At 42.9% G+C, this 288,358-nt stretch overlaps 4 protein-coding genes and 1 long non-coding RNA gene across 13 annotated transcripts in view; 3 read left to right on the top strand and 2 right to left on the bottom strand.

The window, feature by feature from the left end:
- Positions 1 to 8,215, bottom strand: part of LOC144376016 (uncharacterized) — a 32,616-nt gene extending 24,401 nt beyond the window's left edge. The window contains exon 1 of one of the 2 annotated variants that reach the window (XR_013436008.1): positions 6,763 to 8,215. This is a non-coding gene — a long non-coding RNA (uncharacterized LOC144376016). The remainder of the gene's footprint in view (positions 1 to 6,762) is intronic. The other variant, XR_013436009.1, reaches the window with a different exon arrangement.
- A 755-nt stretch (positions 8,216 to 8,970) lies between these two features.
- On the top strand, positions 8,971 to 125,517 carry Tlk2 (tousled like kinase 2). The gene is given in 22 exon segments (XM_078041915.1): positions 8,971 to 9,040; positions 9,043 to 9,111; positions 11,051 to 11,133; positions 51,215 to 51,286; positions 53,190 to 53,259; positions 54,204 to 54,247; positions 65,390 to 65,557; positions 74,139 to 74,234; positions 75,764 to 75,856; positions 81,150 to 81,260; positions 85,154 to 85,290; positions 93,057 to 93,209; positions 95,877 to 95,943; positions 97,273 to 97,370; positions 99,455 to 99,536; positions 103,048 to 103,139; positions 107,682 to 107,771; positions 111,140 to 111,309; positions 112,947 to 113,085; positions 118,497 to 118,608; positions 120,033 to 120,140; positions 124,248 to 125,517. Coding segments are annotated over 22 exon segments (2,283 nt in total). The 5' UTR covers positions 8,971 to 8,985; the 3' UTR covers positions 124,422 to 125,517.
- A 9,376-nt stretch (positions 125,518 to 134,893) lies between these two features.
- Positions 134,894 to 190,705, top strand: Mrc2 (mannose receptor C-type 2). Of its 2 annotated transcripts, none has more exons than XM_078041910.1 (30): positions 134,894 to 135,519; positions 165,175 to 165,576; positions 166,392 to 166,565; positions 166,763 to 166,927; positions 167,147 to 167,260; positions 167,751 to 167,894; positions 171,348 to 171,536; positions 171,681 to 171,835; positions 173,899 to 174,006; positions 175,470 to 175,585; positions 176,038 to 176,186; positions 177,033 to 177,250; positions 177,980 to 178,122; positions 179,397 to 179,499; positions 180,052 to 180,190; positions 180,297 to 180,332; positions 180,609 to 180,769; positions 180,879 to 180,946; positions 181,566 to 181,666; positions 181,976 to 182,118; positions 185,873 to 185,987; positions 186,103 to 186,266; positions 186,423 to 186,531; positions 187,054 to 187,292; positions 187,433 to 187,601; positions 187,694 to 187,843; positions 188,155 to 188,274; positions 188,457 to 188,636; positions 189,133 to 189,159; positions 189,258 to 190,705. In XM_078041910.1, exons 1-30 carry the CDS (start codon positions 135,396 to 135,398, stop codon positions 189,479 to 189,481), a joined length of 4,449 nt encoding a protein of 1,482 aa, XP_077898036.1. In that variant the 5' UTR covers positions 134,894 to 135,395; the 3' UTR covers positions 189,482 to 190,705. The 2 variants fall into 2 exon arrangements, with proteins under 2 accessions (XP_077898036.1, XP_077898037.1); XM_078041911.1 differs by having other exon boundaries at positions 134,897 to 135,519; positions 189,261 to 190,705.
- A 7,156-nt stretch (positions 190,706 to 197,861) lies between these two features.
- Positions 197,862 to 284,601, bottom strand: Marchf10 (membrane associated ring-CH-type finger 10). 6 transcript variants are annotated; one of them, XM_040268632.2, is made up of 11 exons: positions 284,302 to 284,601; positions 278,968 to 279,074; positions 269,732 to 269,854; positions 247,231 to 247,405; positions 234,332 to 234,484; positions 227,876 to 229,289; positions 219,872 to 220,038; positions 217,139 to 217,248; positions 206,780 to 206,893; positions 201,666 to 201,708; positions 197,862 to 198,315 (listed from the first exon to the last, which is right to left on the bottom strand). In XM_040268632.2, exons 2-11 carry the CDS (start codon positions 279,055 to 279,057, stop codon positions 198,263 to 198,265), a joined length of 2,442 nt encoding a protein of 813 aa, XP_040124566.2. In that variant the 5' UTR covers positions 279,058 to 279,074; positions 284,302 to 284,601; the 3' UTR covers positions 197,862 to 198,262. The 6 variants fall into 6 exon arrangements, with proteins under 6 accessions (XP_040124566.2, XP_005328237.2, XP_077898038.1 ...); XM_005328180.4 differs by having other exon boundaries at positions 234,332 to 234,481; XM_078041912.1 differs by lacking the exon at positions 201,666 to 201,708 and having other exon boundaries at positions 234,332 to 234,481.
- On the top strand, positions 199,534 to 232,526 carry LOC120884066 (uncharacterized). 2 transcript variants are annotated; one of them, XM_078041920.1, is made up of 4 exons: positions 199,534 to 200,838; positions 221,265 to 221,354; positions 228,031 to 228,443; positions 230,493 to 232,526. In XM_078041920.1, exon 1 carries the CDS (start codon positions 199,858 to 199,860, stop codon positions 200,494 to 200,496), a length of 639 nt encoding a protein of 212 aa, XP_077898046.1. In that variant the 5' UTR covers positions 199,534 to 199,857; the 3' UTR covers positions 200,497 to 200,838; positions 221,265 to 221,354; positions 228,031 to 228,443; positions 230,493 to 232,526. The 2 variants fall into 2 exon arrangements, 1 of the variants encoding a protein (XP_077898046.1); XR_013436007.1 differs by lacking the exons at positions 199,534 to 200,838; positions 221,265 to 221,354 and adding an exon at positions 224,074 to 226,830.
- Positions 284,602 to 288,358: the final 3,757 nt, after the last annotated feature.

Below are 288,358 nucleotides of genomic sequence, written 5' to 3'. Positions count from 1 at the left end.
ATTCCAGCCCTATTTTGTATTTTATTAGAGAGAGGGTCTCACTGAGTTGCTTAGCACCTTGCTAAATTGCTGATACTGGCTTTGAACTTGTGATCCTCCTGCCTCTGCCTTCCGAGTCACTGGGATTACAGGTGTGTGCTACCATGCCAGGCTACCTTCTTGTTTTGTTTTTTTCTTTCTTTTTTTTTTGGTACTGGGGATTGAATTCAGGGGCACTTGACCACTGAGCCACATCCCCAGGCCTACTTTGTACTTTATTTAGAGACAGGGTCTCACTGACTTAGTGCCTTGCCGCAGTTGTTGAGGCTGGTTTTGAACTTCCCATCCTTCAGTCTCAGCCTCCGGAGCTCCTGGGATTATAGAGGAGCACCAATGCCCCATCTTGTTTTTTATTTTGAAACAGGGTCTGGGTAAATTGCTGAGGCTGGCCTTGAATTTGAAATCCTGCTGCCTCAGGCTCCTGAGTTGCTGGGATTATAGGCGTGTAACAATGTGCTCAGTGATCCCATCTTTTAAAAAATAAAAATGTAAAAATCATTCTTAGCTCACAGGCTATATAAAAACTGATGGGGCACATTTACCTCTGAGGCTGGTGTTTGCTGACCTCTGGTTTATGTCCCACCCACCTCAAAGCACCTTTTTCCCCCCACATTGTTTTATTGGTGCATTATATTTGAACCTAACGATGGGGTTTTTCTTACATATTCATACATGCACACAATATAACAAAATAATTTGAGTAATATCACTCCCCATACCTCTTTTATAAAATAAGGCAAGCAGGTTCTGCTCAAATGACTGACCTCCTACTTAAGGTACAATAGTCTAGATTTAATTCTTTTTTTTTTTTTTAAAGAGAGTGAGAAAGGAGAGAGAGAGAATTTTTAATATTCATTTTTCAGTTCTCGGCGGACACAACATCTTTGTTGGTATGTGGTGCTGAGGATCGAACCCGGGTCGCACGCATGCCAGGCGAGCGCGCTACCGCTTGAGCCACATCCCCAGCCCCTAGATTTAATTCTGATATCCCATTATTGGGGACAATAGGTACTCCCCAGTATCACCATTGAACAGTTTTGGTCTCACTGGAATCCTCCACAGCTGTGTGGTTTAAACAGCAACCTGCTTTTGGGAGTGGTGAAAATTAACCTCAGGAAGCAAGGTTTCAGTGCAGTGTTGGGTGTGTGGCACTTAGAAGTTAGTCTGTCTTCTCTCCTTAGCTTTGTACCTCTGAACTACCTCCCAGTTTGTGTGTGTATGTGTGGGGGGGTGGGAGGTGCTGGGGTTGGAACCCATGGTGCTCTACCACTGAGCTATACCCCCTGCTCTTTTAAGTTTGAGACAGGGTTTCCCAGGCTGGCCTTAAGCTTTGGATCCTCCTGCTTTAGCCTCCTGAGTAGCTGGGATTACAGGTGTGCACCACCGTGCCAGCTCTACTTTTTGTTTTCCCTTTAATCCTTCCCTGTCTTCTTAGAAATATTCAACATTATTCAAAATCACCCCCTTATCAGGTACAGTGACACATGCCTGCTTGTAATCGCATTGACTCAGGAGGCTGAGGCAAGAAGATCACAAAATCAAAGCCAGCCTCAGGAACTTAGTAAGGCCCTAAGGAACTTAGTGAGACCCTGTCCCAAAATAAAAAAAGTAAAAGAAGGGATGGGATGTTCCTTAGTGACTAAGTTCCTCTGGGTTTAATCCTCACTACCAAAAAATAAACAAACAAAAAAAACAAACCACAGCCTTCTTATTTCTTGATTGAATCCAAGGGTGCTTAATCACTGAGCCATATCTCAATCCTTTTTATTTTTTGAGACAGGGTCTCACTAAGTTGCTTAGAGCCTTGCTAAATTGCTGAGGCTGGCTTGGAACTTATGATCCTCCTGCTTCAGTCTCCTGAGCCACTGGCATGCACCATCACACCCGCAGCCTTCATGTTTCTTCAGGAACATTTTAGAGTCGCTCGTTTTTCTCATCTATATCACATGATTAATACTCCATTCTTTAATCACACCCATCCAAGCCCAAGCCACCTATCAGTGGTGATCCATTTCTTTCTTCTCTATGGGTATATGGTTCAGGCCCCATTCCCCCATGACCAGTGTTAGCATATAGGGAGAATTATTACTCAGGCCAATATGAAATGGCAGAAGAATAGAGCTTTTAAAAATATGATTTGCCAGTTTCAAGCAATACACTGTGTTTGCCATTGTCTTTATCTTTGAAGTTTTCTTTCTCAGAAAGACCGCTATGGAAAAGTGGACAGCTAAGGGGAGAGAGGATATTACATAAAAGTGGAGTTCATTCTTTTCCTATTTTACATTTTATCAGCTGGAAAGAAGGAACATGCTGCACGAAAAAGACAATGATTAAAAAGCAGTAACATTCAGGGAGGGAGGTGAAAGAGGATATTAGAAAAGCAAGGTTGCTCTCCACAAGAATGGAAGATTGTTCCAGCTTCAGTGGGCTGTGAGGAAGAAAGCCTGACTTGATAAGTAAAACAAATGGTGTCAAAGAGACTTGCTTAGGAACTTCTGAACCGAGCTGGGTGGTAGAAGGATACAAAAAGCATAGACAGAGATAGGAGGATGATTGACAGAGAACTTTACGAAGGCTGAGATCTGAGTTTTTAAAATCGGTGGTGAATTTTCCAGACACTTTTTCATTTTGTTAAGAAATAAGGGGAAATAACTCTGATTAAATGTCTACTCTATACCAGGCATTGTTACAAGGCTATTTTCCAACATTATTTCAATTTTAATTAGTACCTACTCATGGGCTAAATGTAGTGGCACACACCTGTAATTCCCATGATTTAGGAAGCTGAGGCAAGGAGGATCGAAAGTTCAAGGCCAGCCTCAGGAGGTTAGTGAGGCCCTAAGCAACTTTGTAGGAGCCTGTCTCAAAATGTTAAAATAAAAAATAAAAAGGAGAGCTGGGGATGTGGCTCAAGCTGTAATACTCTCGCCTGGCATGCGCGGGGTTCTGGATTCAATCCTCAGCACCACATAAAAATAAAATAAAGATGTTGTGTCCACCAAAAACTGAAAAATAAATATTAAAAAAAATTCTCTCTCTCTAAATAAATAAATAAATAGGGCTGGGGAAGTAGCTCACTGGTATAGCATCCCTGGGTTCAATTCCTAGTACAAAACAAAACAAAACTATTCATGGAATTAGTATGTTATTATTTTTTTTTAAGAGAGAGAGAGAATTTTAATATTTATTTTTTTTTAGTTATTGGCGGACACAACATCTTTGTTGGTATGTGGTGCTGAGAATCGAACCCGGGCCGCATGCATGCCAGGCGAGCGCGCTACCGCTTGAGCCACATCCCCAGCCCGAATTAGTATGTTATTAGCCAATTTTCAGATGAGGAAACTGAGAGGTAAAGAGATGGGATTGGAAACCAGTTTTTTTTTTTTTTTGGTATCAGGGATACTTTACTACTGAGCCACATCCCTAGTCCTTTTTTTTTTTTATATTTATATTTTTATAGACAAGTTCTCACTGAGTTGCTTAGGGCCTCACTAAATTGCTGAGACTGGCTTTAAATTTTTGTTCCTCCTGGCTCAGCCTCCCAAGCTGCTGGGATTATAGGCATGCATCACTGCACCCAGTCCTGGAACGCAGTTCTGTAAGACCACAATACCCTGTGTTCTACACTGGCTTACTTAGTATAATTCATAATGGAAATACTGCCTTCACAAAATTCCTTATTCTTTTAAACCCTTGACTGGGGGTATAGGCCCTAAGTTCAATCCTCAGCAAAACCAGACCAAAACCAAAAAAAACCCTCTAAATTTTTGAGGTGGGGGGAAATAACATAAACAGACTGGGAAGTTTTTATATTATTCCTCTATCTACCCCAACAAATGCAATAGTTGCATTAAAATGACATCAAATCCTTTTTCTACTATGAAGAAAATAGTATCACTAATGACTCAGTACATTGGCAGTCAGGTGTTCTAAGTTAAACTCTGTGCTGCTAAATTAATCTAATGACAAATATATAAATCCTTGGCAGAAATGTGAAGTTACATCTGGGGACCATTAATTCAGGGTTACTGTGAAGCAAATGTACTACCTCACTTAATCCTTCAACAGTCCTGTGAAGTAGTAACACCATTTTATGGATAAAGAAGCTGAGGTTTAAAGCAGTTAAATATCTTGCTTAATGATGAGAGGCAAGAGCAGGATTAAAACAGATGGCCCTGAGTAGGGTCTGATCTGGTCATAACTATCATCTCTTTCCAGAAAAGGCCTAGAACAGCAGCAGTACAATCATACAGGTTAAGGTATCTGAGGACTGTCCACTCACTTGGTATATTAATAGTTTTTTGTTGTTGTTGTTAAGCTGGGTATTGAACGTAGGGCCTTGTACATTCTAGGCAAGCAGTCTACCACTGAGCTACATTCCAAACACTGCCACCATCTTTGTGATGAAGATGATAGCTATTATGGAACATCCAAGAAAATGCAAGACATCTTCTTTTTTACCCCTGGTGCTGGGAATTGAATCCAGGAACTCATACTCTGCATGTACTCTGTCACTGAGCTATAACCTCAGCCTTTTTTTCTTTTGAGACAGGGTCTCACTAAGATGCTCAGCCTGGTTTCAAACCTGTGATCCTTCTGCCTCAGCCTCCTTAGTAGCTGGGATTACAGGCATGTGGTCATCATTACTAGATAATGCTTAACAATCTTTAGTGCAGTATAGGTAACAGAACAAAAGAAGATCAAACTACTCTAGTTTTCCCCAGTATCTTCCTCAGAACAACTTTCCCATAAGGCAACCTGTAATAACTAACCAACCAAAAGCCAGGGTAGAGCTGGACGTGGTGATGCATACCTGTAATCCCAGTTGCTCTGGAGGCTGAGGCAGGAGGATTGCAAGTCCATAGCCCCAGCAATTTAGCAAGGCCCTAAACAACTTAGCAAGACTCTGTCTCAAAATTAAAAAAAAAAAAAATAATAATAAGAAGAAGGGCTGGGGCCCAGTATAGTGGCACACACCTGAAATCCCAGTAATTTGGGAGGCTGAGGCAGGAGGATTTCAAGTTCAAAGCCAGTCTCAGCAGATTAGCAAGGCACTCAGCAACTCAGTGAGACCCTGACTAAATAAAACAATAAAAAAGGGCTGGGGATGTGGCTCAGTGGTTAAGGGCCCCTAGGTTCAATCCCTGGTACCAAAAAAAGCCGGGGAGCTGGGGATGTGATTCAGTGGTTAGGTGGCCTTGGATTCAATTCCCCATATTGCAAAAAACCAAACCAAACAATCAAAACCAGGGTGGTGGTTCCAAAGGAAAATGTTAGGAAGATGAATATGTATCCAAATCCCCCTCTTGAAGACTGATTTATTCTGTTTAAATTTAATCTAAAGTATCCAAAATTCCTTCTTAAAAGGTAACTTTTACTTCCTCTCATGTCCCTATTTTCCCCCCAGTACTGGGGATTGAACCTAAGGCCTTATGAATGTGAGGCAAGAACTCTACCAATAAGCTATCTTCCCACCTCCTTCATGCATTATTACTCTATTGAAAAGTACACAATATACCAAAATTAGTCAGAGGATATCCCTATATGGTCCCCTATGACTGTGAACATGAATCTGGAGGACTTTCCATTCACTTCCCCAAAGGTGGGAAGGACCTGATAACCAACATGAACATCTTCCAGGTCCATATTTCAGTCTTCCATAGCTGATGGGAACTAGGCCTTTGCATGGGGGCATGCCACCATTTGCCATTCCATGACAGGCTGAGTCTCATGAAATTGCCATATGACCAAACACACTTTCAACAAGTTGACTCGTGAACCCCAGGTGAAATACAAAGAACCATCTGACAACAGAATTTGTTTTGAAAATATCCTGTTTCCTCTGGGAAACGGTGAGATCTATTGTCTATATTCTCTTGCCTTTCTGTTAATATTTCCATTTATATGATGTTTAATATGTGGATGCTTAATACATGGAAGCACTCAAACTCTGTGGTAAGCAAACTCATTAAAAATTCTCCCAAGCAGTTGTTTTTGGGGTGATGTTAGGCCTAAAGTAGACTTATGGTGGTGTAAGTTATTTGACTTGTGGAGAAAAATGAACTTCGAAAAGTGAAAGTAAAAATTCATCTCTGGGGCTAGGGTTGTGACTCAGTGGGAGAGCTCTTGCCTTGCACATGTGAGGCATTGGGTTTGATCCTCAGCACCACATAAAAAAATAAATAATGATATCGTGTTTATGTCTAACTAAAAAAATATTTTTTAAAAAACAACTCATCTCTGTGTTCCAAAGATTACTTACATTATTACTTTAAAAAATAGAATTGTGGACTTTTCTACCTGGAGAGGACTTGGGAAATTCTCTAGCTCCAATCCCTTCTTCACACATGAGGTTGGTAAAGGCTGAAAAGGTTAGATAATAGGTTCATGAAGATGTCTATGGAAGAGCTGGGCTGGAACTCAGTTCCAAAACTGGCTAGTGCTTGTTTGCCTTTTTTTTTTTTAATCACAGTGCTGGGGATTGAAACCAGGGCCTTGTACAGGCTAGGCAAGCCCTCTCCCACTGAGCTACATACCCAGACCTTTATTTTTTATCTTATTTTTGAGGCAGGGTCTTGCTGAAGTGCTTAGAACGGCCTCCAATTTGTAATCCTTCTGACTCAGCATCCCAAGTAGCAGGGATTACAGGCAAGTGCCACTGTGCCAAGCTGTATTCTTTTATGTTCTTTTCTAATTTACGACAGTGTAATTTTAAGGAGTTACCTTCTTGATCATTGGCTGTAATGCAAGAGCTTGCCTCATTTGCTTTCCTTTGGTGCTGCAGTGGGAAGCAGGCCCACAATATCCCTCTTTGCTTCTCCTGCTCTATCGGGCGGAGCTTGTACTCAATTCTCTACCTTGCCCTTTTCCCCAACCTCTGCAGCTGATATTCTCCTTCTGCCTTTCAAAGAGTTATCAGAAATATGTGTATATAACTTTCCAAGTAGTCTGGGACAATAAGGAAAATGATTCCTGGTTTCAGTTTTTCCATAGGGCTTGAGTTTGCCCCAAGATTTTGGAAGGTTGGAGAACTAACAAAAAGTAAAACTGCCATTCTTTCCCCATTTCTCAAGTCTGTTTTCTCTTAATTTATGGAAGAATTAGGAGTAAGAAAGAATTAAGCGCAGAAACTCCACTTGGAGTACTTGCCTAGCCCTGGAAAAGTTCAAGGTCTGAACTTTCCCCTTGTGATTTGTTGGTAGTCCTTCAGTCATATGGTCAAAGAAGCATCAGAGAAAAAATGTTGGGTAGCCGCACTTGAAGTCAGTGTTTTGATTCCTGGAAATCAATGAAGAAAGTGTATTTTTTTCTTTGGTGCTGAGGGTCAAAGAGAGAACCCTTTCCCATGCAGGAAGCCCACCTTGGGCATAAAAACTCACCCTACCTCATTCCTCAGGAGACACTGTTTTTCCATCCTAGCACTTACTATCAGACCCCCCTCCCCAAGTACCCGGAGGGCCTTGTTTTTAATCCGAGGTTGAAATGGAACTTTCCCTTGGGTGCCGGAGAGTCTCCCCTGAGGGCAGTGGCCTGCCTCTGGAGGGCAGCATCCTGGTGGGGCTCCTCTCGGATCCCAGAGCACCTTTTGTCCCTGGAGACGCCTTGCCCACCAGGTATGTGTAAGGCAAGTGCGGCCCGCTTTCCGGGGCGTCTGGTTGGGGTCTGGAAGAGGGACCATGGTTTTGGAGAGTGGCGGGCCAGCGAGCACGGGAACACGCTGGGCACAGCGAACTCACTAGCCGGGCGTCTCCTGGAAGTCCGGTTTGGGTCCGCCGGCTCAAGGGTTTTCTTCCTCTCAAATTCATCCCTGGGCAGAGCAACCTCACTTCGCATCCAAACTTGTGCAGATCAAGGATTAAGCGGGCGCGGGCCCAGCCCGACAGCGAGGTCCCTTCAGCGCCCCGGGAGCCGGTTACACAAAGACGGCGGTGGGGGCCCTGGGACTCGGACTCGGGCCCGGCGGGACGCAGGGCGACTCGGGGCCGTCCGACCGCCCCTCGCGCCGCGGCCGGTCTGCCGGCGCCGCCCGTCGCCCGCCCTCAGTCGTCCGGCCAGGCGCGGCCTCCTTCGCCAGCGCGGGGTCCCCTGGTTAACCCCTGCCCGCCAGCCCGGCAGCTGATTGGAGGAGGCGGGGCGCCGGGGCAGCGGGGACCCCCCCACCTTCCTCGTTCCCTCCTCCTCCTCCTCCTCCCCCACTGTCGGCGCTTCCCCCACCCCCCCAGGACCCCCCCTGCCTCCCAGCCGTGCAAATCTCGCGAGGAAACACGCGCTTTCACTAGTGTGTTTACACCGATCACTACTAATCCGGACCGAACCGATCCGGATTAAGGGGCCGGAGGCGGGCCCTGGGCACCAGCGGTTCCGACCCCCCCGCCCTCCGTGCCGCACCCGAGTGGCCCCCAGCCGAGAGGGCCCCCACCTCCCAGCCCGGCCTGGGCCCTCCTGCGCCTCCCTTGGCCTTTGTCCGGCGCCAGGAGGCCGGTCCCGCGCCCCCCGCGGCCGCCCGGGCCCGGGCCCGCGTCAGGCGCCTAGCTCTGTACGCGAGCCCGGGGATCTGCGGCCTCCACGACCCCCTCCCCCGCCCGCCCTCTCGTGGAGCCGGGCGCCGGCGGCGGCTGCCCGGGCGGGGGGTTGCGGCGCTTAGGAGAGGCCCCGGCTCCGCCCCGGGCCTGCCCAGGGGTAAAGCGGAGCGGCCGCAGCCGGGTCGGGTCGGGGCCCCTCCCGGGAGAAGCGTGGAGCGGCGGCGGCGGCAGCGGCAGGTGAGAGGCTGAGCCCCGGGCGGGGGAGGGCGCTGGGCCTGGGGCATTAACCGTCCCGGAGACCCCCTCGGCCTGAGGAGACTGCGACCCGGGCCCACCCCGGGACCCGCGCCGGGCCGTATCTCCCCGGCGCTGAGGCGGGAGGGACTCCCTGAGGGCTGCGGGTCGCCGAGGGGCCGGGCAGAAGATGGGGCAGGCCCAGGCCTGGGAGTGGGGCCAGCGGCCGGCGGAGAGAGGGGGCGCCTCGGCAGCTGGAGGCCTCGGCAGTCTCCCGGGCGCCCCCGAGAGCTGGCCCTCCCTCCCTCCGTGACAGGTGGGCTTGGAGTTGGGGAAAGTTTGGAGCCAGTGAGGGGCGCCGGGACCAGGCCCCATCGGTTTTGCTTCGCGGCTGTGGGCTGCGGGGAGGATCCCTGTCCAAAGCCTCGATGGAATGAGTCGGAGTGGCTATTTCCTTAACATGAGTTGACATTTAAATGAAATAACCGCTGGGGCGTCATTTTCTGGGCCAGGCCTGGGGATGAAGATTTGGGAAATGTTGCGAGAGACCTTGAGGTTGGGGAGAGACTGCAACCTCTGCGATTCCGACCCGATTAGGGCCGGGCTAGACGCTGGGAAGGGCACTTACCTACTTAGGGAAAACTCATTCAATCTCCGTCTTTCTTTTTTAAAAAAAGATGATTTTTTACCTTTCTGAGAATTTCTTAATTCCTTTTTTAACCTGCACTTTTAGGTGTGGGTGAAACTTTAACTTGTCACCCTTTCATTCCCCTTTGCCCCATGCTCTCAATCCAGGAAGGGAAACGAAACTGAAGGACTTTGTAGGGCTGTTACTGGAAATTGTGGAGTTGTTAGATTGCAGAGGGGAATATTTGATTCATGTTTTCTGTGAACTTTAAAATCACACCAATCATTCTAATAACAGCTTAATAGTATGTTTGAAGGGGTTCCGTGTAGTGATAACATACTCCTTTCCCACTTTTAATGTTAAAGATTTTCGGTGCATCGTGTAAGAGTTGATCTCTTGCAAAGGATGGACACATTTGTTCAAAGGAGCCTGTGCATTAATTGGTCAAGGAAGGAGTTTAAAAATGGTGCCCTCCCGCCCCTCCCTGCTTGGAAGGAGTGCTAAAAGCAGATGTCCAGAGTGAAGAGAAACCCATTGCTTCAGGGAGTGGTCAGAAAAAAATTTTGTAAAGAAATTGTTATGGAGCTATATTAATTTCCTGAGTGAATGCAAGTTGAGGATTTTACCTTGGTTGTCTATTTTTTTTTTAAAGATAGAGTGAGAGAGGAGAGAGAGAGAGAGAGAGAATTTTTAATATTTATTTTTTAGTTCTCGGCGGACACAACATCTTTGTTGGTATGTGGTGCTGAGGATCGAACCAGGGTCGCACGCATGCCAGGCGAGCGCGCTACCTCTTGAGCCACATCCCCAGCCCCACCTTGGTTGTCTATTAAATTTAAAATAAAATAATTCATTTTTTTCATGAGGTAATGTGAGCTCTTCAGAGAAAGGAGCTACATAATAGTGTTATTTGAAGTAATTTGTAGCTTCTGATTCATGCCATATTTTGAAATTATTAATGATTCATATTTTTAGTTTAAGAACTAGTTCCTGCGTGTTTGGGAAAGAAATATCTGAAAATACTTAGCTAGAATTCAAAGATACAAAGGTTGTTAGAAGTAAATTTCTTTTTGCAAGATCATCCATGTTTTATTGTTGTTGGTTTTGTTTTTGGTCCTGGGATTGAACTTGGGCACTCAACCACTGAGCCACATCCCCAGCCCTATTTTGTATTTTATTTAGAGTCAGGGTCTCACTGAGTTGCCTTGTGCCTCGCTTTTGCTGAGGCTGGCTTTGAACTTGCAATCCTCCTTTGAACTTGCAAGCCTCCCAAGTTGCTGGGATTACAGGTTTGTGCCACCACCCCTCATCCATGTTTTTTTTTTCCCCCTCTACTACTTTTACAGATGTTGTATGAATGGTTTGTAGTTTTTCTTTATTGGGATAAGAGTAAGTTGCCCCCATAGACAAGGACTTTCAAGCTGCTATAGAACTTTGAATATATTGGTAATGTCAAATAATTATTTGGTGCAGTGCATTATAGTTAACTACTCTTATGCTCTATTTTTTATTTTGAGGTTTACTGTATGTCTCAATCAAATAACTGCTCTGAGTTTTGTTGTAATAAAACTTTTCCTCACATTTTAGTTTTCATGGTTTTTACAGTCTACTTTTTCTTTTTCAGTAGAAATGATGGAAGAATTGCATAGCCTGGACCCACGACGGCAGGAATTATTAGAGGCCAGGTTTACTGGAGTTGGTGTTAGTAAGGTGAGTAAAATGAAGATGATGAACACTATTGGTAGTCTAATGTAAACACATTTAAAAAATGATTAAGAGCAGTTTGGGTGAAACATACTGATGGGTGCAGGGAAAATTTGTCTCATGATTCCATTGAACTTTTAAATCCTGCCAGTCTTTCCAATAGCGTATTTGAAGGTGTTCTACATGGGAGTATATGCTTCTTTCCCCCTTCAAATACAGGAGAAGTTTCTTGAAGGGTTTGTTAAAAGGATACTGATAGAATGTGTATCTAGAATTTATGCCATATTTTGTTAAAAATTCTCAGCTACTCAGAAAAAAAAAATAATTATAAGGCTTTGCCTAGTTTTATTACACTGATTTTACTGGGTAGTTATATGATATAGCATTGAAGAATCTTACTCTGTGAAATCTTTCAGTTCAGTTCTGCAGCTTAGCTGATTCCTCCTGGTTGCACCCCAGACCGTTTTCTCTCTCCTCTTATTTTTCTTCCTTTTCATTGTTTTTGTTTTTGTTGTGGGAGTGTAAAATAAGTTCAAGGCCCCATTAATGGGTAGTTCAGATGTCAAACAGTGCTATGGCTGCCTGCATATCCTTATGTACTTGGCAGTTCGCCCCTCTGTTCCCATGGGATGATTTTAGTGCAATATATAAAGAGTGTGTGTGTGTGTGTGTGTGTGTATGTATGTGTATGTATGTATGATGCTTTATTTAAAAATTTCACTGACCCATGATTGTTAGATTATTTAGGCTTGAGGTACGTGAATATGTGAATTTTTGATCTTTAACCAATATGATACATTTCTTTCTGTGTTTTCCAAGAAGTTTTATCTCAAGGTAACCTAGGTTTCATGCTTTGGTTAGTTGCTTCTTCAGGGAAGTGAATGTTAAAGTTTATAGTTGGAAAACATAACTTCTTTGATGGATCACACAATTTTGGTGAGCTCTGGGATGAACTTATAGTTTTTGTTTATTCAATAGGTATTGAGTGCCTATAGTATTCTAGGCGTTGTGCAAAGAGAGAACGCCAGTCTCTGAGGAGAGATGATATTTTGATGAGAGCTGCATTAGAGCTGTGACAAGGTGCTTAGGAACCCAGGATTTGATACACATTTTTGGTTTCTTTGCCACTTTAATTAAATAACTTGACTTTTGGTGGAACTTTGGAGTGGCTACTCTTGAGCATTGTGTTTTGAATTTCATGTGGATAGACATAAATTCTCTGACCTAGGTGAAGTAGCTTCAGATAGAAATGAGCAGTGTATTTGGATATTAAATTGATCCATGGTTCAGTTGATTACTTATTGATGACTTTTGATGTGTCTTTTAACATGGGAATTTGGCATAAGGCTTACATCCAAATCTATATATTCAGTTGGTTCCCTATTGAGTAAATTAGAAAGTTGGTGTTCGAGTTGTATGCAGTTTAAACTTACTGGTTTTTGTTAGGATGTTTTTCTTTCTTTCTGCTTTTAGACTCCTGATGGCTATATCCAAGAATACTTTTGATGGAGTAGGGCATAAGTAACGGAAATGAGGGTATTCTGAATTTGCTGCTTCAACCCAATTTAGAATCATGGAACTAACGTGTCAGAAGACTTGAAAGCAGTATCCTGCTTAATAAGAAGTTATACCTTTAACATAAAGAGAAAGATGTTCTCTGTGGAGAGAGAAGTTCCTCTAAGTCCTGTTGTTTTTATTCCATTAATTGTATGTTATTTTGATGTTCAAGTCATAGTGTATTTATCACAATAAATGTTATTCAGGGACTAGTAGGAGAGTATTGTTTTCCAGAACAAAGAAACTTAAAAAAAAAAAAGTAGTATCTGTAATTTGCAGAGTTAGGAAGAGGTAAAGAAAATATCCATTTTATATGAATTTTGTTGCCTATGAGACATATTTATCAGACCATTGATTAGAAATGGAGAGGGGAAGTAAAAAGGACTGGGTAAAAGGATGCTTTTGGAGAAACTCTTGGGTTTGAATTTATTGTTACAGATCATAGTTTCCCAATAAGGATATCACTATAGATGACAGTTTTAGTTTTATTTAGTGTTTTTTGTTTGTTTGTTTGTTTGTTTTTTGCTTTTTTGGTACTGGGGAGCTTTCAGTTTTGCTAAGATCAACAAGAGATTTCAGGGCTGAGGATATGGCTCAAGTGGTAGCGCGCTCGCCTGGCATGCTTGCGGCCCAGGTTCGATCCTCAGCACCACATACCAACAAAAGATGTTGTGTCCGCCGAGAACTAAAAAATAAATATTAAAAATAAATTCTCATTCTCTCTCTCTCTCTCTCTCTCTCTCTCTCTCTCTCTCTCTCTCTCTCCTCTCTCTTTAAAAAAAAAACAAGAGATTTCAGCCTTTGCTGTTTCAAATGGGAGAGCAGAGTGACTTGCTTGTGATAGTGCCATCTAGTGGGACTGGTGCAGCCTCACAGACTAGCTCTTAAGTTTCTCCTAACATTTTCAGTACTTAGAAGGAAGAAAGGCAGTGCCCCTGTGGATTCTTTTCTAGTGGACAAGGGCAAGAGTTTTATAAGTAGCTGCAGTCTTTGAACTTCCTAGTTGTTATAGATCTTCTGTCATAATGCTCCAAGTTTTTTAAACTTTCAAATACTTCACAAAACTTAGGCTAAAATGAAATGGCCAAACCACCACATTTATTACTTATATTTAAGATACTTACTATTTATATTTAGGTTTTTTATTTGCAAGTTTTTATTTTCTTACATAGTACATTTGTATGCCTTTAATTTCTATATTTGCATATTTATTTCATAATTGGTAAACCAAAAGTTCATTTGTTTGGGGCTTTGGTTTTTGTTTAAAATATTGATATTTTCTGTTGTTCGTGGTTGAGGATGGGAAAGAAGCCTAATACGCATTGAGACATCTATGGCAGCTTGTTTTCCTTCTCTACCTGCCATTTTTTAGGAAAACCAGAAACCATCCTGTTTGTTTTTTTGGCAGTACCAGGGATTGAACCCGGGGTGCTCTACCATTGAGCTACATCTCTAGTCTTTTTGTTTTTTAATTTTTAGACAGGGTCTCCCTGAATTGCCCAGGCTGGCTATGAACTTGCAATCCTCCTGTCACAGCTTCTTGAGTTGCTGGGGTTACAGGCATGCCCTAGTATACCTGCTTCTCTCCCCCCGCCCCCCCACCTGTCCGCCCTCTCGGTACTGGGGATTGCACTAAGGGGCATTCAACCACTAAACCACACGCCCGGCCCCATTTTGTATTTTATTTAGAGACAGGGAGGGTCTCTAAATAAAATACAAAATACACTGCCTTGTGCCTTGCTAAGACTGGCTTTGAACTCTTGATCCTCCTGCCTCAGCCTCCTGAGCCGCCTGGATTATAGGCATGTACCACCCCACCTGACCTGCCCCTCTTAGTTTTGACATGATAAGATTAAATTGGATTGTGAACATATTTCATTTTTTTATTGACCTGATATTTGAGCTATTCTACTTCTTTTATAAGATACCATCTTTTAAGCACTGGATTATCCACTTTTGGTAATGTGAAACTGTCTACATTTTGTATTCATATGTTTTCTATCAGGACCTGTTACAGTTTATATTCCTTACTCTGTTCCCTTTTGGAAATTTAAGTATAGGTAGTCTCTGTGATTTTGAAGACTGAAGGAAATGGAATCCCGACCTTGCATGTACTATTAACTATACTTCATGGAACAAATAGTTGTAGAACTTGCTATGTGCCCAGTACTGTCCCAGGAAGAGCAGAAACAATAAGAAGTAAATTTAGTGTGTAGGGTGGGGGTGGTTACTAGAGATTGAGCCCAGGGGAGCTCTACCATAGAGCTACATCCCCAACCTTATTTATTTATTTATTTTCTTTTAAGGGACAGGGAATAAAACTCAGGGGTTTTATACCTGAGCTACATCCACAGCCTTTTTTAATTTAATTTTTATTTGAGATAGGGTCTTACTCAATTGCTGAGTCTGGCCTTGAACTTATAATATTGGTTAACAAATTTGTATTTTAAGCAATTCAGCACATTCTCCATCCTCTTCTTATAAGCTGTACTGCTTGATGCCCACTGCATTTCTGCCACTAGAGGAAATATACTTGCCAAGGATCATTTTATTACACCCTGGATTTGTATTGTAATTACATAGCTTTAGAGTTGCATAAACCAATAAATATGATAGTGAATTGAAAGGTTTATTTTTTGAGCCGGGCATGGTGGCGCACACCCATAATCTCAGCGGCTTAGGAAGCTGAGGCAGGGAGATCCCTAGTTCAAAGCCAGCCTTACCAACTTATCAAGGCCCTAAGCAACTCAGCAAGACATTATCTCTAATAAAATATAAAAAAGGGCTGTGGCTAAGCATCCATAGGTTCAGTTCCTGGAACAAAAAAATAAAAAAGATGTATTTTATGAAACTGAGTTTACTGCCATAGAAAGGTGACGTATATACACACACTGTGTGTGTGTGTTTATGTTTTTTGATGGGAAGGATTGAATCCAGGGCCTTTTACATGTTTAATATGTGCTCTGTCCTGAGCCACATACCCTCTGCACTTATAATTCTCTTTTTTAATATGAAAGACTTTCATTTATGACTTTATTTTTTTTTTGAATTTTTTAATATTTTCAGTTTTCGGTGGACACAACATCTTTATTTTATTTTATGTGGTGCTGAGGATTGAACCCAGCACCCTACACATGCTAGGCAAGCACATTACCACTTGAGCCACATCCCCAGCCCCTCATTTATAACTTTAATAAGTATTAAGTTCTCACTTTACTTTTTAAAGATATTGAAACTGGAAATTATACATTATGTATTATAAGTGTAGTTTGTGTAAGACTACAATCACTGGATTTATAACTCAAAAGGCCCACCTCTAAAGACTGGCAGAAGGCCAGATGTGGTGGCACATGCCTGTAATCCCAGCAGCAAGGGAAGTTGAAGCAGGAGATTTACAAGTTCAAAACCAGCCTAAGCAAATTAGGGTATTCCTGAGTATCTTAGTGAGACCCTATCTCAAAATAAAAAATAAAAGGCCTGGGAATGCGGCTCTGGTTTAGCGCCCCCTGGGTTAAATCCCCAGTACCAAAAAATGTCAAAAGAATGTACATTTAGGTTGGAAATATACATGCTTAGTGGTAGGATAACTTGCCTAGCATGTGCTGAGCTCTGGGTTTAATCTCTACTAGATATCTGGTGTTAGCTCTTTAATATACCAATGCCATTTATTTATTTATTTAGGCACTGAGGATTGAACCCAGTGTTTGCCACTGAGTTACATCCTCAGTCCTTTTTATGATTTTTAAAAAAATTTTTGAGACCCAGGCTGCTGTTGTAGCTCAGTGGTAGGGAGCACTTGCCTAGCATGCATGAAGTACTGGGTTGGATCCCCAGTACCACATTAAAAAAAAAAAAAAAAACTAAACAAAATTTTGAGATGGGGTTTCACTAGGTTGCTTAGGGCTTTAACAAGTTGCTGAGACTGGCCTTGAATTTGTGATCCTCCTGCCTCAGCCTCTTGAGTTGCCATGTCCCCTGGCTCCATTTTTATTTATGTTTTAAAAATTATTTAACTATTTTATATGTATTTTTTGTTTCAAGTATTTTATGTGCAATATGTATTAGACAATGATAAGTAAATAAATGCTGAAAAATAGTTAACACTTATACTGATGCTTTTGAATTCAAATTCAGATTTTTCTTTTGGTACCAGGACCACACATCCCTAATATCTTTTTTTTTTTTTTAGTAGGTGGACATATACCCTTATTTTATTTATTTATTTTTATGTGGTGCTAAGGATCAAACGCAGTGCCTCACACATGCTAGGCAAGCGCTCTACCATAGAGGCCACCAGTGTACCTCAGCTCTTTTTTATATTTTATTTAGAGACTGGTTCTTGCTGAGTTGCTAAGTGCTTTGCACAGTTGCTGAGGCTGGCTTTGAACTTGTAACCTTCCTACCTCAGCCTCACGAGCCACTGGGATTACAGGTGTGTACCATTAATGCTTTCAGTTTAGTACTGGGGACTCTACCATGGAACTACCTTCTCAGTCCTTTCTATTTTTTATTTTGAGACAGCATCTCATTAAGTTGCCATTACTGAGGCTGTCTTTGAACTTGTGATCCTCTGGCCTCAGACTTCTGAGTAGCCAAGATCACAGGCATTCACTAAATGCCTGGCTTCATGTCTCTGAAATTCACGTAATCTGAATTTCTCATGCCATTAATTTCGCCACCATTGCTACTGCCTTGATCCAGACCTACCTCATTCATAACTGTACTGGTCAGTTTCTCCTCCCTAATTCATCTTTCTCTAAACTGCTACCAGTTATATTTCTGTTCTGTTTTTATTTATTTTATTTTTTTTTCATGGTACTGATGATTAAACCCAGGGATGCTCTATGATGGAGTTACACCCCTAGAACCTTTTTATTTTTTGGGGGACTGGATCTCACTAAGTTTCTCAAGCTGTCATTGAACTTGTGTTCCTCCTGCCTCAGCCTCCCAAGTCGCTGGGATTATAAGTGTGCACCACCATGTCCAGCTACCAGTTATATTAAAAACAATAATATAATGTTACTCCTTTGCTTTACAGGCTCCCCATTACCTCTTCTAGTTTCAAAGTCTTATATCGTTTCTATTCTATAATTAATTACCTCAGAAGTGATAGCATATATACTTAATTTATCAAAAATTGATGTTAATCAATACCTTTGCCCTCTTGGTCAGTCAAGGCTCTTATAGAATAAACTTCACCTATTTCTTTCCCAATTCACATGCTATTGGTTTTTATATTTGTGTGTGTGTGTGTATGTGTGTTTAGCAGACTTTATTTTTTAGAATAATTTTGGGTAGAAAATCAAGGTAGAGATAGTACAGAGTTCCTACATATTCTACCTAGCTCCCATTTCCCTTTATTAATATCTTGCCTTATGTGTGGAGTATTTGTTAAAATTGATAAACCAATATGGATACATTTTTAGTAATTGTAGTCTAATTATATTAGGATTCACTTTTTGTGTTATATTATTTTATGATCCCCTGCCCGCACCTGCAGTGGGCATTGAATATAGGGGTGCTCTGCCACTGAGCTACATCCCTATCCCTTTTGTTTTTTATTTTTGGACAGGGTCTCACTAAGTTGCCCAGGCTGTCCTCAAACTTGGGATTCTCCTGCCTCAGCATCCTGAGTAGCTGGGATTACAGGCATGTGCTGCTGCATCTGGCGGTTTCATGGTTTTGAAAAATGCAAAAAAAAAAGCCAGGTATAGCCCATTTGTGTGTGTGTGTGTGTGTGTGTGTATGCACACATATATTTTACATATATGTATATGTATATACACATATACATATATTTACACACATTTTATCAGTCCACAGATTATTATTTAATCTATTTTATATAGGCAGTGTTCATTTAGCTTGGTCTACATATTTGCCACTTGATTCTGTGTTCTTTTTTGTGGGTACTTTTTCCTTTGCCTGAAATATATTCTTTGGAATAGATACTGTGGATCTACCAGTGATGATATCCTTATTTTATCTGCTTAAAAATGTCTACTTTGGCCTTGATTTTTTTTTTTTTTCCCTCCCCCTAAATGACGTTTCACTGTGTTGCCCAGGCTGGCTTGGAATTCCTACACTCAAGCAGTTTTCTTGCCTCAGCCTCCTGAGTAGCTGGGATTCCTGAATAGTTGTGATCTGTCTGCACCTGACTACTTTGGCCTTATTCTTGAATAGTATTTTGTTAAAATTGTAGGCTGGCCAGGCATTGTAGGTATACCTATAATCCCAATGTTTTGGGAGGCTGAGGCAGGAGGATAAGTTTGAGGCCAACCTGGGCAACTTGTTTTTAAAGAAAAATTGGGCTGGGGATGTGGCTCAAGCGGTAGCGCGCTTGCCTGGCATGCATGCGGCCCGGGTTCGATCCTCAGCACCACATACCAACAAAGATGTTGTGTCCGCCGAGAACTAAAAAATAAATATTAAAAATTCTAAAAAAAAAAAAAAAAGAAAAAAAAAGAAAAGAAAAATAACAATAATAACAAAAAGGACTGGGGGTTTAGCTTAGTGATAGAACACCCTGGGGTTCAGTATTGTTTCCCCCACCCCCCAAAAAAATTCTCAGTTGTCCATTACTTCTTCTCAGCGTGCTGTTTCTTCTGGCTTCCAGTATACTGCCTTTTATTTTTAGTCAGTACTGTTCTATCAAGGGTTATCTGTTTTTTCGGTGCCCATTTTAAAGATTTTTCTCTTTGTTATCTTCTCATATTTCTTCTGCTTTATTCTTCTTCTTTGGCACATCATTTATATATGCTAGATCTTCTCATTGTGTTTTCTCTAATCCCCCACCTCCCCGAGGGGCTGCAGATCAAACCCAGGGCTTCCTGCATGTTAGCCAAGCGCCTTGCCACTGACTTATACTCTGGCTCTTTTTCTGCCTCTTAATCCTGTCTTCTGTGTTCTGTTTGTTCCCCCTGTCTGAATACTTGGTAGTGTTCAGTTGATTCATACTTGGTAGTGTAGGTCAATTTCTCCTGACCTGTCTGCCACTTCCTTTATTTTCCCTTTAAATTTATCTACTCTGGATGAAACTATCCATTGAGTTTTCACAAGAGCTGTCTTCTTCCTGGGTCACTCTTTTGGTATTGGGGATTAAACCCAAGGGCACTGAATCACTGAGCCATATCCCTACTTCTTTTTATATTTTATTTAGAGACAGGGTCTCAACTAAATTGGTGAGGCTGCCTTTGAACTCATGATCTTCCTACCTCAAGCTCATGAGCCATTGGTTCTGAGTCACTCTTATTCTGAGTGAATAGCCTGTGGGTTTCTTACTTTTATATATTAATTTGTTTTTGTGATTCTGGGGCTAAACCTGGGGCCTTATACATGCCAGGCAAGTGCTCTATCTCTGAACTATAGCTTTAGCTCTCATTTACTTTTCTTTTCTTTTTTTTTTTCTTTTGTACCAGGGATTGAACTCAGGGGCACTCAACCACTGAGCCACATCCCCAGCCCATTTTTGTATTTTTTAATTTAGAGATAGGGTCTCACTGAGCTGCTTAGTACCTCTCTGTTGCTGAGGCTGACTTTGAACTCATGATTCTCCTGTCTCAGCCTCCCCAGCTGGGAGGATTACAGGCCTGCACCACCACACCACTACCAAAAGTAATTAATTAATTAAACTATTAAATAAAGTATAGGCTGTCTTCTTCACATTCTTTTGAGGCAGGTTGTAGGTTTTGGCTTATTTCTCTTCCTACACCCCTACACATCCTAAATTCAACTCAGTTTCAAACCTTTTCCTATAGAATTAAATCAGCAAAACCCCTCAAATTGACATAATAGTGTTTTGGGTGTCTTTTTGTTTTGAGTTGTAGGCTTATATCTCTGACTTCTTGCCTTAGAGATTTTGGTGCAGTAATTTTTTTTGCGGGGGGTGGGGTGGGGGGAGTGGGGTGGGGGAGTTGCTAGGATTTCAGGAATTTAACCCAGGGGCGCTTTAGAACTCATGCTTCTCTTGCCTCAGCCTCCTGAGCTGCTGGGATTACAGGAATGCATCACCACTCCTTGCAGTCCCCAGCCCTTTTTATCTTTTCCTTTTTTTTTTTCTTTTTGTGGTACTGGGGATTGCCAGGCAAGTGCTCTATCTCTGAACTATAGCTTTAGCTCTCATTTACTTTTCTTTTTTTTTTTTTTCTTTTGTACCAGGGATTGAGCTCGGGGGCACTCAACCACTGAGTCACATCCACAGCCCTGTTTTGTATTTTATTTAGAGACAGGGTGTCACTGAGTGAGTTGTTTAGAGTCTCACCATTGCTGAGGCTGACTTTGAATTGCAGTCCTCCTGTCTCAGCCTCCCGAGCTGCTGGGGTTACAGGCATATGCCACTGTGCCCAGTCTTTATTTTTTTCTTTTGAGATGAAGATTCACTAAGTTGCTGAGGTTGTCCTTGAATTTGTGATCTTCATGCCTCGGCCTCCTGAGTTTCTGGGAGGCATGCACTACCATGCCTGGCTTTATTTTGTTTTTTTACAGTCAGTAACATTATGTAAGTCACAAAGTGAGTATGAATTCCTTTGATATAGTAGGTAGAAAATCCATATCTATTTTTCACTTGTGTGATTTTTACTTATCTGTTTCTTTCCTTCCCATATGGTTGGCATTGTCGTTGACATTGTTCCTGGTATTTGCAGTCATTTGTTTGATCTCTTATTTTCTATTTACTTTTAGTTAAATAAAATTAAATTGAAAGATTTCTTAACATTTTTTTTAAAAGTCCTGGGGAAATAAAACAAATTAAATAGTTACTATTTCAAAACATGAGTCTAGGAATGATTTGACTTAGTTGGTCCTTTTCTTCTTTGTGGATCTCAAATTGTCAGGTCCCTTCTGGTGATAGGTTTTACTTGGTCCTGACTACAATTAGGTGAATGGAATTTGTGTAGAATCTGCTTCATAGTATGTTAGCCATGGCTAAACACTCTTATACTATTCTGTTTGACCATTTACAGTACTGATACCCTGTTTCTCTAATCCAGAGACGTGGTTCTTTCTAGTTCCAACTATTCCTTTCTTAAACTTTAGGCACATTTATCTTTCTCGGAGTACTTGGTGACTAAGGGCTGCAGAAGGATTCACCTTCCCATCTCTGATTCTGTTTGGTTCATTCAGGAGTATCCTTTTAAAAGCAAATTGTGGAACCATAGGGTTTTGGTCATAGGATCATTTGCTCTATCGGCTGCTTACTCCTGGTCAGGTTTATGCCCTGATAGGCTTTCATGGGAAATCTTGTTTTATAATTTGACTATTTTAGAGGGGGGACGAGTACTGGGGATGGAACCTGGAACTACATTTGCAGCCCTTTTTAATTTTATTTTGAGACAGAGTCTGACTAAATTGCCCAGGCTTGCCTTGAATTCCTGATTCTCCTGCCTCAGCCTTCCAAGTGGTTGGCAATTTCCAAGTACATTTCACCATGCCCTACTAAAATCCCAAAATTCTATTTAGGCATTAATACTATCAGAGAATGAGTAGTGGTGTTAAAATATAAATCCTCAAGGGCTGGGGATATAGCTCAGTTGGTAGAGTGCCTTGTATGTACAAGGCTCTGGGTTCGATCCCCAGCACCACACACAAAAAAAAAAAAAAAAAAGAAAAGAAAGAAAGAAAAATATATATTTATTATATTTATCTCATCAAGAAGAAAGCTCTTTAGAATAAAATCTGCCATATTATTTTCTTCGTTTGTGTATAGGCTTTTGGGAATGTTGATCATGCAGAATAAAGAAACAGTGGGAAAATGCCATACATGTATACTCGGAAGCTCCATATATTACTGTAAAATATACAACATATAAATTTACTATTTTAGCCTTTTTTTTTTTTTTCTGTAGTGGAATTGAACCCAGGGGTACTTTACCTTTTTATTTTTTATTTTGAGACAGGATCTTGCTGAGTTGCTTATGGGCCTCTTTAAGTTGCTTTGGCTGGTCTTGAGCTTGTGATCCTTCTGCCTTTTATGCATATAGTGGCATTAAGTATATTTCACATAATTATACAACTATAACCAATATCCATGTCCAGAACTTTTTCGTTTTCCCAAAGTGAAACTTCATACCTATTAAACGATAACTCATTTCCATCCCCTGGCAACCTCCATTCTGTTTCCTTCCTTCCTTCCTTTTTTTTTTTAATCTACAAAATGTTCTATTTACTACTTTTACTTTTAACATTCTTTGTGTACTTCTAAACATCTAGAAAGACTAGATGTTTCAAATAGGACCTAAGTTTGTTCACTGTGTACATAGTAGTGTTAAGTAAACTACCACAACAATGGTTATATCCAAAAGAGTAGGAGCTTCCTGAACTAGAAGATTTTATTTCTCTGCACCCTTCTTTTTTTTTGACTCTGTTTCACTACTCTAGTTACCTCCGACAGTATTTGTCCTTTTGTGATTACCTTATTTGATCAGGGTTCATCCATGTTGAAGTTTTTTTTTTTTTTTTTTTGAGAGAGTGAGAAAGGAGAGAGAGAGAATTTTTAATATTTATTTTTTAGTTCTTGGCGGACACAACATCTTTGTTGGTATGTGGTGCTGAGGATCGAACCCAGGTCGCACGCATGCCAGGTGAGCGCGCTACGAGCGCGCTACCGCTTGAGCCACATCCCCAGCCCCATGTTGAAGTTTATGTCAGAATTTCCTTTTCTTTTTGGTGGTGCTAGGAATTGTTTTCAGGGCCTTGTGCATTCAAGGCAAGCATTCTACCAACTGAGCTATATCCCCAGCCCAGAATTTTCTTTTTTCTTTTTATTTTTTAAGTCTAGGATTCTGTTGTAAGTAAATACCACATCTTATTTATCCATCTGTTGATGGACACTTGGATTGTTTTCACCTTTTTTTTTTTTGTTACCAGGGATTGAACCCAGAGGTGCTTAACCACTGAGCCACCCTATATTATATTTTCTTTAGAGACAAGGTCTCTCTAAGTTACTTAGGAACTTGCTAAATTGCTGAGACTGGCTTTGAATTCACAATCCTCTTTCTCAGCCCAAGCCACTGGGATTACAGATGTGTGCCACCATGCCTGGTTTACCTTTTGATTATCGTGAATAATGCTGCTGTAAACATAAATGTTTAGAGTCCCTGCTTTAATTCTTTTTTTTTTAATATTTATTTTTTCGGTACATTTATTTTTATGTGGTGCTGAGGATCGAACCTGGGTCCCACCTGTGCTAGGGGAGCGCTCTACGCCGAGCCGCAATCCCAGCCCTCTGCTTTAATTCTTTTGGCATGTTCTGGGCATGGTGACACATGCCTATAATCCCAGAAACTTGTTAGGCTCGGGCAGGAAGATCAAAAGTTCAAGGCCAGCCTCAGCAGTTTAGCAAGACACTGTCTCAAAGTAAAAAAAAAAAAAGAAAGAAAAAAAAGTAAAAGAACCTCCATTTTCTGGCTGGGCGTGGTGGCACACACCTATAATCCTAGCAACTCTGGAGGCTGAGGCAGAAGGATCCCAAGTTCAAGGCCAACCTCAGCAATTTACCAAGGCCCTAAGCAATTTAAGGAGACCCTATCTCAAAATAAAAAGTAAAAAGGGCTGGAAGTGTGGCTCAGGGGTTAAGCACCCTTTGGTTAAATCCCTGGTACCCAAAAAAAAAAGTATTGGGAATGTGGCATAGTAGTTAAAACCTCTTGGGTTCAATCCCTAATACTAAAAAGTAAAAGCACAAAAGGGATGGGGATGTATCTTAGAGGTAGAATGCTCCTTGATTCCGTTTCTAGTATATGTCAAAATACACACACACACAGATTATAGATTTGCTAGATTATCTTTTTTTTTTTTTTTTTTTAAATCATTTTTTAAGAGAGAGTGAGAGAGGAGGGAGAGAGAGAGAGAGAGAGAGAGAGAATTTTTTTTTTTTTTTAATATTTATTTTTAGTTCTCGGCGGACACAACATCTTTGTTGGTATGTGGTGCTGAGGCTCGAACCCCGGGCCGCACGCATGCCAGGCGAGCGCGCTACCGCTTGAGCCACATCTCCAGCCCCCTGCTAGATTATCTTAAACTATGTTCTTGTTTTGTTTTGTACCAGGGATTGAACCCAGGAATGGTTACCCACTGAGCCACATCCCCAGCCTTTTTTAAAATTTTGGATTTTGAGATATGTCCTGCTAAGTTGCTTAGGGCCTTGCTAAATTGCTGAGGCTGACCTTGAACTGGGAATTCTCCTACCTCAGTCTCCCAAGCTGCTGGCAATATAACTGTGCACCACCAATCCAGCAACTATGTTCTTTTGTTGTTGTATTGGTGGTACTGAGGATTAAGCCCAGGGGTGCTTTACCACCAAACTGTATCCTAGCCCTTTTTATTTTTTATTTTGAGACAAGGTCTTGTTAAATTGCTGAGGTTGTTCTCAAATTTGTGGTCCTCCTCCTTTACCCTCCTGGGTTGCTAGGATTATAGTCCGAACCACCACACCTTGTTTAAGCTATTTTCTTTTATTGAAGCTTGACCTCCCCTCAGGGTTTATTGTCTTGGGAAAGCCTGAAAATCAGCCTGGGGCAGTGCTGTATGCCTGTAATCCCCCTGTAATCCCAGCAACTCAGGCTGCAGGATCACAACTCTGAGGCCAGCCTCAGCAATTTAGCAAGACCCTTGGCAATTAAAATGAAACCCTGTCTCAAAATAAAAAAATAAAAAAGTAAAAGGACAGAGCTTGTGTGGTGGTGCACATTTGGGAGGCTGAGGCATAAGGATGGAGAATTCAGAGCCAGCCTCAGCAACAGTGAGGCGCTAAGCAACACAGGGCGACTTTGTCTCTAAATAAAGAAATAGTTCAGTAGATGAGTACCCCTGAGTTCAACACCCCCCCCCCAAAAAAAAAGTAAAAGGGCAGGATGTAGCTCAATGTAAGTAAAGTAGCCCTGGGTTCAGTCCCCAGGGGGGGGGAAATAGATCAAGAAAAAGGGTTTAGACATCTTAGATATTTGGTTAGCATTTACAGATGAACTAGTAATAATACTCGAATTGCAACTAGTTTTGCAAATAGTTATATTGGCCTAGTAAGTTGAAAAACTAAGATGTAATTTGGTAAATTATATAGGATAGTTATTTATTTTGACCAAAGAATACATTTGTTGTTGGTTTTTTTTTTTTTGGTATTGAGGATTGAACTCCGGGGTACTTTATCACTGAGCTACATTCCCAGCCCTTTTGTTTGTTTGTTTTGAGAAAGGTTTCACTAAGTTGCTTAAGGCCTTGCTAAATGCTAGTCTGGAATTTGGGATTTTCCTGCCTCAGCCTCCTGAGTTGCTGGGACTATAGGCATGTGCCACTGGGCCTGGCTAAGAATACGTTTACTTTAAAGTGATAATAGAAAATGACTATCCATATTTGGTGTACAACAATTCTGTCTTATTTTATTTTTTGAGCTTGCTGGGGATCTATCTCAGGGCCTTGTTCATGCTAGGCAAGTGCCAACTGCTTTACCACTGACCTGCATCCCCAGCCCTAGAATTCTATTTTATTTTATCTATTTATTTTGCAGTTCTGGGGTTTGAACTCAGGGTCTTTAGCATGATAGGCAAGTGCTTTACCACCACTGAACCATATCTGTAGCCCTAGAATTCTATTTTGAAATCAGGTGTTGTCTCAAATATTCAGTCCTCTGAAGAGTGGTAATGCTGTATACATAAAGACAACAAAGTGCTGGCATCTGTTGTAATGCATGTGATCTGTATAAGTGATAACTTTGTAAAAAAGGGTAAATTGGGATGGGGTTGTGGCTCAGTTGTGAGGCACTGGGTTTGATCCCCTTCACCACATAAAAAATAAACAAATAAAATAAAGGTATTGTGTCCATCTACAAAAAAATATATATTTTTTAAAAATGGGTAAATTATGTGACTTTTATCACATAAATTGATGCCATAGTTGGTGTTCATTTAGTTCTGTTTTGTCTGGGTCTAGAGGACTAATAGGGATTATTGTAAAATTAAAATGTAATGTGAAGGGTCAACTGATTTCAGGAGGTAGTACCTCCAGTTCAGGATATTTTCTGTTATACTAATTAACTTTAGCAGTCACATTTAACCTTCAAATTAGGACAATTTACCATCATCAGACTAACTTATCTGGGTTTCTATTAGAGTAAGGATACACCAGCTAGGATAAGACACAAAATATTCTATTAAATTCTTTTGAAAAGCTATTTGATCTACTTGTATCTGGTTAGATGAAGGAAAAGAGACAAAATAGTTATATTGAAATAGTAGTATTTACATTTTTCAGCAGTTGAATTCAAACAACTTTTATTGAGTCTATACTGTTATAGGGGATTTAAAGGAATCAGTCAGGCCAGGTGTGGTGTAATCCCAGCTACTCTGTAGGCTAAAGCCAGGAGGATTGCAAATTTGAAGCCAACCTGGGCAATTTAGTGAAACTGTCTCAAAATAAAAAATAGAAAGTGCTGGAGATGTAGCTAAGTAGTAGAATTCCCCTAGATTTAATTCTCAGTACTGAAAAAAAAAAAGAGAGAGAGCAAGCGCAAGAGTCAAAGAAACTCACTGTATTTCATTCACGTTTATAAATATATATAAAATTAATATAAGTTTTAAGTAATGGATAAATCCACATCAATACTAATTTTATATTTAAAACTTGAAATGACTATATATATAACTAGACAAAGAACACTGCAGAATAAGGAAAATGTTACTAGGGGCAACAAAGCACCTTTCATCATGAAAGAAGGATGAATCCATCAAGAAGACACAACAGTCCTAAATATGTATGCATCCAATAATAGAGCAAAGCAAAAATTGACAATTGAAAAGAGAAATAGGAAAATCCACAGTTAGAAATTGGAATGTTTTCTCTCAGTGATTAATAGAATAAGCAGACAAAAAAAATCAGAATTTAGAAAATTTGGACTATCCTCTCAATGGACTGTACATAATTGACATTTGTAGAACACTCTGCTCACATACTTTTCAAGTGCACATGGAACACTTAACCAAAATAGACCATATGCTGAGCTATGAAACACGTTTCAATAAATTTGAAAGGATTGTAGAGACTACTCTTGACTACTTAGAATTAAATTAGAAGTAAAAAAAAAAAGATATCTGGAAAATCTCCCAATATTTGGAAATAAAATAATATATTTCCAAATAATCTCTCTGTCCAAGAAGTTTCTTTATTTTTTGCCACGGCTGAAGATGGAACCCATGGTCTTACACCCTGCAGGCAAGCACCTTACCACTGAGCCGCATTGCTAGCCTTCAAAGAAAAATTCATAAGGGAAATTAGAAATATATTGAATGAAAATCAAAACACAGTATAACAAAATTTGTGGGATATAGCTGCCAGTGCCTTACAGGTTTTTTTTTTTTTTTTGGTAGTTATAGATGAACACAATACCTTTATTTTATTTATTTATATGCTGAGAGTTGAACCTAGCGCCTCACATGTGAGAGACAAGTGCTCTACTGTAAAGTAATAATAACAATGAGACTGAGAGACTATGTGCAGAAGCAGGGGTCTTGTCATCCTGGGTCTGGTGGAAACCTATATTTCACATAAATTTTTCTTTTTTCTTTTTTTTTTTGAGAGCGAGAATTTCAATATTTATTTTCTAGTTATCGGTGGATACAACATCTTTGTTGGTATGTGGTACTGGGGATTGAACCCAGGCTGCACGCATGCAAGGTGGGCACGCTACTGCTTGAGCCACATCCCCAGCCCCCACATAAATTTTTCGTGAAGGCTGTTTGTGAGAAAAATGTCTGTCTAAAGCAGATGACCATTTGTGAGTATTACCACTGAGCTATAACCCCAGACCTAGAGGGAATCTTATAGCTTTACAATAAAGGTCTAAAATCAGTGATCCAAGATTCTGCCTTAAGAAGCTAAAAAAAGAGCAATTTTCAATAAAGGAGAGAAATAGTAATGAATTGAAGTAAAGTAGAAAAATAAGTCTGAATAACTGATTATTATAATAAAGTCATCCCAGAAAGAAAAGTCCAGATGTACCTGGCTTTACTGTAGGGTTCTAGCAAACATTAAGGAAGAAATAATAACAATTTTTCATTAAAAAAAAAACATTTATGAGGACAATACTGCCTTGATGCTAAACTGGACAAAACCATTAGGATAAAACAAATCTCCCAGGCTTAGTAGCACATACCTATAATTCCACCATCTTAGTGAGGCTGAGGTAGGATGATTAAATTCAAGGCCAGCTTGGGCTCTTTAGTGAGGCTCTGAGCAATTTATTGAGACCCTGTCACAAAATGAAAAAATTAAAGTACTGAGGATGTAGCTCATTGGTAATGCACCCTTTGGTTCAGTTTCCAAACAAACAAAAACAAAGCAAAAAAATAACAAAACAAAAGAAACAAAAATACATGCCCCTCACAAAAGTCATTAACAAATATTAGCAAATTGAGTTTAGCAATATGTAGAAAGGATAAAGGTTAATACATTATGACAAATTGGGTTTTATCCTATTTTCAGGGTTGATTTAACATTAGAAGTCAATGGTAATTCACCATATTAATGGGATAAAAGAGGAAAGCTAAGTGACCTTGTAATAGATAAGTTAAAAAAAAAATTGACAGACTTCAAAATGATTGAATTTTTAATAAAAGCTGTCAGCTAATTAGGGATAAAAGGCATATATGGAAAACCTGTGATTAACATCATACTTAACAGTGAAAAATGGAATGTTTTCTGCCAAATGTCCAGAGCAGTCAAGAATATTTGTTCTCGAAACTTTTGTTCAACATGTTCTGAAGGTTCTAACCAGTGGGCAAGTAAAAGGAAGTACAGATTAGAAAGGAAAAGTAAAACTGCTTATTATTTAGATGTCTTATGATTGTACACATATAAAGTTTTAAGCTGTACAGATAAATTTAGCTAGGATACAAGATCAGTTTATAAACGTAAGTTAGTTGTTTGTTATTTTTGACACTAGGGAATGAAATCAGGAATCTTTAACCACTGAGCCACATCTCCAGCCCATTTTATTTTCTATTTTGAGACAGGATCTTGCCTAGTTACTCAGGGCCTTACTAAGTTGCTGAGACTGGCTTGAACTTGCAGTCCTTCTGCCTTAGCTTTCTGAGTCACTGGGCCTTGAATCTGAAATTTAGAAAGCACTATTTTTAAAATAGCATGAAATAGTATACAATAAAAAATATTCCCCAAGTACAAAAGAATGAGGATAATTCTTGGGGTTCCCTCAAGAAATTAGGTTGTATTCCCAATTTATGGATGGAGGACGTTAGGGTACAGAGGATTGAAGAACATTAATTTGTTCATGAGCACACCTTTATAAACACTCATATGTAATAAGACTGTGGTAAAAATATACTAGTGTGTAAAATTACTGTTCCCTGCCCTTATGAAATTTATAATCTTCTAGAGATTGAAAGAAATGCATTTAGAGCACTGAATTTTCATCTTTGCTTAGCATTTATTTGTTTTGCAGTGCTGGGGATTGAACCCAGGGTCATGGATATGCTAGGCAGGTGTTCTACCACTGAACTACATCTCTAGCTCCTGTCTTAGACCTTTAGATTTGTTTATTTATTTATTTATTTACTTACTTGCTTGCTTGCCCTGGGGAGGAGGGGTTACCAGGGATTGAATTCAAGAGCTCTAGACCACTGAGCCACACACCCCCAGCCCTGTTTTGTATTTTATTTAGAGACAGGGTCTTACTGAGTTTCTTTAGTGCCTCACTGTTGCTGAGGCTACTTTTGAACTCATGATCCTCCTGCCTCAGCGCCCCTCAACCCCCAGGTGCTAGAATTACAGGCGTGTGCCACTGTGCCCAGCTAGCACTTATGATTTAGATGAGTGGTTCAAAGTCTTTATCTTTTAATTAGACTTTTTTTCTTCTTTTTTTTTTTTTTTTTTTTTTTTTGCTACTGGGGATTGAATCCAGGGACAATTTACTGAGCTACATCCTCAGTCCTTTTTATTTTTAGTTATTATTTAGGTACCTGGGATCAAACCTAGGGGTGCTTAACCACTGAGCCACATCTTCAGCCCTTTTTTTAAATTTTGAAACAGGGTCTTGCTAAGTTGCTTAGAATCTCACTAATTTGCTGAGGCTGGCCTCAAACTTGTGATCCTTATGTGTCAGCTTCCTGAGTTGCTGGGAATGCAGGCATGTGCCACTGTACCTGGCCTAGTTAAATATTAAATATTGTAATTTGTTAAATAATTTGGCCTGTATATATGGCATCTTGTTTTATTTTAATATATGCTTGACAGTTTATAGAGTGGTTGATACTAGCTTGGTTAGTTAAAGTTTCGTATTAAGGACTGTCCATGAGAGACCTCCCATAGTGGCAAAAAGTAGTTAGCTAATCTTCATTAAGTACTATGTTTCCAGCACTGTTTTATTCCCTACAACATGATAGTGTATTAATTTATATAATCCCTCCAGTATCCCTAAGATAGGTGGTCTTTTCTCTTTTATCACAGATGAGAAGACCAGAGCTCATAAAATTTTATTTGCCCAGTTTCAGTCCCACACCTGTCTGACTCTCCCACACCTCTCTGGTTCCAGCTGTTCTAAATCAGTTTTTTCCATTGGTCACACTCATGGACTGTCTCATTCTTTCACACTTGGGAAATGCAAGTGAGAGAGACTAATTTTTATAGTATATAAAAATTAGCTATAAATTTGTTTGTTATTTTATTTTAAAAGTATATAATTCACAAGAAGAACAAACTCAGTGATTTCTTGTGATACTCCTCACAGTTGATATCTCAAGACACCAGTTTTTCTTTTTGGGGGCGGGGGCTTACCATGGATTGAACTCGGGGGCAGTTGACTGCTGAGCCACATCCTTATCCCTATTTTGTATTTTATTAGAGACAGTGTGTGTGTGTGTGTGTGTGTGTGTGTGTGTGTGTGTGTCTATATATATATGTGTGTGTGTGTGTGTGTTGTGTGTGTGTCTCTATATGTGTGTGTGTGTGTGTGTAATTTTTAATTGTAGATGGACACAGTGACTTTATTTATTTATTTATTTATGTTTATGTGGTGCTGAGGACTGAACCCAGTGCCTCACATGTGTCAGGCAAGTGCTCTGCCACTGAGCCACAATTCCAGCCCTATTTTAATTATTTTTATGTGGTGCTAAGGATTGAACACGCATGTAAGGCAAGCGCTCTACCACTGAGCCACAACCCCAGCCCAGGTTTTGTAGATTTTTGATCTAAAGGAGATGCTCAAGTCAGTTTTCTGTTGCTATGACCAAACCTAAGATAATCAACTTAAAAGGAAGAAAGATTTATTTTGGCCCATGGTTTCAGAGGTTTCAGTCCATAGTTGACTGGCTCCATTGTTTTTGGGACTGTGGCAAGGCAGAACATCATGGTGGGAACCTTGTGGCAGAGGAAAACTGCTCATGTCATGGTGGCTAGAAAGCAGAAAGAGAGCTGGGCACGGTGGCGCACACCTGTAATCCTAGTGCTTGGGAGGCTGAAGCAGAAGGATCATGGGTTCAAAGCCAGCCTCAGCAAAGGCGAGGTACTAAGCAACTTAGTGAGACGAAAACTTGTCTCTAAATAAAATACAAAATAGGTTGGGGAAGTGGTTCAGTGGTCTACTGCCCCTGAGTTCAATCCCCAATACCAAAATAAACAAACAAAAAGCTGAAAGAGAAAGGGCGGGGTGCCCAATAAATCCTCCAGGGGCATGCTCCTAACTTCTTCAACGAAGGCCCTACCTCCTCCCGGTAGTACCATCTGCTAGGGACCAGGTTTTCAACACATAAGATTTAGGGGACATTTAAGGTCAAAATCATAACAAGAGAGTTTTTTTTTTTTTTTTAGCATAACAAGAAAGCTGAAAACATAAATTATAGTCCTTGAAATATGTTGTGGTTTATATGGCTAGTATTTCTACTCTTTTCTCTTAGGATTAGTTGCTGAGCTATTGTGCTACATTCCCAACCCTTTTATTATTTACTTTTCTAAGTTGCCCAGGCTGTTCTCAAGCTTACGATCCTCTTGCCTCAGCCTCCCAAGTAGCTAGGATTGTAGGTGTGTGCTCCTGTTCCTAGCTTATTGTTTCTTTCATTCTTGCATGCATTCATTTATATATTGGTGCTGGGATAAGGCTTTGTGTATGGTAAGCACACATTCTAGGGCTGAGCTACATCCCCAGCTCCAGGGTCATTTTTCTTTAATAATCATTATGTAAACACATTTGTAAAATAGTGTTTTGTCACTTATTTAAAGAAATCTTAAGTGGGATAAAGGATTTGAAAGTTAGAAGGAGATAATGATAACTTAATTCCTTCCATAGATATTTAGGAAACTGTGGAGGGCAAGAATTGTATTTGATGCCTCCCTATGTCCAGCGCGATAGCAACATGGTTCCATGATTGTAATTGCTTCCATCCAGCAAGATCTGTTTGTTTGTATTAGATCTTTCTTCTGTTCACTCAAAGTGATATACAGGGTTGTGTAACTATTACACAATTTTAGAACATTTTTATCACCTCCAAAAGAAACTCTTATATAGCTACTACCTCTCAAAACCCCCAATCCCTTCTAGCTCTTGGCAACCATGGATATGCTTTCTGTCTCTACATACTTGCCTGTTTTGGACATTTTAAGTACATGGAATCATACAATATGTGATATTTTGGGATTGGCATCTTTTCTTTAACATCATGTTTTTAAGGTTCATTTGTGTTACAGCATAGATCAGTACTTCATTTCTTCTTAATTTCCAAATAATATTGTATACCAAACCACATTTTATTGCCATGTCATATTCCAATTGTACACAAACCAAATTTGTAAATGAAACCTTTTTCTTTTTAATGGTGTTTCCTCATAATTTTCAAGTTGGTCTGGAACTCTTGGGCTCAAGTGATGCTCCCACCTCACCTTCCTAAGTCACTGGAACTATAGACATGTGTTATCATGCCCTGCTGCAAAAACCAAATTTTGTATATATGTTTATCAGTTGATGGGTATTTGGATTGTTATAATTTTGTTGGGTATTATGAATGATGCTTTTGAGAGAATTAATATACAAGTTTTTCTAGATACATATGTTTTCTTTAGAGCATATTATACCTTTGAGTGAAATTGTTGGAGCCTAGGGAAAGTTTTTATTGAACCTTTTAAGGAATTGCCAGAATTTTCCAAAGCATCTGCACTGTTTTGTAGCCCAATCAGTAATGTATTAGAGTTAAAAATTTCCTCACATTCTTGCCAATACTTGTTCTTTTTTTTTTTTTAAAGAGAGAGTGAGAGAGGAGAGAGAGAGAGTGAGAGAGAGAGAGAATTTTTAACATTTATTTTTCAGTTCTCGGCGGACACAACATCTTTGTTGGTATGTGGTGCTGAGGATCGAACCCGGGCCGCACGCATGCCAGGCGAGCGGGCTACCGTTTGAGCCACATCCCCAGCCCCCAATACTTGTTCTTTTTTTTAAAAAAAATATTTATTCTAATTTTTTATACATGACAGCAGAATGCATTTTAATTCATAGTACACATATGAAACTCGATTTTCATGTCTCTGGTTGTACACAAAGTAGAGTCACACCATTTGTGACTTCATATATGTACTTAGGGTAATCATTCCACCATCTTTTCTACCCCTATACCCGCTCCCTTCCCTTCTCTCCCTTTTGCACTGTCTAAAATTCCTCCATTCCTCCCATGCTCCACTTGTCCCCATTATGGATCACATCCACATATCAGAGAAAATATTTGCCTTTGTTTTTTTGGGATTGGCTTACTTCATTTAGCATGATGTTTTCCAACTCCATCCATTTACCTGAAAATGCCATCATTTTATTCTTTTTCTCTATTTTTATTTGTTTATGTGGTGCTGAGGATCGAACTCAGGGCCTCAAGCATCTGAAGCAAGTGCTCTACCACTGAGCTACAACCCCAGCCCTGGTTTTTTATTCTCTTTTAATGCTGAGTAATATTTCATTGTCTATATATACCACAGTTTCTTTATCCATCCATTTATTGACCAATACTTGTTGTTATATCTTTTATTACACACCCTGGATGAATTTATATATCTATTTATTTATTTTCCCCTTTTTTGGTACTAGGGATTGAACCCAGGGGTGCTTAACCACTGAGCCACATCCCCAGCCCTTTTTTCATATTTTATTTAGAGACAGGGTCTTCCTAAGTTACTTAGGGCCTCGAGTTGCTGAGGCTGGCTTTGAATTCATGATCCTCCTGCTTCAGCCTCCTGAGCTGCTGGGATTATGGGCCTGTACCATCATGCTCCAGCTCATGCCCTGGATATTGAGTGAAATATGTAGCCTTCCTTCCATAGGCAGGTTTCTAGGTCAATAGACAGCTAAAGTATATTTTGTGTTGAGCTTGTTTGTTTTCTGAAAATGGATGTTATTAAATTACATGGTTAAGATTTGTTATGACTGAAGTATCTCTAAAAATCAGTAATATTAATGAAGGATTTTCTAACCAGTATAATGTGATACGTTTGTTCATTTAGTACTGCACAGTTACTCTGTGTACATGTGTGTTGTCACTGGAAATTAGACCTAAGCCATTGAGTTACATCTTTAGCTCTTTTTAAACTTTTTTTTTTTGGGTACCAGGGATTGGACCCAGTGGCACTTAACAACTGAATCACATCCTCAGTCCTTTTTATATTTTGTTTTGACACAGGGTCTTGCTGGGTTGCTTAGGTCTTCACTAAGTTGCTGAGGCTGACTTTGACCATGCAACCCTCCTGCTTTAGCCTCCTGAGCTGCTGTGATTACAGGCATGTGCTACCTTGCTTGGCTAAACATTTTTATTTTGAGGCAGGGTTAAGTTGAGGAGCCTGGTCTCCAACTTGGGATCCACCTTCCTCAGCCTCTTGAGTAACTGAGATTGCAGGTGGATGCCTTGCCTGGCTACAAAGTTACTTAATTAAAATTACCTCACTTTTGGTCAAAATTAAGTGGAACTATAGAATGGGCTTCATCATTATCTATACCACCAAAGCATGTTTTCCTGAATTATTACTAGAGTTAAGCCAGTTGATTTAATTGGACATTTCTTCTGACTTTCTAGATTAGTTTTGCTTATTACCAAGATGTCAAAGTCAATACCATAGTGAAAGAACGTCCCAGTTATCTTGGTTAAAGTTATAAAACTTGTATCGAAGCTAGGTGTGATGACTTGGGAGGCTGAGGCAGGAGGATCACAGGGTCACACTTGACAACTTAGTAAGATCCTATCTCAAAAATTAAAAAGGGCTTGGGCAGGGGGTATAGCTCAATTGGTAGAGTGCTTGCCTTGCATGTACAAGGTCCTGGGTTCAATCCCCAGCACCACAAAAATAAATAAATAAATAGGGCTACAGATTTGACTTTGTGGTAGAGCAACCCTGGATGCAGTCCCTAGTACACACAGTATCTCCCAACTCCCCAGCAAAAGAAAAAATATATATATATATTGGGGCTGGGCAAGGTGGTAAATGCCTGTAATTCCAGTGATTTGGGAGGCTGAGGTAGGAGGATCACAAGTTCAGGCCAGTCTGGGCAAATTAGCCAGACCTTGTCTCAGAGTAAAAATAAAAAAGAGCTTGGGATATAGCTCATTGGTAACTGCTCCTGTGTTCAGTCTTCAGTACAAGGGGGAAAAAATCATTGAAATAGATTGCAATAGTGCTACCAATTTTTAAATAAGTCAAATTTATTTTATTCTTTGATTTTTTTTTTCCTTGTGTGGGTTGATGCTGAGGATGATTGTATAAATTAAAGAGATAGAATGTTCCTGGCCTAATTAGGAGCAATTCTAGATGTAATGTGAGTATTCTGCCAGTTGTTGAGTATGTCTACTTCATGCATTCTGAAACTGGGGAAATCACAGGATGTGTTTAGGAACCCATCTGACCCACTGTGAGATGATCCTGAGTTGAAGCTCCATTGATCATGTGACCTCTATAACCTCTTATTCTTTTTCTTGTTTCTTTTTCATAAGTTTTTTTTTTCTTCTTCTTCTTCTTTCTAGTGCTGGGCCTCTAACCTAAGACCTCGTGAACACTAAGTACGCACTCTACCACTAAACTACACCCCCAACCCCATAAGCTTCTGACTAGTGACCATAATAATGTTTTGGATCTTCTGTAATTAGTGCCAGTTCACAATCAGTATCTAATAATCTTTTCCTCCTAAACAGCCACCTATGGTAAAAGACCATAGGTGCTTTGGGGGAATGCTGAGAGAAAGATCAGAAGACTACATTTTGTCATGAGGTTCTTCCTTTAAAGGATCTGACTTCTACATCAATCAGTGTGTTTTGAATCTGAAAATGAACTCAAAATTGGGAATTGATTATGAGGCTACATTTTTGTTCATTTGATCTGGACCTCTTGTGGTTGTACTTAGTAAGATTTAGTAGACTTCCTGTGTATTTAACTTCTAAGAACACTGATCAACCAGCCCACACAATAACTCTCTAAGAGTCAAGACTACACTGATTACTGCTTTGGCTCTACTATGGTATGATAAGGGGTAGAGCTACTAATGACTAAGAAAAAAAATTATAGAGACCCTTGGCATATTTTTTAACCTGTCTTTAATAGAGCATTAGGTAGTTTGACTCTGTTGTCAGCTGTACTGCTTTACACCTCATCAAACCTAATTTTTGTCCTCTGTTCCCAGTCCCTTGAAGCTACCAGTTTAATCAGGGAGGAAATGGAGACTTTAGAAACTCAGCAAATGTTGACATTTAAACTTATATAGGAGTGAAAAAATCATCTTTGGTTCCTTCTTCTACAAGTTTTTCTTAGTTTATATGGACTTGCTTCATATGCTGAAGGGCTGGTATCAATGTTTGCATCTTTTTTTTTTTAAAGAAAGTATTCTTTTTTAATTTTAATTTTTGATTTTTATTTTTAGTTATATAGGTGGACACAATATCTTTATTTTATTTTTATGTGGTGCTAAGGATCGAACCCAGTGCCTCACACATGGTAGGCGAGTGCTCTACCTCTGAGCCACAACCCCAGCCCCTGTTTGCATCTTAATCTCATTTGTTGTGGGTTTATCATAAAGTTCTCTATTTTGTTCTCAAAAACACATTTTAAGCATGTTAGAAATATGTTTCACTTGATTTTTGGAAACTGCTTTTTTAAAAACAAGGAACTTAATATTTGTCCATTTTTTAGTCTGTCCGTTTGGTTTTTTACTTTAAAAAAAATCAGTAGTAGTAAGAGGTTAAATTGTATAAATGAATCATAGAAAATGGGACTTTCATGGAGAAGTCTTAATTTATCATATTAAGTTAGAAATTTACTAGCATTGTTTTGTGCTGAGATTGCAGGTGACAGTTTCCCTTCCCAATGAGTCAGATCGTTTATCCAGCTATCCTATGTCAAATGTAGCTGTTATATATAAAATGTTTTATATATCTAGTACATATATATATGTGTGTGTGTGCGTGTGCATGTGTGTATTTAGCTATTGCATATCAAATGTGAAGTGCAGAATATTTTACTTAGCATATAAGATAAAGAGTTGTATAATTAAACTTACATAATGTTAACAGAGAACATACAAGAATATGAATTTGCCATATAATTTAAGGTTTTAGATCAGGCGCAGTACTTCATGCTTATAACCCCTGCAGCTTGGGAGGCTGAGGCAGGAGGATCGCAGGTTCAAAGCCAGCTTTAGCAACTTAGAGAGGTCCTTAGCATGTTACTGACACCCTGTCTTAAAATAAAAAAATAAAAAGAGCTGAGGATGTGGTTCAGTTGTTAAGTACTCCTGGGTTCAATTCCTGATACACACCGAGAGAAAATGTTTTTGGAAAAATAAAAAGAGGAAGTAAAAATAAAGATACAATAAGAAATAAATACATTGCAAAACAGAATAGGAGATCAGTTCAGAGTTGGAAAATTAGAAAAATGAAAGGAAATTAGGAAAAATTAGTGAATGAGAACAAAAGGATGTGAGGATCAACAAAGAGAAAATATTGGAATTTGATGCTATTAGTTATATGTTACATGAAAGGCTCAGTGAGGTAAATAATTTTTTCAAAGATAATAGGAACAATAAGACATTAAAAATTAGGGCTGGGGTTGTGGCTCAGCGGTAGAGCGCTTGCCTAGATGTGTGAGGTCCTGGGTTCGATTAAACAAAATAAAGATATTGTGTACAACTAAAAATTAAACATTAAAAAATCAGAACAGGCTCCTATAGCCAAGGAAAAATTGAGGAAATTATAAACTATTATAAAAGTAAAAATAAATTATAAAATTGTTTCCACTATTCCTCCTAGTTATTGGTCAACTCTCCTAACCTTCTAAGAAATAAATAGTTCTCTCACCAAATGATGACATTGAAGTAAACAACTTTGATTACAAAATCTGATTAACACAGACAATACAACAGTCTAATTTATCAATGTATAGATGTTTAAATTAAAATAAAGATTTTAGTCATGTATAGTGATGCACAGCTGTCATTTTGGAAAGGCAGGAGGGTCACCAAGTTCGAGGCCAGCTTTAGCAACTAGTGAGACCCTCCATGATTTAGTGAGATTATCTTAAAAAAAAAAAAAAGACTGGGGATGTCACTCAGTTGTAAATCTAGCAAATGACCACAGGAAATGATTTCTTGACTATATTTCAAGTAGTTCATACTAGGAGTGCCAGACAAGTTTGATGTTTAAGAATTCATTAGCAAATCTAGAGTTGGTGCTATGGTTTGAATGTGTCCCCTCCAAATTCTGGTGTTGCTAGTATGATAATATTGAAAGGTGAGGCCTTGAAGAGGTGATTGTATCAAGAGTACTCCTCCCCTTATAAATGGAATTAGGTGTCTTTGTAACAGGGCTTGATGGAGGGACTTTGACCTTGTTATGCTCTTTTGCTATTTGACCTTGTTATGCTATTTTGCTATTTGTTAGTCCTTTTTTGCCCTCCACCCTCAATCATGTGAGAACAGAGTTCCTTCCCTCCAGAGAACAGCTGTTCAAGACATCATCTTGCAATCAAAGCCTGAATGTCTATCACACCCCCAGCTGGCCACCACCTTGACCTTGCACTCTCCATTCTTAGGTATTCTATTATAGCAGCCCATAGAGACTAAGTCAGTATAGCTGAATGGTTAGGAGTACATATTTTGAACCACATCTCCCTGGTTCAGATCCTAGTTTTTTGCTTTGTGAAGGCTGTGTGAGTTTGGGTGAGTTAATTTCTTTTATAGTTCCCTCACTTGAGTAATAATAGCAGCTTCTTCATAAGATTGGGCATTAGTCTGCTAGGGCTAGTGCCCAATCTTATGAACAGATACCACAGACTGGGTGATTGAATAACAGAAATTTGTTTTTTCACAATTCTGGAGTCCAAGATAAAGGTGCCAGCAGGTTTGGTTTCCTCTAAGGCCTCTTTCCCTGGTTTGCTGGTGGCTGTCTCCTTATGTTATCTTTTTTTTTTTTTTTTTTTTTTAATTTGTGGTGCTGGGGATTGAACCCAGGGCTTTGTGCATGTGAGACAATCACTCTACCAACTGAGCTATATCCCCAGCCCTCCTTATGTGATCTTTGTAAGCATTTGTATGATGTAACTTTGATGTCTGTGTGTGTGTGTGTGTGTGTGTGTGTGTGTGTGTATGTGTGTGTCTCTCTCTCCCTCTCCCTCCCCCTCCCTCTATGGCTCCTGGTCCCGTCTTGATAATTCTGTTCTTATGAGGACACCAGTCCTATTAGATTAGGGCCCAACCTAATGACCCATTTTACTGTAATTACTTCCCTCCCCACCCGGCTACAAGGGATTAAACCCAGGGTCTTGTGCATGCTAGTTAAGCACTCTGCCCCTAAGTTACATCCCCAACCCTTTTTATTTTATTTTGACACAGGCTCTCACTTAGTTGCTCTGGTTGGCCTCTAACTTGCAATCCTCCTGCCTCAGCCTCCCAAATTGCTGGGATTATAGGTATACGCCGTCCCCTCATCATACCTGGTGACTTTTATTTTCAATTTATATAATTACATAATTATTGCATTGCTTTTCTGACTTTGTCAGTAGTCAGTTGAACAAGCTGGGCGTGGTTGCCCATGTCTATAATCCCAGCTACTTGGAGGGGCAGGCTGAGGCAGGAGGATCACAGTTTTGAGGCAAGCCTGGGCACCCTAGCAAGATCCTGTCTCAAAATAAGAAACAAAAGAGCCCCGAGTTGCCTTAGAACCTCACTCAGTTGTTGAGCCTGGCCTCAAATTTACAGATCCTTTTGCCTCAGTCTTCAGAGTCACTGAAATTCCAGGTGTGTGCCACTGAACTTATCATAATCAATAACTTCTAAAAATGTATTTGAATAAACTCAATACCCATCCCTACTTTCTAATCTTAAAAGCAACAATATGCCCATTTTATTTATTCATTTATCCATCAGTGCCTATTTGAGTTGCATTTACTTTTTTGGTTATTGTGAATACTGCTGCTGGGAGAATATTTCTTCAAGACCCTGCTTTTAGTTGTTTTAGGTATGTACTTAGAAGTGGCATTGGGGTACCATATGGTAATTTTATTTTATTTTTAGAATTTTTAATATTTATTTTTTTTAGTTTTTGGCGGACACAACATCTTTGTTTGTATGTGGTGCTGAGGATCGAACCCGGGCCGCACGCATGCCAGGCGAGGGCGCTACCGCTTGAGCCACATCCCCAGCCTCGTAATTTTATTTTTTATTTTTGTGAAATTGCCATACTGTTTTCTATAGTGGTTGCACCATTTTTCATTTCCACTAAATTGCACCTGGGTTCCATCTTCTTCAGTATTTGTTATTTTCTGCTTTGGGGGTCTTTTTTTTTTTTTTTTTTTTTGGTAGTAGTTCTCCAAATGGATGTAAGATAGTCTCATTGTAGCTTTGAGTTACATTTCCCTAGTAATTAGTTATGTTGGTCATCTTTTCATGTGCTTATTGGCTGTTTGTGTATCTTTGGAAAAAGCCTGTTCAGTTCCTTTGCCCATTTGCAATTGGGCATGATTAACTGGATAACATTTTATTATGCATTTGAAATATTAGCTTTTGACAAGATAAATGATTGAAAATATTTTCTCCCACTCTGTGGATTCCTTTTTTACTCTATTGTTTGTGAACTTTGGACAAAAAATCTTCTATATTTTAGTTATCTATACTTTTGGTTTTCTATCCAAGAAATTATTGCCAGATCCAATGTTATATATAACCTTTTCCTTATATTTTCTTCTAAGAACTTTGTAGTTTTTACCTCTTATATTCATGTCTTTTTTTGATCTGTGTTGATTTTTATATATGATACAAGGTAAAGGTCCAACTTTTTAATTTTTTTTTTAGTTGTAGATGGACAAAATACCTTTATTTTATTTATTTTTATGTGCTGCTGAGCATCGAAACCAGTGCCTCACACATGCTAGGAAAGCATTCTACCCCTGAGCTACAACCCCAGCCCCAAGGTTCAACTTCTTTTAATTGCATATGGGTATCCAATTTCCCCAGCACCATTTGGGAAGAAACTTTTCTTCCCCGTTGGCACCTTGTTGAAAAATCATTTGATCATTTATGTGAAGGTTTATTTCTGTACTCTCTATTCTTTTTCATTGGTTTATGTGTCTGTCTTTATGCCAGCATCACAATTTTGATAACTCCAACTATGTTGGCTAGGCTGGTTTTTCTTGAATTCCTCTTAAGGCTCAAATTATCTTCTTGACAGAGCCTCCAGTAAGCTGGGTCGTACGGCACCATGCCCGTCTTTGTATTAAGTATTAGACTTTGAACTTAGGGTTTTTTTAAAAAATGTTTTGTCTATTTAGCATCTTCATATAGTTTTCTTTTCTGGTTTTGTTTTTGGCAGTGGGGACCAAATCCAGGGATGCATTACCACTGAACTATATCCCCAAGCTTTTTAATTTTTTATTTTGACAGGGTCTCACTAAGTTGCTCAGGGCTTTGCTAGCTATCTGAATCTGGCCTTTAATTTATGATCCTCCTGACTCAGCCTTTCCATTTACTGGGATTATAGGTGTGAGCCACCATGCCTGGTTTCATATAGTTTTTTTATTTTTTGTACCAGGGATTGAACTCAGGGGTACTTGACCACTGAGCCACATCCTCAGCTCTATTTGTATTTTATTTAGAGACAGGGTATCAGAGTTGCTGAGGCTGGCTATTCTCCTGCCTCAGCCTTCCCAGCCCCTGGCCCAGCCTCACAGTTTTTTTTTTTTCTCTCTCTCTCTATAAATGTTTATTTTTTAGTTTTTGGACACAATACTCTTATTATTTATTTATTTATTGGTGCTGAGGATTGAACCCAGGGCTTCGCATGTGCTTAGGCAAACGCTCTACTGCTAAGCTAAAACCCCAGCCTGCCTGTTTTCCCATTAAAAACATAGTTTTTAATGGGAAAACACTAGAGGAGTTACCATGGAAATGAATAATAGTATAACTAATTAGATCAGTTTTTAAAAATGAATAATAAAACATTGTTCTTGAAGACAATTACCATTGTATTTATTGTACAGTATGTACAGTAAAATGTGAAACAAGACAAATTGTGGAAAGGAAGGTAGAAACATTATAAACATTATTAACAAATTTTATATTTTAGATGTAGACAATAAATCTAAAGGAAGAAACAAATGATTAGAAAAAAGAACAATTAGTAAAACAATTGGCTAAATAATAAATCTAAAAATTATATAATTTCTGCATACTAGCAGCACCATAAAAATAGAAAAAATTGAGTGCTAGTTATATTGTTTTTAATATCTGAAGATGCCACAATGATAAATGATAGTTAAACCTTGACAAGCCTGCAGGCTTTTGTGCCTTGGGGTTTCATTCACACTTGGGAATGGTAATTAAGGCCATAGTTCTGAATTGGAACTGTAGAAGTGGGAAAAGACAAGCCTGCCTGGGACTTGGATTAGTCAACAGCTCATCATTCTAAGGGCTAGACAGAATTGAGCCACTTGTTTTGTATTGGGTCTATATAGCCATCTGCAGAAATGGAACTAATCTTGGATGGAAATTCTAGACAAAAAAAACACTAATGTATAAATGTGTTTGGAAAATGCTGTATGTTATAGGGAACTGACATAGACCACCATGAAACTATCCCTTAAGACCTATTCTTTAACTTCTGAAATGTGGAGGACTCTCCCAAAGCTGAATGTGAAAACTCACAAAGCACATTAATAAAGGAGATGTAGCAAAAGAAGAATTTACAGTTCAGGACCTGATAATAGGCCAGTCTAAAAAAGAACTTGATTTACTTTCTTGCCTTTGGTACATTCTTAATATTGATGTAAATAATAATGTTTAACATATAGTCCATACTACTTTTTGCTATATTTGCTTTGCTCCCAGTAGTTCTTTGTAAATATTGTTTGATTTTACTTGTTTTCCCCCTCAATGCTGAGGATCCAACCCAGGAATTCATTCATGCTAGGCAAACCCACTTCCACCGAGTTACATCCCCATACTCCTATTTTGTTTTGGTTTTAGACCAAATTAAGGTCCTTATATTGAATTTAATGTGAATTTTTAGCTGCCTTTAATTTTAGTTCAATCTCCCTTTTAATGAGTGACAGTTTTGAAACTTTAGAACGGGAATATATCTCATTTGTTCTTGCTAATTAAATTTAATCTAATGATTAAATAATAATACAGGAATCTATCTCATAAGAAGATGGGAAAAGGAGAATTAAAAAATTAGCTTTTTTCACTTTTGGTTAGACACGCATACCCAGTGATTCTACTCGTACCTCTTAACATTGCATTTCAAATACTACAATGTGCACTGCTGTAAACAGTTGTTTTTTTTATTAGTAATAATTGCTGTTAAAAAGTAGAATCTTCAGTCTTTTTATCTGTTTTCCTTACTCTGCCATTTCTTTTTGAAAATAAGGGATATTTGATTTTAAAGTGGATAGTTAAAATACGGTTTTATTATTGTCCAAGGGGGAAAATGCTTCACAAGGGTTATGTTAAAGATAATTAATGAACCAAGTGTTTAAAAAACTTGGCCATAGAAATATTCAACTTAAATTACTGTAGAATTCTTATGTAAATAAAGCTTGTTTTCTTCATTCAGTTGTATTATTGAGCGCTATAGGAATTATAGGAATAAGTCTTGTTGATTCTTGCCACTGGGAATGCATGGTATGATTTTACTTCTCCAGATTCACTTTATTATTTTTCTTTGCAGTTTCACAAGTATCTCACTGTGCAGTTTTCTGGTATAGTGTACTAATTATAGTTTAAAAATAGTGCTTTAAAGACACAGTGAAAGAAATACTTAATATACTCTAAGAGGAATGCAGTTATTTCTAGTCCTAAACCTAGTGACTTTATTTTTTTAACAGCTTTATTGAGATATAATTCAAATTACATACTACAATTCAACCTTTTAAAATATACATTCGGTGTTTTTTAATATATTTACAGATAAGTACACCCATAATACACAGTTTTATATCATTTTTATCACCTTAAAAAGAAATTTCATAACTTTTAGTTATCACTTCTGTCTTCCTTCACTGTTGTGCTCAGCCCTAAGCAACCACTAATTTAGTTTTTTGTGTGTCCTAGATTTCCCTATTCTGGATTTTAATAGGAATCAAGTCATGTGATATGTGGTTTATATTTGTTGTTGCCTTTTACTTTACAGTGTTCTTTGAATCAGAAAAGCTTTAATTTTATTTTTTTTTATTTATTTTTTTTAAATATTTTTTTAGTTGTTGATAGACCTTTATTTATTTATTTTTATATGTGGTGCTGGGAATTGAACCCAGTGCCTCACACATGCCAGGCAAGTGTGCTACTGCTGAGCCATAGCCCCAGCCCCAAGCTTTAATTTTAAAAGATCCAACTTGCCTAGGCAATGGCGAGGTGCAAAGCAACTTAGTAGGTCGCTGTCTGTAAATAAAATTCAAAATAGGCCTGGGGATGTGGCTCAGTGGTTGAGTGCCCCTGAGTTCAGTCCGCCTCCCGACTCCACTCCACAAAATAAGATCTAGTTTCCTGGGAGCCCTTGTGCATGTCTACAATCCCAGCAATTTGAAAGGCTGAGTCAGGAGAATCTCAAGTTCAATGCCAGTCTCAGCAACTTAGTGAGGTCCTAAGTAATTTAGTGAGACCCTCCCTGTCTCACAATAAAATAAAGGCTGGTGATGTGACTCAGTGGTAGGTAGGAAGATAGAAAGAAGATCCAACAATTTATTTATTTATTTATTTTGCTTTAGCAAATATTTTCAAGGTTCCTCCATAAGGTAGCATATATCACTACCAAATTTGTTTTTATGGTTGAATAATGCTACATATGTGACCATACGTATTCTGCCTATCCATTTTGTAGTTGACAGACATTGGGATTACTTCAACCTTGTAGCTTTTGTGAACAATTCTGCTGTGTACATTTGTGTCCTCATTTTTTTTTCATGGTACTGGGGATCGAACTCAGGAATGTTTTACCACTGAAAGACTACACCATCCTTTTTTAATTTTTATTTTATGATAGAGTTTTGCTGAATTGAGGCTGGCCTTAAACTTAGGGTCTTCTTGCCTTAGCTTCCTTAGAATCTGGGATTATAGGAATGTGCCACTATGCCTTGTGTCCACATTTTGGGGGGTGGTGGTGGTGGTGATGGAACTCAGGGACACTGAGCCACATCCCCAGCCCTATTTTATTTTTTATTTAGAGACAGTGTCTTACTGCGTTGCTTAGTGCCTCACTTCTGCTGAGGCTGGCTTTTTTTCCTAAGATGTTGATGGAGCTTTATTTTTATTTTATTCATTTATATGTGGTGCTGAGAATTGAACCCAGTTCCTCACACTTGGCTAGGCAAGTGCTCTACCACTGAGCCCCTAGCCTCTGAGACTGACTTTGAACTCTCAATCCTCGTGCCTCAGCCTCCTGAGCCACAGGGATTACAGGCGTGTGCCACCACACCTGGCCTGTGTCCACATTTTTGTGTGCCTGTTTTCATTTCTCTGGAGCAATAATTAGGAATGAAATTTTGTATCTCTCTCTCACTGTTTGAGGAACTAACTGCCTGTTTTTGAAAGTAGCTGTACGATACCATTTTACATTCCCAGTAGCATTATATGAGGGTTCTAATTTTCCCATATTTTTAAAAATATTTTTTAAAGTTGTATATGGACACAATGCCTTTTATTTTATTTTTATGTAGTGCTAAGGATCGAACCCAGTGCCTTACACTGCACCACTGAGCTATAACTCCAGCCCCCTGATTTTTCCCATATTCTTTTTTTTTTTTTTTAGTTGTAGATGGACATAATACCTTTATTTTGTTTATTTAATTGGTTTATGTGGTGCTGGGGATAGAACCCAGTACCTCACGCATGCCAGGCAAGTGCTCTACCACTGCCACAAGCTCAGTCCCGATTTTTCCCATATTCTTGCCAACATTTCTTGTCTTTTTGATTCTAGCCATCCTAGTGCAGTTGAAATGGAAGGTCATTGTTATTTTGATGTACATTTCCCTAATGGTTAATGTTATTGAACATCTTTTCATGTGCTTATTGTCCATTTGTGTATTGTCTTTAGAAAAATATCTGTTCAGTTCAGGTTCTTTGTCCGTGTTTTCAGTTGAATTCTTTCTTTTTATTAATAAATTGTAAGACTCCATAGAAATTCCTTATCATGAAGGTTTGCAAATATTTTCTCCCGTTTTTTAGATTGTTTTTTTCTTTTTATTGATAGTGTTTTTTGAAGCAAAAAAAGCTTGGTTTTCAAAGATCCAATTTATTTATTTATTTTTGTTGTTGCTTTTTGTGTCATATCTAAGGATCTTTTGCCCAATCCAAATTCATAAAAATTTACCTTTATGCCTTTTTTTAAGAAGTTTATAATTCTAGCCCTTACATTTTTTATCCTTTTTGAGTGTGTATCTATGCCTATATGTATGGGGAAAGCAATCATTTTGCCCTTTGTGTGTGGGGGTGGGGGGGTGTGAGAATTGATTGAACCTAAGGGCATTTACCACTGAACTACATTCTTAGCCCTTTTTAATTATTTAGTTTGAGGCAGGGCCTTACTAAGTTGTGCAGGCTGGCCTCCAGTTTGTGATTCTCTTGCCTCGGCCTTCCAGGCTGCTGGGATTACAGGAGTGCACCACTGTACCCAGCTTGCCTTTGTGTTGGTTTTTGTTTTTGTTTGGGTTTGGGTTTGTTTTTGTTTTGTTTTTGGTAGTTGTAGTTATAGATGGACAGCATGCCTTTAATTTGTTTCTTTTTTATATGGTGCTGATGATTGAACCCAGAGCCTCACACGTGACAGGCAAATGCTATGCTACTGAGCTACATCCCCAGCTCTCTTGCCTTAGTTTTTAAGAGACTACTTTCCTTGGTATAGGTTTCTTGGTTGGCATTTTTTCTTTGAGCATTTTTAGTATTTTATTCCACTGTCTTCTGAACTCCATTTGTTTTTGCTTAGAAGTCAGATGTTAATCTTAACTGGGTTCCTGTATGTTATGTTGTTTTTCTGTTTTTAAGAATTTCTCCTTGTCTTTGCCTTTGAGCATTTTTTCTGTGATACATCTATTTATAGATCTCTATGTGTTCATATTACTTAATGTTTGTTGAGGTTCCTATTTGTGTAGGTTATTATTTTTCTTTTTCTTTTTTTAGGGTGTGTGTGTGGGGGAGGCCAGGGCAGGTAAAGGATTGAATTCAGGGGCACTCAACCACTGAGCCACACTGCCAACCCTGTTTTGTATTTTATTTAGAGTCAGGGTCTCACTGCATTGCTTAGTACCTCACCTTTGATGAGGCTGGCTTTGAACTCTTGATCCTTTTTTCTCAGCCAGGCATTTGCAACTGCTCCTGATTATTATTTTTCAATAAATTTTTGAAGAGTTCCTTTCTTACCCCTCTTTGACAGTTTTACGTATTTTTCTGATGCTCAGTTTATTTTTCTCCATTCTAGCCCCCCCCATCTTTGTATTTGGTCCTGGGGGGGAGTTGAAATAATAATAATAAGCACATGACCTAATGTCCTACCATAAAGCTACACCACTGGCCCTTCAAATGGTTCAATTCTACTATTGAGCCTCTCGTGGTTTTTCCCCCCTTCCATTAATTTCAGGTATTTTTCTTTAAACTCGGGAATTCCCACTCAGTTATTTTTTTTATAACATCTGTTCACTCGTACCTTCCTTTATTTTTTTGTTTTGTGGTGCTGGGGATTGACCCAGGGCCTTGTGCATAGAGGGCAAGCACTCTACCAACTGAGCTATATCCCCAGCCCGTTCTTTATTTCTTTAATGATGGTTTCCTTTGTTTCTTTTGCCTGATTTTTTTTTTTTTTTGGTGGGGTGTGTATGGATCATTTTTTTGTTGCTTTATGATTTCTTTTGTTGTTGGAAACTTTGATTTAGATAATGTATTGTAGCAACTCTTCTCTCTCTCTCTTTTTTTTTTTTGGTAGCAACTCTTGGTACAGATTACTTTCCTACCTCCTGAGTTGTTACTGTTGTTTTGCTGGGGGAGTCGGGAGTGACTAGAGGGTTATTTAGTAGACTAGAGGGTCTGCTAATACTTCTCCATCCTTATCCCCTAGTATTAAGCCTCTGATGTTCCTCAGGGAGGCATGCCTTTCTGTACGCCCATAGTCATCATCATCCTGCAATGACCAAAGTACTGGTAGGGTTCTCTTCTTTACTTGTCCAGACAGTACCCTCCTTATTAACATTATTGATTAGTTGTTCCATTGTTTTCAACAATGTCCTGGCCATTATTTCCCCCATAATTGAATGCAATCAAAGTATAACTGTGAATTTCAGAGGTCTTCTTAGTTGTTTTCTCTGTCCCCAGCAGAACTCCTCCCAGCTGTCTTATGCCCTGGTTCTTTGTAGCAAACTATTCAGCCTACAATCTAGATTTTTATTACATCCATGAATCTTCTTGTAGTTGTCTTTTATCACAATCTCTGCTGTTCCTTTTGTGTGTGTGTGTGTGTGTGTGTGTGTGTGTGTGTGTGTGGTGCTGGGGCTTGAACCAAGGACCTTAAAATAAACATGTAATGTCCTATCACTGAGCTGCTACATACACACCTTCAGTCCTTCTTCCACTATTTTTTTCCTTTTTTTTTTTTGGTATGAGGTCTTGCTTTGTTGCCCAAGCTGGCTTTGTACTTGGGTTTCTTCTTGTAGCTGAGATAACAGGGTGTGCGCCATCACATCTGGCTTTACACTGTTCTTGAGGATACCCTTAGAAATTAAACTTGTCCGTGCTTTATTGCAAATGAAATCAAGTCCTTTGTATACTGTGTGTTCCTGCTTCATCCCTTAGGGTCAATTTATCTGAGCCAAGCTTCTGGATGTATGGATGGGGATAATCATAAGCTTTTCTGTGACTGATATCTCAGCCCTAGGAGCTGAGTACAAGGGGTGGGGTGCCAGGATGGTATTAGAGGCCTGAGGTCCTTTCGATTTCCTTTTGTTATGGAACCACTGTCTCCTGAGCTGAGTGAAAGGGCTCTTGGTTACCCAATATTCTCTGCAGTATCTATAGTAGAGCCTCTGCCCTTCAAGTAGGGGTTGAGCCTCTGCCTTTGATGGTACTTGTTTGGAACAGTATCAGCAAGAGGGGTCTCAGATTGATTGACCCTGAAGTCTTTAGGCTGTGTTTTTGGCTGCAATAGTCTGGAGCCAAATTGAGATTTAGGCAGTAGAGTTGATTCAGATACCACAGACTATTATTTTTCTGAATGATTTTTCACAGCACTATTAAAATATTTTCCTTTCTTCTTCCTCCTTCTTTTTGTCCTCCCTTCTTTCTTCCTTCTTTTTTCTTCCCTCCTTCCCTCTCTCCTTCATTTTTTTGTGGTACTGGGGATCAAACCCAGGAGTGATATACCACTGAACTACATCCCCAACCCTTTTATTTTACTTTGAGAAAGAGTCTTCCTGAAATTGCTGAGATTGACCTCAAACTCAGGATCGTCCTGCCTCAGCCTTTATAGTAGCTGGGATTATTGATGTGTGCCACAACACTTGTTGAATGCTTATCTTTTTATAATTTTCATGAGTTTCACTGAGGAGCAGGCCAGTGGAACTCATGCTGTTTTATGCAAGTTGGACTCCTATAACTTTGGTTTTTTAGTTTGCATTCATGCCTCGGTAAGGTATGTCTTAGAAAAACTTCATTTGTTATGGTCTCTGACCACCCCTCAAAGAATTCTTAACATAATATTTAATGTTGCAACTTTCAGATAATATTTTGTGAGACAAGAGGCTGGGGGAATTTATTTCCCATGCTTATTTTTCTTAATGAATGACTTCAGAACATGTGCAGATGTTCTAGAAGGGAAAATCTCTTTATGAGTACAGAGTTTGTAAAGCAAATGAAAATAGTAGAACTGAGGAATTTAACATGGAAGGCTCAGTATTAATAGCTGAGTTCTTTTCAAATTTTTCTGGAGGTGTTACAGTCAACTCTTGGCTTTTGTCACTTGTCTTGGACATCAAAATCAGTAGGCTTCTTCCTTAGTTTTGCTATCATCTTAAACTAAAATTTCTTTTGATTCTTTTAAACATTTTTTCTTTCCAGGGGCCACTCAATAGTGAGTCTTCCAACCAGAGCTTGTGCAGCGTGGGGTCCTTGAGTGATAAAGAAGTAGAGGTAAGAATCTGTATTCAGTGCAAGACTTTTTGTATTCTTACATTTTTAGTCTGGGTTAAAAGATAGCACTATGTAACTCCAGGGGCTCTGTGGTAGTGTGTGTGAATGGCTACCCTTTGGGTTGTATGCTGTTTACAACTATGATGTTACCATGAAGGAGGTTTTTTTTTTGGTTTTGTTTTAATACCTTTATATTTATTTTTTATGTGATGCTGAGGCTCCAATCCAGTGCCTCACACATGCTAGGCAAGCGCTCTACCATTGAGCCCCAACCCTACCCTGATGAGTTTTTATTACTATAATCAAGTACGTGCCTTGTTTTGTTTTTTGTTTTGTTATGATTACCATCAATAAAGGGCAGAAATTTGCAGTTGTGGCTTATGTAGCCTAACCTGGATATTATTAACACTTGCCAGCAATTCAACAGAGTAAGTTGGTCACCGGCTGACTTTAGTAATAGAATTTTCTAATTATCCTTGCAGTACTGCGGATAGAACCCAGGGGTGCTCTACCACTGAGTTCCATCCCTAGCCTATTTTATTTTATTTTATTGTACCAGGTTTTGAACCAAGGGGCACCTGATCATTGAGCCATGTCCCTAGGCCTTTTTACTTTTTATTTTGAGTCAGGGTCTGTCTCACTAAATTGCTTAGGGCCTTGCTAAATGGCTGAGGCTGGCTTTGAACTTACAGTACTCCTACCTCAACTTCCGCAGTCCCTGGGACTACAGGCTTTTGCCACTAGGCCCAGCTATTTTTTCTTCCTTCCTTCCTTCCTTCCTTCCTTCCTTCCTTCCTTCCTTCCTTCCTTCCTTCCTTCCTTCCTTCCTTCCTTCCTTCCCTCCCTCCCTCCCTCCCTCCCTCCCTCCCTCCCCACCTCCCCACCTCCCCACCAGGCCCAGCTATTTTTTTTCTTTCTCTTTCTTTCTTTCTTTCTTTCTTTCTTTCTTTCTTTCTTTCTTTCTTTCTTTCTTTCTTTCTTTCTTTCTTTCTTTCTTCTCTCTCTCTCTCTCTCTCTCTCTCTCTCTCTCTCCCTCCCTCCCTCCCTCCCTCCCTCCCTCCCTCCCTCCCTCCCTCCCCTCCCCTCCCCTTCCTTCCTTTCCTTCCTTCCTTTCCTTCCTTTCCTTCCTTTTTTTCTTTCCTTTCTTTCTTTCTTTCTTTCTTTCTTTCTTTCTTTCTTTCTTTCTTTCTTTCTTTCATTCTTTCATTCATTCATTCATTCATTCTTTTGAGGCAGGATCTCATGAAGTTGCCAAGGTTGGCCTTGAACTTGTGATCTTCTTGCCTTAGCCCCAGAAGTTGCTGGCTTTGTATGTATGGGCTACCACATCAGGCTAGTGATTGAATTTGAAGGGGTTTTAAAGTTAGCGCATAACCTAGTCTCATGGATATAAGTGTAAGTTAAAGCCAGCAAGGACCTACTTTGTACCATGATAAAACTTTCAATAAATTGTAGTCAGTTTATCGATTATGCAGATCTTTTTTTTTTTTTTTTTAGAGATAATTTTTTAATACTTATTTTTTAGTTTTCGGTGGACACAACATCTTTGTTTGTATGTGGTGCTGAGGATTGAACCCGGGCTGCACGCATGCCAGGCGAGCTTGAGCCACATCCCCAGCCCCTATGCAGATCTTTTAACAGAATACCTTATTTAAGCTTTTTAGCTACTCTTATCTACAGGTGAATAAATTAAAGATCTGACATTGTAAGCATTTTGCCAAAAGTTGCTTAGAGGATTTGGATCTATACCCTGTACTTTTTCTTTTCCTCTGTTCTAAGGATAGGATGCTGTTTGAGAATTGTCTGTGACAGTTTTATTTCTATTATATGTGTGATATTCTTATTTTTTCTAATGTGAAAAATTTACCAAAATGCTAATTTTGACTTATATGGTATTTAACAGACTCCTGAAAAAAAGCAGAATGACCAGCGAAATCGGAAAAGAAAAGCTGAACCGTATGAAACTAGCCAAGGTAGTAATACTTTCACACCAATGAAAATTCTGAATTCTTATGTACTTAAGAATTTTACAGTAAATAATTAGTTTATATCCAAGGATTCCAATCAAAGAAGGTTTGTGTATCTTAAGGGAATATCAGGCTGTTTATTATATACTTGTCATTTGATATACACCTGACAAAACCTTCAGTTCTTTGGGGATTCTTGTTTGCCCTGTTGTACTTTAATGATCTTCTCACTGCAGGATATTCTTCAGATTTAACATGCATTGTGTGGAGAGGAGGTGACATTATAGTTTTAACTATTTCTTACATTAAATCAATGATTTGTTAATAGTGGTAGCCATAAGTGATTTCATTTTATTGCTATTCTTCCATGCCAATTACTTAGTTTAGTTGCACATTGGAGACTGGAATAAATTTATAAACGTGATAGTTTAGTGCCGTATATTTTATATAATTAAAGAAAGAGTAGATGGTTTGGCTATTTCCCCCTCTCTTTTAAGGAGTGACAATCTCTTCTTGCATTATTCTTAGCTTTATAAATATAGATAATTCATCCAACATAACAATATTATGTAGTTCTGTGTGAAATAGAATCAACTCTGTAGTTGTGATAAGTTTGTTTGAACCTCTGTTTTCTTAAATTGAGATGTGGATTAAAGATGAAGTTTGGTTTTATTTCCCAATTATGGCACATTTTGTTAGTATTTATAAAAGAAAGATTATTGTATCTTAATGGAAAACAAGCTGTGAAAAATTCTTTCCTGTACTCCTAGTTCAGTTACTTATTGTATGGAGTAAACAGTCTGTTCTTAGAGTACAGGTATTTTGGTTCATTTGATAAAATAAAGTTGATGGTAGCAGTGTTTTCGGTTACTGAATATATTATGCATTTTGGTGAATGATGGTTTACTTGTGCATTGGAAAAACTGTACTTACTTTGGTTTCATTTTCAGGGAAAGGCACTCCTAGGGGACATAAAATTAGTGATTACTTTGAGGTAAGTTTACTTTTTTGGGAAAAAAAATCTGCAGTGATTTTACGAAAACCAAAGTCCTTGTGTTCATTTACAGTATTAGAAAGCAATTATTTTGCTTTTGCTATGATTTCCCCACCATCTTTCTCCCCGTCTTCATCAACCTAATGCTGCCCCATTTCTCAATAAGAGGAAATTGATGCTGACTTTGTAAATTTAAGGTTTTTTTAAAATTATTATTATGTGTCTTATCTGTGATGATATAAGAATTCACATATAAGGTGATTTTTTTTTTTTTTTTTCCTTCTGACCAGACTAGGTTTTGTGTCTTTCAAAGATTAAGGTGGAATGACTTGGACTCTTCTTTTGTCCTCTTCCCTTAGTCCAGTGGAACATGGCCCATCCTTAGTGACCCATCCTTAGTGGTATTAAAGAAGACTAACACCCACTGCACCACTGTTTTTCTGCTTTGTGTATTTTGAGATAAGAAGGGAATACATTCTTCTCTCATGTCTTTTCAAAACCACATACACTTTCAGCTTTCTAGCCATTTCTGTAGGAACTCTTTCTTAAAAAATCTAGTTGAAAAGATAGTGGAGTTTGGCTTATGTGGCATTTTTCTCTCTAGAATAAGATGTATTGACTTAAGGGGGCCATGTATAATTAACACCTGTTTGTGTTTTAATCTTTTACTCTCCTATCTGAAGCATAGTACTGTTTTGAATTATTCATATCCATTTTTCCCTGTTGGCCAGTTTGCTGGGGGAAGCGGGCCAGGAACCAGCCCTGGCAGAAGTGTTCCACCAGTTGCACGATCCTCACCGCAACATTCCTTATCCAATCCCTTACCGGTAAGCATTCACCTGGAGAAATTTGACACCTGTTATAGGAGACCAGAAACCCAGGAACACTCAGCATCTTTTTTTTTTTTTTCCATTAATTACCCATGGGGAATTAGGCATCAGGGAGAGAACTCATGCTATTGCCTATGAATCAGACTTAGATTCATGTCAGTACCAGTAAATTAACTTTGTTCAAGAGCTGGTCCTATTCTCTCAGTATAATAAATTGCCTCTAAACCTGTATAGCTCATTTATCTGTCAAGGAAGTGATTCCAGTCCAAACATGAGCTTTTTATCCTTGCTACACTTACATGTTCTAATTTTTTCTTTTTTTTTCTTTTAAAGTTTGGTTCAGGTCCTGGTATTTGAATTACCTCTAGGGCTCACTCAGTGATAGAAAAGCTAATTCCATACAGATTTGAGATAGGTTTTTGCCCAGACTTTAAGTGAGATCCCAAGGTCTTAAAAACATTGTACATCATTAAGTGATTTTTAATTTTGGGCAGTTAATGCCCCTTAGGGAATATTTGTCAACATCTGGTGTCATTTTGATTGTCACAACTTAAGGGATGAGAGGATAAGTGCCATAGCATCTACTGGGCAGAGGCTGGTAAACATCCTGTGAAGTTAGGACAGCTGCTATTACTATGGATACAAATGTCAGTAGTGCCGAGGTTGATATTCCTGAACTAGCCAGAGTAGGATTCTGTGTTAATTTGCTCCAGTGTCTTTGAATAATTTGTTGATGCTAATCAAGACCTCTGTACTCAAGAGCACTCTGTCCATAATGCTGTAGGTGTTGCCTTAGGTGGGATCTTTGGGATTGGGGTTGCTGAAATTGTAAGTTTGCATCCTAGATCTGCTTGTTTAGGAAGGTTGTTTTTCTTTACCTTAATAGAGTTGGATAAACTGCTCCTAAGTGATTTAGATTTTTGTATTTTTAAAGCATTTAAAAATGCACTTCCTTCCCTTCTACTAGCTCATTAAAACATGGCATCAGGATGATTGTAATTGTTAACATACTTATGAAAACATAAGTTAAAATGACAACTTAGGATTTTTTTGTTAGGATTTTTTTTCATCCTTACCATATTTTTTAAATATTAGAAATGTTTGATATGTAGAGCTGTTTGGATAGGTTCTTAGATAACTGTTGAGGAGGCTGGTGTCTCTTTTTCCTTAGGTTTTAAACCAATTAAAGTTTAAAAATATTAAATGAGATTGCAGATTATATTTTGGAAATATGTTTTGTTACATTTCTGAATGTTGTCCATTACTTTTTTCTTCCTGAAATTCTTTTTTGATTTTTATATTGTGACCATCCATCATATGCCACTTAAGTTTGTACCTAAAGACAAAAGAGATGTATTTAATGATCTGTAGGCATTTTCTGCTAGCTTTATGAATAATACTGGACTTCATCATATGCAAATCTAAGCATATATAAGGTATTGAAATAGGAACCAAACCTTAATTTCCTTTCTCCATTGCACTGAGAAGCTCTTTATCATCCCACTTGTATTCTGTCCCTCATTATTATTATAGTCAATGATGTGTGTATACTACTTAATTCCTTTACTCTTTCTCCATCATATTTGCCTGGAAAAAAACCAGCCATAATTAAATCTAATTCTCTAACTTTGCCTTGCCTGCCTTTAATTAAGCAGGTCACTGTGGCTGAAGAAAAACAACACTCACTCAAGTTGATTGATCTCACTTTATGTTCATGACCCACTAACCTCAGGTGTCCCTCTAGTTGCATGCTAGTCCTGCTGTATTTCTAGTTAGTTCCCTTTCCTATGAAAATTGTGTCCTGCAAACCTCCAAACTTTAAACTGATGGTCTTGCTTTTTTATTTTACTGAGAAAATAGAAACAATCAGGAAAAGAACTTTCATGTGCTCCTACTTCACATTGACATACTATTTGCATCAACACTGGGCAGAGGCCAGGGATGTTAGTAAACATTCTACTAAGACAACCTCCCTACAGCAAGAATTACCTGATCCAAAATGTCAATAGTGCCAAAGTTGATAATACCTGAGCTAGATATTGTAGTAAGGTATCTCTTGCACCAGTATTTATATGTGACTTTAGGGATGAATGAACTTGCGCATCCTTCATATGGATTCTGATAATTATGTATCCAGCTCCCCATTTGACATTTACAAGTATGTATCTAACACACAACTTGAACTTCTACATGTCTAAAATGGAACCCTTCATACCAAAACAACAAACTGCTCTTCCTATAATCTAACCTCCTGGTAAATGACAGTGTTTTTCATCCAGTTATTCAGATTATAACTCGTTCCCCAAATATAATCCACCAGAAAACCCTGTTTTTCCTTTAAAACATATTAGATTCCAACCATTTTTTGATCTTTTGGATCTCTGCCTTAGTGTCCAGCATAGTCTCCCTATTTTTTCCCCTTGTCTCACATGTGCCTGAGTGATTGTTAAGAAAAGTCTCAGGGGCTGGGGTTGTAGCTCAGGGGTGCAGAGCGCTTGCCTAGAGTGTGTAAGGCCCTGGGTTTGATTCTTAGCACCACATCTAAATAAATAAAAATAAAGGTCCATTTACAACTAAAATAAATTAAAAAAAAAAAAAGAATTTAAGGATCACTCTGCCATTCCTCTGTTTAGAACTGTTCATTTGCTTCCGACACTGTGCTTAACAGCCTCTATATGATCATCCTCCTGCCACCCATGCAGTGACAACCATACTGGCCTCCTCCAACACTGTGAAGTACTTTTTTGCTTCATGACCTTTGTCTTGTTATTCACTCATTCAAAACATTCTTTTCCCTATACCAACAATCACTTCAACATTTTGTTGCTCAAAAACGACATTAGAGAGGAGGGGTGGTACACTCCTTTAGCCCTAGCAACTTGGGAGGTTAAAGCAGGACGATCACCAAGTTCAGATCCAGCCTCAGAAACTTAGCAAGGCCTGCCTCAATTTTTTTTTAAAAAAGGGAAAACAAAATAAATTAAAAAAAAAGACCTTAGCAGAATGGTCTTCGCTGTCCAGCTTCTCCAAAATTGCATTTCTTTAATTTTGTCACTCTGTTTCTAGTCCTTGAATCTTGTTTTTTAGTTTAATTCTTAATTTCTTACCCCCTACACCCAAATGCATACACACACATAAATTTTGATATATACCTAACATTTTTAAGTGATTCATGTTTATACTTAACAGAAGAGTACACATACCCAGTGTTAAGTCTGTAGTTCAGTGAGTTTTCACAAACTGTACCAGCATAAAAAACAAAACTATTACCAACTCTGCAGAAGTCTTCTATGTTCCCTTCCATTTTTTAACCCCCTCTCTGTCACCAGACATCACTGCTGTCTAGCATAACATTTTCCCCCCCTGTTTTTATACTTTTTGTAAACTTTTATGTCTGGCTTCTTTTTACTTGTGTGAGATTTATTCATATTGTGTTTATTGGAGATCATTGCCATTGATTAGTGGTATTTTTTAAAATAATGTTTTACTTAATAATTTATTTCAGTTTTTAACTATAATTTGTTTCTCATGTAATCTGACTAGAATGATAATTTCATGAGAGTAGGGTCTTTTTTTTTTTTCTTTTTTGTTTTTTCTTTCCTCCTCATTTTGCTTTAGCAGTACAGAAGGGTGCTCTACCACTGAATTATATCTCCTGCTCTTTTTATTTTTTATATTGAGACAGAATCTTGCTAAATCGCCTAATCTGGCTTCAAACTTGTGATCATCTTGTCTCTGCCGCCTGAGTTGCTGGGATTACAGATACATGCCACTGCATATGGCTCTACACCTTTCATTCTTATACTTTTGACTTTTTGCTAATATGTTTTCTGGCAAATATCATACTGTTCTTTTTTTTTTTTTCTTTATACAACCTAAAATTTTTCTTTTAACTTTTATTCTATTTACAACAATTAAATATGTTGCCTTTTAGTATGTTTTCTGCTTGTCTTGCCTCTTTTACCTTCTTTTTTCTTTCATGTTTTACTTTCATTTAGATAGATTTTTTTGTTGTCATTGTGTAATCATTTCATGTTTTCTTCTTCTAGTAGCAGCTAGGTCCTCTTTGGTGTTTCTCTCAGAAATTCCAACATGCATATTAAGTATGCCAGTATTACCTTCTTCCCAAGTGTCAAATGCTGATCTTGGAGCACTAACTTATTTACCCTGCTACTGACTTAGTTGGGGACAGGGTATGTTTTTTATTTTGTTTTTTAAAAAGTCATAAGTCAAGCATGGTGGTACACACCTGTAATCCCAGTGGCTTGGGAAACTGAAGTAAGAGGATCACAAGTTCAGAGCCAGCATTAGCAACTTGGCAGACCCTGTCTCTCATAAATAAATAAATGAATGAATGAATGAATGAATGAATGAATAGAAATAAAAAATTAAAAGCCTAGAAGTATAGCTCAGTGGTAGAGTGCCTCTGGGTTCAATCCCGAGAACCACCAAAAACCAAAAATACAAATAATAAAATATCTCATAAAACATTATTGTTTCATGCTCTCCCTATTCATTTAGATTTATCTATATATTTACTTTTTGGAGGAGAGGGGATATTTTCTTATTGCATCTTATACCTTCTATTTGAAGTCACTTTCTTTTTTGCCTTTGATATATGTCTGCTAGGATTTAACTCTAGGTTTTTGTTTGTTGAAATAACTTTATTTTTCCCTGATTTTTGGAAGTTTTTTTTTTCTTTTGCTTGTGATTTGTTGGGCTTTTAGAATCTGTAGGTTGTTGTGTTTTACCATTTCCAGATATAATTAGCCATTATCTCTTCAAATATCATTTCTGCCCCATTCTTTTTTTCCTCAGCAAACTATATGTCAGACCATCTATTTTATCACCACGCCTCATGCCTCTTAACTTCATTTTTTTATATTCTTTTTGTCTCTATTTGGATACTTTTGCCTTTCAGCACCAAAATTATCTGGGTTTTCCCTCTAATTAGCTGTTAACCCCATTTGTTTCTTAATTTTTGTTGTTGCTTTTTTTTTTCCCTAATATTTTGTAGTTGCAGACAGATAGAACCCAGTACCTCACATGTGTGAGGCAAGCCCTCTGCCACTGAGCTACAGTCCTAGCCTCTTGTTGCTTTTTTTAAAAAATAACTTTATTTTGTTTATTTATTTATTTTTTTAATGTGATGCTGAGGATTGAACTCAGTGCTCACATGTGTGAGGCAAGCACTCCACCACTGAGCCACAACCCCAGCCTTTGTTGTTGCTTTTTAAGAAATATTCCCCACAAATAGCTATCTATCTATCTATCTATCTATCTATCTATCTATCTATCTATCTATCTATTTATTTTGGTGCTGAGGATTGAATTCAGTGCTCCATGCATGCTAAGCAAGTACTCTACCATTGACCTGTATTTATTTATATCTATCCCAGCAGCTCAGGAAGCTGAGATAGGAGGATTGCGAGTTCAAAGCCAACCTCAGCAAAAGCGAGGTGTTGAGCAACTCAGTGAGACCCTGTTTCTAAATAAAATACAAAATAGGGCTGAGGATGGGCTCAGTGGGCAAGTGCCCCTGAGTTCAATCCCCATTAACCATTCCCCACCCATAAAAAATTATACCTGTATTTATTTATATTTGTAGTACTGGGGATTGTAGCTAGAAGTATACTACACTGTGCTACATCCCTAGCCCTTTTAACTTTTTAAAAATTTGAGGGCTGGAGCTGTAGCTCAGTTGGTAGGACCTCAGTTGATTGAACCCACAAGGCCCTGGGTTGAATCCCCAGCACCACCAAAAAAAAAAAAAAAAAAAGACACATCTTCCTGAGTTGCCAATGCTGACCTTGAATTTGTGATCCTTCTGCTGGAGTTAAGTTGCTGGGATTACAGGCATGCACCACCATGCACTGTGTTACCCTCTTTATTTTTTCTAAATCTTGTACAGGTGGCTATTTTATAATCTCTGTCAGATAATTCTGGTATGTGAATTATTTATGAATCCATTCCTGCTTTTTCTTGCTTTCCTTAGTTATTGCTTATGACTTTGTTTCTTTTGTGTTTTGTTTTCTAGCAGTGTGCTCCTCATTGTTCTTGAAAATTTATTTGTGTGGTTTTTCAAAGTCTAGGATGAGTGTGGGTTCACAGGGAGAATTTTTATTGGCATCTTTCTAGTGCTTAGAGATTTTTACCTCTCTAATACTACTTTACTGAATTTATGGCTTGTATTTTGTTTGATTGGTTTATTTTCTTTTTTGTCTCAACCATTAAGAAATATTGATTTGTATTGTCTTAGCATTTTTCAGGGGAACTCCTGACCCCTGCACTGTCAAGGCAACTTCTTGCACACCTCCAGGGTGGCAGAAATTTTCCTCTGGTTTACCCTTTTACTGAGAGTGCAGTCCAGCTGTATTGGAGACCCACCCAGCTTGAACTGGAAATGGTTTCTTGTTGATAGACCTGTCTGCTGGACACCACAGTGCCCTAGACATGGAAATTCAATAATTGCAGGTGCCTTTAGGGCCACATCTGACTTTGGAGATTTTTTACTTGTCTGCTATTCCTAATTTTCCTTAGATTTGTTTCCCTGGCACATTCCTTATATTTTGTCAAATCTTAAGTGCTTTTAATGTCCCTTAAAAATATTTTATCCTCTCTTTATAGTTGCTTTCAAAAAGAAAATTGGTTTAGACATCTTAGCCTGCCTATATTTACAGAAAATTTTTAACATTTTTTAGACTTTAGCAGACATTCATTGAATATATGGCAGAATGATTTATTTTAGTATCATGGCTTCAGAGATATATGCATTTACCTAAGTAGTGAGCGTACACTGTGATAAATGGGTATCATAAGTATTCTGGAACCTGAATTTAGGCTGTTACTTTTGGTATAGTAGAAACATTAATCTTGAAGAAGACTTTATTTGTAGATTGAAAAGCTAAACTCCTTTGTCAGAATCACATGATTGGCTTGTTTTACTTTTATTGCCTACAGTGAAAATGTTAAATAGCTTTTCCTGATGAAGTGTAGGTAGTCTATAAAAATTTGGCAATTCTTATTTCAAAGTGGTATAATAGAAGGCACCTTCCAAAAGAATGGTTTCTAAAGAAGAGTCCAGTGAGGCAAAGTGTTTCTAGACCTTTTCTGGATGTGTACATGTATGTTTACATTATAATTTTCCTCATTTTCATTGTATTATTTTATTTAACTAATATCCTGTAAACATCTGTGTATTCTGTGAATAGTGTTGTAAAGAATGTCTTTGTACATATATGCATCTTTCTTTCTTCAGATAAATTTCTTTGATTGCAATTCCCAAGTATGTAAATTGCTAGAAGGTTATTGCAGTTTAAGATTACCAATTTCGGGCTGGGGATGTGGCTCAAGCAGTAGCGCCTGGCATGCATGCGGCCCAGGTTCGATCCTCAGCACCACATACAAACAAAGATGTTGTGTCTGCCGAAAACTAGAAAATAAATATTAAAAAAAAAAAAAGATTACCAATTTCTGCATACACTAATACTGATTTTGTCATTATAATGTCTGCCAGTGACAAAAATCCCTTATTTTAATTGCATTTCTTCACTAGTGATATTAAATACGTTTCCATATGTGGAATGGCTTTTTCTGTTTTTCTTTTAATACTTGTTTAGGTCCTTTTCCTGTTTCTCTATTGGAATATTTTTTTTCCTTAATGATGAATAGAAGCATGTTATTAAGATTGATAAGCTCAGTGGTAGATCACTTCCCTAGCATGTCAAGGTCCTGGGCTTGATCCCCAGTACGGGGTGAGGAGAGGGGGTTGTTGCTAATTCATCATTTATATCATAAATATTTTTTTGCCTATTTGTAATCTTGTCTTATAAATTTATGTTGACACTTAACATTTAGGAGTATAAAAATTTGAAGAAATCAAATTTGTCAATGTTTTGTGTTATTCATAGGTATTCCAGTATGTTTTATATTTTTCATGTCATGTTTAAAATGTCCTTTACCAGTAAAAAGGTATAAAAGTACTTTTTTTTAATGTTTTCTTCTTATGAATTTTACATATGATACAAGGTAGGAATCTACTTTACCCTTTTTTCTTAATACTTTACAAATATCCCATCATCTTTTTAATAAATACCCAATAATGTGAAATGTACTCTAGTCACAAATAACATATCCATATTATATGAATCTGTTTCTGAATTCTCTTTTCTGTGCCACTGGTCAGTCTGTCTGTTCTTACACTTAATGTAACTTTATAGTATGTTTTGATATCTAGTCTAGTGTCCCTGGTATTCTTTATCAAAAATTATGTGGCTAATTTTCACCACTTTTCCAAGTGAATCTCAAAATTAATTTGTTAAATTCCACTAGAACAAACATGAAAAGTGAACCTATATGACCACTATTCTACCATAACACTTCCTCTTTGAAAGGCCCAAAACAAAATAAATAAACCCTGTAAATATTGGTTTTTGGTGAAATTTACTATCTAGACAATTTGAATTCCAGAATATGAAATCATCATTTAATTTACATAATCTTTTATATTCATCTGTAAAGCTATGTAGTCTTCTTCACATATATTCTTCATATTTCTTCCTCCTCCTCCCCTCACTCCAGGATTGGGTATTGAACCTTATAATGCTCTACCACTGAACTACATCCCCATCCCATTTTTATTTTTCATTTTGAGACAGGGTCATGCTACATTGCCCAGGCTGGCCTCAACCTCTTGAGTTGCTGGGATTACAGGCATGTGATATTGTGTGTGCCTGGCTGTCCTTCATACTTCTTTTTTATTTTTTGTTTTAAAGAATTGCTTTTGCTCTTTTAATTTCTTTTTTCAAAGTTTTTATTTGTTCTTTTTAGCTACACTTGACAGTATAATGTATTTTTGACATATTATACCTACATGGAGTATAACTTCCCATTCTTGTGGTCCTTCATATTTCTTGTTTTAGTATTTTATAGATTTTTTTCCTGCTATTTTATTTATCTTTAAAATTTATTTACTTATTTTGTTTATTTACTTATTTGTGCTGCAAATTCAGGGCCTCATGCATGCCAGGCAAGCACTCTACCACTGAGTTGCATCCCCAGCCCTTTTTTTGTTTCTTTTCCTTTTTTTTGGTACTAGGGGCATTTAACCACTGAGTCACCTCCCCAGCCTTTCCTTTTTTTCTTTTGAGGCTAAGTTGCTTAGACCTTGCTAGCTTGCTGAGGCTAGCCTTAAAGTTGCAGTCTTCCTGCCTCATCCTCTTAGATTGCTGGGATTACAGGTGTGCACCACATCTCCCAGACCAATTTTTTTAACTATTTTGAATCTGCTTTTTCTTCCATTATATGCGCTGATTATAATTAATTATTGTTGGTATCTGGGGGAATCTACTAGGTTTTGTACACTTATTTTGTGTGTGGCCATCTTACTGAACTTGCTTGTTTATTGTAGTAGTTTTTCAGTTGATTTGCTTGGTTTTCTTTGTGAATATTTATATCATCCAAAAATGACACTTTTGACTATTCCCCATTTTTATCCCTCATCATTATCTTGGCTAAAACTTCTGTAACAATGTTGAATGTATTAATGTGTCACCCCTGCCTGGCTCCTAATTTTAGTTAAAGGGGTCTCTAGTGTAGCATCGTTAATTACATTTTCTACTGATTTTTGAAAAAGTACTCTTTCAGGTATTAAAATTGGGTACCTTGGTTTTTAAAAGTTGACCAAAAATATGCAAATCTTTTTGACATCCAAAGGGAAGATCATAATTTTCTTCCCCTAACATTGTAATGAATTACATTAGTAGATTTTCTTTTATTTAACATTCTTATATTTCTGGAATAAACCATAATTGTGATTTATTATTATTTTAGTGTATTATGGTTGTTTTGTTTGCATGTATTTTAGGTTTTTTTGCATGTAAGGGGTATAGAAAAGAGAATGCATATAAGGTATAGAAAAGAGAAGAGTGAAGTAAGTCCGGTTTATAAAGTCATGGGACGGTTGTCTTAATTCTTTATTTACCTACAGGATGGAAATAACGTATCTTGTATAGGATAGAGTATTATGAAGTTCATTTATCAGTCTCTACAAAGTAATCTTCAAGTTCAGAGTTATATAAACATAGAACCTTTTAAATGTCATTGAACAAAATTTGAGTAAGTCAGGTTTATAGACAGGTAATAATCCAGTGATAATGTTGTTATCCTTGCTATAATTGTTTTCCTGAGAAGTTTGTTTTCTTTTAATTCATTCATCTTATATTTTCTAACTATATTTTAACCTGTTGAATAATTTGGCACCATCAGATTTTCTTTCTCATCTATGTTATGTATTTTCTTTAATGTTTTCCAGCGGCGAGTAGAGCAGCCCCTCTATGGTTTAGATGGCAGTGCTGCAAAGGAGGCACCAGAGGAACAATCTGCTCTGCCAACCCTCATGTCAGTGATGCTAGCAAAACCTCGGCTTGACACAGAACAGTTAGCACAAAGGGGTGCTGGCCTCTGCTTTACTTTCGTTTCAGTGAGTACTAAGGCTCAATTTATTCAGATGCTTGTCATTGTCCTGGGGCTTCTTGATGAAGTTGGGTTAATTATTTTAGTAGAGATGGGGATATTTTTCATTCTCTATCCCTTCTAGAGTTATTATGCTTTTATTCAGTCCCTCCTGGTTCAGGCTCCTGAAAGCGGCTGCTTTGTTGAAGTCTGAGCACTGAGTGGGAAGGAATGTATAATCTTAGATTGCCAAAAAAAGCAAAGAAAATGCAGGTTAATTCTTTACAACCAGAATATTTGTATAACTAAAAATAAATTTTCTAAACTTCAGCCATCACTTATATAAACCAATTCAAGTCAGCAGAGTTCAATATGTAGGCAGGGCTCCTACAAACTTGTCTTCTCACCCCTTTGGAGTGTTCATATACTTACTTTTTCCAGGAATATTCAGCTATCTGTTAGTTCAACTTACTTATTTCTCCCTTTTTGAAGAACAAGAATTCAAGTATTATAAAAGCTTGACTTCATTTTAATTTGCCAAGTTATAATGCAATTGGAATCAAAAGTTATTATTTCCCTTGGTTTCTCTGCCCCATCAGGTATAAGGGTGGTATCAAATAAGAGAATGCTCCATTGCCCTATCATTCCATTATTAGGAGTGTCTTTCAGAACTGAAGTCACCACTGCAAAGGCAGCTTTAAAGGAAAGAAAAAGCCAAACAACTAATCCTGGCGGGGAGCTCAACTTAGGCCATAAAAGGAATTCCAAATAACACAAGATAATGTTCATGAACTATCAAATTGTCAAGGATTAATAAATTTGATAATTCTCAATGTAGGTGATAATAATGGAGATGGGTAGTTTTATGCTAACTAGAAATTAATTAGAATAGTCATTTTAAGTTTATATATCCTTGGGTCCAGAAATTCCATTCCCATGAAACTACAAAGATTTTTGTTGAGATATTTGTAATTACAAAAATTGGAAGCAGTTTTCCTCAATAAGTGTTTTAGAGGATGTAACCCCTATGTTACTAAACCCAGTGATCATTTCTCAGAACTCATCCAGCATTTTTCATTAGCTATAGGTGAATCGTTCCCTTCTCCCAGAACCTATCAACATTGGCATGTTCCAGGACTCAGTGTTCCTTTTTATTCTCCTTCATTTTCTATTTATTTTCATCTCGTTTCTTTGTTTACTAATGCCTTTCACCTATGTGCAGAGGGTTCCTATGTGTATGCTTGTAGTCAGATCTCTGCCCTGAATTCCAGACCTACATAGTCAGTTGCTTCTAGTCATCTCCTCTTTCTAACAAGCATATCAAATTTAACATATCCCAAACTGAACTCCATTCTGTTCTTCCACTCAAAACCTTTTTTCCCCACAGCATTCCACATCTCAATATTGTTAACTCTTCTTTTTCAGACTAAGACCCTTGGAGTCATTCTTATCTCTCTCTTATCTTCTCTTTTTATTATACCCCAAATTCAAAGCTATCAATAAATCTTCAGATTATTTTTTAGAGTTCTACTCACACCTCACCTCCACCAACTATTGCCATTCCATTCTAAACCATGTCTCCCTCTGAAATTTTGGCCTTCTAACTGGACTCCTTGATTTCCTTTTAATCTCTTTGTGACAAAACATGGTGATTTTATTGAAACTTTAAGTCCAAGCCTGCCACTCTACTTTCCAAAAGGTCTTTATAATGCCCCTATGTGGTTTGTCCTCCATGTCCCCATCTCATAACTATCAAGTTTCATGCACACTGGCTCCTTTTTCTTCAGATGCTACCAGCAATGCTCTTACCTCAGGACCTTTATACTCACTGTTGCCGTAACATTGTTGCCCTAGATACTAGCATGCCTCCTACTCCCTCAGTATTCTTGGTCTGACTAGACTGTATGAAATAATAGTTCCTCTCTGACTGCCTCACTCAATATTTAGCTCTAATGCTCTGCTTTGTTTTTCTTCTTAGTCTTATCACCAGCTAACATTCTTATAATGTACTTCTTTGGGTGTTACTCTTGAATATAAGCTCCACAGGTCAAAGACTTTGCTCTGTTCATTTCAGTATCTCCAATGCCCTGAATGGGATTTGCTCTGAAAGGAATTCAGTGTAATTATGTGTTGCATGAATTAATAAAAGCACTTTTCATAGATGGGGTTTGTTACATAAATTATAATACATTTATATGATGGAATGCTATATAATTGACAAAAAAGTGAAATAGCTGTGTGTATGCTAAAAATGAAATATCTCTAAATATGTGCTGAGAAAAATAGTAGGTGATAGAATGGTAGGAATTTGATCTTTTAATATATAAAATTATGTAACAGGAAATTTGTTTTTTAAATCAATGGGGAACAAGTGAAAATCCTTGCTCTGTACTCCTCGGAGAGATAACCATTACTGACATTTTGTTGTTTAGATTTTTCTATTGATTACCATTTTAACTTCTCTTATTTAATCAATTTTAAACAAGATCTATTTACTCCCCATATGAAAGATAAGCTTAACATACTCATAATATTGACCTAGCCTTCCTTTGGTATCTTTCAAGTTTTTAGTCATTCTTACTAAGTGTGTGTTATTTAGTTTGTTATTTTACCTATAACTGAGTCTTTTTCTATTCTGAAAATTATTCTAAAAGACCTGAAAGTGATTGAGGAACTTTTATAATTATTATGATGTTTCATTGTTGGACATTGCAAAACCAAATGATTTTATTGAACTCTTTGAGAAGAAAACAGTCGTTCATAGTCATTGAATTAGTTTTTATTGAATGAAATAATTTGTCAAGGTCTACTAGATCTTTTTCTTTTCTTTTTCCCCCTTTAATGCCAGGCCTATTATTTCCTTAAAAGCTGTATCATTTAACATTATTCAGATGTAATTGAAAGTTTGAAACCTCCCACTCACCCCGCCACACACACACAAGAATCAAACCCCGGGCCTTTCACATGCTGGGCAAGCACTCTACCACTGAGCTACAACTGCAACCCCCAAAAACTGAATTTAAAAACTACTACTACTACTACTACCACTACTACTAATGATAATAATAATGTAGTTAGCTTTATTTATGCTGACATATTTTTAAAATAATTTCAGAATTTTTGACTTCCCATCTAAATAATTTAACAGGCATTTTCTACAAAATAGTTACCTTTTTCTATATACCCAAATTAACATTATCATACTTTTTTGAGATTTATTATTATATATTTAAACTAACTTTTTTTTTTTTTTTTTAAGATTTTTTGTTTGTTTATTTGCTTTGGTACTGGGGATTGAACTCAGGGGCATTTTAGAACTGAGCTACATTCCCAATCCCTTTTTAAATTTTTAAAAATTTAAGACAGGGGTATCACTAAATTGCTTAGGGCCTTCTTAGTTGCCCAGGCAGATCTTGAACTTGGATCTTTCTGCCTCAACCTACTGAGTTGCTGGGATTACACGTATGCACCACTGTGCCTAGCACCATACTTCATTTAGTGTTTATTTTAATGTGAAATAGAACTTTCCTCTCATCATCTCTGCTTCTTAGACTATATTGACATAGTTTTACTAGAAAGGCAGGCTAAATGCTTACTTTTTTACCCCTTTAATTACCAATTTCAATTTTTAAAATAAATTTTTAATTTTTAAAATAGGGAGTTGATTATAATATTGGCTTCATCAAATAGTAACAAATAGCTTCCTCTTTGATATCATTATGACCTCATGGATTTTTTCTTTCTTTCTTCTTCCCTCCCTCCCTCTCTCTTTCTTCTCTTCTTTTTTTTTCTTGGTGCTGGGGATTGAACCCACGACTTCGCACATGCTAAGCACGCGTTGTATCACTGAGCTATATCCCAAGTCCTGGCCTCATGGATTTTCATGGATGTACATAAGTAAATATAATCATTCTTTTTGTGCCCATCTGGTCTTAGCTTTATTTATCCTTTCATCAGTTGGTGGACCTTTGAATTATTTCACACTTAGATTATTATAAATAATATTACTATGAATATTCATGTACAAGTTTTTGTTTAGATATGTTTGTTTGCTTTCTTTCTTTCTTTTTTTAATATGCTGAGGAGTGAAATTGTTGGTCATATAGTATATTTTTGAAGAACTACCAAACTGTTTTTCACAGTAGCTGGACCATTTTATATTTTGATCAGCAGTATATTCTAATTTCTCTACATTCTCACCAAAACTCCCACCCCTCGCCCCCTTTCCTAGTAACTGGAGTTGAACCCAGAGCTAATGCATGCTAGGCAAGGACTTTACTTAGCTAAATTTTTGGCCCTTTTTGAGTTTTTGTTTTGAGGCAGATTCTGACTTGCTCAGGCTGGTTTTAAACTTGTGATCCTCTTGCTCCAGCCTCCCCAGTCTCAGGGATTACAGGTGTGCATTATCATGTTTTACAGTTTTAAACATCTAGATTTTGCACTTCTTTTGTTAAGTATCCTTTTTGATTACTTGTATTTTAATAGTATCCATTTAATTTAATTTTCAGATTGGTGATTGTTAAGAGGATAGAAATACAGTCTGTGTGAGTGTGTGTGTGTGTGTGTGTGTGTGTGTGTGTGTGTGTGTGTGTGTTGCCAGGGCTTTGTGCATGTGAAGCAAGCACTTTATCAACTGAGCTATATTCCTGCCCACAGTAGTTTTTTTAATGTCGATCTTGTATGCTACAATCTTGCTGAAGTCTATATGTTAATTCTGGTAGTTTTTTTTTAAAAGGATTTTTTTCATATAAAATTGTTTCATCTGAAAATAGTCAGTTTTACATGCTTTTCATTCTGGGTGCTTTTATTTTGTTTTCTTACTTAATTGTCTTGGCTAGAACTCAAGTACATCATTGAATATAAGTTATGAGAATAGACAGTCTCATCGCTTCTCGGCCTTTTGGCTAAGATCAAGTGAGAATAGACAGTCTTGTCTTGTTTCAGCTCTTAGCACAAGCACGAAGTCTTTGAAAATAAGTATGATGTTCACTCTGTATTTTTCAAAGATGACCCTTTTGGGGGGTTAAGTTTCCTTTAGTCTGAGTTTGTTAAATGTTTTTAACATGAAAGAGTCTTGAATGCTTTTTCTACATTTATTTAAATCATGGTATCTTTTTGTCTCTGAAGTCTACCCACTATTTTATTTTCCCATTAATAGTGCTTGCCATGTAGTAGATGTTTTACTCTAAAATTTTCCCTTTTTATCTTAGAAAAATTTTATTTTACTGTCTCATTCTTTTCTTCTGTTTTCTCTGGAAAGCCTAATAGAGTATTGGAACTCTGCTTAATTCATAGCTGCAATGGCACCAGGCTAACTAGGCAGATTGTGTTATCATTGTCCTAGGACATTATTCTGAAACGACTTGGTGGGAAAGTGGAAGCTATTGTTTTTCAGTTTTGCATTTCTGGTATTTAACACAGGACTTGGCATAGAGATCCACAATTAATATAAAACAAGTGCTCAAAATTAGAGCATTTTCTCCATTATTGGTTCATGTTGTCACATTAGGATTTTATATTTGTATATACCTTTTACCTTTTAAAAACATTACTTTCATTTGGATTTGCTTTCCTAACAACTGTAGCCCACTTCCTCAGTTAACTTTTACACTTCTTATCATCCATATTTTTACAGAAAGATTTTAGAAGTATCCCACTAAATCATATTTTAGTACTATCAGTTTACTGGAAGAAAACTTCGAAAATGAGCATTTTAGCAAAGTCTCCCTATCAAAATCTAGAAATTTATAGACGAGCCCTTTAGTTCAGTCAAATTTATTTAAAAACAAATAGGAAAATAAAAGATTGTAAGAAGCAATCTAATGATAACCGAAGGAGACAATACTTGTCTTGTAATACTTGCAGTGTAATACTTAAGGTGCTTAATGATGACTCCTAATCAATAAGAAACAGTTGGTTTTGCTGAAGTTTAGAAAGGGTACAGATAATTTTTAGTTGTTTGGAATGACATAGACCTGGCTTTTAATCACAATTCTGACATTTACTGGCTGCACAAGTTGTTTAACAGCCTCTTTGAGGTGAGTTCCTCTCTTTTACCTTCTCTGAACCCCATATCAATCTTTTCTCTTTTCCTAGCATCTTCTTCCATGTTCTGGAATGACTCAATCATCTCCTGTCTTTGACTCTGATTACCTTCAGATCTTTAGCTTTTTCAAGTCAACCCCTTTATTCTAGATTAGCTTTCATATCCTGTTGTGTGGTGTTAAAGTACTTCTCCTAATTGTAATTTTGCATTTGTTACAATTGTTCTTTCAACAGTTTCTTTGCACCCATATTTGAGTATTCATTAAATCTTCTCTTCATTTTTAAGTTTCATTAAGGCAAAATAAGGATCGATGGTTTATGTTCATCTTCTTCGGCCATGTGTCACAAGAACCCAACACAGTGCTTAGATAAAGGGACTACTCTATAAATAGTCAGTGAATGAAGAAATAAAAATTGGGTTAGTTATACTGCCCTCCTTAAAAGACTGTAGTGATACTTCCATGAAATAATGTGTAGGAACTCATTAGCTTACTTATCACCTAGCTGTAATAGTTTGCTCTGGTGATTGAGAGCAGTTATTGTGGATGCAGACAGCCTCCAATTCTAGTTCCCCCACTTACTAGCTCTGTGATCTTACATAGTTATATGTAAATATTAATATTTATCAATACATTTAATTATTTAATAATTGATAGTTATTAATAATATATCGATATATTTATTAATGTTGTATATATGTAGTTTTTTTGTTTTTCTGGGTGATATTAGGGATTAAAGCTGGGGCTTTGCCACATGCTAGGCAGGTTCTACTACTGAACTACATCCCTAGCCCATTTTAATTTGAAACAGGGTCTTACTAAAGTTGTGTATGCTGGTCTTCAAGTCATGATCCTTCTATCTCATTCTCCTGAGTAGCTGGAATTAAGAGCATGTACTACAGTGCTCAGCTGATTTGTATATTCTTTTTTTTAATGTTTATTTTTTAGTTGTAGTTGGACATAATACCTTTATTTTGTTTGTTATGTGGTGCTGAGGATCGAACCCAGGGCCTCAAACGTGCTAGATGAGCACTCTACCACTGAGCCGCAACCCCAGCCCTGATTTGTATATTCTTTATCTGTAAAATGGAAATAATAAAAAATAACTTATAATACTTTGTAAGGGTTACATGTACAATGACTTTGAAGCATGTAGCGTATACTTATTACTCAATAAATGGTTATATTACTATTAATATAATAATGAGTAAGAGCAATAATTCAAAGACTTAACCACTGTGCCACACTCACCAGCGCTTTTTACTTATTTTTATTTATTTATTTATTTGTTTGTTTGCTTTGAGGCAGGGTCTCACTAAGTTGCTGAGGTTGATCTCAAAATCCTCCTGCCTCAGCCTCCAGGGTCACTGGGATTACAGCCATAACAGGATTATATTTCAGTGGTAGAGTGTTTGCCTAGCATGACTGAGATCTTGGGTTTGATCCCTAGTGCTACAATAAATAAATAATAAAGATGCTTTAGAATGTTCAGTTAGCAAGTGAGGATATTGGCCTAAAGCCTAAAGTTTTATACACATAGTGTTTATGGATAATATTGGTGTATTTAGAGAGTTTTCTGAATAATAGTTTGTAGTCCTGTCTGTCTGTACTCATGTGTATCCCCTATGCATTGGATGTTTCACTTGCCTTTTCTGATAAAGACATGTTGAAACATAAGTGAAAAGAGCAAATAATTATTGGAGGAATGTGGGGACAAGTGCATGGAGTACTGTATGCATGGCATATGTCAAGGGCATCTGAGTGGCAGGCTGCATACCCTGTAGGCACAGCCCTAGGCGTGAGGCCATGTGTTCTAGTCCCTGCACTTGTTCCATGGCCCACTTCTCAATTGGTCACTGCAAGGACAGTTAGCCAAAATTGCATTGGTGGCTGCCTGTAATCTGCTTAGCTACTGCCTGAGTATATATACATGGTAACTGCGCAATAAAATCAGACCTGTTTCCTGCTTGGTTCTCTGGAGGTCTTGATTAGCGACTCTGCAGCCACATTCTCCTCTACCCTGTTCTGTGGACGTCCTCGATGGACGAGAGAGCGCCCATGAAGGAACTGTTCATTTCTGTAACTTAAACATTTAAAAAATTCATTTGTAAGTATTTGATACTTTAAAACCTATTTACAAGGTTTGGGGTATAGCTCAGTAGTAGAGTGCTTGCCTACCATGTGAGAGACCCAGGCTTCAAAAATAAATTAATTAAATAAAAATAAAACCTGTTTATAGGAATATAGTCTTAAGCTACCATATCTAGCCCTTGTATCTCATTCAACTTGTTTTGCTTTCGCCTTAACCTTGTGGCCCTGACTTCTTCTTCTTTTTTTTTTAAATCTTTATTTTGTTGATTTATTTTTATGTGGTGCTAAGTATTGAACCCAGAGCCTCACTTGTGTGAGGCAAGTGCTCTGCCTCTGAGCCACAACCCCAGCACACCTGACTTCTGACTTTTATCAGATAGGATTTATTTTATATAGAAGTAATTGTATTCATAAAAATGTTTGTGGAGAAAGCTGCCAAGCCTTTCTGTGATTGGTGATATACCTTTATTATAGGCTCAGCAAAACAGTCCCTCTTCCACAGGATCTGGCAACACAGAGCATTCCTGCAGCTCTCAAAAGCAGATCTCCATCCAGCACAGACAGACCCAGGTAGGTTGGGGGTTGATAAACAGTGGAGAAGTTCTGCTTAGAAGTAAACCTAAACATGTAGAAAATCTGTGATTCCTCACTTGATCTTCTCCTTACATCTTTGACTGTATCTCTTGTGTGCATTATATTCAGAATTTGCATTATGAGTATTTAAAGTTTTTGTAAAATGTGCATTAGCTGTTTGAGGCTTTTCTTTACCTTTCTGGTATTGTAGCAGAAATGGTTTTACTTCAGCATGGAAAGAGTATACACTTTGAGGTCTGGAGGCTTGGGTTCCAATTCTGGTTCTGCTGCTTATACTTTATCTTTCTGGGCCGCAGCTTCTTTAGAAGAAATTATCTGTAAAATGTGGTTGATCCTTATTACCTCAGACAATGTTTACAAAATGCTTATTAGGAAAGTGCTTACAGTATATTTTTGATAAATATAATTACCTACTTTCTGGAACTAGTCAATATATGTATTCCTTTACTTCCCTTGCAAGACCGAGCTAAACTTAAGTTGTGCTATACCAATATAATTTCCTCGAAAAACAGTCTTCAGAATTTAGAGAATGTTGTGAACATTTAACAATTGTATCTGAAAAGTATAGTAGATATATCCTCCATTTCTAGTGTTGAGTTAACCAGTAGTATATTGGGTGTTCTTGCAGCCTCTTTTGGCACTCTGTTGCTTTCAAGACGGGATGCCTAGCAGTCTAGAATTTCTTATCTTAAAACTTATGTGACCCTGTGGAGTTTAATTTTATTTGAACCACCAGCATCTAGATGGTTAAATAGACTTTTCCCCTTCTGATTGCTCCCTATTTCCACTAGATGGCATGTTTGTTCCTTAGAGATTTTTGGTCAAGTTGCCCTTTGAGTCCTTTTTTTTTTTTTTTTTTAAATATTTTATTTTAGGGGCTGGGGATGTGGCTCAAGCGGTAGCGCGCTCGCCTGGCATGCGTGCGGCCCGGGTTCGATCCTCAGCACCACATACACACAAAGATGTTGTGTCCGCCGAGAACTAGAAAATAAAGATCAAAAATTCTCTCTCTCTCTCCTCTCTCACTCTCTCTTTAAAAATAAATAAATAAATAAATAAATAAATAAATATTTTATTTTAGTTGTTGTCGAACACAATACCTTTATTTTTATGTGGTGCTGAGGTTCAAACCTAGGGCCTTGCACGTGTTAGAGGAGCGCTCCACTGCTAAGCCACAACTCCAGCCCTTGAGTCTTTTTATTTAATTCATTTCATTTCTAGAGTACTGCATTTCTATTTTATTCAATGCATAGTAGTTTTGAGAATTTTCATATTTGATTCCAGTGTTAGCTTGAGTTTTGACATGCTGGTGTAGTGAGATTTTAGGAACCTATAGTTAAGATTTGAAGATTGGGATGAGGAAAGTGAATTTAATATCCTGAGCCACATGATTATAGGCCATTTTTGTAAGCAGATACTTTTTTGCAGAAAAGTAATGAGTCAAATGTGTTGACATGTATTATTTTGAGACTAATCCTAAATTTGTATTGCCTTTGTCTCTGTAGTCTGACCTCACAATAGAAAAAATATCTGCACTAGAAAATAGTAAGAATTCTGACTTAGAGAAGAAAGAAGGAAGAATAGATGATTTATTAAGAGTAAGTATTAAAATGTAAGAAATTTTATAACAAGTACTGTTATATATGTTTGGGTTATGTGCATAGCATGGAAATAATTACTAAAGCCAGATAATTAAGTTACTTTTCTTTAATCTGAGGGAATCTAAGTGGGAACCAGGATCATACATACTTTCTCAACAGTCTTTACAGTAAAATCTTATGTTGTATATTTTAATATTTTTATTTAGAGAATTAGATATGTGGAATGTTATATTTCATCCAAAACTGTGGGACTAAGTATGTTTTCACATTTTAGGGAAATTATTTTATTCTTTAATTTAGAAAACTATATTAACAAGGACTTTTCAGTGCAGTTTTTATTTTGTGTCTTTCAATAACCTCGTCATCTAAAAATTTTTTGTGCATACAAAAGAAACACCTAGTCTGAAATTTATTTGGAAGATGTACCATGATTTTTTCAAAATATATTCTGAATATGCAGCTTGGCATTATTGACCCACAGTTTTTTTTTGTTGTTGTTGTTGTTTTAAGAGTAAAATGTTTGCTGGGCACGGTGGCACACGCCTGTAAGTGGTTTGAGGCTGAGGCAGGAGTATCACAAATTCAAAGCCAGCCTTAGCAAAAGCGAGGTGTTAAGCAACTCATTAAGACCCTAAATAAAATATAAAATAGGGCTAGGGATATGTCTTAGGGGTTCAAGTATCCATGAGTTCAATCCCTGGTACTGACCCCGCACCAACAAAAAGAATAAAATATTTATTGTTTTCCTTTTATAATTTTTTTTTGTAATAGAGAATACAGAATGGTTAACTAGGATACACATTTTGTACATTTACTTCAGATACTGTGTGTGTGTGTGTGTGTGTGTGTGTGTGTGTGTGTGTGTGTGTCTCTGTGTGTATGTGTGTAATAGGAGATTGAGCCCAGAGGCTCTCTACCACTGAGCCATGTCCTCTGTCCCAGCCCTCCTTTTTATTTCTTATTTTGAGACAGGGTCTCACTAAATTGCCAAAGCTGACCTCAAACTTGCAATTCTCCTGCCTTGGTCTCCCAAGCCTCTGGTATTACAGGTGTGTACCACCATGCCCAGCCCTTCAGTAATTGTTTGAGCCATTCATAACATATACACAAATATTACTGATTTATAAATGAAATTGGCTAGCATTTTCATCCTTCCAGTGATATAGAATGAATAGGTTTGACCTTTATTTGTACTAAGGTGGTAATTTCTAACTGTCTCAATGGACTATGACATGTTAGGGTGGGAATCAGCAGCCTTACTTTGATTAATTGTTTTTATTGGGCTTTGGAGTATCATTTTGTCTGAATAAAAGGATGTTTAATAATAAAAATGATTTAAAATGACACTAGTTGTCTGCCTTTCGAAAGATTTTTTATTGTATTTCTGTAATTAATCAAAATATAGGGTAAGATAGCTTGTTTCTACTTTGTCTTCTGTAAGACTTAGCATTGATCCAAACCATAAATATACTCTTTATTAATAAATTCTGTTATTATTACTATTTTATATGAGAATAATTTCTTACATTTGTGGGAAATTTTATGTTCAAATTTACAGAAATAGGTTTACAGTTCATTGTTGCTACTTTTTTTTTGGTACCAGGAATTGAACTCTGTGGCACACAACCACTGAGCTACATCCCTAGCCCTATTTTGTATTTTATTTAGAGGCAGGGTCTCAGCCGGGCATAGTGGCACACACCTGTAATCCCAGGGGCTTGCAAGGCTCAGGAAGATCACAAGTTCAAAGCCAGCCTCAGCAAAAGTGAGGTGCTAAGCAACTCAGTTGAGACCCTGTCTCTAAATAAAAAATTGGGCTGGGGATATGGCTCAGCAGCAGAGTATCCCTAAGTTCAATCCCTAGTACCAAGAAAAAAAGGGGAGGGGGTCTCACTAAGTTGCTTAGTGCCTCGACATTGCTGAAGCTGGCTTTTTTTTTTTTTTTTTTTTTTTTTTTTGCGGTGGTAGGGGGGGTGTGCTGGGGATTGAACCCAGGGCCTTGTGCAGGGGAGGCAAGCACTTTACCAACTGAGCAATATCCCGGCACTTCAGCCTCCTTATCCACTGGGATTACAGGCTTGTCACCATGACCAATGTTGCTTTCATTTTTTTTTTTTTTTTTTTACATGGCCTTTGTCTTTTTGTTTCATCTATTAATTGACTGAATTATTACACTTTTAAGTAATTATTTTTTTCAGGAAAGCTATGTCAGTGTTAAATTCTCTTTGCCCTTATAGAGCTGGGAAATTCTTTCCTTTACCCTTTCATGAAAAAGACAGCACTCTCTATAATATTTTTGTGTTATAACCTGTTCTGTTTCCCAGGTATCTCTTTCTCTGTGTCTCTCTCTACCTCTCTCTCTTTCTCTCACCCCTGCCTCCTTCCTTGTCTCTCTAAAACATACACATACACACCTTTGATTTTTCTAGCATTTAGTGTATCTGAGAATCCATGGCCAAAGGAATAAACAACCTGTCAAATTTTACCAGGTTACATCTATGTGTGAGTGTCTCTATTTTTATTCTGAAAATGTGTGATTGTACCTAATTTACTGTTTTTTTCCCCTTTTTATTATTGATTTTCCTCTTTAGTTCCTAACTTCAATCTCTGATATCTTGGCTTCCTGACATTTTATGCTTCATTTAATACGATTGGCCCTTTCTTCTGGATCTTTAAAATGTTGTTTATGTTCTATATATTTTCTGCTATTTACTTGCAGTTCATGTGAATTTTGATTCTGTTATTTACATTTTTTTGTTACTCGATTTTCCCCCCTTATGTAATCAATGTACTTTCTTAACACACCCTGTATATTCTTTATGGTTTTTTGTTTCCTATTTCACACATGTCTTGCATTTTGTAAAATATGATGGGCAATATTTTGAAATAACTTTTTGATATCTGTATATGATCATTTGTCTCATTTGAAGCTGATATTCCCTTTTCTTATTCAGAAATATATTCCTTAGGCCTATTTTTATTTATATCTTTTTCTCCAACGTTGAGTGAGGAAGCCATGAATAGACTCAGCACCTGTTTTACATCTTCGTTGTTCACTTGCTTAGAATTGCTCTTATTCTTGTTTTTATTGATTTGAGTCTTGATGAAATTGCTATCTAAGATATATGGAGTATCCTTTGAGTATAAGTATTTCCAACATTTGGAAGGAATTTTGTCCAAAGTAACTTTGCTGGACCAAAAAAGGATATGGTCTTGTTTTTTTCCTTCATAGCCTCATGAGGCTGGAGTATAACTCAGTGGTAGAGTGCTTGCCTAGCATGCATGAGACCCTGGATTTGATCCCCAGCATGGTGGGTAAAGGTAGAAGAATTGAAATGATTTGTGGAAAACTTATCCTACTTGTTTTTTTTTTTTTGGTTTGTTTGTTTTGATTGTTTGTTTTTAGAGTTTATTTTCATTATTCAGAAGGCAGTATACTTCCTTAACTCACCCTCACCCTCTACTCCATTGCCTTTGGTGGTGGTGAGGGGCAGGTGCCAAGGATTAAACCCAGGGCCTCATTCATGCTAAGCATGGACTCTGCCTTTTTGTTATACCCCCAACTCCTACTCCGTTGTTTTTTGAAGGTTGTAATTTTATATGGATACAGATTAGTAGTAAGGGAATAGATCATGCAAAAACAAAGACACAGAAGTCCAACTGCCCTTTTTTCAAGTTGGTTAGAATTTGTGTTTTGAATCTGGAGGATAGGCAGTCAAAGAGAGAGACCATAGGTTTTTATATCTGCTTTCAGATATAAAATGAATCAGTCATTGATCGAGTTTTCTTTTTTTGTCAGATGTTGGGTATGGCTGTGCTGGGCACTATTAGCCAGTTTCCACTTTAAACATAAACTCATAGAAGTTGTTAGTCCAGAAACCATAAACATTTAGAACTTTTTAAAACTTTCAACTGCCAGAGGTTAATTGATTGTAATTGTTTACTTGATTTCAGATTTTGAGGAAACATTTACCTTCTAAAAGTAGATTGGATTTCACATAAACATTACATGGTTGCTACTATGGAGCTGAGGCAGCCTGGGCAACTGAGTGAGACCATATCTCAAGATAAAAATTTTAAAAGGGCTAGAAATGTAATTCAGTGGTAGAACATCTCTGGGTTGAATCTCCATTACCACAAAGAAAAAAACTATTATATCATCTTTAGCTTCTTATAGGTTGTTTAATATGAATAGGTCACATTTGTCATATGTAGTTGTACTTTTTCATCTTTAATAATATGGTGTCTACGACTAGACATAGACACCACTTTAGTTTGTCCTGAGAAAAACTAAAGTGAAGCATTGTGTTTATGGGGAGAATAGAACCATTTGAAGATGAAGCTGTTTCATACAGGTCACTTTAAAGATGAAGCTGAAAAGTCTCAAAAAGTGAGAGTCCTGTAATATCTTCCTTTTGTGCTTTGTATTGTTTCAGAAGTGCTTGAATCATTTGTTTGGAAATAATAGATTTTTTTTCACAATTCAAGGATGTTATAAGGTAGCATTATTTGCCAAATAAGTACAGATCTTTTGTTTAGCCCAAGAAGAATAAATTCAGGAGTTGCAAGTCAAATTTGATATTGGCTTAGTAGTTCTTACATTCTCTTAAGGAGGCTTGAATTTTTCAAAATATTTAGCCTATTCTGTAGGCCCCTGGCCACAGCTAATTTAACTGTGTATTTACATTCCAGCATTCTTGAACTAGATCCTTATTGGTTAGTTCTGTGTTAGGTGGGCACAGGTGTGCCTGGCTTGCTTCTCTGGTGAGAATCATTTATGAAAATTCACCTTTCTTTTTCTTTAGAGATAGGAATTAGAAAGCAAAGGACAAATTGAACTTAAAGAACATTATATGGTTTAGAAAATATTCTGTACTTTTTTGTAAGTGCTTAATCACTTTCAGTAAGTATTTAATGTGTATATTGTTAATCACCCCTCACACTAAATAGTTATGGATTTTTCTAAATTTTATTGTATTTTGTGATGGTTTAAGCACTTGTGATGTACACAATGAGTTGTATCTGGGTATTGGGAGGAATAAAATATGATTAGTAGAAAAACATGCCTATTTCTAACAACAGAATTCATTATTGATGAATAGATACTATTAAGCAAGATTAAAAGGATGAATTATTTACCTTTTAAAAAGACTTGGTTACTTTTATCTATTTGAATCTAAATTTTGATTTTGATTTAATAACAGAAATGATTTTTCTCTTTCCCTAGAAACTACTTTTCTATTAATCTGTCTTCTTTGGAGCTAATTAAAAACATATTTTTCCATTGAAGGCCAACTGTGATTTGAGAAGGCAGATTGATGAACAGCAAAAGATGCTAGAAAAATACAAGGAACGATTAAATAGATGTGTCACAATGAGCAAGAAACTCCTTATAGAAAAGGTTAGTGCATTAATGGTGGCCTGAGCTCTGTATTCCAAGATACATAATGTATGTCATTGAGTGGCTTTTTACTTCTTACCTGAGATGAAAATATTTTGTAAAATAGGGGTTTTAGAAAAAGACTTCTTGTTTTTTGATAATTAGAATTATTTTCCTTGCATGAACATCAGGTTTGCACCATTGCTTCTGGTTTCTTTGCATGGACATCAGACCTAGCCTCCAGAGTGATAAGAGGGATATACCTTCTGGCTGTTTAATTGTTTTGAGTATGATATTGACAGCTTATTCTAGTAGAGTTTGGGATGTTTCTTGATTGCCCCCCCACACACTTTTTTTTTTTTTTTTTTTTGTGTTGCTGGGGGGTTTGACCTTGTGCATGCTAGCCTAGCATCTACCACTGAGCCATGCCCCTAACCTAGGGTTTGCAATCTTAAATTTTTTTGTTTATCTGATTAATTGAAGTGAGTATATTATTACTATTTATAAACATTTAATGATAGTGAGATTTTTGTTTCAAAGATATTTGGAATTCCTTTTGTTTATAACAAATGTGATAATTAAGTGCTTTGTGCTTCAAAAAAATGAAGTTGTCATATTTTTGCATATGATTACAAATTGGTGGATATTCCTTTACTTTAGTAATTGGTTAGTTGCAGCCTGCCTTTAGTAGTTATTAGTAACTATTTCTTATAAGTTTTAAAATGTCAGTACTTCCCAATGAAGTTATTAAAAGATTATGAGCTGGAGAATTGACCATTTTACTGGTTACTTTTTTTGAAAAATTTGGAATGCTGTTAAAGGTTAAAGGAGCATAGTTTTTTAGTCAAAATGAAAGGGATTATTTTACTGAGATCAAAGATACTAGGAAGAACTTTGCTTCATTTCTTTAATTATTAACCAGTTTTATAGAAGGGAAATTACTTTGTTACATTTTTATGAGAAAGAGAAATAATATTAACATGTTAATACAGAGAATGTATTTAAAATTTCAGGACTCTTCCTGAAATCAACATGGATTCATCCAGTTGTACTAAACTCTGAGTAGCATAGTACAAAAAAACAAACATAATGCCATCTCCTCAGTTATCATAGAAAAATACAATTTTATATTTGTTAATATTAATAGATAATTTAGATTTGTTTATAAAATAATTCAGTTTTCTAAATATGAATATTTATCAAATGTCCAATATACCATGCTGGAATATAAAGAAACAAATGAAAATGCCACTACAGATTGAGAGGAAATATTAATAACATTAAAAGTTTTTTAAATAAAAATATGTAAAGATTCCTATAATTTAAAAATTAAAAAAAAAACATTAAAAATGTGAAAAGATGGAGGTGGCAGTGTAGCTCAGGATAGAGCACTTGCCTAGCATATAAAAGTCTCTGAGTACAATCCCCAGCACTACCCAAAAAAGAAAGAGGAAAAATAAAATGAAATATTTTAAAAAATATATTTTTAATTGCAGATGGACACAATACCTTTATTTTTATGTGGTGCTAAGGATCGCATCCAGATCTTCACACATGCAAGACAAGCACTCTTACCACTGAGCTACACTCCAGCCCAAGCAAAAAATCTTGAACAGAAACTTTATAAAATATTTATAGATATCTAAATGGTCATCATATGAAAAGATGCTGCACGTTATTAGGCATCTGGGAAACTCAAAACTAAGACCATGGTAGGCTGAATATAGTGGTGTTCACACCCTATAATTTGAACTACTCTGGAGCTAAGGCAGGAAGATCACAAGTTCCAGGCTAGACTTGACAATGTAACTAGACCCTGTCTCAAAATTTAAAAAAAAAAAAAAAAAAAAAAATTAAAGTTCTCGAGGTGTAGCTCAGTAGTAGAATATTCCTTGAGACCAACAAGAAACAAACAAAAAAAACAAGTGAAACCATATTATTATATACATATAATAAAAGTAAAAACATTGACAGTATCAAGTGCTGGTATAGATGTGTTGGTGTCCCAATTTCTTATACTAGTAGGAATGTAAAATTGTATAGCTGGTTGGTTGTTTGAAGACAATTTGGTTGTTTATGGTGGTTCTGGGGATTGAACCCAGGGATACTCTACCATTGAGCCACATCCCTAATCCTTTTCATTTTTTGTTTTGAGGCAGGGTTTCACTAAGTTCCCCTGACTGGCCTCAAACTTGTGATGCTCCTGCCTGAGCTTCCCGAGTTGCTGGGATTACAGGAGTGTACTACTATTCCTCTCTGGGGCAATTTCTTTTTATATACACTTACTTATATGCTTACCATTTGACCCAGCAGTACCACTTCTGGTATTTACTCAAGAGAAATAAAAGCAAATGTCTACAAACCGATTTGTACAGGAATATTTATAGCAGTTTTGTTCACAGGTGTCTAGCAACAGGTGAATATGTAAACAACTTGTGGTTTGTTCATACAATGGAATGCTACTTGGCAGTGAAAAAGAATTGACACCATATAAGTAACAACATGCATGGATCTAAGAAACATAAAACATGGCTCCTATCCCCAGAGGGCTAATAGTCTATGTGGGGTGGGGGGAATAAGATACATTCACATTCACAAAGAAACCTTTTCAGGTAAGCACAGTTTTATTAAGAAATTGGCTGAAGGAAATCAAAAGCAGGGCACTAATTGGGGGAAGCTACAAGAAAGATGTTTTAGGTAAGTACAACTGCAGGTTTATATTGCCTGTCCATTAAAAATACATAGTACAGCTTAGGCAGGAGTATTACAAGTTCAAGACCAGCCTGGTCAATTTAGTGAGGCCCTGTCTCCAAACAAAATAAAGTTAAAATGCACAGTAGAACCAGGCATGGTAGTATATGCATGTGATCCCAGCTACTCTAGAAAGTGAGACAGGAGATTTGCAAGTTCTGGGTCAGCCTAAGCAATTTAGACCCTGTCATAAAATGAAATGAGATAAAATAAAACAAGGGTTGGGAATGTCCTCAGTGGTAGAGTGCTTGCCTATCATATGCTAGACCCTCAGTTCAGTCCCCAGTACTGCCAACAATAAATAAATAAAAATGCATAGGACATTTCAAGTAGGTATATCCCATGATATTATCTCTCACAGTACTTTGTTCTGTAAGTTCTTTATTAGAGTTTGTACTTAGAATTACAGATCAAGAAATTCAATGGTTGTATTTCCCTCTTGGCCATAAACATCATACTTTATACTAAGTGGTCTTATAATTCCTGTCATGTAATGAATGAAGTCCTCAAGAACCAGAAGTACATAAAGTGTCCTGGAATAGGAACCCTGTGGGGAGGTGCACTTGATCTTCCATGCTCAGTGGAGGAATGGAGGATGTTTTCATGTCAGAATCTAGAGTTGGGGAAACAGAAGCCATAGAAGGTTTGACGCATCAGAGTGGAAGTGTGCAAAATGGTTTTCTTACTTTTTTGTCAGTACTGGGTATTGAATTCAGGGCCTCCCTTGGACATGCTGAGCGAGCATTCTACTGGTGAGCTATATACCCATCCCTCAAAGTACTATATTAAGAAGTTGAATTGATAGCAGGTCTCTAGAACAGATTGGAGAGAAGAAGCTGAAAGTAAAGAAACAGCTTAGTAGTTGAGCATTGCTGTGGTGCAAATATAATATGCTGATAAGATAAAAGAGACTAGGCAGATGGGAGAAATTTTACCAAAGAAGAATTCACGGTTCTTCACTAGCATATCCTGTCTACTTTGGGAATACTGTTTCATCTAAGGAGTCATTACTGACTGTTTTGAGATGTTGTGTGGTTTTTCAATATATTTTCCATGAAAATCTTAGAATTTTGAGTTTCTAAAAAGTGTCTGTCTCCGTGCTAATTTGATGATGAATTCCGTTTTTTTTTTTTTTTTTTTTTTTTTGATCCTTTTCCCCTAAGTCAAAACAAGAGAAGATGGCATGTAGAGATAAGAGCATGCAGGACCGCTTGAGATTGGGCCACTTTACTACTGTCCGGCACGGGGCCTCTTTTACTGAACAGTGGACAGATGGTTATGCTTTCCAGAACCTTATCAAGTAAGTGAATTGTCATGATTAATTGAAAAGTTTGGATTTTTCAAGTTTTCTGTTAATTGTAGTATTAATAATCCTAGTAGTCATAGTCATCTTTTCATTGAGTTTAGTTACCATTTGTATAAAGAAATGTAGGGGGCTGGGATTGTGGATCAGTGGTAGAGCACTTGCCTAGCACGGGCGGGACCCGGGTTCAATCCTCAGCACCACATACCAATAAAGGAATTGTGTTGTGTCCATCTACAGCTAAAAAAAAATAAATAAATATTTTTTTAAAAAATGTAGGGAATTAGAAAAAGTCCTGAAAAAATGACAAGTAATCAGAGGAATAGAAAGTGAGTTCTTCATTAAAGCTTAGAATAACAAAAATTGATGAAGGTAAGGAAGGAAAAATCTAGTATATATATTTTAATTAGGTAATGTATTTGTGCTTTTGTGTGGTACTGGGGTTTGAATGCAGGGCCTTACACATACTAGGCAAGTGCTGTTCTACTGAAAATCCTAGGTAGTGGATTTTCATGAAGATCCTCTTGAGCATTTATTTGGGACCCACAGAAAAATGCAATGGGTAAGGGCCCATGGCAAGATTTTTTAAGTTAGGTATAAAACAAAAGAAAACCATAGAAGATCCTTATAGAACATGTCCCTGAGGCTCTTTAAAGAGTGATCAGGGATTGAGTTGTGGCTCAGTGGTAGAGTGGTAGAGTCTTGCAACTTGAACTCTTTATCATAACTTTTGGGTCAAACATTCAGGAATTTATTCCAAAGAGGGAAATAATATTTAAAATCCTAAAATTCTGACTCTGTGAATAGCTGTTATTAGCTCAGGACTGTAAAAAATTATATATCTTCAAGATGTAGTACCTTTTAGCATATCTTACTTATTTTGATTTATTAGGTTATTTCCACCTGAAACTTGAGGGCAAGTGGAAACATTATATTTTTAATCATGGGCTCTCCAACTTTTCTCTCCAGATCACAGTGAGTTGGAAGGTTCCAGAGATTGATTAGCTTGTTGAATACAAATTAGTGTGGGGTTACTTTTAAGCAATAATGAGATGTAAATACAGTTTATGCCTGAAAGAAAATAGAAATTTTTTTTTGAAAATAGAAATTTTTTAAAAAACTTTTTTAGTTGTAGATGGACATAATACCTTTATTTATTTATGTATTTTTTATTATTTTTGTTTTGTAGTTGTAGATGGAGAGAATGCCTTTATTTTATTTGTTTATTTTTTTGTGGTGCTAAGGATCAAACCCAGTGCCTCACACATGCTAGGAAAGTGCTCTGCCACTGAGCTATACCCCCAGCCCCAGAAAGAAGAAATATTGTTGTTATTTTTAATAATCTGTTACAAGTAACCTCTGAATTACACATTAATAGTCATTATTTTATATATGGAACATTAACCTCCAACTTAGTTGAAACGTGTTTTCGCTTCACAAATATGCCTCAAATTTTGGTATAAGAGGAGGTTATTAAGTCAGAAAATACCTTAAAAGGAAAGTAGACTTCAGTTAGGGTAGATATCAGAGGTTTGGAGCAACGTCTGCTCTGAGCTATAAGCACTGGAGCCTGGTAGTAGCTGAGGTGCACCAGGGCAGTCACTCCAAAGTAAGGTATGACACCCATTTCATGGCACCCTGACTGAGATGAGAAAATTGTCCAGTTTCCAGAGTTGTGAGGACAGCAGCAGAAAATGTTTGAAACCTATATTTTCAGACTAGGGATATAGCTCAGTTGGTAGAGTACTTGCTTGGAGTGCACAGGGCCTAGGTTCAGTCCCCAGCACCACAAAACAAACAAACAAACAACAAACCTCTATACTTTCATTAGTAGCCAAAGCCATGCAAAGTTCAGACTGTGTCCTGATTGCTCCTATCACCTTTCTACAGTGACTGCCTTGTTAAATGGTAGTCGTTTTAGACATTGACTCAAAAAAGATGGTGGGGGGTTTTTATAGATATAAAATGTAATTAGTTTTTAAGAAGTGATTAGTGTTTTGCTGGAAGTAGCAGTATTTTTATCTTATTGTTCTGTAAACAATATAATACCCAGAAGGTTCTAGAAATCTTATACTAATCAGAATACGAAATGATAATTGTATTGTAAGAGCAAATTAAGATTACCATGCCAATGGGATACCTGACCAGAATTGTTTCCTGTGGGTTGGTAGAATGTTTTTCATAGATCTAAAACTAAATGGTAGGATATGTATCTCTTCCCTTGGAAAGCTATTTTCAGCTGATGTCTCTTAATTATAAATCTCTTATTTCTTAATGTTTTGCTTCAATAAATTATCTTTCTCACTTTCAAAATAAAAATCCAATTTTTTCTTAGTTACAAGTGGACACCTTTGTTTTTCTTTCTGTCTATCTATCTATCTATCTATCTATCTATCTATCTATCTATCTATCTATCTATATGGGTGTCAGCGTTGACCCCAGTGCTTCACATACACTAGGCACGCGCTCCAGCACTGAGCTACAACCCCAGCCCCCCAAATTGAAATTCTTTAGTTGTAAAAGGCACTATATATGATAATTTCACAAGCAACAATTCTGTGCATAAGAAATTTCATGACATGTAAAGAAGTTTAGTAGGTGAAGTAGCTGAACAACAGACAGCAGTACTAGGTTTTATGTGAAGAGACAAACTTCAAGACTAGGGGCAGAGGGGATGTAGTACTAGAGATTGAATCCAGAGTGCTTTTCCTCTGGGCTGTACCTCCAGTATTTTTAATTTTTTGTTTTCAGACAAGGTCTAGCTAAGTTGCCCAGGCTGGCCTTTAACTTGTGATCATCCTGTGTTGGCCTCCCAAGTAGCTGGGGATTATATATGTATGCACTGCTGTGTCTAGCAAACTTCAAGGTATTTTTTAAAAAATGGATCAGATAATCAGACAGCCTCATCAGGAGCCTTAGCACAATTCTTTGGTTCTTACTTTGTTCCTTTGAATGCTCTTTAGTTTTCTAAAACAAAAAGTTTTCCAATAGGCATATGATACCAGATTTGTACATTTCTGGCCATATTAGTAATTTTTGCTTTCAAAGTATGTTTGAACCAGTTGAAAATAGTTTTGTTTTATAGTTCTTCAAAAGTGGTATTCTGGGGTTCTAGCTCAGCAGTAGAGCCCTCGATTAGCATCTGCAAGGGGCTGGGTTTGATCCTCAGCACCACATAAAAATAAAGATATTGTGTTCGACTACAACTAAAAATGTGTGTGTGTGTGTGTGTGTGTGTGTGTGTGTGTGTGTGTGTGTGTGTGTGATTTATTTATTTATTTCAAAAAGTGGTCTTATATACTAGTGTTTTTCAATACTTTTTCTTTTTGGTACCAGGGATTGAACTTGATTGAGCACTTGATCCCCAGCCCTATTTTGTATTTTATTTAGAGACAGGGTTGCTAAGTGCCTGGCTTTTTGCTGAGGCAGGCTTTTTGAACTCTTGATCCTCCATCCTCAGCCTCCCAAGCCGCTGGGATTACAGGCATACACCACTATACCAGCTCAATACATCTTTTTAAAAAATTCAAATGTCTCAGTGGTAAAGCAGTAAAAATTCTTGACTAAGATTTTGTTTATATTGAAATAAACAACATTAAAGAATCTAACATCCCTATAAAATTTTGATCATTTAAGTGTGGAATATCAGAGGGAATAAATTAAACTTTATAACTTTGCAGTGCTAATCCTGGTATTCTGATGTGTATGGCGCTTATCCATTTTAAAGCAGTTTCTGGTGAACCATCTGATTCTTAGTCATATGATCCACAATGAGACCATTCATTTTGTTGATTTTCTTGTCAGATCTTGCTTGAATAAGCCACTACCATTTCACAGTTCCCAGTATATACAAAATATAGCCTGGGGATTTTTAAAAAATTCTCTTCTGAGATGTTTGTGTGTCGTTCATACAGGTCTTCTTTAAAAAAAAAAAAGACTTTTTCCCCCTTCAATAATGTCTGAAAGTTTGTGCATTTGTTTTTTGTTTTCATTCTTCTCCTGCTAGTTATTGCTAGTGTGGTTGGATCTGAAATACAGTTTTGCTATAGAAGATTCCCTTTCATTTCCATGAGATGCTGTAACAAAATACCATGAACTTGTGGTTTAAAATAACAGAAATTGCCTATAATCCCAGCCTTTTGGGAGACTGAGGCAGGAGGATTGCATGATTGTGGTCAGCCTCGGGAATTTAACAAGATCCTGTCTCAAAAGAGATTTTATAAAAGAATGGGGGAATATAGCTCATTTATAGAGTGCTTGGCTAGCTTTCCTGAGGCCCTGAGTTCTATCCTGAGTATCACAAAATGACAACAACATCAACAACAACAACAACAACAAAAATACAGGAATTTCTTCATTTTTCTTTTTTTAATATTTATTTTTTAGTTGTAGTTGAACACAATACCTTTATTTTAATGTCGTGCTGAGGCTCAAACCCAGGGCTTCACATGCGAGGTGAGGGCTCTACCACTGAGTCACAACCCCAGACCCCACTCCCCAGCCTCCAATCACCACCACCTCACCCCTACGGAGGAATTTATTCTTTTTACAGTTCACAAGACCAGAAAGTCAAAAGTAAAAGAGTGGCAAGCATATGGGGAAGATCCTTTTTGGCCTCTTCCAGTGATCCTGGCTTGTGGCTGCATAACTTCAGTCTTTATCTTCATCTTCATATGGGGTTCTCCTTATGTGTTTCTGTTCCTTCTTTTTGTGGCAGGGTGGGGGGAGATGAGGGGTTCAGGGATTGAACCCAGGGGCACTTAACCACTGAGCCATATCTCCAGCCCCCCCCCCTTTTAAAATATTTTATTTAGAGATAGGATCTTGCTTAGTTGCTTAAGGCCTCACTGAGTTTCTGAGGCTGGCTTTGAATGCATGATCCTCCTGCCTCAGCCTCCTGCGCTTCTGCGATTACAGGCTGCACCACCATGCCCAGCTTGCTCCTTCTCTTTTAAGGACACCAGGCATATTGCATTTTGGACTAAGGGCTTAACCTATGGCAGCACCATCTCCTCCTCCCCCTTTTATTTATTTATTTAGCATTGGGGATTTAACCAAGGGGCACCTAACTACAGAGCTACATCCTCAGCCCTTTTTATGTTTTATTTTGAGGTAAAGTCTCACTAAGTTAATTGCTTAGGGCCTTACTAAATTGCTGAGGCTGGATTTGAACTTGTGATCTTCCTGCCTCAGTCTCCTGAGCCACTGAGATTACAGGTATGTGCCACTGTGCCTGGCTTAGCTAATTATTTCAATGAAGTGAGGTCATATTCTGAGGTACCGGCACTAGGACTTTAATAGACTTATTTAGATTTCAGTGAGATGAATTTATTGGGTATTCAAAATTTCTATAGAAGATAGAAGAAATACTCTTTTCATGCTTGTTGCAGGACAAGTACTCTCTAAAACTGATACTACACATGAAATATTTAAGCATCAGCTCCATGAAAGGTACTGTTTTATGTGCTAGAGGATATAAGAGTTGGAAAGACATGATTCCTATTTTAAGAGAAGTTAACAGTTTATCGAGGTAGTGTGGACTTTGTACTCCTCAGATAAGCCTAAATGAAGATTCTCTTTAGATGACTTTTGTTCTTCTGTATAAATAAACAATTTTAGGAATATCAAGAATTGTTATAGAGAGCTGGGCACTGTGGCACACATCTGTAATCACAGCTACTCAGGAGATTGAGGCAAGAGGATCAGAAGGTGGAGCCCAGTCTGGACAATGTTAGTGACCCTGTCTCAAAAAAAAAAAAAAAAATGGGCTAAGTCAGTATAGGAATCTGTATAACACTGATCTTTGGTGAATCAACTTTCATTCTTTCTCAGAATAGCTTAAGAGTTCCCTAAAGGTGTTTTGGAATCTTTGTATTCTGTGCATATGACTCATCTATACGATGGCTGTGGGGCTACCTTCTTGTTGAACATGAAAAGATAAATGTATGGATTCTCCCTGAAAATAATAAAGGTGATTTCTGAAATCTGAAGCTTACAAAGCACAGGTAGTCCTCTGAGGCATAATGTTGTGGTATTCTCCTAGGCCACTATAGTTTATAGTTTAAACTGCATAATGTGTAACTATTTCCAGGGGGTTCAGAGTGCTTTACACTCGGTGTCTCCTAAAAAGGTGGAGATATGAGCTAAAAATGTTTTTCCCTTTTTTTAAATTGGGAAACTTATGTTCAGATAAGGTAAATGTTTTCCTCAAGGACATTCATTGATTCAGAAGGGACATTACAATTTTAGCTAAGGATTCTGTGTCTCAACCCAGAATTCTTTCAAGTCATAAATTTTATTTATTGGGGGGAGGGGTGAGTAGGAAAAAGCATATCTAATAGTATACAGATTTTTCAGGGAAACAAAACTCTTGAATGAAAACATTCAGTTTACTGTTAAATTGATGTCTTATCAGTGATCTCTAGCTTATGTAGAATCAAGGAGATTGTATTATCAAATAAATGGTTGGTTGGTTGGTTGTAATACTCTGCTTATTTTAACCTTGCTTGTACTATTACCCTTCTACATATGGTAGCATAAATTATATATATTATGGGCATCAAACCTAGAGGAATATTGTTTTGTTTTGTTTTGGTTGCTATTCTTTAAGAATATGGAACTGCATTGTTCAAGGAAGAGGTATTTAAAAAAAATAAGATTTCATTATTCTGCAAGATTGATCGTTGGTTCCAGAAAAGAATATGGGAAAAAAAGACTTGTAGAAAGAGAGAGAGAAGAGAAGGCAAAGGGAGTTTTGACTATCAACTCTAATAGGTGATTTAAAGATGTTAGCCTGTTAAATGGTTAAACTGTAAGTTGAATATCCCTTATCTGAAATGCATGGGACTAGGAGTATTTCAGATTTTACAGTTTTTTTGGATTTCAGAATATTTGCATAGACTGTAGGGGTCAAAACATTCTTAATCCAAAATCTGAAAATCTCTGAAACTCAAAACCTTTCTAGGGATGTTCTACGAGTAGATTTCTTTTTTTTAAAGGAAAATAAGACATCTTATTAGTAAGTACTCCAATAGTAATAGTATTAAATTATCTGAAGATATATAAAATACATTTTATACTATTTCACTTTTATATACCATTCCCTAAGGAGTTATTTTATTAATAACTTCACAGCTAGTAATACTTCATTGGCTTTCTCTGAATATGCTTTTTTAAAGCTTAGACTGGGTGTGTCTCCCTGCTCAGTGAGTGGAGATGATTTGGGGGATGCTAGAGGTTCACTTAGACTAGAGTAAGTGATATTCCTAAAAAGAAAGTCTTGTTTACTTTGTCTAGCATTCTACAAGCTTGATATCTTTGTAAATTAAATTTGAGGAAGCTTTAATCCAAACAAAAAATAAAAGGGCACTTGGGACAGTCTGTATCGTCTTTTCTTAAAAACAACTCTTTATGGATTCATACTAGAGTTGTTTTCATAACTGCTAAAAAGGAATCAGAAAATTTTTCTTTGGAGTCAGAAAGTAAGTTGGTACTAGAAATTTGGTATTTTTTTTTCTTGTTCACTTTTCCCTCTCCTTTTAAGACATAACTATTATCTTAAAGTACAGCTTCTTTCCAAATAATCTCTCACTAGTTATTTGGTTTCTTACTATCTGAAGGTTAAATGCAAATCTCTACTTAATTTAAGGATCTTATGTTTTTCTGAAGTTTATCAAATATCCAGCTGACAAATTGTGTTTGTTCCATAGCAATAAGAAACTTGTTTTACTTTCTTCTTCTGTCCACATATTTTATGTCTTTAGGCAACAAGAAAGGATAAATTCACAGAGGGAAGAGATAGAAAGACAACGGAAAATGTTAGCAAAGCGGAAACCTCCTGCCATGGGTCAAGCCCCTCCAGCAACCAATGAGCAGAAACAGCGGAAGAGCAAGACCAATGGAGCTGAAAATGAAACGTATGTTCTTTATTGATGTGAACAAATGTCTTATTGAATGACACTGGGGACAGATATAAATTACAGAGGTCCCTAGTGTTTGAGATCTTTCCCATCACATTAATGGATTTGCCCAACTCATAAAAACCATATAAAATTAACTGACTTTCTTAGTCCTGCACTTAGAATTTTGAATGAGAGGGAGAAATAATGTCACTTCTTGACAGCATGATCTTTGTCTAACCATCACAAATATGATGTTAATATTATTGCTTATAAGTGACTCTAAGTTCTGGTAATTTGGTGTCCTCTTGTGGTGATTATATGGCTACTATTTCAAACTAAAGAATGCCCTTTACTGGTCAAAAGAGCACTTAGTTAACAGCTGTAAGCCAAGAAAAATAAATAAATAACTGTTGTTTTAGGAAAGAACACTTTCCCAGTAACTCATATCTTTACTAGGGTCTTTTCAGTTTTGAAAACTTAGGGAAAATACAAGTATCTTAAATTGAAGCATAGTCATCTTTTTCTCTGCCAGTCAACAATTATTACATAGCTTTCATGTATAGGAGGGGTTGAAAATCCTGAGCACAAATGCCTTTCTTTTCTATTCCTTTCTCCTTTTCTCTTTACTTGAAAGTAAATTTTCTGTTGTAAGATAGCCACAAATAAAAGGTATATTATATAACTTATTGACTAATATGCCTTTTGTCTTTTTTATGTTTTTGTATCAGTTCACAAAAACATTGTAACCCATTATCCACTTCAAGTATACTACTTGTACTACTGCATTGTTAAAGGTCCATGACCTCCCAGACATGCATATTCCTTTATTCCAGTGAGAAAGATGGCTTAACACCAATCCTCACTCATACATACCTGATGTGTTGGGAAGTCTTTTCTTTGACATCATTTAGTAAGTCTACATTAAATGCTTATTTTATGTTAGGCCGTGTTGTGGGAATATAGAGTTGAAGGATACAACCCTAGTTTTAGGAGTTCACAGTTTATTTAGGAGAGATGAGTAAACTTATTAGTGATTGTAAAAGTATAGTGATTAAAAAGTATGTACAGTGCGGGGCGGGATGCGGGGGTGGGGGGGGCTGGGGTTGTGGCTCAGCAGTAGAACACTCGCCTAGCATGTGTGAAGCTGGGTTCGATCCTCAGCAATATACCATTTGATGTTTTTTAAAAATAAAAAATGTATTCTGTCCGACACAATAAAATAAAAATAAAAAATAAAGTATGCAGAGTAAACTAAATTTGGAAAACATTTCACCTTATAACTGAATGTTTTAAAACTTAAAGTCTAATTAAAAAGTATTTCCTTTCAAAAAGGCCCAGATTTGAAAGACTCTTCAGACAGATTTAATCTGGTCATTGTTTTCTGAGTCCTGTGTTTATTTTGTGAAGGGACTCTCGCTCTAGCATTGCTTGAAAATTATTTTGTGCTAACACACAAAAACCATTGGCTTAGGAATAATAAAAACAAGATAGGGTTTTTTGTTTTTGTTTTTGCCATTGAACCATAATTAGAATTCAGTGTAGGCCAATAGTATGTCAGTGAGTAGTTGCCATCTGGAGTCCTGTGTAAAATCCAAGCTAGGAGGCCTTTAGTTCACTTTTTTAATTAGAATGTCTGTGACTTGGCTCTTGACCAAAAGCCAAAGACAGGCCTCTTAAGTGAATCACTTTATTCTCTCCTGGTACTGAACCTGTTTGAGAGTGAATTCTTAACTATGATTTTTCATTTTTCCCTTTTTTACTGGTATGAAATAGAGTAATAGATGGAGATATTTCTGCTGCTGAGAGGATAAGTTAACAGCTCGGGGGGATATACTACTTTTTAGTCATTCTATTTCCTTTGGGTTAGGCCTTAAGAGTTTTGTTTTTGTTTTGGTAGCCCTTTCTGCTGAATAGGATAACTTGTTTCTACTTTTGTTATTTAGAATGTTCTAAACCTTGAAATCTAAAACTTTGAAGTATATGTGTGTGCTTCCAGAATATCACTTCTTACTTCTTCATTCTTAAAATAAGAGGATGTGATTAGACTTGGTGAAACATGAACTGAGAAATTGCCCATCAAGTTTACCCTTTGAGCATTGGTTTAAATAGCATTTTTTATATTCTTCTTTCCACATTCTCAATAAAGTTACAGCACTTTGTTAGATAGGTATTATTACTTGCCTAATTTTCAGGAAACTGAGTTGATGAAGTTGTCGTTGCTGCCAAAGGTCACATGGCCAGCATCCAAATCTTGGACTCTTTTAACCCTGTTTTTTCTCCTTATTATTATACTATCAATATATAAGTTATCATGAATAATAAATTCATTGGCTTATTGCTTTTCCCTTTGAAGATTTTTAGACTTATTATTTGACCTGTCTCTTCAAATAGGTTTTCATCTGAGCAATATATGAAACAAAACTCATTTTCACAAAATAATGTAAACTATAGCTCAGTTATTTTTTTCATTTTTATGAATTAAAGCATTTGACTTTGGAAGCATTTCTTTATAGTACATCTGATAAATCACAAAAGTTTTCTCTTATCAGAGGATGCAAAATAAATTGGCTTTTAGTCATTTTATCTGTGAGTTCAAATTTACCTTGTAACATACTTGAACATTTCTATTTAAAAAGTCATTACTATTTAAAATTTACTGAAATTTCTATCATTACTTTTCAGGTTAACATTAGCAGAATACCATGAACAAGAAGAAATCTTTAAACTCAGATTAGGCCATCTTAAAAAGGTAATTATAATGAGGAAATCTGCCTGGAGAAATGTGATTTCTAATTTTTGTTTGGTATGGACGTTATTTGGTTATTTGAGCAAATAAGTAGTTTCACATACTGCAGAAGTCTTGAATAGATAATCTCATTGTCATGTCTTGTATAATGATGGGACTCATCTATTGATTTTCAAGTCAATTCTAGTCACCCAATGATAGTATTTATTCCTTTAGTGTGACCTATTAGTAGATAAGTCTGTGTATATACATTGTAAGGCTTCCCAAGTGGTTATGTATTGAATAAAACATACAGGAGCAGATGGTTCTGAAATAGATATTAAGACTCTTGGAATATTTTAAATCACTTAGTGTCTCTTATTTTCTGACTAACCTAGCTAAAGGGAAGGTCTGTTGGACCAACCATATTCTAACACAAAGGCACCTAACATAATTTGTTATTGATTCTGTTCATTGAGATATTTTAGATATATCTTGTCACATCTTAAATTCAATAGCTCATACATTATTGGTAGATGTTATTTATAGTGATGGTGGTCAATAAGCATTTAATAAACTGCTGTTGTTGTGTATTTGTTTTTTATTCACAGATTGGTCTTTCTCCCTCCCTCCTTCCCTTTCTTCCTTCCTCCCTGGGATTGAACCTAGGGGTGCTTAACCACTGAGCTACATCCTCAGCCCTATTAATTTGTTTATTTTGAGATAGGCTGAGTTGCTTAGGGCCTTGCTAAGTTGCTGAGACTTTGAACTTGTCAGCTTCTCAAGCCGCTGGGATTACAGGCATGTGCCACTGTGCCCAGCTTCATATCTTTTTTCTATTGGGTTCTCAAATCTTTTTAAGTTAGTGGAATTTAGGTACCAAGTATAATCCATACCTGGAGAAGAGAAGCAGATAGTGAACCTGATTTTTGTAAAAAGTATTTGCATGACTTTATGTTTATATGTAAAATATTTTTACAAACTTACATAGAAACAGTGGTTACAGGGAGTGGTCAAGAAGAGGAAGGTGACTTTTGCTTTTCCTACTGAACTCTGTAGTTTAGATTTTATCTATTATTTGCTAGAGGCTTATTTGTATGATTAAGTTTCTAGTTTTTAAAATATTTTTTCTCAGTGTAAAACATCTTCCATTAGCTTTTCACAAGAGCAAAGCCTATTGTTAGGCTGAGGGTATAGCTTAATGCTGGAGCATTTGCCTAGTGTGTGTGAGGCTTTGGGTTCAATTCCTTAAATAAATAAGTAATAGGCATACCTAACATAATTTTTGAAACAAGACTCTGAAAAGGTAGAAGTACCTGTACCCTGAGCTCTTTTTTTCCCTTTATATTTCAGGAGGAAGCAGAGATCCAGGCAGAGCTGGAAAGGCTAGAAAGGGTTAGAAATCTACATATCAGGGAACTAAAAAGGATACATAATGAAGATAATTCACAGTAAGTAACTTGGGGTGTATTGGGTTGGAGATTGCTGAGCACTTTCTGACATGAATTGAGTGGTCTACAGCAATGTTTTTGCTGAGTATGCATTTGAAAAATGGGTTGGGGGATATAGCTCAGTAGTAGAACATTTGCCTTGGTTTCACCCCCATCAAGGCCCTGGGTTCATCCCCAGCACCACAAAAAAAAAAAAAAAAAAAAAAAAGGAGGGGGGGATAAGTGACTCCACAGTGTATTTAGTTCTTTCATAGAATATAATACAGTTTCATGAGCAAAATTATGATCTGCTTTGCTTTAAATATAGATAGATATATGTCATATATTTAATATGTAAGGTTAGTATATATAATACTAGTATTATATATGATAATAATACTAGTATTATAATACTAAGCTTATGTATTAAATATATATGTATGCATATAATATTTGTGTTAGCTATCTGTAGCCATTAGAGAATACCTTACATAACAATTTAAAAGATGGAAAGATTTTTGGCTCACAGTTTTAAAGTTTTTAGTCCACTGTCATTTGACCCTATCACTTAGGGCCTTGGCAAATAGAACATCTTGGCAGGGTGAACATGATGGAATAGAGCTGTTCATGGCTCATGGCAGTCAGAAAGCAGAGAGAATAGTAAGAGTGTGAGTGCCAGGCTCCCGTTATATCCTTCAAGGGCAAGTCCCCAGTGGTCCGTTTCCTCCAAGTAGGCCTTACTTCCTAAAGTTTCTGCCACTTCCCAATATGCCAACAATTAGAAACCAACCCTTTAACACATGAGTCTTTAGGGAATATTCCAGATCCAAATATAATAGGATTTTTTACATGAGTAGAAGTCAATAAAATGATACAGCTTTGCAACTGTAAATAGGGGGAATATATTACATATTCACATTTACCTGTGGATCCTTGAGAAAGGGAAGCATGGGCCACAGTGTAGTACTGTGGGAAGAATATTAGGTTGAGATGAAACCTGGTTTCATTCAGTGTAACAACTTTTTTTTATAAATCATTGAAAGTATGGAAAATAGGAAAAGTGGACTTTAAGTGAGAAAGGACTTCTGTCACTAATCTTTTCTTTCCCACATTTCTGACTCTGAAACATTTTTTCATATTCACAGCTTATATGTTGTCACTAAGCCAATGTGAACCATGGACTGTTCCTCTGCCAAATGTCCGGCACCAGCAGTTACCAATATCTGAGAATTTACTGTGTATTAGGCACAGCACTGATAATCTAATATTTAATGTTCACGATAACACCATCATCTTCAATACATTGATCAGGAAACAAGCTTAGAGAAAATAAGTTTATTTGACCAGGAGACAATAACTGTAAGAGAGTCACTGAGCTACAACCTCAGCTCCAAATTTGAATCTTTCTAATCTAAACAATTATGAAGTAATGTCATCTCCCCACAGGCATGCTACTTTTTTAAAAATAGAAATAATTTCAGGATTAATATTTGATTGGAATCAAATAAAAATACTCCTAAAATTTATTTTTGCCACAGTCTGGCAAAATAAAACAAAATTATTTCTTTGTTGTATTGTTAGTAAATGACATAAAATGGAATTTTTTTATGGGGAACATAGTTATATCATAGACTTTTTATCTTAGAGAAAAATGAATGCACATGGAACATATAACTTACTTAATAATTACCCATTTTTAAGACCATATAAAATATTTTGGAATTTTAGTGTGTAAAGTTTTGAAATGATGAAGAGAACATATGACTCAACAAATTTTGGAGGCACCAGATAGCACTATTTGAAAAATCCCTGTAACTAGTTTTAAGGAACTAGTATTTCCCCTTACTTTGTATCAGGGCAGAAAGGGAGTGAGATCAAGAAAGGTCTAATTGTGGCCACACTGAGACTAGCACCAACTATGACTATTTATGATAAATATACTGTGTACTATGTAACTTTTAGCTTAAAGTTCACTGTATTGATGTCAAGACTATCATCATCAGCTAAAATCATGTGTGTGATATGTTAGATAGTCTAGGAACTTTGTGAATATGGAATGCTATATCCATGTCCTCAGGATGGTTATACATTCCCTCTTTCCACAGATTTAAAGATCATCCAACGCTAAATGACAGATATTTGTTGTTACATCTTTTGGGTAGAGGAGGTTTCAGTGAAGTTTACAAGGTGAGTATGAACAACTGGGTACAAAGATGTAGGATTAGATTTTTGGTCATTACCAATTTGGAGAACATATTAGAATAGTGATAACTGTGAGTTGATGTATATTGGTTGAAATCCAGAAGCTTTAAGAACCTGTATTTTGAGAAGCCTGATTTTAGTAAATTTAAGTGACCAAGTAGGATTTAATATTTCTGTGTTTTCAAGCTTGAAAAATAAGCAACTATATACCAGACATAAAGGGAGAACAATTACTCATTTCTGGGTGGTGGGACTTACGGTGATCTTTAGTCTGGTTCTTTATTTTCTGCCTCATCTGAATTTGCTATGTGTTACCTTTATTTTATGATTTTATACACACATACACACACACGTGTGTGTGTGTGTGTGTGTGTGTGTGTGTGTGTAAAAAAGAACATTTTATTTAACCATTTTAAGTGTAAAATCAGTGGCATTAAGTAAATTGACAGGGTTGCACAATTGTCATTATTTCCAAAACATGCAGGTTTTTTTTTTTTTTTAGTTGTAGATAGTCAACATGCCTTTATTTTATTTATTTTTATGTAGTGCTGAGGATTGAACCCAGTGCCTCACACAAGTGAGGCAAGCACTCTGCTACTGAGCTATAGCCCCAGCCCTCATATTCTTAATATGTGCTCATAAGTCTGACTGGAGGCCCATAGTCATCTTTTTGTTTGCAAGCAGCTTTGGCGAACTTTGATGTTATAGTTATTCTAGCTTCCTAGCACGAGTTATGAAATTTTGCATTACTCTGGAGTTGTTGGTTTCTTGAGTTTGTTAGAGCTGACTCCTTAAAAATCACCTATGTGAGTATCACTTTGGAAGGAAACATTTGCCCTTTTTTTTTTTTTTCCAGTTCTTCTATAGATACAGATCTTTTCAGATTTTCTTATTCTCCTTAAGTCAATTTAATTGTTTAAGAATCTTCTATATCATCTAGATTTTTTAAAAATTCATACATCAATTCTTTTTTTTCCTCTTATATTTATTTTATATTTCTTGACTGATAAACTAGAGATTACTCAGTGTTAGTAGTTTTTCTAAGAATCAAACTTTTTATTTTGTTGACGAAATCTACTGTTAGGGTCTGCTATTAGGGTTTTCTATTATATTAACTTTTGTTTTCATTCCTTCCTTTTACTTTTTTAAATTTCCCTCCCCTTCCTTTTTTTTCCTCCTCCTTTTTTTTTTTTTTTGGAGAGGATCTCACTAAGCAGCTGAGGCTAGCCTCAAAATTGTTATCCTTCTGTCTCAGCCTTCTGAGTCACTGGGATTACAGGTGTGCTTCTTTACCCCTGGCTTATTTTCATTCTTGCTTACAAATTGCTTGTAAGTTTTTTTTATTGTTGGAAAAAGAATATAACACTGACTTTACCAGCTTAACCATTATTAAGTATGCAGTTCAGTAGCATTAAGTACACTCATAACATTGTGAAACAGGTCTCCAGAAGCTTTTCAGAAACTTTGGCTAATTACCAACTCCCTTTTTCTTTTCCTCCAGCCCTTGATATCCATTTTATAACTTTGTTTCTATGGATTTGACTACTTTTAGACACATCATATGTATAGCATCATAAAATGTATGTTTGTCTTTTAATGACTGGCTTGTTTCACTTAATATAATGTCTTTAAGACTTATCCATACTATAGCATGTGACAGAATACCTTCCTTTCTTAATATTGAATAATATTCCAGCCAGGTTTGGTTGTGGATGCCTGTAATCCTAGCTACTCAGGAGGCTGAGGAAGGAAGGTTACAAGTTCAAGGCCAGCCTTAGTAATTTAGTGAGACCCTGCCTCCAAATAATGATAATAATAATTGTCATCGTCCATTGTATATGTGTACCCCATTTCATTTATCCATTTCTCCTTTGTTGGTTCCTTGGGTTACTCTTACATCTTGGCTATTGTGAATAATGTTGCTGTGAACTTAAGTGTGCAAATATTATTTCAAGACTCAGAAAATGAATTTTTCCTTCATTGTTACAATTATCATTATCAAAATTTGTTCTTAATACTTCTCAGGTATTTTGAATGACTTTGTGATCATTTTTTCCTAGTACCTTTCTTCAGACATCTTGATTTTTCTGCAATCTATGTGCTTCTTACAGCGATATGTACATTTCATGTAGTTATTCTTTTGCTGTCCTCCACTCTCCTAAAGTCCTTCTCATATAAGTGATAAATGACTGGGATTCAAGATAAGTTGTGGTAGTTGGGAAAAAAATGACACTTGCAGTGGCATTAGTGCTGTTACAGATGAGGAGCTATTTAACCTGGTTTTCAGTGACCTGAAATGGTTTTCTACAATGAAGTCTTGATAACGTACATTCTTGTAGGTGGACTTCAAACTGTAAGAAAAATAGTTCAAAAGTTTTATTTCTTTGAAATAAGATGATATCTGCATTGAATGGTGCTTTTACTTTAAATCATCCTTGTTTTGACAAATGAGAAGTTGCCCTATTTTATAAGCAGCTCCCTATTGCATGCTGTGCTTCACTAGAGGGGCTTACACTGTAAGAGATATGTGATAAGTGATCACCTCTGTTCTGGACAGTGTGTCTTTTACCTGTTGACTTCATCTGTTTGTACATCATGGAAGGTAACAGGTGGGTGGTAATGGTATAGGAACTGAAGTAGTAAGCTTTTAGGATGAACCTTTAAAACTAAGAAGAACTGTTCATTCGGATGAGTTCCTCACTAAACTCTTATATGTGGAAGAAATGTACTGTTGTCTTATCAGGTTGTGATTTATACTCAACTTCTCAAAAACTCATCTGTTAATTTTTTTACTCCATGACATAGTACCTACCACCTGGCTGATTCAGGATTACTAGCAGTGGTGGTCTCTGTGGGAAGGCCTGTCCTCTTTTCTGGACAGTGTTGTAAAAGTGACTTAGTGTGATTTTGACAACTATTGTGATTAAAAACTCAATTCATTCATCCAGCATTTAGGCATTTTTCCCCTGTTTTTATTTAATAAACAATATACCAAATTACAAGATGATTTTGTAATCATACCTAAGAATTGTATTCTGAAGGGTTTTTCCCTCCAAGAAGCAAGCAGTATGTGTTCCAGGATTTTTAAAAGTGGTAAGACTTATTGTTGAAGAGTGTGAAGTCCCAGAATCACTGAGGGACAAGAGACAACCTAAGGGAGAAAGGTCTCAATTGAGGAGAGATGACTTCCCAAAAGAGCATTTTGGGGAAAAGGCTGTGAAGGCATGGGCTGATTGTTTGTGGTATATGCTTGGGTTTGTTTTCTAAACCCCTTGGTGCCAGTGTGTCTGGAGACTTCTAAATTATCTAATCACAAGTTTCAAGAAGATGGTTGTAACACCAAAGCAAGTATGTGATATGTTGTCATTTGCTGCAGTTTTTATTTAATAATGTATTTTAGACTTTGTGTTGATCTTTTAAGTAGAAGCTTCAAGTCAGTTCCCTGTAATTCTTGTAGCATTTATCTAGAATATAATTTATTCCTTTTCTTTCATAGGCATTTGATCTAACAGAGCAAAGATACGTAGCTGTGAAAATTCACCAGTTAAATAAAAACTGGAGAGATGAAAAAAAGGAGAATTACCACAAGTAAGTGATCTTAAGTTTCTGATTTTTCAAAATTTAGTAGTAATGGCTAGAGTTTGAGCACTGTGCTAAGAGGTTTAGATGAATTGATGTTGGTTTTGTTTCATTTAATCCTCCTAACTACCCTAGGAGAGCAAATATACTCTGATCTTACTGATGAGAAAACTGATATTTACTGAATTTGAGTAGCATTTAAGAAGTGGCTGAGCTGGTATTTAAATACAGATTTCCCTTAATCCAAAACCTCTACTCATAACTCCCCTTCCATTGTGATTAAAAATAGCCCCAATAAACAAAGCCTTGGAAACCATTGTGGCTTGTCTGAAGAAACATAGTGAGAGTGTTCTTTAGTGGTCTAGGGACCCTGGGGAGCTCTGAGTGGGGCTCTTTGCTATTCCAGTTATTACTTTCTGGAGAGGGGGTGCTTTTGGTATGCTTGCTTTGTTGTTGTTTTTAAGTATCTTTATTTTAATTTTATTTTTTTAAATTTATTTTTATGTGGTGCTGAGGATCAAACCAAGGGCCTTACACATGCTAGGCGAGCGCTCTACCCCTGAGCCACAACCTCAGCCCCACATATGCTATATTTCTTTGTTTCATTAATGGCATGTTTTTCCTGTATCACCTGTTAAGTTTCCATACACTGAATTCATGGTTCATTTGGTTTGGAAGCCCTAGACTTAAGTTGCTATTAGGATTCCTGCTGGGCTGAGTTTTGTTACCTTGATGAAGGTACAAGTATTGAATGAGATAGTTCCCTTTGGTACAAACAGCCGTCTCCTGATTCTAGAGGCAGCTTTGTGTTTTTTCTCATAAATAATACTTTGGAGGGGGAAAAACAGTGGACTGTAAAGAAGCCTTTTTAGTGGCCTTCTAAATCTCAAGAGGAAAATCAAGCATTTTTTTCATCAATAAACAATTCTTGAGACCCAGACCAAGGCAATTCTTACTTTTATACCTGCTATTGATTGGGGACCTGGAAATTCTTTCTGTTCCACACAGATTCCTATGATGCTAGTGATGAGAGCATGTTCCTGTGACACTTAAGAGAAGTGGGGCTTAGCAAATAGGAAAAAAAGGTGATGTGTACTTTACACTTGGCTGACCTGTGGTATATCTTATGTGACAGGCAGCTTCAGTGCAGATATTCCTGAGGAGCAGATACATTATTATATGTTTCAGTGGCTTTATGTATTGGGATGAATGATATATAGCAGTGCATGCCAGGAGCACTTCAAAGAAAGGAAACCATGTGTTGTTCTGACCAGTTATAAGTGAGAATTGTCCCTATTGTATCAAGACTCTTAAGAGTGGCTAAGGTTGTTGGAGCAATGCAAGTGTCCTCTAGTTATCCTTGGAGCCTGTTCTAGCTTTCCTATGCACTTGCATAAAACAGTTGACTGTACTAGGGACTAGCCATGGTCAATCTTGAAAATAGTCCCTGTGCTAGAGCTTGAATAGTCTCAAAATCCAGGTTTTAGGTTGACCTTAAGAGACCTTAGGAGAACTGTGGGGTTGCATACCACAGTAATTGCAGGAGGGCAGCCTGCTCTTCTAGCCTTTAAAAACAGTAAGGATTTAGGGGCTGGGGAGGTGGCTCAAGCGGTAGTGCGCTCACCTGGCATGCGTGCGGCCCGGGTTCGATCCTTAGCACCCGGCTTAAAGATGCTTAAAGCACAAAGATGTTGTGTCGCCAAAAACAGAAAAATAAATATTAAAAAAATAAATAAATAAACCAGTAAGGATTTGAAACCAGGTCTTTGTCCTTGACACAGTAAGTAGATTGAGTCCTGGTGGGGTACAGATTGGGTGTATTCTCACAGTACTCTATCTAACAGAGTGAGAGAGCAAGGGAAGGTGATTGTCATTTGTATAAGCTCCTTGCCATTCCAGCTATGGCTGGCTGTGATACCTTTCTACTGTGTTGTTTCCTCATGGCAGGGGGCCGGGGGATTGGGGGCAGATCATGGTGCTTGAGCACTATCAATGTCACCCTGTGGCCAGGGACCACTTCCCACTTGTCAGACACAATTGGGAGGAAGTGTATCAAGTTCTTGGGACTTCCATTTTTTTCTTGGAGGATATTCTTTTTCCTTGAAATATTTGCTTTCTAAATGATATGAAGCCATTCTATAAATTTCAAGCTGCAGGAAATGCCAAGTGTCATTTAACACCTTTGAACTTAAAGAAGGCTTAAATCAAACACAAAATTTTGAAGAGTGCTTTAAAAATTCATTAGGCATGGTGCTGTCCATCTATAACCTAGCTACTAGGGAGACTTGAGTATCACAGGTTCAAGGCCAGCTTGGACAATGTAGTGAAATCCTCTCACAAAATAAAAAGAGATAGGGGTGTAGTTCAGTGGTACAGTATTCCTGGGTTTCAAGCCTCAGTATCTCAAAAAATATAATTGTTTTTGTCATCATCATCATCAAAATTAAAAATCTGGAGATGTAGCTCAATGGTACAGAACTTATATTTACAAGGCCCTGGGTTCAAGCAATATGAAAATGCTCTTACCCTGCCTTTTCATTGCTTATCCATTTTGGGGGATCATTTCCTCATTTCATTTGGAATCAAATCATTTATTTGAGTAAATAAAGAAAGAAAACCTCAAAAAAATTAAAAGTGGTTGTTTTGTTTTTCTTTCTTCCTTATTTTTTCCCCCTGTATATGTATATATAGGCTAGGGATGTAACGCAGTAATAGAGTACCACTGGGTTCGGTCCCAAGAACTGAGAAAAAATAAAGAAACAGGAGTGGGGGGGGGGTCTGGGGGAATGAAGCTTGAGAAGAAGCAAAGTTGGTCAGAAGTGGCAACTTGAAAAATAAGTCCAAACAAAACAAAATGTCCATTGGGGGAAATGTATTTAATTAATTACTTTTAGATTTCTCCTCCTCCCTGCTTCCAAAAAATTTTTCTTAAGTTTTGGGTTTTTTTCTTCAGTACCAGGGATTGAACCCAGGGGCACTTAACCATTGAGCCACATCCCAGTCCTTTTTAATTTTTTTATTTTGAGACAGGATCTCACTAAGTTGTTGAAGCTTGCCTTGAATTACAATCCTCCTGCTTTGGCCTGCTGAGTTCCTAGGATTATAGGATGTACCACCACACGGACTTAAGCTTTTTTGTTGTTATTGAGTATTTTTTATGTATTTTTTTAAATAAAGTGGAATATACCAATTTCAGAAAACATTACCCTTTTTTTTTCTATTTTTTAAGTTTTATTTTGTTTATACTATGGAAAATGTCTCCCTCCTAACTCTTACCTTATAACAAAACATTCCAAATTAAATGGTGCTAGATTATGTAAAATAGTTTCCAGTTATTCTGTGTAGAGAAGAACTAAATACGTTAAAAAATTAATCTCGTTGTGCAAACAAACTCTGTTGTTCTTTTAAAATTTCATATGTGAATATTTTAGATTATATAATGCATTTTTGTTCCTAATCTTATTAAATTATTTTGACTTTAGAAAAGTACTTAAGAATGATAATAATACAGTCATCCCTTGGTGTCCTTGTGGAATTCATTCCAGGACACTCACCTGTATCAAAAATCTGCAGCTAAGCAAGTTTCTTATATAGAAAGACATAATATTTGCTTGTAACCCATGGACATTCTCCTATATACTTTAAATTGTCTCTAGATTACTTTTAATACCTACTACACTGAGATACTGTATAAATAGTTGAAAAGCCTGTGCATGTTCAGTACAGATGCTGTTGTTTTTTCCTAAAAATTTTGACCTACTATTAGTTGAATCCATGGATATGGAGGGACAGCTGTGCATGAATTTAAATCATCTGGTTCTAAGAAAATTATAATTTTTACAATTTTACATTTTTTTTATCAATTTATATTTTCTTAGGGCAGAGTAAAGCTAATAACACTTGAAGTTTTATTTGTAAGGAGTAAGATTTCAAAATAAAAGAATTTTATTCAAATAAATTGAATTGCCAGTTCATTTATGTGTTAGGTAATCTGTTAATCCAAGTAGTTTATAAACTGAGTTTGATTGTGTATGTGTGAAATAAACCCAAGGATATAAATATTTATATTTATAGTTTTAAAGGAGATGGAGAAAAGTTATCTTTATAATTATTAAATCTTTTCTATTTGGATATATATATAAGAGGTGTGGTTGTAATAGAAGGAACTCGAAAAGGATAAAAATTTGACTTTTTTTTTATTGGTTGCTCAAAACATTACAATGATGTTGACATATTATATATCGTACATTTGATTCAAATGGGGTATGAATACTCATTTTTACCACATGTACAGATTACAGGATCACATTGGTTATACATCCACGTTTATACATACTGCCATACTAGTGACTGTTGTATTTGACTTGGTGTAGATATCAATAGAGAAATAGAATAAGGAAACAGACAAATTAGTTGAGGGACCAGATGGATCTGAATGGAATAAATATGTGGAAATGGTAGATAAATGAGAGAATGTTTATAAGGATCTTTAAAGAGTTCTAAAATGCAGACCGAAGTGTCTTCTTGTTAATATTCCATTTTTTTTTACAGGCATGCATGTAGGGAATACCGGATTCACAAAGAACTGGATCATCCCAGAATAGTTAAGCTGTATGATTACTTTTCACTGGATACTGACTCGTAAGTGCTGTGCCCTTTTTTTTTTTTTTAAAGAGAGAGTGAGAGAGGAGAGAGAGAGAGAGAGAGAATTTTTAATATTTATTTTTTAGTTTTTGGCGAACACAACATCTTTGTTGGTATGTGGTGCTGAGGATCGAACCTGGGCCGCACGCATGCCAGGCGAGCGCGCTACTGCTTGAGCCACATTCCCAGCCCTAGTGCTGTGCCCTTTTATTGTAGCAGTTAATATTATTTTTTCAAAGTCTTGAGTATTCATGGAATAGAGCTTAAATCTGGACCCAGGAAATACCCTCTGATGGAAACAAATTTATTAATTTATGGGAAAATTATCATATATAAATTCAGATTTGGGTCAGATGGATATCTCTAGGCCGAAAGTTATGGACATTGTGTGATAATAAATGTTCAACAATCAGCTTAATGGGGATAGAGACAGGCTTATTTGTAGTGTTTGCCAATTTCTATAGTATAAGTACTTCCACCATCTCCAGTTTTTAGCCACCAATTTAAAAAACAACAAAATGTCTTTATTTATAATTCATATACCATAAGACCCATCCATTTAAAAAAGGACACAATTCAGTGATTTTTTTTTTAGTATATATTCAGACTCATGCAGCCATCACCAGAGCTGTTTTTAGAACATATTCATTACCCTAGAAGAAGCCTATACCTTCACTATCATTCCTCTATTTCAAAACACATCTCCCATCTTTCTCCCTCAGCCCTAAGCAACTGCTACTTTCTGTCTGTATAGATTTTCTATTCTGGACTTTCACATGAGTGGAATCAAATTGTAGTATGTAGTGTTTCATTCATTTTTATGGCCAAATAAAAATCTCTTATGGATTTGCCACATTTTGCTTATCCATTTGTCCTACAAATTATTTAGTAATTGGCTCACAAAATTCCAGAAAACTTAGTAGCCATCTCTTGGTAATTGGCACAAATTAATGCCAGCATGCCACTGACATGGCCCAGAGAGGGTAAGTTAGTCAAAAGTCTATACCACATCTTAGAGAGTCTCATGAACCCTGCAGGCTTTGAAAAGGAATCAGCAAGATGATGTTACCCTGGAACAAGATTATGGATGTGACACAAGTCTAGAGCCTAATGCTTCAAGTTGAAATGTAGTTCATAGGGGTATGGGATATTAAAATTGAAATGTATCTCGGACTCCAGTCTTCTTATTGTAATAGGTGTCTTTTGAGAACCAGAGAAAGGTAACAATATATAAGATTATTCAAGCCTGGTATGGATAAGTAAGTTCTAGAATTTCTGGGCTTATCAAGGAGTCAAGAAATAGTTCAGCACTTGGAAAATGATTTTTCTGTAATGACAGAGTCAGGCCTGAGTGAGAATATACCTTAGCTCTGGTCTTCAGGTGTTCCCTCAGCCTCCTAAGGTGATTCTAGGAATTTGGCCTATTCAGCCAGCAGCTATCTTAAATTGCTACACAGATAATTGTCTGACATTTAGAAATGTCCACAAAAGGCCATATTCTCTTTGGAAACATGGCCTCTCTTCCATCTGCTCAGGGTATCGTTCCCTTTTCATTGAGGAGGCCCTTTGCACCAGGCACAGCCGTTTGTTTTGAATGGGGTAGGATTCAGAAAAATAATCTGGTTAAAGGGCAGGAGACGGAAACCTGGCTCCACAGGATGGCATGACTGTTTTGCTTTGAGTAGATTCCTTGAATAACAGGTAGAGCCCCCTCCCCCTTTCTAAAATGTAAGTAGTAAGACTATTTCAAAAATAAATATAATGGCTTGGATTACCTGCTGTTCTGAATTGTATGTTCACTTTTAATGTGATAAGTTGATTCCTGTTGTATATGATGAAATTTCTCAAAAAAAAAAAAAGACCATTGTTTTAGAATGTCTCCTGAGAATTGTTTAGGTACTAAAAGAGAAATTTTATTTCTAGCTTACATTTGTGTCAAAGAATCAGTTCACTGAGCATGAAAATCTGTTTCTGATTTTAGCATCTATATAAATCATATATTTATTTTCAAAAGAGTGATAGCAAGCCCTGCTATGTTTCATAAGACGTATAAGCTATTGCTCAGGTTTTAGATTCCATAAGACCATGAGTGTTTGCAATCAGTTGCAGTGCTTTTTGAAAGTCTCCAGTTGCCCAGAACTCACATTCCTGAGCCTGTGTGCTGTTACTTCTGTTCCTCACCCTTCCCTGCTCTGCATCTAGGGGGGTTGCCTCTTTTTTGTAGGTTGTGCTTACCAAGCTCATACATTAGTTGATGTCCAGCAGATAGGGAGGCAGAGATGCAGGGGATGTGTCTCTTCCCCAAAACCTCACTCCACAGTTCCAGTTTCCTGGGTTCTGATTGAACCATCTCCTCCCTCTGACCCTTTCACCTTAGTGTACTAATGGCTCTCTGCTGTAGTTGATTTCTGGGGCTCCTCACTGGTCAGTGTGTTCGATTAACTCTTCCATCGCCTTTGTGATCATTTTTTTTCTCCTCAGTCTTAAATACTTAAGTGTGGGGTGTTTGTTTGTTTGCTGTATTGGGGATCAAACCCAGAGCCTTGTACTTGATAGATAAAACACTCTGCCACTGAGCTACATCCCCAGCCTGTACTAAAGTGTTTTTTGTTTCCTGGCTAGACCCTGAATAATAGATCTAACATTGTAACAAGTTAGAACAGTTTAAAAGGTACTCATCTCTCAGAGATATTCAAATAGTTCAAAAACCTTACTTCAGTTTATAACACCTTGGAAGATAGACACCTGACCTACAATGCCACTAATGATATGTAGTCTTAAATGTGGCTCTTAAATGTGTACAGATGTGTTGACATAAAACAAGAAAAAATAGACCTAATACCATGTAATAACATATTTATGTAGCATTATGCCAAACTGCTAGGATACATAATATGTGCCCAATTTGGGGGACCTGGGCAAACTCTAGATTCTTTCTCACAGTCAGCACTCAGGGTTATGTAAAATGTTTGCAGTGAGAATTGTGTACTTGATCACAGCATGGCTGTTTAGAAATGTGTGCATGATGAGTATGTGAAGGAGACCCTCACAAGATGTCCAGCTCACATATCTTAGTTCTTCTCAGTGTTTTTCAAGTCTGGGATCCAAAAGAACTGTTCCATGGTGACTCTCAGTACAATTAATGCCAACAGGGAGGACATGAGGCTCTTCTCCAAGAGAGCGAGTACTTTTCTTCCATGAACTTCTCCAGTAGCAGATACTGAGTAAAAAATAGAAGAGTGTTTTAAGAAACAGAAAAAAGAGAAGAGAAGCTAATGACCTAAAGTTTTCTCTGGGACTGGTTTAAATCATCTTAATTGGCTTGTTCTTATTCCATGGCTAAATGTTGGTTTATTTGTCTTTAGGTTTTGTACAGTGTTAGAGTACTGTGAGGGAAATGATCTGGACTTCTACCTGAAACAGCACAAATTAATGTCGGAGAAAGAGGCCCGATCCATTATCATGCAAATTGTGAATGCTTTAAAGTACCTAAATGAAATAAAACCTCCCATCATACACTATGACCTCAAACCAGGTATGTCTAACTTTTAGGAGACAGTATTGGTGACTTTTCAGTCTTCCAATTGACCTTTACTTTTTTTAAAATATTTTTTTAGTTGCAGATAAGCAAGATTTGAGAAAGAACTGTTCTGACAAGCTAGTTTTGCTTTTTCTCTCATCACTCACACTACGTAGTGATTCCTCTGCTCCAAGTCTTATTTTGATAAGTGCCTCCAAATGACTTATTTTGCACATGTGCCTTCCATTTCATTAAATTTTGAGAATTTTTTCACCTTTTCACCTATAATTTTGATAGTCATCAACAAAGAATATAGGACACACAGACTTCTTATCTCTCTCTTTTTTTGTACTGGGATTAAATCTAGGGTTGCTTAACCATTGAGCCACATTCCCAGCCCTTTTCATCATCATTTATTTGTTTTTTTTTTTTTTTAGAGAGAGAGAGAGAGAGAGAGAGAGAGAGAGAGAATTTTTTTAATATTTATTTTTTTTTAGTTCTCGGTGGACACAACATCTTTGTTGGTATGTGGTGCTGAGGATCGTACCCGGGCCGCACGCATGCCAGGCGAGCACGCTACCGCTTGAGCCACATCCCCAGCCCATCATTTATTTGTTTATTTGTTTGTTTATTTATTATATGCCAGGGATTGAACTCAGGGGCACTCCACCGCTGTACTGCATCCCCAGCCCTATTTTTGTATTTTATTTAGAGACAGGGTCTCACCGAGTTAGTTGCTTAGCACCTTGCTAAATTGCTAAGGCTGGCTTTGAACTTGCAATCCTCTTAAGCCTCTGAGATTACAGGTGTGCACCACTATACCCAGCTGTTTTTATATTTTATTTTGAGACAGGGTCTCACTAAGTTGCTGAGGCTGGCTTTGAACTTTGAATCTGCCTATCTTAACCTTCTGAGCTGCTGGGGTTATATGAGTGCAGCACTGCACCCAGCTTTATCTCTTTTTTTTGTTGTTATCTTCAGCTATTTCTTAAGAGTCTACATGTGTTCCATGTAGACAGCTCTAACCAATTCAGTTGGGAGCATTACCTCCCACTGTGGAAAAATGATTAATATTGTTTTACTCTTCTGATAGATACACATTAAATCTCACTATTAACTATTATTTAATGTGCTAAAAAGAGTCAGGTGACTTAAAAATTAATTATAATAAAATGATTTTTAAAAACAACGGCTACTCTGTGACTAGGTTTTCCATCTATGAATTCAATGCACTTTACTGCCATATGACCTGTAGGTGGTGCTATGATGTTAGCTACCATTCCTATGTATATATTTTTTTTTAACACACACACACACACCCCCATTCTAAACAGGGTAGAGATTTCACTAAAGTTCAAATGAAGTTTTCCCATCATTATGACCAACTATACAAGTGATATTTTACTTTGGCAACTTATTTCTGTTTCCAGTGCTCATAATAGTGATTTTGGCACATTAAGCAGATAATTCTTAGGAAACAGAACTTTTCAGTAGATATCAAGGATTCTCCTGTAGCATCCAGAGTTATATAGCTTTATTCTGAAGATTTATATGGTTGTAAGAATGAGTCCACTTGTTCTCTTTTTGTCTGATATTACTTTGGATTTTTCTCTTAAGTCTCTGCTTATTCATGAAGATTTTTATCTTTTTAGGTAATATTCTTTTAGTAAATGGTACAGCATGTGGAGAGATAAAAATTACAGATTTTGGTCTTTCCAAGATCATGGATGACGATAGCTACAATTCAGTGGATGGCATGGAGCTAACGTCACAAGGTGCTGGTACTTATTGGTAGGTATCCAGGAGGCCTGGCAAGTTGGCTGGTGGAAATGTGTCTCTGCCATACAGAAGCCTTGGTAATTAACAATTTTCATATACTGTGTACTAAGGTAGAAATAATATAACTGTCTTTTCAGCAGTTTGACCTTTTATATTAATTGTCTTACTTTTTCTTTCCTCTCTTGAAAACCCTTGAGCTTATGTGTGGCCAGGTCTTAGAGATGTATGTTTTCTCCACAGGGCTGACCTTACAAGTCAGTAGAGAGTGAGGTTGTTCATGTGGTATATAAAAAGAATGGCTCCAAATTATTTTCAGTACAAATGGAAGTCTCTCTCTTCATGGGTTAAGGGGATGAGGGTTTTGTTTCTAGAGTTACCTGAGGATGGTGGACTATCAAGAATTAAGGAGTTGTGAAGATCAGGATGGAAAAAAAACCCACAGCATCCCATGAAATCTATACAGGAACAAGTGAGCACAGTTTACCAGAAGTTTATCCATATCTGTTAGCCATGTTCTACAAAGTTGTGAGACACATTTCTTCTCACCATTTACTGTCACCTGTCTTTCCCCAACTACCCTACTTCAGTTAGTTTTGCTATATCCTCTTCTATTCCTGCCTACTATTACTTTTTCCCCTTGCTATTACCTGTGGCCGAGGCATTTAACTTTGTAATTGTAAAAGTATGTTAACAAAGCTTTCCTTTCCCTTCAAGGTGGTTATACAAAGCCACATATTGGCATCTGTGATTTTGAACCTGGAAGGGCTCCTTAGCACTAAGGAAGGCGTAACATGCTCTTGTATCCCTTCGTCAGGGATCACTTATATTTGGGACTAGAGCAGTAGGCCTTAGCAGAATACTGACTAGGAATGAAGGGATTGACAAAGAAGCAGTCAGGGAAGAGGGCCATGCCATTCGCTATGCACAGAGTGAGGCTGTTAATACCCAGTGCACCACACAGTGCTCTCTGTTGGTCCTTGTGCTTGTGGAAATGGTGCTTATAGCAAAGAGTCAGTCTCTAAATTAAAACTCTGAAATTTGAGGTTTAAAATAGAAGCTGCACTTACAATGTTTATTCAATATGATAATTATTGTGGGTTAGTGTCCCTGTCACTAACTGATGCAAAAATATCTATTGTTGGAAATTCCGGAAAGTTTTATACCTCAACTATATAAATTTGCTAGAACTTAGATTTGGGCTTTATGTTTGACAGCTCATTGTTTTTAAAAGGTGCATTTTTTTCTTGTTTAAAATAGTGATCTTATTGCTACATAATGCTTTATTTACATAGTTATAAAAAAATTCAGCAATTGGAATTTAAATAAATATCATGTGAAGGCCTGGGGATGTAGCTCAGTGGCAGAGGGCTTAACATCACATGCATGAGGCCCTGGGTTCAATCCCCAATACCACCCCCCCAAAAAAAAAAAAAAGAAAAGTTATGCTTCAAAGTTATCTGTTATATGGGGGTTCATGGGAAAGGGTGAGCATGAACAAAGATTGGCCACATGGTGATGCTTATTAAAGCTGGAGAATGGTTATTTTGGGGTTTATTTTACTGTTCTTTTTTTTTTTTAATACTTCTGTTTTATTTATTAACTTTTATGTGGTGCTGAGGATTGAACCCAGGGCCTCACACGTGTTAGACGAGTACTGTATCACTGAGCCACAACCCCAGTCCTACTATTCTTTTTACTTTAGATTATGTTTGAAGATTTTCGTAATGCATATAAGAAAGGGGGCTTCTGAAAAAATTAAGGTTTATAGATTTTTCTGAAGGTTTGAGTCTCTGTTAGTGAAAACATTATCATAATCACCATCCCTCCATGTCATCCTCTTAACATGACCCAGAGAGCTACAAATATACTGGAAGGATATAATATTCTGAGTGACTATTTGCAGTTTTTAGTTGTTCCAGAATTCTTCTACATTGACTACTTCTTTAAAATAGTGAATCGTAGACTATGCCGTGAACATCATTTCTCTGTAAGAATTTTTATTGTGATAGAAATACAGCTGTGTGTGTGTATTTTAACACAGTTTAGTGTAGCATTATAGAGTGGTCTTTAGTTTTCCTCCCAAAGTCCTTGACAGGAAATGAGAATTTTATTTTCAGTATTATTTGGGTAAAGAACTAGTTTGTTTCTTCATTTATAGATGGAGAAACTGAGACCTAAAAAGTGATTTACTAGACTTGTACTGTCAAGTACAAGTGTTATTTATTTTTAATTTTTTAAAATATTTATTTTTTTTTTTTAGTTTTCGACAGACACAACATCTTGTTTGTATGTGGTGCTAAAGATCGAACCCGGGCCGCATGCATGCGAGGCGAGCGCGCTACCACTTGAGCCACATCCCCAGCCCACAAGTGTCATTTATATCCTGAAAATCTTGCCAAATTATTGTGCTATCTTTGGATAAGCTTACCAACCCCTGATCTTCCCTACCACCTCCACCAAAAGTTAAAAACACATTAAATTGATCATTTTAGAATCAAGCTTATGTTTTTCCTTTATCCAAGATCATATTAAGTTTTGTATATTAAAGAATCAAGACTGAAAGCTTGGATCTGGGGAGTTTTTTGTGACAGTTGGAAGAGCTGGGTTTTTAAATTTTTTTCCCCTGTATTTTTTATTTCTTTGATTTTTTTTTTTTTCCTTCTTTAAGTTCTGGATGGATCGCTATTTCATTTTTCAATGTGGGTTTTGGTGTTTTTTGGGGGTGGGTACTTTACTTCATAGGTATGTTATTAATGCCATAAATTGGAAACTGTTTCTGTTTTGTTGTGATGATGTCTGTGTTGCCCAGGCTGATCTCAAATTCCCAAGCTCAAACCATCCTCCTGCCTCAGCTCTCCAACCCCGCCCCACCCCCCACCCCGCCAAAAAAAAAACCAACCCTGGAACTACAGAAGCACCTCCTTGTGTCCAGCTGGTTATTTGTTTGGTTTTGTTTTTTGTGGTGCCCCAGGGCCTCCAGTGTGCTAAGCATGCACTCTGTTACTGGGCTACACCCCCAGGCCTCAGCACATTTTGGCTAAAAGTTTTCATTGTGAAATACCATCTAGTCAAAGGCCCTAATCGTTCAAAAATATTTTGTTAAGAAAAATAAGACAAGTGAACAAACTTCTTTCAAAGAAAAAAAAAATGCTGTGTACAGCAGCACAAGACTATACTCCCAGCTGCTCACGAGGTTGAGGCAGGAGAATTGCTTGATATCAGTAGTTCAAGTACAAGTTCGGGAGCATATCAATACTCCTACCTCACAAAACAAATGAACAGACAGACAAAAAAAGAAAAGAGAGAAAGCCTTTCATTTGAACTAAACTTAACAAAGATGGAAAATAGGAGAAGGAACATCTGCCTCTCACCTTTTATGGTCCCTCTAAGCTCTAAGTTTAGATTTTTTTCCCAGGTGTACAGTGAGGGTCCAAATTAAGAGTTTTTCATAGAATGGGTTTTGCCTGCACAAAATCAACAGAAATTGATCTGTTTTCTTCAGAATTTTACCTTCTAGTTGTGCCAAAGCTAAGACTCCAGGTGTATTTGTTTGGTTTCCTGGATGCCCAGAAGCACTTAACTTTCTATACCTTACAATTTGGTGTGGTCAGCTGTCCTCTGTTTCTTTAGAGACCATTGGTGGGGAGAGAAGGAATTTAGGTGAGAAATAGGTTGTGCTAACAAGTTTGGCTTTTGCTGCACTATTTGCCAGTAAGCCCCAATCCTCCTTAAAGTAGGAAATATAAAATCTTTTGACAATTTGAACTTTAATATCTTTTGATTTATTTATTTATTTTGTTGTTAATGGACATTTATTTATTTGCAGTGCTGAGAATCAAATCCAGTGCCTCACACATCCTAGGCAAGTGCTCCACCACTGAGCTACAACCCCAGCTCTATTTTTGTTTGTTTTGTTTTTGCTGGTAGTACAACGGATTGAACCTAGGACCTTGTTCATACAATGCAAGAGCTGTAAATATGAGCAGTGATCCTAGCCTTTTTTTATTATATTTTGAGACAGGATCTTGCTAAGTTGCCCCATCTGGCCTCGAAATTGTGATTCTCCTTCCTCAACCTCCCAAGGAGGTGGCATGCGCCATCACACCAACTTACCCTTGATTTTTTATATTAGAGTTAATTCTAGTCAACATTTCACAAAAAGGCTACCTTAGGAAGGCAGAATAGAGCCAGGTGCAGTGGCACATGCCTGTAATCCCAGTGCCTGCAGAGGCTGGGGCTGGAGGATCATAAGTTCAAAGCCATCCTCAGCAACTAAGTGAGGCCCTAAACAAATCAGTGAGATTCTTTCTTTAAATAAAAAGTAAAAAAGAGCTGGAAATGTGGCTTAGTGGCTAAGCACCCCTGGGTTCAATCCTCCGGTACCACCAAAAAAAAAAAAAAAAGGGGCAGTCTACCTGCTCCATACTCCACAGAGCTCTATAATGAGACCTGAATTAACTTGACTTTTAAAACCATCTGTTAATTTTTCAGGGCATGGTGGCACACACTTGTTAGTCCCAGCAATTTGGGAAACTGAAACTGGAAGACCATAAGTTCAAAGCCAGTCTGGACAACTGAGTGAGACCCTCATCAACTAAGTGTGACCCTATTTCAAAATTAAAAAATAAAAAGGGCTGGGGATATAGCTCAGTGGTAAAGCACCCCTGGGTTCAGTGCCCAATAAAAAAAAAAACCAAAAACCCGCACTAATTTTTAAGGACTGGCAGTAATCTTAGTGGAAGACATGGTTTTAATCCCCAGTATTTAAAAAAAAAAAAAAGCAAAAACCATTTATTGATGTTAGAGACATCTTTAGGCAATGAAAGAAAACCATTTCTAGTTATATTTTAATATTTGTTCATAAAGTGATTGTAAAAGGGAAGTCTTTTCTTTTGTCCCCACCTCATTAAAAAAATCTGTTGAGGGGTTGGGGTTGAAGCTCAGTGGTGTAGAGCTTGTCTAGCATGTGAAAGGCAGTGGGTTTGATTCTTAGCACCACATATAAATAAATAAAATAAAGGTCTATCAACAACTTAAAAAAAAAAAACTGTGAGGATTAAATAAAGGTTTATGTAGCCCAGTGGTGGAGTGCTTGCCTAGCATGGGCAAGATCCTGGGTAACAACAACAAAAACAACAACAACAAAAAGAAGCATGTTGAATGACACTTGGATTAGGCATAGCTCCAGGAAAGGAGACTGCAGACTAGGGAGAATATTTTCCTTGTAAAAAGAGAAATGTATTTTAATGCCTATATGGGCATTACCACCTTCCTAAATCTTTTCATCAACTCTCATACTTTTCTAAGTTGATTTTAAATCCAGATATTGCTATTATCAATAAGACCTTTTATTTTGCCTTTTTATACTTGTCTTAGATTTATATATTCATTTTCTAAGAATTTTTATTTCTCTTTTCTCCCAGGTATTTACCGCCAGAGTGTTTTGTGGTTGGGAAAGAACCACCAAAGATTTCAAATAAAGTTGATGTCTGGTCAGTGGGTGTGATCTTTTACCAGTGTCTATATGGAAGAAAGGTGAGGAAGAAGGGTGAAATAGCAGCTTGACTTGCTTCCTGGGTGGCATATATACATTGTACCTTGGTGTGGATTTGCTCTTGGAGTTAATCATTGGGTTATACTAAATGGAATCTCAAAAGTAATGGTTCAAAGAAAATACAGACTTACTAATAAAAGCTTTATGCATAAGCACAAATTCTCAAGTACAGGGTATCTAATGAATTCTGCTGGGCTATTGAAAACATGCAGTTTTGCTATTCTCAATTAGATCCAGAACATGTTTTGATTCTCATAATATGTGAAGGGGTTTAACATGAAGTAGTTTATAGTGAATAATCAAGATCATTCTCAAGGGGCCTAAGAACTAAAATTCAGAAAATCCCTAGACTTTATTTTTAATGTTAATGAAAGTGTGCTTTACATTTTGTACTAGGGAGGTGGTTTCAGAAAGTATCCCTTGCCTCTTGTTTCTGATTGAGGTAATGTCATTTAAACCCAGGTAGTAAACTACATCTAATGAATTTTTACATTTGTTTTTCCCTTGTAAGTTTAACTTATAAATACACAGAGATCCAGTTATGTATATATGTATATTCCTATTTAATCTTTAGTTTTGTGTGTCTCAGTGATTCCATTAGGCTATGGGTGTAAGCCAGATGGGAGCCCTGAAATACCTCTAAAGTCTTGACATTTTGATTAGACTCCCCATACCAAGCTCTTAATCAAGATGACTCCTTCCCATTTAACTTTTCCTTGGTCTTTCTCCTACCTCTCCGAAACATGGAGACTATTCAGGGAAACTAGTAGGGCTTAATTATTATTTATACTCTCTGATAATGTTGAATTGGCTGCTGATGGTAGTGGTAGAGGTCATCCAGAAAAAATCGTTTAAGGTCTCTTGGTAGAAAGATGGTAGAGATGACAGTAAGGTTGAACTTATTTAAAGAGTTTTATCAGGAAATGTCAATTTGGGGACAGATACCAGCACTAAGTGGCCCCCTGTCCTTTTTTGTTCCCACTCTCTCCTTAGCACTTCTACTCTTTTACTTCCTTTTTTATACTTTTTTCTCTGCATCTTAGGTTAGCCAGTGGCAGGCACATAGTGTGTAGTGCTTAGGCCCATAGGTGTCTTTCAGAGTACAACAGGTTGCTGGTTCCTGCTCTGTATCGTCCCCTTTTTTATTGTGAACAAAACTTGAGATAGGAAATGCTGCTGCTGGTTCCTGCTCTGCCTTGTTTGACCTAATCCTTAAGCTGTGAGCCCTTTCCTCTTATCTGTGAAAGGAGCGAAATGGAAAAAATCATCTCCAGAATCCCTTCCAGCCATGGTAGGGGAAAATGTCTTCCCCTCTTTCTTCCCTGTGGTACTGAATTGTATTCTCTTTAATTTTAATCAGAGACCTACCCTTATTTGCTTGTTTGTGTTGTTTTTAATATGACAGCCCTTTGGCCATAACCAGTCCCAGCAAGACATTCTACAGGAGAATACTATTCTTAAAGCTACTGAAGTGCAGTTCCCACCAAAGCCAGTAGTAACACCTGAAGCAAAGGTAAGTTTAATCCATCAGCTAACAGAAGTGACTGCTTTGTTTTCTGTTATTTCTTTGGGTAGTAGTGGTTATGTAATTATTTGAATTGAAAATCAGTTATTAAAAACATTAGGAAAGGCATGAGTTAAATATTCCTAAAAATAGGAGAAGAATATTGGTTATACTCTGCCCATCTCATCTCTAAGTCCAGTGAAAGAATGTTATGTAGGTGGGTTTTTAATCCACAAAGGCTCCCTAGAGTCAGGACAGAGAAAGGAGAGCAGTTCGATGGTGATGTACCAGGCTTTCTGGGCAATAGAAAGGATTCCCAGCCTCATCCCTATTTAGGACTATCAATTTTGGGAGTTAAGTCCCATGTGGGAAAAATGATATGAATACTAAAGCATTGGGGTTAAACAGCAGTGAGTGGTAAACAGTAAAGTCTATACCAGTTGGTGAACATGTGTCTAAACCTTCACTGTGGCCAAGGAAACATGGAATGGAGGTGGTGAAAGAAAACTAAAATATTCAGTCTTGCAAACCAAGATTTCATTGGCTGTTCATATACTTGATCTCTTCTTATGTATTATCCAAAGCTACTTAAGATCAGTGGTGGTCAACTCTGTTGGATGCCATAGTCATTCAGCAACTTTAAAGTCAAAGCAAGCAGTATAAGTCTAATTCTTTTTACGAGTGTTTGTCTTGCTGTTTCCTCATGGCACACCTATGTGAAGAGATTAGAAAGGAGTCTCTTTTTTAAGTGTTCTAGCTGATGTATTACATCAGCTTTTCCATGTATTACATGGAAAGAGGGAACATCTTTAGCAGTTGTTTATAATTACTGATAGGTTGACTTCTTGCCCCCATCATTTGGGCTTAAACACTCCCTAACTAGTAAATTAAATCTGCAAGAGAGTGCTGTGTGCAGTGATGTACACCTGGAATCCCAGTGACTCTGGAGGCTGAGGCAGAAGGATAGCAAAAAAAAATTAAAACTGAGGATGTAGCTCATTGGTAAAGTGCCTCTGGAGTCAATCCCCAGTGTGCCCCCTTCCCTCCCCCACCAACCACCCCCCACCAAAAGAAAAAATCTGCAAGGAAGGAGTTCCATAATACATTACTAAGGAATATGCGGGGTTTCTAACTCCTGGGAGAGGACTAGAGAGACCCTCAGTGGTGAAGCCTGCCCTAATTTTGATGTCTGCACTGGACTCAACAGCTATATGACTTTGGGCTAGTTTACTTAAACTTTCTGAGTTGTTTTGCTTTACCCATGAAACAGAAATGCTTTCAGGTAATTGTGAGGTTCAAAAGGACTGAATCACTTGCCATTCAGTACCTTCTGCAGTTGCTCTTAGTTAATGACCATGCCCCATCTGCCATCTAGGGTGACACTGAGGAACAGATTGCCTAAAAGATGTTTAATTTTCATCTTTCAGGTCTCTGAAGACCCATTTCTTCATTTTGACCATTTTGTCAAATTTTAGTATTCATTCAATAAATAGATGAACAAAACAAATGTTCTTAACTTTAGAGTAAATTGAATGGACCTCCTATAAAGAATACGGAAATATCTGAGTTTTTCCGCTAATTGCCTCCTATCTGGCCTCTTCCTGCATAAGTATTTCTCCAACCCCTACCCTCTTTTCTCCCTCTCCTCCCACAGCAAATATTTATTGAGTGCCTATTAGTCATTGGACAGTGTTGTAGATAATGGAGATGGAATTGTGAAAATGTGGCAATAAACTATACAGATGAGTTTCCTGTCCTTAAGGAACTTACGTTCCAATAGGAGAGACAATAAAACATAATTGGATGCATATCAGATGGTTATAAATGTTATAAAGAAAATAAATTAGAGTAAGCGGTAGGGGAGAAGGTTCGCTAGGGAAGTGGGAACCCCTTTTTTGATGGCATGGTTGGGGGTGGCCTCGATGATGAATGGACATTTCAGGTAGTGTCTTGAGCCACTGATATGAAGATGGGAGCCATGTGTAGATCTGTGGGGGAAGCATTCTTGAGAGAAGCAAGCACAGCTCACGTGTGAGAATGAGCTCACAGGTCCACCACTTATGCAGAACAGAGGAGAGAATGGTAGAAAGGCCCTGGGCCATTGTGAAACATGGTGGAAGGAGGCGAGGGGTGTAATTAGGACAACTTGTGATCCAGTTGGCAGTTTTAAGAGCATACACTGGCAGCTACGTAGAAAGAAAATTAAAGATAGAAGAAGTAGGGCTGGGGATGTGGTGTGGCTCAGTTGTTGAACTCAGGATGAATGCCTCTGAGTTCAATCCCATAAAAAAATAAATAAATAACATTTATTTAAAAAAGAAGAAGTAGTAGTAGTAGTAGTAGTAGTAGTGGTAGTAGTAGCAGCAATAGTAGTAGTAGTAGTAGTAGTAGTAGTTGTTTATTTTGCCAGTGTCTGACCCAAACCTGTTAAACTTTTTGCATGTATGTATGTGTGGCAGGAGTGTGTACTGGGCACTGAACCCAGGGGTTCTCTACTACTAAGCAACATGCCCAGCCCTTTTCATTTTGAAACAGGGTCTCATTAAATTGCTGAGGCTAGCCTGGAATTTGTGGTCTTTTCTTCTTGCCTCAGTTCCCACGTAAACTGGGATTATAACTGTGTGCTACTGCATCCAACAGAAGGGTTCTCTTTTAAAGACCAAGTGTTGTTATATTCATTTCTGTGAATTTGTTTTTATCTTCCAAATCTTCAATCAAGTAAGTATCTTTGATTTTTGAAAGCCCAAATTTGACATTGTATGATTTTTGTTTTTCTTGGTTTTTTTTTTGGCGGGGGTGGAGAGTTGATACTGTGGATAGAACCCAGGGATGCTTTACCATTGCACTACATCCCCAGGCTGCCCTCTATGTTTCATTTTTTAATTATTTTTTTTTGAGACAGGGTCTTGCTAAGTCACTAAGGCTGTCCTCCAACTTTTGATCCTCCTGCCTCAGCCTCTGGGTTGCTACAATTACAGGTCTGCACCACTGCACCTGGTGGCATTGTACTTTTTAAACTTGGAAAAAATAGAAAATCATTTATTTTGCATTACAGATTTTGTTGTAAATAAACTTAGGTTTTTTGGCAGTGTTAGGTTCCCAGCAGAATTGAGCAGAAAATACATAGTACACATATACTACCTGCCCCTCCCCTAGAACTTCCCATATCAACATCAGACACCAGAGTAGTACATTTGTAATTATTGGTGACCCTACATTGGCACATCATTTTCACCCTACTGTAAAGTATAGGCTTTTGGTGATAATGATGCTTTAGACTTTTCAAAATTGATTCATTTATTTAAAATAGTTGCATTATAAAACTGAGTAAATAGAACTGTCTAGTTGAATAATAGGAAGCAAGAGGAAAATAATGGTATATATAGGTCCATGATGATAAGAATTATAGCAGTAAGATTACATAGCCTTTTATACCTAGCAGAAAGAAAACCGCCATGTTGGTAATAAATTCGAATTCCTTGTCAAACTCCCTCACTGTTTGTTTTTGTGTCTGTAGTACCTTTGGAGATATAGTCGTATTCAGTTTTCCCTATAATGCTTAGATAGTGCCTCATCATTTGCTTAATGACCTTTCACGGGAAGATAGGATATGTAGGGAAAGCATTTCAAAGCCACTGGGCATGTTGCTCGGTGGTAGAACACCCCTAGGTTTAGTGCCCAGTACACTCCTGCCACACATGCACATATTGTGTTGTCAATCATTGTCAATCTCCTTTCACTGCATTGGTGGTAGTGTAAGCTTAGAATTTCCACTTCCTCGGAAAATCACATGAGACTGTGGTTTGTTGATGCAAGACTGTGAAGTTAGACTTTTCCCATCCAAACCAACACTTTTTGGTTGGTCTAGTGCTTTATAGGCCAGGAGTACTTATAGAGGCCCTTCTGTAGCGGGTGGGAGTGGGGAATATTGCAACAGAGGGGTTCCCTTTCCCTATCTTCCCTGGGTCTGCCTGATGGTTTCCAGGAAAGGCCCTAAGCACCTTCTCTTTATGAGATGTCTGCTTTGGGCCCTGGCAGTAGATCCAGAGCCTCTAGTTCCCTCAGGGGTGCTGGGATTGTCTGCTACAACCTTCTACAAGAAACTTTCCTTTGCAGGCTTTTATCCGGCGATGCTTAGCCTACCGAAAGGAGGACCGCATCGATGTTCAGCAGCTGGCCTGTGACCCCTACTTGCTGCCTCATATCAGAAAGTCGGTCTCCACAAGTAGCCCTGCTGGAGCTGCTATTGCATCAACCTCTGGGGCGTCCAATAACAGTTCTTCAAATTGAGACCGACTCCAATGCCACAAACTGTTAACGCACAGAGTGGACAAACAGCATTCAGCAGCGGGTTTGGAACTTAGCGAATCCGAATGGATCTCATGAAACCTGTACCAGGTGCTTTTATTTTCTTGCTTTTTTCCCATCCATAGAGCATGACAGCATCGATTCTCATTGAGGAGAAACCTTGGGCAGCTCTGGCCAGGCCTCGTAGGAAAAGGCCCCGCCCGAGGTTCTGGCGTCACCAGCCACTGTGTGTGGCTGCTCTGAGTGAGGAAAAAATTAAAAAGAAAAACTGGTTCCATGTACTGTGAACTTGAAAATATGCAGACTCAGGGGGGTCCCTGATGCAATGCTTCAGATGAAGAATGTGGACTTGAAAATACAGACTGGGCTAGTCCAGTGTCTATATTTAAACTTGTTCTTTTCTTTTAATAAAGTTTAGGTAACATCTCCTGAAAAGCTTGTAGCACAAAGGCTCAGCTGGGGATGGTGTTTGACTTCGGAGGAAAAAAGTTGCTATTGCCCGTTAAAGGCACTAGAGTTAGTGTTTTATCCCTAAATAATTTCAATTTTTAAAAAACATGCAGCTTCCCTCCCCTTTTTTTATTTTTGAAAGGATACATTTGGTCATAAAGTGAAACCCGTATTAGCAAGTACGTGGCAATGTTCATTCCAGTCAGATGCAGCTTTCTCCTCCGTCTGGTCTCCTGCTTGCAATTGCTTCTGTCTCAGTTGGGAAAGAAGGGAGTGGGAGTACTGAGATGTGCGGGTTTTTGCCATTGGACAAAGAATGAGGTTAGAAGACTGCAGCTTGGAGTCTCTCTAGGTTTTCAACTTATTTCTTCACAATTTGAACACTTGACGGTTGTCCCTTTTAATTTATTTGAAGTGCTATTTTTTTAAATAAAGGTTCATCTGTCCATGCAGTCCTCCTGGATTCTCTGAATGTAGTAACTATCAAAACTGTTCCAAAGGTAGGCAGAAAACAGGCTGGAAAGCCAAAAACTCCAGGGATCAGTAGTTCCTACCCACAGTCTTTGTGTGCTTGCTAAATGGTGTACATTTCTTGTTACCACATTATTAAAACTTGATCGGCACATAAGCTTTCTTCTGTTAGATCTTTTGGCAGGAAACAACCTTCTCCCAGTATTTGGTGGGTGTGTGCTGGTGTGTGTGTCTATGTGTGCATGTACACACACACTTTGTCTAACTCACTTTAATAGATATATCAAGTGAAATTTTTTTAAAAAAAAAATCAGCTCAAGGAAAATAGGTATTTCAACTATGAATGTTCTTTTGGAACTAATTTTTAAAAACATTTGGTTGTTTCTGAGACATGTGATTAACTGAAGATGGAGCTGAAATGGGAGACATGTGGCCCCACAGTGCCCTTGAAACAGCAGAGCCCTCGGCAGGAGAGGGAAGGAGTCCAGAGCCTGAACATGTGGTAGCCAGCTTGGAATGTTACTGACAGATGTGGCAAGAGGGCTCAGCCAGAAGTATTTAAAGATGTAGCATTCAAGCCCGCTTGTTTTCTGGGCAGGAAGGGAGTCAGGAAGGGCAGAGCTCTCAAATTGCTCATGATTCTAGAGTTTCTTTTACACGTGAAAAATGTCACTAATGACACATTTTCTAGGACTGTTGTTTGTTTTGTGGACCTGCCCCACTTTCCTCAGTATCAAGCCATCTTAAGAGAAGGTGGAACATTCCAAACTGAATGGGTAGGTGTTATATGGAACGCGGAAGGAAAGAAGTCAGCCCCAGAGGCCTTGGTGTTCCCTCAGCTTTTTAAAAACTATTTTATTGAAATAAAATGTTGATATTTATACACACATGCCTGTGTATGTGTGTGTGTGTGTGTGTGTGTGTGTGTGTGTGTGTGCTTTTCTCTTTGATTTTCTTTTGTGCCACTGAGCCCTGCCCCCCCCCCTTTTTTTAACCACTGCCTTCAAGCTGCTAAGCAGAGAGCAGCAGGTTGATTGAACAGAGTGGTCTTCACATATATGAAGAGATGAAGAGACAAATGAAGTTGAGACCATATTAAACCAACTAAAAACAGTTTAGTTCTGTGCTTTTTCCCCTTTCCTCTTTATAGTGATCTTGCAGTTTTATTTTTTTTGTTTGTTTGTTTTTGATACCAAGGGCACTTAACCACTGAGCTATATCTCCAGCCCTTTTTAGTATTTTATTTAGAGACAGGTTCTTGCTGAGTTGCTTAGGGCCTCACGAAATTGCCAAGGCTGATCTTGAACTCACGATTCTCCTGAGCCTCTGGGATTACAGGTATGCACCACTGTGCCTAGCTGCAATTTAGTTTTTCAATTAACTTTTTAAAGTTGAAATAAAAAGTTCATCTTTATGCCTTTTCTCTAATTTCTTGCCTCCTTTTATCTCATGGGCTTATCATTGAAGCTCAGCATTGACTTGTCTATCTACCTTTTCTCCCTCATTCTGAAGAAGGCACCATCTCCCCTTGCTTTGACTGGGTGTAGGGCCTGGTTGGGCTTGGCCAAGTCAGAGCAAGACATCTTTTCCACTGTGTGGGCCAGCCCCAAAGAGCACACAGAGCACTTACCTTTCCTGGTCTTGGAAAGAGCCAGTGAAATCACTAAGTGGGGTTCTCCATGACAGACTTTGTTGCGATGGGTTTCACCTTCTCTGAGGATAACCCCTATTCCCACAATGTTAATTCACTTTACACGGTGATACAAAAATGTTTATTAATTTGTAATTAAGCCCAACTAGACTGTTCTGGCCTTTCCTAGTTGGGGGTAAGAAGAGGAAGGATATTAAAGTTTTAAGGAGAAAATTTCCTAGCCTCTTAATTTTTCTCTTTCTCCAACTTCCAAACAAAGCCCTTAGCATCAAGGGTGTTAGATGAAGGGGTTCTGGCAGGCAGCAGAGCAGAGCCCCTTGGACATTACAGGCACAGTGGGAATGTATTGATTCATGTGACGCATTTTGTGCCTCTGATGTACTAAGAACTAGGCTTGTATGGTGGGATCCAGCAGTGAACAGGATAGGGATGGGCCAGCTAGTGGCTCAGATCCAGGAGTGGGCACCCAGGCCCACCCAGGAAGAGATGAAGTGTGGGAGAACGAGGGGAGGGATTTGGACCCTTCCATTGGGGGATGGGCAGCATTGAGGGGGGAATCCCCAGAAGAGCTGCATGCACCCCACTTCTGTGGCTGACCTGGCATACCAGCTGTCTTTTGGAGGAGTGCCCCTCTCCTGCTGTCTAGTCTTTCTTCCAGCTAAGATTAGCCATCAAGGAGCTCTTACATTTCTTAATTTAGAAAATAGTACTACATAGTTATCTCTTAGAATCCTAGAGTTAGAAGCAAGCATTGACTTCTTCCAAGAAGGCAAAGTTTACAACTAGCTGGGCCCATCTTAGTGGTTTTCTTTCTGAGCATCTTTCCTGCCTTCCCTCCCTTCATCACTCAAATTGCCCAAGCCATCTGTTTTCCTTTCTTAAGATAGAATCACTCAAAGGTTAAGAGTCTGAACTTTAAAATTATTGTTTGGGTTCAGATCCCACCTCTGCAAACTTGAGGGATATCTCCTCACTCTGGAGGAGTAAGGAGTAACGATAAGATAGGTAAAAGAGCCTGGCACATAAGAGGGGAATAAAAAATGTGATCTAAAGAGGATCACAAGTTCAAGCCCAGCCTCAGCGACTTAGTAAGACCTTGTCTTAAAATAAAATAGTAGAAGAGGCCAGGATGTTGCTCAGTGGTTAAGTGCCTCTGGGTTCAATCTCCCGTATTTAAAACACACACGTACACACAAACACATACATACACACGACTGAGTGAGTTAGTTAATCCTGTACCCCCCCAGGTTCATGGGTTTTTGAGGTTCAGAACCTCCTATCCACCAGTGTGTCAGCTGATACTTTGACCTGGGATAGGTAATTCAGACTTCCAGAAATGGCTCCTCCAACTTGAGATCCAATATGAATCTCTTCCTAGGTTAGTGGGTCTCCTCTTAACCTAGCTCCAAGACTGCTTCAGAATGACCAGCAGCATCAGCTCTACCAGGAAGCTTGTTAGAAGTGCAGTCTCAGGCTCCCACCCCACCCACTGATGAGAAACTAGAGGCCCTGCCAGCCTCACACTTCACATCTCCAGCCAGTACATATTCCACAGAATAGAACTTCACTCACATGCAAACACTGTGACAGCTAGTTATGGGGCTTAGCTTTCTGGTGTCACCTCCAGGTGATGATAATGCAGGCTCACTTTTGAGAACACATCTAGGGATGGTCTAGGTGGGGTCACTAGACCCCAAATTCTTTTTTAACCAAATTTATGCCCTTTAGCATGCTAGGCAAGTGCTCTACTACTAAATTACACCCCCAGCCCTCGGGCCTCTTCTGAACTCACCCATCTGGAAGTCAGAGATGAGACCCTTTGTTGTCAGATATTGGCTGTCATGGTGGGGACCAACATTGAGAGCCTCTCATACAGGCAACTGACAATACACTCAAGAACCATTCCCTCCTTTGAGCAAAGATTCTTACCCTGGGCCTTCTCTTAAAATACACAATAACTCAATATTGGTATCTAACTGCTTCTGAACCTAAGGGGCATCCTGGATGGGGGAGGGGGGTCCTGTGTGTAAGGAGAACCTGGGGCTGGCCTGCCCCAGTTCTTTGGAGGAGTGGGGAGGAGAGAGTAATGGAGAGCTTGTAGGGAGGATAGGAGAGCTGAAGAGGAAGTGCTGCTAGTGAGCTTTGTGGGTGGGTTGGAGGAACCTGCCAGAGGCTGGGAAAACAGGCCAGCCTGGGAGCAGGTCTGAGACCTCTTGGGGGCAGGGAATACAAGAGTGCTATTGTGCTGGAGGAGCCCAGCAGGGGCCCAAGTCTGGCTAGAGTCAGTGAAGGATGTGTGTATGAGTGAGGTTCTGGGCAGGAGACCCCATGGTGTGGGGGTCAGAGGGCAGCTGGCTGGCTGACTTGGCCCCACCCCATTGGCCCTGGATCAGGCCTCCTGGGTATGATGGGAAGTGTCCAGCCAGAGGATTCTGCAAATCTCAGCCCTGTTAGCCTCATGGAGAAGCCAGCAATGATGGCCTCCTGTATAACTCCAGCAACTTAAGCTTCAGGAGGGGCAAAGGAAAGGGATTCAGCCTTCTGCTTTGCAAAGAAATTTCTTAGCTGTGTTGCTTCTTAGCCTAGGCATAGGCAAGGTAGAAGTATCTCATTGATTTTACAACCAGGAAACGGACCCGTGGAGGTTGGTGACAGTCAGTGGGTAGAGCTGCAGTGACTGGGAAGGGGACTGCAGGTTGAAAATTTTGTCAAGTGGATTCTCTTGAGTGCGATCTTTGGGGAGAGATGGTTGTGAATGAAGGTGGCTCTTGGATTGCCAGCAGAAGTTCTAGTTCTGCCCTAATTAGGCCAATCCTAATCCAATCACATTTTGCCCTAATCCTATCACTGGTCTCTCCTCTCCCTCCTGGCTAGTGGCCATTGGAAGTCTACTTTTAGGACCAGCCAGTCTGGACAGTATCCCTGTCCCTGAAGTGCAGGCTGTAAGTGGATTTAGATGAGAAAATGGGGGTGTGGCTTCATAGAACGTTAGTACTGAAAGTTCCCCAAGATCATCTGCTTCTGTAGTCTATAGTTAGGAAGGTTCAATCCTGTCCTGCCTGCAGAAAATATATCTTCTGCTCTTAAGTGACCTGGTTGGATAAGCAGGAATAGGTCAAGATTGCCCAAGCCTCACCTGCCATCCTATGGTTACAGTGAGCCTAGGGCCTGGCTGAAGGACTCCAGGCAGTATGGCTTGCTGAAGTGTCTTTAAAGGGCAAGTAGAGCCCTCTGTGGGTGAGTGAGGGACCCTGGAGGTGACATAAGGAAATGGGGTGGTGTGTTAGATGCAGTGCTTTGGTCAGGGACTCAGCAGGAATAGCTGGGGGGGGGGGAACGTGGCTGGTCCTCAATGGCAGTGTTCTTCAGATTTGTTGAATGGCAGCAACTCCACAATATACTTTACATCTCCACCCAGTACATATTCCACAGAATAGAACTTCATTCACATGCAATGCACATTTATGCTGGTCACCACCCTCTAGAAAGCTGGAAAACATTGCAGAGTCTCTAAGGTGTCCCATCTACTGTTTGCTGTTCCACTGGGGGCTGGGAAAAGTTTGGCCAGCCTCTTGGGCTGGGTTAGGGATGATGTGGTCAGCTGGATGCAGCCACCTGGCTCCTTTTTTTGGTCCAGGGCTCTACTCTGCCAGAGGCCTAGGGAAGGCTGGCTCTATTCCTGCAAAACCACCCTTTGCTTTTATATCCTCTGGGCCACTGTTGCTGGGCCCAGTCTTGCTTCAGAGGTACAAGTACTGAGTCTTGAGCAAATCCCACCCCATCCGTCCTTCCTGAGCTGGAGAGATGGAGGCAGGGGACAGGCAGCAGCAAGGACGGCATCTTAAAGAAGGAAGGAGGTACAGAAGTTACCAGTCCAGCCAGAGCTGTGGCCAGAGGAAATCCAGACTCCTGGCTCAGCCCCATCCCCAGCACAGGAACAGGCTTCAGAGGTACTGCAGCTCCAGATTGGAGAGGCCCTTACAAAGCAGAGTGATATAGTGTCCTTCACCTTCACTCGCACTCACTGGGTAGGGCAATAGAAAATTCTGGGACTACATCCCACTCTACTGTAGCTTATTCTTCAGCTCAACTCTGTGGTCCCCTCCATTCCTTGCTGTAGTGCCTCAGGCCAACTTTGCCCCTCTCGCTCCCAAGCAGAGACCAGAGCTAGTGATTATCTAAGAGACATTGGTTTCGTGGCCCCTGCTGAAGCCTGGGCTCCCAGTCCTTGAGCCCTCTTGATCTGAGCTTAACTCCAGGGCCCTGCTGACAGCTGACAACATTCCTGTGGCTCCTCTAAGTGGGATTTCATGCCCCATGTTCTTGGGAATCAGAGTCTGGACTCCTAGACCCCCTTCTTCCTTGGAAGGCACTGTGAGATATCCATCTGCAGCCCCTAGGGGGAAAAGCCAGAGTTGGGAGTCACTTTAAAAGTGTGTTCTTCAAATACAGGCCTTGTGTGAAAGTGAGTGGACTACATTCAGAGGCCCTCCTGAGATGGAGAAGCCCTTCTAGGTGTTACCCATAAGAGGGAAAAGGGTAGGATCTAAGGAGAGTGGGCAGAGTTTTCTTCTCAAGTTCGATTTGTGGCCATAATGGGGTAGTCCAGTCAAGAGAAATCAGACCAACCACAAAACTCCACAGTGATGTGGAGGTGGGGGAAACAGACTTTCCCAAGGCTGCACAACCTGGAGCAGGCAGAGCCAAACTTGGATATTTGGGGCCATGTGAATCCTGAGTCTGTCGCCTTCTGGTGGAGCAGGTGGCTTGCCTGAGTAGAGCCCCATGGGCTTTCATTTGTGATACCGTAGCCAGGGAGCTGGTAGACAGGGTCATACCCTTTCTCTAGTTGCCTCAGGCAGGAGCTGCCAAGTCTGTCTTTACAGCCTCCCACCCTGCCTGACCACCCAGCTACCTTCTTCCTCCCTGCTTGTGCTCCCTTTTCCTCAGCTTGTGTTGTAGGCCTGGCCTGGAAGGGTGCTCTGCTCTCCCGGGTGCCCTCCAGTGGCAGAAGCTGCTAAGCCCCAGAACCAGAAAAGAGGACACTCATGCCAAGGAACCTACTAAGCACAGTGAGTACCCATACCCAAATGCATTCCTCAGAGGTTCCTGAGGCTCAGAAGGGAAGTGACTTGTTAAGGATGTGTGGCTAAGTGAATGGCAGAACAGGAACTCAGTGTGGTCTTGACTTCACTGCCCCAACTTGACCTGTTTGTGAATGTGGGGTTTGGTTTTGTTTTGTTTAGCAAGGCACAGTGAGCATGAAGATGCTTCTGCCTGGATTCATTTACACTTCAAGATACCATTTTTGCCCACAGTTAAACACTTGAGATGTTGGGACAGTGAGGGGAGGTTGTATTGTTCTTGGGACACCCAGTGTCCCAATCCTGATAAATCTGACCCATGCACATCTCAAAGGCAGTAGGGAGGGGGCAGGGAGAGGCAGGCTAGATGAAGGGACAGGATTTGAAGGGAAGTGCCCTGATGTCCAAATTGCAAAGGAAGACAGAAAACAAGGTTGCCCATTTACAAATAAGAATTATGAGCTTGGAAAGAGCTGAAGTAACTTGCTAACAGTAAAGAGCTGAAGTAACTCACAAGGTGGGTAAATGGAATTCGGATTCTTAACTTGGGTCTGACTCCAAGTCTGCACTCCTTTTACTAAACTTAATGAAATCACAGACACACCACCCTGCCCCCTCGCCCCAGGGCCTGTGGAAAGCCATTTCTCAGTATTGATTCCACTATAGCAAGTATCATCTTGGCAAAAATCTCCTGCAACCAGTCAGAAACCTCACTAAGACGCAAGCATCTGGCCTGATGCCTGGTACCTCATAAGCCCTCAGTAAAGAGCATTCAGCTGAGCTTTCATGGGAGTAGGGGTGGGGGTGGGGGGCATGGGCACAGAGAATTCTGGCCTTTCTTGAAAACAGATAAGGATCTGGGTGCTGGGTTCCTCAAAATCCCCAGCCCTCACAACACACAAGGCTCCTGCAAACTGTGGCCATGTTCTGTTGACAACCAAGCCTGCCTAGGAGCTTTAAGAAGTAGGGAACTGGGCTGGATTCTCCACAGAATTGTCCAGATGTGGCCCTGCTCTCTGCCTTTCAAGCTCAAGATCAAAGGCAGATGGTGGCCGGAGTCTTGTGCTCAGATAGATGATGAGCAGTGAGGAACGCTGTTGCGCTGGAGCAGGAAGTGCCCCCTTCCGCAGAGACTGGAACAGGGCCTCAGTGGCTTGAACTGACCTCTGTCCTGGCCCATGCAGTGCTCGTTCATGCTTCTCAGCCCTTGGGCAGAGTCTTCTCTGCCTGGAATGTGGCAAAAATTTCATCTACTTCCTTACCAAATGGAGCTGGTAGGGCTGTGGCTTGCCTGCCCATCTGTGTCTCCCAGCAGCTGGCACAGGGGAGCAGCACATGCTCAGTGACTTTGGGGGACAGGAACAAGCCCACCTCTTGCTGGACACATAGTGGACCGCGTGCTGGCAAGTGGTGGACTCTCTGGAGCCACATCACAGTCCGGTGATGTCAGGGAGTTGGCTTCTGCCCTGTCAGTGGGCAAATGCCAAAACCTATTCAGGCTGGTCAAGAAGCGGGGATCCAGCCCCATTCCAGAAGGATCCTGAGTTTGTGCTCTTCAGACAGGGAGAGGGTGGCTCAGCTGAAGATGGCAAATCCTCAAATTTGTTGCAGATACAGGGCTGGTAGAGGAAAGACCAAGAGGAGGATCTTGGAGGCAGCCCCAGCACAGCCATTCGCGTGCAGGGCCCTGGGGGTCACAGGACATGCCACACCAAGAAGACACATCCCAAGGGGCATTGAAGAAGCAGTTTCCAGAAGGCCACCTGGCCTTGTCAGGGCTGCCCAAGCTAGCCGTGTAGCCAGAGGTTTTTTGGTGTGGCTGCTGACTGTCTTTCAGGACCAGAGTGTGGCTAGTGGAGCCTTTCCAAGACACTGTAGGGTGCTTTGGTGGGTGCAGCCTTTGGGGCATGCAATCACTGATCTGATTATTTGCCAAGAAAATCAGCTGGCACAGATGGGAGGAGCTAAGTGATGGGGAAGATTACTACTGCTGGAGGAAAAAAAAAGAAAAGCCCAACTTGTTTGTTCCAAAAAAGTACCACGGTGGACAGCCCAGAAAAACAATAAAATTTATATTACAGTTTCATAGTGTATTTATTTGATTACTTGGGGTGGGAGAACATGAGTCTTCTTTGCATTTAGGATCTCCATCCAAATGTCTCAGTCCTGCTCTTAGCCCAGGGATCACAGGCAATTTTTCTAGGGTTGCTCAGGGAATATGAGTAGACCTGGGGCTGGCCTCCAGCCCCTGACTCCCAATCCAGTGCTCTGCGCTGCAGCGGCCTGTTGCGTAATACTGAATAACTGGATTGTCTTCCCGGTTTATGAAATTTCCATTTGGTCCTTTGCTACCGGCCAGTTGGTGGGAGTGATGCCGGTCTTCTGGGACATCAAGTGGACAGATTTTCTCCAGGTTTCTGGATGCGGCTCCAACCAGCAAAGGCGCTACATTTCTATTCAGCCAGTGACAATAACACAGGGGTCACATAAATGCTAAAACAGGACGGGCAATAACTGTTGGTTTTCGGACTTAACTGGGGCCCTGACTTCCCCTCCCCCATTCTTCGCCCTGGTGGCGGGACCCAGGGCTCCGCCCCTTCTCCAGACCGGGGGAGGGGTGGTCCTAGGCAAAGAAGCAGCGGATGCTTGGCTGCTAGAAATTTTGGCAAAAGGAGGCGGGATGGAGGGGATGCTGGCGGCTTGGTGTGGCCGGGATGGAGTGGGTGCTGGCGGCCTGGTCTAGCCACCTGGGTCAGCTACTCGCCCCCGCCCTCGGCTGGCCGGGCTTCGCAGCCCAGGTCCCGCCACGCGGTGAAGTTTGCGGAAAGTTTTGCAGTTGCCTCTCCGCCCGCGCCAGTTGGGGAGTTGTGACGCAGCGTCTGGGGCTCCAGGCCGGGACAGAAAAGAGAGGGAAGGCGCGGCGGGGAGAGATTAGGAAACCGGGAGAAAAAGAACGCACGCCGGGGTCCTCCTTGACCGCGCGGATCCTCCTCCCCCTTCTCTGCCTCCTGACGCTTTCTCTGCAGCCTGGTCCCCAGCCCCAACGCCTCCTCCCCTTCCCCTCCCACGCTGCCCGCTTCCCTTCCCCTCTGCCCCTCCAACCCTCCTCCCGAGTTCTGCGCTCCTCCCTCCGCCCTCCCTCCGCCCGGCCTGCCTCTTCCCTCCTCCTCCCCGGGAGGCATCACTTCGTCCCAACCCGGAGGAGGACGTGAGCCCCTCAGCCACCTCAGCCATCGCCAGGGCTGCCACCGCGCACCGCCCCCTGCGCCCTCGGTCCCGCGTCCACTGAGCGCCGCGGGGATGGGGCCCATCCTTCAGTCCCCCGCACGCTGGCCTCGTCACCTGCTGCGATGCGCCCTGCTCCTGGGGGGCCTGCACCTCAACCCTCCCGGGGCCGCCGCCGCCGCCGCCGCCGCCCTCCCGGGTAAGGCGCTGCCAACTTGGCCAACTTCGGGGGCCGGGCGCGGGAAACGGGCCTCTCCAGACTTTTCCCTCCTTTCCCCCCTCTTTTCCCCAGAAGCGTGTGTGCGTGTGCCTGTGTGTGTGACTGGGTTTTTAAAAATCGTCTCGGCTTTTCTGCGAGCGGGGGAGGAGAGGGGAGGAGGAGCGCGCTTGGAGGTGGGGGAGGACCTGAGTGGAACCAGATGTGGCGGGCGGCGGGGGAGGGGAGCCGGGGCCGCCGCCTGGGAGAAGGCGGGCTGCGGGACCCCCGCCCGGCCTCTCGGACCACCCGGCCGGCCCTGCGCGCCCGGGGAACCAGGGGCTCGGCCCAGCGGTCCCCAGCGAGTCCTTCGCCCTGTCCCAGGACTGGTGCGCTACTGGGGTCCCGCACCATCCGGGCTCAAGGGTTCTTTCGCTCGTCTCGCGTCTCGGTGGGGAGGGGGCTGTTTATATTTTCTTGTCCACACTTGGTCTTAAAGGACAGCTTGTGGCATGCAGCATCTCCACGCTCCGGTCGAGCTCTGTGGGGACAGTTTTATGCCATGAAGATGAAACGACAGACTGGGTGCCTGTGTGTGAGAGTGTGTGTGTGTGTGTGTGTGTGTGTGAGAGAGAGAGAGAGAGAGAGAGAGAGAGAGAGAGAGAGAGAGAGAGAGATGCTGTTTGGGCAGCCCTGGCCAAGCAGGCGCCCCTCCAGAGTGGACAGATCTTTAACGGCAAAAGAGCTGCTAAAGATGCCAAAACTCGACCAACTGAAAACCAACCAAACAAACCCCCAAATGGTACCCTTGTCTTCCTGCTGCTTTTTCAAGGGTGATAGCAAAATATGGGGATAGACAGATCCATTGCCAAGAATATGGGAGTTAAAGGAAAAGATCCACATCTTGGGGGCTGACAGGAGTGAAAGGCGCTGGGTGCTGGGACCAACTCTTGTTTCCCATTTAATTCCGGGTTGGGGTGAGTGAAAGGGGACAGTCAGAGCAGTGAATGCAGTTCTGTGCAAGGACCAGACAGCCCCTGGAAAGCCTGAAACCTCTGGCCTGGCCTGGCCTGGTGTGCCACGGGCATCCAAGACTCACATCTGCCCAGGAGAAGGAAAGGCAGGCCAGGGCGACCCACATTCTCACCAGGAAGAGTCCCTCATGAATTCCAGACCAACCTGGAGTTGCAGGCTGGACAAACACAAAGCACACAGAGCACAGGCCTCCCTGCACTCCTTCCTGAGCCTCACTCCTCTGTGAGGGAGGGAGGAGGAAGAGGATGGCCATTCCCAGAGCCCGGCCCTTGTGTAAAGCCAAGCCCTGGGAGAGTGGTGGCCAGAGTGCTGACTCGGCCTTTTCCCCCAGGGAGCTTTGGGCAGAGGGAGCTGGAGGTGCCTGCTGAGGGGCCCAGTCAGGGAGAACAAGGAGGCCAGGAGTGGGTCCCCTTGCCTCCTGACTGGTTTCTGATCCTCCATGCTGTCCCCACAACTGTGCCCCTGGACCACAGTACCCACAGCCTCAGAGGTTGGGCTGCATGGATCACTCCACCAGAGGAAGCCCAGGTCTGGGAGGACATGGGTGGGAGGGTCGGGGTTCCCATTGGAGCAGTTGAGCAGGAAGTGAATGAAGTTGCGGCCTAACTTTCTTGTTGCTTCTGTACACATCTTCCCCCTCTGCCTGGGGTGCTTCTGACCCCACCCTGCCAACTGCCATTTGTCCCTCCTCTGGGAAGCCTGTGCAGAGCTTCCTGGCTGAATTCCTTCCCGAAGAGCTCTCATCTTTCTCACCTGATGAATCAGGTGAGCCCCAGGAGAAATCCACCAGCATTGGGAGCCCCAGGAAATGCTGTGGGAGGTGGTTTGCTTGGCAGTCCAGCGTGGTGGTGAAAACGCCCCAGGGAGGGGCTATGTGGGCGGTTTCCTGACCACCAACAGGGAGCCTTTTGGGGCCAAGGGGTTTCAGGGCCTTCTTGGTGTGCAGTGACAGGGTCCATCTTTTTTCCACCCCTGAGAGTGCCCCACAGAGCTTGTTTCTGGAGGCGTCCTCTGAGTTAATTGATGTATTACTGCACTTTTGGAGCATTCAGTTTGCTCAGCACTGAGCCAGGGACTTCGGGAGGGAGGGAGAGAAGAGTGTAAGATGCATCCCTTGTGGGAGAATGAAACGGAAAACATTTAACAGGATGGAGAGGTGGGATTCCACTGGTGGGTGCCCGCTCATGGCTCACAGCCATGCAAAAAGGCTCAGGGTGCCATTTCTCATTTAATTCTGAATTCACCCTAGGAGATAGGTATTGTTAGACCGTTTTTGCAGAGGAGGAAATGGAGACGAAGAGGGATCTGATAGTTTATTTGAGTCATGCAACTAGGAAGTGAAAGGCTGGGGCAGGAGTGCTTAATGGCTAGAGCCAGAGAGAGAAAGAGCTCTCTTCAAGGAGTGAGGCTCTCTAGAGAGAGGTCGGGTGGGCCAGGCTTTGCAGAGCAGGGATAGGAGCAGAGGGGAGACCAGAAAGGTGGCCCGGGCTCTCCTGGGGATAATGTGGAAGCTTGCTGGGCTCCTGAAAGAAACTGGCCAGGTTCCTGGGAGGCCAAAATGGGGAGGCAACTTGCAGGCTGGCTGTGGGAACTCTGGAGAGGCGCTGGCAGTTTTGGAACAGAAGAACGAGGTAGGGATTGGAAAGGGGGATCTGCTCTCCTAGTTGTGAAATGAGAAGACCTTGAGGAATCCTCCCATGAGGAAGGACATTGGTCCAAAGGACAGGGAGGGATGTTACTTCTAAGAGCAATTGGGTGACAAGCCTCTGGTACTTGCAGCTGCCGCCAGAGCCAGCCAGAAAAGCTCCCCACACCTCCAGCTGGCTCCCCCCAGGAATCAGAGTTCAGAGCCTTCTTCTTTCCCCGAAAAACTCACTTTTCCTTGCTGCAGCTGCTGGCCCTCGGTGAGCTGCCAGGGCCTGGAGTGCCCCATCTCACTGTGCTCTGGATCCCTGCTCTCCCCTGGATACAGGTGTGGGAGGAGGAAGCCTGGGTTTGGATGTCCATTTGCTTAGACCAGAGAAGTCTTGGCTCTCCGATCCCACATGATCCCATGACTTGGTCAGATGAGATGAGAATGCTGTGAACTTCCCAGGAGAGTCTTCATTTGAATCCATCATTGATTTATGCATTAAAAAGGAGAGATGAGGCCGGGCACCATAGCACATGCCTGCAGTCCCAGTAACTCGGGAGGCGGAGGCAGGAGGGTCATGAGTTCAAAGCCAGACTCAGCAACTTAGGCCCTAAGCAACTCAGTGAAACCCTCTCTTTAAATGAAATACAAAAAAGGGCTGGGGTTGGGCACAGTGGCGCACGCCTATAATCCCAGCAGCTCAGGAGGCTGAGACAGGAGGATCTCAAGTTCAAAGCCAGCCTCAGCAACCGCAAGGCACTAAGCAACTCAGTAAGACCCTGTCTCTAAGTAAAATACACAATAGGGCTGGGATGTGACTCAGTGGTCTAGTACCCCTGAGTTCAATTCCCGATACCAAAAAAAAAAAAAAATGGAGGTATGACCACAGCAGTGGAGGCCCAGACGGGCCTAGTGCTTTCCAGCAGCTGCTCCTCACCTCTCACAGCCCCATGAGCGTCTCTTGCCCTTTATGTCCTGAGAGTCAAGAGTTGAGCAGTGACTTTGCTCATGACCACACCATTAGAAAGTGGGAAAAATGGGATTCCAATGCAGGTGAGGCCAGAGAGGCTGAACCCTTTAGTACCAGATCAGATGAAGCCCCGGGGCATATATTAGGGAAGGCTGGAAATTTTCTCTGTAGCTCCAAGTCCTGTAGGACACCCTCTCCTGTGTCCTTCTGAGAGGGATCCTGATGAGGAGGGTGGAGTGAGCAGCCCTGAGTTACAGGGCAACTGTTTGGGCATTTTGCTCCCCCATGTCCCAGTGGGCCCAGGACTCAGGGATCTTGCCCACCTCAGTGTGCTCAGGGTCACTGTAGTGCCCCTTCCGAGGTGATGTCAATAAACAAGTACATAGGGAGGGACTCACGGTTCCCCAGCCTGGCACCCCAGCTTCCCTGAGGCCAGAGGGTCACAAGCTCATTCATTTGTTCAGTGTGTTTACTGAGAGTGTGCAGTGCTGACAGATGGTCAAGGCCTGTCCCTCCTTTGAGCCTACCAACCCCTGCAGCTCCAGTGGGGGGTCCCTGGACTTGGAGGGCCAGGCATTGCTGACAGGAAGTGTGTCTTCCTGTTTAGTCCTGCATGGGATGGGAGGACCCCTTTCCCAGGATTAGGTCCTATAATTCTGGTTGGGGTGGGCCACTGGAGTGGTGATACAGCTCTTGGAACCCAACCTGGGCACTGCAAATCCTAGGTACTCCTCAGCTAGGGGATGGGTCAGTAAACAGCAGGCCAGTAGAAGGCTGTAAGGTGGCATCTGCTGCCCAGGCCAATCCCGGGGTCAGCTTGCCACAGCCTCTTAGGAAACAGATGGAGTTGGTCCAGCTCTGGTTCATTCCTGCTCTTCCTCCTCTCCTGGGAACTCTGTCCCTTCTCCCAGGCGCTGCACCCTTCTAGCACAGACCCTCCCACTCGTTCTGCTTGGTCCACACTTTCTGCCCACCCCGGCCCTGCCCCTTCCCCACTGTGGTCCTCTGAGTGCGCATTCTGTTCTCCTGCTTTGTTGCAGGAAGAAGCTGAAACCTCGGCCCCTGCGCCTTTGCTCCCTTCGGCGCCTTCTGCCCTGTCCTGCCTGGCCCTCCTCCCGCACCACCAGGCCTTTGCCCTCGCGCTCCCTCGGCCTGCAGGCCCTCCTCTCCCTTCTCCCTGGCTACCACTGCCCTTTCCTTCAGGATTCTAGGATCCTGAGGACACTCAGGGGTCCTGGTCATTACCCCTTGTGTTCCCCTGAATTGAAGGAAGACAAACACATAGACATCACCCCCAGCGACAAATCCCAGAATGGGACTGAGGGCTCTTTTCTCTCATCTCAAAAAGAAGTGGTGAAACACATCTATGGGGGCTGGGTCCTTCTAAAGGGAAATGAAGGAAACAGAGTTCCCCAGGCTTCCCTGTTGTCCCCAAGGTGTTGGGAGGGTAGTGTGAAGTGGCTATCACTGATGGGTCCTCTTTCCTGTAGACTGAGGCAGGAGTGAGGGTGTGGCTGGCGTGTTCCCCTCCATAAATAGGGGCAGAATTCAAGGGAACAAGATTAATGCCACTTATCAGCTATGGGACCTCAGGTAGTCTTCATTTAGGATACTTATGGGAACAATAATGTTCCCCTTGTAGGGTTCCTGTGAGAATTACATACAAATGAGATAAGTATGTCTGAAAGATGTAGCCAGTACAATACTAGGCACAGACTCATTTCTTAGGAAATAATATTAAATTATTGTCATTTTTATTATTATTAAGAAGAGAGACTGTCAACATAGAGGGACTCAAATATGACCAAACACATACTCAATGTACAAAGTCCTAACTGTAACTAATTTGGGGGGCAGTACTGGGTGTTGGACCCAGGGGTGCTCTTCCACTGATCTACATCCCCAGCCCTTTTTATTTTTATTTATTTTTATTTTTTGGTAGTGGGGAATGAATTCAGGGGTACTCAACCACTGAGCCACATCCCCAGCCCTATTTTGTGTTTTATTTAGAGACAGAGTCTCACTGAGTTACTTAGGGCCTCACTAAGTTGTGAAGGCTGGTCTCAAACTTGAGATCCTCCTGCCTCAGCCTCCCAAATAGCTGGATAACAGGTGTGTGCCACTGCACCCAGCTGATGGACATTCTGTCCTCTAGTTCTTGTGATGCCGTTTGCATCCATGGTTTCTCCCTCCAGCTTCCTCTCCATCCTCAGTCCAGAGCTGCCATTGCTGCCTAGTTCATGATCCTAAAAGGCAGCTTTATAAGTTTTAAACTTGTTGAATGAATTCAAAGCCTTTCTCAGCCAGGCTTCTGCCCGCCAAACCCACTTTTTTTTTTTTTTTGGTACCAAGTGCTTAACCACTGTGCCATATCCACAGCCCTTTTTTTCCTTTTTTGGGGGGCGGGAGGGTGCCATGGATTGAATTCAGGGGCACTTGACCATCAAGCCTCACCCCCAGCCCTATTTAGTATTTTATTTAGAGACAGGGTCTCACTGAATTGCTTTGCGCCTCACCTTTGCTGAGGCTGGCTTTGAACTCACGATCCTCCTGCATCAGCCTCCTGAGCTGCTGGGATGACAGGCGTGCACCACCACGCCCGGCAGATCCTCCCTTTCTTTTCAACCCCTTTGCATGAGTCTTAACTGAGCTACTTGCTGTTACCCACAGTGCCCCATGTGCTGTCCAGTGAAGCCTCTGTGCCTGTTTTTTCCCCTTCCAGAAGCACCAGCTTCCCACAGGTCTGTCTCTGCACCCTGGCCTTCCCTTACAGAGGCCTCACCTGGCTCACACCTGAGCAGTCACACTGGAGGATGCCCAGTTGCCCTCAGCTGGAAGGAGCCTTTCTCTCCTGAGCTCCTCAAGCTCCTCCCTGGTGAGGCCACTTCCTCCCTTTCTGAATTAAAAGCACTGCCTGAGCAGGGGCTTTGGTTTTGGGTTTTTTTGTTTTGTTTTGTTTTATTTTTGTGGAGAGTGCCTGGGATCAAACCCAGGGCCTCCGGCATAGTATGCTTCACCCCGAGCTACATCCTCAGACCCTGGGCAGGACCTTTTAATCCCTACACCACAGGTTCAGTACCCTTGGCATGGAGGCAACTAGTAAATATTTGTTGAGATGGAAAAACAAAAATAAAGCAGACAAGAGTTCCAAATAAGTTATTTTTGTTTTGTTTTGTTTTGTTGGTTTTTGTTGTTGTTTTTAAATAGAAAGGCAATGAGGAGAGTTGATCTTTCAAGTTTTAGATGGTGTCCCAATCATGGAAAACACATGGCATTGAGTTAAAATAAACAGTAGATAAAGTCCAATGGACTAGAAGAAATTCCAGAAGTAGATTTAAACTGATATAAAAACTCAATGTGCTATATACTAAAACAACAGCCTAATGGAAAAAGAAATCTTTTTTTTCCTTTTTTTAAATTAATTTTTTATTTATATATGACAGCAGAATTCATTACAATTCATATTACACATATAGGGAAAGAGAAATCTACTTTTAAATATTATTGAGACAACTGGTCTACAATTAGAAAACTTGAGGAGTGGTGTGGTTCAGTTTTGCCACTTGAGCTTAATGTTTGTGTGAGGCTCTCGGTTCATCCCCAGCACCGAAAAAAGAAAATTTAATTTCAAGTTACAGCTGATCACACTTGAGGAAATTCAGCTGTCAAATGTTGCATAGAAGGTGCAAAGATCCCAAGAAATTAAATACTTAAACTAGTAAGAACAGATGGGTGCGGTGGCGAATGCCTGTAATCCCAGCGGCTCGGAAGGCTGGGGCAGAAGATTGTGAGTTTAAAGCCAGCCTCAGCAAAAGCAAGGCTCTAAGCAACTCAATAAGACTTTGTCTCTAAATAAAATACAAAATAGGGCTGGGGATGTGGCTCAGTGGTTGAGTGCCCAAGTTCAATTCCCAGTAACCACCCCCCCCCGGAAAAAAAATAGTAAAAACAGAAAAACTAAGCAGAACTGTTTGGAAATCAGTAGATATAACTAGGGCACTGTAAATTAGTTCAATTTTCAAGATTCAATCTCTTGGGCAATATATAACCGATTTGCGAGATTTTATATCCTTTGAATTCATAATTCCACTTTAGAGAATTTATAAGGCATTAATCTGAAAGAGGAAAAATATGTTCATAAAAGTGCTATTCATAGCAGCAAAACAAAATGGAAACTACACGGTGGAGAATTTAAGTGATAGCCTAAGTGGCAAATAGATGACTAATGTCAGAGCATGAAATAAGTCCAAGAAAGGTCCCATGACGACAGGGCGATCTTATAAGATGAAATGCACACAGTTCGACCAAGGCACATGCCCAGTCCTGGCTCGTCCGTTAGTGGACTCTTTTCCTTGGTCCTGTTTTCTCCCTGACCACTGACAACTGCCAGGCATGGTGTTTGGTCCTGAGAGTGCCACGTGAACTAGTCAGGCCAGGTTCCTGCCCTCCTGCTGCACCTTGTCTTCTGAGAGCCAACCCTCCAAAATCTACAAGAAACTAGTCCAATGTTCACCAATTTCATTTTTAGGTGCGATTTTAAGTTCCCTCAAAGAGAAGCCATAGGTGGGCTCTGAAATCTCAGAGCTGGAAACAGGAATCTGTCAGACAGCAAAGAGAACAAGTCAGACTAGCCTGGCCAGGAGGAACGGCCTGACAGGAAACGGCTCTGCTGTCACTCTGGTCCCTGAGTACGGAGTGTTGGCATGACCCCAGAGGTGCTCAACCTCATTTCTGAAGGACTCAAGGAGCATTGGTGGTTTGGAAATAGCTTTGAAGCCCTGTTTGTAATAGCAGAACAAAGCCAAAATGAAGAATGTACATCAAAAGAAATGCGGACACATAAATTATAGACACCTGATGAAATGCAATGCAGGAGTCAAAGAGTGAACCTCAGCTGCATGCACCAACTTGAGCGACTCTTAAAGATATGACATCAGGCCAGGAAAACAATCCCAGAGGATTATATATAAGACAATACTCTTTCTCAATCATTGAAAAAGGTTAAAAAAAAAAAAAAAAACCCAAGCAACGGGATAGTCTTCACCCAGAAGCACAACTGTTAACATTTTGCCACATTTACCTTAATATTTGTATGTGTGTGCATGTGTGTGTGTGTGTGTGTGTGTGTGTAGGGGTAGGTATCTAATAAAACTCTGAAAGTTAGTTGTACACATGACATTTCATACCTTTTTAACCATGTATCAACTAAAAATATTCTCCTACATAACCTAATACCCAAATCACACCCAAACCAGGCGTCGTATCGCACACTTATAATCCCAGCAGCTCCGGAGGCTAAAGCAGGAGAATTGCAAGTTCAAGGCCAGCCTCAGTAATTTAGTGAGGCCCTAAGCAACTTGGCGAGACCCTGTCTCTAAATAAAATACAAAAAAGGGCTGAGGATGTGGCTCAGAGGTTAAGTGCCCCTGGGTTCAATCCTCAGTATCTCGCCTCCCCTTGCAAAAATAAAACACCCAAGAGATATTTTGGATATATATTTTTTCCTTTTTGTACTGGGATTGGGCAGGGGCCACTTTACCACTGAGCTACATCACCAGCCCTTTTTATTGTTTGTTTTCAGACAAAATCTCAAACTCAGCTGGGACAGGAGGATGTAAAGTTCAAAGTCAGCCTCAGTAACTTGTAAGACCCTCAATAATTTAGTGAGATCCTGTCACAAAATTAAAAAAAAATTAAAATTAGGATTGGGGAAGGACTGCTGGGTTCAATTCCCAGTATTCCCCCCCCCCCAAAAAAAATAAAAAAACAGCTTGGCCTTTTTTTTCCTTTTTATTTGTTTGTTTGTTTTTACAGGGGCTTATAGGGGCACTGGGGATTGAACCCAAAGGTACCTTACCACTAAGCCACATCCCCATTCCTTCCTATTTTGTTAAGGACCTCACTAAGTTGTTGAGACTGGCCTCATCCTTGTGATCCTTCTGCTTGTATACAAAGTATATTCACACCATTCGTGTCTTCTTCACACATGTACTTAGGGTAGTGATGTCCATGTCATTCCACCATCTTTTTTTAACCCCCTTGCCCCCTCCCTCCCACTCCCTCCCCTTTGCCCTATCTGAGTACAGCCTCCTTATATCAGAGAAAACATTCAGCATTTGGTTTTTTGGGATTGACTAACTTCACTTAGCATTATATTCTCCAACTCCTTCCATTTACCTGCAAATGCCATGATTTTATTCTCTTTTAATGCTGAGTAATATTCCATTGTGTGTGTATATCACACTTTCTTTATCCATTCATTACTGAAGGGCATCTAGGTTGGTTCCACAGTTTAGCTATTGTGCGTTGTGAGCAGCATTACTCTTAATAGGCAAAACTAAAACTTAGCCCCAAATTGAAAACTACTCAAATGGCCATCAAGAGTAGAATAGATGAATTATGGGATCTTCACACAATTGAATATCATACCATAGAGCAATGAGAATGAATAATTTATAAACACCTATGACAGAATGGATGAAGCTCACAAATACATTGAGCCAGATGCCAGTTCATAGTATATGACCCCCATCTGTATAAAATACCATAAATCCAACAAAACTGATCTGTGTTATTCATAGAAGATTGGTTACCCTTAGTAGGAGAACTGTCATTAGTGACCAAAGAGGGTCCAAATAAAATTTTAAAAGGACATCAAAGAGGGGAAAGAAATCTATAATTTACATGGCAACTAGCTCATATAAACTAATGAGAAAACTCCAGTAATTTTTAGGCACCTATATCCAAATAGGTAACAATATAAAGATTATGAACAGAATTCAGGAAGAACAAATACAATGTCCCATAAGCCTACACAAAATGTTTTAAATTACCAGCAATCAAAAACTGAAGCAAAAGGAAAAAAAAAAAAAAACTAAAGCAATTTACCATTTTTTACTTCTCACAATATTTCCAAGATTGATGTAATGATATAGATGCTTTTCAAGTTATGATGGGGTTTTGTCCTAAGAAATCCATTGTAAATTGAAAATGTAAGTCACAATGTATTTAAGAAGCCCGCCTGTAATCCCAGTGGTTAGGGAGGCTGAGGTAGGAGGATCACAGGTTCAAAACCAGTCTGAGCAATTTAGTAAGGACCTAAGCAAGACCCTATCCAACATAAAAAATTTTTAAAAGGGCTGGAATGTAGCTTAGTGGTTAAGCAACCCTGGGTCAATCCCCAGTTTTAAATATATATATAATACCTAACTCTCCAAACATCATAGCTTAGCCTCACAGTACACTCTGACTATGGTTTGTTTCCTTTAGTGATGGACTGGTGGGGAGCTGTGGTTCACTGCTTATTGTTTTATCTACTGGCTCAGCAGATTGGCAGGGTCTGTTTTAATGAGGACTGCTGATGTGGACCAATCAAGCTCTTTCTTTATGCTTTGGATGTAATAAGCCAATCACAAGTGCATCATCTCACTTCCTGTTTAAGAGGAGTGGTCTCACCTGGTAGTTTTTGTTTGTTTGTTTTGGGTACCAGGGATTGAACTCACTCGACCACCAAGCCTCATCCCCAGGCCTATGTTGTATTTTAGAGACAAGGTCTCACTGAGTTGCTTAGTGCCTCACTATTGCTGAGGTTTTGAACTCGAAATCCTTCTGTCTCAGCCTCCCAAGCCACTGGGATTACAAGCATGAGCCACAGCGCCCCGCTCTCAGCTGGTAGTTTTGACTTGGCCATTGGAAAGAGGAAGCACTTTGGGTAGAGGTGTGCTTTGGAGGCGCCAGCCTTTGCTAGGGGTAAGGGTAAAACTAACTAAGGAAGGGCTGCTGTGGTTGAGGCTGTGGGGAACAGAAACGGGTATTTTAACTCAGAAGAAGTTGCTATGGTTAAAGGATCAGAGAGTAGCAAGTCACAGGATGTTCTCCTGACCTGATGTCTTCTTTCAGGTTGGCAAGAGGTCCCCCTACTCTACTTTCTTTCTCCAAGGCCCTTATTTAATGCATTGCCTAAAGGAGATCTGTCAGGCCTTGCTCTCCAGTCACGTGACTGCAGCCACGACTCTGTCCTGCCCTAAAACCATCCTGGAATTGGCCCAAGTGTGTAGAGCCTCAGAGCCACCCTGGGAGGGGACCCTCTCCTCTACAGTCCCTTTTGCAGGCTTAAACACCTCAGAGGGGTTTCCCAGAAGACGCACTCAAGGCCCACACCAGCAAAAGGTGGCTGTGTGGCTGCAGTCCGCCGCCTGCCCCTTCTCCACCAACGGCCCACTCAATACAGCCTCTTGCTCCTTTATCTGTGAAAAGAAGGAATTAGTGTGATCATTCAATCACAGAAAAGGAGCTTCAGCCAGAGTCTCAACCGGGATCACGTAGTGAGTGAGAGAGCAGGGGCTGCAGTCAGGGATGGACATGCAGTTTCCTGCATGGTCCTCCACAAATATTAATTATTTATAATCACTATAAATAATATACTATTAATGTCAACAAACATTTGTGAACTTACTGCTTAATCCAAGACAGAACTTTGCAATACTTCAATAATTCAATTCTTAGGGACTCAGGATGTACCTCAGTGGTAATGTGTTTGTCTAGCATGCACCAGGCCCTGGATTTGGTCTCCAGCATCACAAAATAAGTAAATAATGACATTTTAATTTGTGGTATATAATACAAATACTGAAAAACAGACACATCACAAGTGTTCAGCTCTCTATATTTTCCCAAACTGAACACACACGTGTGTGGCCAATGGTTTGATCCAGACAAAAATTACAGTGTCTAAAATGCTTGTAAACATTCTCCAAAGGTTTGTTGTGAACAGTTAGTTCTTCCTCATGAACTGTCTGATTATGACCTTCCTGGTTTGTCTAATCTGGGCTTAACATCTTAGAATGATCATGGTCTCTGTCTCTTTCTCATTTTTGTGACCTTCTTTCCATATTTGCTGCAGGTACTTTTCCCCTTTGTTGTTCATTTTAAAATCTTATTTGGGAAGCATCTTTTTATCCTCCATCTTTCTCCATAACTTTGGCCTTTTTGTTAAGTTTTGCAAAGCGCTAAGAGGTAAGACAGGTTTACCCCAACCTCGGGTGGCCAGACTGGGTTTGTACTTTCCATCATTACCCCATAAAGGAGCCACTTTCTCTATTGGACTAGTGCTTTTCCCCTCCCCCACCTTAACATCCATGGAGCTGCACTTAGTCAACTGGAGGGAGGCTGCGAAAAGACAAAAATAAAGAAATAAAATTTAAAGCCTGAAAAATAAACATATAAATGTTTTCAAGATAAGAATACATTTATATGATTATAAAAATGATACCTACTTACAACATACAATTCAAACAATAGAAGAGTTACCCACACCTCCAAAAAACAAAATGCAAGGTAAACATTCCTAAACCAAAAAATAATATATATATGAAATCTGAAATGCTCCAAAATCTGAAATTTTTTGAGCACTGACATAATGCCACTGTGGAAAATTCCACACATAACCTCATGTGAGGGGTCGCAGTCAAAACAGAGGCTCTCTAAAAATACTGCCAAAAACTTATGAAACACAAATGTATTTTGCATTTAGACTTGGGTCCCATTCCCAAGATATTTCATTATGTAATATATGCAAATATTCCAAAATCCTGAAAAACCAAAAATCTGAAATACTTCCAGTCCCAAGTATTTTGGATAAGGGATACTCAACCTGTGCCTGAAATTTCAGCACTAACTAAGAAACAATCACTATTAACATTTTGGAGAATAGCCTTCCAGATTGCCTCTCCTCTCCCTCCCTTTGTCTTTTCCTATAAAAAAACTTAACATAGAGGTTTCATGTTTCTTTTGTTGATTCGTAATCCATGTATTTCCACTCAACGTTTCTCTGGACTGTAGGATTCTGTTGTCTGGACATACATAACTTGCCCTTTGGACTTTTAAGTTATGTCTCATTCTCATGGTTGTAATCATCCTGTATGTTTCCTGGCAGGATGAAGCCCTGAAGATTGGCAGGGATCCTAATGCAGGATGGGAAAGTGGTTTGACCTGACTCAATACCTGTGAACTGCCCCAGCTCTTTTGGGTGCTGGGTATTGAACTCAGGGCTTCAAGCATGCTAAGCACGTACTTACCACTGAGCTATAGTGGTAAGTATATCATTAGTATGATCATTCAATCATAGAAAAGGCCTGTGCTACCTTACCCAGCCTAGGAGAGTCTCAACTGGGATCACGTAGTGAGTTGGAGAGCAGGGGCTGCAGTCCAGGGATGGACATGCAGTTTCCTGCATGGTCTTCCACAAATATTAATTATTTATAATCATTATAAATAATATATTATTGATGTCAACAAACATTTGTGAACTTATCCAAGACAGAACTTTGCAAAACTTCTAGCTTTTTGTTGACAGTGACTTGGCCAGGATTGAGTCACTGGTCTCATGTACCTTTAGGTCCTCCTCAGAGCCTCTGGGTTCACTCCTCCCCTCCCTCTTTCCCCTTAGTTGTAGAACTCTGCACAGATGGGCAAAACCCACATAGATGAAGTTTGAAACAAAAGTTAGACACATGTACAGATTCTTTTTAATGACAGAAAATACAAAGAAAATAAAAACACACAGCCATCCCATGAATCAGCGATTACCAGTGTTCACACTTGGGGGTGCACAGTAGTCTGTAACTCTTGCTTGCCTCAGAACTGCTGGGGACTCTTCTTTATAATCCAGACATCCGCTCTCCCTGAGATGCTAATTTGATAGGGTTGAGGTGGACTTGGGTACCGGCATTGTAAACAATCTCCCCAGGTACTTTGGACACTCAAGTTTAAAAACATGAATGCAGGGCTGGGGATCTAGTTCAGTGTACTCAGTGGACGCTATATTGTTGGACTTTGGTTTTCCCACAAATCATTGCTATTAAAATCATGCTGAATAGTTAAATCTTGGTAGAAATTCTTTTTTTTTTTAATATTTATTTTTTAGTTATCGGCAGACACAACATCTTTCTTTGTATGTGGTGCTGAGGATCGAACCCAGGCCGCACGCATGCTAGGCGAGCGTGCTACCGCCTGAGCCACATCCCCAGCCCTTGGTAGAAATTCTTAATTATTTCCTTAAGTTAAATTGCTAAGAAGTGAATTCTGGGGTCAAAGAGTTTGTGCTATTAAAAGCTTTTGATAAATGCTGCCAAATTCTCCTGCAAAAGAGCCACCCTACTTGGGCTCTTACTTCCATGAGCTCACTCTGCATGGAACAGTGCGCTGTGGCCTTCCCACCCATGATCTCAGCCATCCTCCAGACCCCCAGGGGCAGTGCCAGGCACAGCTCCTGGCACCTGCAAAGTGCTCAGTAATTATTATGTGTGATCAACATGAGGAACATTTTCTCCACTGATGAAATGATGACTCTGAGGGATGGAGGGGTCAGATGACTCGGTTAAGAGCAGGAATTCAAACCCAACTTTAAATCTAATTGGTAGATTTTTTTGTTTGTTTGTTTGGTTGGTCAGGTTTTTTTAGGTGCTGGTGGGATGGAACCCAGGGACACCCTTCCACAGAGCTACATCCTAAACCCTTTTAATTCTTTCTTTATATCTTTTTTTTTTCTTTTTTTTCCTCCCCACCCCCTACTTTTTTTGTTTTTCAGTGCTGAAATTGAATGTAGGGGTCATGCATGCTAGGCATAACATGCTACCACTGAGCTACATCCCCAACCCTTTTTATTTTTTATTTTGAAACAAGGTCTCACTAAACTGCCCAGGCTGGCCTTGAACCTGTGATCATCCTGCCTCAGGCTATCAGGTCACTGGGATTAGAGGTGTGTGCTGAAATGCCCAGCTAATTTTTAATTAACATTAGGGAGGAAAAGAGATGGTTCTAAGAGCGGAACTTTCTCTTATATGATCCTGAAAAGATATAGAGAAAAAAAAAATCAGGAAAAGGAAGTGAAAAGCTGGTGAAAGAGAAATAACTTGGGTGAAACCCTCAACTACATTCCCTCGTAGGTCAAGTCTGGTATGTTATTGTAGGTCCTGGTGACGTCAAAATGGTGGTGTTGGTGGTCGGGTGCCCTGTGAGTGATCCTCTATGGCTGAGCAGGGCAAAGCTTGTTCAGCGTACCACTTACTGAGCACCTAGTTGGGTCCTGTGGGAAATATAGTGAGATTTGGTTCCTTTGAATATCTTAAAATCCTTCCTCCAATTCCTCTGCCTCAGTTTTATTTACTCAAGTAACATTATACTATAAAAGTTACCCATAAATACCAACTTCCTCACACAACAGATAATTTCATGTTTTCTTTATTCCCACTCACACATCGTCCATGTGAAGATGTGGTTTTTTTTTTTAATTTTTAAATTTTTTTAGATGTTGATGGACCTTTATTTTATTCATTTATTTCTATGTGGTGCTGAGAATCGAACCCAGTGCCTCTCACATGCTAGGCAAGCGCTCTACCACTGAGCCACAATCCCAGCCCTAGATGTGGTTTTAAAGGAGTTTGCAATCTACACATAGAATACGGGCAGCCTCCGCACCTTCCCTAGTTCTACACAGTTCAGTGTGCATATACTGAGCACCTGATGTATGCTCAGCACTGGGGAGACAAAGCTCTGGAACTGATGGAGACACAGACCCCTAAAAGAATCTCTCAGTATTCCTGTAGATCTCCCCAGCAACCCAAACGGAGGCAGTGTGTGTGTGTGGCGGGGTGTGTGTGTGTGTGTGTGTGTGTGTGTGTGTGTGTTTCACTTCATAATTCAGCTCACAGATGAGAAAACAGTGAGCCCCTGAGGTCATTTAAATTGTAAAAGGTAGACCTGGAACCTGAGCTCCCAGGCGGGATCTGCCCCCTTGCTGCCTGAATCCCAGTGAAGGTTCCACACAGACTCCTGTCCCTGCATCTGCCCAGCTGAGGGGTGTGGGTGCTGCCCCACCTCCTTCCACATGCTCCCTTCCAGCTGCCTGTTGTGTGACCTCATCTTCTTAGGGCTGCCCTTGGAGTTGCTTTCTTCATAACCAGTATGTGGCCGGGAGGGAGCACGCCCAATGAGCCTGGCCCTCAGAAATCACCCCTTTTTCCCCACACACCCTCCTTTTCTCTTTATATCTCCCTTTCCAGGGAGACCTGAGGAGAAGTCTAGAAGTTCAAAGAAACAAGTACTAGTTTCAAGGGACTAGGCACCCACGGGAATAGGGGGAGTGGACTGCACATCTGGACATGGGTTTATTTTTCTTTTAATTCTTCTGAAGAGTAGTTTAAACACTTGAGTCCTTGGCCTAATTTCCTCTTATCGTTTCTTTTATCCAAATTGCAGTGTCTGCTAAGCCTGGTTCCCAGGCTTTCTGCTGTGAAACACAAAGAGATCCTCTTGCTTAAATATCAAGGAGCAATGGCAGCCTGCTCTTACTGAGTGTTCACCAGGTACAGGGGTCTCATCTTCTCCCTTAATCCTCCCAGAAACCCTGGAGTCGTATCTTATTAGTGTCCGCCCCTCATCGAAGCTTGCAGAAGTGAGGCAGTCCCAGAACTCAAGAGTCCACGCCTGGATTTGAACCTGGGTAGGTCTAAATTCCAGAGCTGCTCTCCCAAGACCTCCACTGAAGTACCTTACAGAGAAGGTAGGGGCAACGTCCCCGACGCCCCAAACTTGCAAAGGTCAGCAAGTGTTTGATCTTTGGCGATGGTGTAAGGAAGAAATTTAAGGCTCCTAAACAAAAAAGATTCTAAATTCGTATGACTTTCAACAGTGCCAAAAGCGTGCTGTGCTTTTGGAACCAAATAAAATCGTCCTTGAAGTCAGGGAAGGAATTTGCCAGTTGAGTAAAGCAAAAAGCTCATTATGAGACGTGTCATGTTTTCTTAGTCATATTGTAGTGCTTTTCAAACATGTCTCATGAAAGGAATGCAGCGTGTCACAAGGACACCATGGGTACAGGGCAGTGAACCCCTCCACCCCACTCTACTGTGTGTGCATGTGTGTGTGTTTTAAAATAGCTGTAGCCCTCTGATCATTATTAATAAATACTAACATACTAATGAATGCTTTCCCACTTAGAAAAATGTCAGTGCAAGTGTGATAATACATGGGCACTCTCATCCCACCTCAGTGTGTGTGTGCGTGTGGTGTGTGTGTGTGTGTGTGTGTGTGTGTGTGTGTGTGTGTGGTGCAAAAAGAGTGGGTGGAGACTCTGGCAAGCTGGTGTGCCCACACCCCTCCCAGGTGGACAGCTCCACTCAGTTCCTGTGACTGACTCCCAGCAGGAACACTGACCAGTGTTGCTAGGCCTCCTGATGTTTCTGAGAAAAGCTAGAAATCCGTGTTTTTATGTGAAATCTCTCACGTTTAAAATGTTGGCTTACTTAAACACAACTTGCTGGGAATGATCAATTTAAAATACCTGCAAGAGTTGTTTGCTCAGCTCTGGATCCATCCTAGCTCTTCCCCTTCGTTACTATTATAGAGATGTTTAATCTTTCAGTTATTTAATGTCTTAGTTTCCTCATCTGTTAAATGGAAATATTAATTCAGCCTACTTCTGAGGGTTGCTATGAAGATTATCAAGAAGGCCCTGGAACCTAGCAGGTGTCTGGTGAATGTTTACTTGTATTATTATTATTTATGTCTCATTCCTTAAGTTCAGGGTGATCATTTGTCTTAGTTTGCATAGTACAGTCCTGGTTCATGCTTGTTGTACTAGTATAATTATTGCCAGCTCCCCATTTCATTCTCAGTATTGGCCAGTAAATTATATGGTCAAATATTGGCATTGTGGTGCTTAAAACTTTAACATGTTTTAAACCGAATGAAAAAGCCAAAGTTCCAATTGTTTGAGGGTCTTGGACAAGGCATTTAACCATTGTTTGAATTTCCACATGCTAAAGGACGACAAAATTAATTCTAAGATCCCTTAATGTGCATTCATTCTGTCATTTAACAAACATTTTTCCTGAACCCAAACTGTGCCAGGCAGACACCGAGCACATGAGAGGCCAGGAACAACCTGAACCCTCATGGGGTGATCACCCAATGAAGACTTTTTGTACAGGTTTGTGGGAAAACTCAACTTTGACTTCAAGTATTATTTGAAAGACTATTACTAAGGAATGTTAATACTTCTTTTTTAAAAAAAAATATTTTTAGTTGTAAATGGATACAATACCTTTATTTTGTTTATTTAGGTTTTTTTTAAATATGGTGCTGGGGATTGAACCCAATGCCTCATGCATGTGAGGCAAGTGCTCTACCACTGAGTCACAACCCCAGCTAGAATGTTAATATCTCAAACTTCAATGTCTAACAAATGATTTCACTGTAATTCTCTACACATTTTCTTTTCTGTATGTGTGCGTCTAATTCTTTTTCTTGTTTAGAAAACTAATAGAAATTTTCACTATGGAAAATTGGAACTTACTGGAAAGGCCAGGGAGAGTTCCTTAATTTCTGTTGCCACGGAAGGGAGCATGGAGGAAGACTTCTAATATTTTATCCTAGGTCACTCCTCCCTACATCCTCCCCATACCTCTGAAGTCACTTTGTCAAAACTAAATATTTTTTTAAAAAATTTCTTGCCCCAAATTTGTGTGGGTGTCATAAATTTACTCACTCATTTATTCATCCTCCACCAGCCAGGTACGTGGGGCGCCTAACCTGGACTAGGCTGGGCTTCCTGGCAGGGCTCTCCTGTCAGTGATATTTTTTTTTTCCTCCCATTGGTACCAAGGATTGAACCCAGCCAGCGGTGCTCAGCCATTGCGCCACATCCCCAGCCCTTTTTATATTTTGAGACAGGGTCTTGATAAATTGTTTAAGGCCTTGCTAAATTTCTGAGGCAGTCCTTGGAACTTGCTATCCTCCTGCCTCAGCCTCCCGTTGTCACTGGGATTCAGGTGTGCGCCACCTCACCTGGCTCCTGTCGGTGGTTTTTATGAAGTAATGAGCTCGCAACTCCCTCCCAGAGATATGAAACCAAAGCCTGCCTTAGCAGAGCTGCTTGCCTGAGTTGTGGCCATCGTTGTCGCTGGTGTAATGCAAGAGCACAAGTGTCTGCTCGCCTGGGCGAGGACGTTACCAACCCCACGCGCTCAGTGTCCAGGCCCTGCATTCTGCCCTTCGCGACCGGGTCAATGGGGTTGAATTGTGCTGGCCCCGAAAGTCACTTCCTGCCACCACGGGGCCGACTATCATTGTGAAAGTGCCCCCAGGGGGAAGGAAGCGGTTCTTGGGCTGTTTATTTTGGCTGCAGGCTGGCAGACGGCGCCAAGGGCTGCGGCCGCGGAGACCCGGCGTTTGCCGCGCGGGGCTGGCGAGTCGGGCGGAGCTCCGCGTAGGTGGCGCGCCGGGGACTTTGGGGCGCCCCTGGGACGGCGGGGGTGTCTCGGAGCCCTGGATCCTGGGCCCAGAGGCGAGGGAGGAAGGGGTCTAGGTGTGCCCGCCTCTGGGATGCTCTGCCTGCAGGGTCCAGGCACCGAGGATCGTGTCGGGACCCACTGTGGGCTCTGGGGTCTTCCCGCTGGTAAGACTGTGTCTGGAAGGGACAGGCAGAAAAATACTGTGATGCTTTGGTCCGAGGAGACAAAACCCAGCAGGGGATGAGATCAAAGACTCTTAAATTGCAGGGGAGAGGGTCAGCATGGCAGGGTTTGCATTCCCGGGGAACTGTGGGGGCCAGCCCACACCCTGGGCAGAACCGGGCAAAGGGAAAGTGGCCTTTCTGAATTTACACGGATTCCCTTTCCCGCCCCCACCCCCATCCTGTGCACTCCCTTTCTCTTGCGTTTAGTGGGTGGAGGCCAAAATCCCACCTCTTCACATTCCGCTGGAGTTTGCTTTACCATTTTCCTAGAACACAGCCTATCACATTCTGCAGCACCCATTAAGTAGAGGGAAGAGCGTGTCTAGAAATGACTGGTGAAGCCCACCCGGGAGACGGCGCGCACTTGAGGGTGCTAGCAACAGAGCAGAGATGGGCTGTGTGCAAGGCTCACGCACTTGTGGTTGAGACCCTGGGCGGCAAGCAGTTTGGCCTGGCTAGAACCGAGGGCAGGCTGAGCTGGAGGGAGGGTGTGTGAAAAGAAAGGGTGGAGGTAGAAGGAAGCCCACGGGGCTCCGGGCTTTGGTGAGGGAATGCACAGCTGGGCCTCAATGGAAGGGAGGCTCCCCACCCCTAAGCTCAGGGTCAACATGCCTACATGTACACCAACACGGTCTTTTGTGGGGATGAAGTAGGGTGGGGTGCTTCCTCCTCTGGGTTGGCCCCTTAGTAGGGCGGGGCTGGCAGCTTCTGCTGACTCAGGGACATTTCCAGGCTTGGCCTCAGGGCCAAGCTGCTCATTGAAAACAGCTGCTCCTCTTGGCTGGACGCCCTGCAGGCGGCCTCTGGCTCTCCCTGGAATGACCCCTAGCCTCTGACCCTGACTGGCCCAGGAAAGGGCAAATGGGGGACAGGCTCAGGGGCTGTAGGCCACCTTGCCATGCTTTGGGGAGCACATCAGGTCCCCCCAGCACCCAATTCTTGTAGGAGCTAAGCCAGGTAGTTACTAAGCACAGATTCTTGCCTCTGGCCTTTGCTCTTGCGGTTCCCCAACTTGGAACACCCTCGTTGTCCTTGCCTCTGCGTGTGCCTTTCAGGGTTTTGCACCACATGCCTCTCATTCAACAAATATTTGTTAAGAGCCTGCTGCGGGCCAGGCACTGTGCTAGAATGAACTTCTCATCTGCTTCCTTCAGTGGTAATGTCTTCAACTTGTAATGGAGAGCAGCCGTCTTGTCTGAGGTCAGACCTCTGGCTGCCTCTGTGGGGTCAAGTCTGGGAAAGCTACAGGGACAGCTGGGAGGTTTGCTTCAGAGAGACAGGCTGTAGTCAAGCCTTTGCATTCAGCCTTTGGAGTCCAGCAAGGCCTTGCAGGTTCCTTAAGGCAGAAGGAAGAGGTTTCAGTGACCATCACTGAGGGAAGAGATGGGGGTTTCTCAATGCAGGACAAAGACTTTAAAACCCCATTGCAACTGGGTGCAGTGGTACATACCTATAGATGGAATTAATATCTCCATTTATCATTATCTTGGGGTGAGAAAGCACCCCCTCACCCCAGGGGAGTGGGCTGAAGGGTCCAGTTTCCTCTGAGCTGCTGTGGTCTGACAGATCATAGCAGAGGGGTCCTGGAGCAATAGCATCCCTGGAAGTAAAGAGAATGGGTTGATGTTCGGGACTGTGAGAAGGACAGTGTATTTATCAGGATTCTTTTAGACACAAGGGTCAGAAACCAAATGCAATCAAACTCAGCCAAAAAAAAAAAAAAAAAACTTGATCCAGGCTGGGGTTGAGCTCAATGGTAGAGTGCTTGCCTCGCATGTGGAAGGCACTGCGTTGGATCCTCAGCATCACATAAAAATAAAATAAAGATGTTAAGAAAAATCATGATCCAGATCCTGGGGCTGTAGCTCCGTGTAGAACATTTGCCCAGCATGTGTGAGGGCCTGAATTTGATCCCTAGCACTAAAAAAATAAAAATAAAAAAAGAAGCCACAGTCCCTCAGGGATAGAGACCGAATGTCTAGCACCACTAGGACTCACTTCCACATCTCAGCTAAGCTGTTTCTCTTTGTATATCATCTCCTGTAATCCAGGTGCGCAGAGAGGCTGAGGTGGGAGGATCACGAGTCTTAAAATAAAACCAGTGGGAAGGTCTGGGGGTGTAGCATAGTGGTAGAGAGCCCCTGGGTTCAATCCCCAATACTGCAGGATAAAAAAAAAAAAAAGAGGTAAAGATGAGAAGTTGGCTGGGGAGACAAAAGGTACGAACGGATGGGCAGCTCAGCAGAGAGGATTCTGGAATCACCTCCAAGTCTTCCGTGTGGAACCCAATGGACGGCCAGACCATTTTGCAACAAGGGCGGAGATTATGCCATTATGTCCTCCATGCCTAGCACCATGCCTGGCATCTATGAAATTCTCAATATTTGTTGAATAAACAAATGAATCATCTCTGATGCTCAGTGCTCAGCTCCCGAACTAGTTTTATTCATGTATTCCTTCAAGTACAGAGTGAACCATAACTTGATGCATAGCACTGTACGAGGCATGAGATAATTGCCAACAAAATACAAGAGGTCACCTTTGTCCCTCAGGAGGACAGTTCCAAGATCTTCGTAAAGGGTTCTGTACCCTTTAAGGTGGCCAGAACCTCTCTCTCTGCATTGATAGCCAGTGCTCCCAGGAATGAAGAGCAAGACTTGGATATGGGGAGAGGCTTCTCAGGGTGACGGGCATCTGGCCTCTGCCCCTGGAGTTCCTGCTGCCTGCTTCATATTGGATGGAAGCAGAGGCACAAAGAACACAGAGCGGGTCAGGCTCTCTCCTTAGCAGTGTCAGCTCAGCCAAGGCTGATTATGCATCCCTCCCTCATTGGACCCTAGAGAAATTATCTCCTTTCTGTGATGGCCCAGGCTTACTGCTTGTCTTTGGGTGGAAAATGCTCCAGGCCAGCTTTGCAGAGTCCCCAGTATCGATCTCCAGAACCTTTCCTTTGCTTAGGAGCTCTTCTGGGGGGCATCTCCCTGGTTCCTTGCCCTTTTTTCCAGCATCCTTCACCCTATGTCCTCCAGATCCTCAGAGTTTTCAGAGCTCACCTCTGAGAAAGCCTCCAAGCCCCTGGGAGGCACACAGATCCCTCTGTCACTCTGGATACCTGAGATTTTATTTTTCTGATACTGAGGATTGAACCCAGGGGTGCTCCAACCCAATTGAACCACACCCCCAGCCATTTTTATTCTTTATTTTGAGACAATCTCACCAAATTACCCAGGCTGTCCTTGAACTCGAGATCTTCCTGCCACAGCCTCCTGAGTCACTGGGATTACAGGAGTACACCACCATACCTGGTGGACACCTATGATTTTAAGGGCTTTTTGCCCTTATGTCCTACTATGTCCAAAGCCACTGTTCTTCACTAACTGGATTGCAAATCCTGAGAGGGTAAGGACGGCCATAGGTTTTATGGGTGGTTCTAGTGTTGCTTGGAACGTCTTGTGTACCTGGCAAGTGCTCCAGGAAGTAAGGTGAATTTGAACCTAGAATCTAGGAGATCAGAGGGAGGGCGCTCACAGTCACACCTCATGTGACAGAGGAGGAATCTGAGCCCTTGAAGAGGACTGTGATAGGACCACTTCCCCTCTCTGGGCTTGTTTCCTCGTCTGTCAAGTGAGGGAAGTTGGCCTGACCCTCGGAGTAGCCCCTGCCAATTAACACGGACCTCTTTCAGACCCTTCATTTGCCATTGGTTAAAACCACTGCAGTCAGCCTGGGACTGAGTTGGCACACATGTGGGTTTTCTGTTGGGAGGAGGAGATAATACCGTCCCCTTGGGATGTGTGGGCTCCTGTGAGGTTTGGGGCCTCATTGTCCAGTCCTGTCCCTGAGAAGCATTATAAAAGTAAGCAATGTTTTCTCCCTTTCCTGATCCCAGGCCCTTTCTTTATCCCTTGCCAAGAGCCACTTCAGTTATGGTTACCACCGACTGTCCTCACCAGAATGGAATTTCTGAGAACCAAATATCTGGACTTAAAGGAAAGTTTGGGCAGGCCTGGGTCAGGTCCTGGGGCCAGTTTATCAGTTCTGGAAGGTGGTTGGAAGGCATCTTAGTCTGACCAGCTATACCAAAATGCCATCGACAGGTGGATTATAAACAATAGAAATTTATTTCTCATGAGGCTGAGAAGCCAAGACATGGAGGCAGCAGAGCAGGTTCAGTGTCTGGAGAAGGCCATTATCTGGACACCTCCTCAGAGACGGCCACTTTCACACTGTAACCTCACCTAATGGAAGGGATGAGGGTCTCTCCAGGGTCTCTCTGATAAGAGCATTAATCCTATGAGGTGTCTGTCCTCTGGTCCTAAGCACCTTCCAGAAACCCTACCCTCAAATACCATCACCTTGGGGGCTAAGATTTCAACTTGTGAATTTGGGGAGGAACAGAAACATTCAGACCATAACAGAAAGAAAAAAGCATGTTAGCGACAGAGGACTCAAGACAGAGGATCAGATGTGGCAGCCACCTGGTAGTCCTTCTGGAAGCTCACCTCTGTCTTTCCAAGAAGCCACCCCTACCCCCAATCCTGGTGCTATCCTATGGGTGGATAGAGAGACAGGGTCCTTGCCCCACTGATCCTCCTATCAGGTTGTTTTAGGCACTTAGTGACAGAAGCTGGAGCATTGTGTTTTTAGGAAAATGAATCTGACAGATGGGACAAGGAGCAGAAAGACAGATGAGCTGGCTGTGATCATTATCTGGACACGAGCTTCATTCATTCATGCGTGCATTTATTCATTCATTATTTATTAAGCACCGTGGTGTGACAGGTTGGGTTTCAGGTGCTAGTAACACAGTGATGGGCATGACAGAAAGCCCTGGAGCTTATGGACAAGAGAGGAGACACGGACAATCAACAACCACCAACGTGTTGGACAGTGAGTTCTGGCCCTGGAGATGGCAGGGAGCTTGTGGCAGTCTAACTCTCTGGCAAAGAATACTTAGGGACGAAGGAGAAAGCACAAAATGTAGTGGTTTGAAGACACTGGAGAACGACAGTATAGAGAGGGAGAGAGACCCTGGAGGGACCAGATGTAGGGAGCGAAAAATCCTTGCAAGAGAAATGCAAACTAGGTGAGTGGCTTGTGGAACCAGCTTAGTGCCCTGAGCACGCTTCCCAGCTTGAGGACCTCATCAAAAGTGGCAAAACAAAAAAACAGAGGCCTGAGTTAACGACTACTGGAAAGGCTAAAAATTTAGAGAGAAAAAATCCTGGAAAGAAAGGAGCCTTAGAGGGCTGGGCTGTGGCTCAGTGGTCGAGCACCTGCCTAGCATGCATGAGGCACTGGGTTTGATCCCAGCACCACATTAAAAAAAAACAAAAAACTAAATAAACAAAATAAATGTATTGTGTCCACCTACAACTTAGAAAGAAAGAAAGAAAGAAAAGAGCCATAAAGATTCTTCCTACAAATTCCCCTCAAACTGTAGTGACCCCTAAATTGTACATATGCAGGGTAAGACTCTAAGCCCAGCAAAATCAGCAGCTGGGGAGCAGAGGGTTCAGTTGCTGCTCAGGGCTAAGGAACAAAGTTTAGAATTCAAGTTCCACCAAGTTAGAGGGGCCTGGCAATCATCTAAGTTTTCTTTGAAACTCCAGAAGGGCCTCACCTTGTGATTAAATCCAAGGCTAAAAGCCACACCTTGAGACTTAAGGCACAACCAAAACAAACCCAGCCTAGCAAGGCTCCCCAGGATCAAGGGCATCCAACAGTAATTTAACTGCTTGCCAGAACAAAACTCAACGTTCTTTATAGGAAGATAGAAAAAAAACATTCAAATTCCCTGTAACATATCATCTGCAGTGTCCAGCATAAAAACATCTATTTTTATATATATATCCGTGATGTCCAGTATAAAAAAAAATTACTAGACACATAGGTCTCAGGAAATGACCCATAACCAAGAGGAAAAAAAAAAGTCAATAGATGGCAGACTCACAGATAGCCCAGATGCTGAAAACAATCAGAAATAAACATTGCAAAGAGAATTATAATAAAGTGATATGACAGTGAGTAACTGTGGTTACTGTAGATTGGAAAATTAGGGAGGGACTCTCTAAAGACGTGACTTTCTTTTACTGAAATGTGAAATACCAGATAGAGGAGTTGGTGCAGAGGCCTTGAGAAGGGAAGAGCCATGCAGGAACAAAGAGGTCAGTGTGGCTCGAGCAAGGAGGAGTGGTGTGATCTGAGATCAGATGGGGTAGGCAGGACCAGAACCCGTCCAACACTGTGGTTCACAGTAAGGAGCTTGAATTTTATCTGAAAGATGATGAATCACATTTGAAAGAATTTAAGCAAGAGGGAGTCTTACCTCTTATACTGTTTATTTTCCTTTTACTATGAGTGGCATTTTCATTTCAAATATTTAGGAACCAGTTGCATTTTTTTAAACTTTCTACACATATCTTTTACTCATTTTCTATTGCTTTGTTAATATTGACCTCATAATTTATTTTGGTAGAAGCTCTTTTTATATTAGGGAAATTTCTTGGCCTCTAATTAGTTGCTTATAGTTTTGTCTTTTGAACTTTGACTTTGCTTGTGGCATGTATCTTGCCATGAAATAATTCTTTTTTTTTTGGGTGGGGGGGGACCAGGGATTGAACTCAGGAGCACTTGACCACTGAGCCACATCCCCAGCCTTATTTTGTATTTTATTTAGAAACAGGGTCTCACTGAGTTGCTTAGTACCTTGCCATTGCTGAGGCTGGCTTTGAACTCACAATCCTCCTGCCTCAGCCTCCCAAGCTGCTGGGATTATAGGCATGCGCCACTATGCCCGGCCTCTGCCACGAAATAATTCTCATGCTATAGAATTCATCAGTATTTTCTTTATGGCCTTCAGTGCTCCAATATTATTTAATTTTTTTTCTAGAACTGATTTACATCTTTAAAAGATCACTCTGGCTGTTCACGGAGAGTGGACCACAGAGCGATGATAAGGACATCATGGGGCAACAGAAAGAACTTAGGGTTTGGTCTCAGGAGACTGGGGCCAAATTTCATCTCTATCCCTTACCAGTCTTATGTTTGGTTCATCGAATTGCTTCCATGCTTCTAGTCAATTTCTTTACCTCTAACTTAGGATAATAATAATGACAGAAATGAACATTTACAGTACTCTTACTATGTACCAGACCCTGTCCCAAACACTCTACATGCGTTATCTCTTATCTCACTTGATCTCAATAAGCATCATTTGATGAGGAGACTGAGTCACAAAGAGGTTAAGCCCTTGCCCAAGTCATCCACTAAGTGACAGAGCGCATTTGAACACTAGCAGTGTGAATCTTTTTTTGTTTTTGGACAGGGATTGAACCCAGGATGCTTAACCACTGTGCCACATCCCCAGTCCCTTTTTTAATATTTTACTTAGAGACCAGGTCTTTTTGAGTTGCTTTAGGGCCTTGCTAAATTACTGAGGCTGACTCTGAACTGGTGATCCTCCTGCCTCAGCCTCCCTGAGCCGGTGGGATTACAGGTGGGCCACCATGCCTGGCGTGATTTATGTTTTTAAAGTGTGAAAAATATCCTGAGGAACTAGTAACTAGGGAATGAAAAAATTCTGTGGAGACGGAGTGGGCAATGTCCTTAAGTGGCAGCCTGGTCCCAGGAGGAAGGTGGTGTGAAACGTGGACCTTAGAAACATCTGGATTTGCGCTTTGGCTGGGTCACGTGTGAGCAGGTCACTTCATGTCCCTGAGCCTCAGCTGTCCTGTCTGGTTGACCTCTCTCCTCGTCTCCCTCTCTTTCTCTTTCTTCTTTCCTGAGACATAATCTATGCATAAAATTCACCCATTTAAAATGTATGATTCATTGGGTGTTAGTACATCCACTGAGTTGTACAGCTATCCCAATCTCATTTCACCCCCAAAAGAAACACCATACTCTTTAGTCCCCTTCCTTTCCTGTCCCTCAAACCACAGCCCCAGACTCTACTGCTGATCTGCTCCTTGTCTCCATCCACTCAAGCCTCATTTCTTAGTCTACAGTGCGGGGGTGCTGCGGGTGAGTGGATCTCCCCAGGGCCTTCCCCAGGGTCTGCTCAGCAAGGAGGCAGGTGAGAAGATGCCAACGGAGCAAGCCAGAGGGCTGGATCACGCTGTCTAAAAAATTAGACATGAGATGGTTGGGGACCACAGAGGATGAGTGATTAGGGAAGATTCTAGAAAGAGGAAAGGATGGAACCCGTGAAGCTGAAGGACAAGGGAAAGAATGGGACAAAGTACTCTTAGGTTAAAGAAGAACTTTGGCAGAAAAAAAACATGATTTGGGGCGGGGGGGGGATACTGGGAATCAAACCTAGGGGTGCTTTACGACTGAGCCACATCCCCAGCCCTTTTTATTTTAATTTTTTGGTAGTTGTAGATGGACAGTATGCCTTTATTTTATTTGTTTATTCTCATGTGATACTGAGGATCGAACCCAGTGTCTCACACCTGCTAGGCAAGGGCTCTGCCACCCAGCTACAGCCTTATTTCCATTTTTTATTTTGAGACATGGTCTCACTAAGTTGCCAAGGCTGTCCTCAAACTTGTGACCTTCCTGCTTCAGCTCTCAAGTGGCTAGGATCACAGGCTTATGCCACCGTGCTCAGAGGAAACCCATGATATGCAATGGAGACTGAGACTAAGGCTACAATGTGGTGTGTTATGTAAACTCCTCTACCACTCCTCATAACATCTTCAGAAAAGTATAGTAGACCTTTTTCTTCCCAGGGACAGGTTCCAAACCTAAAACCTCAGATAATACGGAACTCTACATACTGTTTTTTTCCTATATGTTCATATCTATGATAAGTTAAATTATAGTAAGAGATCAACAATGACTAGTAAGAAGGTGCAACAGGTATAACAATATACTGTAATGAAACTTATTTAAAATTTATGAGCCAGGTACAGTGGTGCACACCTGTCATCCCAGCGGCTCAGGAGGCTGAGGCAGGAGGATCACAAGTTCAAAGACACCCTCAGCCATATAGTGAGGCCCTAAGAAATTTAGCAATACCCGATCTCAAATAAAAAATGACTGTGAATGAAGCTTGATAGCACAGTGCCTCTGGGTTTAATTCCTGGTACCCAAAACCAAAACACTTACGAATTGTTTATTTCTAGAGTTTTCCTCTTAATATTTTAGGATTACAGTTATCTATGGGTGACAGAGACTGAGGAAAGGGAAACCATGACTACTACTACTGACAGGGGGGACTACTGTCAACAGTACCAGGCCTTCTGTATACAGTTTGCTTTTGGGGTGGGATAAAGGACTGTCCTGCCTCCAGCTGAGCATGGGGCTAGGAAAGAGGTGGGCCCTGCCTCCTCTGGGCACAGGGGCACAATAGTGCCCCTTATCCCCGCCTGGAAGGGTTGATAGGACTGAGTGATTTCACACCCACGAGAAGTGCTGGGCACGTGTCAGTGTCTGTGGGCCGTGGGAGTCATCAAAGAGTGACCCCATGATGGTTTCATTTCCTGCCTTCCCTTCTAGAGTCTGATGTCTTCCTCATCTTCAGCCATGGACTGCAGGGCTGCCTGGAGTCCCAGGGTGCACAGGTGCGAGTCACCCCAGCCTGCAATACCAGTCTCCCTGCTCAGCGCTGGAAGTGGGTCTCTCGGAACCGGCTCTTCAACCTGGGCACCATGCAGTGCCTGGGCACAGGCTGGCCGGGCACCAACACCACAACCTCCCTGGGCATGTACGAGTGTGACCGCGAGGCCCTGAGTCTTCGCTGGCACTGTCGTACACTGGGTGACCAGCTGTCCCTCTTCCTGGGGGGCCGCGCTGGCAATGCATCCAAGCCTGGCACTCTTGAACGAGGCGACCAGACCCGCAGTGGCCAGTGGCGCATCTACGGCAGTGATGAGGATCTGTGTGCTCGGCCCTACTATGGTGAGGGGCTGCTTGCAGGTGGGGCAGTGGGTCCCTGGCTGGCTCCTGGGCTGATTTAACAGCAGAAGGAGTCAGGGGGACTGGTGGAAGGGAAGGGCCAACTCCAAGGCAAGAAGGTCTTTGGCTTCTGTGGACCTTGGCAGTTACATCTTTAATTATAATAGGAAGCGTATTGAATAATTAAGAAAATTAACTTCAAAGCCTTTAATTTACTTTTTTTTAATTTCAAAATTATTATGTGCTTTATAAAGACTTCAAACACTACAAAAATGAAGAGCCTAAAATTAAAATTAAATTCCCTTCTCCCTGGCCCACTCTAGGGGAGACCCTGTAGTAACCCTGCACAGGTTTTGCAGGTGGTGAACAGGACTGGAGTCACCTGGTGGAGGGCTCTTATGGTCTGTGGCTCTATCCTTGGTATTTTTTCCTGGAAACTCCTCTGAGTGCCAAGACAGAGCTTTTAGGAGAAGCATGGACTCCCTTGGCTGGAGAGCTAAGCGGAGATGCCACTGGGCCCAGCCTTCTGTGGGTGACTCAGAGGCCCCTCATTCAGCTGGCTTTTGAACAGGCACTAGGGGGCCCGGGGAAGCTCCTTCCTCACCCTATGGGACGCACAGTGGACTTCTCCCAGGCTCCTGGGCTGACTTAACAGCAGAGGGAGCCTTAAAGTCACTGTCTGGTGCAGTTGTCCCCTCCCACCCTCTGCTGACCACTGTCCACCCCCAGCTCTGGGAGTTACAAAGGGCTTTCCTTCAGGGATGGGGGGGCAGCCTGTGGGGTCTAGATGCCAAGGGCCTGGCTTTCCTCCCCCGCAGAGGTCTACACCATCCAGGGGAACTCCCACGGGAAGCCGTGCACCATCCCCTTCAAATATGACAACCAGTGGTTCCACAGCTGCACCAGCACGGGCCGCGAGGATGGGCACTTGTGGTGCGCAACCACCCAGGACTACGGCAAAGACGAGCGCTGGGGCTTCTGCCCCATCAAGAGTGAGAGCAGGGCTAGGTGGGGAGGCGCTGGAAGGGAGGCTGGTGATGAGGGGCCCTGGAGCTTCTGTGAGGTAGGGCTCCCTCCCAGGCAGAGCACCTATATGGGGGGGGGGTGAGGTTCCTGCAGTGCCCAAGGGACTTCCTGTGGGGCTGAAGGGGAGGGCTAGGAGGGACCATTGCCCGTCTGCTGGTGGCAGGTAATGACTGTGAGACCTTCTGGGACAAGGACCAGCTGACTGACAGCTGCTACCAGTTCAACTTCCAGTCCACACTGTCCTGGAGAGAAGCCTGGGCCAGCTGCGAGCAGCAGGGGGCAGATCTGCTGAGCATCACAGAGATCCACGAGCAGACCTACATTAATGGTGAGGCCGTGGGCAGCCCCCTGGGGCTGGGCTGGGGTCTGACCCACCCAGGGATGGGGAGAGGGTGCCAGCAGCCTGAGACCTGCTCCCCCGTGAAGGGCCCTGTGCCCTTTCTGCTTGTGTGGGGGTAAGGATGCTGTTTGTGGAGACAGGGCAAGTGGAGGGATGTGGAGGACTGGAGGTGGGGTTCCCCTTTCTCAGTGCCTCTCCTGTTCCCAGGGCTCCTCACTGGTTATAGCTCCACACTGTGGATTGGCCTTAATGATCTGGACACCAGCGGGGGCTGGCAGTGGTCGGACAACTCGCCCCTCAAGTACCTCAACTGGGAGAGTGGTGAGGCGTGGGGTTGGGGGCACAGGGCCACCACAGGCACTTGGCTTCCTTTTATACTATTCCAGGCAAGCAGTGGGGGGAGAAGAAGCACAGCTTTTACCCCCTCCTGGACCAGGCCTCACTGGTCCTTGATGTGCCTTGGTGTGAATTAGGAGTGAATGCCTCTACCTCAGATGGTCCAGCTCTGCCCCAGGTCCTAGGGCTTGGTGGATGGATCAGATTTTGGCCTCACTCACGGCTGCCCAGTGTACTAACCAGGGATGCTAGGGCTGGGGCTGTTATGCTTTGCTGGGTGGGGGTTCAGGATGATGTGGGCCCAAGTTAAAAAGCATGAGGAGCCTGTGGTGGAACCAGAGTCGGGGACTGAACTTCTCCAGCTGGCTCAGGCTTCCCAGGGAGTGAAGAAAAGCAGAAAGCTCTAAAGAAGGTTCCAGGGGCCACGGTGTGAGCTTTTCCCTCCTGGGGTGCTGGCGCCCTGCCCGCCCCACAGATCAGCCAGACAACCCAAGTGAGGAAAACTGTGGGGTGATCCGCACCGAGTCCTCGGGTGGCTGGCAGAACCGCGACTGCAGCATCGCGTTGCCCTATGTGTGCAAGAAGAAGCCCAACGCCACGGCCGAGCCCACCCCACCAGGTGAGCCACAGGGCCTTGGCCCAGCTGGCCCCGCCTCTCCTCTTGCTCTTCCTCCCGGTTGTCCTTCGGTTGTTGGCTAAAGTCTGAACAAACTGGGATGTGCCATGAATTCATTTGGGGAACATTGGATGGGAACTGTGTTAAGTGTTGGAGTCCACAGTCTGCTGAAGGTGACAGACATCTTTACACCCTGTTACAATATTCTGAGTTATGAGCTTTTATAGAAAGATGTATAAGAAGTGCTGGAGAAGAAGCTAATTAAGGTTCTGAGATTTAAGGTTTTGTGGAAGTGACATTTGAATGTAAGTTTAAAAGGCCATACAAGATTGAGAGAAGGGCATTTCTGACAGAGGGAACCGCCTGTGCAAAGGTCCATCCCGGACGCACACCTGGCGGCTCTAAGGCATGGGGAGTCACGAAGTTTGGTTGGGGGAGTAGACTTTTCTTAGAGTGTGGTCCTCAGACCAGCAGCGTAGTAGCATCACCTGGGAGCTGTTTAGAAATGCAGACCGCAGGCCCTGCACCTGGTTACCTGAATCAGAAGCAGGCATGGTGGCTCATGCCTGTAATCCCAGCCACTCTGGAGGCTGAGTCAGGAGGATCACAAAGCAACTTAGCAAGGCCCTCAGCAACTAACTTAGAGAGAACCTGTCTTAAAATAAAAAATAAAAAGGCCTGTGAATGTGTAAAGCATCCTTGGGGTCAATCCTAATACCCCCCCCCCAAAAAAAAAAAAATTGAATCTGAACCTGAACTTAATAAGATCCTAGGTGACTCATGTGCAGGTGTGGTTAGGTAGCAGTAGCTTATGGGCACAACAATGAGAAGTTTAGAAAGGCAGGTTGCAGCCAGTCCTTGAAGGGGCTTGGCTGCTGCTGCTGGGCAAAGTCTGGGTGGGGCCAGGTGGGCTGTGGGCAGCTTTTGCAGGGTTTTAAGCCAGGGAGAATCTTCTAGCTCACATTTGTGATTCATTGAGATAGCTCCAGGGGCCTGATGGGGGAGTTTGGGGTGACAGGCAGTGCCTGCTTTGGGGACTCTGCCCCTTAGCAGTGTGTGGCCTGGACAAGCAGCCTTGTCTCTGAGAGGCAGAGTCCTCACATGCAAATTGAGAAGGAATGCACCCCATGAGTAAGACACCAAGGAGCAGTTCTGTAGGTAGTGGTGGGTTTATTATGTAGGCTGAAGGGGCTACTGCCCCTGTCCAGCTAGCCGTGGGGTTGATAAGGGGGGGATTTTCACAAGGAACATGGCAAAACTAGAAAAAAAGAAAGAAATTCACAAACCCATAGAAAACAAAAAGCCAGACTTCTGCTCTGGACCATGAAAGTCTTTTCAAAGATTAATTCAGGACTATCAGTCATGCCTTGCCCAGAGGGTCAGGAGGAGCAGCATCTAGGGTGCCCACCTCTTTATTTTCTCCTTAATATATATTTTTTAAATTAAGGACCTTTATTTTATTCATTTGTTTGTATTTGGTGCTGAGAATTGAACCCAGTGCCTCACACAGGTGAAGCAAGCACTCTACCACTGAGCCACAACCCCAGCCTGGGTGTGCCCACCTCTTGCTGGAGGAAACCTGGGTCAGACACCAACCCCAGGTCTTCCCAGACGCAGGCTCTGTCCCCTGGGTCTTTCCTACATGGCCCCTAAGGCGAGTCCTCCTCCAGCCTGCAGATGTCGGTGGCCTCAGATTTTCCCCCTCACCCCAGACCCCAGCTCTCTAAACAGGGCATACTTCTAAGTAGTTGTTCGAGTGGGTTCTGCTTTCCGGGTCTCATTACATAAGACGTGCCATTTCAGAGGCAGGCGCCACTGTGCCCCGAAAGCATCCACATGGCCCCAGCAACCCCTTTTCCTGAGTTCCCTTCCTGCCTCTCGGAGGTTCCCTCTGGTCTGATCAGCCACTGAAAATCAGTTCTGTCTAGGGCTATAGCCTCGGGTCTTAACTCATTGAGTAACAAGAGATGAATGACAGCTCCTGAGCCAAGGAGCGAGCCCGCTCCAGCTCTTGGCCCACCCACTTTGCCCAGTCTCCAGCAAAAGGTATGGCTGGAGCCGGGGCGGTTGGTGGGGATGGAGCTAGTCCCAGAATCCCAGTCTAGGGCCATACTTCCAGTGGGCACACGCCTTCCCGCCTGGCCAGGCGGAATCCTGCTGGAGCCTGACATTGTGGGTGGTTTGGTGAAGTTCCTTTTTCTTCTATCAAGACCCAAGTGAGGGCTTGTTGGCCTTAGTTGCCCTTGGACCCCAATCCCTAGAGGGCTACTCGGAATCTACCAAAGTCGGGGCAAAAGAGGGTCCTGGGGTACAGGGAGAGGAGTTCGGGTGTGGGAGGGGCCAGGGGAATCCTGATCAGGAGATGCAGCCAATTTGCAGTGACTATGCACTCACCCACCAGACCTTGGACTGCTGGTGGGCAGGACTGGGTCCCGCTGATCTGGAGATCAGGAAGGGTCCTTGTTCCTGGGTGTTGAAGAGTAAATACCCGAGAAATGTTGAGGAAAATGCAGAAAGCAAGTTTTATTTAATAAAGGAACAGAGTCAGACTTCTCCAAAGAAAAGGGGCCTCAAAATTGTGTAAGGGTTGTGTCTTGCTCTTTTATAGACCCCAGAACCCCTTTCTTTAATTATTGTCTCTCCTTCTTTCCCATGGAGGTTAATTGTTAGCAACCCAGAATGCCCAGGAGCAAGACTGGGGAGTTAACAACCTGTTGTTCTCTCTTTGATACTAGTCTCATCCTTTCTCTTACCTACTCAGACTGCTCGACATTTGCCCTTGCCTCATTTTGTGGAGGAACCTGATGTATCCTGTCACTTAGGCCACGTGTGCTGAAGGTGGATTGCTTTTTGGCAAAGCATCTGTGGGGGGAGGGGTCAGCACAGTTGGTCCATTTTATAGATTTATTCTCTTAACCTCATATTCCCACCGGTCTCATCTGTCCCCTTACACCACTACTGACTCAAGGCTCTTTCTCTACTGTCTTCCTCCATAGGAAGAAGTATGGGAAGAAGTAAGTTGCTTAGGCCAACACAGAGCTGCACTCAATGAATGTTATTTGTGAGAATAATGGCAGTTCCATTTATTAAGCAAAATAGTCACAAGCTAAATTCGACTCTCAGCAGAAAACCTCATTTACAGAGGAGGGGACTGAGGCTCAGGGGGCTGGTTTGTCTTGACCGCATGCCCATCTCTTGCTGAGAGCCACAGCCAGAGGCGCTATACAGTCCTGGGTGGGGTCTGCACCAACACTTTGATCTCCATCCTGTGTATCCAGCAGCCTCAGAGGGTTTTGTCTTCAGCATCTCCAAGCCTGTTCTGGGCGTGGAAAGCAGATCTGAGATAGGTTTGGGAAGGAAGCCACTTGGAGGCTCTGCCTGGGTTGATACCCAGTGGTGTTGGTACCCAGACTGGGTGGCTGGGTCTCTGAGCAGTGGCCTTGTGGGTCTCCGCAGACAGGTGGGCCAATGTGAAGGTGGAATGTGAGCCCAGCTGGCAGCCCTTCCAGGGCCACTGCTACCGTCTGCAGGCTGAGAAGCGCAGCTGGCAGGAATCCAAGAAGGCATGTCTGCGGGGTGGCGGTGACCTGCTCAGCATCCACAGCATGGCTGAGCTCGAGTTCATCACCAAGCAGATCAAGCAAGGTGAGGGGTTGCCCGGCCACATGCCCAGGGTAGAGGGCAGGGCCTCTGCGCTATCCATCCTATCCTGTCTCTGATGGTGGCTGAGGCTGGTCTCTCAGTGTCCTCTCTCCTCTCCTCTCCTCTCCTCTCCTGCTGCACCCCCAGAGGTGGAGGAGCTGTGGATCGGCCTCAACGATTTGAAACTACAGATGAATTTTGAGTGGTCCGACGGCAGCCTTGTGAGCTTCACCCACTGGCACCCTTTTGAGCCCAACAACTTCCGGGACAGTCTGGAGGACTGTGTTACCATCTGGGGGCCGGTGAGATCCTCCTTCCCCATCACAGGGCCACAGAATCCACCCTGGTGGTACCCCAGTTTGCTGGGTTTCTGTTCTCGCGACTAAAAGGCTCAGGGGTCACTCCAGTTAAACTGGGCTAACTGGGCTGCACGAAATAACCACACAAGAGACACAAATACCTTTTCTTTGGGGTCGCTGTGACGGCTCCTCTGACCTTAAGAGTCCACAGAAAGAGAGAGAGAGAGAGAGAGAGAGAGAGAGAGAGAGAGCACACATTGACCCCTTTTATTGAGGAGAAGCTATTCAAATGAGGCAAGGGGTCAGATTTCAGGGGGCTGAGTCTGTCTTCATGATGTCCACTGTCAGCAGGTTGACTGACACCTGGGTAGGCCACACCCAAGGGCACAGTAAGAGAAGGAGACACACAAGGCACTTCCATGGAAGATTCTATCCTAAATAGGGCAAGGGGTTAAATATAACCCCTTGTAATATAACCCCTGTAATAACAAAGGAACAGGTGAGCATAGCTTCACCCACGGGGGGCTGTAGCAAGACACACCCATGCACGAGACACCGACCCTCCCACCCAAGAAGGGTGGGGAAAGCTCTGCCACATTTCTGCAACTGAGCGCCTCAGCCCCCAGCCGGGGAGTGTGACTCAGTCACGTGTAAGGTTGGTCTCCCACACCAGCTGAAGGACATCCTACTCTCCTTCCAAATGAGACACTGCCAGGGTTTGACTTCCACCTCCATCCCCTGCTAGCCATGTCACCTAGGGCAAGTTACTCCCTGGTCCTTTGGAGGATTAAAGGAGTTAATTCTCCTGTAGCCTTAGGCACTGTTGACTGGCCCACACTTGGTCTCCTGCCCGCTGTTCCTCCCCACCAGCAGGTGGCATCAGAACCCACACGATGTGAAGGCTTCACAAGCAGGGCTGCTATCTGCCAACCCTTGACCCCAGGGATCGGTCTTATCCAGCCCAGGGTCCTGTCTTCTCAAGAAATTATGGGGTTGTGACTGTCTGCTGTGGTTTTGACTTAGACAGGGTGTGCCTAGGTGAAGGAATTGATGTACAGTATCAAGCAGAGACCCTTTTAAAAGGGAGCAAAGCCACAGGGACAGGTTACCCATCCCTGGGACTGACAGGACACTCTGTTTCAGATACTGCTAACAGTGCCAGGGACTGCAACATCAGAGCCATTGTCCTTGGGGGATGCTGTTTAAAAATTTAAAAACAGTTATTTATTGAGTGTCTCCTTTGTGCCGGGCATTATCTGGATGCTAGGACACACAGTCACTTGTGCCCTTGGGATGGGGCTTAACAGCAGACATGCCATGCCTGAGAGGCTGTGGGAACCGGGCAGGGCTCAGACCTTTGTAGAGGCTTCTTCAGCTTCCCAGCTGAGGCTTGGTTCTGAACACATGGCCCCTGATCTGCCTGGTTCTCCAGCAGTCACTCCCTCAGCAGCGGGGTCACTTTTCAGGATTTCCATTACTTGAGGTCATCCATAGTCCAAAAAGAAGTGGAAATTTTCAAACTACTTCATGAACTTTAAATAACGTTTTTTACAGTGTGTTTTATAATTGTTCCACTCTTGGTTGTTGCTGATAGTCTCTTTCTGTGCCTATTTCGTAGGTTAAACTTTATCATAGGTATAAAAACAGAGGATATATAGCATCCACTGGGAAGGTCTTGGAGCTATCCCTGGGGATAAGGGGGACTACTGTATACCTTGGGAGTCCTGTCTACCTTGCTGTTAGTTGCTCTAACAATCTTAGCCAGCTTGTTATCAGTGTTTACAAAATGAGGCATAAATAATTTCACAGAACACCAATTCCCATTTAGACAGTGCTTGGTCAAGTCTCAGGGCATTTTCTCACCAACTGTGCTCCCCTGTACTCGAGAGGCCTGGTGAGCCAACTCTGCCCTCTGCATGGAAAGGCCTGAGACACAGAGAAGTCAGGCCAACTGCTGAGAATCACACAAGTCAGAGGCAGGGCCACTTCTAGAAACCAGGTTTCCAGAAGGTTTAGGGAGACTTAGTGGGAGGGGACTGAGATTCTCTCTCACTGTGTGTCCCCAGGAAGGTCGCTGGAATGACAGTCCCTGTAACCAGTCCTTGCCATCCATCTGCAAGAAGGCAGGTCAGCTGAGCCAGGGGGCTGCTGAGGAGGATCATGGCTGCCGGAAGGTGAGGGTGTTTCTGGAGCTGCCCTGGGTGGGGCCAGCCAGCCAGAGGGGCTCCCAGGAGAGGCAGGGTGGCGGGAGTCCTGCAGCCTCACCCAGCACCCCGCCTCCTTGGTGTCCCTTTCCTGGGCCTCCTCCTGAAAGAGCTGGATGGGGTGAGACAGGGTAGAGCGGCGAGGAGGAAGCAGAAGTCCCCAGCCCCAGCCCCGAGCCCCTCTCCTTGGGGAAGCCACTTCCTAGGGCATCAGAGAACAAAGAAGTGGGGGTGGGTGACCCCCCCAAGCCTGGCCCAGTCATGGTGGGCAGAGGTTCTGTGGCCCAGGCCTCCTCCCCCTCTGCCTCACTGGCACAGGCCTCTGTCTGGCACAGCGAGTGCCTCTCTGTCTCCTCTGGGGGAGTGGGATGTGCCTTTCCCTCCTGTGCTCCCAGCCCTATTGGGCTTCCAGAAGTTCAGAGAGGGAAGGAGAGGATTAAGGAATAAAAGGCCAGTGAGGGACAGGGCAGTGAGTTACCACCCATTTCTCTCCTCCAGGCCTCCCAGCTCCCCCACCCCTATCCCCCCAACCTGGCAGGGGCTCTCAGTTATAAAGGATACTTTGTGGCCTTTCACTCCTCCCAGCAGCCCCTCCCTGCTGGTCTGGCTCCTGTTTTCCTTTGGGTTAAGCCCCTTACCACAGTCCCCCCTACCCAATCCAGACCCTCCCCCAGGAGAGGAGCAGGAAATGCCAGTGGGCATGATCAGCTGGGGAGAAAGGAGAGAGCAGACAGGGGCTAGCGGCGGAGCCTGGGGTCAGTGTGCTCAGCGTGGGGACAGGGGCTTTGTCCTGGCTTGGGTGGAGTGGAGGTAGGGGATGGTGAGGAATTGCTAACCGCCTAGCACCAAGGCCCGCCTGGTATGTGTGTGGAGGGTGCTGAGTGGCTGTGATTAACACTCAGCCTGGCCAGGGGACTTTGTATCCCCTCTGATGGACACTTCGACATACCACACCTGCTTCTCTTCTGCCTTGGCTCTGCTGGTCTCTAAGGGTCTCCTCCTGCCAGTCGCTTCCTCCCCATCTGTAGGCCCTGACGACTGCTCAACCTTCTCTGCAAGCTGGCGTCTCTCCCCAGCTTTTCTTCTCTGGTTTCCCAGCCAATCAGCAGTTTACCCCTGCACCCCCCCACCCCCACCCCGTGCCTCTTGGTTTAGATGCCTCTCATCTCTCTGAGCCAGGCCGTGGGTCCGGTCCGTCAGCCACACGGAGACCTTGCTTCTAGCCTGGTCTGACAGTTGTGAGTAGTGGTGGGAGAAGGGAGAGTGACCAGGTGCAAAACACAGCATAGGCACGGGGGTCAAATCTGTCACCTCTATCCTGTGCACATCCAGCAATGCCCCTGATGGCATCCCCTGCCCCAGGATTTTTTTGGCAAAGATGGAACATCATCCTCTCCAAAGACGCCCCTCTTCTGTCCTCTCTCTTGAGCCAGGGTTGGACATGGCACAGCCCATCCTGCTACTGGCTGGGAGAGGACCAAGTGACCTACAGTGAGGCCCGGCGCCTGTGTACTGACCATGGCTCTCAGCTGGTCACCATCACTAACAGGTACAGGAGGGGTCAAGACCCACTCTTGCCCATGACCTGTGTAATGTAGCCCCTCTCACAAACGGAGTAGTATCCTGCCACCATGCCCAGAGGGACTTGGAGTCCTTTGAGATTCAATGGGCTCCTAGTTCTTTTTGAAATCTTATCACAAGAAAGAGTCATTTGTTAGGCAACCTCAGCGTGGGCAGGGCAGGGGCAGGCACAAGCGTGGGCAGGATGCCCAAGGAAGACAGACCTTGGCTGTGTCTGATTTTCTCTCCTTCCTTCTCAGCAAGGCAAGGGGTGTGGATGGTAGAAGAGGGAACTGGGTTACTCCATGAGCGCCCAGGTTTCTCACTTCCCTGAGCAAGTTACTGGCCAGGCACATCCCCCGAGCTTCTAGAGCAGGGAGACTGGCCTGTGGCCAGGGAGTGGGGATAGATTCCCTGCCATGACCAGGCTGCCTCCCAAAGGTTCGAGCAGGCCTTCGTCAGCAGCCTCATCTACAACTGGGAGGGCGAGTACTTCTGGACAGCCCTGCAGGACCTCAACAGCACCGGCTCCTTCCGCTGGCTCAGTGGGGACGAAGTCATGTACACCCACTGGAACAGGGACCAGCCTGGTGAGCCCCACCCCATGGTACTGACAGCCTCCTTCTTTGACTGGCCCTGGGGGAGCTGGGAGGCCGTGGTGGGCTTGCCCCGCTAGGTCTGTGCTCCAGGGCTTCCCAGGGTAGTGACCATTTGTCCAGTGTGGCCTGTTGGTCAGGCAGGCCCTGGAGGCAATCTGTTTACTGGCTGTGCATCCTCTGAGTCCCAGTGTCTTCACCTGTCAAATGGGATGCCTTCCTCATAAGAGTCTGCATGAGCCTTAAATATATGTAAAGTGCTAACACATGGAAAGGGACGATATCTGTAAAATGCACAGAATAGTGAGCACAATACAGTGCACTGCATAGACATTAGCATCATTACCATTTCACATTAGATTTTTTTTGGAGGGGGCGCATACTGGGGACTGAACTTAGGGGCACTCAACCACTGAGCCACATCCCCAGCCCAATTTTGTATTTTATTAGAGACAGGGTCTCACTGAGTTCCTTAGGGCCTCACCATTGTGAAGGCTGGCTTTGAACTCTCCATCCTCCTGTCTCAGCTTCCCGAGCTGCTGGGATTACAGGTGTGGGCCACCGCACATGGCTCACATTAGCTTTTTGAACCCTTTCCATAACCTAATGAGGTAGATAATGAGAGAGGCTCAGAAAGGTTAAACAACATTACCCAAGCTCTCACAGTAAAGAAGCAAAGAACTAGGACTCTGCCTCATTCCTTCCTCCCACCTGGGCTCGGACTCTACAGAGCTTGTCTTTGCAGAGATGGCCAAGCATGCTCCCAGTCGGGACTGCAGGGGTACCCTGCAAGAAAGTGAGTCCTCCTCAGTCTGTGGTTCTCCTCTCTCCCCTCATCAGGGTATAGCCGTGGGGGCTGCGTGGCCTTGGCCACGGGCAGCGCCATGGGACTATGGGAGGTGAAGAACTGCACTACGTTCCGGGCTCGCTACATCTGCCGACAGAGCCTGGGCACACCAGTGACACCAGAGCTGCCAGGGCCAGACCCCACACCCAGCCTTACTGGCTCCTGTCCTCAGGGTTGGGCCTCGGACCCCAAACTCCGGTACTGCTACAAGGTAGGGCAGCTTGTTGGCATGGTGGGGGATAGAAAAAAGCAAAGGGGCAGCTTACGTGGGGAGCCTGGGGGAGCAGCCACCATCCAGAGACACCACACTGCAGATAGCAGTAATTTTTGATGAAACTCTCACCAGTGGAATCTGAGGCCTGGCAAATAGTAGATGCTCAGTAAACATTTGAGGAATTGAAGGAACTGTAGAGATCATCAATGTCAGAGGTTCCCACATGTGGGAACAGAATGTATTTCAGAATTACCTGGAGAACCTGAGAAAAATCTAACTTCGCATGCGTGGGCTTGAGTTTGAGCCCTAGCACTACAAAACAATAAAAATCCAGGCTGTCGCCATGGAGATTTGGATTGAGTAGGTCTGGCTGGGGCATGGTAATATGCCAAGTTTGGGAGCCACTGATGGAGTCCAAGGTCTTTTATTACATGCAGAAACTGAAGTCCAGAGAGAGGAAGGGACTTGCCTACAGCAAGCTGTGGATCTGCTGGGATTAGAGTCCAGGTCGTCCCACTGGTCAGGGGACAGGGCACAGCTGCTCTCTCCAGGAGCTGACTGAGCTGGACACCTTCCCCTGGGGCTTGTTCTCTGATGGGCAGGATTGTCCTTGGTCCAGCGAAGCCAAAGCACTTTGCGTTCTTGCTGCCACGTTGGAGGGTGGCAGTTGTCACCTGGAGAGGTGCCAGTGGAGACCCATTAGACAGCTGGCCTCTGCTCTTGCAGGTGTTCAGCTCAGAGCGGCTGCAGGACAAGAAGAGCTGGATCCAGGCCCAAGGGGCCTGCCAGGAGTTGGGGGCCCAGCTGCTGAGCCTGGCCAGCTATGAGGAAGAGCACTTTGTAGCCAACATGCTCAACAAGATCTTTGGGTACTGAGCCTGGGACAGGGGACTGCCTGTATATGTGCGGGAGCAGCCATGGCTGCTGACTCTCAGCTTGTGTGGGGCAAGAGGCAGGGTGGACAGAGTGAAGGTGGCCACAGCCTGTCTGAGGGCTTGGAATAACTGTGTATCTTCCACTAGTGCCAGGACCATCCTGTCCCTCTGAAATAGTCACGGTCCCCTGGAGACCTGGGCAAACACACTGGTGTGATCCATTCATTCATAGGAGACTCCATGTGCTCACAAGCCTCATGGAGCGAGCAACACCCTCTCAAATGCAGACTTTCCATTATAAGCCTACAACCTGACTCAAGTTAAGCATTTCACCTCTGCCTTACACCATCCCATAATACCACTCCATGATAAACCATCCTGAGCTGGGGCACTGTGTCACACACCTGAACTCCCAGCAACTCAGGAGACTGAGGCAGGAAGATTGAAGCCAGCCTCAGCAACTTAAGAGAGGCCCTAAGAAACTTAGTGAGTCCCTATCTCAAAATAAAAAAGTTTTTAAAAAGGTCTGGGGATGTGGCTCATTGGTTAAGCATCCTTGGTCAAAATAAAACAAAACAAAAAAACACAAAACCATCCCAGTGGGAGAAGAAAGGCTGCAGCTCTGCCCTCGGGGATCCCTCCAGGACTCCATCTCTGGTCTGTGGGCTCCAACTACTATATTCTGTCACATAGACTTGTCATCCCTTAGATCAGGAAAAATCCCAATGAGTCTTAATTCCAGGGATATCTTCTCTCAGCAATCATCAAGAATTTGACTAGTAATTATAATAGCTCACGTTTTCCACTGACCCTGGTTGAGAGGTGAGGTTATTTGCCAAGGTCACAGAGCTGGTCCATGGGTGAATTAGGACTTGAGTCCAGGTTATTTAGCCCCAGAGTCTCAGGTTGCTGCTACATGCCAGACAGCTTCCTAACCTGCCTAAAGTAAAAACACCCAGAACTTCGATGAGTAGGGAAAGCCAAGGGAAGGGGAACCAGGCCACTGAGCCTTGAGCTGGGAGCCTGGTCCAGCTGTCCTTATCTCCAGGGAGAGACTTTTCTAAAACAAAACAAGAACACCCCTCCCCCCCACACCCATGACCCTTCCAAAAGAGTGCTTTGGTGGGCCAGTGTGAAGTTCAGGTGGAAAGGCTCAGGCATTGGGGACTGCCCAGGTCACAGAGTGGTCAGGTGTTATGTTGAGATGCCTGCAGCTCTCACCTCCCTCACCTCTCCTCTCTTCTGCCCCACCCTGGGTTCTGCTGAAGTGAATCAGAGCCTGAGATCCATGAGCAGCACTGGTTCTGGATTGGCCTGAACCGTCGGGACCCTGGAGGGGGTCAGAGTTGGCGCTGGAGCGATGGCCTAGGGGTAAGGTGGACTGGCAGAGGGGCTGGACCAGAAGGTGGGTGGGGCTGGTTTGTGGGTGGAGTCTGGTGGGGCAGGGCCAATCCTGGAATGATGGGGTTTCCTAGAAGTAGAGCTTCCAGAGAGCTGAGAGCTGTCGGGCAAAAAGGTAAGCGAGCTGGATAGGGTGGCACCCGCCTTTATTCTCAGCGGCTCAGGAGGCTGAGGCAGGAGGATCGTGAATTCAAAGCCAGCCTCTGTAATTTAGCGAGGCCCTAAGCAACTTAGTTAGACCCTATCTCAAAAAAAAAAAAAAAAAAAAAAAAAAGCCTGGGGAGGTGGCTCAGTGGGTAAGTGCCCCTGAGTTTAATCCCCAGGAAACAAAAAGGAAACAAAAACAAACAAACAACAATATATATATAAATAAATAAAAAAGAAAGAAAGAAAAAAAATGGTTTGAGAGGGGACACCCAGGCCAGGTTGGGAGTTCCTAATTCAGGCCAGGCCTTACTGTGTCCCCCTGTCCTGGGGATGGGGCAGCCTGCGCCTCGTGCCTTACATCCCTCTTCCCTCCAGTTTTCTTACCACAATTTCGACCGGAGCCGGCACGACGACGATGACATCCGGGGCTGTGCAGTGCTGGACCTGGCCTCCCTGCAGTGGGTGGCCATGCAGTGCGAGACGCAGCTCGACTGGATCTGCAAGATCCCTAGAGGTTGGGTCGGGTGGCACCGTGGGACGCAGACCAGGGGGAGGGGCGCGGGGCCAGGATGCTGGGGAGGGTCTCCTTCCCCTGCAGCCTTTTTGTCCTTGTTCTGTAGGCGTGGACGTGCGAGATCCGGACATCAGCCCTCAAGGTGAGACCCCAGTCTACCCCAGTCCACCGCGGCCAGGAACAAAACCAAGGGGAAAGGGGACTGAGTTGACGGGAGTTGGACCCCGCAGCCCTGTAGCCACAGAAGGAAGGGAGGGAGAGAAGGAAAGCGCAGGGTCTGGAACCGGGCCCATTGTGCTCAGCCACTGTGCCTGGGGAGGTGGGGGGCGGCCTGCCCTGGCTCTGCCCACCCCGCGGTGCACATGCGGGGCTTGGGGGGCTGTCGCAGCCTGACTTCCACCGCTGCGCTGCTCCACAGGCCGGCGGGAATGGCTGCGCTTCCAGGAGGCGGAGTACAAGTTCTTCGAGCATCACTCCACGTGGGCGCAGGCGCAGCGCATCTGCACGTGGTTCCAGGCCGACCTGACCTCGGTGCATAGCCAGGCTGAGCTGGACTTCCTGGGACACACCCTGCAGAAGGTGGGCTTGAGAAGCCGTGGGTTCCCCGGGCTGTGGGCCTGGAGAAGGCAGGTCAGGGATTGAGGGCAGGGAGGCGGCCAGCCCTCACCCGCCCTTCCCGCTCCCCCAGTTCTCCCGGGGCCAGGAGCAGCACTGGTGGATCGGCCTGCACACCTCCGAGGGCGACGGGCGCTTCAGGTGGGAGAAGGGGCGCATGCGTGGATGAACAGCCGCATCTCCAGGCTAGAGGTGGGGAGGCTGCCCGCACACAGAAACAGACCTGCGTTAGAATCCAGCGCTCCTTGCTGGCTGTGTGGCCTTTCTCCGGCCTTGTTTTTCTCATCTTGCAAGTGGGAATAATGAGGCCTGCCTTCTAGGATTCTTGTGAGAATTTGAAATAATAAAAGGGAAGTCATTGTAACCGCAGTTAGCACACATTGGGCCTAAATAATGGCAGCTCCTATTATGTCTGGGGTTGTTCATCATGAACGAAGCCTCTCAGGACGTGGGCAGAACATATGATGCTTAGAGGGGACAGTATATTCAGTGCCCACCATGCATCAGTGGCTTGAAGCAGAAGGACCGGGAGTCCATGGGAATCTGAGCACATCTTTGCTCTTGGATCCCCCATTCCCAGGTTTTCAGGCTTCTTAGAGAAAGGATTGCTGGGGAGGGCTGGACCTTACCTGGTGGATCCATGGCTTCACGAGCTCTGTAGCTCTGAGCCCACTCCCCTTTCTCTTACTGCCATGTGCTGCACACAGGGGAGGTTGAGCCCTGGTCAGTGCTGCAGTCACTCCATTCTGTGCTGTTGCAGGTGGTCAGATGGCTCCATTATAAACTTCATCTCCTGGGCACCAGGCAAACCTCGGCCCATTGGCAAGGACAAGAAGTGCGTGTACATGACAGCCAGCCGAGGTGAGGGTGACGGGGGTGGGGGACACAGAGGGTGCCATCAGCGTGGAGAGGGTCAATGTTGGGGGTGGTAAGGTGAGCAGAGGCCATCAGTCTCTTCTTATTTTCTTTGTACCCAAATCCAAGAAGGGCTAGACCCAGAGAGGGTTGGTCCCGTCTCCATGACCCTCATGCCAGAGGACTTGAGTTCAGAGCTGGATATAGCCCCTGAGCCCCAGCCTAGCGTCCTTCCTCTCATGGCATGAGGCAGAGAGTACTGCCAGCCATGATGTGCCCTGCCCTGGGGTGACCACCTTCCCTCTCCTTTCACAGAGGACTGGGGGGACCAGAAGTGCTTGACAGCCTTGCCCTACATCTGCAAGCGCAGCAACAGCACCAGAGAGACACAACCCCCTGACCTCCTCCCTGCAGCCCAGGGGGGCTGCCCCTCTGGCTGGAACCAGTTCCTCAACAAGGTAGGAGGTGGGGAGAGGGCACCCATGGGAATCATAGTGTCTGCCTATACCCACCTTCCTGTCTTTTACTTGTCCCCAATGCCAGGGCTAGCCTCCTTGGAAAATGACAGTGTAGTCATTCTACCAGGAATTGAGGTTGTCCAAAGTCTTCAGTGAATTTTCTAGATCAGTGATTGCCATACTTTTTGATAATAAACCCTTTTATTAGTAAAACAAAATATTGAACATACATACCCAAACATTTTATTCCTGCATAGGTGCATGGGTGTCCATAAAATACGTATTTACTTCTACACCGATGTGACTAATGTTATATGTGGTAAAAGAACAAGAGACTTTGAAGCATCAGCTAAAAATTTTAAAAATAATATTTTAAAATTAAAAATGATTAATGGTCTGAATTGAACTCACACAAATGGTCAAGTATAATAATTATTAAGTTAAATAATCTGGGGCTGGGATTGTAGCTCAATGGTAGAGCACTTGCCTAGCACATGTGATGTGGTGCTGGGTTCAATTCTCAGCACCATCACCCAAAAAAAAAAAAAAAAAAGGTATTGTGTCCATCTACACCTAAAAAAAACTTTTTTAAATAGTTAAAATTATTTTAATAAGAACCACGTGATTGCATATATTTCATTATTTTTTCTCTGCAACAGAAAATCAATGTCATACTTTTTAAACTTTACTTTTTAACTGATATATAAAAACAAAAATGATCCATATTTATGGGGTACCATGTGATGTTTTAGTACATTATATAATATGTAATGTTTAAATCAGGGTAAATATATCTGTCTCCTCAAACATTTAATATTTGTTTGTGGTGAGAACATTCAAAATCCTTTCTTCTAGCTTTTTGGAATATGTAGCATATTATAGCTATAGTCACCCTACAGTGCAAAAGCACCCCAGAACTTCTAGCTTCTTTCCAATTATAACTACTACCCACTGGGCAGCCTTTCCCCATCTCTCCCTCTTTCCTATTCCCTCAGCCTCTGGTAACACCCTTCCTACTCTTAATTTCTATGAGAACAACTTTTTTACATTCCACATGTGAATAAAACATGTGGTACTTGTCTTTCTGTTATTTCATTATTTTTTAAGAATCTTAATTTGATCCTTTGTGATGTCTACCCACTAAACAAAGGTTTTGTTTTAAAGTTACATAGTAAATTTTTCTCTTCCCATCTGCCTCAAAAATGAATCAGAAGACCTGATCAAGAGGGTTAAAAAATGTCAGAAGATTTTTTTGAAAAATAACATTTTTGGAAGTCTCTTCTTCCTGAGTGTTTCGAGTGTGCAGATACAACAGTTTGGGGCAATAAAATTAATGAAAAGGAGTGTGTTTCTAACCATATTTTCAAAATGCTCCCTCCAAGATGTATCTTCCTCAAAGTGGTTCCTTTTGCATCCATGGGCTGATTTATTAGACCTGATTTGACCTTCAATTTTTTTTTTAGAAGTGTTTATACCAGGAAGCTGGGTGTAGTGGTACATGCCTATAATCCCAGTGACTTGGGAGGCTGAGGCAGGAGGATCTCAAGTTTGAGGTCATCCTGGGCAACTTAGTAAGACCTTGTCTCACAATAACAAATGAAAAAGGGCTGGGGGTGTAGTTCAGTGGTAGAGTGACTCTGGATTCAATCCCTAGTATTCCCCTCCCACGCAAGAGTTTATACCAGGAAGAGAAGTTCATCATCTCTTTGTTGTATGTGGGCATCATTGCATCAGAATTAACTTCTGGCCATGGCTTCTTTGCAGGACATTTTAAGACCACTTAGCCCTATTGTGAGGATTAGATTAGCTAATTTTAGATAATAAAATCCCTAAATCCTTGTTACACGTCAGAACGCAGCCAGCCTTAGTGTCCTTAGTCCTTACCCTCCTTCGAAGATTTAAGAGACTACCAACCCTGTTTTATCTGTACAAAAAAAGAAAAAAAATAAGACATGTATTATTAAAACTTTGGAAAATGCAGAAAAAATAAAACCAAACTCACCCATGCTCTCCAGAGGTCACCACTATCAGTATTTATTACTCTCCTTCTTGCCTTTTCCCATGGAATTAAGATCATAGTAAATAATGCGATTTCATATCTTACTTTTATTTCTGAGTATCATATTTTGGGCATTCTCTCAACATCATTAGATTTTTCTGGAAACTTATTCTCAATGGCTTCTTCCACCTAATAATTAAAATGAAGACATTTTATATTTGTAATCAGTCCCTTTCTTAATTTGTCAGCATCAGTATATTAAAGCCAGTCACTCTCCTACCTCATAGGAAACTTTCCAAGTATGCAAGCTTATTGGCTCCTTCACTATACTCCCAGGCTCCTTGCTTTCTAGTTGTGTGTCATTCTTTGTATCTCCTTAGCATCTGGGTATATAAAGCCTTTTGAGTCTGCTTTCCCCACTAGCTCTCAGCTCCTGGGGAGCAGGGCTGCAGGGCTGCTGGGATGGGACTCTACTGTTTAATGTACTAATATCCTAATTAATATACTTGCCCTGTTACTTCTTTTTTTATTTTATTTTTTTAGTTGTAGATGTACACAATACCTTTATTTTATTTATTTATCTTTATGTGGTGCTGAGGACTGAACCCAGGGCCTCACACATGCTAGGCACGTGCTCTGCCACTGAGCTACAGCCCCAGCCTCTGCCCTGTAACTTCTTGCTTATGTTGTTGTGACCTTGCTGCTTCTAATATTATAATTAATTCTACTTGTTATTTAAGTAGGGCCTGAGCACAACTCTAAACTACTTCTGTGAAATGAAAATCCACAAACTTGGTGACAAACCTAAACAATAACAACAACAAACCTCTTGCCATATTTCTGGGTATATAATTTCTATTCTTTTTTCCGTGCTGGGAGCAAGCACTCTACCACTGCCCTATATCCCCAGGGGGCTTTACTATTTTCTATCCCAAATCCATCATCCACATCAATAAGTTGGTGCTAGAGCTAATTGGTATCGGTGAGGGAACTCACTGGCCTACTCTGTCATGCTCAGCTATTGTTAATCCTACAGATGACCCCAAAAGATGGACTTTCATTCCTACTATACAGAAGAGTACATCGAAGCCAGAAAGGTAAAGTCAGAGCTGGCCTCTGACTTTCACCTCCTCTCACCCCATCCCCATCCCTGTCTTTGTTTCTCCAAAGCTTCTTTATACCCATTCTTCCCCCATCACACCATCTCAGAGCAGGAAATTACTGAAAATCACCCATTTCTTCACTCACTATAAAGATTTTCCATAGGGGGTTCTTTTGACCTTATGGAACTAATAAAGGTGGGAAAAACATGTAAAGTCAACAGACTTAGCAAAGACCATTCAAAAATACAGATGAAAATATTCTGGGGATGATCATTTAAGCTCAAAAAGAAAGATAACGGATATCAGACAGCATTCAGAAAGCTGTGTAGCAGAAAGCAAGATGGATCTTGTCTCCATCTTCCTGGTGCTTGGCCCATGCTCTGACATCAGGGCAGGAGAGAGCTTGGTGGCCCAAAGAAGTCCTCCCATTTAAAAAACCCCCCAAAGGACGGGCACACATGTGTGAATCTGCTTTGCCAGGTTGGAGCGTGGGGTCCTTGCTCCTGGAGACCCAGATGTCCTGGTCTGACATTGTTGTCTCACAACTTCAAAGTTCCCCAGGACCTGCTACTGATGGGTGCACAGTGGGGGTTTCTGGGTTTTTGGTACAGGAAGGTGAAGCTGGACATCACAGCCCCGCTCTGCTCCACAGTGTTTCCGAATCCAGGGCCAGGACCCCCAGGACCGGGTGAAGTGGTCAGAGGCGCAGTTCTCCTGTGAACAGCAAGAAGCCCAGCTGGTCACCATTGCAAACCCCTTAGAGCAAGGTAGGGCCAGCCCACAGGGAGGCCCTGGTGTCCTCAAATACAGTCCTCCCAAGTGGCTAGAGGGAGCAAGCAGGAGCTGCTGCTGTCACTCACAACTCTCTTCTGGGGACTGTAGCATTCATCACAGCCAGCCTGCCCAATGTGAACTTTGACCTTTGGATTGGCCTCCATGCCTCGCAGAGGGACTTCCAGTGGGTGGAGCAGGAGCCTCTGCTATATGCCAACTGGGCACCAGGGGAGCCCTCTGGCCCCAGTCCTGCTCCCAGTGGCAACAAACCGGTGAGGGGGCCCTTCCACTCTTCTTGTACCCATGCCTTCATCCATGGGGTGCCTTTGCCATGGGGGTCTACTCTCAGCCTTTTGCTATTCCTTTGGGGACTGTGGCACTAGACGGGGCAGCTGCTGGGACTCCCCTGAGCAGCTCCTTCCCCTCAGACCAGCTGTGCGGTGGTCCTGCACAGCCCGTCAGCCCATTTCACTGGCCGCTGGGATGATCGGAGCTGCACGGAGGAGACACATGGCTTCATCTGCCAGAAGGGCACGGGTATGTGTCACCAGAGAACTTGGAAACTCCAGGACTGGTCTGACTGCTTTGGGCCATGGCAGGAGGAATGAAACATGGTCCCCTACTTCAGGAGGGGACCCCAGAGTCATATATGTGCTTGGGAGGCAGATGGGCAGAGAGGTGGGATGCACTGGGGAACTCAGGAGGAAGGTTTGGGGGCATGGGAGGATCACTAGAGACAGGCAGACACTAGGCTGTGTGATGTGCCAACATGCCTGGCGTCAGGGCTTATGCTCCAGGACCTGCCAGCTACCAGCATGGGTTCCCTCCGCCCTGGGTTTCTTGATCAGGGGTAGATGAAGGCCCTAGCTTTCTCCTCTACTTGTTAGAAAACATGTGTTACTAATAACAGGGGCTGACACTTACCTAGGGTTAATCTGTGCCAAGCCCCATGTTTGGTAGAGACATGGCCTTTGCCTGACGTCTGTGTCACCAGCCTTACGCCTGGGAATGGGGTTTGGGAGGCAGGGCCCAGCCTGAGCACTGCCCCCCTCCCTGTAGACCTCTCCCTGAGCCCATCCCCAGCAGCGTCGCCCCCTGCCCCGGGCGCTGAGCTCTCCTACCTCAATGGCACCTTCCGGCTGCTGCAGAAGCCGCTGCGCTGGCATGACGCCCTCCTGCTGTGTGAGAGCCGCAACGCCAGCCTGGCCCGCGTACCTGACCCCTACACGCAGGCCTTCCTCACGCAGGCTGCCCGAGGGCTGCGCACCCCACTCTGGATCGGGCTGGCCAGTGAGGAGGTGGGCTCCCAGCGCTCGCTCCCACCCTGGCCGCCCACCTACCGGCCGCCTGGACCTCCTCTCCCCGTCCCTTCTCACCCCGCCCTGTCTGCCCCACCCTGACTGTCCCTTTCTTTCCACCCACGACTGCCTGTGCCCAGGGCTCCCGGAGGTACTCCTGGGTCTCAGAGGAGCCTCTGAGCTTTGTGGGCTGGCAGGAGGGGGAGCCCCAGCAGCCTGGCGGCTGCGCCTACGTGGACGTGGATGGGGCCTGGCGCACCACCAGCTGCGACACCAAGCTGCAGGGGGCCGTGTGTGGGGTTAGCAGGGGTGAGTGCCACCCGCTGGGCTAAGTGCGTGGGCAGGTTATGGGAGGACCCGGGGAGGACGCTGGGCCACTTCCTCAATCCTGCACCCCGCAGGCCCCTCTCCGCCCCGAAGAATAAACTACCACGGCAGCTGCCCGCAGGGGCTGGCGGACTCGGCCTGGATTCCCTTCAGGGAGCACTGCTACTTGTTCCACATGGAGCTGCTGCTGGGCCACAAGGAGGCGCTGCAGCGCTGCCAGAGAGGTAGGGACGGCAGCCGCGCCCACCGGCCGAGCGGCAGAGACCTTCTGCGGTGGAGTCCCTTCGCTGCGCTCTACCTGTAGGCAGCACAAACCCCAGGGTCCCGCCCACGTTCTAACACACAGAGACCTTATGTGACCTCATATGTACAGTATGGTCTCCTGAGAGAGAGACAGAGACAGACACACAGACACACACACCTGAAAGTCTGGAATTCACACCATCCTTACTCAGGCGGCCAGAGAAGCCGGTCTGGGGGACTTTGCCACCCTAGGGAGACCTTCTGCTCTGACGCTTGCCTCCCTTGTGCACAGCGGGAGGGTCAGTCCTGTCCATTCTGGATGAGATGGAGAATGTGTTTGTCTGGGAGCACCTACAGAGCTCCGAGGGCCAGAGTCGGGGTGCCTGGCTGGGCATGAACTTCAACCCCAAAGGTGGGTGGGCTGTGTGTGGGCTGGGGAGGGTCAGGGCTCAAGGTGTGTACGGAGAGGCCCTGCTCTGCAAGAGCCCTGGTGTGGGAGGGGAGGAGTGGTTGGAAGACCCCTGCTCTCTCCCACGACTTCCTTGCCACCTACCTCCCTGCCCCCACATCCCCTCAGTGCCCTCTTTTCCATAGGTGGCATGCTGGTCTGGCAGGACAACACGGCTGTGAACTACTCCAACTGGGGGTCCCCTGGCCTGGGTCCCAGCATGCTGAGCCACAATAGCTGCTACTGGATTCAGAGCAGCAGTGGGCTGTGGCGCCCTGGCGCCTGCACCAACATCACCATGGGTGTTGTCTGCAAGCTCCCTCGAGGTGAGTGAGCTTCCTGGCAGTCTCGCGTTCTGTCCTGTCCCTTGCAATCCCATGAAGCTGGTCTTGGGGTGGCGCCAGGGGGCCCTCCTGAGTTTTCAGGGAACACTGTGGGTGGGAGGGCATGAACAGACCAGGGGCAGCTGGGATCTTCCTTTGGGGTACATTAGTCTTCAGGAAGGACTAGCTGTAGGACTTACCTTCCAAATTAGACAGCAAGCCCCTGTCACTTTGTAGAGGTTAAGGGCACATCCCTGATCAGCTCTGTGATGGGGGACCAGTTGGACCAGTTCTTTGAATGAAGTGAGATCGGTGACCTCCACTTCCTGAGACATAGAATGGGAATGGTAACAGTACCTACCTCACTTCAGTCCCGGGGAGGATGAAGTGACTTAGTGAAGTGTGTAGCTCTTAGGAAGCACTCTACAAAAATGTTTGCTGAAACTATTGTTATAACTCTCACGATGACCGCATTAACCAGACCCCCCTCTTGCCACAGCGGAGGAGCGCAGCTTCTCCCCATCAGGTGAGTGGACAGCAGTGCTGGGACGCGTCCTCCCCGTGGCTCTTCCCCTTCCCGCCAGGATGGGCGGGGCTGCCGGCCTGATGTCCATGCCACCCCAGCAGCGCTCCCTGAGAACCCGGCGGCCCTGGTGGTGGTGCTTATGGCAGTGCTGCTGCTCCTGGCCCTGCTGACCGCGGCCCTCATCCTCTACCGACGGCGACAGAGCGTTGAACGTGGGTCCTTCGAGGGTGCCCGCTACAGTCGAAGCAGCTCAGGCCCAGGAGAGGCCACAGAGAAGAACATCCTGGTGTCTGACATGGAAATGAACGAGCAGCAAGACTAGAGCCAAGGGCGTGGGCAGGGCCAGGGGCTGGATCTGGGGAGCCTGGGGCCGCAGGTCAGCAGGCCCCCACTAGTCACCAGTCCAGCTAGCCTCTGGAGGGGGTCCTTGGGAGTTGCTGTTGGGAGCCAGGACTGGGCAGGACCTGGGCTGGGGAGGTCCTACCCTCCTGAGAAGACTGGACTGAGACCCAGCTGGGTGCAGAGTGGTGTTTTCCTCTCTGGGGGGCCTGTGGTCTTGTCACCTGGGCTGTGCCCCCACAGTAGCCAGAGGCAGGATGGGAGGGCCAACAGGAGCCTCTTTCTGCCTTTCTCCCCAGACTCCCCAGTCCAGGCCTGCTGATCCACGCCCCAGGCCCCCCTCCCTGTTGCAGACCTGGGGAGCCTGCCCTGTCCCCTCAGGCAGCTCCCGGTTGCTTCTCTCCTCCCACCTGGCCACCTGGAGCTATCCTTACCCTTCACCCTGCTCTCTCTCCTCTTCTCACCCAGCTCCTCCTTCTGAGCCAGGGCCCAGTTTGGGAGCCCACTTGCTCTTGGTGGGGGCCAGTTGAGGAGGCTGCATATCTGTCACTCTTGTGTCTGCTGGAATGGCCACGTGGTGTGGCAGGAGGGTCCTGGGTAGGTCAGGCCTGAGAATCAGGGCACCAGTGTGGTGTCTTCGAGGCTGGAGACAGGACTGGGAGAGACACCCCATCCTCCCAAAGGGGAGCTGGGATAGGTTGGGGTGTCATCTCCTGCCGGTCGGGGGAGGGCTCGGTCCCTGAAAGAGTCCCCTGTGGGGACCAAAATAAGTTCCCTAACATCTCCTGTTCCTGGCTCTGATTGGGAGAGAGAAGAGGGAATCGCTAGAGACCCAGGGGCCTGGGAGTAGCAGGAGACCTGGGACGATGCCAGGTGCTTCCCTCTAGTGGGCCCCAAGAGAACAGCACCCTGGCTCCTGGAGTGAACTTAAATGGTTTGTTGAGAGTTTGGAATTCAGCCAGGATGGAGTGTGCAGTCAGTCCACTGCCACAGCGAGGGACAATGTGAACGTGGACTTGGAGACATGGTCCCTTTTCTGTAGTACTTGATTTTTTAAATGTGCCATTATTGTTTTTAAAAAAGGAAAAAAAGAAAAGCAAACACAACACCTTCCAGGGGCTTGAGAGATAAGGGTCCCTGCCTTGTCCCATGCCGAGCCTGTTCCTCACATCCCTTTAGAGATAAATGTCAGTTTTTGGAGCCTGAATCATGTGTCATTTCTGCAGCCTGTCATTTTGCTTTTGTCTCTGGGCTCGTGGGGACACTCACTCCTATCACCTTTCTGCTCAACCTCTCTGTTCCAGGGCACGAGAGGGTGACAATATAGGCCACCCCTGCCCAGTAGCACAGGAGCTCAGGCGACATAGCTTATAGTTTCCCCTGTGTAAGCAGGGAGAAGAGGACCCCCCTCCTAGGGCTGTTGGAAGGATTCTTATGAATGAAGTGAGATCATCCTTGCAAACAGAGCAGTGCCTTTGAGCACATGCAGTAAGTGCTTCATAGCTGCTAGCTGCTGCTGTTATTTTTGGACTGAGGCTCTGAGAGGAGCACTCAAGGTGCCCAGGTCAGCCCTGGGTGGGGCCTCCACATCATCATCCTTCTAGGGCAACCACTATACTTGCCTTCTAGCTGCTAGAAATTTCCTTTTTGTCTTCAGGAACTTTGGACTCTAAAGCTACCCAGAGGCCAGGGAGTGGATTGGCAGGACCTTCGCTCATCCACCCTTTTATTCAGAGGATGAGCGGGAGATTCTGCAGTGAAGCAAGAGAAGGGGAGCCGTGAGGAGCAACAGCAAAGGCAGCTAAGGGCAGGGAGCTGGTTTGCCCTGGTATGGAGGAGGAGCCCCCAGAGGGAGTGAGACTCAGGATCCTGAACAAGGTGGGGGAGTGAGCAACGCAAAGATGCGGGCCTGGCCCAGAGCCAGGGATCCCTGGTGCCATAGAGGACCAGCAGGACAGCTAGGCCCAAGGGAGCTTGGGCCGGTGGGGTCCAGAGTGTGGACATTCTTAAGTATGGTGGGAAATCAGTGCAAATGGCTAATCTGTCTGGAGAGGATGTGGGAACTAGACAATGAATAGGAAATAGGGTGGTGGTGGGGGGGAGTGAAAGCAGGAAGACACGAGGAAGTTCTTGTAATAATCCAAGCACCAGAAGATGGAGATGGTGGTTTGTTTGGCTCAGGACTATAACAATGGTCCAATGCAGAGTGTGTGTGTGTGTGTGTGTGTGTGTGTGTGTGTGTGTGTGTGTGAGAGAGAGAGAGAGAGAGAGCAACAGCACTCTGTTCATGACTCCTTAAACATGTTTCTGTTCTTCTGAATAGGCAGTGGTCACATGGTTCAAAACCTAAAGGATGCCGGGCACTGTGGCACATGCCTTAATCCCAGCAGCAGTTTGGGAGGCTGAGACAGGAGGATCAGGAGTTTAAACCACCCTTAGCAAAAGCGAGGCACTAAGCAACTCAGTAAGAGCCTGTCTCTAAATAAAATACAAAATAGGGCTGGGGATGCAGTTTAGTGATTGAGTGCCCCTGAGTTCAATCCCTGGTACAAAAAAAACCAAAAAACTAAAACCACAAAGACACACATTAAGCAGTTTCCTCCTACCCGATCCCCATTCAGCCCACAGCCTCCTGCCCTGCTGGTTTCCTGCATCTCTTTCTAGTGTTTCTTTATGAAAACAAGAGCAAACAGGAGCACAGGATTTGCCTGAGGGGTCATGGATGCCCTTGCACTTGCTGGGGTTTAGATAAGCTGCTGGAGAGGCAGGGCCTCCTGAAGCACTCAGACTGCAGGGTGAGTGAGAGGCATCACCCAAGATGGGACCCTAGGGAGGGCTTGTGAGCTGCATTCCTGAGCCAAAGCTGTGGCCAAGTGCATGGGACCCTCCTCTAGCTGTCTCCTTTCTGCAGCCTCAGCAACAACAGGACCCATGGCGGGGGCCTGATCATTTGGGGAAGGAGTCTCAATCCACTGGGATGTTGTTAGTCAGTTTTTCATCACTGTGACTAAAATACCTGACAAGGACAACCTAGAGGAGGAAATCTTTATTTGGTGCTCAAGGTTTCAGAGATTCAGGCCATGGTCAGCCGACTCCATTTCTCTGGACTTGAGGTGAGCAAGAACATTATGCTGGAAGAACTTGGCAGAGGAAAGCTGTCAGTTCATGTTAGCCAGGTAAGAGAGGGTGGGGGTGGAGAGAGAGTGAACAAGTGCATGTGAAGCGACAGGGATAAAATATAATCTCCAAGGGCCCCGTGACCTACTTCCTCCAGTCATGCCCCACCTGCCTACAGTTACCACTTAGTAACCCATTCAAATTATTAACACGTGGTTTAACTTGCGGCTTGCATAATCCATAGTCATTTCACTTCTGAACATTCCTGCACTGTCACATGAGCTCTTCTGAGGGACACTCAGATCCAAAATGTAACAGAGGTCCTTAATAACTAATCCACTTCACCCTGAAATGATTCGCTCTCCAAACCTGTGGCCAGAACAGCTCCCTTTGTGAATTAAGTGCCCTGTCATTGTCCACGACTCAAGGATCACTTGACAGCTGCTGGGAGCCAATCTGGGGTAGAGGCCCCCTTGGATGCCTACCGACCCTTGTTGGGAAGAGAAGAAAGCAGAGAGCTGAAGTCCAGCATGGGGTCTCGGGGGCCATAGGAGCAGCTGGGGGAATTAGGGCCCAAGTGCCCAGTGCAACTGGGGGCGGACTTGGTGTCCACTGTCTTTGACTTCTCTCTGCCTTTCTGCATGACTGGAGTCTCCCCAGAGCCCTGCACCCGCCTGCAAGCTTCACAGGCACTGGGAGTTCCCAGAGACCTTGTTGGAAGCCCCCTGTTGGGGGCTCCCATCTGCCCTGTGGCAGCTAAGGGAGTGCTCCTGTAAGTCTCTAAAGGGGTGGGAGGAAGGCTCTAGGCCCGGCCATTTGCCTCTGGCACCAGGACAGTACTGGTTCTGCCGGAACACATGGCAGCGCCTTCTTTCTTCCTGCTCATTTCAATTCAGTAAAAATGAAGCGTCGCCTCTACGTGCCAGGCACTTTGCTGGGTGGCAGATGCCCTGAGGCCCATCTCAGTGGGCCTGGCAAAGGGCACTGTCTGCCAGGCACTGAGCCCAGCCATCACTTGCAGGTCTAAACCTGCCCAACTCTGGGCCACCTGGACATTCAGTGACAGCTCAATGAATCCATGAATGGGAGATTAGGGCAGCTCTCCAGAGAACAGCATTCTCCCAGTCTCTTTCTGTCACGTCAACTATGGCCTTCTCCCAGGTGTCCTGGCAGAGCCGGCCTGGCCCAGTGGGCAGCACTGTGGGGCCGCAGAGGCAAGGAGCCGGCCAGTCACACCATGTGGTTTTCCTGGAACGGCACTGCCTGAGCCTGGCCAAGATGCCCGGGAGCTCCAGGGCGTGAGTCGGTTCGGTTGCAGGAACGAGGTGAAGAATTGCATCTTGGGGGAGGACCCCAAGGAAGGCGAGCAGGAAAGGGGGAAGGAGACCAAGGAAATGAGGAGGACATGAGAGGGGACCTACATGAGATCGAAGGTCTCAAACGTTCCAGCAGGGCCCGACTTTCTCTATCTCAGAGATGGGGGCTGCCAATGGGCTCAAATCTTCACTCCCACCAGAACCAGCACCAGTTGAGGAGTAGATCTCAACCCTTTCTTGTCCAGAAAGCAAATCGGATGCTGTGCCGGAGACAGCCTTTCCTGCTCCAGGTGGCTTTGCGGCTGGCGTCCAGATTGGAGGCCACACATTTAGCAGTGCAAACGGGCTGACGGCAGAACCTTCCTTTTAGCCTTTTCAGGGAAATCTCAGCCAGGGCAGCTTTTCCAGAGTATTTGCTCCTTTATTTCAAGGCATTCTGAGCTCTGAAGACGTTGGGGGTGTTAAGGTACGCAGTGGGGGAGTTATCTGGTCCTCCTTCACTGTATATTCCAACAGCTTATGCAGAGGTGGGCCGCCCCTCCACACCTCTCTCTGAGTGTTGTCTTTTCCCACACTGGAGCTGCAGGGCTTGGGCCATTGCCTTGGACATATTATTCTCCATGATAATGATAATAAAATATTTATTAAGTTATAGCTATCCTTTGATATCTGAGGAGGATTTGTTCCCCTCAATATCCAAGGTAGATTTTTTTCCCTACAGATATCCAAATCTGAGGATGCCCAAGTCGTTTATATAAAAGGGTGTAGTATTTGTGCATATAACCTGTACACATCCTCCTCATACTTTAAATGATCTCTAGGTTACTTATATACCTAACCCAACGTAAGTAGGATGTAAACAGCTGTTATACTATATTGTTTAGGGAATGACAAGAGCCTGTATCTGTTTAGTACAGGCACACTTTTTTTTTCTTTTTTCTTTTTTTTTTTTTCTGGCGCTGGGGATTGAACCCAGGGCCTTGTGCATGCGAGGCAGGCTCTCTACCAACTGAGCTGTATCCCCAGCCCTTTTTTTCAATATTTTTGATCCGTGGTTGGTGGAATGGGGAGCAGAACCTGAGGATAGTGGGCCAGCTGCACTGACCATGCCTGGGCCCCGGGCTAGCTGCTCACTCTCAGCACACCATGAGGTGGGTGCTTTTGTCCTCCTTTACAGATTAGGAAACCAAGGCACAAGAACACGAGCTTCCCATGCTCCCTCTCCGCCACCCTCCCTGCGTTATAAAACTGCTGGGCCCTGCAGCAGTGAGGACTGGAGCCAGGCCCTGCTCTCCGGCAGTCAGGCTGGGAGACGGAGAACATTGTCTCAACCTGTCATCCCTGCTGAGGGTTCCAGAGCCTATTTTGAGATTTAAAGGCTGAGTGACCTCTTTCCTCTTGTTTCTCCGTGGCCTCCTTTCCTAAGGCAGTGGAGGAGGGACACGGGATCCTGGGGCACAGTGCACAGAAATGGGGTGGGGCTGAGTTGACTAATTAGATGTTTATACCAGCAATCACCCGGGTCTGAGAGCGCACACCCAACGCCCCCCAGGAGCTGGCTTACCCCAAGCTCTGAAGCCATGGGATGCCTCCCCTGCCATTGGCAGCCTGGGTGGCCGTGTTTGAAAGCTCCCTGCTGCCTATGTATGGGCTCTCAGATCCCTGGCCTGACCTTGGGGCCCTCCCAGCAACCTGCCCAATGACCTATCGTGGCCAACGGCACCCTCACACCCCACATCTGTGTACACACCCTCCTGCCCCTCCCCTTCTTCATGGCCCTGGGCTTCACCATCCCTGAAGGCCCTTTTCTCTCCTGCAGGTGATTTGCTGCACCCCTTGACTTTGGGGACCCCTATTCTGCTGTCTTGGGCAGCAGAACACAGGCTTCAGGTGTGTGCACGTGGCTGACAAGCCAACTTTCACTCCGTGGACCTGGGTATGTTGCTTAACCTCCCTGAGGTTGGGTTTGTTCCCAGGTGACATGGGGTTAACAACACGGGCCTCACAGTTTATTGTGACCATTCTAGGCAAGTGTCAGCTGTGTGCTTACCCCGGGCCTGGCTCTATAGTAGGATCTGAAGGCTCATATACCTTGATGGGACTTTTCTGGTATATGTTCCACTGTCCCCATGAGACTGAGCTCCATGTCGTGAGCATCATGCGTTTTTTCTGTTAAGTGTGACCCATACTTATCTGATGGTGGATAAACATGGGAAGGTCACCATGCTGGATGCCTGAAGAGCCAAGGCTTGGAAAGACCCCCATAATTCACCTGCTATGCCTCAACCTCTAGTGGATTTGGGCAATAATCACTAGAATCCACTAGATTTTTGGGAAGGACACCCCTTTCAGCACTTCTTTTTTAATGTCTTTATTTTATTTGTTTTTATGTGGTGCTGAGGATCAAACATAGGACCCTGCACGAGCTAGGTGAATGCTCTACTGCTGAGTCACAACCCCAGCCTTATTTTTTAAAATAATATTTTAACTCATTTTTAATATTTTAGCACATTTTAAAAATATTTTTTAGTTGTTGATGAACTGACTTTTAATTGATATGTGGTTCCGAGAATCAAACCCAGTGCCTCACACAGGCTGGGAAAGCAGTCCACAACTGAACCACAACCCCAGCCCTCAGCACTTCTTTTTGATCAATGGGCCTTTGTCCAGATGGTGAAAAGCTCCACATAGCAGAGCCATGGACCACTGCCCCACTGAGTGGTTGGAGGAGGCTGGGATATGTTCTCTCCTACCCTCAGTCTCATCGGCGGCAGTCCTAGTTGTTTGGGTAAATCCCCCCCCCCAAAGTTTTCTGTAGAAAGAGTACAGTTTTCAAAAATGCAATGGTTTTCTAATGAAACCCTCATCAGGTTTTCAAATAGCTGTGTAAACATCCTGACAGTTCAGGATGTTTGCACAGCCACTTGGGATTCCATACAGCTTTCTGTAAAACTTATTCTATATGTTTTTTGAGATGGGGTCTCCCCATGTTGCCTGGGCTAGACTTGAACTCCTGGGCTGAAGTGATCCTCCCTCACCAGCCTCCTGAGTAACTGGGACTACTGGCACCTGCCCCCCCCCCCACTCTTGGCTATAAAACTTAAGTTTTAAACATGTAGTCTTTCCTCCACCCCTTTTCTTTCCCAAAGTACTGGGGGTTAACCCAGGGACACTCAACCACAGAGCTACATCACTCTCCCTTTTTGAGACAGGATCTCACTAATTTGTGGAGGATGGTCTTGAACTTGCAATCCTCCTATCTCAGCCTCCTCCCTCTGGACTCCTTTTCTGGCTTTTCCTCTAATTTTCAGAAAATTTATAGACACACAATTATGCCATCAAGCCCTCCCATCATATGTGTGCAGTTCAATGAGCTTGAACAAATTTGTCCAGTTGTGTAAACATCACCACAAACCAGCTTTGTGACACTTTTATCATCCCAAGTCCTGGCTGGCCCATCTACTGTCAATGCTTTTTTCTTTCCCAGTCCCCAGAGACTTTTCTAGAAATTGCATGTAAATGGAATCATAGATGATGTGGTCCTTTGTGCCTAGCTTCTTTCACTTAGCGTAACATGTTTGCATGGGTTATACTTATGTTTCTTCCATTTTAAATAGTTTTTTGACCTATCTTTTCTCTTACACAGACAGATACAATTTCTTCACTGACCCACTCTTAACTTAGTCTTTGTGCCCCTAGATGCAATTAGGAGAGAAGCATGGAGTCCACACACCCAGCAGTTTCCAAGGGTGCACTAGCCTGTCCCAGCCCAAGGAGACCTGGGATGTGTCATCCCCCATGGTGACAGCCAGCAAGCAGAAGTGAAAGTCAGGTGGGGTGAGAGATGTGCTTCCCTCTCCCTCTCCTTCACCTTCTCCCTAGAGAACTTCAGTCTTTATCCTTGGAGGAAAATAAGTATGAAACAGGACGGGAGAATAAAGTCAGTTTACTGAATGCACAGCTCCGTCCCACTTGGGGAGGAGCGAGGCATGAACAGGCGCCTCGGCAGTGGGATCCCAGTCTGCTGGGCCTGCCAGGGCCATTGGGTCCCCTTGGGCTTCTGGGCTGAGGGGCAGTAGCAGGACAGCCTGCCAGGGGCTCAACAGCCCCAGGGTGCCTGACCTGTGCTGTCTGGGACTCGTCTGGTTCCTGCTGCTGTCTGGGATGTTCAAGCCAGACCCCAGGGAGAGAGTGGCACAAGGTACAAATGGTAACTTGGAACACATTGGTTTCAATTTCAGTAAGGAGGAGGAGGAAAGGAGACATGTGGGGGCACAGAAGGGGCTGTTGAGTGGAGAGGTCTCTGCTGAGCTCCACGGCCAGCTTCCTTGCTAGATGACCCGGCTTGGATAAACGCTTTCATTTCCATCTCCCAACTCGGAATCTATAAAACAAGAAGATCTCTCAGGCCATAGGCCACAGCAGACTGTGGGATCTGCCCTGAAAGGGTATGGCATTGCTGCCCTTCATTCTTCCACTCTGGCCCAATGGCCAGTCACACACATGGCTACCATGCCTGGAACAGTCTGGGGACAGACATCTGTAGTCTGGGGCTGGGGAATCCCCAGTCTGACCTTTGGGGCTTCCAGATGGACCAAGGGCAAGCTGCACTGTAAGCCACTCAATGAATGCAACTCAGTCATCCCTGCTTCCCGGCACTGCTTGGTACACTAACGTTTGCAGGCCAAATAGCTGGAAGAGACTTTGCCTCCTCTCAGAATAATGTCCCCACATCACTCTATATTGCCTAGCAGTGGAGGTGACAGGGAGGTGGAGAGATTGAGTTGGGCTTCTAAGATGTCTTTTTGGGTTAATGGCGGGGCAGAAGAACACATGACAGGAGGGTGGAAGGCACAGAGCCATTGGGGTGGCAGTAGAGCCCCAGTGGAGCAGGAAGAGTGAGGGGCTCTCATTATTGGAGAAATCTTGTTCTTAGTGTATTTCTTTTCACCTTGAAAAACACTATTGAGAAAGGATTCTGACTGATGAAGAAGGGAAGGGAGTTGGGAGCAAATGACATCCCCCATCCTTACCAGGACCCTCTCAGTGCTACATTTCACCTAATGGAAGCCCCCACTCCACAAGGTGCCCAGTTCCTCACCCATTCTGTGCTTCTTGGCTTGTGTTTGGGGGAGAGCAAGAGGGAGGGTGCTCTGGCCCAGCCTTTGGCCTCATGCCTGTCCCAGTCCTGTCCTCACCTGTCTGGATATCAACAGGTAGTCTTTGTTCCCCTCCAGGGCCTTGGTCTTGGCTATGGTGACAGTCATTTTTGCCAGCTAGAAAGTGTCGTTTGTTAGGGGGATGGGTCACAGAGTTGTGTGACAAGTTGGCATGCATATCCAGGGACTCTCTCTTACCTTGGTGCCATTTGGGGCTTTGGTTCCCAAGTTCAGCAAAGGGTGCCCAGAAGGCACCACAGAGCCACCAGGAAGCTGGCACTTGTTGTGCCACCTGGTGTACCCTGATGTTTTGCCTTTCCCTCCCTGTTTCCTGAACTGAGCTGGGGTGGCAGGTCACAGCTGTGACTCAGCGCTGGCAGCCCATATTAACAAAGTGCCCATGACCAGGTGAGTCATGCCAGCTTTGGGGGGGGGCAGGGAAAAAAAAGGTGGCCCAGAAGGACGGCTGGAGGCCTCTGGCTCTGTCTCAGGCTGTCTGGGTTTTTGTCTTGATAATGGCTCTGGTGTGAAGCCAGGCAAAGGCAGCCACTGGCCAGCTTGCCAGGGTCCCTCTCAGTGCAGGGCTTTTTTCTCTGCCTGCACTGTGCCCGGAGACACTGCAGCACTGGGGCAGGTGGGGAAGACAGGGCAGGTGAGGAGGACCAGAATCTGGTTCCAGGGGATAACTGGCTGCCCCCACATTGGGGATAGGAACGGCGGGAAGTGGTGGTGGGGATCCTAAAGCTGCTTCTAGTTCACAGAAAAAGATGGCAAGAGCTGTGGCTTATCAGTGGGACCATCTGCCTCAGAGCAGCAGGGAGGATAGAAGGGGGCCCTCCGTCCGCTCCGTGGAGACGGCCTTTCCAGCAGCGCCTACTAAGGATGCTCTTCTGCCCTCCAGAAACGGTAGCCTCCGTGAGGCCTGGACCCCGAGGCCAGGGTGCCACTTCCCGGTCCCCAAGCCCGGCCAGGATGGCTGGAGGAGCAGACTGGGCGGCTCGGCGGCTGCCAGGGCGGCAGGTTGCCGCAGCCCGCGCGGGGCACTAGAGGGCGCCCCTGCCCACCCGAACCCTCCGGGGCGCGCCCCGCGCCGCAGGTTCCCGGAGCCGGGAAGAGCAGCGGGCGCCTCCGGGGCGGGGCTGGGGAGGGGGCGCAGCTGGGCGCGGCGCCGGGGCTTGCGGTCCTCCCCGCCCGCTGCGCTGGGGCTCCGTGGCTCTCGCCTGGGCCAAGCTGAGCACCCGCGGGGCGACCAGCCGAGGCGCAGAGGCGTTTTCCCCCGCGAGGTGGTGCGTGCTGCGGCGACACAAAGGTCCTTGAAAGACCTCACCGCTCCCTTCCTGGCTGTCCGCCCAGGCGACCAGGCCGGGTTTGCGGGCGGCCCCCCGGAGCGTCCCCCGGCTCGCTAGGAGGAGGGGGCGCTGGGCCCCGGGCCGGCTCGCGGGACTCCGCGGACGCGCGGGGACTCTGGCTCGGGGCTCCTTTTGTGAATGGAAGGAAGGGCCCTCCCCGGCCTCGGGAGACGGTCAGCTCGGCTCCCGGGGACTGCGTGCCCCGAATGACAAATTGGCTCTCTCGGGTCGCAAGCTGGGTCCCACCCTGGGGAGAGCTGAGCCGCCTGGGCGGGTCTTGTGGGGTTATCTAAAACATCCCCGTGGCCAGCTGCATCAGAGTCACCGGGGTCTGTGCCTGAAAGAGACATTGCAGGGCCCCGCCCCATCGCCCGAGGGCCCGGGGGATCTGTGTTTTGGGTAAGTGCCCCGGTGATTCTGATGGCAAAGCCAGCATAGGAGCCACTGTTCTAAACCTTTCCAGGCAGGTAGTTTTAAGATTTCACACCCAGAGAACCTCCTGGGGATCCAATAGTCACACCCACCTCAATTCACTGCAGTGTTTATTCTCCCTCCTGATAGAGAACTTCTTCCTGAGTCTGACTTTGAGCCCCCCCCCCCCGCTTTAATTAAGCACATTTTCTCCAGTCCAGAATGAAATAAGGAACAGTGAGGAGACTTTTCTGGACGTGCTTGGAGATCTCTGCCTTTCAGGGACTTTTCTCAGACCTGTTTGCTTTGTTCTGAATCCAGCAGACCCACTGAATTGGGCCGAATGGTGAGAGAATCCAATCAAGCCCTTGCTTGTTTTGAATGCAGTTCCTTTTGGTAATGGCCAAACAGTCCCCACTTCAGGGTTTGGGAAGGAAAATTCCAGACAGGATCCTGACAGACCCCCCCACCCCCACCCCAGCTCACCAAGTGCTGGATGCTGGAGAATCCCAGCAAGGAAAAGGAAAAAAAAAAAAAAAAAAAAACCTTATCTTCCGCCCGCTGATACCCTCTGCCCCTTTGTTGACCCTTCTCCTTGCTTTCAGGATGAATTAAAATTCTTATCTGCTCTGCATCCAGCATACTTGGACTCGCCTTCCTGTTAGCTGCAGTGACTTTCCCAAGCTTTACAGTGTTATTTTTGCCTCTGGGTGGTGGTCATGACTTCCTTCCATAGGATTAAGTTCCACACAGTAACAGAAAAGGAGTAATTTAGCAAACACCCTCAAAATGGCAGGACTGACCCCCAAACCTACTTTCATTTTCTTCCGGTCTGGGTTGTGGGTAATTTCTTGACAACTACGAGAAAGAAGACAATGAGAAATGAATTGTTTTTCTAATGCAATTGTGAACAGATGTACAGTTCCCTAGTCTCGAGAATGTTCTAGAAACCCCTTACATCACCTTAAAGGGGCATGGAACGGGCAGAGGTACTGAGGGCAGTGTCCGTACTCAGCATAGCGAGTCCCAAGGACAGCTACAGCAATAACCTGAGTCACCTTTGCTGTTTCAGGGCTTCTAAATTTGGCAGTGTGGCCAGACTTGCTTCCTTTCAGCGATTGATCTGAATAGCAGAATCCCTCCCTGATGGGCGGAATAGGCTGTGGGGGGTGAAGGCTGTGCTCCCTGGCCACTTGCCTCACCACTGGCTTTTAAACAATCGGTTGTATTCTCTGCTCACAGGAAGCAGCAGACCCATCAAGGCCCTGGGCTCTCTCTTTGTTCTGACTTTATGGCATTTTATGCCACAATAAGAAACACTGTTTACTCCGTGGGAGCCCATTGTGCCAGCCTGCAGGGATGTGGGCTCCAAGGCAGAAGGGGCTGGTGCTCCTCCCCTGGAAGAAGAGGGGCTTTGTGACAGGCTGGGGACAAAACAAGGGGTGCTGGACACTGTTACTGGGCAACTGCGTGGCCAGTGTTGAGGCAGCCCTAGTCCCTGTGCCCATGGAGAGGGGGAGGGGCAGGAGAAGGATGGAATTTCATCCAGGGTAATGGGTCCTGGTTACCTGGTATATTATACACCGGGATCGTGCTGACCTTGGCCTCCATCTTCTGGTTGCCGTCGCCAGGTGAATGTGTCTAGCTAACCAACCCTCACGCTCCACCACAAAAGTTCAACTTGGTGAGCAGGAAGATTTCCTGACTGTGGGCCAAACCTGGGCTTCTCATATTCTGGGTAGATTTGGTCCCTTAGGGCAAGAGTTTCTGCTTTTGTAGAATCCGTGGGAATGGGGAAGGGCTGTGAATGGACCAGTGGGATCTGAGGGTTATTTCCACACCCTACCTGCCTCCCAGGCACCGTGCTCCCCTCCCCTGCCACCTAGCCTGGCTTTGTCACCATTAACAGAAGACTGAAGGGATGTGCTTTCTTCAGAAGGCACTGAAATAATCAGATGGAGATGAGACCCAGGCAAGGAGGAAGCCCCAACAGGGGTCTCTAAGGGAGCAGGCCCTGAATCCTGGGAGGCTCCATGTGGTTATGGAAGGGAAAGAGGCTGCTAGGCACTTGTGTACCCTGGCAGTGCTCCCTCCAGGACATCCAAAGTGAGGAAAGGACAGCCTCCCACTGGGCATGTGCAGAGAATAACATCAGTGCCTTCAGCCTCTCCTCTCCCTACACCCACCCAAGCCCTTCTCCCATACTCGCCATGTGGCCCTCCAATACCCTGTGCCATTGCAGCAGCTGCCCAGGTGGTCTCTTCCCCCACCATCCTGCCTACCCTCCATGTGGCTCCTGCAGTTATCGAACATCCCTGTCTCTTGGCCTGTCAGTCCCAGACTGGGAACTGTTCCGTAGCCGCCAGAGCCATACCCAGACTCTTCCTGACAGGCTCTCTGCCTACACCTTGGGCCACTTTCTGCCTGCCCTGGCCACATAACTCCTTGACTTTTCTTTGCCTTTTCATATTCCTCGGCACAGAGTACCCTCTCCTTCCTCACCCATTGTCCATTGCCATCCGTGCAAAGATTTAGTCTAAATATTGATCAGTTGACTCAAGCAGTAACAGAAGCAGCATTGCCACCAGGCTCCCAGAGCAGGGAAGACTGCTGGCAGAAGGTGTGACCTGAAGGATTAGAAGTAAGGCCTCCCAAACACTGGCTGGTGTCCCTGAAGAGCCTGGCTGGAGACTCTTTCTCAGAGAAAAGGTGGAAGGAGGTGGGTGGAGATGACAGCCCTTCACTGCATATAACTCTGCTCTGCACTGAGTTCCTCCTCCTCCTCCAGCTCAGTCTTCTATCATGAGCCAGGCACAGTTTGAGGTGTGTTTCTCTGTCTTTAGATGCTGAGTGCCGTATAGGCAAGGAGGGTCTTATCTCTGTATTCTCAGCATCTAATTTAGAACCAGGCATAGAGTAAGTATGCAGAATTAATGAATATACCTTGATTTTGGAGTGTTCCTTTACCTAGAGTACTATTCTCTCTAGGAATTTGTATTATCACTTTCTCTAAAAATATAATTCTGGACTCGCTCCCTGGAAGAAGTAGGTTCTGATTCATTGTGCATTAAAAAGTTATTGAGCGCTGGGCACAGTGGTGCATGCCTATAATCCCAATGGCTCAGGAGGCTGAGGCAGGAGGATCATGAGTTCAAAGCCAGCCTCAGCAACTTAGCAAGGCACTAAGCAACTCTGAGAGACCCTGTCTCTAAAAAAAAAAAAAAAAAGTTCAGGGAATGTGGCACTCAGTGGTTGACTGCCTCTGGGTTCAATTTTTTTTTTTTTTAAGAACCTATCATGTACCAGGCATTTTCTAAGCACTTCTGTGGGATATAGAAGACATAAGAGACTGTGCCCAAGTGGTCAATGAGACCCCAACTGAAACACACCACTTCTTTCTTTGGCACATTTGTAATCACCCAATGTTCCTGGAATCCATAGTGTTGTGGACATAGTCAGCAGTCAACTGTGACAAAGCCTGTACTCAGCAAGAGAGACAGGTGTAGAAGTCCTGGCTTTGTCTTCAAATATCTCTCATCCTCATTGAGAAGAGAGATGATTAACAGAATTGTTGGAGGCCCAGGAAGCCCCAGCCAGAGAGATGCTGTCTTGTCAACTTTACAGCCTCTAGGAATTCGCTGGGCCCCTGGTTCTCTTGCTCAGTCACTCCTTTTCAGTTATTTTATGTCTTTATAAACATGTGAGTCTTGTCTCCCAGCTTGTTCATAAACTCCTCAAAGAAAGGAACATTGTGGCATCATGGCTGCCAGCCTTATTCTCTGAGCCCACATTCTCCCCTGGTGCAGGGCAGGGCATGTCAGAGCAGGGAAAGAGCCATCGCCAGCATTAACACTCAGGTCACCAGGACTCTTAATGAGATAGTCAAGAAGTCCAATTCTCTGGTTCTGGCAGGTAAAAGAACAGGCAGGAGGGTTTCTCTCCCGGCTTCGTACCTCTCTTTTCCTAAATGTTACCCTTGGATTCTGAGTCTCTTCTACAGGAAAATACCAAGGCCAAAATTCAAAAGAGTGTGAATATGACAAAATCCATTGGTTTCTTGCTTCCTTGTGGCTGCCTCTTAATGGGTGGTTCATACCAGTTCTTGCTGGATGATTGAAGGGGGGTCTGTCTCAGGGTTTCTCAGGTTAACCGTGAGTTGGTGGTGAGAGGCGAGTGCTGCCTGGCTCTTTCTGCTTCTTTCCACCCTGGTCCCTCCTTGCTCCTGGGGCAACGAGGGCCTTCCACAGAATGGCTTTAATGGAAGGTTCCTTAGCATCAGTGCTCTCGGGCCTTGGTGTTCATCTGTTGGGTGGTACCGTTTGACTTCATGTTTTGCTTTGCAGTTGGGTGGCTGATGTCCCCCACCTTGGCTCACTGATGCAGGGACCGTCCATGACCTACGACAACCCTGGCTGCCTCGAAGCTCAGTGTGCAATAAAAAGTTCATTAAAAAAGATGTGGAATCACGAAAATGAGGTTACAGAAATGTTAACAAAGGATGGTTTCCTGCTTCCTGTACTTTCCTTTTCTAAAAAAAAATGTATTTCTCTGAGGAATTTATGTTACCGTTAAAACCATGGAAGGGTTAAGGAAGGACAGGCCTGGGTCAAAGAGAGGGTGAGATTCCTGAGAAGATATGTTGGCAGAGACCCAGCCTGTTTGCTTACTTGAGAGCTCAGTGTCTAAAGCAGGAACGGATCTAGACTGTGTATGGCGGATGGCTTGAATCGGGTATTTTTAATAGGGGCAGCTCCCAGCAGATCACAGTAGCCCACACCTGGGGTGTGTAAGCCACACCTGGGATCACAGGGCTGGGGTCTCTAGGCATAACTGGTGTGGCAGATGCCTCCTGTCTACTTGAGGAAGAAGGATGAGGAGGAGGAGAGAGGAAGGAAAAAAATTAAGAAAGAAGGAAAAGAAATTAAGGAGGAAGAGAGGCACATGGGATAGACGGCAGATCACTAAGTCGGCCTCATGGCACTGGCCGTGCCTTGTCCACTGCCACTCTGGCCTACCTTCTTATCATGACCTTCTGACGTGAGCAGAGGTCAGGATCCGAGCTTCAAGGGTTGTCCTGGGAATCCAAAACACTAAGAACACAGCCGCCCCCTGGCATGACCTAAGGAAAGGATGGTGTCCCTGGCCTGGCTCCTGCCTGGCCTGGCCACAGCCAGCCATTTGATGAAAAGGGCAGGCTCCTGAGACCCAAGGTGCTGACCTGACAATGACTAAGTGTTCCAGGACACTTCAGAGGTCAGCCCGTGGTCGACTTTGCAAAGGTCAAGCCACAGAGTTAGTAGTAGAGCAGGCCTCTCCCTCCATATCACCTGGCCACCTAGAGGACCCTGGGCTGCTTGTTAAAGGAAGGGTGGCCCCAGATGACCACGCCTGGTAAATACGTGGCCATGCCTCTGACAGAGTCTTTATTTCTTGGTATCCTTTCTCCTTCAGCAGGTGCCTGCAGGTGCACACACACACACACACACACGTATACACACACGTACACATGTGTGTGTGCTGGTATAATGTACCCAGGGATCCAAAGCAAATCAGGAAGAGAGGTCCTCTTACAGTCTGATGGCTAACAGATCTCCTGTGGGGAAGAGCCCTCTTTTTCACAGGTCCTCCAGGCTCGGGCAGTGGGCACGCTCACACAGTGCACATCCAACCCCCACATCCTTGCTGTCCTCTATTTTGGGGGACACACTTCCTTATGTGATCACTGATGACCACTTAATCACTATATCGTATCACTTTTCATACAGAGGGTCACTGTAGATACACTTAGCAGCTGCTAATCTGGGTCCTGACCAGAGTCCCATCTCTTACCAAGTGACCGTGAGGACCTCAACAGACGCACATCCAATAAACACACCCCAGGGTTTTTTTTAGGCCGCAGGAGACGGTGCGGGTTTGGGACCAGACTTACCCTCTCCCTTGAGACCCGGCTGTAGTTGAGTCTCATGAGTTCTGCAAACCGCTGCTCATACAGGTGAAGCAGCAGCACCAGGTATAAGCCTGAATTCATCAGCTCATTTTGTGCCTAAATATAGAAAAGGAAGCTGGTCAGATCAGTCTACAAGACGGGGGAGGGGGGAGGAGCAAGACGAAGAGCTGACAAGAAGTGTGACTAGCGCCCAAGTTCCAAAGCAAGGACCACCCTTGGGGAGCAGGGGACAGAGCTGGAGGCAGCCGGAGTGGAGTTCTGTGCACTGAGAAAGCTCCATTTGGCAGGCTCCATCCGGCCCCATAGATGCGAGCCGAGCAGTTATGAGTGCAAAGCGTTGTGTCTGGAGTTGTGGGGAGCAGCGGGCAGGAGGTCTCAGAGCTCCCTACTGGGAGCTGGTCACCTGATGCAGAGGAGAGAGCCTCAGTCACAAACAGCTCTGACAGCAGCCACCCGTGCCTGGTGTCACAATGGAGATGAAAGGAGGAAGAGAGACTGGTGACTGTGAGCTGGGGGAGGGCTTCTTGGAGAAGGTGGCCTGTGACAGTCCTTAAAGGACAAGTGCCGAGGGGGGCTGTTAGGCCTTCTGGACAGAGACCCTGAAGGCCAGCAGAGACCATGGAGAGAGAGGAGCGTGTGGTGAGCGAAATTCCCTCCTGTGTAGTGTGGCTGGAGCACATGGGGCGGGCGTTTGCTTTGAAATTAAAAAAAAAAAAAATTTTGGCACGGGCTGGGGAGATGGTGAGGTGAGGACCACACTGGGCAGACGTGAGCAGTGTGGACGTGATGCTGCGTGTGGGGGAACTGCTGGTGTCTTTGAACACAGGAGTAAACAGGACGAGATGTGTCTTAGAAGTGCCAACTTCACTGCGGGACAATCTGGGACACAGATGCCTCTGGGAAGCCTGGTTTTCCTAGATCCTCTTTTGCCCAGAGAAAGAGCCCCACACCTCAGCTCTGTTCATCTCTCCCTTTACAATCAGGTTGTCTATTTTTTTGCCATGCTAGGGATTGAGCTCAGAGCCTTGCACTTGCTACCAAGTGGCATCCCTGGCCACGGTCCCCTTCCACCAGCCGCTCACTTAATCCCCAGGTGTGTCCAGGCAGGATCTAAGGTGGCATTGGGGACCTCACCTCAGGGCCTTTGCTTGAGCTTTCTTTCGTCTGTTGCCTTCATGTGTCTATTTTGAATGCCACTCTCCTGCCTGGCCATGTCTAGAACTTCCTTACACAGCTGTTGCAAATGTCACCTCCTGTGGAAGCTTTCCTGATGAACTTCATTTGTTCCTTTACTCTCTGACTCCTAAACATGTGTCTTTATTCTGTACACCACATCTTGCACTTATTACTTATTTATTCACTTATTTTGGTCCTGGGATAGAACCCAAGGCCCTGTGCCTGTTACACAGTGCTCTACCACTGAGCCATGCCCCTTGCCCATTTCTGCTTTTTCCCTGGAGCTTGAAGCAGGTGCTGCCTAGCAAGGTTGAGCCATTAAGCCACAGCGCCCCTGTCCTTGGACCTTCCCCTTGGATAAGTCAGTGGGTCAGTAAGGGAGGATTCCTACTTTGGGAGGAAATGAGGGGAAGGCCCTGTAATCCCTCATCATCCTTATGCCAAGTCCCAGGAGTCGGGGGTCTCTGGATGGGCCAGGCTGAGTTCAGGAAGCCGCCCAGTCCTGGAGGGCTAAAGTGCCCCACAGGGAGCCCAGCCCTTCACGTCGCCCTTCAAGAAGGTCAGAACTGTGACTCTGGGTGCGCACGGTAGCACGTTGCGGACTTGACACATGACCACTGCAGGGTGCCTCCTTCCTGTCACAGCCAGGCCCATCTTCCTGTTCCTATTAGATCAAGGGCAGCTCAGGAAGTTGAGGCAGAACACACCTCTTCCAGGACCAAATAGCGGCCAGGCCAGGAAAGGTGCGGAAGTTGAGCAAGGATCCATGTGCTCTTCCTTCTGAATCAGGCCAGCTCCGGATCTTGGTGCCAATTGGCCTCAAGGTCACCGCCCAAGGCTTCTCCAGCATCCTATGGGCCCGTCTTAAAAGGCTCAAGCCAGCCTGTCCTTAGCAGTTAGACTTCTATTTTTAGCCTTGTTTTCTGGGCTCTGTTGACCTTGGCCTTGAGTAGGCAGACAGCAAATTGCTTGTTTTCACTTTTCTGTTTCCCATGCGTCCTCCCACCTTCCTTAACAGCAGGTGCCTGCCGCCTCCTTTCAGGACGGTCTCCAAAGCCACCTCCTCTGGGAAGCCTTCCTGCCAGGCCTTTTAGCTCCTTCACCTTGACTGAGCCTTGTCCCCTGCTGGCTCTCCTGGCCCTGGCCTCCTGTGAGGGAATGAGGGCTTTCTTTGCCAGGGAGCCCTGTGCGTAGAGACACGCTGATGCATAATGGCAAATCAATCAGCTAGAAAATGGCTTGGAACTATCAGGTTTGTCAAAGCATTCAGGGAAATCATTTACTTTTTATGACTCAATAAGGCCTGCAGGCATGCAGATGGGAAAATATCCACTAATGTTTTCTGCAGATAATTTGAAAAGTCACTTCTAGCAGATTGTGTCTCTTCTCTATTCTGTGGGAGGGAACCTGTCACGTGGTGCCATAAATCTCGCGGCTCCTCTTTACGTGAGCCCTTTGCAGAGCTTGCGATGCTGACACGGCTCGGCCGGCCAATTGGAGCTGGCTTGGTAGGCAACCCAGAGGCATCCTTTCCACTCCCAAGCCACAAGTGGGAGGGACCTGTTGACTGAGAGCTCGGTGGCATTCAATCGGCAAATGAAATAGGTTTCCTAACGTTATTTATTGGAACCACTCCTGAGCCACTCTCCACCTGACCCAATCACGACGCGCTCTGGTTCCCACGTGGCCTTCCCTTTGTCACTAGCCTGAAGCGACTGGGAGTGGCAGGAGGGGGTGGGGACATGGGGAAAGGAGAAGGCAGTTGAAGCCGTGGACGCAAGCTCTGGACAGCAAGGCCCACGAAGCAGCTGATTTTCTTTCTTTTCTTCTGTTCCCACTCTTGATTTTCTTTACCCTCCGTTTGGCCAACAGGCTTGCTACCCAGGGGAACTTTCAATGCCTAGGCAGTGCCCTCGAAGAGCCTGACAGCCTGGCTGGACATTTTGTCAAAACTCCAAATACGTTCCGGAGATGCTCCCAGGTCTAGGGGTGATTAGGTGCCTGCATGTGTCCGAGGACATCTGTCTTTGACTGAGATGGAGCAAGGCCAGGCCTGTGCTTCAAAACAACCGCAGCCGGCCGCCCTGGAGACCCTCCTGTGCCGCAGAACAGAGGCAGCGGGGAGCTCATCTCCAGGGCCCAGCGGGCACAGCCCCACAGTGCTGCCGGGCAGGTGGGCAGCCTGACGTCACCAAACACTGTGATGCAGGGCAAAGAGTTTTAACTGTGTGAGGCCAGAGTGACTGCACTTATAAGGGGGGACAGTAACCTCTGTTTGCCCGTTTCCCCTAGGCATTATGTAAACTGAGCTGACACAGGTGGACGTGGTATTTTACAAAACGAAAACATCCCCCAGGAGGCAAGGATTCAACATGGGCACCTGGAAAGGCACATGTCTGGGACTGAGGTGTGTGAGGGTGGGGCCCATATCTTATTGCCACCTGTACTCACAGTGCCTGGTGCGTAGCGTGTGCTCAATAAATACATATATGGATGGAACGATGGGAGCAAAACCTAGATATTGCAGGTCCCTTGTTCTGACCCTCCCCTATTGTGTTTATTGCTACTGTGGGGACTTCCTCATTAGGAAGAAGTGACTGGGTTGGCCTTGGACTGCCCAGAATCTGCAGCCCCATGTTTGACATATAGTAGGTGTTCAATAAATGCCATTTATTTATTTATTGTAGTATTGGGAATTGAATAGGTACTTAGTGGTAAAGTCACACCCCCAGCCCTTTCTATTTTTTTTATTTTGAGATCCCTATCTCACTTAAGTTGCCCAGGCTGGCCCCAGACTCGCAATCCTCCTGCCGTGGCTTCCCAAATATCTGGGATTACAGTGAGCACCATTATGTGGGGCTTCAATAAGTGTTTTAAAAGTTGGCTAAAGTCTCATGTGTATTTTGGCACAATTTAAAAAATTGATACTTGGCCCCATGCCACGTCAATCAAACCAGAGCCTGGGCAGTGGCATTTTAATAAGGAAAAAAAAAAAAAAAGACCTGCAGCTAACAGTTAAAAGCTGATATCTGGGGAGGTGAACTATGGGAGATTTTTTTGCATGATTATTATAATTAAAAGCAAAAGAAAACAATTAAATGGGAAATGCATAAGATAAAAGAAGCTCGTGGGCTACTTAGTTGAGGTCAAGGGAGAGCCAGGCTGGGCTGAAGCCACGGACCTGTTCTGGTTTTGGTTTTGTCCCTGTCTTTGTAGAGCTAGGTTTGGCACCAGTTACCCCACTTCTCCGGAAGGGAACCTCTTTCCCCAGGAGTGACCAGCACCGAGGGTGGATGAGAGGCCTGCAGGAGCCGTGGCCTGGATGGGAAAAGGAATCAGGCCCTCAGAGGCACAGGAACATGGGGACACAGGTCAATCCACCGCCAGCCTGGGGGCCACCCCCGCTGGGCTGGTCCCGTCAGAGGGCCTGCCATTTCTGAGCTCATTTCTGAGGCACAGGCCGAGGTCCGAGGCTCCGTGGGTAGCTGTGTGTTAGACCACAGTCTTGGTCCGGGTGGAGGGTTCTGGACTCAGTTCTGAGTTGCACTTCGCTGGTGTCTTGAGTTTAGCTCCGACCTGTAGCAAACAGACGCTGTTACCCTCACAACAGGCCACTCGAAGGAACAGGCCCAACTGCTGTGAAAGTGTGAGCCCTGCCGTCCTCCCGCAGGGTGGGTCTGCAGCACCTTCCCACTGGGATCATAATGGAGGGCGTTTCCAGAAGGCTTTGATGACCTGTCCAGTTCTCACCCAAACTGATTTTAAAAGCTTTTCTGCTTCCACGTGGAGTAATGACCGTGCTGGACGTTTTCCACTCTCCCCTCCAGAGAGCCACTTTCCAGCCGGCACTGTGGCCTGCAGGCTGACCCCGTGGACTGAGTGGCTGGGCTCCCTCACCCTCTGGTTTCCCGTTGGGTTTGGCCAGTGGGTTTGGCTGGCAGGAGACCAGGGGGCGGAGGAGCCAGGGCCCGGGGTGTTTGCTCCTCCTGTTCCCTCGCTGTGGGCAGTGGTCTGGCCGCCACGGCTCTCCTCTACTGGACAGCCATCCTGGCCCTGGTAAGCCCCCCTCCTCACTTCAGGCCCAGTGGCCTCACTGCTGGTCCTTGTCCCCATTTTTGCCCTTTGTTCAGCTCTCATCACTCAACGCCTTTGAGTGTGCCTGCGTCCCCTCCCTGCCCAGACCCCGCAGAGTCAGTTGCTTTCAGTTCTTTCTAGAATGTGCTTGTAGCCCGTTATCTCCACTCAGGGGAAACAGCGAGTTGGAGGGCCTGGGCACGACCCCTGTGTGGGCCAGTCAGCTTGGATGGTTCCATGATGGATTCTACTTTTGGTCCTTTGTGCCAAAGAAGTTGGGTGTGTCTGTGGCTTTGAGTGATGGTTCCCATTCCCTTCGAGCCTTCTCTATGCGGGCACTGCGTCATTCTGTTAGGGGTTCAAGTCTTTTCTTACATCCATCCCTGCAAGGTAGGAATTATCTCCCGTTCCCCACAGATGGACGGGAGAGCTGAGGCCCAGGGAACGGACATAGCTTCCCCACGTTCACTGGGCATCTTTAGGGAAGGGAATAGGATTCAGGTTCCTATCTTAGTCAGAGTTGGTGAGCTTTTCAGCAGGGCAGGCTTCCTCAGGCTCCATGGGAGTGCAAACGTTTTAAGACCAACTGGAGAATTTTGCTATTATTGGGTCAATCCTTCAAAGACCACTGGTAAGCCAACGTGGCACGGTAGCAGCAGTTTGGCAGGAAGAACGGCATGAAATGCTTGGGACCCAAAGAGGTCTTTACTGGACAAGGCATTCCCGGGCTGCACGGGGTCTGTGATGTTAGAGGGCATCCTGATAGTGTCCTGGGGGGACCAGCCTTACCTGGGCACATCCTCCTTCTCAGGTAGTTCGTGGGGCTTACTTTCTGGAATGATCTACTTTTCGAGAAGAGCCTGTCTACACTCTGGCTGGCGCTCAGCACGCCTGGTTCCTTTCAGTGCTCTGACTCAACATTCCAGAGTGTGAGTGACTTTGCTTCTCATGTCAGACCTTCGTGTTTGGGGTTAGGAGTGATGGGAGAGTCTCAGGCCTCAAAATGCTGAATGTATTTTTCAAGAAATTCTTTCTCCTTCCTCCCCGCCTCTGTCCCTCTGGTCCTTCCTTCCTTCCCCGCCCTTTTTCTTTCCGTTCTTCTTTCTCTAAACTTCTGAGGCCCAGTCTTTGCAACGCTGATGTAGCATGACTTATTAAGAGATTCCAATATCCTTTATTCTTATCAGAATTGTGTTCCTTTGTCTAGCACCTTAGGGTTTAAAAAAAGAAACTGTAGAATTGCCCAGACTCTTGCACACTATTTTGATTCAGCTGTCAAAATGTTTGCAGAGGGAGGTCTGGAAGCAGGCTAATAATCTAAAAGCTGAAGTGAGTCCCTTTGAGGGGTGACGTTCTGGTTGTTAACAATGGTTTTAGAGTTTTAAAATCATGTGCGTTACAGGCACGATTGTTAGTACTTTTTTGGAATCGTGTTATAAGGGGGGGGCAGTTTTAAGTTATAATGGTAATAATGCTGGGCTACCTTTATTAGATAAATGTTACTGATGGTTATTATGTGCAAGGCACCTTCTGGATCAGAACCAGCCAGTACAATACAGTGTGAGGCACCAATGCAAACCACATAGGTAATCTGAAAAATTATAGTAACCACATTAAACAAGTAAAAGGAAACCAGTGAAATTAATGTTAGCCATGTATTTTATTAACTTAATATATCCAAAATATCATTTCAGTGTATAATTGCAGCTGTGTGTTCCTTAATTATGGGGATGCATTCTGAGAAATGTGTTTGTAGACAATTTTATTGCTGTGTGATGGTCGCAGAGTGGTGTACACAAGCCTAGATGGTACAGTATGCACAGCTGGACTACGTGGTACATACCATCACCATATCTTGTTCATCACTGAAAGGTCATTAGGAAGCGCGTGACTGTAATCTACAGTTATCTGTGATATTTTACATCCTTTTGGGGTATTAAGTCTTTGAAAAAGTTTTTATTTCTACTTCAATTTTATTTCAAATTTTATTTTATTTTAAAATTTGTTCTAATTGGTTACTCATGACGGTGGAATGCATTTTGACATATTGTACACAAATGGAGCACAACTTCTCCTTCCTCTGCCTGAATATATATATAAATTAAATATATATATAATATATATATAATATATATATATATATATATATATATATATATATATATATATGGAGAGAGAGAGATAATGTCTACTTTAATTTTGAAGGATAGTTTTGCAGGGTATAGAATCACCACTTGTCCAGCAGGTAGACATCATCCCAGGATAAGCAACCTATGAATTCAAGGTTGTCAACGTTTTAAATATTTTGCTCTACTTACTTGTTTTCTGGGAAGTTGGATATGATTCTTAACTTTGCTTTATACAGGGGAGGTAGTTTTTCTTCTTAACTTCTTGCAGGATTTTTTTTTCTTTCTGTTTGATTTTTTCCATCTTAAATATGATAAATCACAATTTATTTATTTATTCACAATTATCCTGCTTGATGTACTCTGAGACTCTTGGAGTTCTGGTTTGGTGTCTTTTTTTTTTTAAGTTATTGGTAGACCTTTATTTATTTATTCATTATTCATTCATTCATGGTGCTGAGAATCGAACCCAGTGCCTCACACATGCCAGGCAAGTGTGCTACTGCTGAGCCCCACCCCAGCCCCTGGTTTGGTGTCTTGACATTAATGTGGGAGAAATTCTTAGTTGCTCTTACTTCAGTGATATAGTGTATCTATTCCTTTCTCTCTTCTTTTTTGGTATTTTAATTAAACATGTTATCCTACTGTGGTTTGGAGGTAGATTATCCCCAAAAAGTCCATGTGGTCCCCAAGATGATGCTACTGAGAGGAGATGGAACCTTTAAGAGGTGGGACCTGGTGAGAGATTCTTTGGTCATCGGGAACTTCTCTTGAAGGAGACTGTGGGACCCTTGCCTCTTTCTATTTTTTTGTTTCTTGGTATTGAGGTGAGTAGTTTGCTCCACCAGGTGCTCCTTGCCATTACCATCCAGCACACTTACCAGAGGCCCAAACCAGTGGGTCCACCCTGTCTTGGTCTGGGACCTTCAAAACTATGAGCCAGAATAAGTATTTTTTCTTTATAAGTTAATTATCTCAGGTATTTTGTTATAGTGTCATCAATCAGACTAACACATATAACTTTAGTACAATCTGGCGCATACAGACATGGCTACTGCTCCCTCCCACCGCCAGAAGTGTGAAGGGATTTTTTTTCTGATATTCATTGCAAGAACCTGATTAAGCTCCTGGAGATAAAACTCAAAGAAGTGTGGGGACACCCTGATGACTGGTTTTCCTTGGAGTTTTTGACCCTCAGACTGTCCACACTGCATTCAGCAGTTCACTAATTTCAGTTTAGGTTTCTGTGTCCAGCACTGTTCCCACAGAGGCTTCTGCTTGTGAGCTTCTGCTCTGCTAAGTTGCGATTCTCTCTCCAGTTTTAGGGACAGTGGTTTGTTCTGTGATCTCATTTTTCTTATGTATCTAAGAAGAGTTGTTGATTTTTCAGTTTGTTCAGCTTTTCCTGTTGTCGGGACAGAGCGGTGACTCCTAAGCTTCTTATATCACGCAAAGTCTTTGAGGTGTGATGTGTACTGTTTGGTTAGGGTCTCAGTGTTTCCCCTGAGGATTGACATGTTGAAATCTAGCCCTCAGTGCTGTGGTTTGGATGTGAAAAAGGCTTGCCCGGTTGGGAGGTAATGGAGCCTTCAGGAGGTAGGTGGGGCCTCGTGGGAGCGCCTCTGGTCATTGGGAGCACTGAAGAGAATTGTGGGACATCAGTGTCATCCTCTTTTTCCCTCTGCTTCCTGGCTCATGAGGTGAACAGTTTGCTTCACCACATGCTCTTTTCATGTTGTTCTAGGGGCTCAAAGCAATAAGCCACTCAATCTTGAGCTGGAACCTCCAGACCCACATGCCAAAATAGACCTTTTCTCTTTGTAAGTTAATTACCTCAGGTATTTCATTATCGTGACGGAGAGTTAATTGATTCACTGTGAAGCATTAAGAAGATGGACATTAATCTGACTATATGCTTATGGGTGAGGCCTTTGGGAGGGCATTAGGATTAGATAAGATTGCCAAAATGAAGTCGCCATGATTGAATCCTGTTGGATTTATAAGAGTAAGAGAGTGCTTCCTGTTTCTTGCTACATGATGCAATGCTCTGTGTCAGGGATCTGCCAGCAAGGCCATCACCAGATATGAGCCCTTGAACAGTGAGCTAAATAAACCTCTATTCTTTGTTCCCACATGGAAGGGCCATGGCATGGATGGCCTATTTTCTTTTTAAAGTGGTCTAGCCTTGGGTATTTTGTTACAATGTTGAAAAATGCTCTAATATAATATTCAAATATAAATATTTAATATAAAACAACATGATATTTTATAATTTTTGTTACTCTTTGAAATTTGGTGTGTATTTAGCACTTACAAGCATATGTTACAACCACTTTCTCATTAGCCACATGTGGCTTGTGGCTTCTATATTGGAGAGTGTAGTTCTAAATGCGAGGTTGTTTGCTTGAGAAGTGGGTGATGATTTTCTTGGGTATAAATTGCCTTCCCACCTGAGGTTAACTTTTGCAGTATTCAAAACACAATCCAAATGCCCCAGAAGTGTTTTCTCCACTCACCCTATTCCCCAAAAGCACACAGTGAGCATTTACTCCGTGCTTATTGTCCAGAGTTACTTGGTATTTAACTGGGGCCCATTTCCTCCAACATCCTGAATTTTTTTTCCCTTTCTTTTGTTGCTATTAAACTTAAATGACTTCAGCAGATTTGAGCTTGCCCAGACGTTTTGCTCTTCCTGTGGGTCTACTTTGTCACTAGAGCTGATAGCTTCCTACTTTTGTCCCTGACAGCAGGTGGACATCAACCCAGGATGACCAACACCTCCCAACTCTCCAACGTTCACATGTAGTGACAGACCCTTCTCAAAGAAGTGAGCCTAAGGGACATTCCCAGACTCATGTCACACACAGGCCTTCTACATTCCTTATATCGGGGAAAGCCGGCCTCTGCCCCTCCTGCACCCCTAGTCTACTGAAGTCTGTGGAGGTAGCGTGGGTGCGTTTCTTACCCGGGATTGCTGGTGCTTCTGGTAAAATTCGGTCAGGTTTAAGTCATCCAGGTTGATCAGCAGGCCTTGCTTACACATCTCACAGGTCTTCACAGCACCCAGATCTGCTCCTTGAATTAGATAAAGAACTATACTGTAGGAGAGTAGATCTTAAGTGTTCTTAACATGCACACGAGCATGCACGCACACACGTGATCAATTATCTGTCATTCAACCCTGGGTTGGTTTGTGTTGAAAATTTAGACAGCTGATATTTTGAGTTTCAACTTCTGCATGTTATAAATTCTGAGCTGCAGTGACCTTCATTTAAAGTCAGTCATCTTCTCTAGAAAATGACCTTGAATCTGAGATCTGAAAAATTCCCTTTGTAATCATTTATTATGCAAGCTTCATGTAGGTGAAATTCCCATGGCTTTCAAATAACAGGTCTTGTTTCTATTTAAATATAAACATAATGGCTCATAAAATTGGAATTGCTACACGGAAGCTAAGAGTCAGGTAAATAAATTGGTGAGGCCCAAAGAGATGGCTGAAGCTAGTTGATGGCTTAAAAATCTACCTTTACTGGCACACAGGTGAAAATCCCAACTGAGAAAAGCGAGGGAGTGAGGGGCCATGTGTGGGTATTAGTTAAAAGGAAGCATCTGGGCCCATCACCAAAGCCTGAGCTCAGCCTCATTTGGAAAAAGAAGAAACATGAGAAGGCTCCTGAATGTCTGTTTTTATAAAAGCATGCAGTTTGGGCTGGGTGTGGTGGTGCTAGGTTTGTAATCCCAGCAGCTCGAGAGGCTGAGGCAGGAGGATTGCAAGTTCAAAGCCAGCCTCAGCAACTTCGTGAGGCCCTAAGCAATTCAGTGAGACCCTGTCTCTAGATAAAGCATAAAAAGGGGCTGGGGATGTGGCTCAGTGGTTAAGCACCCCTGGGTGTAATCCCCAGTACCAAAAAAAGAAAAAGGGAAAAAAAAAAAAAAAAGCTATGAGCATCCCCCAAGCGTAGCTGCTGCATTTAGACCAATGATTTACCAGTGTTTATTTTATGCATCCAAAAGCAGAGGACTTACTGGTTATCTGCATGTGTTTACTAATTAGGGCTTGTACAGGTTTATACCCCACTTCTATTTTCCCACTGGGGATATAAAGAAATAGTAAATAATAGAGACTTTTAAAGGGTAAAGGATGCACAGTAATCCCTTATCTCCATTTTGTTTGCTTGATTTTTCTTTTTTAGCACCATTCAGTGATGCTTTTGGCTACAGAACATCCCATGTGCCTTCCAACCTAATCCTGCTGAACATACTCATACGAGCATCGGCATTTACGAGCATTTAAGATCATTTTCATAACACATTTCATGGGTCTTTTTTCCCCCTCTCCCTGTGATAGATGTTTAATTGGCTTAAATTTCTAGTAAGAGAAAGCATTGTTTGGCCGAGTCATTAGCAACCGAAATCCACTTTTTTTTTTTTTTTTGCTCTGGACTGAATCTTTGCTTGCTGTGTGGACATGCGTTTAAGCATCTTGGGAGTGGGCCTGTGTTTCTCATGTGAGGAGGAGAGGCACACATGGAGACAGAGCTGCAGGAAAGAGGCAGTTACTATGATTATCCTGGGTGTTTGCTCTCTAGTTAAATGGTGTGCTGTCCTTGGTGAGGGAGCATGGCAACAGGCCTGGGGCCAGAGCAGAGTGCGAGGTCTCCTCGGTAGCCTGAAATAGTGATCAGAACATGGAAGCAGAGAGCAAAGGGATCTGGCTGTGGAGTAAAGCTTTCAGAGAGGTGAGGGTGAAAGAGCATCTGTTTTCTAATTGAGTTGCTTGCATTGATGAATCCTTTTTTTTTTAAATTTTTTCTTCTTGGTCATTCTTAGAGCCATTTTTAAAGAAACCCATTCTCTGCCAAGAAAAGTAAATCTACTGATGAGGACTGAGGTTATAGACCCTCCCCGGGGAGTCAAGAGAGGGCTTCAAACTGGATGCGGTGGTGCACTCCTGTAATCCCAGGGGCTCTGGAGGCTGAGGCAGGGGGATTGAGAGTTCAAAGCCAGCCTCAGCAATGGTGAGGCGCTAAGCAACTCAGTGAGACTCTGTCTCTAAATAAAATACAAAATAGGGCTGGGGAAGTGGCTCAGTGGTCGAGTGCCCCTGAGTTCAATCCCTGGCACACACACACCCCTACCCCTCAAAAAACACAGAGGGTTTCTTACCTGGTTATAAGATCAACCTACAAAGGCAGCACATGGAGCTCTCTTTATCTGCTATGTTTCTAGAAGATCAGATCAACTCTCTTTCCTTACCCCTGTGGCCAACAGACAGCTTTGCCTGGTATCTTAGGTGCCACCCATCCTCCTTCCCCAGTGAAAGCGTGTGTGTTTGGGGGTCTCTTTGGGGGACTTTCTGAATTATTGTTGCACAGCGTCCACTGGTGGACACGGCCACCTTCTGCTTGCTGAGCTTCAACCCCTGACCTGATTCTTCTGTCTCCCTCCTCGGGGGAGGCGATCTTAGCATCTCTGCTCAGGTCTCAAGCAGGAGAAGGGTTTGGTAAGCAAGTGTTTCCAGGATTCTTTCCACAGACTTGAAAAACATTTGCTTCCCTCCGGTAATTTGAAGGCAGCATTTATGAGCAAGAATCCTGGGCCTGGCCATGCTTCCCCGAGAGTGAGCAGTGGGCAAGGCTCCGAGGCCCGTGCGGGGGTGTCTCGGGTTAATTGTACGGGGGCGTCCCCCCCCACCTACCTGAGGTTATTTTCACCTTCAGCCACTTCTTCAGGCACTCCTGGTGGACGAACCGCAGGCTTCCCACACAGCCGCAGGGCTCCAGGAGGGGGTTGGCGGGGGAACCCCCGGCTATCTGACAGATGCGACACAAGTCTCCCTCCTCCTCGGAGTCCTCCTCCAGGAGACTAAATGGAAAACACGGCCTCGTGACCAAGAGTCTCCACATTGGCAGTTTCTGCAGATACCAGTTCCCAGGGCATTCAGGGGGGAAGCAAAAAGGAACAATCGCCCCACGTCCTGCCCGCCTGCTCCTGGGGCTCACCCTTGGTCACCCTGGGGCTCATTCCTCTAGATGGGGTTATGCATAATCGATGCACAAATTCTTATATTAGGTTTCTTTATAGTTCTTGAGATGTGTGAGCCCACGGGACCAGCACGCCCACGGCCAGCAAAACCAAGAAGCCAGGGTGAGGCCTTGCCCCGCAGGCCTGAGGCCCCAGATTCCACCCCAGCAGGCAAAACCAAACACCAAAACCAGGAACAAAAACAAAGGGAAGCGCAAATCCAGGAGCCCCTCCCTGCCTCAGCCGTTGTGAGGAGGCTGTGGTGCCCAACGTCACGTCCAGGCGTGTAAACTTGTGGGATTGATGCTCAGGGCTCCCGGGCTTGAGGCTGCCTCTGAAATGATGAAGTCATGTGACCTTGGGATGAGCTCCTGATTTCCCCAGCATCCCGTTTCCTGATCTGTGATAGGGGTGAGGGTAGCACTACTGTAGCCGGCTTGGCAGGGTTGGGCAGGCTGTGTGCCTGGCGACCGGGACACGGAACTTCAGGTGCGTCCAGTGCCTGGCGAAACATTTGTGGCCAGAGGTGTTGTGCTCAATAGGTGTTGGTTCAGAGAAGTGATGAACCCACAAACCTGGACGAGAGCTCACCAATAACAACTCTTGCCAGCAAGTGAGTCCACATTTCAGAATGTAAGCTGCTGGTGTTTGATAAGATAGAATAAATGGAAATGCAAGCAAAGATATTTGGGCCCTGGAATCTGAATGGTCTGATGGTCACTCAGGTCTGAAGACCACCGATCTAAGGAGTAGGATCAAGGGCTCTGTGTTTAATTTTTGTGCGGGGGAGGTGGTACTGGGGATTGAACCAAGTGCTTAACCACCGAGTTATATGCCCAGCCCTTTTTATTTTTTCAATATTAAATTTTAAGTCAAGGTTTCACAGAATTGCTCAGGCTAGCCTCCAACTTGTGATCCTCCTACTTTAGCCTCCCAAGTTCCTGGGATTACAGGGGTGCACCACTGCATTTGGCTCTGTGATTAATTTTTTTGTACATATATATATATATATATATATAGTTTATAAATGCCTGACTCCTAATGTAAGCTCTCCTGTCTTCTCAAAGGTCTTAGTGGGAATCCATGGGCTACTACATTTTGAGAAAAAATACATACGTTCACAAAAGTGAAGAAGAGAGAGAGAAAAAGAAAAAGAGGTCAGATATGAAGTCATCACCCCAAAGTGATTGCGCACTAATAGTTTGGGGCACTCCCTTCTGTTCGGGGCACACTGTTTTAGAAAGTTGAGCTTGCTCTTAGGACAGCAGGCAAAGGACTCCCATGGATCTCCCTTCCCACCCGAATCTCTTAAAAAGATAATTACACAGAACGAATCCACAACAGTGCCCGAAGACCAGCGGGCCAGAAATATTGGAGAATCCTAGGACAGTAGAAGCAGAGGTGAGTACCAGACCTGCTTGCAGTAGAAAACCGTGGAGAAGAGCTGACCCAGACAGTCCCCAGCCTGGGGTGCACAAGTTCATGGGCAGGGCAGTTATGAGGATAACTAGCTCAAGACCTGCTTCAGCACAGAGGGCCGGTTCCTCTGGGCAGCCCAGCAACAGTGCCTGTGCCCGGGCACCCCCCGGAGCTGAGTGCTATAGAAAGGGAACTCTCATACAGCCCTGAGTTTACAGACAAGTTCATGAGCATCCCCGATCACACAAAGCCTTCGAATCAGGGAAGAGGGCTGCCGAGGAAGCAAGGCACAGCTGTGGGACAACTGAGTTGGCTGCCTCCATGCTGAACCAGCCACTCCTTCCTTCATGGACTGCTGGGATCACCTGTCACATGTGGAAATCAGCAGCACAGAGGAGAGGAGACAAGAAAGAAGAGCCTGCCGACCCTGCAAGAAATGAATGGGTCAGCTAACGGGGGATTAGTTCTCAGGAGGATTCCACTGCTCTGGGAAAGGACCAATGAGAGATAAGAAGAATTTCTGGGGAATTAAAAAAAATATATGATTAGCAAAATGAAATTCCAGGTGTAGCATCGCGATATTGATAGACAAAATGTAACTCAGCTAAAAGTGTAAAGGTAATATTGACCAATCCACCAAGAAAATATGAGCCTTAATGTGCTAAATAAAAGCCAAATTCTTATAAAGATAAAGGAGGATGGGTGAATCTAAATCATATGGGAAGGTTTTAATAAATAACGTTCAGAAATTGACAAATTCAAAAGAACATAATTGACTAGGAAGATTTTTTTTTTTTTTTAAACCAGGGATGGAACCCAGGGTCGCTCGGTCAGTCACTGAGCCATACCCCAGCCCTTTTTATTTTTTATTTTGAGACAGGGTCTTGCTAAGTTGCTGACGGAAGTAGGAAGAATTTTGGGGGGGGAAGTGATATCGGGATTGAACTAAGGGACCCTTAACCACTGAGCCACATCCCCAGCCTTTTCTTGTATTTTATTTAGAGACAGGGTCTTGCTGAGTAATTTAGTGCCTCACCATGGCTGAGGTTGGCTTTGAACTCCTGATCCTCCTGCCTCAGCTTCCCAAAATGCTGGGATCACAGGGGTGTGCCACCATGCCCAGCAGGAAGAAGGAAGAATTTTGATGGCAAACTTTTCAAACTGTATTTTACATGTACGTACAGACCATGAGAGAACAGAGGATATGCAACATTCCCTAATGCCATGGCATATTTGTAGATGTTGAATATGTATTGGGGCACAAAAACTGCAGATCACAATGCAATTAAATTAGGATGGATGCTGGGTGCGGTGGTGCACACCTATAATCCCAGCAGCTCAAGAGGCTGAGGCAGAAGGATCGAGAGTTCAAAGCCAGCCCCAGCAAAAATTGAGGCTCTAAGCAACTCAGTGAGACCCTGTCTCTAAATAAAATACAAATAGGGCTAGGGATGTGGCTCAGTGGTTGAGTGCTCCTGAGTTCAATTCCTGGTACTGTCTCCCCCCCCAAAAATTAAGATGGGCAATAAAAACTTTTAAAAGAAAGATAACAAAAGGAAATTTACTATAGCAAATATTTTTAAATCCTTAAATTTATAATAAATAAAAAGTGTATAATTGATGCAGTATTTCAGGCAGATTGACAGAACAGACGCAAAAGTCCATAAACAGACTGACAGAGATTGTATGAGCCAAGAAGGCATTTCAGATCAGGAAGGGAAGGATAGAATGAATGGTTGTGGGACAACTGGTTAAATGTAAAAAAAAAAGCAAAAACAGACATCAGAACCCCACTTCAAATTGCACATCATCTGAATTTAAGAATAGCTCCCATGTAGTAGGAATTTGCTTTGTGCTAAGCACTTTCTGACATAGGTAAGTATCTTAAACCTGCATATTTTGAATTGAATCCAATTCTCAGCACCACATATAAATAAATAAATAAAGGTCCATCAACAACTAAAAATATGCATATTTAAAAAAACATCATGCACATAAAATATGAAGTAAATAAAATGGAAAAAGTGAAAAAGTATATGCCTGATATTTGGCAGAGCATTACTATTGATTTTCTATATAGAATGTTGGTATATTTTAGGAGGTAAAAACAATATTAACATTCCCCCAAAAATGTAGATAGGAGACAAGATCAGGCAATGGCAAATGAAGATATGCAAATTAACAATAAACATGGAAAAAGTTCAACATCACTAATAAGCATAAAATTTGCAAATTAAACTGATTATAATTTTTGGCTAATCATTTGACAAACATAAAAACTCGGGAATTGGCAAGGGTATAGAGAAAAAGGATTTTTACAAAATGGTGGTTGAAGTTATTTTCTACATGAAAAAAACCAAAAAAGCTATAGCTATATATTATAATGAATAAGAAAGATTAGCAAAAATACAGAAAAAATATGTCAATTGCATTTGTATACACTAACAAAAAGATTTAAAATTATAATTTAAAATACTGTTTTAATAATAAACAGAAAATAAAAGAACCTAGAGATAAATGGAAAGGCTTTTATCAAGAAAAAAATCACAAAACTACGTAAAAGAGGGCTAAGGTTGTAGCTCAGTGGTAGAGTCCTTGCCTAGCATGCATGAGGAACTGGGTATGATTCTCAGCACCACATATAAATAAATAAATAAATGTCCATTGACAACTAAAAAAAAAATTTTAAAAACTACATAAAAGATATTAAAGACAAAAGGAGAAACATACCATGTTTATCAAAGAACCAAACAATATCTCAAAGGTGTCGATCTCCCAATAGCCTGTAGATTCAATGTAATTGTAATAAAAATCCTAACAAGCAGACTCTTAAGTATATAGTCAAGAAGTCTTTAAAGAATTGCATGGACATGGTGGCTCACGCCTGTAATCCCAGCGGCTCTGGAGACTGAGGCAGGAGGATCCAAGTTTAAAGCCAGCCTCAGTGCTTAGCAAGGTTCTACGCAACTTAGGGAGACCTTGTCTCTAAATAAAATATAAAAAGGACTGTGGATGTGGCTCAGTGGTTAAGCGGCCCTGGGCTGAATCTCTGGAACCCACCCCACTCCAAAAAAAAAAAAAAAAAAACACAAAAAAACACAAAAAAACAAGAAACGAAGAAACAAAACAATGTGGAAAGGGAGGCTTTGCACCATCACTCAGCAAAACCAATAAAAACAGTGGATATTAAGACAGTCAGTATTAAATTAGGGAAAGACAAAAAAGACTAATGGAACAAAAAGAAGAGCCCTGAATCAGATTCATACGTGTATGGCATGTTGTGCACCACAGAAGAGGCTGTGCAGAGAAAATCCTGGGATGATGGCATGTTCACAGGGCAAAGTATAAAGTTCACCTCACACCACATATTAAAGCCATTTCCCATTTAAATCCACAACCCCATTCACATTGAGTCCTAAATGTACGAAGTGAAACAGATTTCAGAAGAAAATAGGAAGAACGTCATGATGATGTCAGGTTAGGGAAGGATTCCTTCAACAGGACAAGGTACCAATCACAATCCACAAAGAAGATGGACATATGTGACTACACTAAAATTAGGAATCTCCTTTCATGACGGGCATGGTAATGCACACCTGTAATCCCGCCACTCAGGAAGCTGAGGCAAGAGAAGTGCAAGTCTGAGGTCAGCCTCAGCAATTTAGCAAGACCCTGTCTCCAAATGAAAACTAAAAAGGGAGGGGGGTGGAGGTCAGTGGTAGAGCACCCCTGGGTTCAATCCCTGGTACTAAATAAATAAATAAATTTCATTAAAAGACATAATAAGGAAAAAGATGAACTAGAAGTTGGGAGGGGGTATTTCCAATATTTAACGTCAAGGGATTCGATCAGTAGCTAGAATATATAAAGGACTCCTAAAATAAGATACAAATATTCTAAAAAGAAAAATAAAGACTTACAAGTATTTCACAGAAAAGGAAACACAAATGGTCATTTAACATTTAAGAGAGCACATAAAATACCTAACCTCATTAACAGTCATGAAAATGCAAATTGAAGCCACAATATCATTCTATTCCCCTCAGACTGGCAAATTTGAAAGCTAATCAGCATAAGAATTGTCAAGGATGCACAAGTTGGATACTGCGGGTGGAACCGTAGAGGAGCATTACTTAGTACAGGGGAAGAAGTGCCACCTGCCAGCCCAGAAACTGCTTTCCCAGATAAACATCCCAGAGCACTCTTCCCCCGTGCACCAGGAGACATTCACAAGGATGCTCATGCAACGTTGTTGGCAGAAAACAGTGAACAGCCCACATGACCGTGGACAGGAGAACAGGTGTATCCACACACCCAAACACTTTGTGCCACTTGTGGTGAAGGGAACAAATGAAAGCCCCAGATACCAAAAAGGATGCATCTCACAGATGCTGTGAGGGGAAAAGGCAAGTCACAGAAGAACAGAGATTCCATTTCTACAGAGTCGAAAAAGGGTAGGAACGGTTCTATAGAGTTTAGCAACGCACATACACGTATGGGAAGAGCATCGAGCAAAAAGTCCCAAACAGGATAAGACAGAATCCAAAGGAACCACTAACACAATGCAGGTGAGGTCAGGGGGTGGGGAAGTGAGGAGGGAGACCAGGAGATCCGGTGGGCGTGGTGCTCTTGAGCGCTTCAGCACGTCAAGAAGGTTCTGTTAGCTGGAGGTGGGCACAGGGATGTCTGGGGCTCTTCTCTCTCTCTCTCTCTCTCTTTCTCTCTCTCTCTCTCTCTCTCTGTAAAAAAAAATTCTCCAAAGTGTATACATATTATATACTTATTTTTATGTATTCATGTAACTAACACTGGAGGAAAACATTTTAACAGTGTTAAGTGGTATTGAGAAATGGCTTAAAATAGCAAAATAAGATATTTTTTAAAACAATATGAACCAATGTTCACTAAAAGTTGCAATTTTTAACAGTGCTTATCTCAGCATGATAGGGTTATAGGTGTTTTCCTTTTAAGTCTTTATTCTAAAGTATTTCCTAAAATGGACACTTTGGAAATAATAAGAAAAATATAAGGTCTGTTACATGCAGGAAAACAGAACCATCTGATAAAGCAAGTATCCCGTGAACAAGAGCTGTTCAATGCATCACCAGGCCTAGAAGTCCATGCATTTAAAATGATTACTTTGAGCCCAACTGCATCGCTTTGGGATGGTGGCATCCAGTGTTCAGACCAGCATGTCTGAAGCTGTTGGCTCAGGTAGGTGAGGATGGGTGGGGCGAGGTTTCTTGGCCTTGTTTATCACGGAAAACCAGAAAGCTAGTTCTGGAGTTAAAGAGGCAGAGGAATAGATATGTAGTCTGTGTTTTGGTTCCCCCTCCTTTTTTCATTTTTAATTCCTTGTCAGGCAATTTTTCTGCTTACAAATGAATATCCATAGGATAATTAATGGCCCGAATGAGCCAAACCAACAGGCACAAAGAGGATTCCCATTCCCGAGAATCACAATTTCCAGATCGGTAGGCCTAGATTAGGGGACAGTAAACACCTATCATAAATGAAATGGTAGAATTCTGACACACTATTTAATGATAGCTTTAAAGAGTATCCCATTTCATAGCTGTGAAATATCCCCCAAATCACCTCAGGAGAAAGGAAAGATCAAAGGAAAGGGCAGTTCAAAAAAGGTCTCGCTTTTCTCTCTTTTGTGCATAAGAAAGAACACATAAGATGGAGGCAGGGGCTCCCTCAACCCGGCCCTTCTGAGGACCCAGGTAACTATGGTAACTGTTTGGGAACCATCTTCCGTTTGGAAGGTTCAAATTCTAGAACTGTTGGTTTGATTTGCGATAAGTCCCAACAGGGAGCTGTGAACTTCAAGTGCTGAATGGTTCGTTCTCTGGGGAGATAACAACCTTTTCATGAAAAATCCTGGTTCCTAATTGCTGGGGAGAAAAGCCAGCCCTACTCTACATCAGAATCCATTACATCTAGCCAACTTTCCTTTCTTAAAGTTATAGTGTTCAAGGGAAAAAACAAAAAAACAAAAAAACACACACTTTAAGAATACTAAAGATATTGAGCAGAAACACCAAACTTTTCTTTTTCCATACCTATATTCTAAGAGCATCAAAATAGGGACAGTTTCCTCAAAGTAAGCAATCATTAATATGTCAAGGAACGGTCTACCTCTGATTTAGATAAAATTCCCATGGCACTCTAATGAAAGCAATATTTATTTCAGCATTGGAAGGAATGGAAAAGAGTAAGTGTGTTTATATCTGTAATTATGAAACTTCCTCACCTTTCTTGCAATTTCTTGAGTTTCTCTGGGTCTGTCTTTATCTCAGTGGCCTCCTTTACATCTGGGAACCTGGATACTGCCATACTGCGGCCGTTATCATTTTGATTTGAGAAATCAGACACTGCAAAGAAAGTAAAAGGTATATTTTCCTGCAGGGACCCAGGCACATGCAAGTGACCTTGTACGTTCCTTCTTGATGGAGAGGAACTAGGAGGATGCGCCGGGGACAAGCTGCCTTGAGGATTTGTGAAGAGAACTTCTGTGTATAACGGAGCCCCCTGAGGCAGGCTTGTGAAAGTAATGTCCTCGGCTCCCCTGACATCAAATTCATGTCCAGAGTTCACTGGGTGGTTTTCAGCACTGGCAAGTGGATTCCTATTTCTGATAGGGGACAATGGCCGGCGAACATTGAACCTTGAGTTTCCCTCTGAACTTGAGCTGTGACCTAAAGTCGGTGACAGTGACAAGTCTATTGGAACTTCATCTCTCAGAGCAAAATGCGTTAATGATCCAGGAGTGTAATAAGATGAATTCATGGAGGATCTCGAAGCTGTTGGTCTAGCAGAAAGTAAGTGGTCAAAAGAATTTCTGGAACTATTTAAATAGTCTTGCCAATCTCTTTCGTAATCATGGATACCAGACCTGTTTTCCACAGAAATGCCATCACTAGGTACATTTTCAGCATTGAGACCACCATCTTGTCTGGGTTCAGAATTGGTGTCCACCGAGTGGAAGGGCTTTTGCTCATTTTCACTTCCCCCACTGTCCCTGCCTTTAACAGACTCCCCATCAGGTAGTTTGGGCTCCTGGAACATCCTTTGCCCTAGAGAAAACTGCCTTGTAGGCCATGGCTCCATTGCGTTGCTTATTCTTAACGAGCCATGACTGGGCTCGCTCCTTCTTAAAGAATTACCTCTGCAATGTTCAGGGTTTTCTTCCGAATTTTTATTTTTGGTCTGAGTAACTGATGTCCCAAGAAATCTACTTCTTTTATGGTTGGAGGGAGAACGGGGTGAGCGCATACCAACCAACAGAAGTTCTTCTTCTACACGGACTTCCTCCTCAGTGTCCTCCTCTTCTCTCCCAGCATTTAACGAGATAACGGAATAGAAATCTTCATCCCGGAACCTAAAGGGTGACCTCCTTGGCCCCCCCATGATGGCGGGCATGAGTGGTGGCCCCAAGGGCTCACTTAGCACTTGAGAACTCTTCATTCCTTGGAAAGTCTGGGTTGGGGTTGAATGTGGCTCATTCTGGGAAAGAGCACTTGGGTCTCCCTTTCTGGCTCTCTCCAGGGTGTTCTCAGCTGTCATCATCAGTGGTGAGGAGGAGACGAAGTTTCTTCTCTCTCGGGTTGGCCTCTTCAGCTTAGTCTCGCCTGCCCATATCAGGGTTTCTTGTTGCACTACTGGATCTGCATGGACAAGAGACAAATTGGTCATGCTGTTAAAAGTGCCCATGCATGAAAGCCCTTTACACCAAGCATGGGGATCCCTCAACCATAAGGAAAAGCCCTGGAGAAGAAAATGTGAATGGCCAAAATGGTAGGAGGTGCAGGAGGAATGCCACACAGTCGGCTTCTTTTGACTGCTGCTGGGTTCTCCTTTGTACCCTTGTGGAGTTCAGGCTGGTTCTGGGGAAATAGGGTGACCCTGAGGGTACAGATTCTTTCTGCGGAAACTTCCAGAAGAACGATCCAGCTTCAGGCCAGTCAGGGGCGAGGATGGATAAATACTGGTTTTCACTCTGTACATCATGAAGGAAAACCAGCACTCTGGGAGCAACTTCTATAAAAACGACTGATCCTTTCTCATCCAAATTCATCTGACGTACATTTATGACACTCTTGTTTCTCATACAACTTTATAAAAATGTATGAAAAGTATGTTCATTATGGCAGACTGCTTGCGAGGAAGGCTCTAGAATCCAGTGCCCAGATACACTGAATGAAGACTGTGGCCATGCTTACCACTTAGTGAAAATCACAATTTTAAATCTCTCAAGAAATCACAATCTCCTCTCTGTCATTAGCCTCTAGTAAACTCATAAACTCTGGCCATTATAGAATCCCCAACTTCCCCCACCCTCCCGATTTTATAGTTGGAGGAGGAATTTTTATTGGAGAGATCAATTATTCAAAACTTGTTTTATACAAATAATAAGTGTTACTTATTGAGGGTGAACTTTGAGTAGAACCATAACTATATATCTCTTTCTCTCTCACACACTTACAAACACACACGTAAGCCTCGCAGCTCTATGAAATACGTTCCATAATCATACCACATTATAACTGAGGACACCAACACCCAGGAAGGTCACATAACTTGCCCAAGACATTTCTAATAAGTGATGGAGTGAACATTTGGACCCCAGCCTGTTTGATTTGAGGTTTGTGTTTTTAACCACTATCCTGTATTATCCCTTTAGAAACTGGTTGGACTTCCAATTTCCTTGTGAAAACCAGGATCCAAAGGAATTCATTGTGTGTGGGGTGTGTGTGTGTGTGTGTGTGTGTATGTGTGTGTGTGTGTGGTTGAGGGTCATTCACCTTGATGGCACGGGTAGAAACTGAAAGTACTTCTCTGATCCCATTTCTCTTTTTTCCCTCCTGAAGTGAGCCACCCCCGACTCTGCCTGCTCTCTGTTATTCTGTGGATCTGATGAGACTCTGCTGTCCTTATCACTCAGTCTCTAAAGCAGCTCGCCTGCCTGTCGAGTGGACAGGACTTTGCGGGGCCTGGGAAGGTCTGTGATAACAGCTCTGCTGGGGAAATGCAAATCCTTGGAGCAGCCGGCTCAGCCAAGGGCCAAGTCAATACCACTCGCTTTAATTGAGCTGCCTGGCAGGGGAGCCCGGGCTTCAGAGGCTAACGTCCTAACACTGGGTAAGCTTCTTCTATTGTGAACTGCACAGGACACTCACAGACACAGTGCGAATCTTTACTCATCAGCTCTATCTGTTAAACTCTCCTACCAGGCCCCTCGTGGGGTTTATGAACCCCAGGAAGAGATTTATCAGCAATTCAAGGACTCCTTGAGCATCTGGCTCTGTGCGCACAGGAGTCCCACTTGTTCGCCCACCCCACGGGGCTGATCCCCACTTGGGAGACTCGTGCTTCTACATAACCAGCTGAATTCTGATCATTTATTTCTTTCTTTTGAGGAAAAAAGTGATACGAAGGCATCAAAGTCTAGGCTCTGATTGATCATTTTCCATTTTGAATTTGAGGAGGGCCTCAGAAGTTGGCTCACGGTGGGCGCTGGAATGCAAGACTTCTGGTCATTTTTAGAACTCACCACCCTGGCTAGAGGGTGAGGGGCTGCTCCCCATCCCCACCCCCGCTGCCCCTGAGCCAATTCAGCTCAGGTTCTGAGCAGGGAAGGGGGAGACACCTGGTGGGCTAAAGAATGAGCTGGATGACTTCTGAAAAACAGAAATTGGAGACTCAACAGGGGCCATGAGCTCATTTCCTGGAAGCCACTGAGCTGTCACAGGGTGACAGGGCCTCTGGGGCAGAAGTCCCAGCTACACACTGCACCGCACCTCGCTGAGACTCCTGCAGCTCCCAACAAAACACACCAGGGACTGCATCTTCACGTTCCCTGTCACCACAACTGTCTCCTCTTTAAAAATTCAATCAGAGCTTCTCTGGCTGTGTGTGTGTGTGTGTGTGTGTGTGTGTGTGTGTGTGAGAGAGAGAGAGAGAGAGAGAGAGAGAGAGAGAGAGAGAGAGAGCATGCGCACGCATGTGTGTTTCCTAAAGGTGACAGACTGCAGCATTCTATATTTATGCTATTTCAACCCCATTTTTTGGTGTCTATCAAAGAGGGAGCAGACTTCAGGGCTGGGGATGAGCACTCCACTTGGTATGCCAGGGACGTGCTATTCATAGTGCAGACACTGGATGCTGCTCTGAGGCCTGCCTGGCCTCCAGCTGTGGCCGGGGCCCTGTCATCGCCAGGAGTTCCAGGCATGTGGAAATGAAACCGGAACAAGCGACTGTCTGCCCTGAGATGATGCCTTTGGTCTGGACTTCCTCGTGTGCTTGACCAAGAGTGTCCTAATTCCAACAGCCATAGACTTTTCATTTTTTCATTCCCCTTCTGGTTATAAAAGTGGCCTATGATCACTGGAGAAAATAGAGGAGAGGATGAACTAATCCAAGTCTGCCCATGACTAAGGGCTCAGGTGACCATTGCTCATGTTCTGGGGAGTTGCAGGCTAAAGACCCCTGGTTGTTCCCATCCTGCAGTAGTGCTTTGGCTCAGCATTGGAACCATGAATTAAATGCCTTCAGATGGAAACTTGGATGTGTGGCTTACCTCATGATCCCCGCTATGAATCTCTCCTGCCGTACCCACCTGCTCCCTGAAGGTATTTGAACTTACAACCCAGGCCTCCCTTATCTAGAGGTTATTCCTTTTTAAAAAAAACAAAATCGGTATGATTCTGTATATGCAACTGTATGTCCTGCTTTCTTTCTCTAAACATTTCATTGTATGCATTATCTCATGTCATTATTCTTTAATGATAATATGAATGTATCATAATTTGTGAACTCTTCCCCTGTTGCTGGGCATACAGACAGTTTTGGGGTTTTTGCTGTCACAGATCCCTTCTGTGATAAATTTCCTTGCTTGTGCATCATTGACGACACACCATCTTTTCTTAGAATAGATTTGTGGGGGTAGAGTTACCAGGTCAAAAGGTATGAACTTTCTAGAAGGTTTTGACACATGTTGCCAAATTTCTTTCCAGTTTGCACCAAATTACCCTCTGGGGGAGGCACAAGAACATCGCTCTCATAACCGGGTCCCCAGCAATCCTTGTCGATAGCATTTGACACAACAGTGCCAGGAAGTATTAGCTCTTAGTTTTATAACCACTATTAAATATTATTTTAAAATCCTTAGCCAAGTTGGCAGGCCACATTTAGCTCACTTGTGAATTTACATTTATAACCTATTAAGGCTGAACTTCTGTTTTAAGTGTTCGCCTATATGTCTCTGCAAAATTGTCTGTTACCCTTCTTCATTTTTCTCTTAGGTATTTTGTGTGTGTGTGTGTGTGTGTGCGCGCGCGCGCATGTGTGTTATTGATTTTTTTCTGTATATTTTCTTGGTTACATTTGCTTCAAATCTCTCACTGTTCAAATATCTGACTCTACTCCAATTTATTTAAGCCAAATTAGAACATGAGGAAAGAAACTAAAGAGGGACTCTAATTGGGGAAAGAGAAGGAGCCCTGGGATAACAACTCAGGGAGTCATAGGAAAAATAAAACTTGTCCCCTAGGTGCAGATGGAGGGTTGAATGAGCCCCATGGGTCCAGGAATGTTTCATGTGCAGAGGATGTCAGCTTTCAGATAATATCAGAGTTCACAGAGAGCCACTGGGGAGGTGGCAGGACAGAAACCAACAATGGTTCAGGCCTTCTGCGTGGACTTAATATGTGCTGGTGCTGGTCTGTGTATTACTTCACTAAGCCACTTTAACAATAGGGCAAGGTAGATTTTCATTATCCTTGTTTTAAGATAAGGGAACTCTATCCCAGTGTGGCTACATGACCATAAAGGACGAACCCTAGAACTGGGGTCTGCCCTAAAGCTCATGCCCTTTCTGCCAAAAGACATTCTGTAACTGGGGACATCTCATTGCTACTAGTTCATGTGTACTTTCATGGCATCTCATTCCAAGCCATCGAAATACTCCCCATTATATATATATAAATCTCCCATTTAAATACAAAGGCTACCACGTTCATTTAGTATCAAGAAAGTGTGATACTTAATGGCTTCTCTGAGAGCAAATTTTGGTTATGACACAATGCTTCTCTTGAGTCCTAAGTGAGCTCCTTAGGTGCTGTTCTCCCCTCCTTTCTGTCACTGAAGGGGACTGTGACAGGGTTAGCAGAGTAGATGGCATGAGCCTTTGGGTGCATGTTCAGGACTCAAATTCAGAAAGAGGAGCGTTCCACCAAGTCAGTGTATGAAATAAAGCATATATTCATTTTGATATTTCTTACACACTGAGATCTTGCTGCTATGACTGCCCTGGATCAGAAAGGCCATCTCTCTCAGAGACAAACCGTCTGCTATCATGGATATCCATTGTCCTCTTCTGGGGTGGGACCTCCCCAGAACTGCAGCCTGCTTTTCCATCTTCCCCCAGCTCCTGTCCACTCAAAAACACACCTTGTCATGCTCTGGAGTTATGGGAGATAAAATAAAAGATAAACTCCTCCATTGCTTTTCCCACCAACATCTATTGGAGGAAAAAAAAAAAAACTCAAGATCAAACAGTCTGCTTTTAAACCTTTTTAAGTATTTCCTTTTGGGGTATTCTCTATCACATAAAAGCACAAGCATCTACAAACCAGGAAGAATTCACCAGGTGACAGCACAAGTCGATCCTCTTCCCTGAGGACCAAGGTACGGCAGCCACCGTCCTTACCTGCTCCCCAGAGGGTCTGTGCCTTTGCAGGCAGCTGTGCTTTCTGTCTGCTTCTGTCCCCAGATGCTCTTGGGCTGTGCATCTCTGGGCTGACTGTCAATCTCCCCAGGTTTGGCCTCCTCTTCCTTGATAAAATCTTTGGTGCCTGTGCTGCTGAAAGGTGCAAAATCTTTTCAATAATTATTTTTTTTTTACCGGGAAACATCCATATAAAGAATGCTCAAAGGGCCCAACATGGGGTGTCTGGGGCGGGGCGGGTCACAGGAACTCAAGAGATCAGAGTAGCTCTGGGGAAACCTGGTTCCACTCCCTTGTAGTCACATGAGCTTGGGTGAATTTCTTCACCTCTCCAAGCCTCCTCCTGTTACATGGAAATAATACCTACTTTGCAAGACTATGATCACCATTAATGAGCATCCATGACACCTGCAATGCACAGGGCTCTTTCCTTTCACTAAGAAGTTTCTAGTTTCCAATTCATGTTTGGATGGTCCTGTCAGCGATACTGTCCAGAAGGCCCCTGGGACACTCAAGGTCCCTTGCTCCCCAAGTGCTCACCCAAATTTGAATCACATTATATTTTGTACTTGCATATTAATGTCCTTGGGTTGTTTTGTGGCAAACATTACCTTACAGGAAGATTCCAACCTTCAGGGACCATCCACTTTTCCTTGCCCATGTCCTACCCACCCTTGTGCGGGTGCAGGAAGCAGTAGCTAGAGTGCTACCGTGGACTGCATTCCCAATGAGCACTTGTTAAAAAATTCATATTTGGAATTAGGTTGCTACTTGGTATGAATAATGTCAAGTTTCTTCTTCACGTGTATTAAGCATCAGTGCACGTGAATATGAGGGAAAGTCGCAGCATTTTCCAGGCACCTCTACAAGTTCTTGGGCTCACCAGGCAGTTAAATTGTGAATATCTGCACTTACTCCCCCAGGAGAATTTGCCTGGCTCATCCCCTTTTAGACAGTTTAGAAGTTTCACAAGTAGATGCAGCCAGCAGGCAACAGGGTAGAGCTGGGACAGGACCTGCTGGCATGTGAGAGCACAGCCCTTCCTGGCACGTGGGGACAACTGGATTCGTGTTTCAGTGTGTAGGCTGTGGTCGTGTGAAGTTTCCATCCAGATTCAGGGAAGGGAGGAAACTTCTCTTTGGCAGACAGTGAAGGCCAGTTTAATACGGCGGCAAGAGAACTTACTAGAAGGTTGGGGGGGGGGCGCTCTGGTGGTGTTGAGTCAGCGTAAAGCAAGTTGGTAGGGCCTAGAGAAGTTGTGGCTTGGCCATAAAGGAGGAGAGAGAGAGGAAGTTCTCTGGAAGATGAGAATATATTCTTTGGAGGGAGGGAGAGGAGGAGGGTGAGAGGAAGGGACAGGGCTCTTTGTGGAGGGGGAAAGCATTTTCTCAGCACCCAAAGTTGCAGTGCTTGAATCCAGACTGGCCTTGTCCCTCAGCTCTCAGAGACCAACCACGGCTTCTCTCCCCTCACCTGACTGACAGAGGAGGAAGCTGTGGGATTCTCGATGAGGAAGAAACAGAGCAACCAGGGAAGGGAGAGGCTCAAGCTCAGGCCAAGTCCTAGTTAGAAGGATTTCACTTTGATTCCCAGCAGAATATTCAGATTTCCTCCGCCACCCCCACCTCCAGGCAGCAGACCCTTCAACTGCTGGCAGAGGGACCCTCCGACTCCGATTCCATCCACACACTCTCGGGAAGTCTTTTTCCCCAGTCTGCACCAGCAAGCAGGTCCTTCAAGGTCTGGTGTTTGGTTTTTTTTTTTTTTGTCCACTGAGTCAGTCTTTACTCTGCCTTTTCCAGAAGCCTTGCTTTCAGCCTTTGAAGGCCTTTAGTATTTAAATATTCAAAAATTGCTTAACTTTTTTTTTTCCTCTCCATGTAAACTATAAACTCCTAGAGGACAGATACTCTCTCATGGCCAGTCTGTAGGTTGCTTCACACTGTTACATAAGACTAATAACAACGGCTTAGTATTCGCAGGGCTCCAGAAGATACATTCAATCCCAGCTATGGGGAACTTCAAAACTAGAATCATTTTTTTTTTTTTTTGATGTGCAAAACACCTAAGGCGGCTTAGGAGAAAAGATTATTTTGTTGTTGGTGCTCAAAAAACTGCTTTCTTTAAAATATCAGATCTCTTAATTTCCAAAATGATCACGTGTCTCCTGTCATTGAGCTCCAGCAAACTGAACTAATAAAGCTGGACACCCAGAGATTATTTTACTAGGTCTGGCAGTGGAGTAGCATTAGGATTCCCCTGACCTTTGGCAGTTTGAACCTCAGTTTCTGCAACTGCAAAATGGGAATATTCCTACCTTAAGTTACTGTAAAATTTAGCAATAATATACATACATGACCTAACTTTGTGTCTGGAGCCTATGAGCCGCTAAACCAGTAACTGCTCCTTCTACCATAATGAATACTAATACTTCAAACCGAGGAAAATCTGAAGTCATTCCCATGAGAGGAGTGAATTTGACCAGAAACTTATTGTCATGCAGGCTTTGCAGGTTGAGAATAACTTATTCAGCAGCCTGCAATCCTGTGTCATTCTTATTGATTCTCTCTCCCAAGCCTTCTTTTCTAAAATCCAAAAGGCAAATAGCAATTTTTTTATTATAATTTGTTCAACAAATACCTGTGTGCCTTTGCTATGCAATGATTGAGGGTTCACATAGATGAGTAAGACATTTTGGTCATGACCTTAAAGGTTATGATTTAATTTGGCTGCACTGCTCACTTCTTGCCTGAGGTACCCTTTATGTCCATGGAAAGCAAGCTCTTGCAAAACTTTCTTTCTTCTCCATCTATAACCACAATCACAAATGAGTGACCTTGACTGCATATTTTGCATACATGGATTTAAGAGTTTCAGACATTCAGCAAGCCCACCAAGTTCCTAATCACCTTACCCAAATGAATGGTGAACCAAATTTCAGAACTGATCATGGAATGGTGCCTATGCCAGTCTGTAGGAAATCTAAGTCATACGTGCCCTAAGAGGTGAACTATAAAATTCCTCTTCAGGTAGCAGGACAAGCCCTCTGCCTTAGAAAAACAGAAAGGAGTTATGTTCACAAGTTTCATCTCCTGGTAACCCAATATTCTGCATGTCAGTGAATTTGGAGAAGACTGCGTTTTGCTTCAGACAACATGTAGCCCATACCCTCTTTCAGTATCTGAGCAAAGGGATGCCTCTGATAGCAAAGAAAGAAAACAGCTGTTTTGATAAAGGGTATATGCTCCAGTTCTCTTGATAAGCTGGGAAACTGGAATTGATATGCAATAGATCTTAATTGGACTGAGAACCAAGCCATCCAACTGTCTATGCTCATTCCATGCACCTGATAATGGTTCAGTTCCCTCACACCACTGGCCCTACACAGACATTTCTTGACAACATTGAAAAGAGAAAGAGGAAAATACAGTTCCTGCACCTTTATCCTTGCCCAGTGCCACCTTGACTGGCGTCCCTGGTGCCTAGGTGCTGCTGGGATTCCATGTAGGAGATCCTGCTTTGAAAAGGTGATTGCTCTCTTTGGATCATGAGAAGAATTACAGCTTAATTATAAGAGCCAGTGTTGCCTGGTGTAATAGGCAGCTTTCTATATGGCCACAAATAATAGGTCACATCCATTTGCTTATTTGAGTCTGCTGGAAATGTATGTTGTCTCACACACCCAGAGGAGATCTTAATTAAGGCTTCATTATGTACCATAAATATGTTTTATTTTGGAACGCAGGAGGTGGGATTTTTTTCGGATTTTAGGAAATGCAATGCCTAATAAGTAGGCAGGAAAGGGAATGTCAACACTGACTGAGCCCTTTCATCTGTCCCTCCTCAGCACGGTCTGGATGGGCTTTCAGTTCCAGCGTATGTTTTCACAAGGACCCGCCTGGTGCCAGCCACCCTTTCAGGGCAGCCTCGGTGACTGCTGATTCATATGGCCAAGGGTTGGAGCAGACACAGAAGAGCCTGCTGGGTTTCTGGCGGTGACGTTCCAGAGAGGGCCAGACACAGGAGTTAAGAAATCAAGAGAGTCTTGAGAGATGATGGGATTTTATTGATCGTTTACTTCTTTAGCGCTAGGGGAAGCTGAGCCCAAAGCAAGTGGTGGCGCTGTCCAGTCTTCCTGCTGCCCTGCATACCACACCTCCTGGTATTGTTCATGGCATTGTTCTGGCCCCTCTCCTGTCATCTGCCTTCTGGAAGCCTGATGTTCCCCTCTCCCTGACTCCTCTGGGCTGCGTGCCTTGCCAGGGGCGACTTACCATATGAGGTAAATCTTACTGGGCCTTCTGGGGCCCGACACGCACAGCACAGGTGTCTCGGATGGAGTTGGGCAGGAGACAGGGAAGTAGCAGAGGGATGAGGGAGACCCAGGTGTGGGGCTGGAGGTGGTGGGAGTGTAAGTCGAGTAGGTGGGAGGGAGAGCCGGAGGAGTGGAAGAGGAAGAGCACTGGGCTGTTGGGGAGGCTGGTGGCACTAGTGGCAGGAGGAGGCAGCAGTAATTGGTATTGGGCTGCATGTTGGGAGAGAAAGCAAAGACGGAGCAGTAAGGGGAATATTCAACACAGAACAGGGGGTGCTCGCTGCTGTCACCTGCATAAAAGAAAAAGAGCAATCAGGAAGCAGCACTCGCCGGTGGGAAAGGACATTAAAAAAGTCTGAGAATGAATCAAAACTCAAAAATGGTTCTTCGGGGGGTGGGAGTGGGGCCTCCAGGTGTCGCAGGCACAGCAGGCCTGGCTCCTGCCCAGGAGCCTCCTCGCCTAGATCTGAGTCACCCACGAGTTAACCAAGGGAAGTGGATCACTTCACACCCCTTTCCGGCCAATAGTCTTTTGGGCAGACCTGGCAGATGTAGGGAAGTTATTCCCCCAGCAAGTTCCCGAAACATCCTGAGGCAGCCATGTGGAAGGCGCGGTCCTCCCTCGTCCCCCACAGCCAGTCTAACAAGCTGTTCTGGCGGCAGCAGATGGTGGCCTGCAGGGCCTCACTGCCGCCAGGCACTCGCCCCCGGGCTCCAGCTGCCCCGGGCAGGAGGTTGTGGTCATGCCCTGATCTGGCCTTTCTGCTCTGGAGGGGAAGCTTGGGGAAAGAGAAAGCTGCAGAGAGACCCTGGTGGGATCACGGGAGGGGGAGGAATCAAGGAGGGACAGGCAGGTGGACCAGAGAGGTGTCCAAGTGGAATCAATGACTTCAACACTCACCTCACGCTCTACCTGCCAACTTCTCTGGAGGCAGAACGCGGGTGCCTGATGGAGTCATGATTCAGAGCGACTCCCTCATGCCTGCCCCTAGCCAGCTCGGTCACCTTGAGTCCACCGCTTACCTTCTCAGAACCTGTTTCCTCATCAGCAAAATGAGGCGGGGTGTTTTCTCTGGCCTCGCTTCTCCTAGGCTGGTGCTTAGACGAGCAGCCATGCACGTCACCTGGGAGCTTCTTAGAAATGCAGAATCTCAGCCCCCCCCCCAAACCTACTGAGTCAGAAACTGCATTTTAACAAGGTGTTTCCCATGAACATTAAAGTTTAAGAAGCAAAGCTCTGAGACGGCTGCCCAAACCTCTGGGATGAGGATCTTTGTAGGGCTCCTTCGAAACAGTTTTGCAGAGTCCTGCATGGGAGATCCGGTTGCTACTATGGTTAGGATCAGTGCCCTCCAAAGATCCATGTGTTAGAGGTTTGATCCCCAGGTTGGTGTTGATTGGTCACCGAGGATGTGTCCACAAAGGGGGTTGTAGGTCCCTGGTCACCTTCCTCTTTCTCTTCTTTCACTTTCTGGCCATGAAGTGAGCTTTCTTGCTTCACCACAGGCCCAAAGCGAATGTGTCTACCCCAATCTTGCACTGGAACCTACAAAACTATGAACGAAAATAACCCTTTTCTCCTTATAAGGTAATTATTTCAGGTATTTTGTTAGAGTGTCCTGAAGCTAACTAACACAGAAACTCTGGCTCAGGGATGGAAACAGGAATTTGTGTTTCAGTGAAGCACCTCCTTGGTGACTCTTATTCAGTAGAGCAGTTTGGGGAAAAGCTGCAGTTAAAATCAGTTTTGATTCTAAAATGAATGGCTGAAATCATTGTAGCCATCCAGTTGAAAACTATTACATGAAGTGGAGGGTCTCAGTCCAACGGAGGGACTCAGGAGTATCTCTGCCATAGATTCAAGCAGATATAATCTACTTCCTATTCCTTCCTAACTGTCTCTCAGAGTGGTTCACTTCTCAGTCATTTTTCTCTCTGGGCGGTTGTCTTCCTCTGTTTTTCCCTTAACTGTTCTTTCCTCCCAAAGCTCCTCTGCCACCTGTCTTCTGGCTCCACTCACTCTCACAGGGGAGGAGGCACTCTTGCCATTTCAACCCCCTCTGACTCGCTGAGGCCCTTGGATTCCTGCAAGTGGCAGGAGTGCCCAGATGAACAGCAGACCAGGGACCCGGCATTTCTACCCTCTATCCTTCTTGCTTCTCAAAGACAACACACCACAGAAGGGGGCCCACCCTCTTCTTGCTTCCTCAGCCTTGGCAAAGGCAGCCTCCACTGGCTTATTTTTCTGAGCCAGATCCCTGAGTTCTCTTGGATTCCTCCTTTTTTTCCCTGATTCCAACTTCCAAGTCACCAGGTTCTGTTAGGCTTCCTTCCTTAACCATCCCTCAAGCCCATGCCCTCTTCTCTATTCTCTCTGCTCTCATTTCTCCCCGGGTCGACTGCAAGGCTGGTCTGGTCTCTTGCGGTCTGGGTCTGGCTGCCCTCACCTTCCCAACTGGCTGCCCTCACCTTCCCAACCTTCCCTGCTCCTTGCTATGGCCAGAATCAACATGAAAAATCTGATTTGGGAGCTGGGGATATAGCTCCGTTGGTAGAGTGCTTGCCTCGCAGGCGCAAGGCCCTGGGTTCAATCCCCAGCACTACAAGAAAAAAAAAAAATCCGGTGTGACTGTATCACTTCCCTGCACAGTCCCCTTTGATAACCAATGCTCCATTGCCTTCAGCATGACATTCAAGGACCTTGGGGGCCTGGTCCTACAGAGCCTCAACTTTATATTCTACACTTCCTAATTTGCAGCCTGACTCTATAACAGAGCTTTTCAAACTCACGGGTGCATGTGAATATCCCTGAGATCTTGTTAGGTGCAGATTCCTAGTCAGTAAGTCTGGTTGGGGCCTTAGGTTGTGTTTTATTTGTTTATTCATTTATTGGTACCAGGCATTTAACCCAGGGGTACTTTACCACTGAGCCACCTCCCAAGCCCTTTTTATTTTTTATTTTGAGACAGGGTCTCACTAAGTTGACCAGGGCCTCCCTAAGTTGCTGAGGCTGGTCTTGAACTTGTGATCCTCCCGTTTCAGCCTCCCAAATCACTGGGATTGCAGAAGTGCACCACTGTGCCTGGCTTCTTTCTGGTTTGCATTTCTAACAAGCTCTCAGGTGATGCTTCTGCTACTGGTCTGAGGGTGTGTGAAGACCCAAGACCCTAGACTATTTGTAGCTCCTTGATGTCTGTCTACCCGTCTCTCTCCTCTAGGCCTTTGAAAGCTCAGCACCTCCTGCTGGACACAACTTCCTTGCTCTCCTCGCCTGGTTAAATCTCATCCTTCAGGAGTCTCACCTTGTTCACTCCTTCCCACAGGTTCTCAGGACTTACCTTGGTCAGGGCAAGCATTGCACTGTTTGCCCTGTTGGTGTCCTGGCCGCCCACTAGGCTGGGGGGCCCTGGAGGACTGGTGGGTCTGTGTGTCTTATCCCCAGAGCCCAGCAGTGAATGAAGGACCAAGTGAATGAGTGACGAGTGGAAAATGCAATTTGCCCTGGTATCATGCACCCTGGGATGGGGAACTGGAGGTGGGGAGCAGCTGAGTGGACCTGTTAACTTCCCCGTAGGTACTGAGTAAATACATGCCTTCTTCAGTGATCAAATACTTTAAGGTTTTTTATAACTAAGTTATAACACTCTCACATCTCAAACTACTTTGCCCAAGCATAGCAGGTGGTGTTGGGAGCAGGCTTTGGAAGCAGTGGAAGGACTAGGGCGGGTGGGTGGGGTCTACCTTTACCAAAGGCTGTTACCCAGGGTCTTAATCTTCTATCTGCCTGGTGAAGTAGCAATACTGTAACTCCATTTTACTGATGAGGAGACTGAGTTGGGAAGTTGCCAGCTCACATTTATAAGGCTATAAAGTGGTAGAGCCAGGATTCTGAGCCAAGATTTCACATTCTGGGCTCCGTGATACCTCCCAGCCCCTCTGTCTCAGAAGCATTTGTAAAAAGGGATTGAGAATTATGAATTTCTGTAAAAAAAAATGATTCTCTGTTCTCTCATTTATATTGTTTTGTTTTTTTCTGACTTGGGCAGATAGCTTGGACCGTTGTTGGACACCAGCTCGACTTGCTGCGAAACCCATTCATCTTGGCCTTTCAGAGAAAATCTTCAATAGAATTTATTTGCAAGGCAAATTATGAAGATTTCAGGATTTGCCCTCAAATTCCTCTCCCAGGCTGCTCTTTAAATATTTCCCAATCCAAAAGAGACCGCAGTTATTTTAGATTTCTATCTTTTAACCCGAATTCACCACTCTCGCTTAGTTTTACAAGAATACGTCTTCAAGATAAGCTACAGTGAGGCAGAATAGGTCTCTCACTTCGCCTGCAAATCTGAATCTGGTTAATGACTGACACTGAACTCAATAATCAGGGAGGATGATTTCAGAACACTTGGCTTTGTTTTAAAGGGCAAGATTTTGGAAGCAGCCTCCCAGGACTCCATCCAGATCCGTTTTCCTGAAACATAACTGGGGGTTTCTGCCCAGGCTCCAGGTGAGAGCAGAGAGCAGGAGAGGGCACACAGGCTTGGCCCTGGGGTCAAGAGCACTGCAGGACTCCAAGAGCCAGAACCCCACAGCACAGCGGCCTTGGGATGCCTCTTCATGTCCTGGAAGGGAGAGGAGGCCCCTTTCCAACCCAGGCTGGGGCTGGCAAAGGTCCTCAGAGCAGGCGGGAGTTGGAGACCACCATAGGCTCCCGATCATCCCTGTACCCCCGCATTTGCTGAGCCCGCTGACTGCTCTGCAGCTCGCCAGCCCACATAGAAGCCTGAAATACATGCAACTCTGCGAGGCGTATTTCTCACCCACACCAGTGTTCACTGTGGTTGTGAAGGATCCTGCGTCAGCTACACATCAGACCCAAGTGGGTCTTGACACACTGCCTGAATTTTCCATGTCCTCTTTGGAGACAAAGCATATCTTTGGCTTGGTGAATAACTCCTGATTATTGGTCTTTTTCCATTTTGTGTTTTGCTTTGGAAACTCAAAAAGTGTAGTCAAAGTATGTGTACCTGCATTTATGTCAGAGATTTTAGAAAAATACACCTCTGATTTTTGTGAAGAGAAAAAAATGGGGGTGGGGTGGGGATAAGTTTTAGACAAGGAAAATAATGTTTTTCTGTACCAAGTGCCGCTTTCACATGTGAGGTAACATAATGCTATCATTTAGGTAGTGGTTACAGTGTTGTGTGCTATTCTAATGGCTGAGTGTGCTTATCACTGACTCTTCCTGGCAATCCCAGCAGATGGGATTCTCTTTTTATCCCTTCTCCATTTCACAGATGATGAAACTGAGGTACAGAGAAATTACTTGCCAAAAGGTACACAGCAAATATGACATGGGGACCAGAAGCTATCCAAGTATTTTTTTAAAAAATAATACTGAGGATTGAACTCCAAGCCCTTTTAAATTTTTGAATACATACACATATATGATTTTTTTTGTTTTTTTTCCATGTTTTTACTAGTACATTATAGTTGTATGTAATAGTGAGATTTGTTGTTACATATTTGTACGTGCACACAATAAAATAATCTAATTTGGCCAATATCACTCCCCAGTATTAACACTTTCCTTCCCCTTCTGCCTCCCCCTGGTCCCTTTCCTCTACTCCACTGATCTCCTCCTTCACTTTGCATGAGATCTGCCCCTTTCTTTTTCCTTTCTAGCCCCCACATCTGAGAGAAAACACAGGACCTTTGACTTTCTGAGTTTGGCTCATTTCACTTAACATAATGTTCTGAAGTTCCATCCATTTGCCTGCATATGACATAGTTTTCATTTTTCTTTATGGCTGAATAAAACTTCATTGTGTATATATACCACATTTTCTTCATCCATTCATTAATTGATGGACATGTAGGCTGGTTCCATGGTTTGGCTATTGTGAATTGTGCTGCTATAAACATGGATATGCATGTATACAGTATGCTGACTTTAATTCTGCTCCCAATTTTTTTTTTATTTTGAGATAGGTCTTGCTAAGTTTCTGAGGTTGACCTCAAACTTACAATCCTCCTTTCTCAGCTTTAGAGTCAATGGGTTTACAAGTATGCACCACCACCCACCCAGCATTTTAGTTAATTAATTAATAAGCATTTCAATTCCAAAGTACTTGCCCATCAACCACTCACCCTGCCGCATAGAGGGAGATAACAAGGAGCATCACAAGTCAACTTATCCAGAAACAGTTCCAGGGAACCTATAAACTTAACCTAAACGTGTGACCTCCAATGGACAGAGTGTGAAGAGCAGTAAGAATCTGGGGCCTTCTTGGTTATGAATCTGTTTGTGGAGGGCATTCAATGGGCCTGAGTTGCTAGTAGTGATTTCAGGGGTTCTAGAGGGCAAGGATTATCATCACAGGTTTATGGTAAGGCAAGCCACACTCCCCAGCTACACTCTTCTAATTTGGGAAGAATCTGGCCTCACACAGCATGGAAGGACAGCTGGCCTGTTAAGTAGATGTCACAAAGGGATTTCACTGTGTTTGATGCTTCGGGTCTGAACTGGAAAGAAGGTTTGGCCTCGCACTGCCAAACTGGGGTGATTCCCGAAATGCTTTAAGAAAATATTTTTCTATGGAAATGAAGAAAAGCAGGCAATTGCATTCAACTAGTGGATCAGCTCAATGTCCAGATAATTCAGGAAACAACTCCTCTTTTTCTGCAACAGCAGAGCATTCACTTCAATTGTCTGCATCGTCACCACCCCCAGCTTAATTTTTCCTGAACAGACTCAGCTTAAATTCTTGCCCCGGTTGTAGGCTCTCATTTCACTAAGCTACCTGGGAACTCCAAGGGTGGGTCCACCCGAGTTAAAGGAATGGACGAGTGGACCGGAACACACCAGCACTTTGCTTTTAGGCAGCTTCTTGATCAATGCACACCTGATTTGGCACTGCCATCAATCTCTAGGACTGCTGTGCTGGACAGACAGCCGGTTCCTGTCCAGCACATGACTACCGGGTCTTGGATATAGGCTCCGGCCATGATATGACAGTGAAGCTGGCAGTTTGTAAATACTTTTACTATAAGTGACATTCCTCATTTGATGAAAAAGATGTCTTTTTGCCAATTTGGCTCTCTTGCTTAAACCTTGATGTTTTTCAGTCTGGTAATTCTTCAAATTTGATTTTTCATAGGATGGAAGGTGAATTAATTCACTCTTTTTGTCAGTGCTGTAAGTTCCATATGGAGTTTGCTCAATCCGAAAAACATCTGTATTAATCAGACACACTAAATCATCAAGTGGGCCTCAGCAGTTCCTTTTAATGTTTTTACTCCCAAGATGACAGAGCAACAGCTACCAGATTTTAGTAAGAAGGCAGAAAAGTCAAATTGAAGGAGTGGAGTCCATATTATTTAAACTTACACTCAAAATTTTGCAATTAAGATGTACTCAATTCAATAAATTATAACTTGTATTTTGAAATATTTGCAGAATGACCTCCTCTATTTTGGCCTTAAGACAGTTGAATTCAGAGCCTAAAGTCTTTAAAGTGAGAAATTAACTGTGGTGTTACTTTTCCCTGATTAAATAAGGAGCAAGAGATGTGGCTTTGCCTGAAAGTACATTGTTACAGAAGTTGAGGGCTGGGGGTACAGCTAGGTGGTAGAGCACGTGCTCTGGGTTTGATCCCCAGCACCACAAAACGAAAAAAAAAAAGTCAATTTGGTTTTTACTTCATTATAGCAATAAAACGTGGGTGGTTAATCTGAGTGAAAGCTGACATTTTCTAAAAAATGCATTAAGATTTAACTGGACGGGTGGTTGCATGACAGAAGCTATTTAGGATTAGGAAGTAGCTGTGATTCGGATTTTAATGAATTGCAGTTATTTACAAATTCTTCAGCAGTTAGTTTGGATCCCTTCCCAGAAGGCAGAACTCTCTGCCTAGTTACCCCAACTTATGCTGGTTCCCAGAGGGTTCAAGTTTGTCCTATAGATGTTGGCTTTGATGGGAATGAGCCTGAGGGAGTCTAATCTTCCCGTTGATTTTAGCTCCTTCCTGGATACTATTAAGTCACTCCCACTCCTAGCGCAAAGACCAGTCCGTGATTTGAATCACAGCTAAAGAGTGAATTATTTACCAAATTGCACAAAAAGGAAGGATTTATCAAGTTCCTTTGCTCCCAGAGAGGACAAACACAGGACTGGAGGACTTTATTAGTTTCCCTTTCAGCTATAAATTATGCCATTTGGATGCTTTTGAAAGCTCCTCTGGCCTGAGTCATAACTTAATACCTGGGACCAAATGCCTTTATCCCCCCAAGAAGGGTATAAAGGCAGCAGTTCTGGGGACTGCCACACCAAGCAGATAATTGGCTGGAGAAAAGGGCAAGGAGACAGTTTGTTCTGCATAAGTCATGCCTCTTTGACCTGATAGTCACTGCGGAATTTACCATGTGCACAGGATCACTGAGCTCCCCAAACTGGAATTAGTCACTTGGAAAACACCAGGTTTAACCAATACCACTAATTTGATTGTTGTCATCGTGAAGGCAGGGATTTTTAGATGATGTGAATTTCAATAAACCAGCCACTCACCTGAAGGGGATTTGGTGGTTTCTGATGATTTCTCAGGTTTCCTTGGAGTCATGGTACTCTTATGTTTTTGCTTGACTGATGTTTGGTCAATTGCTGGAAGTTTGGATTCACACTTAACCCCGCATATCTTGCTAGATGCTCTGGATTCAGCTACAGAATCATCCTCACCAGAACTCTATTGAAAATGAAAGATGTCTGAGTATCAGTGGCCAAGTAGGTCACCTTTGCTAGGTAAAGAAAAAAGAAATGAGGTGAATGTAGGGACCCCCTCCAGCAATGATGCTGAAGCATCTTCCCGTGTTCAATGAGCCCTTTTGTGAGGTTTTGTTCTTTTTTTTTAATGGAATGGGAGTATCAACTTAGAAATAATGGCAAAGTTAATGGTTATTTTGTAAAATATTATGAAAAGAAAGAATTCGAGCCTGTTTTGCAACACATCCTGAAGAGAATGCATTTAATAATTCAGTGACCAATAAGTAGCTCATGTTAAAAGCTACTATACAAAGAGAGAAAAAAACAAACAGTGCTTTTAAAATTTCTTGCAGTTTGTTATTTGAACGACTTTGGGGGTGGGTGAGGGAAGATATTCCTTATGTTAATCATATACTTGACGCAGAAAGGAAATCGCGATAGTGTGGTGGAGACTGATTAAATCAAGCCTCGGTTTCAATATTCTGCATTATTGGGTGCAGCCTAAGACAGATGAATCTTAAAAAAGTCTCTTCCTTGTCAATCTTCTATAAAGAAGTCAGCATAAATCTATGCGTGGATAAATCGTGATTCCTGCAGTGTCAGAATATCTCAACACAGCCTGGCAGATGCGATAAAAATTATCCAGGCGTTCAACGGTTTTATACTTTGCCACATTTATACCCACCAACGAAATGATGAAAAGAATATAAGTGACTATCAAAAACCTGGTCTTCCAGGGTGATTTAAGTACAGCCTTATGACTTTAGGACCTGGTATTAGCACTGTTTGATGGGCCAGACACTGTGCACCAGACAAAATCGCAAGGGTTCACTCCACCCCCAACTCTAAGGGTGTTCCCCTACATTGCCCATTAGTCCAGCACTGGAAAGCCCTCTCTAAGTGTGGACTTTTGCACACACAGGCTGCTAAATGAATGTCCCCGGCACCTCCCCAGCTGCTGCAATTTGTATTGATCTTGCTCATTGTCTTCTTGGACAGTCGAGGCATTTTCATTTCACAGGCTCCTGACTCAGGAAAATATTCCAAATAGCTTTGAATTATTGGGTGCAACGCAAGACAAACTAAACTCTGAAAAGCCCTCTACTTGTCAGTCTTCCATAGGGAAGTCTCTATAAATCCACAGGTAGACAGATCATTATATTCCAAGACAATAAATCTTGTTTTGAAATTTAGTGTTTGGATACAGCCTTCAGACAAATAATTATTGTGACGCCATATATTTTCAGAAAACAGACCCACCTCAGATAAAGGGACAGGAAGAGAACAAGACATAATGAATGGATTGGTTTTTTTTTGTCTTTTCCCCTCTTGATTGTGGGACTTAATAGAAATCCTTGAGAACTATTCTGACATGTCTAAGATGAAACATTAGGGTCATTTCTGAGCATGAGATGAGTTCTCTATTCTCAGAAAAGGAAGTGTGGGCAAATTTTAGTTATGATGCCTAAGATTGTCATTGTAAGTGGGTGATGGAAGTCACAGTGCCTGGATTTGGGTCCCAAGCAGAGCAGCAGTGAATATGGGGCAGAATTTCTCCAACACATTTCCCACCCGAACAGCTGGCTTTACTTTAGATGGTCAGGCAGTCTGCTCACCCAGAGGCCTGCACGTCAACCTTTTCTTTCCAGTGGGCAGAAAGGCAGGGCTCCAGGCTAAGAATTTCAACTCCTGCACTAGAGCATCAGGAACAGGTGTCCGCTTAAGTGAGTCCATCCATCTCCATCACCCCAAGCCAGGGCCCCGATTTTTGGCCTGCCCTCAGGCAGTGGGGAATTGGGGGGGGGGTTGGCAAAGAGCCTCTTTATTGGGTGTGTGTTAAGCCTGTGTTTATTCTTCCTTATACCCATCATTACCTGGAGCCTCCAGGAGCACTAAGGAGGTAAAAGAGGGCATGGCCAATCAAACCAAGCCTGTCAGGGGAGGATGTTCACCTGTTTTCTGTGCACATCCTCCGCCTTCCTGGTTCCAACCACCCTTACTACTTCCAGGTGGTAATCATTCTTAAGAGTCCAGAAATTGCCACCAGAAGTGTGTGATTTGGTCAGATGGAGACAGGAGTCACAGTAGCGAGACCAGTAATACTTAGGAATATGCTAATGGATGGTTTGAGGCCTGCCTCAGTTGAGCAATCTTAAGCAAGACATTTCAGCTTCTTCTGTCGTTGCTCATGTCTTCTCCTGTCCTCGGCCCTCTACTATCTGGGGAGGATGATCCTTGGGTGGGAGAAGTTGTAGTAACTCATTCCGGCAATAAAGTGTGGTATTTAAAACCCAGGCACCCAGCTCCCTAGGAGCAAATCCCACCTTTGGAACATAATAATCGTGTGACTAGGTTTTGTTTTTTTTCCCTCCAAGTCTGATTTTCTCACATGTGAAGAAACATGTGGTTTCATGAGGATTAACTGAGATAAGATATGCATATAGCACTATGTACGTATAACACAGTAAGGGCCATGTAAAGGTTGGCTTTTATAATTAGTTATTCACATCCAGCCACCCTTAAAATTAACAAGCTAATTACTAAATACTAACCACCCACGGGTGAAACCAAAGCCAAAGACTCCAGTAAAAATCCTACTGGAGTTCGCCTCTTCCAAAGAGAGATGGACAGAGAGGTGGGTCAGTTCCTCCACAGCACTCTTGTTTCTCTCTACAGGCCACATATTTATTATGGTCATAAACAGCCAGTTGAAATTCCTTCAGTCTTAAGAAAATATGGTGCATTTTTTTCAGACAGTAAAGCTCTAAGAGCAAACATTTAATAATATTTAGAAATTATCAAACAAGCAATAATTAAATTTTTTGACTTAAAGTTGATTTTTAAAACCTGTATTTTCCTCTTATAATTTTGAAAATTACAGTTTTCACCACTTCTCCATATGTTCCTGAGTTGAAATGTCACATGGAGGTGGAGGTAGCAGCACATTGCTATTTCTTTGCGGGGAAGAAAACCGCTCTATCATTCAGAGTCAAAGCCTAAAACAACGACAACAACAACAAACCCCACCAAATGACAAGTTACAACAAAAACCCAACCTATTAATACATGAATATGTTTAATATTGATAATTTGATAAAAACCTTCATAAAACCATGTTAACTAAAATAATTCATTGATTCAATTCATCCATTTTTTTTTCCTGGAGTATTGTTATTTTTGTATTTAAGTCTTTCCAAAGATCCCTTACTTTCCCTTCTGGCATCATACATAATAAAGGAAATACATTATTTTGCCCAGGGCTCGGCTCTCTCAAAAGTTCAGAGTGCGGGGATGCTAGGTTGCGGCTCACAGTCGAGTGCTTGCCTAGCACGTGGGAGGTGCTGGGTTCCATCCTCAGCACTACATAAAAATAAATATAAAGTTATTTTTTAAAAAAAAGTTCAGAGAAAGCCAGGTGCAATGGCACACATCTGTAATCCCAGTGGCTGGGGAGGCTGAGGCAGGAGGATTTCAAGTTCAAAGCCAGCCTCAGCAAAAGTGAGGCACTAAGCAACTCAGTGAGACCTTGTGTCTAAATAAAATACAAAAACAGGGCTGGGGCTGTGACTCAGTGGTCCAGTGTCCCTGAGTTCAACGCCCGGTACCATCCCGCACCCCAAAAAAAGTTCAGAGAAAGCTGGGGGTGATGGTGCACACCTGTAATGATGAGGCACAGTGGGCGGGGAGGCCGAGGCAGGAGGATCACTAGTGCAAAGCCAGCCTCAGCAATTTAGCAAAGCCCTAAGAAATTTAATGAGAATCTGTCTCTAAATAAAATATTTTAAAAAGGGCTGGGTGTGGTTCAATGGTTAAGCGCCCCTGGGTTCAATCCCTGGTTAGCCCCCCCACCAAAAAAAAAAAGTTCAGAGAGACTCGGAATGGAAAAAGAAGAGGTGTGGTTAAGGGACCAGGCAGCAGGGGAGGACTTGGATACGCCATGATGGTTCAAGTGAGATCTCCTGGAAGGTAGAGAAACAAGGACAGGGGAGTGGGATGCATCTCCTTGGGAATGTGAGGAGCTTTAAAAACTGGATGTAGCAATATTGAGTGTGAAAGCATAAGGTGACGATGAATACGGCTGATCAGAGTCTGGGTAGACTGGAGGAGGCGGGGACAGAAAAGACTTGAAGTTATTTTCCAACTCTCTTTGGTGGTTCCTTTCCAAGACCCAGGAAATTGGTTCTGGGCTGGCACACCCGCTGCTGCCCTCCCCAGGGGTGTGTGGCTGAGCGCTGACTGACGTGTTTGAAACCCACTTTTGCCGGGTGTCAGCGATGCAAGGCTGAGCTGAGTGGGTCTTATGATGCAGGGTGGATCAGGGCATGACTGATGAAGAAGAGGGAAGAGGCTAAGGGTAATGTTAGGCTGGAGCCAGGGAAAGAGTGTGTGTTTATTACATTTGAAATAAACTTAGTCCCATGGGATTGTGAAGACCTCAGTGATCAAGGAAGTGAACTTCTGCAGTCAAACTGGGACATGAGACCATGTGACTAGCATTGACTAGGGACCATGTGTGCAAACGAGTATCTTCAGAGTGCTGTCCCCAAAGTCCACATTCAAATTGTGCTGCAAACATAAAAATTGCCTTAAGGAATTAAGGACAGGATGCATAAATGGCACTCTGGTTAGGATGGATACCTTTACATATCAAAGAAGTATCAAGCGTGTTCTACATGGAGCAGTATTGTACATGGAGTGGTTTTAGCACCAAGCTTTCTCTTGTCCAAAAAAAAAGTCTAAGAGCAGCAAAAGCCTTCCCATGTTTTCAGGACATTTAGAGGTCACCAGAACTCTAAAATGGAACAATAATAAGAGCAATCAATAGCCTTTTTTTTTTTCTTCCAGCTTGGGTCTTCCCCATCTGAGTCCAAATTAAGCTTATTTGTCCTTCCACCTAAGGATGTGGCTGCCAGGGGAGGCTGGGCAATACAGGGTCAACTTGAAAGCTCTTGCTCTTCATTTTGCCACAAGATGCTTTTTGGAGTCATCTGGGCTGCCGTAGACATAACCATCATGGCATCAGTTTCTCTAGAGGACTCTCTCCGGCCTGCAGACTTCTGATTCAAATGCTAGAAGGTTGGAATGATCCATCTGGGGCCCTCTCCTGAGTGGCCTCAGTGATTAAAATCTCCCTAACATTTGGTCACCATTGGGTCTGCTCTTGAAAGTGGAATATGTGTGGGACTTTAGAACTTGCTTTGCAATTACTATTCATCCCTCTATGGAATGCCCAGGGGCAGTGAACTACAGAAATAGCAAGCATGACATACTTTCTGATGCCTCTTGGGTATTTCTTATAATGTACATTAACCATTGGCATGTTGCAGAAGCCACAGTTGACATGGGTGACATGCTTTGGGTTTCTCAATACTGGGGACACCTGTGTTCGTTGTTCTCCAGGTGTCCTAGGGATGGGTTCTGTGTGGTGGGCAGTGGGTAAAGAAGCAGTATGTGGGCAGAAAATGGTTGGATTTTAAATATTTGAGCACTAAAAGGTAGTGTTTAGTACCACATCTAAATTTGGGTATTTTTCAGATATGGTTTTGCTACAATGTATGTTCCCTTCATCTTTATTTGAACTTATAGTCTCCTTTTAAGCTGAGACATGAAGGGTTTGGCCTTCCAGTGGAGGTCATCCTTGAAAATGCTGCCAACTCAAAATAAGAGGTCGTGAAACATGGAAGGCAACGAGAAGCACCATATACACCTGCTACGTCTTCAGCTGAGCACCAGGCACTTGCAGGAACATAGAAACCAGAAGCATAAGCTGGGAGACCCAAGTGCAATGCCTTACAAGCCAAACGCAAAACCACACTGAATTAAGTGATAAACTGGGTCAAATCCAATGCTCAAGCCATTGAAATGCCTGAGAAAAGATGAGAAGTCAAGAGAGGTTGATGGTATGTGCTGGGACATGAAGCATGAGCAGAAACCAGCGATGCTGGAGGTACATGTGAGCCATGTGAACATGGAGTGGAATCACACTGTGACTCCTGGTCAGTCAGTCCTGGGGCCAGAGTAGAGGGGGTGGAGGGAGGGTCTGCTTGCTGGGAGCTCTGAGAATCAATGTGACAGTGAATCAAGTCCATCTAAAGGTTTCTGAGTAAAAAAAAAAACAATTGCTTAAAGTGGAACCTTAATTTGCTTCTTTTGGAGGAAGAAAACAAAGCATCCTGCAAATTTGCCAGTGAAATGGTCTTCTGTTGTTTCTTTTCTCTCTCTCTCTCTCTCTCTCTCTCTCTCTCTCTCTCTCTCTCTCTCTCTCTCTCCCCCCCCCTCTCTATATATATAGATAGATAGATAGTTATTGTTAGTCTGTAAACAAGTCAAGATGGCACCTGGCATTTTGCCAGGGGGAGTGGTTTGAGAAGTAACGCCAGCAAGCCATTAAGTGTAAAGATTCCTTATTGGTTGACTGCTGTATCTAGTTTATGTTAATTAAGATAAGCTGTGTGTAATGTATATATACCCCTCCTGTCCTACAATAAATGGCTCCCACTCCTGCTGAATCAATGTACACAAGTTGTTCATCACCCCCCCTCCCCACCCCGGTTATTTTGCTGCAGCCAGACTGCGGCACATAACACCTTTATTTTATTTATTTATATATGGTGCTAAGGATCGAACCCAGCGCCTCACAAGTGCTAGCAAGCGCTCTACTGCTGAGCCACAACCCCAGCCCCATCTCTCTGTTGTTTCAATGGTTTATTTTTAAAAAAACCTTTGTTTTATTTGTTTATTTTTATGTGGTGCTGAGGATTGAACCCAGGGCCTCACACATGCTAGGTGAACACTTTACCGCTGAGCCACAACAACTCCAGCCCCTTTCCCATACTTTTTTATTGGTGCATTATAGTTGTACCTGATGATGGGATTGGTTGTTTCGTGTTTGCACATAATACAACGATCTAATTTGGCCAGTACCATTCCCCAGTGCCCTCCTCCCTCTCCCTGGTCCCTTTCCTCTACTGATCTCCCTTTGATTTTCATGAAATCTGCTCCCTTTTCTTTTTTTTCTTCCTCTCTAGCTTCCAATCTGAGAAAAAACATAGGATCCTCGAATTTCTGAGTTTGACTTATTTTGCTTAACGTAATTTTCTCTAGTTCCATCCATTTTCCTGCAAATGTCATAAATTCATTCTTCTTTATGGCTGAATAAAACTCCTGATGTATATGTTCCACATTTTCTTTTTCCATTCATTTATTGATGGACATGTAGGCTGGTTCCATAGTTTGGCTACTGTGAATTGTGCTGCTATAAACATGGGTAGGCATGTATTGCCATAGTTCAATGTTTTTTTTTTTTAAAGTCTAATTTTTTCTTTGTTACCAATGAAATGCATGCTTATAGCAGAAAATTAGAGACAAGCATTTAAAAAGAAAATTTAAGCTGGGGGAAGTGGCACATGCCTGTAATCCCAGTGACTTGGGAGGCAGAGACAGGAGGATTCCAAGTTCAAGGCCAGCCTCTGCAATTTAGCAATACCTTGTTTCAAAATAAAAAAGTTAAAAAGGGCCAAGCATGTAGCTCAGTGGTAAAGCACTCTTGAGTTCAAGCTCTAGTATCACACATACACCCCAGAAAAGAAAAGAAAGAATATCAAAACACTCAAAAATCTTTTGACCTTGAAATAAAAACTGCAAACGGGTTGGTCTGTATTCTTTCAGACATTTTTTATGACTGTGAGGGAGACTACTAGCTTTCTACTGAAATCCCTGCTAAAGCTGCAGGAGTCAAAGTTGCAATGTGGCTGCCCACCTAGCACTGAATTTTTCAGCCTCTTGTGCAGCAGGGCCTCAGGAGGAAGGTCTCACTAGGGGAGCATGAGTGGAAGAGATGTGAGCAGTCTGCTTCAGAGAAAATCTCTGGCCTTGGACCTCTGCCTGCCCCCTTCCTGTGAGCTGGAATGGCAGCTTGGAAAGTCACATGCTGAAGACAGCAGCCTGAGTCCCTGGAAGTCTCCATAGAGAAGAGCAGCCTGCCGAGGTCATCCAACCAGGACTGTCATATGCAAGAAATAAACTTCCACCTTGACTGAGCCAGTGCATTTTTAGTCTCTTTGTTACAGCAGCCAACGTTACCTTAATGTGTACTATTATTCGAAGGTATAAGGATTTTTTTCTTACAAAATAAAATCGCGCCACACATACTGCTTCACTTAGCAATACATTGCAGCAATAGAACCCTTTCTATATTTTTTTCACCCATATTGAGAATTTTCAAATCTATAGAGAAGTTGAAAAAATAATAGAAATAACCACATTTTTTTTTACCTTGTCAATTTGCTTTCTCTCTCTCTTTCCTATTCTTTCTCTGAATAATTTCAAAGTGGCCATACTCCAATATACTTTGGCCCTAAATACTTCAGCATGCATTCACCTACAAAGTCACAATACCATTATCTTACCGAAGAAACTTTAATAGTTTCATAATATTACCTAATATACAGAGCATATTCAAACCCAATTGTCCCCAAGATGCAGTTATTATATCCCTTTTGTCTTCTAATCTAGAATTGTTCTCTGCCCTTTGTTCTTTTTTCAGGATTTTTACCATCTAACCAGCTGCCACATAAAATATCTTATGTCCTGAATTTGTTGCCTCTTAATGAAATTCAGGTTAATCATTTTGCATATGAATATTTCATAGATGATGTGGTGCCTTTTTTTTTTTTTAATTTTTGAACCAGAGATTGAACCCACGGGGCACTTAACCACTGAGCCATAACCCCAGCCCTTTTGAATATCTTATTTAGAGACAGGGCCTCATTGAGTTGCTTAGGCCCTTGCTAAGCTACTGAGGGTGGCTTTGAATGCTCAATCCTCCTGCCTCAGCCTCCCGAGCTGCTGGGTTTACGGGCATATGCCACCATGCCAGGCTAGTGTCTTTTTCTGCACAATCACATCGGCAGCCACACTGCTCGGTGGTCCTAATGTTGCTAATGCTGTTTGAGCTCCAGGATAAGGTCAGGATTCTCTAGCACATCCTCCAGTGTAGCCAGCAAGTTGTCTGTGGGTTGATTCTTTGACACTTGCTGAATGGCCTATTTCCAAACAGTATCTCACCCAATGACTTGAGCATCTTTTGATGTGCTTTGCACTAGGGCAGCCAAATGATGATTTTCTAATTCTACGTCTCTTCTACACTTACCAGCTGGCATCCTTCTCTAAAGAAGTTCATTTCCTTCTCCTTTTCCTCTTATTAATTAATTAATTAATTATGTGGTCTCAAGGATATGTTTCATTTGATTAGCTCATCAAATTTTTTGTTGCTTAGGTTGTGCTAAAACCTAAGGTGAGAGTCTGTTGAAGGTAGCTTTTAGCAAGTCTTTGAGTACTTCTTTGTTTTCTGGTACAATAAAATACCATAGTCTGGGGCTGGGGTTGTGGCTCAGCGGTAGAGGACTTCCCTCGCACCTGTGAAGCATTGGGTTCAATCCTTAGCACCATATAAAAATAAATAAACAAAATAAAGGTATTGTGTCCACTAAAAAAAAATATATATATATATATATCAGAGTCTGTCTTGTACTTTATGTGCCTCAGACCTGGAGTCAGTTATTTCTCAAGTTCTGGTTCCTTCTAGTTGAAAGCATTAGGTGTGTTCATTGCCATTGGAGAAGCACTATTTCTAGATCCTTCCACTGGAATGAATTAGAAATATGTATTTAAAAAATTATGAATCCACAGCAATATTTCTAATTAAAATTTAACACTACAAGGCTTTCCATTACTTCTGTATTTGTATCTCTTTCATATTTAAAATCTTTATTCCTTAATTATATTTATGTTTATTCGTTTGTTTTACCCTGCAGTAAACATGAAACAATTTCAGAATTATAATGCAAATATGACTGTAGGAATAAATCTGCTAAGTAAGTTTTATTAGCTCTTTGAAGTTCTTTGTCTTTAGAATATATTCCTCCTTGTATGAATATCATAATTCTTTTATTGGTTCCTTCCAACTCTTTGTTGTGATAAATACTGTTATGAAGAATATCATTGTAAATTTCAATATATCTCGAGTTATGTCTTTAAGTCTCCAAAGTGGGGATTATATCACTAGATTAAAAGCATCACAAAGATTTGAAATTTTTTTTCTAAATCATCCTCCAAAAATATTGTATCAATTTACATTTAAGATGTATATGAGAATATCAGTTTCTATACAATTTTTCTGTTATCTTTTAAAAAAAAAACTTTGCCATGTTCATTTACCTAATTTATTTAAAATGTATATTCTACCTATTTCTAAGAGATGACATAAAGTTGACCCCAAAGAAAATGGCTTTTAAGAACAGAAGGAGAAAAGGCATAAATCTGTGGTGAAAATACAGTGGTCACCTCTGAGTGGGACAGGGCATAGCTGGATGGGAGGGGCAGGAAGCCTCTTCAGAGAGCGGTGGGAACTTGATGGGTGGGGGTTGGCTAGCATGGTCAGAACCAAGCATTACTCTTTAAGATGTGAATGATTCACTGCAAGTAATTTTTTTTTTTACCTCTAAAACAAAATGCGAAAAAACAAAATGAATAATCAAAACCGCAAAACCCATAAACAAACAGGCAACTCTGGTTAATGATGTCCTTGCTGAAGTGTTTAGGGCTGCAGAGTACAGTGGCTTACTATGAAATACACCAAAATTCAAGATGGATGAATGGATGGATGGATGTGGAATAAAGCCAATATAGCAAAATGCCAACAATATAGAAACTGGCTGCCAGGTATACAGATAGTTACTGTACAATTCTTTCAATTTTTCTGTGTGTCTGCAGGCTTTCACTGTAAAATGCTGGGGGAAAATGGAACAGAAATATAGATATATAGATATTAGGGATGTATGATAAACTAGATGCCTTGTGGGAACACTACCAGCACGTGGCTGGGTTATTCAAAGGAATGGTGAAGACATATAGTCCATAATAAACATTTATTACATTAGATTAAAAATTTGTTCCCTTCATGGTATCATGTGGCAACAAGAAACCAACAATCAATACAGGAGTCAATATAAGATAAATTTTGATGCATGCTCAAGACTCTGGGGTTGATTCCCAGCACCACCCAAATCAAAGATACATTTGAAAGTGGCCTCACACTTGGTGCTTTAGGCTGTTGCACAGAAAAGGAACCTCTCTCCAAGGAGAAGGCAATGTGTTTTAATTAGCTTCGTTGTCACTGTGACCAAAAGATCTGCCAAGAACAATTAGAGGAGGAAACACGTATTTTACCTCACAGTTTCAGAGGTCTCAGTCCATAGATGGCTGCTCCAAAACTCTGGGCAAAAGGTGAGGCAGAGGGAAGTGGCTCAGGACACGGCCACCAGGAAGCAGAGAGAGTGCTCCATTAACCAGGGACAAAAAGTAAACCCCAAAGACATGCCCCCAGGGACCCGCCTCCTCTAGCCACACCTCAGCTGCCTATAGTTACCACCTGTTAATCCACATCCACTAAACTATAATACAATATAACTTCTCACACTGGGGACCAGAGAATGTGAGTAAAAACAAGATCTTACCCTTTTTAAGGGCTATATTCTGTGAGTGGAGGGAGATTAATTAAATAATTATTAAACAAGCATAAAAATTTCAAGAGTCATAAGTGAAAGGGGGAAAAAAGAAAATACACAAGAACATGGGAGGAGGGTCCTAACCTAGTTGGGGCAGGGGTGGTCAGGAAGGGACCTCAGCTGAGATCTGTGGCACAGTGAGGAGGCAGGGTGAGGGCTGCAGGAAGCGCCTAGAACATAAGAGGATACCAAGCCCGGGTGCTTAGGGAGCACTGTGGAGGGCCCGGGCCCACAGCGCCCTGCTGGTTGCATGATGAGTTTTGGTCCTGGTTCTGAAAGCCACAGAATGGGGCTTCAGCAAGCAAATGAGGTGAAGTGAGCTCCACTTGTTCTCATGGCTGTGCCTGTGGTATGGGAAGGAGACGTGGGGCAGGAGTCAAGTGTGAGGGTTACAATTAAGTTACAATTTACATAATCTAATCTAACCACTGCGGTCACCAAGGGAGCTGGTGCTGCTGGGAAAGATACAGATGGATCAAAAAGACATTGGGAAAGCAAAATTGATAGGAGTTGGTGATGAACTGAACCAGGGGGAAGGTGGAGAGGAAATGCCAGATTCCAATGATGCTACACATAGAAGGAAGGATGAAGGGTCAAGGGTGGGAACTTTAGACCTGGGCCTGCTGAGTTTGGGGTGTCTTTGAGGCACCCCAGTAGATACAGTAAATAAACAGTTGGGATATATAAATAATTAGATCTGGAGATAAAAAATGAACTTTAGGTTGGAAATACAGATCTGGGAAGCACTGGTCATTAACATCTTGACTTTGGCAGTTAAATGTTCATGAGATAACTAGAATACACAGCTTCTTAGGGAAGAAGACTTTGTCATGAACTTGGATGGAAAAAAAAAAATCATGTCTTTCTAAAGTTCCACTAACCTGTACCTGAAATCTAAGCAGATCTTTCATCTATGAATGCAGGCAACAAACCACAAGTAGTATTAGCAGGACCTGTGATTTTTGTCACCAGTGGAAATCACAGATATTTTCGCATCTCATTAAATTCATTGCAGATGTCTCAAAATACCCTTTACGCCCATCACTTGTTATTTAAAGTGTTAATAAGGAAGCACACATATTACTGAATCACAAATTTCTAAAAATATTTTGATGACTATTTTCAATAAAAGTGGTTTCCTTTGAAAGCCCGTGTATCCTATTTTATACATTTGGAAATATTATTCTGAGAAGGGGATGCACTCCCGGCCAAGAGGTTTGTGGCACAAAAATAGCCTAAGACCCCTGGTGTAGAGTGGAAGAGAACCGAGCCTCGAGGAATCCCAGGATTCGGAGCCAGCTGGAGGAGGATGAGAAGCAGAGATGAGAGGCCGCCTCCAGAGAAGAGGGAGGGAGCCAGGGGGAGAGCGGCTTTGCAGATGCTCAGGGGGCAGCATGTGGAGGAGGCAGCAGCCAGCAGAGTCCAAAGCTGCCCCAAGGTCAAGCGCGGTGAGGACCGAAAGAGATCTGCAGCATTCAGGGATGTGGAAGTGGCTCGAGGAAGAGCCATTTCTGTGGAATGAGGAGTGTGAAGCCAGATTGGAGTGGGCTGGGGCGTGAGTAGGAGGTGGGGAAGTGGAGTCAGGCAGTGTAAATGATTCTTCTGGGAACTTTGGCTGTGAAAAAGAAATAAGTGGAGGGGAGTGTGGGATAAGGAAGGGCTGTTCTGTTCTCTCTCTCTCTCTCTCTTTTTTGAGGCCTTAGATTAGGATTACCCGCTGATGGGAACACTCTGGTACCAAATTGGAGGTACAGGCAGGGAAGGGAGGGACTAAGTAAGGTCCTGAGAAGGGCAAGGGGTGGATCCTGACACAGGTACAGAAGTTGATTTTAGAATCTGGGCATATGGTGTGGGGTGGAAGAAAAAAGGGATTGAAGCCTGGGGAGAAGGAAGGAGGTTTGAGGTGGAAGAGAGTTGGGTAGAGTAACTGGGCAGCTTTGAGGAGTTCCAGGAGGTTGATGGCTGTAACCTTTCAGTGACACCATTATTCAAAAAGTGGAGTGATTTTTCTTGAGCAATAGCCAGTGACCGGAATATAGGCCCAGAGACTGGATGTGCAGAGGTTGATGACAGGTGTGAAAAAAGACAAACGAATAAAGAATTACAAAGAGGTAAAGATTTACGCAAAGAATTACAAACCTAAATTACAGAATTTAGGTTGCTTAGAAAGGAGATACCAGTACAGAGCGGGGTGATCATAGGCCAAAGGGAGAAGAATCCCAATGGAACAGAGATTCCCAAGAAGTCGAAGATGTCACACTAGAAGTGATGGATTCGCAGAGCTGGGAGGTCTAGAGAGCAGTAATGACAGGATCATTTGGGAGTGACATCAGGGGTCAGGGATGTGCCTTGGGGCTAGGTGCAGCAGAACAGAATGGAGCAGGGCTCTTGAGAAGCATCAGGAGCCAGGATGTGGCTGGGTTATCCAGGTGGTTGCTAAAGTCGGCAAGGACGGTAGCAGGAAATCAGGAGATGGAGTGGACAGAGACTGAACTGCTCGCCAGAGCCTTCACTAAATAAAGGAGAGTGGCCAGGAGACTAATGGGGATGACCAATGGAGGAAGGCGTTGGAGTGAAACAGCATAAACCAACAGAGCAAGGGGAGCAATGGTTTGGGAGCAGCACTGGGGAGCAAGGACGCCCTCCTGCTTCCTGGTGGGGTTGCGGGAGTGGCAAGGAGAGCGCCCCCTGGAGGAAGGTTAGGAAGGAGCATCCTCAGTGAAGAGGCAGCCTTCCCTCTGGCAAGGAGTCACAGGGAAGCTCTGGAAAGAAGGCTGACACACATTTCCTGCTGCAGGGAGACTGGACGCTGGCTATATCCCAGATGAGCCTTGATTTAGGCCCTCTTCCTTCCTCCTGGAAAATCCTCCCTGCCTCAGCTCCCCACCTCATACCCAACTCCCCAGATCTTGACCATGAGTTAGGATCAGCTTAAAATCTGCAGGCATTTATATAATAGACGTTTACCAACTCTAAACTACCCGAGGGCGGGGCATGGTATATTTATTCATTACTATATCCCCATAGTACCCAACACAGTGGCTTATACACAGTGATTTATAATTTTTGCATTTTATTTTATTTTTTAATTTTGCTTTATTTTAAATTAATAATTGCATTATAATTTTTAATGAATAAAGCAATATAAAACACTGTTTTAGGATGAAATGCCAGGTGTTATAAAATATATTTAGTGCAGGTATGCACCTGAGTGTTATTATCTCGCAATTGAAACATTTTTAAGTTTTGATATCTGAATTTTAATTGGCTTTTAACAAGTTTTTTGGTTTTAGAGATTAATTGGAACCATTTTTTAAAAGTAGGTAAAAGTAGGTAATTTTAATAAAATGTAGTAAACTTGAAATATATGCTACTACATACAAAGAAAAAGAGATATTTTATCATAATCTTCTCTCATGCAATTTCTGAGCTGCTGAGTCTAATTGACACAGGGAGCTCTTTGGGTCAGAGACCACCAATTCTTGGCACCAACATTTTCACTGAACAGGGTTCACAACTGGTGTTGGTATCAACTCAGCCACATGGCAGAATCACCCTGGTGGAAGGAAGCGGTTGTCTTATCTGTTCAAAGAGGCAGGACACCTTTCTGGAACCAATCACAATTTAAACCGACAGTTGCCTCATTTGAATGTCATGCCCTATTTTTAAATTACCTAGTGGAACTCAGACAAAGTGCAGAAGTAAAGGAGAAATGAAGCACTGCTGGCTTTGGCGCAGGTAGTTATCATTCATTTACTCCATTACCGCTGCTTCAACCTTCAGACCTCCAGAGCTGGTTTGCCTGGAGAAGGGCCTGTACCCAGTATGCATCTACAACGTAATCATAAAAGAACCAGCCAGTTCGCTCTGGTGAGTTATCCTGCAGAACATTCAACCACAACGAGATGACCTCAGTGGTAAAGTCCAGGCAAGTCCTGAGTCACCTCTGGGCCGAGTTTCCTCTGTTGACTGAGAGCCACAGCCCAGCATTCTGATGCCTTTGTGTGTTGCCTACCTGTGACCAAGGGAACTTACCCAGGCTTGAAGGAAGAAGTCATTTGTCTCTTGGCAGAATGGTCTACCGGGAATTTAGCTTTTTACTCTAGTCACCAGCCTTTCAGGGATTTGTGGTTCATAACCGACTAATTTTCAAGCCCAAACTGGTCATTGTCGATTGGCAGTCTCACCAAACCACACTCCTCTCTTGATAATTTCAAAGCCAGGTCATATAGCACTCTCCAAAGTAATGCTGTCCTTTGTCTTCTCTCATGCAGGGTGAGGATCACTATTCTGGCTGTTCCGTCCATACAGTTGTGACTTTCAATATGTGCACATTCCTAATACATTAGGTATCAAGCATTGAGCCCCTATTTCCTGCCAGGTATTGGAAATGTAACAGTAAACAGTGGCATCTTGTGACTATCTCTGAGTCTGAGGGAGGAGGCAGACATGATGTACCCATGGTGAAAGATGTACCCAGGGGTGTCCTGAGAACACACAAGAAAGATAAGAACAGCCACTGGATGTCCAGGAGGAGCCCTGGATACTCTTCTTCACAGTGGGCGTGCCCTCATAGTTGACGATGTGCGGGGTGTCCGCAGGGGTCAGGCCAAAGAGGGCCTTGAGTGCCTTGCTAAGTCTTTGAACATGATCCCAAAGACCATGAGGAAGTAGTGAAGAATTTTTAATAAAGGACTGTCGTGATCCAATTTGCTTCTAGATAAGATGAGCAGAGGACCGATCCCTACAATGATCCAGACTAAAAAAAGAAAGAAAGAAAGAAACAAAGACAGGGCCCAGTAAAGAGAAGTGATGATGGGCAGAGTCAAGAGAGGAGATAAGACAGACAAGCTTTGTGTCTGACTGCTCTGAAGTGTGAGGAGGAGCAGAAGGAAGAGGGGGAGGAGTCTAAGACAACTGGCAGAATTCTGGCTCAGGCAGAAATTACCAAATTAGGAAGAGGAACCAATTTAAGGGGAGATGGTGCATCCAGCATCTTGAGTCTGAGGGGTTTGAGGAACACTGCAGTGAGCAGATCAACAGCTAAAATGGAAAACGAGCTCCAAGGAAAATCCCACAGATCGGTGCTTGTCAGAAGATGAGCTGCACATTCCCTCTCTGTGACGCACACAGCCTGCTCCAGACGCCCTGTGCACAGCTGCCTTATCACTCAGGTGCACCTCGAGGGCACAGGATCTGCTCTGAAGTCAAGAGGGCGGCTGTGACAAACACCACACCAGGTGTGAGAGATGACTCACAGCCAGGGCAGGGCCCTTAGCAGTTAGAGCCAGTGTGTGCAGGCGTGACCGCCTCATCAGTGCACAGCCTGGGGCCGGGGGAAGCAAGGCCCGGCCCCCAAGGAACCTGACAATGGACCCGCAGAAGCTGGAGAAGATTACAAGCATGACTCACAGAACACATATGCCACGTCCCAAGCTGTGGCTGCTTTTGTGACACTATTCAGGGTGTCAGTGGCTTGACACTGACAGATTAATGGGAGAATAACTCCCTAAGAGCCCTTTGAAAGAGGAGAAGCTGAAGGCTTCACAGGAAGAGTAGGATGGATAAACAGGTAAGGAAAGGAGACATGCAAATATACCCAGGTCACGGGAAAAACACAAAATGCAAATCAAGCCAGCTTTCAGGGACAGCTCGGTCACAGGGAAGCCAACAAGTGCCAGGAGCTGCAGTATGCAAAGTATTGCATTGTGGATTCTGCAGGTCCAGCTTCTGGGAAGCCAAACTCTTTCCTGGATCATGGGTCTTGTTTTGTTTTGTGTTTTAGATTTGACCATCTGGAGCAGCGCTGTCCCGCACAACTTTCTGCAATGATGGAAATGCTCTGTGACAGCACAGTGGAGCACAGCAGACTCTGACCCCAGTGGAACATGGCTAGTGTGACTCAGGAATTAAATTTTAAATTTACTTCTAATTAATTTAAATGTGAATAGCTACACATGGCATGTTACCACTGGCACTGGACACCGCAGTTCTAGACCTCTGCTGCCCTCATGGAGGGGTGGTGGACCTGCTGATTTTTTAAACCATTACAGGTTGCATTTTAGAGCCTTTATTATTTTTTTAAATCTCCCAAGTTTGTGTGGATTCTCATGGATAAAACAATTAAAAATGTGTGTGTCAGGAAATAGCCTTCTCCTGAAACTTACCTTGTTTGCTGGGAGGTTCAGGTGACCTCACGGATGTAAACATCACACTGAGCAGGGCCTGGACCACAGCCAGCTGCTTCTTGGTATCAGGTTAACTGCCTACGCCTCCTTCCAATGTAACCTTGGGTCCTTGTGACCTGCAATCTAAATATTTAGTAGCCTGGTTGCTGAGGGTTCCTATCACCCAAGGGAAAGGTGCTCTTGAAAAACTGAGGGCTGATCTCCATTTTCCTTCCCAACAAAGAAAATGCAGTGACAATATGTTCTCAGGGCTTGAGGCTGGTGCATTGGGAACAGTGTCTCTTGCAGCAAGGATACAGGATCTCCAAAGATGAGAAGGACTTGTAGTGTGTCTCTTCAGAGAAGCTTGCTGTCCTCCTTGTCCTGGGTTAATCATTTTCTTCATCTTCTACAAGGGAATTGGGGCTTCTGTCTCTTCTCTGCTGAGGTTTGAAAGGATGAAAAATCCTGGTGCCCCTGTCAATCACAGCAGGTCCTCCAAGCTAGCAGCAATCCCTAGGGGCACCTGGGAAAGAGGAGAGCTATTTTCTCCTTATATGGAGACTGCTTTGCTTCCTGGTCCCCTAAATTATCCAGTTTCTAGTTGGATATGTGAAGCTTTACTGTTTATTTCCATGTTAAAATTCTGATGAAGCTGTTTAAGAGGTTATCTGTAACCCTGAGAAAGGTCGAAAATTAAGTTGCTACGTTAGGTTGGCCTTTAGAAATGTGGCCTGGATGGGGCTGAGGCAAAAAGAAGAGCAGAAACAATTCCTCTACTGAAGCCCGTCAGAGCATCATTTGCAGGTGGCACTGGACACCGGTGACAATTTATATGTATTCAAATGTTAGTATGTCACTTAGAGATCACCCTTATTTTCACAATCATCCCAAAAAAGATAAGCACAATAACAAGTATCCCCTTGATGGTAAATTGAAATGCTTCGAAGGCAAAGGGTTTGCCTGAATTCACACTGTAAAGAGGGACAGAGCTGGCCTTGATTAATGTTTTTTATTATGCCCAATCACAAGCTGAAATGTATTTAGGAGGTACCACTTTAAAGAACCACTCAGCAGGGGCTTGATAGGAATTGCTTATTCCTAGATTTAAATTAAACACAACCTCTTCGTACCCCCAGCAGTTAGAGCCATTGGTTGTAGCGAGGAGGCTGTGCCATGATGGAGCAGCCACCAGGGTAACCGTGTTTGGGGACATGCCCACCTCTAGGCAGGTGTCTGGAAATGACAACTTGACACCGGAGCCATCACCTGATGGTAAATGCCTTGCTTGTTCCAGGCTCATCAGAATTGTCACAATGCGAATCTGAGTTGAGAAATGAACAAGTGATGAAAATTGCAATTCAAGTGTCAAAATTTGGTCCTGGCACGCTCCACATAGTGACAGAATGGTGGAAGAATTTCCATGGAGTAAGCAATTCACTTTCATACTAGCCACTCACTAAGAGAATAAACCTGCCTCCACAAATCAGAGGCAAAATGTTACTTAGAGGTTTCAGCACTGCAATCTCTGGAAAGAAATTACTCGGGGAATTTGCACCCAGGGAGGGGCACTTTGGTGGGTACACACTGGCTCTCTGAGCAGCTTCTTTCTCCTGCCCCTCTCTGATTGACAGGTGTTTTGGCACTCTAGCTCCTGATGTGACATTCAATACGCTGAGCTCTGGAAATTGGATCTGTCTGGCCTGGTTCTCCTTCGGGAGATGCCAGCTTTCTTGTATCTTATTTCTTATAGTCTCTGGGAGACTAGGTCCAGGATCTCCCTGGTGTTATGGACACTGAGAAAAAAAGCTTATTAATAAGTTGTGCATTCCTTCAGGATTTGAGATATGGCAGGACGTCTCCAGGCTCTGAAGGCTTAAAGACAATCAGATTTTGTAGAAATGTAGGTGGGGGTCCAACCCTAAAAGCAAAGCAGTGAACTTCAACTGTGGAAAATTCTGATTTTGTCACTCTTCTTTTTTTAAAAAAAACATTTTTTTAGTTGTAGATGGACATGGTACCTTTATTTAATTAATTTATTTTTATGTGGTGCTAAGGATCAAACCCAGTGCTTCACACATGTGAGGTAAGCACTCTACCACTGAGCTACAACCCCAGCCCACTGTCACTCTTCTTGATGAGAAGATATAGCCTTAAAGTCATTCATACAGTCAAGGACCAAACCCTTGTGTGTGTGTGTTTTTTTTTTAAATATTTATTTTTTAGTTTTAGGTGGACACAATAACTTTATTTTACATTTATGTGGTGCTGAGGATCGAACCCAGTGCCTTGTGCATGCTAGGCAAGCACTCTACCACTGAGCCACAACCCTAGCCCCATGGTTTTATCATTTAGAAACAATGAGATTATGAAAGCAATGTTTCATGTTCTCGGATACACCGAGGAATGGTGGAATAGTATGTAAACACAGAAACTCCTGTCCTCGTACTGTGTGTGTGTGTGTGTGTGTGTGTGTTTCTCGGGATTGAATCCAGGGGTACTCTACCACTCAGCTACAGCCTCTTCTAAAATTTCATTTTGAGACAGGGTCTCCCTAAGTTGAAGAGGCTGGCCTTGAAGATGTGATCCTCTTGCCTCAGGCTCCCAAGTTGTTGGGATTATAGGCATGGCCACTGCATCCAACTTGTACTTTAGATAGAAATTACCAGTTCTATGCAATTTTTTCATGATTTTGTGGTGAGTATAAGTGAATAATAAAATTAAGAGTCGGAAAATTCAGACAAATAATCTATGATTATAGAAGCTATTTCACATAATTACTTCTATATGTATAACCATGTCCTTATTTAGAAGTGGTCTGAAAGAGTGGTTAATTTTTATAGCAGAAAGAAGGAAACCATAGGAATCTGACACCAGCTTGTCCCCTAAAATGAGTAGAGAGGAGCATAAACTGCAAGTCTCAAATGTCCCAAATGCACGCGAGCTGCCATAAAAACTGACCCTGACTAAGAACATGAATCTCTGCATGAAAACAGAAGAATCCAGATGCCCATTTGTTTAGTAATACCATTCTAGGAAGATTGCTACACACTACTGTTTACTTAAAATACTTTAAATTTTCTTATCCGTTCTTGATTTTTGTTTCTAAGTGTAAAAATGTAAGAATTTGTCTTAGAGCTAAAATGTGTTATTCTATCCAAACTGGATTTAATTTTTGGATTGATCTCACTCCCTAAGTTCATCCACCAGCAGACATCATATCTAGTCCTTGACTAACAGGAAAAAGCCTTAGCAACATGTTCTTCTTGGAGCTGGCGGTACCATGAGATGGTCTCCTTCACCTTCAGACTCTAGGCGGGATATTTTGTCCTGTGATTTTATATTCCTTATTAGGGAGTATACATCTCTCCCAGGGATATAGCTACATCCATAAACATTAATCATAGATGTTTTAAAGGTGTCCTTTGAACATTAAATAACTGCAGTTGTGAACACTGTAGATTAAAGAAGAAATCTCAACAAGAATTTGATTGATATCAGGTATCCAAGATCTATCTCAGAGATCCACGCCACTGATATGAAAGAGAGAGAGAGAGAGAGAGAGAGAGAGAGAGAGAGAGAGTCCCTCCCTCTAGAGTCTATTTCAGGCATAAAATATTAAGTAAGAATTCATAAAAGGCATATTACTCATCTTAAATCAATTCACCATGCAAACAACCAGGCTTGAATGCAGTTTGTGGTATTTAGCTTGTAGGCAAGATAAGTAAAATTCTCAGACAGCCAAGATCTTAAAGATGAAATATGATTGGACAGCTCAGCAGTTCGGAATACCTTCTCTGGGGTCAGCCTGCCTGGCATGGAATTCCTACTTCACAACATACTGGCTGTGAGATCTTAGGTAAAATTTCTTAACTTCTTAGGTGCAGTTTTCCTATCTGTAAAATGGGGCGTGTGTGTGTGTGTGTGTGTGTGTGTGTGTGTGTGTGTGTGTTAGATACATATAGATGTGTGAAAATTAAGTAAGCTAATACGTATTAGCTACTTAGTACAGTGCCTGGACTGCTATAAGAACTCACATATGGTAACTATTTTGACTGCTATCATTATCATCCTCATCATTCTGCTAAAAATATGATATTGTTCCTATTATTTGTTATCATCCTAGACGAAAATATTTAAACAATTGCCAGTTTTTGCATGACGACGTTATCACCATGTTTTGCTGTCTTCTTCCATTTGAAATAAAAGCTAGACTCGAACATGCAGTGGCTTAGACCATAAGTCACAAACATGAACGCCCAGTGCCTTCAACTCTTAAAATCAAAGTGTTCCAGCTTTTCTGATGCAGATGGTATTTGCAGACCATCGACATCGAGTCTTTTAACCACAGGAAAGAAGAGCAAGCCCTCACCAAAAAGTAGGAAAGCCACACAGCTGGGAAGTGGTGGGTGGTGTCTGGGATGGAATCTTTGGGCCCATGCCTGACCCCGCACCTCTCCCTGCCCTGACCTTTAGGATTCGGTAACATCTCCTTTTTGAGTACACACACACACACACACACACACACACACACACAGGAGTAGGAAACTGTCTGTCCCCCAGAATTCTCCATACCTGTTTGGAAGATGACCCGCTTGAATTCCGGGATCTCTCAAAATCTATCTCTTGCCCCTCAAACTGATCTGGTTTCTTCTCATCCTTTGAGTCTCTTCTGAATTCCTGTCGTCTCAAACAAGCCTAGAGAAAACAAAAAAAAAGTTTATTTATGACTGGCTTTGGCAACTTGAGGCTTCATTCTGATTGTGAGGAGCATAAGATAGATGTTATCCTTCTCTGAGGGTTCCTAAAGTGTCGGCTATCAAGTATAAAGACCAGGCGTTGCCCTATGGGCCCTTCGCGCAAAATTCCAGGTCAAAAATCTCAGTCACTGCTTTAATAAGTCTAAATAATGAACACACTCACAGGCATTTTGTCAAAAACTTACCCAACACTTGCCTTCTCGAGGAAGGTTATACCTGATCTGCCATATCAGCTTCTCCTTCCATCTCATTCTCTTCCTAGATCCCCCTTCTTGCTACTCCTGCCTGCAAAGTTACCCCCAGTGTGCAGAATTTTCACATTAGCTTTGGCAAATGCTATTCCCTTTGCTCGGAATAACCTCCACACAATGTTCCCTTGGCCAATCCTGCTGATCACTAAGAACCAGATCATGGGATATCTTTTCTCTTTCATTTTCCTGATTATTCCTCTTCTCTGGTATGGTCAACTTTGGTCCAAAATTATTAAATGGAAGATTCCAGAAATGAACAATTTATGCGTTTTTGAACTGAGTACCATTCTAAGTAGCATGATGAAATCTCACTTTTCTCATCTTGTCCTGTCCTAATGAATCATCACTTTATTCAGCATATACGCTGCTTATCTAACGATTACTGTGTAGCTATCTCAGTGATCAGAACCAATATGGTAACATCAAAGTGCTTATGTTCACGTGACCCTTATTTTACTTAATAACAGTTCAAAGTAGTGATGTGGGCAATTTTATTAAAGTATATTGTTAAAATTATTCTCTTTCATTAATTCCAGAAATAGTTTTGCTAAGTTGCTGACAGTATTGTCAGACTTATGGTCCTCCTGCCTCCCAAGTAGGTGGGATTATAGGCATGTGCTACTATTGTGCCTCACTTATTGTTATTCATCTTTTACTGTACCTGATTTATTAACTCAGTTTTATCATTTGTATATAGGTATCAGGGGAGAAAACAATATACAAGAGTCATTGTTGTTTGCAGTTTTAGGCACATATTGGGGACTTTGGGCTCAATCTCTTGTGGATAAAGGGTGACCCTTTATCTTAATATTAATTGAACTGAATTTTGGCTTTGGAAAAAAAATACCAATCCCTAAATGTGAAATAATAAAAATAAAATTAGCAACAGAACTAATTCCCCCCATTTTTCTTAGCAAAATTCAAATAAAATATGGTAACAAATCTCTCTCCTCTAGTAATTAGGACTAAAAAAATTCAAAGATATCATGTGCTTTGAAGATCTCAACTGACATTTTAAATAATCCCAAAGAGTAATACTTTAGGAGTATTTCTATACTTGTAGACCCAGTGTCCTAATTCACCTTTGCCCTTCTAGGGTCAAATCATCCACTGTCACAGTGAATGGATTTGGTGTGGGATCAACAATATTGTTACTAAAGTAGACCTGCCATATCCTGCTTCCTGGACAGGCTGAGAAAGGGAAGATTTCTTTTCCTTCTGTTACAAGAAACACTTTCCTCTGTGATGTGATATGGCAGGACTTTCCAGAGTTTCATGCCATGGAGAAAGTCTAACGTTATGCTACAAGGTTAAGAATAGAAATGACCTGATACTAGGCAAAACATTGAGCACCTGCTCACACTGTGCTTCTCAACTGAATCACAGGTAAGGCCCTGGCCTCCAGCTCGTCCCCAGCAGCCAGATGGTCACCTGCAGCAGGTGGAATCCTGGATTCCAGAAGAGAGATGGAGTTGCACCCCGCCTTGCTTGGAGAGGAAGAACACTCTGAAATGACTGTTTCTTCCCTCCCCACCGTTGCACTGTTTGTCTTATTTTTTAAAAAAGTAATGCCACATAGATAGTAAATCATTGAAATAAATAACCCGGTAGTGTTTGTTTCATAATGTAAAAAAGAAAATGCAAAGAACACTAGATAGTAACTATAATGAATAAGCTAAATAAACAAGAAATGATAAATGAGCCAAAGCAAACCTAAAAGAAATCTGAAGAGCTTGATGAAGTTCAATGAAATATGAGCCACTTTTCTGTTCTTTCATGACGTCTGCAAACCAGAACTCCTGGGAGGGGGATTCCTGGCATGGAGTGTTGTTTCCCAAAGTGACAGATGTCTGTGTCGCCTTAACCTACTGGTATTAAAGGCTGAAAGTGGAGGAGCCAGTATGAGCACATGCACGTAGGACCACGGCAGATTTTGTGGGATGAACAGAATTCTTGTGGGCTGAGTGTTTTTTGAAAATTCTCTCCAAGAATGCATACGACTTAAATATTTCTTTACCAAAAGGGAGGAGGGATAGATGGACTTGCTATACTGAAAAGCATTTCCCCCGCCCCTGGTTCCTTTTCCCTCCTCGTGTAGATTAGCAAGAACAAACCAGCGGCAAGGTCGGTACTTGACCATTTTGATCTTGAGATGACCAGCCATCTTTCTGTGGAAATCAAACATCAATCCTCTCAGTCATAGCTCTGCTGAGAACACAGGAACAGAGCCACCAGACTTCTGGTCCTAGAAACAAGCCAGAACCTAGCCATATTTTCCCCCAGAGGGCTACTTTTCTTTGTATTTGTAAATGTGAGTGATTTGGGGTCATTGCTGTTGTCAAGATCTCTATGGTAGGGATCCTGAAGTGACCAGCAGAGGGTGAAACCCACGGGTCGGGAGGAGGAACGGATTGGCAATTCAGAACCTGCGCTTGTGTCGTCCTCCCCTTCTGTTCCAGGTGTCAGGCCCGAGAGGGCTATAAATAAGCATCTGCTGGGTGGCAAGACCATCAGAGGGCAGTCTTGAAATGGAAGGCTGCAGGTGACTTCTTCTTTCTTTCCGTCTGGGGAGAGCCAGGGCTTCCTTCTTCGCTTCTCCTTTGGTAGTGTCCCCGCTCGCTCGGCTGCCAGCCCACCCTCTGACGACAGCACAAGCTCCCACCATGGGGGCAAATCACAGAATGTGCCTGTCTGCCTGTGGGGGACAGCGGGGGCTTTGTGACTCACTGTAACTCAATCCTGGTAAACACCACGAGCCCCAGGGCTGCCACTTTCCAGCACTGAGAACTGACTCCATTGATTGTCAGCTCTCTCCTCTGCAAGACTGTCAGGAGGAGAGCGGGAGGTTCTGCGGGTAACATGGGAGCAGTGACTGGCCCACGGCGAGGGTTCCCTCAAAGGTCCCCGCCTCCTCCCCTACATCGTCAGGTTTTTAATTGCTGTTTTCAATCCTATTTCCTGGTTTACTTCTATTTCCAAAGTCAGCCTTTGCCAAAGCGCATGACTATGATCTTGGCCACAGAAGAAAGAGCCTTTCTGTCTGGGTCTGGGGCTCATCATTGCTTTTCTGCCCTGTAAGGAGAGCTCTGTTTCCCTGCCTGGAGTCCCCAGACGGCCCAATGAGCAGCTCCTGCTCTCGGTCACTTGGGGTCACATCGTAAACCACTTTTTCTTTGGCATTACAACTTTCTGAGCCTGCAGTTGTGCTCAGAGATTCTTTTTTTATTATCTGTCTTCCCTCTTTAGTCACCAGTGGGACTCCTGATGACTTAAGAAGCCACATGCCACAGGAACACTTGCCAGCCACATAGCTCTGGTGTGAAAACCATCCTGAAAGTGATCTGGCTTCACATCTCTGTCAGTAATGGCATCCACAGGGCTATTGTTACACTAACCCCGGAGGCATTTTGAGACGTGCATGGCCACTGCCTTCAATTGCTGCTGCTTTGTGGTTCTTATGCTCTAATATACAAAACCCGGGGACTGGGTTTTAATTATCATTGATAACATTCTTGAAGTTCATTCATTTTAAAAGGTTAAGAAACTGAAGCCATTAAAAAGTTTGACATGATAGTCTCCTCATAAATAAAAATAAAATAAATAAAATAAAATAAAACCTGCATCTCACAGGCGAGCCAGGTGCCCCTGTAACTCTTGCCACCTGGTATAAAGTCACCTATCATGTCCATGAATAAATCTATATTGTCACGTTTAGCTGTTTGATCTGCACTTAAAAGAATCAAGATTCTGAATAAGGGACATGGGACGAAACCCATTTGGACACATTCGATGGATTACAGAAAATTGTTCTGAAATGCCAGGTGTAATCTTTCCCTCCTGCTTTCTAGTAGACATTAATGGCTAAATTCTGCCTTCCCTTACATAAACACATTTGACCACAAGGAAACACACACACACACACACACACACACACACACACACACACACACATAACTATGCAGCATGAACACCCTTGAAGAAATAGAGCCAAATTCTGAGATGGCATATAATTATATACTAGTTTACCAGATTCTGAAATAGCATGTAATATGCCAAATAGATGTTTGTTCCCTCTTGTTTTCTCAAAAGGGTCCCACCCAGCCACTGAAAGGAGTAGTATCAAAATAACTCAGGGTGGGTTTATCCCTCTTCTCCTGCTGCTAGCACAGAGACCTGAAAAGCACTGCTAATTTGGTGCATACCAACCCTTAGCATATTTTAGGATGGAGCAGGAATAGTTTACGCTGGAGGTTTCTAAGGGCTTCAATTTGAGCCAGTTCATTAAAGGCAAGTCAGGCACAGGAAGGAATATGTGGCAAATGTATATGATTTGGGAGTCACACCTAGATATTAGGTCTTACACTATTTGTACACCCTGAAACAGGGAATCCCTGGTGTCCCGAGCAGATGGCTGAACTGAGAGAGAAAACAAGGATTTCCACAGTTGGTAAATGACCAAGCTCATCTATATCTATCCAACATCAAGTCTCAGTAAATTATCTAAATACACATAGGTCACATGTGGGCCAGGTTACTGAGGGGTCACTAACATCATACAATAAATTCTTTTCTGGGGAGGGTTGCGGGGGTACCAGGAATTGAACTCAGGGGCACTCAACCACTGAGCCACGTTTTTATTTAGAGACAGAGTCTCATTGAGTTGGTTAACACCTCACCATTGCTGAGGCTGGCTTTGAACTTGTGATTTCCCTGTCTCAGCCTCCCGAGCCACTGGGATTACAGGCGTGTGCTACCACGCCTGGTATGTAATTGAATCTTAAACCACTACTTTAAATACTTTTTGAAACAAAGCAAGGGATAGATTGAATCATATAACTAAAAAAAAAATCAGTGCTGTTCCCTTTCAAGTAGTTACTATCTCTGTACACTCACTTCAACAATACACAGAGCATCTTCAAGACAACCATACTCATTTTATGCAAATCTCTGGATAAGTGGGATTGAAAATGCTAAAAAAAAAAAAAAAAGGTGAATTTGACTCTTAAGAATAGTCATGGGCTGGGGTTGTGGCTGAGCTGCAGAGCACTCACCTAGCACGTGTGGGGCCCTGGGTTAGATCCTCAGCACCACATAAAATAAAAATATTGTGACTGTCTACAACCAAAAAATAAATATTAAAAAAAGAATAGTCACAGGTCAGCTGGATCTAAGTCTAATAAATAGAGTTGGTGGCCAAGTTAGGTTAATATTGACTTTAGCGAATGACAGGGCCCATGGTTCAACATAAAAGAGACCCAGCCCTTGCCCTTAAGGAGCTGTTGTGCATTTGCTCAAAAGATAATTGTAACATAATATAGAAGAGATATAAAAGTGTACTATGGTATTGGGGTGATGGGAATGTTCTAAAACTGATAGCCCCGGCTGCAAACTTGGTAAATTTACTAAAAATCATTAACAGTTAAAACAGATTGAATTTCATGATATGTAAAGTATAAAGGTTTTACAAAATTAAAAGTAAAATAAAACTACTGTGAGTATGTCTTGTAAGAGTACAGAGGTTTCCTTTAGTTCTAAATTAAAACTATGATCCTTACCCACCCTTGTGTCAAGAGAGCGAAGTGCAAAGGGGAAGAGGAGGTTGGGGGTGGTGGGGGGGCGGTGTTGAGGCTGGGTTGGTTTGCTCAGGTTCTTGGGTCCCGGGCCTGCCTTTAAGTGTGGCAAAACACCTGAAAGATTTTGTGTATTCCAATGGCCTAGTCAAATGCACAGCTTAGATTTCAAGAAAGCAATCTGAAAGACGACAAGAGAGATCACAGAGGCCAGGAGATCGGTTATAAGGATGTCATAATAGTCTTGGAGAGAAATTGTGGAGGTTGGAACCACAGTGGTGGCACTAAGATAAAAAGGAAAACAAAAGGTCGTGAGCTCATAGGTGAACTTGGCAGGGCTTGTAACTGGTGGGGTGTGGGTGGGGAGGGAGAGGAAGGAGCCAAGGCAGGCGTAGGCCATAGGAAACATGGCAGGGAATGGACACGTGGCGTACAGCTGTCCAACATACAACTGGCACGTTGAACAGGAGATGCCTATGTAACTTCCAGGTGGAAATATCCAATAAACGAGTGAGTTTATGATTCTGACACTTTGGGCAGGCTCCTGTCTACAAGTCGTTAGTGTAAAGTAGAGGTTGTTCTTTGGGTCACAGATGGGAGATGCATGAGCATGTCTAGACAGTCAGTGAGGAGGAGGGAAGGTCAAAGACAGACAAGGGGCCCTGGGTGGGACAGGATGGAGAGCAAAGGGGTGGCACCAACACCTCAGCTGGTCCTTGGAAGGAAGGGGGTCACTCCCCAGAGACCTGAGGGCTAGCCTGGGTTACAGGGGAAACAGGATGGGTGCATTCCATGTGCTCGCCTTGGGTTTTTCGTTTAGTTTCGTTGGTATGTGAAATAAGAGGGGAAATAGAAGTAAGGGGGTTGGAGGTTTGAAGAGTGGAAAGGTTTAAAAGAGTGATGACAACACATGGGACTGATGGCAGAGGAAGGGTGCTGAAGTGAGTCTCCTCTCATTCTCTCTTTCCCTCACTCCTCCTCTTCATCTAGCAAGACGTCTGTTCTGTTGTTTTCTGGGTCGGGCCACTTTTTGCCACCTCCACGACTACCAACCAAGTCACCATAATCTCTCTCCTAAATTTCCATTTGAGTTTCACCATGGATTTTTCTGCTTTTTCTGTTGCCCTTTTGGTCCTTTCCCCCGGAAAGCTGAAATGATGCGGGTATGGGTTTTGCTGGGATAGAACCCCCAGGGGTGCTCTTTCACTGAGCTACATCTCTAGCCTTTTTTATTTTTTATTTTTTTTATTTTGAGGCAGGGTCTTGCTAGGTTGCCCATGCTGTCTTTGAACTTGTGATCCTTTTGCCTCAGCCTCCCGGTAGCTGGGATTATAGGTATGTGCCACCATGGTGGGCCCAAAGTGATCTTTTTAATATGTAGATCAGATCCTACTACTTAAAAACCACTCAATAATTCTCACAGTGTTAAGGATCACATCTAAATGCCAAGCTTTGCCCTGTGAGACCCAACACGATCTGCTCCTGTGAACTTCTTCTGCCTCCTTGTTACTTCCTCTCGGGAATATCTTTCAGCCGCTCTGGTCGGCTTTTGTTTCTTCCAGTGTCCCAGGCTAGTTCCTGCCTCAGGGCATTAACACACTCGATTTTCTTCTACTTGGGAGGTTCTAGGCTCTTTCCCATCATTCACTTCTTCGGACAGTTAATAATTTGAGATAAATCAACTTAAAAGAGGAAAGCTCACAGTTTTTGAGCTTTCAGTTCTTGGTCTATCGGTCCCATTGCTTTGGGCCTATGGCAGCACCATACAACATGGTGGGAGTGAATGGCAGAGGAAGTGGGTTCACCTCATGGCCACTGGGAAGTGTGTGAGAGGGGGGGGGGGGAGGGAGGGAGAAAGGGACTGGATTGCGACTATCCCACAGATTCCACCCCTGAAAGGTTCTACCACCAACAGTGTCAAGCTGGAGGCCAAACCTTTAATACACGGGCCTTTGAGGGGTTATTCCAGATCTAAACGGCAGCAGTAGTTAAAACCATCTTACACATTTACTCAGAGGTGTTGTTCCCCCATGCCTAGGACAAGAACTCTGGGAGAATAGATATCTCATCCAGCACATAGTAGACCCTGGATAAATACTGGCTGAATGAAAGAAAAGGCAAACCCAACTGAGGTTAGAAATAAAACGACAATGCCTCCAACTTACACGGTTGTGTGTGCCTTGTCTTCAGCAGGGACCACAGAATAATAAGATTGTTCTCCCTCTGTGCCTGTTCTAGAGACAATCTCAAAAAGTATTTCCACGCCCAAGCCAGGTGGCAGAGGCGTCTTTGTGAGAAGGAGATGGATTTCTAGGGTGACTGGTTCAGATGTTTACATCCTTATTTGTTTTCCAGAAATTCCCTGGATTTTACAGTTTTCTTGTATGTGGGCTGGCAAGTTGTGGGAGGAAATTGCTGACTCCGTTTCCAGCCCCAAAGTGAAGCCATATTATACAGGTGAAATCAGGTTACTGAGATAGGTTTGGTTTCCTTGGTGACCCAGGAGGTTCGGTTATATTTGAAATTACTAAGGAGGAGAAGGGAAAAAAAAAAAAAAAAAAAAAAACCTCAGAACGGCAGATCTTTATTCTCCTTAGGGAAGGAGTGCTTTTCCATCCTCCAACAAGGCTGAGGACATGGCTCTTGATTGGTGAGGGCTGACCTCTGGCAGGGGGGATGACTGACACCTTGTACAACTCCCAGAATCCCACAACCCAGTCTAGCAAGTTTGTCCTATGCCAGCCCCCGGTAATTGCATCATGACCCCTAGGGCTCCTTTTCTGTTTTGTTTTTGCATGTAAACACCGTAACCAGGGATACCAACAGTTAGCTTATTGTAGAATATGTAACCACCCTTCTTCTGACAACAGAAGAGCATGTTATTTTATACACGACCCAGTTAACCCTTTATAGTCTTTTTTCTTAGTTGGTTTGTGGAAACCCTGATGTCTTTTGTTGTTAAGGGCTGTGTGTCAAATGCTGCCCTAAAGTTTCTTTCTCTTTTCTTTGTTTTTTTTTTTTTTTTTTTTTTGGTGATGGTGTTGTGAAATGGACGCCATCGTTCTCCCCATTTGACAGATGAGGAAACAGAGACTCAGGAAGGTGTAGTGATTTTTCACGGTTACCCCCTGTGGAAACGATGACTGAGCATCATAAGCTGATGCTCTAGTCTGCATACTTGCCAACACTGTAAGAGAAGGTGAAAGACACTCCTTACTTTCCACAATTACCTGATACTCAGAGTCCCCCTTGTGTTGCATGTCCTGCAGACACTGAACATCACTGACGAACTTCTGTCTATCCTTTACTTCATGCAACATGATTCTTAATTCCTGACCTGCATATAAAAGAGAAATAAATGTGCTGTGACGGACTCCTTTGTGACTGCCATGTTTGGATTTATTTTCCAGTAATTGCTTTTATTCTCTTATTAATCTAATCTCCGTTGCTTGAAAGGCACAGATGCTCCTTTCAGGCTGAAGGGGCTTCTTGTGTTGGTGCTGAAGCCCGTATAGCTCTCCTGGTTCTGGGCATAAATAATGCAGCCACATTCATCAGCTGGCCTCAGTGAGCCTGTCCTGCTTATTCACAGGGAGTGAGGTTGAGTGACACACGGATTCAGAAGCACTTCTATAATGTGACAAAAAAAGAAAACCCCCAAAACCTAGCTGAATTATCAACGACCAAGTCATAAATCCCAGGTTTCTCATATTTATTTACATAACAACCATTTTACCCTTATTCCAACCTAGGCACTGTGCTAGGTACTGGGTACAACCACCAGCCACACAGACGTGGTTCCTGCCTTTGTGCCACTTCTAGGCTAAGGTGGAAAGTTGACATTGAATAAATGAAATTTAACTGCCAATGAGTGCTATGGAACAGAAGTGTGGGGTTCTTTGAGGAGTGTTATGGGGGGGCATAACCTGCCCTGGAGGGGTCAGGGAACACTGGGTTTGATAAGGAGTGAGATAAGCAAGAATTGAAACAGAGAGAACAGCAGGTATAGAGGCTTTAGGACATGAAGGGGCAGATGCAGATGAGGAAGGAGCAGGGGCAAGGGAGGAAATTCAGGACGCAGCCCCAGAAAGGCTGGGGGATTGGCGAGAACCAGCTCATGTGAGTCCTCGAAGGCCATGGTTGGAAGAGTCATATGAAGCCTTTAACAGGTTCCAGTCTGGGTAATAAATGATCTGTGTTTTTAAAAGACCTCTCCAGCTGTAAAGTAGGGAGAATGGTTGGGGGTGGAGTAAAACACAGAACCAAGAAGACCACTGGAATAGGTGATAATAACCCAGATGAGGTAAAATGGTGGCCAGGCTTGGTTAGCCAAGGTTGAGGGAAGAAAGAGGAGAAAGAAGAAGAAGAAGAGGAAGAGGAAGAGGAAGAGGAAGAGGAAGAGGAAGAAGAAGAAGAAGAAGAAGAAGAAGAAGAAGAAGAAGAAGAAGAAGAAGAAGAAGAAGAAGAAGAAGAAAAAGGGAAATAGGGACAGAGCAGGAATCATAGCTCCTATTTCCAGCCTCTGGAAGTGCCAGGCACTGTTCTGAGCATTTACACACATTAACTTAGTCAATCTGCACGACGATGCTGAGAGGCAGGCACTGTATTTCTGTTTTGCAGGTGAGGAAACTGAGGCACAAAAAGAACTTGCTTAAGTAACTTGCTTAAGGCTACAGAGCTATTAAGTGGAAGAACTTGGATTGGAACCCAGAGAACCTGGTGCCAGTGTCCACACTCTTCACCGCAACTGATAAGAAGGATGTTCAGGAGAGAAAACCATCTGGACTTGGTGACTGTAGGGATGGGGTGGAGAAGGAAGTGTCGAGGAACCCAGGTCACTGGCTCAAGCTAGCTGCCTGGGGGACCAACAGTCCATTCAGAAAACAGAGGAGCAGCAGCTGAGAAAACAACACAGAGTTTCATGTGTCCTGGCCCTTCCACAAGTGGAGATGTCAAGCAAGCAGTTAGATGCGGGACTCTGAAGCCAATTAGGCAAAGATCTGGCCAATGCTGGCAAATGATGACTCAGGTTAAAGTAGAATGGAGACTAAAAAGAAAAAATGGGCACAAAACAAACCTGTGACAAACTCTATAATTTGAGGAACAGGTGGCCAAAGAGAAGTCCTTGTGAAGAAGCCTGGGAGGCCAGAAAACGAGGTTTTCTGAGCTCTCAAGGGAGTGTTTTGGGGAGGTGGTAGCGAATAACCCTGGTGAGAGCAGTTAGCGAAGGGACAGTCCTGAGGACAGAGTGCAAACAGGAGGTAAGGAAGTAGAGGATTTCAAAAAGTTTGGTTCTGATTGGCACGGTCAAATTCATGACCATAATATTAAAGCTCACAAAGGGATAAAATGGCACTGTTCATAATGAGATGGGTAGACCTCACCTATAGGGTCGCTGGAGCCCCCACAAGATTCCTGTTTATTGTCCACTGATGCCCTTTCATTTATTTCTACACATATTTTTTTTCATGGCCATGGTGTGACAGGGCCTGCTCTAGGCTCTGGGTAGACAGGCTAAAAGAGACATCCTAGTCCTCAGTGTGTGGCCTCTGTGGCCTTCCCAAACGCCTCAGGTTTATTTAGTCATGTAGATACTGGCAGAGTCAGGTTGTCCCTGACTTGTGGTGACCCAATGTCTCGTCTGGTAGTTATGAAATCTCTCAAGGTTTATTGCCTACCTCTGAACAATAGGAAAAACTTTTGCTGGTCCTCAGGGGAAATAACTTTCTCTCAAGTATAGAATGTTGGTCTTTGAGAGTCAGAGTCTGAAACTGCAACCCAATATTTAGATTCCACAGTCCACAGCCAAACCAAATCATCTCTCAGCATTTTTTTTTCCCCTCTGGTACTGGTTATTGAATCCAGGGGCACTGGATCACTGAGCTACACCTCCAGTCCTTTTTTTTTTTTTTTTAATTTTGATATAGGGTATCCCTCAGTGCTGACGCTGGCCTCCATCTTGAGATTCTCCTGCCTCAGCCTTGTAGTAGCAGGGATTACAGGTGTGAGCCACCACATCTGATAATCTCTCAGCATTTTCATAGTCCTTTGTGAGACTAGATTTTAAAGGATCACTTTTCATTTTTCATATAAATTTGTACCTGCATAGAATGAAGTTCTGTTCCCACTCTTTTCAGAAAACTATGCTGTTAATAAGAGAGAGAGAGATCCCTGCTGCTACTGTTGGGAAGAGAAGCCTGTCTGAATATTAATCAGTCAGAGAACACAAAGATCATAATGAAAATACGTTAATGGTCACTAAAGAGGCACATCCCAGAGTCCAATCATATGGTTACAAAGTTAACATAGCAAAGTCAGCTATCATGGTTTTAACACAATGTTATTTTAAGGAGGCCTGTAAATCAGAAGGCATGAAATCACTTTGTCTAAAGAGGCAGGAAGTAGTGCTATTGAATAACTTGCTAGGTTACTTCTGACTTCACAATCACCTACCAAATAAAGGACTTTACAATTGCCTACCAAATTCTCTCTCCACCCCCCACCCCAAGTCTCTATTACACTGTATTTGGAAGCATCATGGTACTACATGTAATTACTTATTTCAGTTCATCAAGACTCTGAGATTAAATGATACTGTAGGCACCAAGGAAACAGACTGTAGAGATTGTCCAAGGAGATGGTTGATTATCTCAGGTTAGGAAAATATTCTCCCACATTCACTTGAAATTCATACCACACTGCAGGTTTGAAAAACTGATCAGGATGAATAAGAAACAGAAGTAACCGTATGGATATAATCCCACAGGAGAAAATCATGGGGCTCAGTTTTGTGGGCCTACTCAATCAGATGGCCATTTGAAGCCAAGAGTTTTTCATCAGCAAATACAGACAGGTGGGAGGAGTGGAAGACAATGATAATAAAAATGGCCAAGGCATATGTTTCTAAAATAGCATTCCATATTGTCTTCTATTGCTCACCTTTAAGCTGCTTCTCAATTTAGAATCCACTCATGGTTATGCATACTTCTGTTTTAAATCTTTCGTGATAATGTACTGTGTCAAATTTGTGCTTTAGAAATCAGTGAAGAGGCCATGTTAAGTAGTGGGAGGGAAAGAGGTAGAGGGATAAGGGAACTTGCCTCACTGAAAGCAAGAGCTAAGGATTCTTCTTGGCCTCCAAATTCTACACATCTGTGAAATTTCAATGAGAAAAATTCTAAGAACTTTGTGACATACAAATTTCTCTTTCGTGTAAATTTCCAATGAATTCAAACTGTGTCTCCTTGAATAAGGAGAAGAGGATTTGATTGCAGAATACATTTTTTAAAAATTTCTCTCTTTTTCTCTGTGTATATATGTATAATTTTTAGAGAATTAAATGATTTTATATATATGACTATATGTAACATACTATGTATAATATTATATATGAGTTTTTACATATATAGAGGGTCCTGTTTTGTGGCCATGTTTATTTAAAAATGATTTGAAAGGAGACCTTTTTAATAAGCTATTTTGTTGTTTTCAGCTTATAATATTATAATATTAGAAATATCATTAAAGTTGATTTCAACAACTAAGCAAGTTGTAAACTTAACCTGTTCTTTGGCTGAAGCTTCCTTTAAAACAAATTTTAAATGGCAACGTTAATACCTGGCAATCAGGTTTATAAATTCCCTCTTTTCCACAATTGAGTGCCTGGAAGAAAGATTTCAGATCTTAATTCAACCTTTTTCTCAATTAATTTGTAATAACAAGAATTGTAGGATTTGTTTCAATCTTAGATTTACAAAATAATATTAGAGTTTTTAAATATTTTAACTTATAAAAATGTCTTGATTATAGGGGTCGGGGTTGTGGCTCAGTGGCAAAGCACTCGCCTAGCATGTGCGAGGCTCCAGGTTCGATCCTCAGCACCACATAAAAATAAATAAATAAAATAAAGGTAATGTGTCCAGCTACAACTAAAAAATAAACAAAATTTTTAAAAAGTCTTGATAATAAACAACAAAGTTTAGTGATTTGGGGCCAATTTTCCTAACTCCCTGAGTCCTGGGATCATAAAGAGGAGTCATTGTTGGGAAAGGCAGGGAAATCTTTTGACTCTTCCTAGCCAATTTGGCCTAGGAAATCAAGGTGGTGGGGGGTGGATGAGGGCGAGGAAGGAGCTTGTTCAAGGCGGCCACTTTACATTTTGTTGTTAAACAAAGGGAGATGGGCCATCACATATTGAGGATCAAACCCAGAGAGACTCAATGTGTAACTGGGAAACTTTGGGGACGTGGGCGGGGGGGGGGGGGGCGGATGCCACAGGTTTGACAAGCCCATTGGTGCTATCATTAATACCAAATATCACCAATATACCTTTCCTGTTCTTGCAGGTTTGAGGAGGGTGCAGTGAAGTCACGTAGGTGCGCAGGGGCTGCCTGTGCGCAAATGATAAGACTCCCCAAATCAGTGCTTTAGAGGCTGGAAAAAAGGGGGTGGGGTGGGGCGGGGGCCATCCCCGGAGGGCAGCCCTGTTATCAGGAGGCCCTACCTCCCTCCAGAATCTTAGGAGTACCTCGCTTCCCGCGGAGGTCTGGGCTAGGCGGGTCAGTTACCTTGAGAGCCTACACTTTGTCTCCTAAAGGGGCCAAGGAGCGGATTCGGCGGGCGGGTTCAGTGCAGAGGGGCTGCCCATCAATCGAACTGGGGCTGGCCTGGGCTTCTCCTCCTCCACTCACGTCTTCCCTCCCGCTTCCTCCTCCTCCTGGAGGCAGCCTTCCGCAGCGCCTGCCCGGCCTTTTTAGGGGCGGTGGCGGTGGGGTCGGCTGCCTAGCGTCCTTCCGTTTCCTTGGCAACCGGGCCTCTGCCCTCCTCGCGCTGTGTTCCGTGCGGCCCGTCGCGAGCGCAGGGGTGGGGGGCGGGGCGGGGCGGGGCTGTGGCCTCAGAGGTCCTGAGCCCACACGTGGGCGCCCCGCCGGTTGCCGTGGAAACCAGGAGGGATGCAGTAGGGAAGGCAAAACGGTGAGGTGATGGTGGCAGGAATGCAAGGGGATGCTGGAGGAGGAGGCTCGCTGGCTTTGTCTTGATGTCGGAGCCCAGACTCAGATGTAGAGGCCCTCACTTCTTCCCTGAAAGGGTCCAGTGCTTTTATCAAGAAGGAGATTAGAAAAGGAGAGAGGAATTTTTTTTCCAAATGAAATAATATAGAGGCCATACTTGGAAAGAGGGAAAGATACTGTAATCTTGGAGGTGGGATTCTGCAGGGGAGCTCCAATAGAAATGCTGTAGTCCAATATAAAAACGAAGACATAAATAATTAAGCAGAATGGACACCAGGACTCTGGCCTCTTGGTTATCAGTGGTCTTCACCGACCTCCCAAGGAAATAAGTGCTTGGAGCCTTAGACCAGGGCCCACGGTTTTGGAAGTAAGGCACCTGAACCTTTGCTAGTTTTACTGTTTTTCCAAGGTTTATTTCTGTATATGGTTCTCGTAGGCAAAGATGACTCTTGCATTTATTTTGCATATTTAGGCTGTCAGTAATTTGCCAGTAGATGTCAACTTAGGACATTTTACATTGGGTGGAGGGAAAAAAAAGAAAGGAGAATAGAAATTCTTGGACCTTTCACCAGAGCCCAGAATCTTTATGTGACTGTGGATCCGGAGTCTTCTCTACAATCCCCATATCCAGGTGGTGACCATGTCCTCTACAGTCCTTCTATTCTTGTCACCACCCCGAGATTTTTAGCTCTATGACCTCTTAACTAGATTATCATAAGGATCTCCTACTCTCCCCGGCTTCTGTCCTTCACACACTATGCCCACCATTTTCTCTGCCCTAAGAAGCATCAGAAGTCTAATGTCCTCTGACCCTGCTAAGAAACCCTTAAAGCATCCTCTTTGTGCAATGAATTCTGAACTTCTGTGCATGACTTTCCCATTTTTCTCCCCTGGGCTTGCTTTCTAGGTTTTTGTCCTTTAGTACTTCTTTACTCATACTTTGGCCCGATGGGACTCTATATAACACATTGAGTCTTATTTTTTTTTTGTCTTCGCATCAACTTCTAAGACATATCCTGAGCTGAACAGAGTCTGGACAAAATATACTTAGGTGAAGTCTTGGTTTTGGGCACTTTCTCATTTGACCTTCATTGGTCACCCAGAAGTCCTTACAACCTTTCCAGTACCAGTAACCCCACCCACACTTTGTTCTTGTTTTCAGCTCTCTAGTGTCCTTTATTAAAACATTAACTAAGGACTTAACCTAAGATCACTCTCCATGATCTTTGCCTTTCAAAGGTAGGTATTTAAAAATATACCAAGTTTAAGAAACTTTGGCTTGAAACTATAATAGTCAAATGATAAGGAGCTTGTTCTGTTGGAGCTATGGTGTACCTCAAATAAAAAAATGATGATAAATGATTATTATTAATGATTAACAGGAGAAAGTTGAAGCTCAGATGACCATGTACACAGGAGAAAAACCAGAAACAGCACTCAGAAGCAAGACCCCCACATCTGATATCTTGATGTTGCCCACTAATAAGAAAAAGCACATGGTACTTATTGGACTCAGCTTTCTCTCCTTCAGTTTCAAAATCTGCATAAAATAAAACTACCTGCATCCAAAGATTGCTGTGAAGATTGAAGGAGAGAAGGTAAAACATTTAACATCATGCCTCACACATAGTAAGCACTTGATAATTGGTAATTTTTTTCCTAAAGCATATTTTAAGATTTTATTTAATGCACATGAGTGTAAACCATAAATATTTTTTAAAATATTTATTTTTAGTTGTAGTTGGACACAATAGCTTTATTCTATTTATTTATTGATTTTTATGTGGTGCTGAAGATCAAACCCAGGGCCTTGCACGTGCTAGGCAAGCGCTCTGCCACAACCTCAGCCCATAAACCATAAATATTTTAAGATTTAAAAATATCAAGATTTGTAGACATCACTTCGTCTCAGTTTTAAACTCTTGTGCACTTCACATGTTTTTGAAAATTAAGTTCTATGAAAAGAATCACGGTGCCCTTGAAAGAGAGTGATAGAACCAAAGGTCAGCCCATTAAAAAGCTATAGAGCAATTCCAATTTAAGTGGTTCATGAGTAAATTTAACCTTGGCATGTAAATTACAAACAAGATTAGTTATGGATTTAAAAAGCAAAGTGCTAAGGAAGAGAAATAGTAAAGTGAGGAAGAAAAACAATTCCAGGTTGAGGAAAGGATCCTACTTGTACCTGCTGTTTTGCATGTGTCCCTATTAAATGATGAATAAGAGAAGAAAAAAATTAAGACTTCAGTAGACAGTGGATTATAATAAGCTATTTCTTGTTGGCCAGTAAGTACCAGCATTCTTTTGTTGAATCTAAGAGTCCAACCAAGGGCAGCTTCAAGTGTAAAATTTCAGAAGTAGACTGAATTAAGTTTCAGAATAATATTTTTTGAGGAAAACAGTTAATTCAATATGAAAAGTTAACTTTCCAGAGAGGTAGTTATCATTCAAAGCTTCCCAAGTCTTCTAAGATTGGGATATCCCCCAGAAACCTGGTCCAGCTACTCAGTTGAGCTGGAAATACCCACCCTCTTTTGTTCACCTCATATTTAGGGAAAGGTGTGGGGGGAGGGGCTTTAGTTACTCTGACAGTAACTAATCAGGAGCTTTTTTACAAGGGCATAAAGCTTCACATCAAATGGCCTCAGAGACACATGCCTCCCTCACAAACAATTTAAACATGGTCATTTTGATCTTGAGCCACACATGACTGACAAGTTCCTGTTCTCGTTGGTTGAGGCTAATGTAATGGCCTTGCTTTCAATCAGGGCACCTGACCTGAGCCATGGCGTTTGTTTGCAAAAAAGAATTTCCAAGAGTAGCTTTCCTGAGAAGGGTATTACAGGCATGCTAGTCCTTGAGCACTCCTTGGGTTCTCTTCCAGCACAATTCTGTGCAGGGAATTCATCTGATTCATTTTTTTTAAAAAACTGACTAATGACTTATGGAGTATGCTGTGGGCTGTTATAACATTCTGCATTCACCCTTTAGCTACAGTTGACAAGAAGGGGTATGTGCAAGATGATAACCATTAATTAATGGTACCCGTTAAGAATGATACTACATTGACGTATTAAGATGGTTAGAGAGCTTAATAGGATGTTTAAGGTGAGCATTGGTATGTGTGTATGTGTATATGTAAACACACACACACACACACACACACACACACACACACAGTCTTCTCATTCTCTCTTGGTGCTAGGGATTGAACCCAGGACCTCCTGCATTCTAGGCAAGCACTCTCTATCACTGACCATTCCCTATGTATAATTCATGATGGAGGTCATCAAGGCTCCAGGATTTGGGTCTTGGTTTTGTAGGATCAGATCCTTTTTGTAGGATGGATCCATTTTTGTTAATTCAGAATTGTTCATTTTAGGAACTGATTCCAAAGACTCCCCCTCAGCAGAAACCTTAATTTGTCCTCCACTGGACCAGTTTATTTATTTTTTCATCCAGAGAACAAAGCTGGCAAGCTGACCCTGGCCATGTACACAAGGTGCTTCTTCCCCGTGGAAAGTTATCCCCAGGAGCCTGAATTAAAGGAGTCTGTGGTAAATATTGAATTAGATCACAGGGAATTGAGTATTCTTAAGGGATTTATCCAGCA

The sequence above is a fragment of the Ictidomys tridecemlineatus genome, chromosome 3, assembly GCF_052094955.1.
Source record: "Ictidomys tridecemlineatus isolate mIctTri1 chromosome 3, mIctTri1.hap1, whole genome shotgun sequence".
In the NCBI taxonomy this organism is placed as follows: Eukaryota; Metazoa; Chordata; class Mammalia; order Rodentia; family Sciuridae; genus Ictidomys; species Ictidomys tridecemlineatus.
The sequence above is the reverse complement of the archived record's forward strand: the minus strand, read 5'-3'. Positions and strand labels throughout refer to the sequence as shown.

Bases quoted from the DNA above. Each gene is read 5' to 3' on its own strand.
- Mrc2 (XM_078041910.1), top strand. From the start codon at position 135,396: ATGGGGCCCATCCTTCAGTCCCCCGCACGCTGGCCTCGTCACCTGCTG. The intron at 171,537-171,680 runs GTGAGGGGTTGC...CTGCACCCCCAG, and splicing joins CACCAAGCAGATCAAGCAAG to AGGTGGAGGAGCTGTGGATC. The intron at 187,293-187,432 runs GTGGGCTCCCAG...GCCTGTGCCCAG, and splicing joins TCGGGCTGGCCAGTGAGGAG to GGCTCCCGGAGGTACTCCTG.
- LOC120884066 (XM_078041920.1), top strand. From the start codon at position 199,858: ATGGCAAGAGCTGTGGCTTATCAGTGGGACCATCTGCCTCAGAGCAGC.
- Marchf10 (XM_078041912.1), bottom strand. From the start codon at position 279,057: ATGTTGCATGAAGTAAAGGATAGACAGAAGTTCGTCAGTGATGTTCAG. The intron at 269,855-278,967 runs GTAATTGTGGAA...TGTTTTCTCTAG, and splicing joins AGGGGGACTCTGAGTATCAG to GCTTGTTTGAGACGACAGGA. The intron at 234,482-247,230 runs GTGAGTGGCTGG...ACCTTTCAGCAG, and splicing joins AACCACCAAATCCCCTTCAG to CACAGGCACCAAAGATTTTA.